The 243,793-nt window shown below is 39.9% G+C and overlaps 1 protein-coding gene and 1 long non-coding RNA gene across 7 annotated transcripts; one reads left to right on the top strand and one right to left on the bottom strand.

Moving 5' to 3' along the window:
* The first annotated feature begins 907 nt into the window (after window positions 1–907).
* Window positions 908–123,619, top strand: akap13a (A-kinase anchoring protein 13a). Of its 6 annotated transcripts, none has more exons than XM_086311527.1 (40): window positions 908–1,307; window positions 20,627–20,670; window positions 30,750–30,903; window positions 36,643–36,797; window positions 37,376–37,547; window positions 45,210–45,393; window positions 46,755–46,950; window positions 47,224–49,333; window positions 50,651–50,736; window positions 62,682–62,736; window positions 71,084–71,229; window positions 73,798–74,162; window positions 78,966–79,013; window positions 82,324–82,501; window positions 82,931–83,033; window positions 83,489–83,614; window positions 85,355–85,394; window positions 85,617–85,728; window positions 90,284–90,443; window positions 93,315–93,382; window positions 93,494–93,560; window positions 94,209–94,356; window positions 94,547–94,659; window positions 94,878–95,024; window positions 96,052–96,308; window positions 96,706–96,831; window positions 97,335–97,452; window positions 101,417–101,665; window positions 101,771–101,847; window positions 104,477–104,658; window positions 105,514–105,596; window positions 105,711–105,899; window positions 109,425–109,577; window positions 112,230–112,303; window positions 113,201–113,245; window positions 115,189–115,239; window positions 115,430–115,702; window positions 117,206–117,385; window positions 117,826–118,123; window positions 120,768–123,619. In XM_086311527.1, the coding sequence occupies exons 2-40, from the start codon at window positions 20,638–20,640 to the stop codon at window positions 120,818–120,820; spliced, it is 7,374 nt and encodes a 2,457-aa protein (XP_086167653.1). In that variant the 5' UTR covers window positions 908–1,307; window positions 20,627–20,637; the 3' UTR covers window positions 120,821–123,619. The 6 variants fall into 6 exon arrangements, with proteins under 6 accessions (XP_086167653.1, XP_086167739.1, XP_086167826.1 ...); XM_086311613.1 differs by lacking the exon at window positions 908–1,307 and adding an exon at window positions 8,700–8,831; XM_086311700.1 differs by lacking the exon at window positions 908–1,307 and adding an exon at window positions 8,700–8,835 and having other exon boundaries at window positions 115,192–115,239.
* LOC147338613 (uncharacterized) lies at window positions 104,386–105,885 on the bottom strand. The gene is made up of 3 exons (XR_015131546.1): window positions 105,667–105,885; window positions 104,965–105,102; window positions 104,386–104,882 (listed from the first exon to the last, which is right to left on the bottom strand). It is a non-coding gene; the product is annotated as an uncharacterized LOC147338613 (long non-coding RNA).
* Window positions 123,620–243,793: the final 120,174 nt, after the last annotated feature.

The raw sequence follows: 243,793 nt of genomic DNA, 5'->3' as shown, positions 1-243,793 counted from the left end.
TCTGACCCATCATAGGACCAATAAATGTTGTAGTACTCCCAACCATTCCATTAGAAAAATGCAATACAGACTATTGCATTGGGCCATACAAACAAATTTCAGTTTCTAAGTTTAAAAATTCATTCAGATACATGGCAAAGTGATGCCAAACCATTATCGTTTGTGTGTTTGTATTTAAGACGATGTCTCCCAGAGCAGGCGGTGTCAAACACACTGGAAACCACTGGATGCAGTCATCCTTCAAATCATTTGCATGCATTACTGTTACTAAACGCATTACTATTCCTGTTCTGTTACTATACAGTAATGTAAATGTCTTGATAGTTTAAAGTACTTTTTTTTTTGGATCTATCCAAATGATTAAATGATTTTTAAGCACAAGGCATTTTTCTGGGGAGCTGTGCACTAGCTGCCCCTAATTTGACTTAACACCGGTAACATTTCCTTGATTATCTTAATATTTGAGTTTTAGTCTTGTGATTTCAGCTTTAATTCTGAAAGAAAAAAAAACTACTGTTTCTTCTGGATGTAACTTTTCACATTTATTCCGAGATTTTGACTTTATTCTCAAAGCAATATTTCAGCTCCACCCATATGTTTTATTTTCATAGCTATCACAATTTCAACTTTATTCTCAAAATAAAAATGAAAAGTCCTTCTCATATATTCCTTTCTCATTTATGACACAGACTTTCACGTAGTTTTCATTTTCAAGTTTTCCGAAGTAACTTTGAATGTGTTTTCATTCAGTGATCTAGTTATTAGTTCGGTGGTATGCGGTCCATGACACCTTGGTCCTAGTAGCGTGCAGGGTTCGTGTTCCTTTATTGTGAAAAGCACAGACGGGATGTTAATCTGATCTTTCCAGCTTCCTCCGCTTTTTCATTTCGACTCTGGGGACCGACCACGATACTTTTTCACAAACCCGGACAGTGACCGTTTCACAATATTAGTTCCCTCTCGAAGTAATTTTTGGGAAATCACTAAAGTTACTCAAGCCCCCCCTCACGAGTTTACACTGACTTCCTCTTGTCTGAAAGTCTACTCCATGAAAAACAAACCACTGAGCTTTTAATAGTCCTCGTGCTGACTCCTCCCCATTGAGTTGTCCTGGGAAACACTAACAACTCTGAGAAAGTCAGTCTTGTTCCTTGAAGAGAACACTTTTGGTTTGAAAACCTGATCGCTGCGCAACTTTTCACTCCTTTTTTGAACATCCAAATACTGCGAGTTCACCAACAGGAGGATTATTATGTGTTCAGAACATTCCTTTTCATCTTCTTCACGCTGAGCTTCAAGTGCTGAAGGTAAGAGGACTCCTTTATGTAAACCCGTTATCAGCTGTACTATGAATGGAGCCCGGCGTGGCTTTGTACGTATCGGGGTTGTTTTACAGTGAAAGAAGTTGTTAAATGGCTGCTGGGTGGGTTTATTAACATGTTGCTTGGTAGCCATGACATCTTCACTTAGAGCCTGTGGGGCCAAAAGCTAGAGCTTCTCACGTTTCTGCTAGCTTTAAAACGACGAAGACCAACATAGACGTGTAAAATGATACTGTTCAAAAGAAGCTAAAGTTTAGGAGGTAAAGAAGAAATGCTTGTGACTTATGCAAGTACGCTTATATCACCACTCCGAAAGCTCTCATACTAGCATTAAATGTTGTGCTCATTAGATAATAGTATTTAGGATTGTATTATTTAAGGAGCCCTATTATTCTTTATATGTTAATTCTACTAAAGTAGCTTTGCATGATTTCAACTAACCCTTATCTTATACTAGGCCCCTCATTTCCACCACCCAGCTCGCTGACCTTCTTTTACCATGATTTCAGGCTGTTTTGTGCTTTGTGCAGTGTATAACCCCCACCAAGAGAATTTTAAACCAAATGTTCCTGGTGTTTGGGCTTGGTTAAAAAAGTCTTCAGGTGTATGTAGTTTAAATAGATCAAGTCATAAAATAGTCAAAGAGTAACTTTGCATGATTCAGAGTTCAAAGTAATCATTATTTATCTCATACTTGGCCTCAGTGTAGCTCTTTGGTTCCTGCGTTGCCAGAAAAGAAGCTGTTTTCCCTTCTTCTACAAGTTTTTTGTAGAAGAACTTGTAGAAGAAGTCTAAAAGCAAACAGAAAGTCTAAAAGCAGGTGGGCGGGTCTGCTACCTGCTTGAGTCATTTAAAAATTAAGATATATCTCTCATCTCTTGCATCTGAGATGAATATTTTAAAAAGATCCCTTCTTGTTGACATGATACAGTTTTAAGGGTAGAAAAACTGTCAGAAATCAGGCATTTAAAGCTTTTTATTGGCACATAGAGATTACTTGAATATACGTGCAATGTTTAAAATAAACATCCACCAATGTGCCGCACTAATGCCACACAGCATGGTGGTAAGCACTGTTGCCTCATAGAAGAAGGTTCTGAGTTTGTATCCACCATCTAGTGACCGTCTTCTCCTCATGGGTTCTCTTTGGGTACTCTGGCTTCTTCCGACAGTCCAAAAACCTGGTAGTGATGTTAGTTCAATTGGTGATTCTAAACTGCCAAAAGGTGTGAATGTGTGTATCTCTATTTTAGTACAGTGACATAATGGCACACTGTCCAAGGTGTACCCTGGCTCTTGCCCTTTTTGCAGCTTGGCTAAGTAGCATATCCCACTGCAACCCTGAACTGGATAAGTGCAATAAGATAGATAGATTGAAAGTAGTTATTAAATTTAAATGGTTATTTGATATGTGGCAATAAGAAAATCTATCTATCTATCTATCTATCTATCTATCTATCTATCTATCTATCTATCTATCTATCTATCTATCTATCTATCTATCTATCTATCTATGTGTGCGGGAATGATGGGAAATGATGTCATTACATAGTTTGTTTAGCATAGCATATTCTCCATTGTTTACAATAATCTCAGCACTGTCGTAAAAAAGGAAGGTGAGTGTGAGTAACCATTCTCTGGTTCAAAGTACCATAGAGGACAACAACCTGATTGCTTTGAGCTGATAGGAGGCCAGTCTTAAGCACCTGGATGAATGTGTGCCATGAAAATTAAGGTAGCTCTGGTAAGGTGTATCTATGTGCAAATGTAAAAAGAATCTGAAATGGATACATGCTCAACAGTGATGTCATAGTTGGTTCTCAAAAAAAGGCCTGGAATTTAATTTAATAATTAGCTATATTTACATATATATATGTCATTCTGAGAGAAATAAAATTGATTTGTATGATTACTTATTTTCAAATGATTGACCTTTACCACTCTTAAGGATTTAATGAGGAACACTCAGATTACCCAGTTGTTATCAGAGTTTTTTATCGGCTCAAAGTTGGTCTTTTGAAGTGATTACACCTATTTTGGCTGTTTATTAAATTAAATGATCAAAATTTATATTAAATTATGTTAATTATTAAATTAATAAAATGATCTATAACCAAAAATAAATCAACTGGTTTCATTAAAAAAAAATTGTCGGATCTTTGGCACTATTTTTCTTTTGTTTTTTGTATGAAGCCGAAACCCTGGTAACTGTCAATAATTATACTGACTCTGCCTCTAATAACCCCCCACAAGCACAAAAACAAATTAAAGTCATTGTTGGGTTGGGCAGATACTTAAAATCTTTCCGGGTTATTTTTTTCCTCATTAAGGAAGCCTACTTCCAAGAGCTGATTTTACTTCCTGGTTTGTTGGGAAGGTCTGCACACATGTAAGCAAAAGCAGTGGCCTACTAATTCACTTACACCCGCTTGACCTCACCCATTTGAACATGTTCAAAGGGCGAGGCACCAAGGCGTGGCTGCTTTCTGGGTTCCCATGTTGTAACACACCCATAGCTTCGCTCTGAAGTCACAACACAAGCCTCATCTTCTTCACTTCCTGGTTAATTTGAGTTTATCCCACTTGCCTGGGTACAAGCAGTGAAGCCGATCAGTGGCTTGTTTAAAGAGAATCTTCTTATTCTCTTAAAAAGAGTCGGGTGCTAAATGTTTTACATTTTTCCAGTGTCTTTGAGGATTATCTCTGGTCTCAACATCAACACTAATCTGACAAGTGATTCTACGCTTTCTTAATACTCACGCTATCACCCAGTCTATAATAATGTTGGATCCTTGGATTCCACACTAGTGTTTCATCTTTAAATAAGCCCTAGTAATGGCAAGAGTAAAAGTGAGAACAGGTGACACTGCTCACATTTGTTGTCACTCCCTCATGACCCTGGTAATCTGACTTGTTTACAGAGATTTCCTGCTGTCATTGTTGACTTGGTAGAACTGGCTCTGTTATCTATCAAGCAGCCCACTCATCTATTTTGTATCGCTCCATGCATGCCTTTGACTGTGCAATTGTCCTGTAAAAATGAGTCGGCGCCAATGAATGTAGGCCAAGTATCCATCATCCCCATATTATATTCTTTGACCAAGACAGAAAGAAGGAAATGGACCTGTTGCCACTTCCTTCTTGAAACCTCTTACACAGTGGGTGTGTCACATTTGCAGTAACACTTCACCTAGTTGATATGAACTTTTATGTTGCAAAAGGAAATTTCCAAGTTGATAAATATGAAGCAGATATATTGTAGAGATGTGAGATTGCAGTGCCTTAATTATTAGTACTTTGACAGCGAGTACAGAATAGCTTTATAAAGACTTCGAATCAGCCCTGCAAACTCACCTAGTTCATTAACTTAACACTTCTATACTTCAAATGTGCTTTGTACTTGTGTAATGTGTCAATGTGTTTGAATAATGTTAAACTGTTTTCTCAGTGTTTGAGCAGTTGCTTATCCTGTCAGGTGTTGGTCAAAGAAGTTTTCAGTTGCAGTAATTCAAAATCATCCAAATTTTCACGACTGTTTGTGAATTTAATGGGAACCTGTTCATTTTCATCTTCCATATTGGTCTTTTTGAGGACACTCCTAGATAAGCTTTGTATGTTTTGCCATTTAAAATAATCCTTATTTCACTAATATTGGGCCTTGGTGTGGCCTCAGTTCTTCCACTGTATGAAGTAAGCAATTGCGGCCTCTCTCCCTTTAAACTAGCTTTGAACAGCAGGTCAGTTTAGCTTTGTGCACACATCCAGAGCTTTTTGACTGAAATGACTGGTAAGGATATTTGCTCTCATACATATTTGCTGTCATACAACTTTAAGAGTGGGGAAAAAAACTATCTGAAACGTTGAGTGGAGTATGAAGCCTGAGTTTTTGGTGCAGAGATTACTTTGACAAACAGTTTCTTTATTATTTGAAACTTTGGGCATATTTTTAATGGGCATCTATAAATTTAAGAGAAAGCATAATAAGTCTCATTTAATATTTTACAAACATGTTTTTTTTTACTTTCTTTTGAAGTTTTAGATGTGAAGATCAGCGTGAAATTCAAACCACTAACTTGAGATTTGCAAACCAGAATGAAATGTTAATATCGTGATTTTGTTAGAGTGGCACTTACTGGATATGTCGTCTTTTAAAAATGGTCTCACACCATGTATTATATCCATCTTCAGATGATGGTATTAACAAACATGACAGAAAGTGAGCGCAACATTAAACCGAGCTGCAGCTGAGCTCTTTCACCAGTACACATCGTTCCACGTTTTTTTTCCATAACACACAAGCTATCAGGAGAGGACTGTGCAACTTTTCCACTAAACAAAAGCTTATTACTTTACTCTCTGCAGCTTTCCCTGCAAAATTCAGGTTTATTTCTTAGGACGTCCTAGTTAGCGATATATGTTTAGCTCCGTTATGAGAGACAAATGAAAGAGGAGTTGGCCTCCCATTTTGAGTACTGTAAATTTCCATGAGGATCCTGCTGGCTCCAAGCAGAACCCCGTCAATTTCTCATCTTTACAAACCCCCTAATTTAATGATGATGGAGGATACGCACAGTGTGGGCCTTGTAATTACACTGTATTTGCTATAGAATGGAAGCATTAGAGGAAGTCTTACAGGTACTAGTTCATCATGTAGTGCTGTCTCAGGGATAAGTTTTGGTATGCCTGGGAGGGCGACTGCTGAATTCCCCACTGATATTCACAATAAAGCCTTGACTTAGTTTTTGTTAAGGCTGGAATCGCTGGAATCCTCTCAGCACGCCAAACAGCAGCCGCACTCATTGTTCCAAAACAGCAGCTATTTCCACAGCTTGTCCAAACTTTGTGCCCTGGAGCAGAGTTTATTTTCTTCTGGAAATTATTGAGAACGCTTTGATGTTAATTGTTAATGTGCCTATGTTGATATCAAAATTTGACATCATGAAAAGTACCAGCTTTGTGACAAAACTTTGATTTCTTAATGTTTGCTTATGATGAATTATTTACAACCCACTCTCTGTTACCAACATGTGCAGCAGGATTTTATAATCCTGTAAACAAGTATAACCGTAGCAGTTTCTCCATTTGCATGCATTCTGCTAAACCCTCTGTTATTTACTTGTGTTTGATCAGATTAGCTCTTTTTAATGACACAGATGTCAGATAATTTAAATCACCTTGGGAATTGGTTAGAATAGCCTTTTATTAAAAACCTAATAATAAATATAACTCTGGGAATTTCTTTATTGAACAGAAATAAGCCTTTTTGTGCCAACACAACGGGAAGACAAACAGAACAAACAGAAGACAACATACAAAAACTGGATTGCCTAGATGGATGAGGAACAGCTTGAATATTTACTAGCGGATTTAAAGGCATCTGGAGGAGGTCTTGTGTTTACATAGTGAAATCTGATTTCAGTATGCAGGTGATGTTTGGGAGCCGTACTTGAGAAACAAAGGTGTGCAAGATAGTCAAAAGGTTATGATGATCCTCAACTTCTGCTAATTTACTTGATTTACTTAAACTAGCTAACAGATTATAAAGCCTGCCAGGATACAAACCAACTAGCATCTTCTAACCAGAAGTCATGAGATATATCTCTACAACACTTCTTTCTGAATGTTGGTCCGCTGCTTTTTTTCTACCTCACAGTTAACATGTAGAAGGATAAATTGCAGCAGTTTTCTTTATTTGTAAGGTGTTACATGTGTTTTATTCTGAAAGTTCTGTCGCTGCTAAACCAGTCCTGTGTCGTGTCTCCTTTGTGCTACTGTCGCACTGGAGAAAACGGTAGTTGAAGAATGAGGCACGACCAAAATTATTGACCGTATTCAGTAAACTTGTGATCTTGTTTCCTTTGAAGTACTTGATTCGAAAATAGGGAACAGGTCTGCGACCGCTCACGCTCAGTCGCCGTCTTCAAAGTGATTTTGGTGCATCTAGATGGAGGTAAAGTGGCAATAAGACGAAGTCTTAGTCAGCTATTGATTTGCAATTGAATGGGATCAAATTGGCAATTACATGTAATCTGTTGGTTGTAATATGGTGATAAATGATGAATATGTGAAAATTGGAAGTCTGACATGGAAATTCACATGTACTACATAGACTTACATAAGTTTTAAAACATAAATTCGCTTGGCAAATGTGCGTTTATATAGGAACGTAACCAGAATGCAGTCATTCTCGTCTCAAGCAGGTTGTCATCGTATGACTGACTAGCTAATTGGCAGATTAGCTAATTCAGTGTTGTTGCACAGTCCTGTCATCCTTCTGTAAGTGGACTTGAGTTTTAGGGCCAGTCCAATCAGAGCTGGTTCATGTGTCCTTCAAGCGGCTGAAAAATGAATGTTTTGTGAAAATTCTATTATTTTGTTCGTTTTTTAGTCAGTTAGCACTAAATTGCAGATACATTTCAATCGTACAGTTTATTGATGCAGGTTGCTAACCTAGCTCACTAGCATTAGCTAATAACTAGGAACGCCACCCTCTTGTCTAAGTTTGGTTTCTTGTAGTTTAATAACCAAATTCAGGTGCTGAGAAAAAAATAGAAGAGGTCACGGTGGCTGCCTCCAACTTTTATACAGTCCATAGTTTCTGTAGATGGATCTGGATGATACTGAGGTTTTCCACACAAAAACCTGACCAGCATACAAGGAGGGGGAAAAAGATGGAATGGTGTGGGGGTAGATGGTGTCTGTACCTAGAAAATAAAAATACCCTGTAGCTGAATTGGGCTGCAGCTAATGATTATTTTTGTTTTTGAATATGTTGTGACTTAAATAGTTATATTTTGTAAAAATGTAAAATCTGTTCAACAGTGAAAGCTCCCCCCCAAATTTTCTGTAATTTTTTTAAAACGATTGAAAAACTAAATATTCTTATATGTGAGAACCTGGGACCAATTGACTTGTTTTGAACCAAACTTAGCAGATAAATCAAGTCATAAACCATTTTTCTGATGAATGCACACTTGATTTATAAATGTGACTGCAGGACTTTTAATGTACCAAGCCACTGTTGCCATTGATTACTTCTGATTACTTTTCCACCAGATGAAATCAGTTACAGTGTGTTTACTATCTATTCTTTTTTGGTTCAATATCAGGATTTACATTAATATATAAAAATCATCACAACATTTAAGTGATCTGAATTCCCAAACATGTTGCCATAAGTAGAACCTGTGTATCTGCACATGCTCAAAACTGCAGAATTGCTAAAAAAAAAAGAGTACACTTGCAGTTATGCCACTGCAGTTGCGGCATACACCTGACCTGTAGTCTATTGGCTCCGCCTGTGCCCTGTGACATCAGGGCTTTGATCAGCGTACTGTCTGTGTTAGCACAAAGCCATATTTAGCTCAGTGTAATCAGTGTGGTGAGAGCTTGCATGCCTACTGAGAATACCTGCCTAGTATAAACACACCTGCTCTCTCTGATGGACTTAAAATTAATTTAATGATCACCTGAAGGAGTCTGCTCACAGCCGGTGTCGTCAAATAAACTGTGGGTAAGGTTTCCATTGATGCCTTCATGTGCGTCTTAGTTGGCTGAGACAAAAGCTTTGAAAGTTGATTCTCAGTGTGATGTGACAGAATTATAAGAGCAATTCAACAAGCAGCTTTTATGTTGTAGGCGGTGATGACGACTAAATAAAAGCATTGCCATGTGTGAAGCGGCACACTGAATTTGCAGGTTGTCTTTCTCGTGTTTGTTTTGATGCAATTCCCTGGGGCAAAGTCTGTGATGCACCTAGCAATGTCTGCCTCACTGATAATGTGTTCAATAACAACTAATATGACCGCTGTTAAAGTTGTAATTGGGCTCTCCTCATGGGAATTTACATATTTATCTCAACACACACGTTTCCTTGAAAGCCATTTTTAAAGCTGCAAATTAATACATTCTATAGGGCATCATTAAACTGGTAGGAATACTGTGAAAGATGTGCTTTGAGACAGAATATGGAAGCTTCACTTCTTTATTTTCCAAAATCTTCCTGTAATTGGTGAAAACAGGGTTCTGACGGCTTTCTCATTCATATTATTGTTCTAAATTTTTTACTCTTCAGTTTCTTTTTTAGTTGTCTCCTGTTTGATCACATGGCAGGCATGATCCGTTTTGGGGTGGATGTCATTTATTTCTCATAATGCAACTTAAAAGTGTCTTGTGTAGAAACTTGCATGCCCCACTGGGAATTCAGTTCCCCAAACAAACTGTAGATTCCTATTTTAAAACCATTTCTAAAGAAGTGGTGAAAAGGTTGACAGCTACTTGTTATCTGAATTGTGGAACTCACCGAAATGATCCAAGAGAGGTCAGGAGTGTAAACACACACAAACACATGCATATTTGGGAGCAATTTAGAGGGTCTGATTGACAGAACTTGCATGTCTTAACTTGACTGAGAGAGTACCAAACCTTAGGTTCAGGCCAATACTGTCTAATGCTAACACTAACCAAAAAGCTGCTGTGCTATCAAAGAATTAAGTATTTACATACATTAATTTCACATGTAACTTTGGTACTTCATGTAGCAGTTACCTAACAATGTGCATCAGTCTCGCTGTAGACGTAATATTAATCTGATCATGCCTGCTGTGAAGCTGGGGTTAGCGTTGCTCAGGATTCTCTTGGCTAAACCTCTTACCTCCCAAATGAGACTAACCAGCACTTTCCTTTTCTAAAACTTTGCTGTCTCCCCATCTTTCTGTGTGCTTTTTGCCCTCTGTTTTGTACTCCGTAGTAGTTCGTTTTGTAACTAACACTGTGGTCCCATGAAATGTCAGATGATCATTTTGAGAGATTTTGTGCAATGCTCACCCATCGCCTGCCAGTGAATGGATTGTACATTTGGAATCCTGCTGAATTTATTGCATAAAAGCTTTCTTGTTCATTTTCAACAGATTTTTTTCATGTAGTCCTGAGAGAATTTAAACTTCCTAATAAATATAAATCATCTAGGTGTCAGGGAAGAATCAAATAGACAGATTTTCCATCGTGTGGAAACAGAAGGGAAGGGATGGCTTTAAACCTAAGGAGGAGAGTTGGTGAAGGCCTGGGCCCTGATTACAGGCTGGCCCCCAGTGTGCCTCACAATAAGATAATGCTATCTGGGCTCACAGGTATTTGGTTTCAGTGGAGAGGGTAATAACTGTCACCACGCACTGAGGAGACCTTTCATACCCCGGCCTTGTGTTGTCAGCCAGCATTTGTGTGCTGTCTCTGGACAGAGGCAGCTTTTGTGAGGCAGGGTGAGGTCGCGTCACCACCGCGGTCTCATATCTGTTCATAGAGACAATAGCCCGGTTTGATTAAATCAAACAGCCGTGACTACCTAAGTGGTAGTCAACATGGTGTGTCGAAGTAACTGTGGTGGGGTTGTTGAGGAGGTGACGTTGCCCTGACTAATTTAGCAGTGCTTCAGAGGAGCAGGGCTGATAGTGAACCGTAAAAAGAACCAGACAAGGGTGCAGCGTAAAGCAGGTGCTCTCTCTCAGCAATGGTCATGTTGTAGCAGTAGGTGAGTAACTAGCGGTTAACCAGGGAGAGAGAATGTGAGAGGTTAAACAAACCTCTGGGTTAAACATCAAACCCAGCTGAGCCATACAGCGCTTTAATCCTCCTCCAGTGTGGCACAGCTCTATTCATGCAGCAAACTCTCAACGGGCCCAAATGTACCAGTGAATTCTTCATGAATTTGACTGATATCATCGTCTAGAGTTTTAGAGGCCTTGTGAGTCAGATATTGTTCATGTTTGGAATGAAACATTTATTTGGACAAACTGCTTGAACTCCTTCATCCTTAAAAGGCCTAGTATTTAAACAGCAACTTTAACATGTAAACTCTGATTCAATATTCATTCAGAGCACGTTCATTTCTAAGTCTTAACAAAGCATTTGACGTGGGGATCAAGGACATTTAATGCCTGTGTTTCGTGAGACTTTAAAACCAGCCTGAAAGCTGTCTCCCTGGCACTCTTGTATGCCATTTGGTGGAGGCTTTCTTTCAAAGCCTCTTACTGTACCTTGAGGCCTTACACTAAAGCAAGCGTGACTTGAGCTGTGAACCTGTAAACTTTCTCCTAGTGTCAGTGATCTTAGTTTGCCTCGCAAAAATCCCAAGTATCACATACCTGAACCGATGACTTGGTGGTGCTAGTTTCAGTCATTATGCAAATGTACTGTTTATAAGATTGGGGAAACCTGCATTCAGCTGAGAACGAAGAAGTCACTTGGATGAGTGACGAAACGTTTCTCCCCACTGAGAACGCTACGTCCAGATGAACAGAATGAACCTTTTGGGATCTCCTTACCCGGATGATTGAGCATGCATCGAGACAAAAATCCCAAGTAGATGCTTTTAAGGGATGGTTTCTGTGTTTTAAAACTATATATATATATATATATATATATATATATATATATATATGTATGTGTGTGTGTGTGTGTGTGTGTGTGTGTGTGTGTGTGTGTGTGTGTGTGTAAAGCAAAAAACACCAAAAGGGCAGAAAGGATAAAGTATCCAGGCCAGGTTGTCCTCATCTCCTTTGTATTATAGGTGAGGCACAAACTCATTTTTGCCCCTCCCTGAGACTTTTCTATGTTGTCATCATGGAACCTGGGTGTTGGGTGACACCTCAGGTCTATATTGGGCTTCTGTCCCTCTTTAGAGTACCTCCATGTCCTTGATGGCAGCTCCCTCTGCACAGCCATATTCAAAAAGCTGTGTGAAGAAGCAGCCGCAGGTAACTATTGCCCCTTTAACAAGGATCCTCATTGACATTCTTCAAGTTAATTAATGGCCAATGGGAGGTTTTTGGCCTAGAAAGGCTGCTGTATGAAGCTTTAAGGCTATTAAATGCTAATGCAAAGGTATACATGTCTGTCATGTCCAGTGGTCTGACCTGTTTTCTGCACCAGAGTGTGCATGTTGGTGTTTTGGGATTAGTATCCAGGAAAGGTTTGTTGTGTCTTTTGCATTTTGTAACATCACAGGTAAAGATACAGACTCAGGAAGAGGCCAATACAACCAAATTTGATCTGCTTAATGACATTTGTTAAACGAGGCAGCATTTGCTAAATATTTCGAAATAAGTGGTTTTAAGAGGCAAACCGCTTCTCTTCAAGCCTGCTGGCTTTGATGATGCTTTAAATGTTGACCATAATTCTTTAAAAGTCACTACAATTAAAAACATTAATAAAATCTCATACAAACTTTTTTCTTTTTTTGTCCAGTGAATACAGCAGCACTGTAAACATGTTCTGAACTTTATGTCTAATTCAGTTTTATGAATAAGATTATAGGTCATTAAACTGAGGTGGGATAATAACTCTATAAATGATGAGCAGTGCTTCTCTGAGAATGGGCACGTAGATCATACTTGTGGGGTGGGGCTAGGTCAACGCCTTAGGATAATCCATGAAACCATAATGTCTTTATTTCCTGAAGCGTTTTGTTTTTGAAATGCTCTGCCAGTGTTGATACAGCCTTTGGCCGATATATTCTTGTAGTCCTACAGGAATTCTCAGAGAGAGATGGAAAAGATTGTATTTATGACTGCATTTAGCTCTACTTTTGACCCGCACATTTCAGAAGGTGCAACTTTAATTTCAAAGATAAACTGTCTCTGTTTCTGGTTTTTTGCTTCACTTTCATTTCCTGTTGGCAACTAGTTGGTGAGTTTTTGTAGACAACTTAGCCTTACATGCAAACTGCAGGTAACCATAGTGATCTGCTAGTCATAAAAGTAATTGCTAAGAGATTGTTGGTGTAGCACTGTCAGTAAATCATTCAGTCAGCGAGGAATACATATTTTTGCCTAGTGGGGTCATCAACATTCCCTAGGCCTGTGTCAATGGGCTTTTACATGTTTCTGCATGTTCATCCAATCAATAGTAATCTCAGGCATTTTGAAACAACCAAAAAAAATCCTTTAAAAATCTTGAAATATAAAGATTAAAAATGTAAAGGTTGCACATACATGCATGCTTGTTTCTACTTTGATCCAGGACCAACTAAAGCACAATAAAAAGTAGCATGTTATAATTTCTTCCACATATTCTTTTCTATTCACTACCCTAGCTGACCACTGCATTATGTAGACATGTCTACAAAGCTCTGCACAGCACCTGTGGACTACCAACATAATGCCACTCCAGGTTAAAGTACAGAGTAAAACCAAGAGAAATAAAAAAGATAACAGCTTGATTATTTCACAACTTTGCACCTTGGGTTTGTGTAGTTCTACTCTTTGTTATTCCAGGTTTTTGAACATGTGTCAGAATGCATCTCAATAACTAGACACTATAACAACTTCCTTCTCTGTCGGAAGCTCTTCTGGGATACTGAGTCATGATTGTTTGAGCCAGATGTAGTTGATGTGATGATGCAGGCCGGGATGTCCAAAGATGACATTAAAATTAAACTAGTCATTTTGTGATATTTACCTTTTTTGGCTACATTTTTCCTCAGGGAGAATCACTTGTATGGCAGCCCCGTAAGAATGAGGCTCTTTAATCAGCTAATAAACAGTCATTATGTGTCTTGTGCACATGGCTATGTTAGGGAATCCTCAGCTGATTATCAGGAAGGGTGTTGGAGACGGTCCGATTAATGAGTTGGGAAGCTAATCCTGTTCATCCTCCCATTCACTCTGCAGTCACATGGCTATTATGGCTTATTTTGATAGCCATGGGATCAGCGGAAGCCATAACAGGTCCATTCAGCACCCCTGACTCGTCACATCGCTGCCTCGATAACAGCTTTCAGGGGCCTTTGTCTCTTGATTCATTGGTCCATTTGTGACGGCTGTGCATTTGAACGTGGCTCATGCCCTGCCTCTGTGCAGCCTTTCAGCTACAGAGGGAAAAAAAATCTGTTTTAGTAGCAATTCAAAGGCAGTTTCTGCTGTAAAAGAGACTCTTAAGCAGCTTGGCCAAAGGCTGGCTGCACCCAGTGCTTTAGGTGGAGTTAATGGGTTGTGTCATCTCTATAAGCAGGTGTCGGGTGGCCATAGGGCAGGCTTAGGGGATGTCATTTCTCAAGGTTCTTCTGTTACCAGAGAAAGGGTTTGCTTTATACACTATTTTTTCACAGAGTTTTCTTTCACTGAATATTTTCTTTTTCTTTTGTGGTATGATTTGGTGCAGTTTTGGGTCAACAATTTTTTCTCAATATCTGATTGCACAGGCAAAATAAAGTTTTGTTTAGGCTCATTTCTGTCTAAATGAAGCAAAGCTCTAACGTAATATTTACTCCTGCTTAGTTTCACACTTGGAAATGACACAGTTGTTCTTGTTGTTTTTTTAATCTACCGGTAATTAAAAGAACATCAAGCAGTATTTGTTTTGTCAGGTTTTAGCATTATTAAGGATGAAATCTGTATGTGCACTCTGTAACTTGACCCAGAACTCCAGGTATTATTCACAGCAGCATACTGTCTTGCTGCAGTAAATTGCCTGGAACTTGTTTACCTCTCAGCAGCCCTATGCGATGCAGAAATCAATGCATTCAGTGTGAACCTTTTTTGTAATTTCCTGCAACAGAAATGACCCACAGATGTAGCTATTTAAGAAGTCCCCTGTGTTCTCTCTCTGAATGACTGTTGCTGGCCAAGAGGAACTGTTAGACCAAATGAACTGTCACACCCACTATATTGTATGACCACGAGGTCAGCAGAAGAAAGCAGATCAATGGCAATCTGATGAACTGATACCAGACATGCATTCAGTAATATTTTTATACTTTATTACATTTAATCAAGCGACTCCCTATCCTCCCTGTGAAAGGGCTTCCTGGGGTCATAAATACATAGAGAATTGTTAGTTCATTGTTTTGGTTTGATTTACTGTTATTGTCTGAATCCCACCTCTATTAAGAACCCTGGAAAAAAAGGAGCGAGTGGACAAAGCTCAGAGAAACCTGATTGTTCCTGGACCTGCAGCACAAAATGTCAAATAAGAGCCAAAGTAAACTGGTGCTAGATAAAGGTGCAAATATTTTCTCAGGAGTTTGTCAAGATACCAAACAATTGTGATAAGGTGAATAAAGAATATTGCCTGTGCAGATGATGTAATCTGAAATTTGTATCACAGTTTTTCCTTTGCATCAATGCTGTATTCTGTTATGGTATTTAAACCTTAAATGGATACCTCACTCTGAACACATTTTAAAAATAATTTAGATCTCACTCTTTTGTGTTTTCTTTGTGAAAAGAAACTAAACCATGAGGAAAACCTACAGGTTTTCTGATGCAAACACCTGCAGTTTGCATCAGAGTAAGCAAACTGCAGGTGTCAAAATGCAATAAGGCTCCAGGTCTGTCGGTGAGGATAGTGGTCCCTGTGTTTGTGAGAGGCAGCCAATCAGGAAGAAGCTGTCTTAAGGCGAAAGGAGCTAAAACAGCTTGTTTCAGTGGATGGTCATCTGCATGTCATCTGGCATACCAGAAACACATAAGCCATACAATGGATATTAACTCTAATCTAGTATTTCTTCAATGTGGTGTTTTTACTCTACCTTAAGCAAAAACTGGGTACTTTTTGTACTTAAAGTTCTGAGTTTAGCTACGACTTTGAATATAGTAACTAACCAGTGGAGTGTAGCCTGTGTGCTAAACGCAGGTTGTTACCATCTGTGAGTTCTGTAAGCCCCTGACAGGCTGTGCTTCCATCAACCTGTTCAGAATTTGTTTAATCTTTCCTCTTGATGTTTTGTTTTGAGATATAAATACAGGCAAACTGACCCACTGTTTATAACCATTAGTTTTAAGGCCCAGCCTTCACTGTTCTTCAGGACCGATCGTGTTACCCAAAAGTCCTTAAAGGTGAACGCTTTTGTTAATAAAGGTAATCAGTGGGAGGGACAGTCATTTAACAGTTTATTTAAAACCTAAGTGTGTGTGTGCGTGCCTGAGTGTGTGTGTTTCTCAAAGTAATGACAGTATTGTAAATCTGTTATGGCAGAGTATGACATCAGCATATCTCCCACCTTAGGTCTGGTGACATGTAACTTATTTCTTGGAAATTATTTACAAACATGCTAACAGACAAGTATTGGTTAGTTGCATTAACTAGTGGGTTTGTGTTTCTGTGTGTGTGCTGCCTGTTAGTCATGAAGCTGAAGTTAGTTGCCATGACAAGATGAAAAATCACCCAAGAGGAAGTTCTGGAGGTCTGGTGTAATATTAAAGGCCCCTCCATGAACTCTAGGCAGACGGTGGAGCAATTACATCCTGAGATGATGCAGTAGATCTTTGTCAATTTCCTTTTATTTGGCGTGCACAGCTCTACATTATATCAGGAATAAAGAACTCAAAAACAGAAGTGACCAGAGTATGGAATGAGGTGGATGGCCATATCACCACCCAGCGTATAGCTTGGCTTTTTTTTCAAAAGGGAAATGGCCAAAGTGCATTTAGATAGTGTGTTTCAAGTGTGCTTAACTTTTGTACTCCGATTACTCACTTGTTTTATTTTCTCTCTTAACTAAATATTTGTAAGCTTGAACTGTTTTACTAGTTTACGGCTGCTTAATGCACTCTCACTCTAAACAGACGAACGGCCACTTATTCTGTTTGTTGTTGAGATCTGTAGATGTTAAAGATTGATTTAAAACAAAACAAGAGCCTAACAAGAGCTTTTTCTTGGAAAAGAACATTTACCATAACTGGCTGGCAAAATCAGGGTGTCACAAGGACTTTTGGCCCCCTTAATGAATTTGAAGAAGTGAGCAAAATAAGCTGCTGTGTGCAGCTGCCAGGTGTGAAGGCGTCGCAAATGTAAAGCATGGCACAGCTGATAAAGGGCACAAAAAACCTGCATTTGGATGAGTAAGTGTTATCATCTCTGTCCTCAATAGTGAAAAATGTGAATGTAGCACAGCCTCTGCTTCCAACCAGATATTGTTGTGTTGTGCACTGAGTTAAGTTAGCGGTCACTTAGATATCACATTAGCAAAATAACAAGGACCCACTGGCTGCACAAGTCAATAAAGCTGTCAGTCTGCCCTGTTGAAACGTCCTTGAGTAAAGACTCCTACCCATGTCTTGCCTGGAGTAGTTATAAAAAGAGCACTAGGAGACGACAAATGTTCCAAATATCAAAATATAAAAGAAGCAGTGGGACTGTTGAGGACATTACGTGAGAGTCTTATCAGTCAAAGTTGTGCATGTGGTGAGTGAGGAAGCTGGTCTCTGGCCCAGTGCACTTAAGGCAAGCGGATTAGGCTCCAGAGTATTATTAGAGCTACTGATTATCCCCTTACCTGATCTGCCTAATTCTAGTTCAAGGCTATTTATTTAGCAGAAAAAGTGGAAAAAAGTTTGGTTTGGGCTACAGAAAGTGAATTGGTCTCCCTGCACTTGAGCACTCTGTTGAGTCCAGCAGTTCTCTGCTGAACTCATTAGGTCTTGGCCTTTTTTGACGCTGCCTCCCCCGCTGTGAGGTTCATGTGATTAATGCACTGCTGACCACTGCAGGCCAGCAGCAAGGACTTGTTTTAGTGCCAAAGAACAGCAAACAAAAGAGAAAATTTTCTCTGCAAATAACCAAGGAGAGTGGTCTCAAAAGTGACCAGTCCCTTGACTCATTGATGAATACAAGCAGCCAAATATCTCCACAAGAAAGTTCAACACAAAGGTTTCAAATCCATTCATCCTCAAGTCTAAAGCTGTTATGCATTTGTTTGGATGTAATTACACACCCACCGCCTCTGACCTTGTGCCCAGAGAAAGGCTTTGAGGCCTGCATCCTCGAGTGGGAGTGAGGAATCAAATGTGAACATAAGCTGATAAATCCTGCTAACTGATCATACAAATCCTTGTAAAAGAACTAAAAGTCAAAATATATTGGTGGTTTACTTTTCTTGCTTTATTTTTTTTTTTAGTGAGGGACTAATCAGTGATAAGAGGAGGCAGGAACCCACGTGTGATCCAGTGTGTGTCTGTTCTGTACTCTTAATCTCCCACCGAGTATTGGGACAACTGCCAGAGCCAAGCTTAACTGCCACCTTGTCCACAGCAATGTTCTGAAGAGCTGCTGTACATGCTTCCTGTTCCAGTATCCAGACTATTTCAGTTAGCAAGCATCACTAGGATAGAGTAGTCCCAGTGGCAGTTTGCTCGCATTTTCCAAAGTACTACAAAATATGTTTAGGTTTAATGTTCTAGCTACGAGGGTCTTTTCTGCATAAAGTAATTTTTGACACCCCAAAGAGATTTTAACCAAATAAATAAATAAATAACCAGTACTGGAATTAAGTTATTTTTTAGCCTGTTTTATAAATTGGGATTTTATTTAATCAGGCATATATATTACACATGTATTCCCTGTAGCCCGTGTTCTCTATTAATAATGAATGTCTGTACTGTGCAAAAGGAGGGCCTAAGAAAGGAAAGGGTCTTACACATTAATATAATTTTTTTCTTTTTTTTTCAGATATATAATATTCTAATGTTTTGGGAAATAAAGTGTTTATTCCATATTGCATTTTGTTGGCTTTTTCAAAAGTAAGCAATGTCAATGTAACAAATTTGTCAATAATTAATTTTCAGTATGATTTTCTGGATATGTATTTGTCTGACACAGACTTAAAGGATTTTCTAAAAGGGTAATAAACAAAACCCCACTAAGCTTACATGTCGTAATCTCCATTATTTAATTATCTTCTGTCCCTTTTGAACTGTGCGGCAAGCTCTGGAGCTGTGACTGATACATTATCAATTCATTAAGTTGTTATGGCTGACATGTTAGAAAATATTTGCTTATTTATACAACCAGTGAGCATGGAGGAGTAAAGGCATTCATGTGAAGTTGAGTTTCTGGCTACCTGATGAATCATTTGTTTGGTATTTGTCAATACCCTAGGGAAATATCAGGTTTTTTAAAAGCTAAAGGCCTCGATTATATGTTTACACGAGCTCACACCTACCTTTGTCTGGGCAGGCAGCGTATAGTTCTTCCTCAGAGCAGTTTCTCATTTGGACTAAATTACTCTATAAAGTGAAAGATGTCGCTTGTACTGATGAACCCTCAGAGGATAATTACCAGCTGCAGCAAGGAGGCGTTTTCAGTGCGTGCCTATCTCATCTGCTGCTTCTGCCCTTTCTGGCTCTCCCACAGCAGCATGCTGGCTGCTGTCCTCCTCCTCATGTTAGCTATAGATATCTTTTTCTGACCCTCATTTGCTTTAGCTGCCACATCAGTGCTGGCTGAAGCATGGAAATACTGAAATAAATAATTTAAGTGGTAAGCTATCACACTGGTTGGACTTTTGGATATTCTCCTGGACACTTTATGGACTCTGTTTAGTTAAAAACTCTGGTTCAGACTATGTCTGGATCTCAGTAAGCCCTGAGCATCTGAGTTAAATAACTTTAGCAATATTTGATTGCAGGTCTAGTTATTAACAGTTAATAACAGAGTGCTAATCTCCTCAAACCATATCCGACCTGACTGCTTTGCTCCTTATTTGACACACTTGACTGTAGATTATTGAAGGTAATATGGTTATGGAAGTGAATTCTGTTTTAGTTTTTAATGCCCACCCACCCACGCACTTTCTTTCTTTCTTTCTGGGCATAAACATGTTAATAACTTATTTGAGGAGTAAGAGCATTGTCAGACTTTGATGTACCAGTTTTGAACAAACTTGTGTCTTTTATGATGATGTCACCTGTCGCTATGTGGAGAAAGACCAATAATAATCCTTCCTTCAGTGCATGGTAATACATTCAGATTGTGTGCACTACAAAGAAGGACTATTCACAGAAAGTCAATGTGTCAGTCTGTATTTGTGTATGTGTGTGAGAGCAGGTCAAGAAGAAGCTGAGCAAAATTGTTTCCTTGGATGCAGCTCAGCACTGGAATAAAACCGTACCCTTTTAAATAGTAAGGAGATCAAAAAATCAATACATGGCAGTCGAGGTTGCTGCCACAAATAATTTAGTGTATGGATAACACTGACCTGGTCGCCACATATATTTAGGCATTTGTTAATATACGTAGGCAGCCTGCACGAGTAAAAAGTGAAGCAAAACAGAGCTAAACACAAAGTCAAGACCCACCAGAGTCTAGATGTCAATATATGCTAATTTTGCTTAGTGCCTGCATCAAATGTAATACAATATAAATATCGGTTTTACAAATTGTTGATAGGATAATATTGTGTTTACAGCTTGCTGCGGTGCCCTTAACGGCCAGACAGGTTTTAGTACCGCTTTAAGACATGATTTTGTTTTATATTACAATATAGATGCCTAATTAGAGTTGTAACCCTTAATTTGTTCTTCTTTTTACAGTGTCCAGGGACATGAAACTCAATCCACAGCAAGCTCCATTGTATGTAAGTATCACATAATCACACAACACTAGCAGCAAAGCTGTTGTTCCAGTTCACATAATTATTTTTTCTTTTAACGCTTCTGCATTCACGTGCTGTGTAGGTGTGGTGGTGAAGGCGCTCGATCTGTTGAACCCGTTAGGCCGGGAAACCGTAATTCTTTATCAGTATTTGTTTACATGGTTTGATGATCTCATATAATGCCTGGAATGTCAGTTCTTGATTTCCACCTCTCCACCTGATAACAGGTCTAATTAACAGGAACAACTGAAAACAGCTGTGTGGGTGTGCAGGACCAGATAGTGGAGAGCATGCTGGACTGCATGCAAATGAACTAAATGTTTAATGTTTGCTGACTGGAAAATGGTCTATACTGTTTTTACTGTCCGCTTTTATGTCTGAGGTCATCATTTTGCATGTTGACACACTGATGATGAAAAAGAAAGAAAATAGACCCACATAACTGAGTAGGAAGTGAATGACAAGAAATATTACAAGACAGCATAAAAGTAATTTTTAATCAATTTTTTAAATAACATTTAAGCACTGTGGCTTCAGTCAGAATAAAACCTTTCACTCCTGGAAGTGTCTTCTTTGATCCATTCATTTTTGAAGAGATACACATCAGGAATACCCTAACCTAGTGTTGTGTAGCTTTGAAGTACATAGGTATCTTAACCACCTGTTATTATGTCAACGTTACAGAGATAAATAGATGAACATTCTCAAAGACAACCAGCTTTCCAAACATCCCTTTGTTCATGATAAGTTGATCATAGCCATTCATAGTCATACTGTTTTTTTATTGACGAGGAGATACGAATGCCTTTAGGGTTGCATCAGGAAGAGCATCCGGCATAAAAAATTCAGCCAAATCAAACATGCAGAGCTCCCCGCTGTGGCGAGCCCTTGTGAGCAGCCAGAAGTAGGTTTTTATATATTCATCAATTCATTCATATTTTAACCGCATTGACGAATGTTTGGGATGTCAAGGCTGCAGGTTGAGTATGTTGCCCCTGATATCCTTTGCGTAGAGACGTTTTCCATTTGTGACTACATAAAACAATAGCTAAAGGTGCTGTATGCTAATCATTACAAATTTCTGTGCAGTTGTCTGCTGGAATAAACTAGCTGGCGAAAACATGTGGCGAGACACTGTTTCTAAATGACGGACATAGCCATTGTGATGCTCAGTGTGGGCATTTTGATCATTGCTATGTTGATTTTTGGAGCACGAAGTTAGCACGTTTGGACGTATTAAAACCATATTTGGGTACAAATGAACGAGCTGGACATTGGAGTCTGTTGGGAGTGACTCTTGAAGATGGTCTCAAGCGGCCACTACACAATGGCTTAACTTTTTAACCCTGGAGCTTGCTGCTTGCTTGAGTCTCTTGTCATTCTCGGTCCTTTGTCCCGTCCTTTGGAGCGAGGCACCTGTGTGTTTTGCTTCAGCGAAGTCACGTGAGGTAGATCAAGTAGATGAGATGTAGCTTGTTGCTGAGGTCGTCTCAGATTGCCGAACTGTGTGGCATATCATGTGGGTTATGTCAGCAGTTTTCTAGCTACTTTCATTGTCGCTGCCTAAAGCTTGGCAACACAGCTGGTGTTCAACTTGTAAATGTAACGCTTTGCATTGTTGCTTATATTGCTGATCAGGCCATATGGCTTTTTCCACTCACTCCTCCTTTTAAGTTCAATCAATTTCATGATCCTTTTAGCTGCTATTGTTGTTTTGGAGATGGTGAGTTTGCATAATGGTGTAAAAACAGATAACTTGGCTTTACTTAAAAAAACTAAATAAAATAAATGAATAGCAATTCTGCAAACTTGCTTAAAAAAGAGTAGTCTTTATTTAAGGGAGGGAATTATAATCTTTATTTTGAGTGTGCATCGCTTAAGGAGGATAAGCCACATTTGCGTCATTTAGTATTTTAAAGTAAATTTAAACCCACTTTATACAACCTTGGTTTTACAGATAACTCAGTATCTGTAATTAAACTACAAAACCTAATATAGATATGGTTACATGCACCACTTCAAACTGATTGGTACATGTCAGTGATATATGCAATCCCTTAATATTAAAAATTTCCATTTATAGCTCATTTATAACTCTTAATTACTGACTTTTGAATTGCGTCCAAAATGGACTTCCAGGTAGAGTTAAAATGTCTTTGAGTTCTACCGGGGTTTCTGCACTATTTGATAAATATTTAATGAGGTTTGTGTTTTGAGGGGAGTTTCTGAGTTGATCTTAGTGGTTACACTGGTCTCCTATCACTGGCAGGTGTAGAAGGCACATAGGAAATGAGATAAGTGAGGGATGTGTGTGTTTGTGTATGTGTGCCTCTCTAAAGGCTATACTGGCTCACACATTAACCACCCAGACAACCTTATCTGTGATTTACACTCAAACTCCTCAGTGGAACCAGGCAGGCAGTCAGGCCTCATTAGACATCAGATTTTAGAAACTTATCACAGCAGTTCACAGTGAGATAGCTCATAGGGGTTAAGTAGCCAGCCTGTAATTGTATCGTTAAAAAAAGAAAAAGAAAAAAAAAGATATAGTTCATGGGCTCTACCTTCTAGATGAAATGGCAGCCCCAGTCTATAAGTGTAGAACTAAATCTAGAAGTTACATATTCTGAGAAGAACAGAGGTCAAGGCCTTGATATTCTTGCAATATTACTTTGTCCTCAGAAGGATTCTTAATGAGCATGTTATGGGTAAAGAAATTGAGTAAGGGCTGATTTTATTTTAGCGAGCGCTGGGAGAGGGTTACATGATTTGTTAGGCAGGGGATTAGTTGTGGGTGTTCTTAACAAAATGAGTTTTCTTTCCATAACAGCGAGACTCTGTTGTTCTAGCTGTGAGTAAACATGCTATTTACATTCTTGGCATTTAGCAGACAATGTTTCCAGAGCGGCTTACAATTAAATAAGCAGGTAGGGGTTCAGTGGTTAACACAGCATGCGTGACTGTGGGCATGGTACCAGTTACATGGGCTGAACCTGTGAACTGACTGCTTGGTTATTGTCTCCAGGTTAAAGCTTCTCTGGATAACTACAATTATACTATTTTTTTAATGGCATCCAGAGCCTTTAAATGAATTGCAGCCAACATTCTATAGCTGGCATATTGACATGGCATGTATCAATACAGCCAAAATGGTTACGAGACGTACACACACTGTCATGAAGTATGTCGGACTGTTTTATGTACTGGCTTTCATGTGTAGTCATGAGAAAAAGGAACGTTTTCACTCTATGAAGTAGGAATTAAGAGGGTAAGTAGTAGCCAGGTGCTGCTAATCAGCACGTGATTAACTAACCATCTGCAAGAATGACCATCTCTGTAAAAACAGACGCTTTAGCCGTTTGCCAATCTCTGAACATTCAGACATGTTTTAACACAGCGGGACAATCTTTCCAGACTGGACATCTCAGGAAATTCACCAGAAGTTGGGTCTGTGTAATGCTCAGAAAAACTGCACATAAGCCAGTTTGTGACATTGTAGTTACAAACAGAATGAGCAATTGTATGAAAGGGTTACCTGAAGAACGCCTCTTTTTTCTGAAACAAATATGGCAGCATGGCTTAGGTGTGCAAACTTGCAAGATGTTTGCCAATTTGGAGATGTTTGTCCATAATAAACAGTGCCAACCAAACCAAACACAGCATATCAGCTCTTCATACCAGTTGTTAAGTGCAGTGGTTGATGGTTGATAACTCGGGCTTTTTTGCAGTCTAAGGATCTGAGCACTTTGCAGTCATGGAGTGAGCTGTGAATTCTTCTATGTACCAAAGTATTCTAGTCAAATGTGAGGCCAGCTGTCAGACAGCTATAGCTTGGCTGAAAATGATCCCAAACACAGTAGCAAATTTACAACAGAATAGCTGAAAAAGAAAAGTGTTGCAATCGCCCAAAGTGCAGACCTCAGTCGGGCTGAAATGTTGTTGTGGGACGTTAAGGTATGCATAAAGCTAAGCTGTAAAGAAGAGTCGGTCAACATTTCCCCACAAAGATACGAGAGCCTAATAAAATGATACAGGAACTGATAACTTCAAGTTATAAAGGGAGTTCTATAAGCTGTCCTGTGAGTACTTAGTTTTCAAAGCAATAAAGAGACCGCCATAGTGATTTCTTGATTATTAGCATAATAAAGACAAAATTGACTTTGAAATGATAAAGCTGCACATGCTGGGAGATTACAGATTGATAGCTAACAGCCAGTGTTGTATTGCTCTTGGCTGCTACTGTGGGCTGTGGGTCATACATACATACATACACATTTACTTTGCACTGTTATGTGCATGCTGCTAAATTCAATACCATTTGACACAGTACACAAGTTAGTATCATGAATGACATTAACTGGTGAAGTTATCTGGTTTAGCTTTTGTGACCTATTTGTTACATTGCCTGTATCTATATCAAGCAGTAAAGCAACCTCAGGGTTGGACATTTCAGGCAAAAATACTTTCTGATTTTCACTGTTGGCAGTATAGTATTAGGATTATTGCCCAAAGATTGTCCCCCAGAGCAGACTGCTCTAAAATCAGTGTGACATGTTAGCTTCACCTGGAGTAGCCTGCGTGATATTTCACATTTTTGTTCTTATTTAAAGGCGTCCCACACAAAACAGCTTTTCTTGGTCTGACGGATGGTAAATTTGAGCAGTTTCTTTTTTTCTTCTTTTTTTTTTGTGGGCAAACAGTTTATAGGTTTATTTTTTGTTAATGTTTTAATAGCACATTAAACCAGACTACAGGAAAAATAAGGGGGGGGGGGGGGGTCTTTTAGATTAGAATTAAAATAGCTGCATAAACTATTAGATTTTTTTTGTATAAATTAATATCCCAAAAATCCCGTCCCTTGCTGCGTGAATGTGGCAATGGTTTGTTTGTAACATTTGTAATAACGTAAACAGTCAGTCAGTCACAGGACTTCCTTACGCCTTAGTCATGCTGGTATTTTGCTCCACGAATTTCTGGCTAAAAGAAGTTTTGCCCCAGTTTTACTGACATTAATATTTGGCCAGAAGGGTTTCATTTGATACAACTAGGTTTAATATACATTATCCTAGCTAACATTAGCTTACTTGCTAACTCTGATGATCTGCTAGTTACACCGTTTGTGAAGCTCTAATTTTTTAGATTATGCTGCAGTCACTTCACATATTGGCAATACAAACATTTCATTGCATGAAGAATGCTGCTTGGTGCATGTTTACCTCCTGAAGGGACAAGGGATGCTCTGTATGTCAGCAGACTTGTAAGTTGTGGGTTGATTAATTTGCTCTGCCAATGTTTCATGTTAGTGTGTAAACAGGGGCCGGTTTTGCTCCGTAAATTGGCTTTGAAATTGTATGTTGGGAACAAAAGCAGCAAGGGGTAAACCATGCAAAAGGTTGCAATATATGGCTTCCAAAAGAAGGGTCTCATGTTGAGTTGGCTTTAGTTGCTTGTAAAAATAAAAATGGCTTAATACCACGAAGGATGAATCACAATGACAAGCAATTACACCCATAAACTTTGAGGCTAACTTTTTAATGAACATCATTAAAGGATGTTTTTTTTGTTGTTGTTTTTAAAAAATGTGTTGTTATCGCAGATTTCATGTGACAGAGTGCACAAAAAGATACAAATGAAGATCTATTGGATTTAAGTAACAAGTGACAATTAGTTTGGGTGGTGAAGTGAAGGATAGAGCTGCCTGTAGTAAGAAACAAAGCCTGAGTTAAGTGAACAATCACTAAAATTTCAATATAAGTTTAAAAATAATTATCAGTGTGAAGTCGTAACAGTATATGCAAATGCTTAAAACCAAGCCTTACCTTACCTGGACAGATGAAACCAGCGCTGCAGCAGGATGTGTGGAAAAGGCTACACGTACAGTGGGGCAAAAAAGTATTTAGTCAGCCACCGATTGTGCAAGTTCCCCCACCTAAAATGATGACAGAGGTCAGTAATTTGCACCAGAGGTACACTTCAACTGTGAGAGACAGAATGTGAAAAAAAAATCCATGAATCCACATGGTAGGATTTGTAAAGAATTTATTCGTAAATTAGGGTGGAAAATAAGTATTTGGTCACCTCAAACAAGAAAAATCTCTGGCTCTCACAGACCTGTAACGTCTTCTGTAAGAAGCTTTTCTGTCCCCCACTCGTTACCTGTATGAATGGCACCTGTTTGAACTCATCATCTGTATGAAAGACACCTGTCCACAGCCTCAAACAGCCAGACTCCAAACTCCGCCATGGCCAAGACCAAAGAGCTTTCGAAGGACACCAGGAAAAGTATTGTAGACCTGCACCAGACTGGGAAGAGTGAATCTACAATAGGCAAGCAGCTTGGTGTGAAAAAATCAACTGTGGGAGCAATCATCAGAAAATGGAAGACATACAAGACCACTGATAATCTCCCTCGATCTGGGGCTCCACGCAAGATCTCATCCCGTGGGGTCAAAATGATCATGAGAACGGTGAGCAAAGATCCCAGAACCACACGGGGGGACCTGGTGAATGACCTGCAGAGAGCTGGGACCAAAGTAACAAAGGTCACCATCAGTAACACACTACAACGGCAGGGAATCAAATCCCGCAGTGCCAGACGTGTTCCGCTGCTGAAGCCAGTGCATGTCCAGGCCCGTCTGAAGTTTGCCAGAGAGCACATGGATGATACAGCAGAGGATTGGGAGAATGTCATGTGGTCAGATGAAACCAAAGTAGAACTTTTTGGTATGAACTCAACTCGTCGTGTTTGGAGGAAGAAGAATACTGAGTTGCATCCCAAGAACACCATACCTACTGTGAAGCATGGGGGTGGAAACATCATGCTATGGGGCTGTTTTTCTGCCAAGGGGACAGGACGACTGATCCGTGTTAAGGACAGAATGAATGGGGCCATGTATCGTGAGATTTTGAGCCAAAACCTCCTTCCATCAGTGAGAACTTTGAAGATGAAACGAGGCTGGGTCTTCCAACATGACAATGATCCAAAACACACCGCCCGGGCAACAAAGGAGTGGCTCCGTGAGAAGCATTTGAAAGTCCTGGAGTGGCCTAGCCAGTCTCCAGACCTCAACCCCATAGAAAATCTGTGGCGAGAGTTGAAAGTCCGTGTTGCTCGGCGACAGCCCCAAAACATCACTGCTCTCGAGAAGATCTGCATGGAGGAATGGGCCAAAATACCAGCTACTGTGTGTGCAAACCTGGTAAAGACCTATAGTAAACGTTTGACCTCTGTTATTGCCAACAAAGGTTATGTTACAAAGTATTGAGTTGTATTTTTGTTATTGACCAAATACTTATTTTCCACCCTGATTTACGAATAAATTCTTTACAAATCCTACCATGTGGATTCATGGATTTTTTTTTTTCACATTCTGTCTCTCACAGTTGAAGTGTACCTCTGGTGCAAATTACTGACCTCTGTCATCATTTTAGGTGGGGGAACTTGCACAATCGGTGGCTGACTAAATACTTTTTTGCCCCACTGTATATGCATATTTAAAAAGAGGGGGTTGGGTTCATAGTCTCCAGCTGTGCTTTTGATGCTGCTTAAAAGCTGCCTGTTCCCTATTGAAGCTCCATGATTAGGAGGTCAATACCCCAGCAGGTCACTTAGTTAAGTACTTATAACCAGCAGAGAGCACAGTCATACAGTGTGGCTGAAAGACATCCATTTGAGCACCGCTTTAAAACCACAGGTTTGTTTTTCTATATTAAGCTGGAGAGTCACTGCAATATTTCCTTTTTCCCATTTTAATTACTGTTGTTTTGAAAACTTAATGTCAGCAGGGTTAGTTTTATTGTGGGGCTTCTGTGTGCTCGTTTCCTCCCTTCTCCAGCAGATGTTTCACATCTCTGGCTTTTCACCTTCACCTTCACTCCCACCTCCTGCCGACATATTTGAAGTACTGGAACTGATCAGATCTGGTTGATCTGATCATTCAGATCTATGCTGTAATTTTCTTCTGTTTAAATAATTGAATTTCAAACACCAAGATTGAATATTCTAAGATTTGTGCTATTTATTTTGTCCCCTTTAAAGTGTTTTTCTTTGTTAGGAAATTATCAATCGCTTATAATGTTATTTACAAAGGTGGGTATTAACTTTGGTGGAATAAGGAGATTTTGGTGGGCTGCTTTAAGAAATCTGAGCACCTATTGTGTCAAAAAGCAGCAGAGTGGTATTCAGACTGAGGTAATTTCCCACTCGCCTCCAGCGATGGAGAGAAAACCATTTCTCCATTTGCTTCTCTTTTGTTCGTTGTGAAAATGTGGAACTTATTTCACACTAATACGTTTTCATTTTCACATGGAGTACAAACTCACAAATCCTCTGAGGTACCAATCCTTTCAATAGCACCAAGCCCTAATTTCCAATCTGGGCTCAGGATAAGAGATGAGTTTTTAATGGAGAAAATGTCATGCCTGCTGGCTTCCTCCCATCTACTACTCATTTACTTCAGTGACTCTGCTTTTTAAAACTGATACTGGCTGTGCATAGAAAAGCCTACACCCTTTACATTGTGCGCAGTCCTGGTTGTCTGAAGGTTACTGAAGGCTTTTTTTCTGGCTGTATGGCCTCTGGGCTATGTGGTTGTCTTTGAGCACATTTTGCCCCCTCACATTGTTAAGCATCAGTAGTGGCTTGCCAAACAGAGACCTTGCAATGTTGGGGTTGCTGGTTTGCCTCGCTGCTGTCCACCTGCTGATATCCGCCTGCGAGGAACATGGCCCGGAGGCTCCCATTTTATAAGAGAAGGAGGAGACACCTTTAACCCCGTTAAGCTCAGATCGTCACGACAGACTGCTCACGTTGGACGAGGCCAGTAAAAAGACTGCAACGGTGGCCAGATTAAGTGGGTTGAAATGTCCCATTATCCCTCCTCCATGTCAAGAAGCTGCAGTCCTACAGTGGAAAGCAGCTAATTCTGAACAATATCCCTATTTTTTGTTACTATTTCTCCTCCTCAGTGTCCTCAGATGACACATTGATGCTCTGTCACAAATCAGCCAATTGTCACTAAAACTGTACCTTTAAATGTATTAAGAAAATGTGTAGACAAATTGATGGTTTGGTTTATTTTATTTTATTTAGTTTATTGGCCAGTGGCAGTGTACAATAAATACCAGTTATAAGTTAAATTTCACCTGTAATTTCTGGTTGGAAGCATTTAATGGTGGAAAAACAAAATCCTGCGTACTAAAAGAGCCATGGCAATGCTGAACCCCAAGGCACAAACTTAGCATCTGCACCTGCTGATGATGCAGAATACATGAAAAAGGACAAACAGCATAGTTTTTACACTGACCAGGCTTTGTTTTTAGTACCATCCTGAACCTATTTAGCTGCTTAGCTTACACTGTGGTGTTTATTTCATTACGTATATTTTTATTTGTAATGTTCTAACAAAAAAGGGCTAATAGGAAATCCAGCTTACATGAGAAGACTGTTTATTCAAATTTCTTTTTTTTAAAGACTTTTGTTTTAGTTGTTGTTGTGATGATTATTATTGTATTAGATTTCTAAGCTGAATGTGCTTCTTTGTCTTGTTGTGCTGTTCTCTGATGGTGACTGTGCTCACACTGTTTTGCAGAAGTCCAGCTGCTCCTCCATGTTGTCTGCTTGTTTCTTTGTTAATGATGTGGTGTGTAACATTTCATCAGCAAACAAACATTACCATATTTAATTTGAGGCGTTAATGTAATTGCTGTAAACAACTGCGGTGCTAAGAAGATCAGGAGTCTCCGCACGCACTATTATTCACTCTTAAAATCTGGTATCCACTTGTCCAGAGTCTAGTTCACACCTGGTACTGCAGCCAATAAATGCATCTAAAGTGACAGACAGTGATTGAATTACACTGACTTGATGGTGTTAGATTGGTATCTATGGCTAAGTAGATGAACCAAGACATGTAGGCCACTGAGAAGAGGGCTGAGTTAGACTGCAGGCATCTGCAGGTGGATGATAATGTGCCCATTTCATGTTATAAACATGTCTTTTCTTTTTGTCTCTTTCTGTTTTTCCTTTTCCCTCCTAACGTTCCGTCTGCGTGCCTCTGCAGGGTCATTGTGTTATCACAGTACAGCTCAGTGATGACGAGCTGGCTGGTAGTGAGGAGGGCGTGGACTACTTCCTGCTGTTCGCTGGCAGTACACAGAGGCACCTGACCAGCACCCTGAGGAGCAGTCATGACACCTTGCAGGCTTTGTGTCCCGGTAAGCCATCGTACCCACAATGCCTTGCAGCTTACTAGCACCCAAAGGATGGCAGCTCCACCTACAGCATTTAATATTTGTTAGAGACTGTGTTTGCAGACACTTTTAAATAAGATTAGCCTGGATTATTAACAACTAAAGCTGATGCTCTATGAAAGTGCACCAGCTGTTTTATTTAGGAATGTTTTGTTAGTATCTCGTTGGGCCGCCTCATGCCTTAAGAACTGCTGACGTAAATTCATCAAGATGTTACGTCTGTGTCAGCAAATGGAGATTTTGGCTCACACTGGCATGACAGCATCACATAGTTACATCCGCGATACATTCCACCACATCCACACCACAAGTGCTCTGTTAGATTGAGATCTTGTGCCTGTGGAAACTATTTAAGTATGGTGAACTCATTGTCGTGTTCAAGGAACCAGTTGGAGCTGAGTTGATTTGAGCTTTCTGGCAGAACATCTTATCCTGCTGAAAAGAGCCTTCAGAAAAAGGTGTATGTTGTGGTCATAAAGGGATGGACAGCAACAAAACATGGGTAGGCTGTGGTGTTTGATGCTCAGCTGTTACTAAAGAGCCCTGAGTCTGCCAAGAAGAGCCCGAATCATTGATAAAAGGGAGGATGTTTGCTTTTGTTATGTTTACACCAATTCTGACCAGTTTCTTAACTGACAGGACTGGCACCCAGTTTGGCTCTCTGCTGCTATAGCCCATCTGCTTCAAGGTTTAATGCATTTCACATGCAGCGATGCTCTTTTGCCCAGAGAACTGCTGCTCGCTTTATATTTTACTTACCATTCTATATAAACCCTAGAGATGGTTTTGTGGGAAAATCCTAGTAGATCAACAGTTTCTGAAATAATCAGACCAGCCCATTTTGAACAACCATGTTCAAAATCACCTAAATCACCTTTCTGACACTCAGTTTGAACTTCAGCAGGTTGTCTTGACCATGTCTACATGCATAAATGCATTGAGTTGCATTTCCTCATGATTGACTAAGTAAATATTTGCATTAAGAAGCAACTGAACTTGTCTATCTAACAAAGTAAATGTATTTTATCCCCTTACTTGTCACTTTACTTTAGCACCTGTCCACTTTATTGTAATTCAGTACAGTATCAGCATTTACATACATGAAAGAGCACCCCCAGTAATTTAACCTCATTTCTAAACCTTTATAGCCATCATAAAAGTCGACTTTATGGCAGATCACTTGTATTGTATTTGTGTATTTGAGTCAAAACGTAGTAGCAGTGCTCCAGAAGAACTGAGGAAAAGTTTGAACATTATCTTAAAAGGTGGTTTTAAATTCTTCTGTATTCATCATGTGCTGCATCCCAAATTAATATTAAAAGAGGTGTTAAACCAGGAAGGAGAAAAAAAAGATTAATCATCTGCTACCGCTGTCCTCATTTTAAACTAATGTTTTGTTTTGGAGAAAGAGGAATCACTTCACTTTCTAGAGTCTATCCCATTTATCACTCCTCTTGGAGCTTTTCCCACTTTTTCTACTTGCAAAATGGAACATATTTGGTCTGAATTGATTTTCTGTGCTTTTTCTTGGAAAATAAACAAGAATCAACAGGAAACCTTGATAGAAAAAGTCAGAGATCTCTGCACATACAAAGTAGGTAGTCAAAACTGCAATGCAGCTGTGACCCTGTGACCAGAGTTCATGTTAATTGAATATTTTCAGTCACTGACTGATCAGAGCATAAGAGGAATCAGCTATGACATTAAGTTATTCCAGACCATCTGGGCTTTCGAAGAATAAATATTACATTATAAAAATCTCGAGCTCTTAGGGAACATCAGAGCTTACTGGAGGTCACATGTTCTGGATGTGGTAACAAGGGTTTATGCTACCAAAATGTTCATGTAATAAAATCTGGTCTTATGATATAAGAAATGTCACTGACGTCATTGCTTCCTTCAATGGTCCACGTTCCACAGAGGAAAATAAAAGTGGCAGGATTATAAACTGTGTTATCTTGGTACGAGTTCCACTAAATTAATGCTTAAAGTTGGGAGGGAGTTGGTGTCACTTTACCAGCAGATTAGCTTTGCTTCAATGCTTTCTCCATCAGGCCCTTCTGGGCTCTAAAGGGATCAACTAGGTCGCGGGATAGAGTTCCCAGGGGACCTGGGAAAATGACTGCAAACTCACTGAATCACTGCTTTGGATTAAGATATCTCTGATTCAAATAATATTTATCAAGCTGCCTAGTAGCCTTCTGACTGCGTTGGTAGCGACATACAACATTGACAAATTATAAAATATATGGATCTGTCGTTACAGAAAGTTTTCTCCCAGAACGAAGGGTATTGCAGACGTGCAAATGTGGCTGATCTTGTTGTAGAGCACACAGTGACGTGGAGTAGATTCCAGAAATTGTGTGTGAATTCATGCAATGCTTAATAACTACAAGTGGGAAATCAGTTTTGAAACTGGCTGTGTGTGTTGACATCTTGTTGGGAGTGGACAGATGGACCATGGCAGTGTTCCCTGACTTTCTCTTTGTTTTCTTCTTTTAGACAAAACTGAAAAAATGAGCAACTTTTCAATCTTATTTTGCCAAATTAACACATTTTAAAAAGCAATTGCTACAGTAACACAGAGGATGTCAAAACTGGGGTGGCACAGCAAGGTGAAAAATATAAAGTGAAATGAACTTGAATTAATATGATTGTTTTCTTGTTTTTTAGGGAAAATATGTAGGCTTTTTTTTTTCTTCAAAAAAGTATGTCTGTGCAGTTGCACTGATAACATGTACCCACATTTAGGAGAAATTAACAGTGAATCTTTTTTCATTGTAAATAACCGATGAAAAGTGAGGTGTGCGTTGTGTGTACTTTTTCCTGCTTCTGAAGTGGGCCGTGCCAAAAAAGAGCCACCGCAATAATATATCAAGTTGACCTCAACTCAAGTAACTTTGTTTTATGGCTTTCTACTCTGCTCGACTATACACTGTGGGGCAAAAGGAGGGGCTTTACACACCGTGTACACTTTACACATGGTGAAATCCAGAGCAGAGGAAGGAAGATAAAGTAGTCGGACTGTAAATGATACCAAAACGTAGTAGATTAAAAATGTTATATTTTTTAATTGATTTGACGGGCCTGTTGCTCTTCTCACCAGCTGAGGTAGGCTCCAGTTCCCTGTGACCCAGATTTGAATAAGTGGTTAAGAAAATGAACAAATGCATTAATGGATAAATTGATTTCTACTTAATATATTTCTCTATGGTTTCTTGGGGAGGAAAGTGGGTTCAGAGAGTGAGGTTGAGTTCCCATGTCGGGGGACAGGCACTGCCCCACTCCCTAAGCAATAGTTATGGAAACCACTGTGGACATTAGTGTGCTTTGTTCAGTCTTTGCGATGTGACTTGTGAGTAAATGGCTGTTAGTCAGAAGAATTTAACACATGTTCCATTAAGTGAAATAATATTGTGAATTTATTTGTATTAATTAGGATTTAAATCAGCATTGCAGCTCTGCACTCGTTTGTAGCTCATTACTGTGACAAAATTAGTTCACCATTTCATCCAAGTAGTGCTTCTAAAATGAGAAAAAATTCAATTAATGGAGTGATTAAATTGAATAAAGATACTTTTTTTAAAAGTTAAATTTAAGCTTGATTTCCTCTTATTAGAGCAGATTGAATTAAAGCAATATTTTGATTTATCTAAGAACAGTACAGGTGTTACTAATAACATTAACACCTGACTTGTTAATAATTTTTATTTAATTGTTCTGAGCCAGCATGGACTGTTGGTAATGTGAAATTGAGCTTACAGCACATATTATGTTGGGATCGCCGCATCATCACTTTCTGCGCCCGGTTTAACGCTCCATCATATTTGACCCATTTAACCATAGACTATATGTAAAAGATGAATGCTGCTAACCAGTGTCACCCGATATCCACAACATTAGTGTTTTAGATGGTGCCATCTCAAGCCTTGATTATATTTTCGGCATCCACAAACCCATTAGGGTCTGAGTGACATACAGTGGTGTGGACGTAGTTATGCTTGACTGTTTTTTCTTTTTGTGACTACGTGGACTCGTTCATAGGGTAACAAAACCCCAACAACTTTCATTCATCAAAAATTGAAATACAACCTTCTTATACCATTTTATGTTAATATTACATTGAATCAAAAATAGTGAGGTAAGGCTTACTGTTGCAAATAACTGCAGCTGCCTGTAACAGCACATCTTTAAATGAGTTTGTATTAGGGCTGTTCGATATAACCATATATATCGGATGACGATATAAAAACGTCTATCGTTTCATTTTACGATATCGTTTGTTTCGTGGTGTCGCAAAATAAACTCTTTACGGCAATATTTTTCATCGTTTTGATGGTCACTGTAGTGGCTATATTAATTTCTTAAAGTTCTCTCTTTCTCTTATATTTAATATAACCACACCACGGACGGACAAGCGCATGTTTTTATGCGTTGTCGTTAGCAACAACGACGGTAAAACCATCGCGTGTCCGCTTGTTTATGTTCCACATAAACCTTTCACAATAAAGCTCAAGATCCTGTTGAGACTTTTCAAAATAAACTGAATCACGTGAAAGGGCAGATTATTTACGGATGAGAAGTAAAAAAGAGCCGTCAGGTGCTAAAAAATAAACCTTAGACTCAAACGTTAGAACAGGCCTTTCCCCGCAGCACGCCGTGTAATAAATACTCACAAAGAAAACGGCGGCCGTTACAACTTATGTCTAAAAATGTGTCGTTTCATACATCTGTTAAAACACTCGACTCCAGCTACATGACGCGCAGCTGGAAACACTTCCCGCAAGTCGAGCTGCCCGAGATTCACAGAATTGACAAAAATGTTACATTTTTGTGATTTATATCGTTATCGGGACGATAGAATTCTTATATCGGGATATGAGATTTTGGTCATATCGCACAGCCCTAGTTTGTATACCCACTGTATAGTTGCTATGTAGTCAAAAAGTATGCATAGAGACCAAAATAGTTCTTGCCAGCCACTAGTGGCCACTCCAGAAAGTGTAGTTTTCTGGCACTACAGCGTTGACGATGTTTACTTTACTATTAGAGATACTGTCAGTGACCAATATTTCAATTGATTCAGCCTGCATAAGCTGGGTCTCACAACAAGAAAACGCTCAAAACTGAACACAATTCAGCAGATGAGTTTAAAAATTTTGCGTAGAAATATCGTTTATGCATTTTATACCTCATGCAGTGAATCTATTTTAAACCTGCGACATGAACTGTGCAAGTAGCCAATATTGCTGCGATGATTTGTGATAGTTGTGTGGGCTGCATCAACAGAAATATATATACTCTGTAACTGAAGTAACTAAAGTTAATTTCCGCAAGACTGGCATCTGAGGACATCTTAGACCCTACAGTTAGCTGGCATTGTACATCAATAAAGTATAAATAATTAGTTCAAGCAACTAGTGTTTTAGCTAGGGCAATAATTTTTTATTGTTTAGTTGAAATATTGTTGTATTGTTATTATTTAAGCTCATATGACTTGAGTTTATAGCAAGGCCAGTCATCTATAGCCGAAATGGGTTAATCCTAACAAAGAAACGTTTAATCTCATACACTGAAAATACACAATATAATCTATTTGTCGTTGTGAAAAATGCTGTACACTATGGTACTGTCCTCCACAGGTCAGTTCTCTGTAATCCCCTCTTTCTCTCTTCTCACCCTTGCTTTTTGTGTCTCTTGTAGCTCATGACTGCTGCGAAGTGGTGCTGGTCACCTTGTGCTCAGTCACCCGAGGTGTCCCCGAGGAGCCACAATCCCATCTGGTTCACGTGGCGCCATTGGCCGAGCATCAATTCAGCTTTGTTCAGGATTTGGCGTTTGACATGGCCCAGTTCCTGGTGAGCAGAAAGACGAGTCATTTCTATTCCTACTGCATGTCATCAGTTGAATAATAGAAATACAGAAGCTTGTCACAGGGCTGGAAAACAAAATTGGTTACCACTGGTTACAAGTAATACAGCTCTGTGTACAAAGTGACAGTTAAACAAAAAGATTGCCATGTTATTGTTTCTTTCCTGACAAGGCCTAATGTCTGACAGTTCTTGGCGTTCAATTAATGAATTCTTTTCAGCATAGTTTATCATCCCATAGAAATTTTATGAGTTTGCTTTTCTGAGGAGTAGGACAAGATAAAATAATTTTCTTGGGCACTCAAACTTAATGGAACATGTTCCAATTTATAAATCCGAACATGATTTTTTATTTATTTTTTGTCAAAACAGTGCATCCCCAAATCGAGCTTAGCGCTGATACACTCATGTGGATGTTTCTTCCTACATTAACATATTTCATTATTCAAAAGGCATTTGGTTAATGCTTTCATGCTGAGCGCTTTAAAATGAGTGCTCCCATTAGTCTACGGCTCACTTCAACCTCTATGAAACTCGACTCATCTCTGTAATCACCCTCCACACAGGTGAGCACTGTGGGCCGGGCTGATGGCCTCGATGGGGCGCTGTTGCTGGATGAGTGTCAGATTCCTCTGCAGGAGTGTGAGCGTCTGGATGAGAGTTTGGCACTGGCCCTACACCACCTCAAACTGCCTACAGGATGGAATTTACTGGGGAACAAACGATCCAACAGCACTGGTGAGTCTGGAGGGCAGTGGACCCTTTGAAACAGGCAGAATGTCTCTGCACTGATGCAGGAACATACTGACAAATTATGGTTGTATAACACATACTGACACACATGACCCTGCTGTTTGTGTGTTTGTTTATCTGGCTCCTTTTATGTTGTTGAGCAGATATCAGCAGACTAGGAAGACTGAGGATTATTTTTTGGCATTTTCAGAGAGACACTGTAATTACTGGTCAAAACAACAAGACTTTGTTACTGATTAGTTCAGATGAGTGCATGGATGCAACAAGCTGTTTACTGTCTCCACGTTGTGTGGGTATGTGTGTGCTTTGCAGCATGCGTTACTGAAAGTGACTTCCATTTAACTTCTATCTTTATAGACAAATCTGGTGGATGATTTATATATTGCACTCTCACTCTGGAACACCACCTCCATTACTGCAACGGCAGAGTGGAACTGAACACATTTTACATTACGACAGCGGGAGCACTGATGTTTGGGTTAATCACAGTCGGCTGTCGCCCCTTCTGACAGATGAACTTAGCCTGTGCAACTGTAGAAGTTATCCAGTCTCACAACGCTAGTCTGAAATTGGTTATGACACAGCTTTTGGGAAAGAAATAACATTAAGGTACCGCTTCTGTCTGACCTTCACAGTCTGTAAATTTAAATTGGCTACCTAAACCCAGCAGGAATCATTTCAGCTCCTAGCTTAAAATTTAAATCACTAAACTGTTCGTTCATTTTAAACACAAGAAATCCATCATTTTATAAAAATTGGAAATGTGTGACACTATGAAAGTTTAAATGTACTACTAACTTAGAGGTATCTGTGGTCGCAGCTTATCTCTGTAGAACGATCACTCCCTCTTCAGCAGTTTATGGTTAATCTTTTCTTGGCACTTTGCTTTAAATGTGACTTTGCTTGTGACATTTGCCTTCCACTGTTCTCCCAAATTTCTGTTATTATTAACTTGCTGTTGTGGAGCTTATATATGCGACCTGAGACCATATCAGACATGTTTCCGCATAAATGCAACCACAGTATTATACCAGCTGTTGTTGAATCTGGCATTCCATTTTCATCTGAACCACATAGCTGTAAAGTTTTTTGATTTGCTCTTGCTGTGCTGAAACAGTGGTATCATCTGTCCCATGACAGTTGTATAAACACCTAGAAAATTGTCCAGAACCCCCTTTGTTGTAGTTCATGCTGTATTACGTCTCTTATTTTGCCCCGAGGACACATGCATAAACACTCACAGACCCACAAAGTGAAAACAATACTGACTAATCCATCAGCTGATAACACGGCTACAACAGAATAAAAAGGGCAATTGTGGAACTCTCTGTGGGTGGAGATGAGGATGGACTTTTGGTCAGAGATGCGAAGGAGGCAGTACTGTATGTTCCAGTTATTTTTCCTGGAGTACAAAAAGAGATATTGGCTGTTTATTGTGGAAGTTTGGTTTAGATGTTTGCTAGTGCGATCTACATGGACGGTGCTCACAGATAATATCAGGGGAGGATTTGAAACAGCTGTGCGCAGAATTTGACTTGAGGCAGCAGAAAGAACCTGCTGTCGGACATGGCAGGAGGTGAGCCTGAGGTCTGGAATTGATGGACAGAGATTTCAACACCATTGCTTACTTGCCAACTAGAGGGTTGTGTATTTAAGGGTTGAAACACCCAGTGAAGATTTGGTACCACTTGACACCATCCTCTTCAGCTGCACATACTGAAGTAGTGGCATCTTGATTTTATGCAGTAAGTGATGATATCATCAGTTAAAAATCCAATGCAGAAGTGCAAATCTAGCTTTGACCAGACTTGCTGTCAAAATACACATTTTTCAGGTAGCAGAGAAATTTGATCAACAAATTGGCTAATATATGGATGTAAACCATTTTTACTCAAAAGATGAATTCCTGATAGTTTGTCTTAAATCTTCCATTGACTTGACACTGCCAGGTAGTGTCTTTAATAATGTTGTGTATTTTCTTTGTGCTAATGTCAATGTGGTCACAGCAGATGAAGTCTTATTCATCCACTGAAGAGTGTTTGAGGAGGAGCATTTCCTAGATACAAATAATGTTTTAGGTGCTTTTTGAAGAGGATTTGGGAATTAAAAATCCAAGACCTCCAAGGCATTTTAAAAAAAAAATTACTTAAAGGCACTCAAACGCCTTTATTCTCTTGACATGGTCATATTCAACCTAAAAATGATCAGGTATTGGGTAGTTAAAACCAGTTTTATTCACAAATAAAGGGTTTAATGCTGAACATTTTTTTGTAGAAATATGAGTATGCCATAAGAATAATGGCAATTTAAATTTTCTACATATTTATTGTGGTCTCTCAGTTTAAACTGTGATCTCAGGAGTATATTTCTGGCTTAACAGCAACCACATCCACCTGCTTTTCACTCTTGAGTTTGAGAGGTGCAGCCAATCAGAAGAGGGCTGGTTTAAAGAGTGCAGAGGGAGCTCAAACGTTGTGTTTTAGACTGCGGATGAAGGCCCAATATAAAAATTTATTATTTTGTTTTTTGTCACTCATGCAAAGCTACTCTGGGAGAATCCAACAGTAAAAATCCTGGAGCTGCAAATGAGAATCATAGATGTGCTAAAAAGCTTAACATGAAAGCAATAAGCAATGAATATATAAAAATTATATATTCATTATTATTTATTTATATTTGGATATTTATTTTTAAGAGCTTAATAATATACGACAGGTGCTTTCAAAGTATCCCAAAATAAACATTTGCAACATACCATTTATGGCTTGATTGATACCAGAAGCCCTCGAGTTGCTTCAGTTTGTCATCACACTCTTTCTTCGGGGTGTCAGATGCATGTGAAGTGCCATTCTGACACAATCAAAGAGCAACTTCAGGTCTCTCACAGTGAGCTTATGCAGTTGAAAGCAACAGCTGACACCGTTACATCATCGCCTATGTGTGTTCATTTTATCTATAAGAAATATTTCTGTACTTGGATTATTCACACTGGTCTACAGCCTAAATGCTTGTGAAATAAATGTAATCACACTTTAGTAATTTGGCTCACTGAAAGTGAAAGTGACACTTAAAACTGGTTGGGTTGGCTCTAGTCTTCATGATATGCCACGAGGTTATGTCTAAGACTAAAAGTTATTTGTTTGAACAAAAATGATTGAAGCACATCTTTACTGGTGAATTTTGGCAAATAATTTCAGAAGGCCACTTATTTAAGCTTCCAATTTTGATTAAGTTTCTATGACTTATAGGTGTCAGGTATGAAATGTGGCAGATTTCAAATTGTTTATTAGCTCTGTTTGACTTTTGGCCTCTGTTTTGACCTTGGATTTGACCTTCCTAGCAGCAGGACTGTAAAGTTGCATTTTTTTTTTTTTGCATCCCCTCTGTTTGTTCCCTGCATTGTAAAATAATTGAAAAAAGGTTTGTCATGGAGACATCCATAGACAGACATGTGGTGAAGATGATCAAACCAAAATGTCAACATTTTATAATATTTGGGCTAACTGATGCAAGCGACATTTCTCCATGTGACAACATCCCACCTAGGCCCAATATCTTGTCCTTGTCTTTCAAATATAATGGGTCATGTTTAGCTTTTCTCTATAGACCTTTGTTACATGATGAACAAAGGTGCTGTATTATCATATGAGGTGACCGTGTGCAAAATGTAAAGATAGTGAAAATAGTGGCTAGTCAGCTGTTTTAAATGGTCAAAATAAAGACGTAAACAGCAGGTTTGATCTCCAGAGCAGAAAACTCCAGAGTTAAAATAGAGTGCGTGTGTTCAAATACGTACATTGTATTTGAACACTGGTGTATTTACAGAACACGCCACTACACGGATTTATCTCTAACTCTGGTATTAGTATGAACAAATAGAGCTGAGTATCCCTTTGCTGAAGCCTGAGCACTTGAGGTAGTGAGAAACTGCTACATCTGTGGAAACAAACATACATTTTTATTAAAATCAAAGTGCCAATTTTCTCCAGTCATTGACTCTGACAACTTTAATCAGTTAAAGGAAGCCAAATGAGCCAATGCAGATGATAAACTCTGCGAGGTAATTGCTCTCTGTGAAACGGCATAAACAAGACTTTTGGGAGTAGTTAGAGCGCTGCCTCAGCCTCTGGCTATTTCTCAGATAATAGCTAATGGTTAAACTTGGATTTGGATATTAGACCAAACCAGAAGAGCTGGCAAGATTTTAGACAAAACTGACTGGAAAAAAGAAAAAGCTGGGAAGACTGGAGTAATGTGGAGTGGAGATCAGAAAAGCTCACACACTTCTTAAAATTTTGAGTTTGTTATTGTTCTAGGAAGAAAACTCGTCATATCAAAAATTAGCTTATCAGTATTGACCTTCATCCCGATTAGATCCGATCCACTTGTTACTGTGAAGTGTGTCAGAGCGCTTTAACGATGGACACACACGTACAGGCTCCTTTGCATTGAAGTCAGTTGTCATGTTGTTGATGTGGAAGGCGCCTTCATGCTGTGGTGAGTGATGTGTGCTCTAATAGGCTCTGCTTCACAATATGTCACAGCTTCAATACAAGACGCTCAGCGGTGCCGAGCCGCGGGGAGGGAAGAGGAGCGCGACTCGTCTCTCCATTTATCAGATCTGTCAGATGATGGATAGCATTAGACTATAGGTGGAGGTGACGGTGCTTCATCTCAGTCATCCTTCACGCTGTGGGCACGCAGCACTCGCTGCTCTAACTGTAGCCACCCATTTATTGTCGTCTGGGAACGTCACCTGGAAAAACTGCGCATATCATTAAAGATGGTTGACAGTTCCCAACTGATTCCTCGGTTTTGAACAGGTGCATTTAGTGTCAAATTATCTAAAGCCCGTGGGTTGTCAATCAGTGCCATTAAAGTAGATGACTCAATGATCTGTGGCCTTTAAATTCACTAAAGTCAACTAACAGAACTGTTGCATAATGTATTAGTTGTTTACTTCATTCATCAATAAGACAAAGAGCCTGCAGCCCTGCTAACAATTCGGTTAGGCCCACCATTCTTCCTGATGTCAAAGGTGAGATAATAACACTTACATAGGTTGTATAATAAAAATTGTATTCAGTTTAGTTTAATGTTTTTGCATGCGAACTAGGGCCTGATACAGATATCAGCTGATGCCAATTTGTTAATTTATTTTTGTTTTTCCTCCCTTTGTGCCAGTGAAGCAAGGAAATCCTCACTATAGAAAAATAACTGACCCGTTTTAACCTCTTTCACCTTTTCATCACATTTAACCGCTAGCAAAATTAAGGTTCAGTGCAGAAATTTGCTCATTACCACAAAGTCTTTCTAAGGTTAATGGGTATGTTTGTTTGTGTTTTTGTTTTGTTTTTTTACTGATGCTATTGGACAAATAAAATTCTGATCTGAAGATGGCGCTAGATGAAAATCAGGTGATAATATCCTGGCAAGTATTCTGACAGTTGTTAAATCATTTCACACGACCAAAGTCTGTATTCATTCTATGATTGTACCAGATTTTCTGCCTTGTAGTTTTTGAGAGCCACTATCAAGGCTAAAAATTGCTTTTGAATTTTGAGGATTTGCTGCTTTCCTCTGTTTTCTCTCCAAAGCTATCTACAAAAGTAAAATGTCACTTTTGGGTAAAGGATTTTTTTTTTGGCTCATTTCCCTGATGAATAACTATACCGAATAATTGGGGAATCAGCAAGAAGCCAGGATTTCTGCCAGGAAGCGGTGAAGCTGCTTTGTTGTGACCAATCATTCATTGAAGCCACATTGTGTTGGTGATTTCTGTCCCAGATCAGAAAGCTAAAATTGCATGTATATTCTAGCTGGCACTCATAATATGAAAATGACATGGCTGTTATGGCAGCCAGTTTTGAGGAACCGCAAACAAACCCAGCAGTAAAGCATTTCCTGCTGCTGTTGGCACCTCACATTCCACACCGGCCCAGCTCGGCCAAGTGGAGCATTAAATTTGACCAATTAGCTTGAGGTTGATCAGGGCAGGCTTGTTCATAAAGGCCCACAGTAAATGGACTGAAACCTCTCATCAGCAGACACAACCAGCATTGTGAATGTTGCCTAACGATTATTGTGATGCTGATAACACCAAGGAAAATGTGTTTTCTGCCCCTTTCCCTGTTCTCAAGCATTTGTTCTGCAGTTTATTTTTTCATTCTTTTCCAGCTGATCATATCTTGCTGTTAAAACCTACACTAGGCAGAGTAAAATAGTCCCAGAAGAAATCACAGAGGAGTTGGTATATAGAACATCCTGTTTGTGTCTAACCCAAAAGCCTTATATTTTATCTGTTTGTGCAAATAAATCTGATTTCCTGTACTGCGAACTGGAAGAAAATCCTCTGCTCATAGGCAGTGACAAATGAAAGCGAAAGAACAAAAACAATCTTCCTAATAAACAGTGCAGAAACACCGTCCAGAGAAATCTGGAAGCAGCAACAATACTTTTTGCTGCTATAAATAACCACAGACCAGTTGGGTGATAAACAAAAGCACTGTATATGCAGTTTACTGACTACATTAAAGACATCTGGGTACTGAAGTTGAACACCACATTTAAACTCGCAAGCTTGCAATGTTGTGTGGTGTTTTAGATTACCAGTTCTCACATATTATTACTTTTTTATTTCTCTCCAATGAGCTGCTTGTTCTGCTTTCCATTGACAATTTATCATTTATTGCACTTCAGGACTCGATTTCCCACTAACTTAAAACTAGGGCATCCTTATGTCAGCGTACCCTCTTAAATTGACAATAAATTTGCCAGTGGTTGGGCAGTAAAAGAGATTAATAATAACACAAAAGTTTGGGCAACTCCTGTAGACCCAGAAGTGTTTTCATAATCTTTTCCAATGAAGACAGAGAGAGAATTAATTACACAACTTGAAACGAGGAAATTTCTGGGATAGCCAACAGCCCTCAGCCGGCCTTTAGTACTGAAGAGAGCCTTGCTGGCAACCTGTTGCTTTAGCAGAAAGATGAAGTGTGTGTGTGTGTATGTGTGTCCATGAGTCTCTGTTAGTGTCTCTTTGAATGTGTGAAAGGGAGGATCTTGGTGTTTGATGGTGTTATTAGCAGTCTGACTGATATACTGGGCTAATAATGGACTTAAATTAAAAATGGGACTGTGGTGTGCTGGTATGTGGTTAACATCTGAAATGAAATGGTGTCTTTTGATTTATTCATAGAGCCATTACTGTTGTTGCTTTCATTTGTCCGATGATGCTTCAAAGGCTTTTCCGCATTCACTGAACATGTCAAAATCTTGATATGGTCTGTATTTTTCAGGCACACAGAAGACATGATTACAATTACACTCAGTCGGCATGCTGGGTTTGATCACAAAATGACAGTTATGTCCTGCAGATACCTGTACTGATCATCTGATGGACGTAGCAGGAAGGAGACAAGTTATGGTTTTATCAGTCTGTGAGTGTGCAAATGTCTGTTGTATGCTGGGTCATCATGGATCCTGAACTGGTTTAATTAGACTGCTCTGCAGTGTTGCCAGGCTGCCACAATTGATGGTATGTTGGCTGCTTTGCCACGATTTAGCTCCCTGGACCGCTGCGCTCTGTCACGCTCTCTCTTTTTGATTCTTTTGGTCTTTATTTGTCATCTTCTCTCTCTTCCTCAGATCTGAATCCTCAGGAGACTCTGCTGCATTTCTCAGCACGTCGAGGTCTCTTTCAGGTTACACACTTCTTGCTGCAGCAAGCTGGGGCAAGAGGAGCCCTTCGTTTGGCCAACAGGCAAGGCGACACCCCGTCCGCCGTTGCGGAATTACGAGGGCACAAATGCCTCCATGAGCTCCTCACAAAGTAAGCGCTTGTATTATTCTCAAAACATTCAGTTCAGGTTCACGTGAACGTCTCGTGTCATATGGCTATGCTTGAAAAAGATTTATTTGTCTAAACTGTCCTCACACTGTGTGACAGTGACATTAGACCTGAGGTTCAGTGAACATTGCCCTCTTCTCTGTACAAACAGTTCCATGTCAATATATCAGAGGGCAGATGGCGTGGTTCCTCCTTCTTTTATAGCAATGTTGTTTGTCTGTTGTCCTCACAGAACAATAGAAGTATTCAAAGAACATCACCACCAAGCCACGCAGCAGCCTAGCTTAGCACTTTCAGCTGCAGTCAGATAGTTGAGGGCAAATTGAAAAGTTGTGGGCTGCCAGTATTGTTCCAAGGAAATCTAAAGTGAAACTATTCTGCAACACAAAAGCCTCAGTCCTGTTTCCACTGTAGTACCTTTTCAGTCTCACTATGCGCAGCTCCACTTTAATCCAAACACACTGCAGTGCTCTCTCTGCAGTTTAATGGCATGGTGATGTATGTGTTTTGTTTAAAGTTGTCAAGTATTATCCTCTAATAATATCTTCCAGAGTCTAGTGAGGTCAAATTCTTTCATTCAAAATTAAAACTCAGAGGGGGGAAAAGGAGCGTTTGAGTGCATTGACTTAGACAGAGCTTAAAGTGGAAAGAGACTCCTTTTATGTCTTTGCAGAGGACGTTTCACTAAACTCAAAGTGAAGATGCCACACACTGAAGGAAAACTGCCACTTAGCGAGCTTCCTTGTTGCTAAGCTTGCACTGAAGCCAGTTTATGACCTCCATCTCGCTCTTTATGTGCTGGTAATTACATTTGCCTCATGAAAAGTGAAGTCACTTGTAGCCTTGGTTGGTGACCTCAGCTGCCGGGCCTCGGTGTTAAAGAAGTCCACCCAGGATTATGCAAACAGATCTGCCTTACTAGGAGGCGTCTCCCCTGTGCAGCACCAACATATGAAAAATGAAAAACTGCACGTACTTTACCGTCAACTCTTAAATTAAATGCAGCAGGGGGGAGAGATGTTTTCTCGGAAAGCTTATCAGTTAGGAGTGGCCTTTAAGTACGTGTATTTTACTACTGGAAAGAAAAGTATAACTTTTAGTGGACAGGATATGGCATCTGGAACTTTTAAAGTTTTACTAACATTTACTAACATCTAATCTCTGATTACTTGCTGACTACTGGAATAGACTTTCACAACCAGCCTTAGCCCATTTGAAGTTTAAGGATGTGAGTTACTGAAGAAAAACTGCACTCTGTGAATTGGCTGACATCACTGTTAAAACCTTTCCGTGTTAGCCAATGCAGACCCTTCCGGATGATCTAAGTGTTTATTTCACGGCAGGGCTGAGACCGATCCGGAGAAGGACGAAGAGTCTGTCGCTGTCCAGCAGGTCTCTGAAGACGTTCAGGTGTTTTGCCACCTTCCCAAACTGAACACACACACGTTGACACTGAGCATACACCCTGGGCGTGACACACCGTCCTTTCAGAAGAGTGTTGAGCAGCTGCTGCACTTGATTTGTCATCTTCATGCCAAGGTGAGTCATGCCACCTTCCTCTTTTAGCACGCTATCTGTGCTCACATTGGCTAAAACCAGGAGCTCTGCTGCTACTGAACATTGTTGGATTGTTTGTCTTTTCACTGACCTCATTTTTTAACCTTCAAACTTCATTTGTATAACCAGTGGAACACCTTATGCAATCATAGAGTCGGCGCTTGATAAGAACTGAAGAGCAGGTCTGTTGTTTCTTTTTCTTTTTTTTTTTAAAGAAGAGCTAACATTTTCTTTGTCTTGTTCCGTATTCTGCAGGGAGTTTCTTTACTGAAGCTGCAATTTGATTCTCTGCACACTGCTGCTGAATGTTCTGACGGTGTCAAAGCAGACTTAACATGTCTGGATCAACTCCAGCAGTCTGATACGGCGTCGGAGTGCCCGGATACAACAACACAAGGGAGTTGGTTAGAAAATTGCCCAGTGGAGAGCAGCAGCACTGTTGATTGTAGACACAGTGAGCCTGGAAATGCAGAGAAAGACTGTAGTTTGACTGTGAGTACTCCAACATCACAAGTACACCCCCAGGAGCATGGCCTCGTTCCCCCAGAGGACTGGGTGTGTTCAAACACGGAGAGAGATTACTCCAAAGCCGAGGAGGAGGAGGAACAGGAGCGGCCTGTTGTTTCCATGCAGGGTTTGAGTTTGTCTGACAGGACTGAAGGAGTACAGAGTGAGGCTGAAGGGAAAGGTCTCACTGTGGGAATTCTACCACAGGCAGGCTGTGGTAAACAGGCAGAGGAAACTGATAGAGGAGAGGCTGTGATCCAGGAAGGACAGGAGGCCAAGAAGGGAGAGGATAGATCTGAGCAGGAAGCAGAGGACAGCACAGCCAAGAGGAGGGAGGAGGAGATCAGCTCTGAATTAACAGATCTACTAAAGGCCAGCGGAGACACAAACGAGTCAATCATGGGCCAGTCAGCATCATCATCATATTCTGAGGTTTCAGACAATTCTGATTCTGAAGTGAAGGAGTGCTCCCAAGAAGAAGAGAATGTTGGGAAAGAAGACGCGAAACACAGCCGGGATGTTTGTAATGTACTATCTCTAGATGCAAACGAGGAAGAGAGTGAAGGGTTAACAGACACTTTATCAACCCCGATGGACCTCCCAGACCCAACGCTGATAGAGTGTGGTGATGTAATCAAGGAGCCTGAACCTGTTCCATGTCTGTTGATAGAAGGTCTCCACGAAGGGGAACCTCTACCAGACATAAACAGCCTGGAACAAAACCAGGAAACAGCTGGTAGGGATTATGCTACAGAGCAGGAGTGGGGTTTGGCATCAGAAAGTGGTTGTCATTCTGGGAGTTGTACTGACGCAGTTGGTGGAAAAGAGCTACACAGTGAAGACGTAGTAGAACCCTCTGGATACAGTATTGAAAGCAGAATTTTGCCTGCGGAAGAAGTTGACAGTTCAGCTGTCTTTTTGGCTTTCAGCGACATCGTAGTAGATACACAGACTGATAGTTTTGACTGTGAGCCGTTGCCTGACAAGATGCCGACTGAACGACAAGCTGACCATGACTCAGGTACGGCCCACGGACTCTCCAGTGATGACGATGGCAGTTTCAGATCAGCTGGAAGCTCTACAACAGAAATATTCCAGCCCGCTCATGGCAGCATCACTATGGAGGATCAGGACTTACTTCAGTCAACGATAGTACGGCAGCCCTCAGCTGGATTTGAGATTGAGGCCCCCAGTGATTTTAAACCTAAAGAAACCTGTGAACATTTCACAACTGTGGATACAGGACTCTCATCGGAGCCTGACACCCATCTTGAATCAGAACCCAAACTCTTGAGCTTGGATGATTTAAATTCTGAAGCGACTGGGAATCTAGCCCCAGATCTTTCCAAAGAGGATCTGTCCTTTGACTCAGCTGGGAGTGAGGATACTCCAGCAGCACAGGTGGAGGAAAGTGAAACTGAGGAGACCAATAGCTCTGACCTGAATGTAGGGATAGAGCTTTCAGCATCAGGATTGGGCAGCGGGGTACTTACCGAAACTGAGCCATCTGTAACAGAAGAGAGCAAAGTCACCAACATAGTTGAAGAGGATGTTCAACGGACCAGTGAGACAAGTGATATGCCTGTGGTAGTGGCAGCAGATGAGAGTGGAAATGTTCAACCTAAACAGGATAATTCTGAGATAACTGCAGAGGAAAGGCCACCTGAGAATCAGATCACTTTGTCTATCCCACAGGATGACATTGTGATTTCAAATAGTGCTGATCTAAGTTCGGAAATAATGGCACTTTCACCTAAGAGTGAAGGATCCATAGAACTTCATACTGAGAATCAGATGACTGAAAATCCCTCTGATTTTGTGGATGGATCCTTGGAGAGCTGCAGCACTAAAGCTCAAGGTGGGTAAATGCTGATTTATTTCAGTCCTTGTTCAGGTTTATTCCAGGTCCACACACTCATGCATCACACGCCAATATGTTTGTCAAAGTCTTATTCCTAAGCAAATATGCTAAATTAGATTCAGTCCTCTTCAGGTGATTAATGGCAAAAGCTCCGCAAAGTTAAATGCCACATAGCTCACCATTATTGAGCTCACAGGGGTTTTAGCTTTTTTGTGACATCCCGTTGGGATGCATTGCTGTTGTGACTATATGTTGTCCTGAGTCTTTATATTATTTTGAGAAAATTGTAATTCTAATGAAGAGTTATTAGTACATCTCAATTATCTGATTTTTAAAAAAGATGGGATTTTAAAACACTTTGATCAAAGTTTGGCATCCACAGACGCATTTTTATGCCATAGTAGCTCACAATGAGACACTTTGACATGTTATGCAATGGGAAGTAAGGAGCTGGTTTGTACCACCAGTAACTTAGGCCACGATTAGTCTGACAACAACACCCTTTATATACATATGTTCTTTGTTAGTCTCTCTTACACTCACGAAAGCACGGTCTGGCTACAGTCTAAGTCAGCATGCACAGTCACATTACAAGTGCACGTGACTCGGCCTCAGATACACAGCTACAAGTCTGGAATCTGTAAAACAAACATACACAAGCCAGCTGATGTGAGCGTGTTGCAGGAAGGGAGACTCACAGAGTGAACCTTCAGCAGTCCTCTGTTGGCAGTTTTTGCTCATCTGAAATAATTGTGCCGGAACCGAGTCCAATAAAGAGAGGTCAAGGGCAAGGTTGTGATGTGCGTCACACAGGGAGTGCGTTGTCATTATGAATTAGAGGATATATTTACAGCATGACAGTGTCACAGCATCAGGTAATATCTTGGTGAGCTTGTCAGAGACAAAATTTCTGTTGTTTCCCAGTTTGGGTATGAAGAGTGAAAATCGAATCTGCTACTAGTGAGTGCTTTTATTTATTTTTCTCTTCTGTAGAATATTTATGAGACTTTTTAAGCTTCCAATGACAGTCATCAGCTCATGTTGACTAATAATACCAAGATATAAAGCCCTCAAATTCTCTCTCACAGCTATATAGAATAAAAGAAACCAACCTTTTCAGTGAAGGATAATAGTGAATAAAACCATCCAGAAACACTTTGCTACTTTGCTATTGTACAAAGTCTGTGACTCATCAGTGTATCTGTGCTCAGGAAAGATAAGTCTCAGAACCATTCACTCTAAACACTTATTGATTCCTATATTTGGAAGATTTGCCATTGCACTGATTGCATTGTGTCGTGTGCCTTTCTCTAGAGGTGGATGTCATCAAGTCTGAAGACACTTTAAGTGATGCAAGGGAGGAACAAAATGGCCCAGCGGAGGGAGCAGACTTCTCCACGGTATGCTTGAAGTCTCTTCTGTTGTTGTCAGCTATCAAGCTCTGCTTTGCTGTTGATGTGTGTTTGATTAACAGAAGATGAGTCACTGTTTGCTGAAGCTTTGAAACAACCAAAGTAGCTTTTGGAGTAAAAATGCTCTGACCAAACAGTCAGCGACTATGCAGCTAAGGTGAGTCTTTGTTGTTTTAATGGGAAATAAGAACAATTGTGTTCTTACATGGACAGCTGGACTTTCATATGCAGTTTTTGTACAGTTTATGGAAGAGTGTTACAGATGTAGCTGCTGTTTCTTGCTAATGCAGAGTCTACTGTTTTCTGTTCTGAATTCAGTTTAGAAATTGTGTATTGTTTTAGCATGCACAGTTTGTTAAAATCTGTCTAGATTTAAAGCAAAGTTAATACTTGATTTATTTATTTTTTTGTTCTGCACAGAATCTAATGTGAGGTATGGATGAAAAGGCTTTTACTGCTAGTTTTAACCAAACTTGCTGTGTTTTGCTGAAAGTGTCCTTAAGAGTATGCACAAGTCAAATTTCAGGTAACCAAGTTTGACGTTCTTAAGATACAGCAATAGCCAGGGATTGCAAAAAAATTTCAAGTAAAGAAAAAGTACACCACAAATATTAGAGGAGAAAGAAAAGCCAGATTCTCTTACAAGCAGCTTGATGTGCCAGCTAGATATTTGGCAAGAGTTCAGGAGGAAAGCTGTCTGGAACATTGTAAGACTTGTAGCTTGGACTGGATTATTTATTTATTTATTTTGTATTTTTCAAAAGGAATATATTACTCTGTGAAGTTTCTTTATGTAACACCGATGCATTTGATTTCCTATAAACTCTCACAACTTTTCCCTGCTTCATCTCGTGGGAGACTTGCCATGCAGTTGGTTTACTATCAGCTCAGCTACTGAAGGCATGGATGCAGCTTTTGGTAGACGAGACTTTACTCTGAAATGTTGCTGACTGACAGATTCCTCTGCAGCCATAGACTGGAGTGGCTCTGCTTATTCCTGGGTTGCGGTCGAAGTCATCGGCTTGTTCTAAATGCCAGATGTTTGACTGCAGGAGGGTATACACACAGTGTGCAGGAATGTGGGGTCGCCAGCAGAGGGAGATGTAACCTCAATTGCGTCACTGGAGCTTCTTCTTCTGACCAATTTAATGACCTGTCATTTGATCCTTTTGAAATATCCCCTAATTGCTATGATGAGGAGGAAATCTGGAGTCATGCTGGTGTTGAACAAACTGCAGTAGAAGCTGAGGTGAAGAATGGCCTGAAGACAGAGCCTCAGATGTTCTTTTAATAATGCTAAGTTACAGTTTTTGAATTCAAAAGCATTTATGGCAATCGATAAGAACAATCACAATAATAAGGCACACTTATTTATTCAACTTATTCTGTAAAAGTGTAAATAATTAGAAAAAGAATTAAAAATAACTCAAGTGGGTTAAAGTGTACATGAAATATATTTTCAGTGTGTTCTAAAACTCAAGGCAGCAGGAAGCAAAAACACCTGACTGCTTAACAGAATCTAAGTGACAGCAACAACAACTAGCTGCATGAAATGAGATGCGTAAGGTTAACAAAGTAATTAAAATCAAAAAGAGTGTGACAGTGTTTTGACGAGATTCAAGCTGTTTAGACTGCAGATAATTTAGTCCTGGATGATTCAGTTTGTGTGACAGCTTTTCCGTTTCATATTTTAGACTTAGCCAATCTGCACGGCGACACTCTGACCCATAAAGTTTATGCTTTTCTCTCCTCCAAACTGCGCGTCAAAGCAGACAAAAACTGTTTTCATCAACAGCTGTGAGTCTGTTTGAAGTGTAAAGAAGTGTAAAATATTCAAGATAAGAACACGAGATAAATTTAGATTAGATTTAGGTTTTTTTTGTCTTTTTCCAGATGTGTAAGAGAGAGTGAAAGCTATAATCTCCTCTTGTTGAGGATTTTTAATCCAACAGCTTTGTTATTTAGACAAAACCCATAAGTATCATTTAATGTGACATCACAGTGAGGCTAGATCAATATGATGGACCCATTAACTTCGGCTTGTGTCCTTGCTTTCAGTGTGTGCTCTGTTTAATTCCTCCACTCATCCGATTCAAAATAGATTATAGGGAGAATATGGAGGAGTTGTTGCATAATTTTTTGTGTACTGGAAACCTTTCCTGGTAAAGTGCAGTTTCAAGGCGAAATATGTCTTTGATTAATAACTGCACATGACAAATGACCCCCTGGTGAATGAGACAGCAATGGTCTGTAGAGACATTTTCACAATGAAATAAGAGATTCTAAGGGTTTCCTGTAGTCAGTGGTTACGGTCATGTGACGGAATAGCTTTGTTCCTTTACGTTTTAAAATGCACTCTTACATGGATGTACACAGTTTTCTGTCTTTACAGTGAGGAAAAATGGTCAGCCAAGGCTGAGAAGCTGTTCAAGGAATCCCTGTGTGTTTATACACCACTCTGCATTTAATTATTATTTGTTATTAATCTCTGGCTCTATTTCCCAGGGTGTTTTTGTCCTGTCTTCATCCACTCACTCCCAACCGGTTGCGGCAGATGCCCGCCCCTCCCTGTGCTGGTTCTGCTGGAGGTTTCTTCCTGTTAAAAGGAAGTTTTTCCTTCCCACTGTTGCCAGAGTGCTTGCTCATAGCGGGTCATACGATTGTTGGGGTTTTCTGTTTTCTTTGTATTATTGTAGGGTCTTTACCTCACAATACAAAGCGCCTTGAGGCAACTGTTGTTGTAATTTGGTGCCATATACCGGTAAATTGAATTGAACTATTGGTTGCAGCAGAATAATATATGAACCCACCAAACAGAACTTCAGAATCAAACATCATGTTTTCTGTTTAAAAAAATAAAATGCCATTCAGCAGCCTCCTCGAGCTATGAGGCACCTGGTGCTCTGTGAAAGTTTCAGTTAGCGTCGAGCTTCATTTGTTTGTGGCTACTGAGATTCACGCCTTTGTGCTACTGGACAACTATAGCCAAGTAGGTCAAAGCTGGATTCTCATGTAAGCAACAACCCACAGACAGCAGGGACTTCAACACATTTGCATACCATCCAAATATCGTTCAGAGGGTTCTCAACCTCAGGCTTCCTTCCCAGCAGCATAGATTTGATTACAGAGGCAGCAGGGGATTAAACTTTGTTACTTTGATTTGTGATTTATCTGTTATGCTTAATTTAATTTTTCTTAATAGCAATTTGTGATGAAATATGCAAATACAAAAGATCAGAAGCAGGTTCAGGACAATGTTTAGATGAGTTTTTGTAAGCTTTTGTCCAGCTGCTTTTAGAATTGCAATATACAGTTTTTTCTTTTCATTTTACACTTTTTAGGTCTGTTAGGCGTGCCACATATGAAATATGCCCATGTGTACACCCATGCACACACACAAACTAGTTCAGACCTCTATGGTTACAGTTTTTTTCTATTTGCACTTTTCTATTTGGTGGTTTGGCCTTGTTCTAGGACCTCCATGTCCTCCCACGCACAGTATTATAGAACAGAGCAGGCGTCGTTGAAATCTTGACGTGACACTGAGTAAATCAGAAACAGGATGAAAGAGGAGCTGTGCCAGAGCTGGGTTACAACGCGGCTTGTGGATGCAAAGCAACTATAGGCAGTGTTCATCAGCTTTAATATCACATCCTGTCTGCAGTTTGCCAGTTGGATATTTAGAAGAATCTCAGCTGATTTTTTTTTACTGGCACTGAGATCAGCTGATCTGCCAGAATTGCTAGTGAGCTTGATTTCTTGGCATTCTAAATTATTCTTTGTGTGTACTCATTTTTGATCTTATCAAGAAACTCAAACATATTGCCTTTGAGCTCGTTTGGGGAGTTAAAAGAGAGAACAGCTTGAGCAGGAGCTTAATGTGCTGCAAGAAATAATAAATAAGGGTTTGGGCGTTTAGTGTCTTTATGTCCACAAAATGGCTTTTCTGCTCTGAGCGCTCAAAGCGTTTTATACAACTCGCCTCATTCAGCCATTCACACAAGCACTTTCTTCTATACTTTCCCAGTGTAAGTGCTTTCTATCTAACATTCACACACATTCATACTCTGGTGCAACTTGGGGTTAATATTTGACATGGAGACTGGAGCAGAACCATCAACCTTCCGATTTGTGGGTGACCTGCGTTATCTCCTGAGCTACAGCTACCCCACCATAGCCCTCCATGGTGTTCTTTTCCTATACATAGATTTTTGATTGTGATTGTGCATACACATGCCATGCTGACATCTATCATATAACATATCCATATTGGATTAATCTTGATATTTAAGAGTTTTAACATTTTACAAACTGTATGTCAGAGATGGTTTTGGCAAAAAAAAGCTTGAAAAAGGTGTAGTTACACCGAGAAGGTGCTCACCAGTAGGGGGTGTTAAAGCTCAGCAGCGTTAATTGATGTTGTTGAATAACGTTAACTGAAGGAATAATGCTCCACTGTCATCTGTCACACAGTAACAATGCAATGCTCTGGATGGCTGATTCATACAAAAAGAGAGAGGTATTCACAGCCTCACAGGGAGAGAGAGAGAGAGAGCGAGCAAAGGCATGAGTCAAACACAGTCAAGAGAGAAGTTGAGACGACAGAGGAAAAGAAAAGTATGGGAGGGAGGTGGGGAGAAGTGAAGGAGGGAGGATTAGAGCTGGAGTCTGGTGGAAAGCTGCTTCTGCGGCCAGATGTGAAAAGCTTAGCAGACTGCTTCAGTTCTCCTCAACAGTGTTTCTCTTGGATTTTTTAACCTTCTGTTCAATAAAGCAGCCCTGGATATTTAAGGGAAAATGTACGAACGACACAAGCGGAGGTATAGTCTCTGTGCCAAAGGGGAGAGAGCTGTAGACGTGGTTTTGATTAAGGTAGGCTACCTATCGGCGCTTTCAAACAAAGTCGTTTGGTGTGGTGATCCCACTACTGACACAGTATTAACGCTCATTTGAGCTGAAGCTTTGAAAGCATAGTTAAGTGCTCCAGACAGATAAAATGTAATGGCTAAAGCAATAAAAGCAAGGTAAGGCGTCTAAAGCAGAACTTAATTCATAAAAGTAAACCATAAAACAGAGGCTAAAGATAATAAATGACGTTATTACCTGAAACTAAGCCTGTGAACCGGATACTTTTGGAGTGATTTAGCAGCGTAAGTCCTCAGACAGTTTGAAGGCCTCATCAGCGTTCCCCCTTAAAGCTATTCAGAAAAGATATTTATTTTGAAAAGGTAATCATAAGCATCACAAAGTGCTTCAGCGTGTGTCGGCAAACCTGTAGTCCTCTGCCAGGGATGTTGTGATGGCTTTCGTTGTGTTGCTCCCTGGGAGATGATTGCATGGTTGTTGATAGTGGCCCTCCAGACACAGAGTGCTGATTATTTTGGGTGGAGTGTGGTTTCTGGATGTTCGCTGCATGTGTATGCTGTATGCGACACAGAGACAGATGCCTGCGCTCTATCTGTCTCTGTGGAATAAACTGTGTATGAAACTTAATGAGGCTCAGACAGTTTAAGGTCTTTCTGGGGGTTTTTTGGTCAGCTCAGTGGGTACTTGTCTGGCAAACTAAAGCAGAAGATAAAGTTGCTGAAAATGTCTCGCTATACCCTAATTTCCCTCTCGCTCAGAGGTGCCCTTACTGTGTTGTAAAGGTTCTGTGTTAAACCAAATGTAGCGGAGGTTCGATGGAATCTTTCTAAATGAGATGTTTACAGCTCCCAAAACTTGTGCTATTTAAAGCCCAAAAGGCACTTTCCCTTCTCTGCATATATAGAACCTTTTACAACATTTTTCCACTGTGGAGTTTCTCCTTGCTGCAGCTCAGAGACTTGTGCACTGTTGATCAAAGCAATAGGAACTTATGTAACTAAAATCTTAATCATGATAGATCCCTGTTTAGTAAAGACAAAGGAAAAACGTGCTCCTTCTAAGTTTTCGCTCGGACAGAGTGAGATATTACCAAAACCTCATATCCCAATATAACTTATTTTATATTGTTTCATATGTGATTATTTTTGTTTTTTTATTTTGAGCATCTGGAAAAATGTTTGATTAAGGATGTAACCATAACATTTTAATGTATAAAATATAGAACAGTTTTCAATAAGTGTTCAGTAAACGCTCTAAAAATCGTGGCGTTATCCGTAGTGACGCACATAGATGACCCTCACGCAGTCACCGCTACTCAAGAGCTTTTTCTGAGGCCTCTAGCTTCCAATTCTGCTCTATGGTTATCAGGACAATAGGCATCTATCGCAGAGTGAAGTGCTCAGATGAAGTGCACCATTAACATCATACAGGAATGAGTTGTTTGGCTCGTCCACATATCTCTTGTAACGTTGTGTGCTGCGTCTCATCCTCTACTCTGGCCCGACACTCGTAATATAAACAACGCAACTTGACTTGTGTAAAGCATTTTCTGCTGGGCATTGTGTACCTGGATTCGGGTTTTTTGACCAACAGTGTAAATTCAGATCATATCTTTAAAAGTTTCCACTGTTATCTCCTTCCATCTTTGTAAGCATTTAGCGTGCCTCACATCAAAGCTTATTTTAGCGTTTGACATTCTGGGTTATTTTGAGCACCTAACGGCTCTTTTTTTTGCTTCTTGTTTGTTAGCTCTCTCGACACTCTTTCATGTGATTGTAGGTGGCCGGGATATTTGTTGTGTTGCAGTCAGCATCCATTATATTTTGTCATATTACACAGCCCTAGATGTCATTAGTTAGCGGTCACAAGTGGAGGAAACTCCATCAAGGGACATTAAGTGACTGGTTTGATTTGTAAGCAGGGTAAGTACCAGCGATTTTTCCAGATAGAACAAAATCAGGCTTTTCCTGTCAAATCTCAAATAGTAATGAGAAAATGATGTTCACTAACTTATCGATCTAGAGATAATTTCTAGATACAGACTCGGGAAAGAATTTCACAGGCTGTAAAAACTAATCTATGCAGCTATTTAGAGTAGATGGTTAAATATGTACTCAAAAAGCATGGTAAAGTCTGTCGTTAGCTGGTTACTCAGCTGTCAAACATTGTAAAAATAAGTGAAATTATGATGTATCTGGATTTGCTGTTTCTTTCCCTTTAAACTGTAATACCCTCACTTTGTCTGGTTCTTTATTTTAAATAGGTTTCAGTTTTAGTCTTAATTATTATGTGATAAAGGCAAATACTGTAAAGTCATTTAGAGCTGTTTGTAATTGTAAAATTGAACCAAAATAGGTGTCAACAGACTGTGATGAGCCTTGTTTTATTTAAGTCGCACTTAGCCAATGACTCAGCTGGACTGTTTCCTATTGGTTGATGACTATAAACTATAATCTAAACTAATAATCAGTTACTGATGGCTGGACTATTAATTATCGTGCATAAAATAAACTAGTAACTACGCAGCAGTGGGAGTTTGATATGGGGTGTTTACTGTCACAGTGTCTGCTGGTTGTGACATCCAGACTCAGGGCAGAGTAGAGGAAAATCAGTGAAGAGACTTGCTCTGGCATATGTAACACCTCTCTTTAGTCTGTTGTCACTTTCTAAACTTGTTCCAAATGTCAGCTCCTCTTTACCCCGGAGGTATGAAATAGCAAGGGTGTGTGCAAGTGAGTTAGAGAGAGAGAGAGGGAGAGGTAGAGATATGATGGTGTGGGAAAAAGGCTGCTCTGGGCTAACGGTTTCCTCTGGCCTCAGATGGAAACAGGCATTCGGCCAAATGACTTCATTCCAACCAGTGTTTCACATCCCAGCATCTTTGCTGGCCTGGAATCACAAAACACATCATCACTCCACTTACCATCTACAGTAACTGTGAATAACCCTTTATACTAACATAGTACTACAGTAAATATACCCATCAGCCATAAACGATAAAACCACTGATGGGTAAAGTGAATCTTATTGCGATGTTCTGCTGGGAAATCTTGAGTGCTGGCCTTCAGGTGTCGGGTTATACTTCTACCTAAACATTACTGCAGAACAAGCACACCCCAGTATGGCCCCAATGTGCCATAAATATCCAGATCTTGAGCGAACATCTGCAGGACCCAAACATTCAGGCACCAGATGCCACATACTCCTAAACCATCTGGGTCCAGAGATGGGTAAGAGCTGCCTTGTGGCACAAGGGGAACCTCCGGAATAACAGGCTGGATGTATAATGTTTAATGTTTAGGCTAATAGGTGTATATTCTGTTGTACTACACTCCTGGTTTGGCAAACCCAGATATTTCTTTATTTGGGCTCTTTTAGAGCATTTGTGATGTGATTTTAAAGATACGAAAAGTAGTTGTTCTATTTGTGGCACCTTCTTGACCCTTTTTATTGCAATCTTTTTATAGCGTTAATCACAAGCTCATTCTATGAATGGAACAATTCATAAAAGTCCTTCCAAGGTGAACCACAGAGGAGATTCATCCACGGGTTTGCTGTTACCAGGCCTTGTTTGCTGAGACCATGTATACATGCTGGACTGGATACAGTCATTCATTCCACCATGGCATCCTTCAGTGCTGCAGAGCCTCACTGGCCGCCTGCCTGTTTAGAAACAAGGCAGCCGTCCAAGTCCTGCGTGCCCCGGCGTATAGACAAACCATCCCGCCTTTTTATTTTTAAACCAGATGTGTTTTTACTGGGTACAGTTTAGATTCCCCCGGCAATACAAATATGCTCTGTGTTGTTCAGAATCGAGGCTGCCAGCTTTCAGACGGGGGACCAGTTCCTGAATGGCTAGCTGTTTAGCAGACCTGCTAACTGCTGATTTGATAAATGTGTGATTTCTTCAACTGATTAAATGAGTGGCTGCTCTACTGGCTGAATCATTGTGCGTCTTGGTTTATATCGAGCATACTAACCACATCGCCTGCCACATTTATCCATGGTGCGTCTGTGAGGAAAAATAAACACATTTTTAATGTGACTTTTCCCCTCCTTTTTTATTTCTCATCATTTTTATGACCCTTAAATTGCTTCTTGGTAGTATATTGTTGCCTTTGAGTCGATGTTTTTCTCAGTGAAACAATCATAAAAATGACTTGTTCTTAAGCAAATCAATGACTTTTGTGCAAGCATTGTAGCTGCTCTGCAGTAGGCATGATGGAACTGAATTAGAACATATGAACTGAGAAGAGAAAGAAGTTGATGCTGTGACTGAAATCGAAAAGGCTTTTGTTTTGTCCAGACTGAGCTGTGTACACTCACCTTTCATACCTTAGCCTGCAACACACTGCCAAAAAGAAAGGAAATACAGCAGTAATATTTGAGTAATATTCGTGTATTAAAAGGAGGAATTTGCACACACTGTATAACTACTTCTTAGGTAAAGTATCCACTTCATACTTCATCATACTTAAGGGTTCAGTTCATTTTATAATTAGTGCCAAAACACACTGTGGAGTAGAGTATTAAAACACACAGAGCTGCTTCTCTCGCCTCGTTGAATTCTTTGTTCTGAAGTTGTCCTGCTGTTCCTGTCCTCTGCTAAGGGTCGAGTCTTGTTGTCCTTTTTTTTTTTTTTTTTTCCTTTTTCATTTTTTGCAATCTCTGGCAGTCATTTTACCTCTGACCAGAACCTTTGTATGCATTTATGTGTCCACGTTTGTCTGTGTTTGTGTGCGTGTGCTGGCGCCCTCTGTGACCAGCTAGTCTTTCCTCGTCAGCGTGTTTGTTCTCTCTCAGCGGGCTCTGTTTGATATCTGAACACAGCTGTGAGACACGAAGAAGAAGTCTGTGTGTTCTACGCATGCATCTGTGAATGTGGGGGATTTTGTTGTGTGCATGTGAGACTTGATGAGGGGTGGGGAAAGGAAGCATAAGTAAGTGTTTGTCATGTGGGTGCATGCATGCATGATGTAGGTGCCTGTACATGGGGCCAGTTGGTATGCAATTAGTTGTCAGTGTCTTTGTCGGAATGCAAATGGGAAGATCAGACGTGCCACTCCCAGGCCTGGAAAACAGAGTGCAGTGTTTCTCTGCTTCTCAGTGGGCTCCTCAATAGATAGCACAGGGTTAGTTTTATAAAAGCTGAGATCAGCTCCCTCACCCTCAAAGCATTCTGGGGGTGGGTTGACCTTGTTAGTTGGCTAGGACTCACTTATCATTCTGTGTTATATGGGTTTTTTTGTTTTTGTTTTTTGTTTCAGTCTCTCTTCTCTTTTTTTCCCCTGAGCATTATATTAAGTCTTGTTTAGCTATGACTTCTTTTCCTCTTTTTGTTTTTAATATTCTCTTTTGTTACTTTGTTGCTTATGGCTCTAACATTTGCGATGAAACGAAATGCCTGGCTTCTCCAGCACATGTTGAAGTGCCTTTGGGTAGCATACTGAACCCCAGCGTGTGTGTACTTGACAGTTATGGGACGAGGAATTGGGAGGAGGCGTGATCGAGGTGAGTGCCTGGGGCCAGGCCTTAGCACATCCTTAAGTGTCTGAAGTAACTACTTGGACCACCACGAACAAGGAGGGGCCATCAGGGTTCAGTAACACTTGGATTGGGTGGCTGTCAAGGGCTCCGGCCCTCGCAGTCTGAACCTCAGTCAAAAAATCTTCTGCTTCCTTGGATGCTGGTCTGGAAGCTCTGGGATACTGTAATGGGCGTTTTTCAGCCTCTGCTTGTAATTGCAAGCAGATACTACTTCTACTTCTTACCTTTGGGAAAAAAAGTGAGACAAGCTGTTTTAGTCTGCTGCCTTTGTCTTTATTTCATGCGAAGTTAACTAGCTGCTAGCTAAACACAGACTTGATCTTATCGAACAAAATAAAAGTAAGTTGTTCCCCTTTTTTGTTTTTTCTACTCTGATCACTGGCCTGTCCATTTGAAGGTATTCAGTTTTTGCCATTACAGAACCACTTTTACTTGTATGATAAAAACTACAGCATCCATACAGTCACAGTGAATTAAGCTTGTGGGGGACAGCTGTCTTTGATTCCAACAATTCCTTCATCAGATGAACATTTGAGGTCTTTAGACTAGCGACCTGTTTATACTGTTCCTTCAGGTTTCTTTGCATGAATCTTAAAGTTTACAGGGTCATGCTAAAGCGTGTTGATCCAAGCTTGCTGGGGCTGGGAGTTAAATGTTAAAGTGAGGAGGAAGTTAAAGAAAAGAGGAAACAAATTATTGAAGCAGGTCGTACAAGCATCTTATAGAAGATGATATGTGTAAATGACAGTAGCTCCAGTTTACTTCAGAAAGCACTTGACCCTTTAAAAAAAACTGCATTTTCAATCAGCATGAGGTTTGTAATTATCTGAAGCATGTGGGTTTGCTAATCTGGCTTTGTTAATAAATTAGTAATCAGATTTTAGTTGCCTTGTGACTTTGCATGAACCACACATTGAAAGTCAAAGTTCATCATCTTTAGCTAGATATAATTGATGGAGTTCATTAAAACACAATGAGCTTCTCTCTGACTCTTAGTTTCACATTCAGCGCTGTCAGTCAAATCTGCACAGCTTCGTCCGAACTGTCGAATCTTTTGTGTTGCCTGCAAAGATGGGAGGGAGGGAGTCTGAGGCTTTTGTAGCTAAAACCAGCTCATATACACACACACAAATGCACACACACACATATACACAGCTGTTGTAGAGACCACAGAGGAAGCGGAGCCACAGCGCTGCGTGTTCACAGCCAGCCACAGAGCTCTGACAGGCACTGCGTGTGTGTGTGAGTTGGTGTCAGTGTGACTGTGAGCGCTGAAGGCTGAAAAAGTTGGATCTTTTCAGACAGTTCCTCGGGGGGGATGGAGATAGAGCCAGAGTGTAGTCACTAAATCCTGTGAATACTCTTAAGACCGCTGTTATAAAGGGTGTCTTATCGGTGCCTCCCATCCTGTGTTCGGAGGAACACTTCCTAACAGACATGCTGGTCTGCATCATTATTTCTTTGTGGGTGATGATCACATGTTGCTGAGAGTGATTCAGTGTCTTCCTGTTTCTCTGTAGATCCACCGAGACAGAGAGACGTCGTTCCATCAGCCTTGCAATACTCAGCACTCAGGTAAGAGTTACTGGCAGCTCCTGCTGCTCTAAATTTTCATGTCAAAATTGACAGAATGGGTATTTTTAATTTCTTAATGGTTATTTCTGTTATGACTTCTTCTTTGGTTCCTTTTGCAGCAATCTGCCTGACATGGGTACTTTGCTGTTAGCAAGAAATGTTTTGCTCTTGGGTTGTGTGTGGATTAGTGTTAGTACTGATTAAGCCTGTATCCTGTTTGAAGTGATACTATGTTTCTCTTTGGCCTGGTTAAAGTAGCACTGACATCAAGTAAGATCGTTACATTGTTTGAGACTTGAGAGCAGCAGTTTGTTTGTGAACTTGTGAAAGTAGCTTTTTCTTTCTCCTAGTTTGATCTACTCAGATGACCTAAAACACCAACTTTGACAAAGATAAGATTTTGCTGCCTGATATCGGTGTTGTTAGAGCCCGATCTCGCTCTATTGTTTCTAGTCTGACATTAACAAAAAGTTTCCACTTACAAGCCAAATGGTTGAGTGGTTAACCTGTCACCCAGGACACGTGCCCAGGCTGCCTTTGCGCTCTAATATTCTTGAAACCACACTTTTAAGTGTCTAAGTCTGCTGACACTTGGAGATGTTATGAGGCTACTTTAAAAGGTTTTTAAGTAACATGCAAATGAGACTTTAAGTAGAAACATGGGCTTTTGACTTGGTGTGTTTTGCCAGCATGTGCACACACAGATGATGAAAAGTTAGATACGGAACAGATGGGGACCAATGACCCTGATTGCTGTGAAAAGGGCCAGAACATGCACACTCTAATAAGATTTCATCTCTGTATCAACAAGGGCTCATACCGATTTAGACGACTGCTGTTAGGAAAGAAACACTGAAAACCCAAATGAGAAGGAAGTGTCGTTATATAGTTCGTGTTGTCTGTGGGACTGTTGACCAATATAGGCTAGACTCACTGTGTATTATATTTGAATGTTAAATATAATTGTGCTTACAAATAAGGTGATGCTGTGCTTTATATTTCAGTAAAGTCCACAACAATATTTGGTGATATCCCAGTTGATCGTGTATGAAATTTCTGGAATTGACCCCATAAATCATTTAATGTTAGCGTAGGAACACTAGCTTTAAAGGCTTAGACAATTTCCTTCTAGAAGGAAGTTCCGCCACCAACTTGGTAACACGTCAGGGCAGTTATTTTGGCAGTTAACAGATAATGAGAGCCGAAGCTTTAATTTCAGTCGTCAACTTTATTAAGTACATTTTTACAGAATTGCTTGTATGGAGTCCCACCTCAGATATGTTAGAAATGCTTACAAAGTTTAGTTTCTCCAGAAGGTTTAACAACCTTATTGTCCCTCCGTGTTGCACTTTTATTTCAAATGTACAAAGTTATATGACCCTACAGCATCAGCAGTAAGATCATTTAGTATTTTCACTTGTGGTTAAAAATGTCTTGACATTGCATAGTTTTTAAAATTTATTTATGCCCACTTTTTATCACGTCATTTATGCCTGGACCACAGTAGCAGTTTCCTCGAGCCACTCGGGAAGTGTAGCTGGGAAAAATATCAGCTCACTTGTCAGTGCAGCAAGTGGTTGATTGTTGCCATGGGGATATAGTTCACTCAGTATGGGCAATGACTGTAGGAGAAATATTAATGTGAAACATTTTAGATGTTGACACAGATATGTCTGAGTTTGGGCAACAGCCAAAGCAAGATAAGAAAAAGGGATTCTTTGACCTTCATAAGATGAGTCTGTCTGTAGGGAGACTGGTCTCAATAAAAAAAGACCAACAGATCGATGAGCTGGATCAGGCGGAGAACAAACTGCCTTTTATCTGCACTAGAAAACAGATGAAACATCAGTGTGTGTGACAGGGGCAGAGAGGAAAAGAGGCTGAAATGGATGAGACATACTGAGGAAACAAAAAAAAGTCAAACATGGAAACAGAAGGGAGAAGAACCATGGGTGTCAAGTGGAAGTAAAAATGGAAGGGTGGGTGACGGTGGGATTTCCTCTGTTGCAGCTTGGATCAGTTGACATCACTTCCTTTTCTTCCTCATTAAGCCAGATGCTTTCTGCCCTCCCTTTCTTTCTCTCTGATAGTTATTTATTTAGTTAACTTGGCAACAGAGGGATGTAATCCATGTTTCAACCACTGCAAAAGTAGTTTGTTAAGTTGCTGCTTGAAACGATTTACTTAAATTTACTTACCAATTTCATTGAATGCTTTTGTAATATACATATAATGACCACTTTATTAATTACAGCCTACTCTCATGATGCCTGTGATATCCAGTCATAGGTAATATGTTGTTTGAATATCATTCAGGTCAACGTTGGTGTTGTAGTGGACTGTGTCAGACTGCTGTTTTTCATGAAAGGTGGTTTATATATGCAGCCCTCTGACTCAGTGCCTCATTGTCTCACTGCATTCAGTACTTTGGTTTAAACGTAGTGAAATCTTCAAAACTGGGCGATGAGTTTAGCATGGTAGCGTGCTATTCTCACATGATCATATTGGTAGGTGTAATGCATAGCACTATCATTGTGAGATGGGAGATGCTGGCATCAACACGGCCTTGTAGAGCCAACAGAACAACTCGCTGTGGATTATTATTCTTATTGTGTAGGAACATTAATGGTGACTGGATGCTCCTTTCAGATAGAGGTCAAAATCAAAGTAGCTCACAGTATTTGTTTGGCTATAGAAGAAAAGTTCTCCATGATCTTTTGGTTTTTGGTGTCAAAGGTCAATGTGATTTTACTGACTGCAAAAACCTTCCAGGTGAAAGTCGATACTCAAACCTTCTTCAAAGTCAATATGCACAGTCTTACGCAACTGGACTGCAAAAATAAGAGTCAATCCAAAGTTTGGATACACTTGTACTAGTTCATTACTTTCATTGCATTCCATATGATAAGTAATCATAGTAATAAAATAACATCATCTGACTTCTTCAGTGACCCAGCTGAGCTTTTGTTGAACCAGGAAATTTGGTACTTTGGTCCTAGCTTTTTTTTTTTTTTTTTTTTTTAAACTAAATATGCTCGACAGCTCAGTTAGAGGAAGACTAAGCTATGAATACACATTTACAATGAATTAAAATGATTAGAAGTGGCACTGTAAAATTTCTCATTTATAAATATCATATAAATCTCATTGTTGTTCTGTTGCAAATTTAATTTGTTCAGAAAATTTTTTAAGTAATTATTACCTTTATAAGGAGTTTGTTGCAAAGGCTTCATGTTCACTCTGTGCTTTTGTGCATGTTATTTTATTTATTTATTTACTTACTTACTTTTTAATGTGTCTCAGATAACGAGAAACGCCCAAGCTCTGCGGTGTGTTCCAACCTTTGACCTGTACTGTATATTTGTTTGGAAACTGAAACATTGGTTCTTAGTGAGAACCAGACCTTGTCAGATCTAATCTCTGTGTTGTCTGGAGACACCGTTGTCATCTTTACTTTTAAAGACCTGGGGAAAAAAACAAAACTAAACTTGCTAAGGAGTAATCTTGGTGCTAGACATTGTGTTTGTGTGAAGTAATGCAAATTTTCTGTTGGTTGAAAAGACCCTTGTGATACTGTTTTGCTGTGGATGATCAGGCAGCATTTAGCCATATTCTGTACATCTCTGTAGAAAAGACAGAATAAAGGACACTTAAAGGCAAACAAGCTACATAAATAGCAGTCAGTGTTCAGTGTGTGAATGGGTGGATGACTGAATGTAGTGTAAAGCGCTTTGGGGTCCTTAGGATCTAAGTAAAGCGCTATACAAATACAGGCCATTTACCATAATTTTAATAATTACACATTTATGCAAAACCTCAGTGACTGCAGACATTTCATTTGACTTGATCAGACATTAAAAGAAAAACAAAAAAGAACAGCTGAGGCTGCTTCTCGTGGCTGCAGAACATGTGCATTGTTGTGCTCTAGGGTGAATTATCCCATCATGCTTCTGGTACATGTTGTGGTGCATGTCTGCTGTGGTTTGCTAACATATGTTAAGTCATTGTTCTGCTTTAGAGCATTGTAGGTCGTGCAATACTTTTAGGTAAAGCCTTGTTCTGTTTATCGGAACTCATTTCCCATATTTACAGGAATCATGCTGGATGTTTCTGCATGTGCCGTTTGGAAGGTTTGAATTGCCGTTTTGTTTAATATACTCTGTAAACTGTGTGCAGACAGATTTTTATCTCTGTGAAAAATAGGAGGCTATGTGGTAACATCCTCTACTCAGAAGTATGAGGACTTTGTCCTTTGCCCTTGCTGAATTTAAAAAAACGCATGTTTAATTTTGTAAACGTGTTGAAATGCAGATGGTGAAGTGATACCTGATTATGAACTGAACCAGTCTACAGACAAAGGTCACTCAAAGAAAAAGAAACAGCAAGATGATGGTGTATTTCGCAGGTAGTCTGATGCACTTTGATCAACTTTTAAGAAAGGTTAACTGGAATCTTCAACACCTCCTATGTGTAATAAATCAGCCCAGTTAGACAGAGAACCTTGTACACATTTAATATGAAAAAACACAGGACAAGGAAGTATAGGTCGAAGAAAATATAAATACGATTTTATATGAAAGTTCTGATAAAATCTACACTTAGCTGAGATAAGTGTTTTTCCTAACAGGGAAAACTTGCAGAGAAGAATGTTTCTAACCCAACAGATTATTTTTTATTAATTTTTTTTGGTTACTATGCCGATTATTTCAGACTTGAAATTAGATTAGATTGTATCTACTTTTATATTTTTTTAGCTGCACGTTACACTTATTTTTAACCCTCTGAATTTCCCGGAGGAACCCACCCGAGGGATTAATAAAGTTTCATCTAATCTAATCACTTCGGGGTGTTTTTACCTGCAGTTAAACTCAAATGATTTGAATTGCAGTAATCAAAAAGTAGTATACACTGCAGTATAAAGCTGCATTTCTTTAAATGTAAGGATTGTTTCTGCAAGAAACAAGGAAAGCTAGAACAGTTTGACCGTTCTTTTCTGCGTGCAGCTATACAAAAAAATGTCGCCACCTACTGTAGACCAGTAGGTGGCAATACAGAAGAGTCCTTGACCAATCAGAAGTATTCATCGCTTCAAGCCCCATCCCCAAAGTTTCCATGCTTTGACAAAGTACTGCCTACCAAGTAGGGACTTTGGGGAAATTATTTTACCCCCCGAGTTTAATTTAGACTCAGGTGTCTGCAGTGGAAATGCAGTTGAAATTCCTTCAAGAGTTTCTACTCTCAGGGGAAAGCTCCTGTGGTTAAAAAGTGACGTGTATCTCTGCAGTCAAGGCCAAGTTTTCTGTTTGTGTCTGCTGGTTTATGAATTTAGATTCATTTTTTAAAAAGCTAATAAAATGCTGAATCTGTATCAGATGTGTTCCCTCTGTTGCTCGCTAGGCAGACTGTTTACCTTCAGGAAACAAAATCCTCCTTTACTACAAGTGGACTTTAAATAGAAACCAAAAATCTTGTCCCCTGCATTTGTATATGCAGATCAATTTATAGAGATTGCATGAAAGGTGCAAAAAAGTGGATATGATATAATATATATAAAGTATATATCTGACCTTCTTCACACTTGGCCAGCAGCCTCAACCACCCGTCGACTCATGAGCAACTTTTACACCTGTTCTCTGAGCCTTTTCTATGTGTGCTGTGGTAGTGGTGTTGGGGTCTGTTTGACACAGAGGGAGGAGGACAGCTGTCAAAACTCACAGTCCCCTGCTAGTTGTGACAGACAGCTGTGAGGGGGGTGGAGTCTGAGGAAAACTCCCTGAGTCCACTTGTGTCACCAGCACTTGCAACTCCAACATTCTCACGCACGTTCATTTTTGGATTGTCTGCTAATAGCGGAAATATGACGTAAAAAGGGGCAAAATGTTTTTGCATCGAGCCACCAATGCACTGTGGTCAAGACTAAGCTCTGTTGCAGCAGTTGAGGTCAAAGGTCAGTGTGGATTTGGTATCTTAACTGAAAAGATCTATTGATGTCATGATATGGCAGCCTTCCCCTTTAATGTTTTCTGCATGTTGTCTACATGTTGTAGTATGAGCGAGCAGGATGTGGTTTGCCCAGTTGTCATGTAGGAACACGTTGGTAATAACTAAACTTGTGACCTTGTTTCTTCTCAAAGCAGAAACCAGAAATAATCCTGCGCCTGTCATGTTGTGGTGTCTGCTGCAGGACTCATAAAGCAGTGTTGATGCAAATATGGAAACTTTAATTTCCCAAATATGATTTAAACTGCTGACTCCTTTGATTACAAAATTTCGATTGAGACTTCATGAACTCTTTCAAGTGCTCTAATGAGGAATGATTATTTTCTATAGTAGTGATACTCAAATCTGTGCTGTATTACTCAGTTGAGTTCCATCTTTAGTTCAGCCTCTCAGCGCAGGAATGTGCTAATTAGCGAAAACAACTTGTCAGTGTCTGAAAAAACATATGGACTTTTGCTGCTCAATAAGTACTTGAAGCAGCTTATTTATCTGATATTTTCATGTTTTTGGATTGTTTGTGTCAGGCTCAGACTATTTTAGATAGAAGTGACGGAACCATTGTGTAAGAATTTACAATTAAGGAAGTCTCACAATCTTTATGTCAGGATAGCACCTACCTTTGTCCATTGTGACACACTATTCAGTGGTATCACTCGACCCAAAGTGGTGATGTCCCATTGGCGTTGTAATTGGGCTGATTGAAACATTATGAAACCATAATGTTTGTCGGTGCTGTGATCTGACTACCCTCCTTTCATTAAGAGCTGACTGTGTCGACCTGCTCTCTCTGCGATGTTTGTTAAAGGCGCTCATGGTTATTCTACAGAAAAATTGTATACCCCCACTCCCTCAAGTCTAACAACACTATGATGTAAAGAGACTCCCCACCCCTGACGGGTGCTGAATTTTATAGGGTTATGTTTCTGCCAGCTTCAGGATTCCTCGAGCCATCCTTTGCTGGTGTTGGTTAATTAATCTACTTTTATTTTTAGTCTTGATTTTGGCTGTAAATAATTATGAAAAACAAGATAATCTGCTTCTGCTTTTGGGTTGTGCTGAATACAGGGCATGCTTTATTTTAAATATGCCCTTTTCTGTGGCATGTTTAGTTCAGTTTACATTTATTTATAGATTTGTATTTCTCCACTTGAATTATATCTCATGTATGAGGCATCTACTTGTACCCACTCAGCGACACAGAATCCAGGCTCTTGAAGCATGAGCACATACGTATACAAAATCTAGCTTCCTCTTGCTCACATGAGTGTAGGGGATGCAAGTCTTCCCGGGGGATTAAGAATGACTTCCGGTTTTTGAGCAGAAATAGATGTTTAAAAAAAAAAAATCATAACAACACTGAGCAAATGATCTCATGCAGTTTTTCTTGGCTGCTGGCTAAAGTCAGCCCATTGGTAGATGTCTGTGCCTGAGTACAGGCTTCCTCTTTTAGTTTGGCCTGGAATATTATCTGTGCATGTCCTTACATGTCCAAAAAGCTGTAGCCCCAGAACCTTGTTGCATAACAGTTGTTGTATTCTGTGCTGACTTTAGATTTGGCTGTTTGTAATTCAGTGAGATAGAATAGTGGGTGTAAAGTAAAAATGGCTTGTGGTGAGCTGCTACGGGTAAAGAGCACAGAGACTTACTGAGAAAAACTAACGTGGCATCAGCCGAGGCCTGAGAGTGACTACTTTAAATAGTCATTATTTAAGTAGTCAGTGTGATACACGTGATTCTGACTTATTATAGTTCATATCATTGTGGCTGATATGAACTCGAGTAACTGTCTGCTTGATGTCTGTAATTTCTATCGATCAAGCAACAGAAGTAAAAAATTACTTCTTGCTTTAAAGCTTACAATAAGGTGCAGACTTTGTAAGCATCAGTGTCCATTTGGCCTTAGGGTGACTAATGCAGCTCTTTCATGAAAGCAGTTTTGCAGTACTTCAATAACCGTTTACGTTGTCTTTCTCCGAGTCAGATTTTAACTTCAGTTCCGCCCTGGTACCTTTATGAAACCCACAAACACTGGTTGTTTGCAGTTGAGCACAGACTGCTTTGGTGAGGACAGTCAGCCATTGATCCACCAGGCTTTTCACACCTTCTCAGATTCCCACAAGTCTTTTCACTGATGTCTTACAGACCTGCTTGTGTTTTAGAACAAAGAATGAAGACTTATTGTTTTGGAAACAAGGTGTGTGTGTGTGTGTGTGGGGGGGGGTCAGTTTAACAGCCTCTGTTGAGAAACTTATCAGTGAATGTATTTTAAATCTGATTTCACAAGAATGCTTCGTTTCTCCTCTGTTTGATTTTAACCCTGCGATGTGTTAAATGTCGTGTCTTTCAGGATCCTCAGAGTCTTCAACATTTTCCAGTTTGCCCAGTAGGACCAGCAGTGCCACCAGCTGCCCCTCTTCAGCTCACAGAGACTCTGGCAGTGACATAGAGAGCTTCCTGAACACAGAACCCGGATATGACAGCATCTTCAGAAAGGTCTGACCCCCATCAACTTCAAATCAATGTTAAAGTGCTCAAAAACAATTCTTCAAAAACATTGCCACTATATATGCTGTAGAATGAACTTCTTACACATCCAAACTGCAAACACATCAATCATTAAATGTATAACTGAGGAAAAATGTAGCAGCCAATTCCCTGTTTACTAAATCCTTGGCTGGCTGTGGTCCAAACATCCGGTTCAGTTGCGCTGAACACCAAGAATATATTTTGCCTCTGCAACTATTCCTATAGGGATTATATACTATATATGAAGTATCTATTTTCTCAGTCTGTGTCTGTTTTTTTATTTATTAGTACCCTGAGGCAGAGATGCCAAACATCTACTAAGCATCTTTTTAAGCCGGCAGCTCTCCTCCGCTGCTGGGAAAGTGCAAGCTGTGGTCCCTGCTGTCACTCTGCTGCTGTTGAAAGTCTGTTTGAAGCCAGGCACCCTTTGGTTAAAGTTGAAACACTTGTATCTCTCAGTTTCTGCTGTGTTGAGCACTTGAAACATGCTCATTGTAATGTGAACCGTATGTCATGTTTGGTGCAAACAAAGCCAGAGAAGAGAATATCAGCTGCCTGGGAGTATACAGTGTGGTGCTGAGGGTTGGGACACTGTAGATAGGCCGTGATGGGCAAAATGAATCCGCACAAAGACTACAGAAGCTCAATTCTGAAAGAGAGGATTAACGTCTTTGCTGCTCTCTGAAGGGAAACGCTTCTTTTGTGAAATGTAATACTGTAAATGTAGAATAAAGAGGACATAGACGGTTTCAACAGTCGTGACTTATCTGAGTTTAACATGTATGTTGTGCCATCAGATAACATTTAAAATCCTGAAATAAAACAAAGTTTAAAACTCAGCTGGGTCCTTCTCTTATAGCGCTGAAGCTGACGTTCACATGCAATCTCTGCCCTTGATGTATGCTCATGCGTTGTCCGACTCCCAGAGGGAAGTTGTGTTTGCAGCATAAAGCAGATCTTTCATTCGCAGCTCTCCGACAGAAGCAGCTCTATGCTCGGCCCTCACACTGCAGCTGGCAGCACAATAGACCCAGTTAAAGCTCACACCTACAAATTAACTCTAAATGGACTATCCCAAACCTGTGTGTGTGTGTGTGTGTGTGTGTGTGTGTGTGTGTGTGTGGGCAGTCGTTTTTTCCCACCATTCCCAAAGAGCGGTTTTACTAAAACTATTTGTTTTTCGCGTGCTTCTTATATTATAGAGCTGTCAGGTGAAGACTTGTCAAGAAATCAGCAAACTATACACAAGCATATGGCTAATTAACTTGCAAGAATACATATTAGTTTACACATATGCGGTGTACGTACACTTTATATTTGCCAACTGCTAACTGCCAACTGTCTGTGGATTTGGATCACTAAAATGGTCCTGTGACAATGACAAATGGACTTTAAAAAGACTATATATCACTAAGAAGTGTTTTCCTGGGAAAGGTTTGTTTTAACAAGGTTGCTATCATTTATTGGTGTTTGTTATAATGCCAGTGTTGCTATAAAGTGGCGCTGGCTCATTATCCCTAAGCCATGCCATTTGGTCCTCATTATATTCCATTCCTGTGGGTTAAATGGCTCTTCAGCTTACTCTTAATTCATCTCATGCCTCAGTGAAGAAATGCTGATGGATATACAAAGTGATAGCCCGAGTAATTAACAATGATTTCAAGGACATCTGTTTTGCTGTGTTATGTTTTATTCATATTTATTATGCTGTGTTGGAGTGCCCTTTTTTTCCTGTTCTGTTACATTCTGCCCTTAAACTGCAGGTGTAATAAAATGGCAAAATCACATTATGGATCTTAAATAGTCTCCTGTTATTGGGGTTGTGTGGTCCTCCATATAGAAAACACTACGCTACTTCCAGATGAACAGAATTAACCTTTTGGGTCCTTCATATAGTCCTATTGTTCCCTTGTAGGATTGTAGGATACCGTCACCAAGGCCAGGGTTAATGTAAGGTGGTGCTATCCACTCTGTGTAATGTGTACCATGTGACCCAAGCAAAAATAGAACCAGCCAGTGAGAGGGCAGGAGAGCTTTGTTCACTTACAATAAATGATTTAGCCTTATGCACTTAGGGACCATAAATGGATAGATATCAGCTGAGCAGCTGTTGAGACATAGCGTCTGCAGGCTTTTTTGTGGGATTTTTTTTGCCGTTGATTATCACTAATTCCTCAAGTTGTCATCCACAACCTTGCCTCACAATAGCTTAGTAAGCACACACATGTTCTCACGCTCCACTTCCTGTGGTTCTCAGAGCAGAGCCAGACTCTTCACACTTTCAGTTACTGTTCACGGTTCACAAGCGCATTACTTGATTAAACCTGGAAATTAATACTTTACGTGGAAACAGTTGCATTTACATGTGTCCGCGCTCCCTAAAATAATAAATCAACATTTTATTAGTGTGGCATTGACTTCATATAGTGCTGATTTAGCATACTGGCTCATGATAAACCATAACTTTTTGATGGTACAGTAATGCTTTAAAGTAGTGTAAAGTTATACCTTTTCTCTTTTTGGGATGTCTTTCAGAATGATGAACCTGTGACTGGAGGAGACAGTGCCAGCGAGGTTTCGGTCTCCTGCTCTTCCACAGACGACACCGCCAGCGTCGGCCCGACCAGCTCCAGCCCGGAGGGCAGCCAGGGCCTGGGCTGCAGCTGGAGTCCAGAAGAGGGCATCCAGACCGTGGCACCTACCACTGAAGGACTGGACAGTGAAGGTGGAGAAGGAGGAGGGGCAGGAGAGGCTGAAGAAGAGGCCAAAGATAGAGTAACTGAGGTGCCGCGGCGTTCCTGTCTCTTTCGTAACAGCAACCGTTCCCTGTCACCTCTTCGCCGCCACAGCTGGGGTCCTGGAAAGAACAACGGAGGAGACGGAGAGATGAACCAGAGGAGGTGAGAGTGATGAATACTGGGTTCTTCAGGATGAATAATGTCTAATTGCATTGTTGATGAAGTGGATGTAGAAATAGAAATGTTTCTCCTCCGTCCTAGATACTGGCTGCTGGTGTTAATCTGGTGTTAGTCAGTAGATGTCAGCAGACTTGATGTGTGCCTCTTTCAGCATTATTAGAGCTTGTTGATGTCAGTCCTTCTGTGCCATGTTGAGTGTTTCCTCTTCATGCTGTGAGCAGCTGTGTTGCCATTTGTCTTGCGTTGGCAGGGAGCTTCCAAAATTGTACACACAGATGCTTATAAACAAATGCACAGATACGCACTTCAACATGAACACATGTTCTCACGCTTTCACATTCAGAGCCACACTGTACAGTTGTCACGAGTTGACAACAAGATTATTTCACAAACATCGGTTCAATAGAAAGGCTAACAGTGACTTTTAGAACGGGACTCTTAACGCTGTTTTGTCATCACTGCTCAAATGATTGGCTCTTAGCGATGGTCTGTAGAGGAATTTACATGCAAGTTTCTTTTTAATATCCCCTGTCTTATTAAGTTTTTCCTTTTGACAGTAGTGTATATTTCATATGTGCATCTGTGTGTTAAAGCCTGACGATACTGGAGACCATTACTCATTCACAGGGAGTCTAAAAGAAATCCATTAATCATATATTGGCCATTGTTTTTAGTATATGGCAAATGGCCAGGAACTTGTATAGCACTCTTCTACTCTGAGTACTCGAAACGTTTTTTACTACAATCCTTATTCACACAAGTACTTTTTTCTTATACCTTACGTCTTACGTTTGTGCACATGCTCACGCTCCGATGGATGCACTGGGGCAACTCCGGTTCATTATGCCCAAGGATATTTCAAGATGCCGATTAGAGTAGCTGGGGATTGAACCACCGGCCTTTCAGTTATTAAGTAACCTGTGCTGCCTCATGAGCCACAGAGCTTAGATGTATATATGCAGGCATTGTTTTACAGCAACTTTTGATATCATTATTTACTTTTTAGATAAAATTATTTATTTCAAAAGTTAGGCAGCAACTTAATGTAAAAATGCCTCTTGCCTGCATCACCATCTGCTCAACTGTGATACAACTTTGCAATGTATTGGTGGCAGTTTTCCCGCTTTAAGTGGAACTTTAGAGCATTTCTATCCCACAAACGGAGACATGTCACACATTGTGATAGGCTCTAGCTTCCAAACACTGGAGGACAGTGTTTGGAAGTCTGGCCTATACCGGATGGCCATGAAGAAAGCATGCATGGTTAATATGCTGTCTTGTTTTGCTACCCAGATTTCCTGATCATAATAAAGTCAAAAGCTAGGCTCATTTCTCCAGCTTTGCTAAGTAACTCATATCATATCATATCATATCATATCATTATAGATCAACCTAAATAAGGACCAGTCACATAGAAGCCTACTGACTCGCTAAGTAAAATCATAAAGAGGGTACTGCGACCTCCTCTAGTCAACATGTAATAGTGGATTAACAGGTGTTATTAAAGGAGGGAAACCCTCCAAAAAACGGACGGAGCAGTGGAGCAGCCAAGGGAACAGAACGATATAAAAACTGTATCACTAAAACATAAGTTTTTATACAAAAACAGTTAAAAATTTAAAAGCAATTAAAACAACCCTGGCCAGGGAGAACACACAGTAAAAATCAAAATAAAACATAAACACACTAAAAGTCCAGTGGGGTCAGCCACGGCGTTAAAATCCAGCAAAATCGGAGCGGGCAAGGAAAACCCGGCGGCGTCCCCGGCCGTCCTGTCAGTCTCTCTGATCCGGAGTGCCCGGATGGGCAGAGCTCCTAACTCTGCCCGCCGCTTTTCTGTGGCACGCCAGCACTATGGTCTCACCGTCGGAGGTAGGGCGCTGTCCCACTCCAAACTAATCCCCCACCACAGTGTCCTCTGGCGTCAAGCTATTCCAGCAGCAGCACAGCTCTCACTGCTTCTCTACGCACTGGCCGTCATATGCCCTCGCCACGTACTGCACACCAACGCCGCCCTCTGCTTGCGGCCGCCGCCGCTGCCTGCCAGCATCTACTCCGCCATCTCTGCTGCCCTGCTTCTCCTGACCGGCTAGGCCCTCTTATTGGGCCTCTGTGACCTCCCAGGTCTGCCAAGTTTGTAATCAGGGAGGGGTATAGTCTCTCCAGGACAATTCAACAATAAATAAAATAAAAGCATGCAATAAAACAAGAATAAAACACTATACAATATTAAAATATTAGCAATAATAAAACACAGCAACTCATGCGAGATAAAAATCTATTTAACTTGTCCATTTCCACCCCGTGACAAACACAAACCCAAAATGGAGAATGTTTGCCTTGAAAGTAAAAGTCGTGGCTTACCATTTCACAAGGTGCAAATTGATTCTTCTATGCAAACTACAGGAAACCGTGGCAATCTGCTAGCAAACAAAACAATTGCAAGGAGGTTTTTCTTTAGTGCAGCACCATATACGTCGTTGCAACTTGCAACAGTAACCGCTCCAGCAAACACTCGCCAGCCTGTCAGGGAATACACATTTTTCCCTATAAACAAAGGTTACCAGGGGGTTTGCCTGTGTGTGAGTGGGGTCTAGGACACATATTTTTTTAAAAAAGACAAAATAAATGTAATGAGATTTTAAATTATGAGAAAAACAAGATTTCGGAATGTCTCGTATAGTGTTTGGTGACATTTTAAAGTAACAGTCTAGCATTTGGTAATTATGCTTATTTGGTTGCCAAAGATTATTAGGAATCCACAATAAAAGGGACATGAGTGTTGCATAAGCCCTACTGAAGCATTTGATCTGTTCAGTCCACACAAACTCCATCCTCAGACAGAGATGCCAAACAGATGTCTGTCAGCACAGAGGAGCTGAAAGGAGCAGCTGGTCTAAACAGAAGTTTACTGGATAAAGGCAGCTTTCATGTGGTCGCAGCAGGAAGGAATCATCGATACTTTTAGATACAGTGTGGTATTATGGTGCGTTATGTTCGTCAAGTTCAGTAAATTTGTTTGGTTTAAACAGCTGTCTGTGGAGACATCATGCACCACAAAGTGTGCCTGAAAAAATTGACTTAAAGTGTGAAGCAAACAAACGAAAACATGGGGCACCACAGATGCATTCCTCAGAGTCTCTGCCGATGATACAGAGTCCTTCTTCTGATAGATTTGAAAGAATGAAAATCTGTCTAATTTCTGAGGTGGACAAGTAACCGACTGCAGAATACTCTTTGAAATGTGAAGTGGCCTTCAAAATAGTGTTACCATTAAAAACCGGGAGGCTGTTATCATAGTTTAGCACAGACTGGAAATAAAGCCTGGTAATAGGGTACCAGTGCGCCCACACTACTCTTAACTCCTCCGGTACCAGCAACTCTAAAGTTCACTAATTAGAGGATAGGTTATCTTGCTAAATGGTATCACAGGGGATGAATGCACAAGGATAATTCTTGTCGGAATCCAGTAACATCCTTTAAAGTTGACTTCAGAGGTTGTCCACTGACCAGCAGAGACTCTGTCCTTCATGTGGTTATGATACAAATAGGGTTTCTGCTCACAATACTCAACTGGAACTCTAACTTTGAATCCCAAACATTTTGTTTGACACATTTCTGTCTATTGAGTGTTTCAATTCATGCTGTGTTATTATCAGTTGATTAGAAGATGTACAGTTCCACGAAAAAGAACATTTTCACAGGATTATGTGCAGTCATGTGAAAAATAAAGTACACCTTTATTGCTTTCATACAAATTAAGAGGGAATGTAGCAGGTATGTGCTGATATTCCAATACACTGGCTTCACTAGTCATCGGCAAGTGTGAAAACCTCTATAAAAGCTCAAGTTTTAAGAATCTTCCGACCTTCCAGTAAATTCACACCAAAGTCAGATCCTGCAATGCCACAAACAGAAGAATGACATCAGACTCTGCAGGCCTCAGTTGGCCTTTTAAATGTTAAATTTCATGGAAGTACAGACAAAAAAAGACTTCTTTGCCAGGACAAAGCTTAAAAAGAATATGAAGCACAACTTGGCTTTGTAAAATTGCATCTGAATAAACCACAAGACGTCTGAAACATTGTCCTTTAGACAGATGAGGTCAAAGTGGAAATGTTTGATAATAATTCACAGCTCTATATTTGGGGAAAGCCAAACGCAGCATATCAGCACAAACACCTCATACCTGCTGTCAATCACTGTGGTGCAGGGGTGATGATTCAGTGCTTTCCTGTTTTTACTTTTTTTTCTTTGGGCACCTTCATTTGCAATCACTAATGTCCACAAACCTCAATGAACTGAAACAATGTTATAGAGAAAAGTTGGCCAGACTTCCTCCACTAAAAAATGTGAGAGACTGATGTGTGATGACTCATACATGAAATGATTACTTCAACTTAGAGCTGCTAAAGGTGCTTCTACAAGCTGCTGAATGATGAGATGCAAGCTTTTGCCTGTGGAAACTTTAGTTTGTACCAGCAATCTCACTGTGAGGTGGGAATACTAAACATCATTTTGAAACTATGAGCAAAGATATCACCACAATTATTTCATGCTTATCATCTTTCATCATTTACTCTGAGTACAGCAGTCTGATCACTCTTGTCTTCTCTTAGATCATTACCTATACAGTAGTAGCCATAAAAATCCAACAGTCCCATCGGCAATAAGAACAGTTCGTTGATTAATTATTTTCTTGCTGTCATGGCTTCCGTTCAAATCCCACTTCATTTCCACCTTCATCCACAACTCTGTCTCTGTCTCCGTCTCCATCACCTCCAGTTCCACTCGTAGCTCTGGTGAGAGGAAGCCGGCCTTTCACAGGAGAAGGTATTAATACATCACATTCATCAGTTCATGTTTTGTTAAGCTTGCCCTGCTTTTTAGTGGCATGCTATGGCAAATTTATGCAGTCGTGCCCTTTGTGGACCTCCCGGCTTTTAATGTATGCTTGCTGAACTGCTGTTGCATTCTCTCCGTCCCTGCAGGCAACTGCTCTGAAAAATGCTGCTCTCTTTTCACCCCTGTTGGAGTTTGTATGAAATACTGTGGCAAATGGGTGGTGGTGGCACCGCTGTTTTGTATAGCATTGGTAATAACAAGCAGCCACACAGAAAGAGAGGAGTTTAGCTCCTCTCTTTCTGGAGGCTGAACTGCATTGGCTAGAGTTTTAGAACAGACGATTGTTTTTTATTTTTTTTTATTTTGTGGGTTTAATAACTTCCTGTAGAGAATTATTCAAAACTCTAAAACATCAGAAGACAGAAGACAGTGGGCTGCAGCAGTAAAAACAGAATGCAAGTTGTTCTCACTGCAAAATAGCTTTGTTGACTGTATGAAATGTTGCTCTTTGACCCAGAAGGAGGAGGGAGGAAGCAGTGGAAAAAAAAGAGTCAGCATCTTTCACTTGATCTTGATTATATGCAGAATAGATCTATTTCAACTCTGCTGGGTGAGCCGAATGCTTACACTCCTACTCAGAAAGTCTGTTGGATATGAAAATGTTTGACAACAGTGTCTGAAAACGGTAAAAGGTTTCTTTAGTAAGACACATCTGAAGTGTGTCGTGGTTATTGTAGTTAATTAAACTGAAAACTAAGCTAGGAGTGGAAAAACTTCTTCAGTTAAATAAAATAAAAATAAAACTAGGCTGTAAATAGTAATATATATGAAGCGATATTTTGCACTAATGACTAAAGGCTAATTAGAATTAGGTATTTATATTTTAATAACTGGTGTAAACATGTCAACTCTTTCTCCTGATTATTATCCTTTTAATAAGGTCATCAAAATGAGTTAAAGTAAGACTCAAACTAAAATGTAACATTTTTAATAAAAACTTACTAAAAAAAATATCTAACTGAAAATAAGTTTGTTCAGGAATGGTGTAGAGAGCTTCTTGGTGATAAAAGACAGGTTCATGGTGTAGATTAGCGTTGTCAAACTCATTTTAGTCCATACAGTCCAATTTGATCTCAAACGGCAGGGACCGGTAAAGGCCATTTTATATTAACCTATGGAAAAATATAAACGTTTTCCTCTTTCTTTTAATATAAAGAGGTACAAACATATTCTGAAAATGTTAACAACTATTTACCAAGATGAAAGTGTCCTGTTCAAAAAGAAGGTGCAATTTGTCTGCTCTCATTAAAAACAAACACATCTGGACAGCTCCTTAGGCAAACCACCGCTTCGCTGTATTTATGAGTAACAAGGCTTTAAGACTGACAATGATTCACTCTCATTAGGTGATTCATTCTTACACTGAAAAGTACAAATATTAAGCCCTTCATCTCTGAAGTATTCACGGCTATCCAGTGGACTGGACTCTTTGTTGGGCTAGTTTGACTGAGTTTGACCGAAGTGCTCCACAAGTTAGTTAATGAACAAGAGAAAAAAACAGAAAAATAAATACAGAAAATAAAACATGAAATGAAGTTAATACAATATATTTAACATAAACAAAAACCAATATCTATACCCACCGCTAGCACTAGTGTCTTCCACACTTGTGCTAGTTTTAATTAGATGCATAATCACAGAATCACAATCACAATATATTAACGACTCCTTGGTCCACAGACTGTAGTATTTCTTACCTCCAGATTCTCATCACTTGCTGGCTGACATGTATTTTAATACAGATATATCAACGCTTACTAGCTAATAATGGCCAATAATATCACCCCTCCTCCATCTCTGTCAAGTTGTAATGAAGACAAGTCTGTTATTGTCACAGTCCACTGCTGTAACCATCTGGTCACATCTGTCACGTTCAAGAAGCCAGCGGCCACCCTAGCAGCGGCTCCAGCTGTGTTAATGGTGCCTTGGCTATTCTGCCAGTTTTTCATTTCTGGGAAACACCCTGGGTTCAACTTGATTTCCTGTCTGCTACTGATATTACAACAACGCTGCAGCAGGAAATCAGCTTTAACCCATTTGCAATGTTTATGCTTCACGATGTAAAGTACATCCACTCTGCCCAGTTATTTCAGAATAACGCCAGTGTTCTCAGATACGCCTGCAACTCTATCCTCATGTCCTCATCTGTGTGCTTCACTGCCACTCTGCCATACTCTCTTATCAATCTTCCCATCACTCTCCTAACCTCTTTCACCTCACTTTCTCTTAGTATGAGCATGTGCCCCCGCCCCCTCGCCATTGGCTACAGTGTGGAAGTTGTTTCCTCAGGTGTACTGCATTACTGTTTGATGTTTTCTTATTTGCCGAGGGCACATGTCCTTATTTGAACATGGCATATTTACATGCTGCTTGATTTGCATTAGCCGTTGTTGTGGGTGTTTTCGTGTGTATATGAATGCCCAACCCTTTCAGTCAGCAACCTTCTACACCAAGGAGAGAGAGGGAGCTGAAATAGCTGCTAGTGTTTGAGCATGGAGGGCCCTGTGGCTCTGTAGAATAGTATGTAATAATACTGCCACCAAGGAGGCCTTAGTATGACAGATATAGCCATCTACATTCACAGCCCTGAGGATAGGTGAGTGCTGCTCCACTCTGGACACTTATAATCACCAAATCATGATTCTTTTACTCTGGTTTTAGTTAGTGAAGCTTGGATGAGTTGGACTGATGATTTGCTGGATAATGGAGTAGCATACAAACCCATGGGCCGGAGATGAGAGATTTACTGCTGGAGCTTTAACTATCATAGAGTCTGTCCTGAAGCAAATAGAGCTGCAGCCTCGTGGCATAGCTCATCCTGAAATGTAGCAGTAGTTTTCCTCTCCATAATCATTGGATTGGATTTTTCAAGGCCTTTTATTTCCAGTCATAGCTCGATGTAATTGGGTTTGTAAATCACAGCTGCAGAGCTCTCCATGCTGATGCTGATGTTGGGAGTCATTTGCAGCTGCTTCAGCTGTAAATCTGCTCCAGAGGCTAGTGATAACTCAGCTGGCTAAACACAGTGTAGGACCAGCTGTGTGTGTGTGTGTGTGTGTGTGTGTGTGTGTGTGTGTGTGTGTGTGTGTGTGTGTGTGTGTGTGTGTAACAACAGGTACATCTTTGTGTGTTTGTGTTTGCTGCAGCGACAGTTGTGTACATTCAGAAAGATGTGATTATGTTGAATACAGTGTGTGTTCTTTTATTGAGGTCATCTCTGCTTTCTGTTTGTACACAGTTACAGCTTGGAGGGGCTCAGTGGAAGCCCTGAAGAGCTCAGGGGCCCCACCAGCCAGGGGCCCCGTATCCTAGAACCTATAAGGATTCCCCGGCAAGACAGCGATGACAGAGGCTCTTTGGTTTCTCTGACAGAGGAACAGGAGGACCGGGGGGAGTATAGCAGAGTGCATGACCCGGTGAGCTAATAAACACACTCACACATGAAGTTTGTTGATATGTTGCCACTTCTTTACACTGTCACACAGTCGGCCACCAAGAGATCCTGAAAAACCCACACAGCCTAATTCACGAGAGAAAAGAGTCGTTGTAAAGCTTGTACATAAACAAGACTTATAAACAGTCAAGGGAAATCTGAGCCTTGTCAGTTTGGGGATTAGTGAGAATTAATAAACATGACTTTCTTCGGGCAGATTTATACTTCTCCCATTGAATTTAAAACAAATTCCCGATTCAAAATGCCGAGTTTCCTCTTTTAGTTCATGTTCCTGTTTCCAGTTGACTGGCTGGCAATGCTTTGTTCCACATTATCGCTGCCTGGCTCACTCCATTTTTTTTTAACATTTTCATGCACTTGGTTTCATTCAGTCTCCTGTCTCTTGCTGCAGAAATCCAGACGATATCGGCCCCTGCGAAACAGCTGTCCTCCCATGAGTCTGCCCCTCACTAAGTCTGTATCTATGCTGGCCATCAGCCAGAGAGACATCGATGGTGAGTGACACGTTATGAGGCAGCTATCAAGTTCCTTCTTGTAACATTCAGCCCTTTTCTTCACCTTTTTATCCTTTGGTTTTCTTTGTTATCCTCTTTAGGCTTTAACTTACTAAATTTAAGTACAATGCCAAGTCCTCATTCTTCATTTCCTCATTTTAACATCACCAGACTCAGCAGAGGGACACAATCATTTCAGCTTGTAATTGGAAATTTAGAGTTCATTATGTTTTTCACTGTAAGCCCCATCGCAAAGAGAATAGAAAAAAAGGTCAAAAAGCTAGATAAAGAGAGAAAGTGGTAGTTTAACATGCAGATATTTAAACTGAATCGCTCTTATTACACGTTTCCCGTACATCTCCACTTCCTGCCCCCATCCTCACTATTTATTAGGTTATTATATATTTCAATAAGTGATCAGTGCCTGTTGTGGTTCTTTCCTTCCTGCTCCCCAGCGGTGGGACGCCTGAGACGTAAGAGGCGAATTTCCTTCTCTTTCAACCTTTCCCCCATCCTCACCAAATCTAAGTCTCAGTTCATTTATGGGGACTCCTCATCTAGTGATGATGAGGATGACTTCAGTAAGTACTGACATGTAAACTTAGCTGCAGTAGAAAATAGCTGTGATGTCAGAAGGAGAACAGTAGCTGCTCCGGTTAGCAACCTGGATCTGAGCTGCAAAGATGACAGCGATGCACCCAGATCAGCCAGCAGCTAGCCTGATACCCACACTGAAGTGTTTACTTGTGACTCAACATGAAGTGTGTGCGTGAAACGCTTCCTAGACTGAGTCAAACAGAAGAAGCAAAGTTGTCTGAAGGAAAATTAAAATTTTTACTCTTTAAACTTCATCAAAGATAAAGTCCAAACATTCAGCCGCAACAATCTTGTCATGAAGAAGCTTCTAATTGCTGCTGATATTAATCTACTTGCAGTGTGAGAATGCAATTAGACAACGCTTGTAGCCAGATTGCTAGTGTAGAAAATCACCTTTCGCCTAGGCAGCATTGTGTTTAAATTATAATCCATGTTGACAGCAATAAATAAGACCTTGGCTTCTCGTGTTTCCTACGCAGCACAAGAATCGGATGACCTTTACATAAACTAGCTTTACTTCAGTCTTTTTGAAAAAACTGAAACACAATTACCAGAGAAAGAGGAAAATAATCATAAACACCGCAGGTGAACTGAGGAAGCCCTTTCTTCTCTGCAGATAAATACGAGCCTGTCACCTTTAGTCAAAGACACCGAGGCATTCCTTCCTTTTTCTTATCTGTGCAATATTTCCATTAGCACTGTTCTCTGTCTCCTTGTCTCCATTGCTGGGAACACAGGCAGGCCAAGATTTTGTCCTCATTATCCTGTTTTGGGTTTGACTTTCTTCTGCAGCGCATGCGAGCAGCGCTTTGCATATTTTCGTGTGCGTCTGGATATTGGTAGAAATGATTGTTTAGAGAGAAGCAGCTCGTTGCCTAGAAAAGATGCATGCCTTATGTTTAACTCTGTGCTTAACGTTTGGCACAGAGATTAATTGAAAAACACACATGTTCTGGCTGTTACTGCAGCCAGAAAATCCAGATTTTCAACAATAGAGTCTGGGAGGAGCTACACCCAGCATAGCTTTGTTCTAATAGGATGAGCAAACCAAAAAATATGAATTTTGCCCGAGTCATCATCCATTGTCCAGCCTTCAATGCACGATAATTTAAAACTCTATAATTTTAGTCTTTGACTGTATTACAGCCCCTCATTTATCCCCCTGTCTCAAAACAGAGCAGTTTAGCTCACTTCTGTAGAGCACAGAGCTACAGCAGGTGAGGACTGGCCAACCAGGGAAAAATAATAACTACATTTGTGATTGTGCTTTTATTTTACTAAAATTATACTTCAATCATTTTTATTGTTAATTATTACTTGAAATTGGCCTCTGAAGTTGGGGATGGCAAAAAATAGCTTTTACACTTTCTGCTGATTGGCTGCCCCTTGCAGTTGTGTGGGGTTGTTGTGTTTATAGTTTCAGCTTTGTGCTTTAGTTGACCATAATGGGGGGGGATCACAATAGGTCACCTTTAAAGGACATGGTAGAAAAGGAAGTCCTCGACATAGCTGTTGGCCTCCTTTAGTCATGTCAGTGGGTTGTCAGTTGTCACACAGCTGTACAAGGGTACCTAAAGTGTTGCATATTTACCTTTAGGGAGCCAAATCTGTAGCTTACTCTCAATCATAATCAGGAAAAATAAGAAAAGTGCGGTCAGCCCCTAAAGACATATTTTTTTGTTTTTACTATCCTGCCACTCACTTCCTCTCCTTTTTTTTTCCAGGTATGAGATTTTCCAGCACCTCTGGGTCACTAGCATACAGGTCAGTCTAATCCTGCGCTTACATTTTACCAGAAAATTGTTCTTCAGGCTTTCATTGCTTGGAGGACCTTTTATAGTCCTATAAAGAGCAGTGTGGAGTAGTGGTCAAATTATTCCATAAGACCTTTATGGTGCTTCAAGGAACCATTTCACAATGTGTGAACAGGTATGCTGTGTGAATGCAGCTGCTGGAGATGAAATTAAACCTGTTTGTGTGTTCCAGTATATCAGAGGAGGAGCCTGGGCCTCTGCGGAGTGACACAGAGGGAAAGAGTGTGACAAAAGTTAGCCGGACCTTCAGCTACCTCAAGAACAAGATGTACAAAAAGACCAGGGTGAGGGAACATGGAGTTTTTCTTCTTTTGACTACACTTCACTGTAGTCTGCTTCTTACAGTTCATTCAGTAGGCAACCACCTTCAGTGTTTTCTTACAAGTGTATCCCCTTTGAGCAGTGAGCAGTTAATGCCCAACCACAGTTTTCAAGTATTCACACATATATGAATCTTAAGCTTCTTGTTCTGTTGGTCCCTGACTAGCTTCAGTCTCACAGCAGGGCTGTTATAGGCAGTTCTACACATGTTTGTCCTCTTTTTCTTTTCTTTGTTTTCACTACAACTCCCAATAGGTGCGTGGTGTATTAAGCAGGCGGCGATTAGCATAGCAACAACTAAACTACAACCACAAGAATAAGTTGGAGCATACTGTGCGTTTGAGTTTCCTGATGGCAGATGCCTTGCATTCTGATTTAAGTTAAAATAACATAACATTACGAGTGGCTAATTGTCTTTTTATGTCAGGTGTATCACAGACGAACCTCAGGCAGAGCTCCCACTGTGGCTGGTAATAGGATCCAGAATCCTTATTAAAGTCTGTTTACGTGTGGCAGCGTAAGCCAATGTTGGCATCAGAACTGAGTCATGCTTTGGTGTTTCAGATTGATGTGCACCCCTTGTTTTGGGAACCGGGTGCAGGCAGGTCGAAGGCATGAATGTAAGATCATGTTGGTCTTTACCACCATTTCAAATAAACATCAGTACAGGAGCTCAGAGATTCTCCGATACAATGTGAGATGCTGCAGGAGTTTGAAAAGATGACACTCTCCAGAGAAAACTGTGGGAAAAACCTCCAATTTCTTTGCTTCTACGCTTATAACAGTGCTCCTGAATCTCGGGTCCTTACTACTCTCTTGAATACCTATCGTTCAAATCGCGATTGTACTTTTGCAGCTTTGCAGTTGGCATGCAAAACAACCAATGAGATGACCATAAACTAGGCTTAACAAATCCTTTCCATCTACTCTACAAACAAATGCATGGCTCTTTCCAAGGATAACATGCAGTAAACCAAACCAATTAAGCTTCACTTTGATGAATGTGTCATTTAGTTTCTATTCTAGCGTCATTATTTTCTCCTTACGCTGGCTTCACTCTATGCAAAAAAGTTAGTTGAGAGGAAGTACTTTTGTTTTCCTTCAAGGAGGTGACAGGAGTTTTTATTTCCTCTGTAGCACACAGGCTTAATAACGCCTGGTCTTCCCTGCCAGCTCAACTGTTTGTGTTTCATGTTTAAGAGCTAACTGATGGTTTTGCTGTAATTTCTATGTTAAGTTTACGTGTTCTTTTTACAAATAAGACGTTCATCATGTTGCAATGCATGCTTGCATTCAGACCACACACTTATGTCAGTTAGAGCTTCCCCTTCTGCTGGAGGATCAACCTTAAAGTAGGAGGTAAAAAATGACAGACAAATGAGCTTCTGAGAACTTTGATGGTCCCTCATGCAACGCCACACAAAAGACTTCCTTTAAAAAGTTCTAAGAACTATGAATAGGCCCCTCTGGGTCAAAAGCTCCTTATATGTCCTTCCTTTGCCCAAGTCGTTGTTAGATGCAACTTCCCACTCTCAAATTTCCCAAGCGCCTCACAGCAATGTCTTCTCAGAGAGATAAGCCTCTATGTAAGATGTGGTCAAAGCAGACTTTCTTTCTCCTGCCCTTCGTACTCTGTTAGGGGATCTAGCTGCAGTGTCTCCATTCCTGTCACAGGGTGACAATAATATGCTGTTAGTTTGTTGAAATATCGATCAGTTAAAGTTACTTTATGGTAAATGGCCTGCATTTGTATAGCGCTTTTCTAGTCCCTAAGGACCCCAAAGCGCTTCACACTACATTCAGTCATTCACCCATTCACACACACATTCACACACTGGCGATGGCAAGCTACATTGTAGCCACAGCTGCCCTGGGGTGCACTGACACTTTAGTGAAACAATGGCTTCAACACTATTATGACATGGAAATTATTGTACAGTACTGCATTTAAAAATCACAATGCTCAGCACTGCTCACTTTAAATTGCAGAAGTGGCATTTACTGTATTGCAGTAGCCATTAATATGATTTAGGAATACAGTTGTCTGTATCAAGACTTTAAAACTCAACGGGGTAGCTGTGGGTGCTTAAAAGTAAAAATAATTGCATTCAATCTTCTCCCCAAAAAAGAGGCCTTGGAAGGTATTAAATAGTCTTACATTTAATTCACAGATTATAAGCAGTAATGTAATTATACAGCATTTTTATATCCAATATATCCAGTTGTGGGCTGTGTGGTAGACCTTACACAGCTATAAACTGTGTGTGATTGTTGTGACAGTATATTGAACCAAAGGACACTCACACAGCACCAGGAAGTACAAAAGGCAAATTCTGTTTTCACTAAAACCACAAATTAACATATTACCTTTTGATAGCTATTCTGATATGTAGTTTACTTCATGATCAAAATTGCTGTTAGATGCTACCTGAAAGTATTAGAAAAGAAAAACGGGCTGTAATGATAGATATCCATGTTTCTGCTGCCAGTCATAGCTGCTTTGATCACAAAGCGTGCATTTAAATTTGTACCATGTGGTGATTAAAGGGTCTGAAATGCCCTGAATTTAGCACAGAGTTTTTATTTCTGATTGGGAAGTGAAATGTCTGTTTGCTTCCTGTAAATATGCAGCCCTTGCAAAGAGACACTGAAGGGTGAACAGGAAGTAAAACAGGAAGATAGAGTTGGTGGTTTAATAATCTCCCCTCTAACCTCAGCCGTCACTTTGCTTTTAAAGCAACAGGATTCTGAAAAAGCTTCCCTCCGCCTGCAGCTCATTGCTCTCTGTCAGAGTTATTGGCCACTGTTAAAGCTTTGATGTTCAAAATGGGTTTGCCTGGTGTCTATTGGCTCTCCTTGGAGCATTGAGATTGCATCTGTAACTGTCAAATGTGTTGAAGAATTGGTAATCTCATTTCTTCCTGTCGTTAATAAACCAGAACCAGTTTTAAGGAGGATAATTTGTGTCTTCCTCTTTAGGTTAAACATTGAAAGTCTGACTGTTCTGGAAGGGGATCTAGTTTGTGCAGTTTTGTCATCATGTCTCTGTCAGACTGAAGGAAGGGTCATTGCAGAAATAGCACCTCCCGCAGCGAGCCAGTGACTTCCTCATTCACAGCCTTCCTAATGGAGACTTGCTGGTAGTAGCTTGAGCCACTGAGCCACAACCAGGGATGTTATACAGGAGTTTCCCAGGGAGCCGTGGCTTCTCACTGAGATGGAAAGGTTGGCTGGAGGTAGGCTAACACAGTGCTCTGGTTTCCCAGTTGAATTGTAGTGAAAGAGACTGTCACAATATCATGTTAAAAGGGGCTGGTGTTTTCCTCTGGGCTGATGTCTTTTTCCAGTGAAGTCATTGCCCGTTAACAGTGTGTTTTACTGGAATGTCTTTTTGTTTAAATCTCTGGTTTAGATGTCACTAGTGATTACTTATCCTGTTGTGTATGCTTGCAGCCAAAACAAAGAGTACAGAGAATCATCTTTTTCAAATGCGTTGAACTGCTGGCGTTTTCTTGTTTTTGTTTTTTTTTTGCCGGGCATCAATAGGCGTGATATCAAACAAGCATTCTTGCTGCCATGAAGAATACTTTTTCAGGCCGTTTATTGTGGTTTAGTGCTGGTTAGACAGTTGTTGCAGGAAGTGAGAATGAAAGCTGTGTGTTGTACTGGCTCTGAAACATAGCGTGGGCCAGTCAGGCTTTTGGTATCTTGAAATGGCTGAACCAAATGAGCTCTAGTATGTCAGAGCTTTGTGGTCCCTTCAAACCAAGAGGCCCAGGGCTGGTCATTAAAATGAGCTGGAAAACTGCATTTTCCCATTTCCTCTGGGTTTGGGTGGAGGCTCTGTGATGTAAATCCAAGAGAATGAGAGCTCTGTTCTTCTCTGCATCACTTTATGGGATTGTGATTCAGCTCAGTGTCCAGAGATGACCAGCTGCTGAGGACGATCTCATCCATTAATGCAGAGGCAGCAGAAAGCCCACACTGTTATGGAAAGGTCATAGAAGTGATTCCCAGACAGTGCGTCTCCGTCACCAGTCATGCATCCTGCAGAAATGCCTCATTCTTCATAAGAGATTTTGAATAGTAGTATTCGAGTGTCTTGAGAAACCAAACGAATACGTAATATGAAAATATGCTGCCCTTTTGGGATAAATGGTCATTGAAGATCTCCACCTCTGAGTCTTCTGTCTCACCTCAGAAAAAAGGATTCAAAGTGTCTGAATTTTATTTTAAAGAGTTCCTTAATGAGACAATTTGTTGTCAGGATAAATAATGCATCACTTAATATGCAAACCCTCCTGCTGCGTCCTACATCCGAGTAATAATGTTGCTCTGCAGGGTTCAGATTGGAATTTAACAGAAGCGACTGGCCCAGTGTCAGTGTCTGGTATGTTAGTGGATGCTACACGTCACCACGCTTCACTTCGAAACTTCTAATTGGATGGCAAAGTTGAAGCAATTAGCGAAGTTCAAGGTTGGGTTGTCTTCTTAACTAATTAATTTCCATTTGTGCAGGAAAAGGAGCGAGACAAACGGGAGAAGGACAAGGAGGGCAAGGAGAAGGACAAGAAGATTGTGAACGGTCATGTTTTTACACCAGTCAGCTCAAACCACACCACCCAGTGCTCCCAGTGCAATAAAGGTTTTAATGGCAAGGATGCGTTCCATTGCACATGTAAGTAACTTTGTTTTTTTTCCTTTTTGTCTTGTTGGTTTTCTGCAGAGTTGCTGTAGCTTTAAATTATATTAAATCCTAATAACCTTTAATTATTTTATTAGAAGATTTTAATTTCTTATCTGAAAGCACACTAAGCTGCAAGTCGTTTCTGAAAGACGATGCTGAACATAAGGAGAGGAAATGAAAAGATTTCACCAATAAATCCAGGAATATGCATGTTTGAATATGTTAGTTTATGTTTCTTCTCGTCTTTGTCTCTCAACAACCATTCATCCGATCCACTTCACACTTGCTATGTGTGTTACTGAGAACCTAAGTAAGAGCGGTGCTGAGTCTAAAGTTGTTTTGATTAGCAGTTCTCATTGTTTGGCTAAAAGCACAGACTGTATGTAAATGATGGACCACACGTCTATGAAATTACCCAGTAGTCTCTGGATTATGAATTTTGAGGCTTCATAGTTGGTACACACTTGTTTTAAAAAGCCTGAGGTGACCATATTAGGATTAAAAGAGTCAAGTTGTCAGCTAACGCTAGCTATCTCGGTTAGCAAGCTGCATTCCCAAACAAACAGGCACAAATGGCTGCTAAGTTGGTGCTGAGGAGCAGAATTATACAGTGTAGAATTTCTCCTGCCAAAAATGTAGCACAGACTTCTTTGACGGCTGTACCACAAAGCAGGCCGTGTTATTTGTCAGATAATTTTGTTAAGAACTGGCCTAGCAGACAGCTGCCAGCCAAAGCTGTACATGTCAGCGCACCTGTCAATTAAACCAACTTAATATATCAACTTGCCAATTTAAATTAGTTAATTTGAAAAATAAAATAAGGTGTTCACTTTGTAGCTGAAGTTGGGCATTTTAAAATGAGAGTCTGTGTGGAGTGATTCTCGTTTAGCGGTAGCATCTGGGGTTGCTGCTTGGCTAAAAGTTGTTTTGTGTTACCAGCGTTGTGCCCCCTCAGCTGAATTCTACTGATATATTTCAGCTATAAGTTACATTAATTCAAGCTATTTGGTAATAAAAAAAAGGTAAACACCTGTATCACTGCTAAGTTAATGCAATGCAAGCTCAATTTAATTATTTGGTTTACAGTAGTTTAGTGTTTTTATAGCAATCATGGTGACCGGCATGACTGAAGTTGACAGTGAGAAAATGGTTAAGAGGTTATTTGGCACCTTTTGCAGGTAGTTCTAAAGCAGGACCCTGGTTGAAATTTTTAAAACAAACATAAATGTATGGAGGATATCCTTGGTGGACTACAGCCTGCCTTATGTGTGATGGGACATGACACACATTTGTATAGCAAGAAAATAGTGTTTCTACGTCAGTTAAATGACACCTTTAGCAGTGACACAGACGCGTGTTCAGTCATTGTTTTCAGAGCAGTAAAGCTATGTTTATATCTGTTAACTTTCACAACAACTGATTTCCTGCATGTGATGCATTTAGGTAATATCTCTAAATCATAGCTCATGAACAGGAACTGCATGAGTAGCAGAGGAGTCAGACCCTACAGTAGGTCAAGTCAGTTTACTGTAAAGGCTCTGTGTTTACATTTAGGCACTAAATGAAAAGATTTAATTTAAAGAAAAAGTAAATTAGAATTTCTTTATTTGATTATAAAGGACAGTGCAAGAAAACATGAAACACCAACTGAACTTTATATTAGCAGTTAGTTGTGCAGCTGCAGCGAAACTCCCCAAAGAGCTACTTCTAATGCAACCCAGTCAGACTTTGATTACAGACAACAGAACTGGTTTTTTGCATTGTTTTTTACTGGAGCGGCAGAGGCAGCCCTAAAGAGGTTCTAGTTTTTTGCACAAGTCTTTGGCGCAAGCCCAGAAAAAGCCTAAAAAGGAGAAACAAGCTCTGCGATGGATCACAGCAGACCTCTTGGCCACAATCTGCCTCAGATGCTTCAGACTGGCAAAAACAGCCCCTGTTGTATTCAGTCAGTCTGGTTCACATTGTTAGAGCCACAGACAGTGAGGGAGGTTTGTACTCTGGCTAGTGTCCATTCAGCAGAGGAATACAGTGATCCTTTGTCTCAGATTAGCTGGTCTTATTTGAATGTCACCAAAAAGCAGTAAAAAACCTAATAAAATCCAGAGGCATGTGAAAAAAAATATCACTGCAGGAAATCAAGGTGCTTTGATAATCATGCAATCTTCTACTTGCTAATATTTTTACAGTGAGACATTTTCAGGCAATAGCTCCCTGCCCTGACAGTGTTGCTGCCTTTCTGACTCGTGCAGCGCTATTTTCTCACCCAGACTAAAAGCGGCTGTTGAAGTAATCCCAGGAACGGAAATGTTGCACTGTATGCATTCTAGCTTGGGTGACTAGGTCTGATAGTGCGTTTGTGGGTTTCACATGTGTGTTGAGTGGACTTCTGTCTCCTGGAAATATGCCCGTATGATTAAATCCTGATCAGCCACCATTTTTTTCCCTCCTTGATGTGAGCATTAAAAATAAAGAGCGAATATTAGGAAAAACTGAGAATTTGAGTTTAGTGGACAGATCAGCCTGTAGAAGAGGTCAAATGTCAGCAATCTAAAACCATGACTTTGTTCTTAAATGGTGATTCGAGAATGTTTACATGATTTAAATTTTCCCATGCAATTCGGTGGTGACGTGCGTGTGTGTCATATCTGTTTTTTTTCCCCCCATCGTCCACGAGCAGCATTACCCCTCGATTGCATCACATGCTTTGCTCCAGTCTGGCTTTCATTAGCAGGCTGGTGGAGTTTCCTGGCCGGCTATGAAAAACCAGTCAGATTTTCTAGCCCCCACTTTTCCGCACACCCTCACATGCCCCACCACCACCACCATCAGGCTAACAGTATTCACTCCTTCTTTTCTTTCCAGACTGCAATGCTTCCGTCCACAAGGGCTGCAGAGACAGCCTGGCTGTTTGTGCCAAGGTGAAGATGAAGGTACAGCTTCCTCGCAGTTACTCCTCCACCGATTCTGTAGTACTCTGCTGTCCCGAAGCCAATATCGATTTTCTTTTCATTTATGCTTTTTCTCACCGTTTCTCTGCTTAGTTGCCCAACCAGCAGTTTGCGGTACCAGATTCGAGCTTGTTTCCTACAGTAACGATGAGGAACAAACGTGAGTGTGAAACCAGCTCAAGATTGCCTACACAGTTGTCACAGCCTGTAATTATTTGCAGATTTATCGCCAAACTTCTCTGATCCCCTAATAAGAGGAGATTGAAGGGTTTTTGTGCACATTTATTTTGTTCTGATAATTACTTACACTAAAGTTGGCAAAAAGTGTAGCTTTTATCTACACACCGTGACAGAGTGCTTCTTTGGGGTTGTTCTTAGGACCAGAGCTCAAAGTGTTGCTCCTAGAATATTCAGCCACACTCACACACACACATACACATAAATATGATTTAAACAGATTTAAACTGTTAAATTAGTCAAAGGACAAAACCTTTTTTCCTTTGAATAGAGAAGCTTTGTGCTGTCCGCTTGCTCTGAAGTCTCCTAATAAATTATGTCTAAGAAGGTAGACAGTCTGTGAGGAGAGAAAAAGATGGACTGTATTTGCCAAAATACAGTCTTAAAACCATTGCTTTTACCTGTCAGTGATTTAGCTTTTTAAATTTAGCATTTGGAAGCAATGACTTGTCATGAAACCGAGGTTTCTAACTATACCAGAGGCCCCAAAAAGTCAGGATAAGTTAGGATCTCCTGCTGGTTTTGAAAAGTGTTCAGATTATTGTTGTAATCTAAGTTTGCTCTGGTCCAGCTGGTGGGACAAAGGAACGCCCCTGGTCGGCCATCTTGCCCCCTGAGGACCATTCCACCTTAATGATCCCATCACGGAGACACACCAACATCATGACTTTCACAGGAAACAACCTCTCCAAGAGTCTCTCAATAAGCAACATTGCTGGGTGAGCTGATCTGTGTGTGTGTTGGAGTGAAATGTTTCTGTACTTAATCTAATTTCATTTTTAATAGTTTAGTTTTTAATGCATTATTTGACCCCTGTACAATGTGTTTAAACAGATACACATAACTGTGTATGGCCTGTTACAAAGACAACATTAATAACGTGAATTTTATTATCGTGTCTCCATTCAGTCCGGTGTTTGACGAGATGCCCATTAAAGGTCTGCGGTATCTCTCTCAGTCCACCGACTCGCTCAACAGAACCAACCAGGTCACAGAATCCATGGAATCACTTACTGATGAAGGTTAATAAAGGCACACACACACAAATTCATTTTCCACATTTTTTAATTTAAGCTAGTTTAATGTGAAAAAAATAATTACTTTTTTAAAAATAAATAAATGATTAATGCATATACTGCACCGAACAGAAACTTAATGTGGTTTATCCAAACCTCTCACCTGTAGATTATCGTATAAATGGAAGTTAGTTTTATTAATTCAGGCTGTGTTGTTGACTCAGGAACAGAAATGATGGATGGGCAGCTGATGGGGGAGTTTGAGGCCGAGGCCAAAGAGCTGGAAGCAGACTCGTGGAGTTTAGGTGTGGATCAGCAATACCTGCAGCAGCTGGACAAAGAGCTGGTGAAGAGACAAGATGTCATCTACGGTAATCACCACATATAATACTCACTGCAGTAACTTTGATTAAACGTAATTTAATCTGAAGATGGTTACTGGCAAAGCAAGGAAAGGTAATAGTTTCTTAAATGGAGTAGCAACATTTTTAATCAAGCTCATTCTTGGCCTGGTTTCCTACATTTCTGTGTGTCAGCTAGTAAGGAAGCATCTAGTAAAAAGTGGACCAATGTTATTTAAAGCAGACAAAAACTCGAGAAAGGAGGTAACGCCTTTAAGCCCAGGATTAACAGTGTTAGATAAAATAAAAATGTCACTGCTGTTTCATCTGTGTCATTGTTATTTTCATGCCTGATGTACTTTGTTTAAGGGTGAACCTACAGTATTTTAATTGGGCCCCACTTAAGGACTTTCTCCTGAATTTTCTTCAGTTGTATCTACCAGGCTCTGTGATCTAATATGGCTTTTTTTTACCTGATTGAAATGTGCACTGAGATACTCTTAATGCGCCTGAGCTGATTTGAATCTATTTGTAGTCAAATTTTCTTCGTATTCCTTTTACGCGAGCTATGCAGTGACCCCTACCACTGTAGTTGCAGATCAGTTGCAAAGTTATGAACTCTATAAAACTCTGTGCACCTCTGATACGGGGAGGGTATAGATGTATTTGAATAGCAGGTGGTGTATGCTGGTGGCTGTCATTTCAGCTTATTGTGCACCTCCAATTTTCTTTTGGGTACCTGCTGGAGGCATGAGTCTCTGCAGGCATCTTATGATACATGAGTGCAGGGATTCCCAGATGGCACAGATTGCTGCAGCAGTTTGAAAATATGAGAAAGTCTGCAGAAAACTTTGGAAAAACCTCCATAACCACTTTGTTAGCGACTACTTCTTTTCCTGTTCCACCAGTGAAGCTGTTCTCTTTCTGAGCTGTGAAACCTGTTATTTAGGAGAATCATGCAGGGAATCACATACAAGTGGAAATGGCGATGGTGCTGATGTTATATGTCAGTGACTATAACGGAGGCTTAAGTGTCATTTCCCTTCATGTCCTGCAGAACTGATGCAGACAGAGATGCATCACGTTCGGACGCTGCGCATCATGTCAGAAGTGTACAGCAAAGGCCTGCAGAAGGAGGTTCAGCTGGAGCAGCAGATGTTGGAGAAGCTCTTCCCCGTTCTAGATGATCTACTTGAGCTCCACACACAGCACCTCCTGCGCCTCCTGGAGAGGAAAAAGGAGAGCCAGTTAGAGGGAAGAGTCTTTGAAGGAGGCTTCATCATCAGCAGGATAGGGGACATCCTGGGTAGCCAGGTGAGAGGGGGCAGGGGCTGGTTCAAAATTCATTTCTATTCTTTACAGCTGATTTAACACAAGCTGGTTTTACAGAAAACCTAAAAGGTAACATGACTGTTTATTTTACAGAAACGAGAGCTTTTTCTGAAAGGTTATCGACAGAATGCATGTGTGTTCATGGCTGTTATGAAAGGCCTAATGTTGGTTTTTTTTGTTCTCGTCTAAGCTTACACCTCCAAAGTAAATTTACACAATCTCTGAGTCAAATATTGCTCCCACAAATCCCAAACATTTGTCTCAACTCACGTTTGAAGTTCTGAAGCTTTGAAAATAATGTTAGCTTTTTAACCTTTATTTATTTCTGCTCTACCAACATTAGTTTTTGTGTGCTTACATCTGTCAACTCCTTCTCTAGTTTTCGGGATCAAATGGTGAAAGCATGAAGAGGGTTTACGGAAGATTCTGCAGTCGCCACAACGAAGCTGTTAACTTCCACAAGGATCTTCTAACCAAAGACAAACGCTTCAAAGCGTTCATCAAAGTAAGCGTCAGGCTTCTCTCGTGGATTTATCAAGTGTCTGTCACACAGCAGACGAACTTTCCGGAGAAGTCTCTTTTCATGCTTTTTGATGAAAACACATTTTTCTTCAGGATGTCTGGCTTTCCAGACACGATTGTGTTTGTTGAATAGAGTTCTGACATTGTTTTCTCTTGTATGGAAGTGCTTGAAGTAGCGTTGAACAAAGAGCTTGTTCTTATTCTGTGTTGCTTTCCTTTTAGTTGTATTATTTTGCATCTGCAGTTCATTTCAATCAGGGCATGTGCCGGAGACATTTGAATAAAAGCTGTATTACCCTCGAGGCAGATTATAGAAACGCCAGTGCTCGCCGTCATAAACAATAACAATAAACACCCTCTCAAGTACTACTGCTGTATTGTTCTACGCCAAATGAGTTTTGCAGCTTCTCGCTGGTTATGTGAGACCCTGCCACCTGTTGTGTGTGGGCATGTTTTACTAAAAGCACCTCTTGTTTATTCTTTCAGAAAAAGATGAGTAGCAGCATTGTGCGGAGGCTTGGCATCCCAGAATGCATCCTTCTTGTGACCCAGAGGATAACGAAGTACCCCGTGCTGATTCAGAGACTGCTGCAGCACACTAAAGGTTATTTTCATGTTGGCCTTTTTTCACTGTTTTTACTTTCAGAATCAGAATCAGAATCAGAAGCACGAACTTGGTTCTAATTTTTCAGATGCTGGATTACTACAGGTTGCTGCTGCAGGCTAAATATACTGAATTTCTTATTAATCGATATATTTATTACACATTTTCAATAAACTAACAAGCAAAGCAACTTCAAGAAACTAACAAAGACAAAACAACCAGAAGGTTTCCTAATCGAGTATCACTTTGTAAGTTTGTTGATAGCAAACATTCCAGGTTGCAGTTGCCCGAATAAGGCCCTAATACCACCAAAATATGCAAATTCTCATGACCATTGATCAACAACCACTGATCAAAGGAGGCCATTTTCGTGAAAAGGGAAAGACATGTCTGAATCGAGGAGGGGGCCTAAGGGTACATCTGTCACCATCTCACAATGCTGTGATTGCAGCCTTCCCCAACTCTCTGTGAATGGTACTCATGGCCATGGCCTGTTGATCAATGGTCATGAGAATTTGCATGTTAATGATCAAGGAACTGGCCTCCCAGCCCATTGTTCCTTCAGTGGGCTGGTTTCAGTCATTATGCAAATGTACTGTTCATAAGATTGGGGAATCCTGCAGTCAGGTCACTTGGATAAGTGACGAAACGTTTCTTCCACTGACGTTACGTCCAGATGAACAGAATCAACTTTTGGGGATTTACTTACCTGCATGATTGAGTATGCATCAAGGCCCTAATGTATTTACTACCCTTAAATATGTTAATGGTAGCTGCTTCAGTCGGTTGACCTGGTTATTTCCATTGTCGCTTATAAAGTCTGTGGTCTGGTCACCGCGTTCCTACAAGTTTACTTCCTATGTGGATGCTGCTTAAATCTTAATTCTAAATTTCACTAAGTTTCACTTAGTGCAGAAAAAAATGTGTGAATTTAAAGTTGGAGATTTAAGCAATATAATTAAGTCATTTTTCCCATTTCAGTTTTGGCTTTTTTAATTTTAGAACTTTTCACAAACCAAATACAATATTTTCTTTACATCATTCTCTATGATTTATATATTTATTTAGAGAGTTTATCTACAGTAATATTTATCACATCACCTTTATCCTGAGAACAGAAAATAAACTCCTGGAGTACCTCATTATTAATATTTTTCCTGACAGCATTCGGCTCCGCTCGTACACTGAAAAGCCGCCCACAGCAGTGTGCCGTTTGTTTTAGGAAACATCCTGAAAAGTACAATTTCTCGGAAACAGTTTCATATATTTTGAGAAAAATGAGACATGTGTTGGATGGATGTTTATAGGATAATAGATCAAGCACACTTTGAGGAGCTGGAATATTTCACACCATATTTATATCTGATTTAAAGCAGCTCTCATCAGCTGGCCTCCCACTGTGTGCATTCTCTCTAATCCCTCCCCAAAGCCTGTTTATAGTTCTATGTGGGATGGGGGAGCTCTGCCTTAATCCCCAAGGTGCTTTAAGAAGAGTCTCTCCTGCCAACTCTGATATGTACTGAGAGGAAATAACACAGTAGAGTCACAGTTTGAGATTATATTTTCTTGCTTTGGAGCACAGACATACAACGCAGGTGGAAAATATTCCACTTTAGGGAAGGATGTTGCATGCTGAGCCTAAAACTCAAGAGTGTTATATAGAGTACAACAAGTGTGCATTCGGGACAGTTTGACTGGGGTTTTCCTCACTTTGCAGACTTAAAGGACACTCGTGACTTTGCTGTAATCCTTAGAGTACCCCAGCGGAGACTCCATGTTTCCTGACTCATGGCAGACCCTGATATTTTACTCCTTTGTTGTTATACTTTAAAAAACAAAATCCCAGTACTTTTCTATAAATAAATGTTAAGCTTGAGTCACTTGACAGTGACTCAGCCGCTGTCAAGTTAATCAAGGCTTTTATGTGCGCACTTTATTTAGATAACCAGATGGCTTTTGCAGCTACGCTGATTAAAAATGTATTTCATTAGAAATAATTCCATCCTCGTTCTCTTTCCTGCTGAGCATAAGCTGAAACTGATATGTATTGGGTGTGTGTCCACTGCATGAGTCTATCGCCAGCAGCTAGTTAGCAGATAATGCAAAGGAAGCGGTATCAGTCTTCTTGTCCAATTTGCTGCAAAGAAAATAAGTTAAATATTTGGATTTGTAGAGTAAGGAGCATCGGAGCATTTTGTAAAAGAGAAAATGTAATATACACATACAGTGGGTGCTCTTATGGCTTGAGTCCCCTTAGAGTAGAGGGTCTAATTCAGCCCACAGGTTGGCTTTGCGAAGTCATTAATTACTACGGTTTGTGATTTGTGGTGTGCACATGAAGGCATAAGTACAGGGGAATGAAAAAGTCTAGATAGCTAAAAAGTTTTTCTAGGTCTAAACAAGTTATTCTGTCTGTCCGTCCTTCCATCCAACCATTTTCTTCCACATCAGGGGTGACGGACAACCATTCGCATTCACATTCACACCTATGGCCAATTCAGACTCACCAGTTACCGTAACTCCATGTGTTTGGACTGTGGAAGGAAGCCAAGTATGTGGAAAAACCCACATGGGGAGAACATGCAAAATCCATACAGAACGACATATTTATTTTAATCATCGAGTAAAACACTATTGTTTCTTAATCACAAATATCTGTACATTTTGTGCTTTTCAGGCACGATCTCTAAATTGTTCTGCAGCGTTCTCCAAAATTATCAAAACATCAAACGGCTTTAACATCTTAAATGATGTTAAAGCTACACTGAAGGTATTCTGGCTCCAAGTATTGCTCGAACATCTTACTAAGAAACTTAATGATCATTTTAATTTGCTATATACATACTGTAAATGAAGGTTTTTCATTAGACATGTACAAGAATTAAAAACAAACTAGAAAAATTTGCATTTCCTGGGAAAATGCTGTGTGGATGCCTTAACGCTGAAGATGTCTGCTGAAAAAAGCTGAAAAAGTTGAAAAAACGTTGCCCTGAGCAGGATTCGAACCTGGCACTTCTGGTCTCAAGGCGGCTACTCATCTCACAGAGCCAAACTCAATTTCTGCTGAAAAGAGGTAAAGAAGCAAAAAGTTTCGCTGAAAAGAGATGAATCAGCAGAATTTCTGCTCAAGAGTTTTTTCTGAAAACAGCTGAGATTTGTGCTGATAAGAGGTGAAAATTCTGCTGAAAAGAGTTCAATCAGCAGAATTTCTGCTGAAAAGAGGTTTTTGCTGAAAACAGCTGAAAAAACTGAAATTTGTGTTGAAAAGAGTTAAAAAAGTTTAACTGTTAACTGAAAGAAATGTTGCTATAAGCGGGATTTGAACCCGGGCCTCCCAGTCTGAGAACGGATGCTCATCTCACTGAGCTAAAACACAGGTCAACCCGGCAAGGAAAACCAGTGAGGCCACTGATAATATGCAGAAATGGGCAAAAAATATTGCAAAAAAAATTTCAATATCTCAAAAAGTATAGAAGTTATGAGCACCAAAAGTCAAAGCCCGCATTAGCAGAAAGAGCAGAATTTTTTAAGATTTGAACGGTGAAAATAGCACAAAAACTGTGGGAGTAGTTAAGCGACTAGAATAAAATAGTGGAATAAAGAATAAAGATGCCCTATGAGGGCATCCACACAATTATAAGATGTCTTAGATGTCTCTATAATAATATGTGTGACTCACTGTGACCAGCTAATACCATAAAAAAGCTTTCAGTACTCTCTTCCAGTGAGTGTAAATGCAGCCACGGTTAAAATACTGAAATGAGAAGTAAAATGTCACTTCATCGTCTGCCGCACTTAAACGCCACCTGTCTGAGCCGTTCAGGGTTAAGTGTGTTAGATTGGAGTCATTAAACTACCAAATGTAACGGTGCTCCATTTTTGCTTCAGCTGGTTTAAAATCACATTCCTATGGTAATCTCTTGTAGAATAAATTTTCTAAAATCTTGTCACACGTCTAACACAGAGAGCGACGAAGACTACTTTGACCTGACGGAGGCTATTCGACTCGTGAAGGAGGTGATAGCGGCGGTTGATAGCAAGGTGAACGAACATGAGAAAAGACGGCGCCTGAAGGAATTTCACGGCCGTATGGACAACAAGTCGATTATGATGATGAAGAACGGGCAAATTTTCGCCAGGGAGGATCTGCTTAGGAGGCGGCTGATCCACGATGGAGCGCTACAGCTGAAAAACACCCAGGGAAGATTAAAGGGTGAGGAGTTGGGGATGGGAAATTTGTTAGTCTTTTTAGGGTCTAACATTTCGATGTATTTAAACTAATCCAACAACAACTGATTTTCTTCTGGTCATCTTCCAGAGGTTCATGCTCTGCTCCTATCAGACGTCTTCGTCTTCCTCCAAGAGAAAGACCAGAAATATGTCTTTGCCATGCTGGTAGGTCATCTCTTTCCCTCTCCTTTGCCCTACAGTTATGAAGAACTCATGAGTGCTGCCAGAGATGATGCTGTCATATTTTCCTCTCCCACTGTTGTTGCTGTTAGCAGGAGCTGCCCTTCTTAGCTATCCCATTGTGAAATAATGCCTGCCTCTTGCTAGCACGTTAGCTGCACCTAATAAAGCTTATCTGGCCCTGGGCTCCTTAACCCAGCTGTGATAAATCATATAGGTTTGAGTTGTTTTTTCCATGTTTACAGGACTCACAGCTTCATGGCATGCCACACTCTCTCTCCCTCTCTCACACTCGCAGGAATGGAAACAGAGGCAGGCTGGTGGCTTAATAATCACATCCATCAGTAAAAAAGAAAAAAAAAGCCTGCAATGTTTGAGTTGGAGCTGTTGACATTAGAAAGGGGAATAACATGTGGTTTGAAATGGATGGCAGCCATGTGGAGAGGGTTTGTTTTTGAGAGTATAGGCATCAGTTCTGTGGATCAACAAGAGTACATGCAGCTACTGTAGCAGGTCGTAGATCATCACCACCTTTACAGGAACACAGACCTGTAGAGCTAAAAGAGAATGGATGATAGTAAATAAACAAAAAGACGAGGAGAATCTAAATGTTTTCAGCTGAAACATTTGGAGCTTTATTACCAAACCTGCATATTATAGATTTGGCTCCATATTTTTGTGTTACATATATTCAAACTGCTGTTACTTAGTAACAGTGATTAAGACAGGGGAGTATTGCCTTGCCTCTGTCAAAGGCCTGAACAACTCAAAGCTGAGAGGTTTGACAAAAGCATAAAACAAGAAGGAAAAGCAAAAGATCTTTCGTCATATTTGCTTTAACTGTACAGCACAACCTTCCGCTGTGACAATGGCTCCAAAATTTAAACCTGCTTTTACTTCATTACTCTGGGGCTGGCCTCAAAGATGCTCTCTTCTGTCCGTGGCTCCATATCTTTGCTGGAATGACGATTCAAACATCAAAATGACAGCAGAAATGATCGACTTTGAAAGCAGAAATTGTCTCTTAGGAAATTGTTACACACTCAGTAAATACACCTCAGCTTTCTATTTTGTTGCATTCAGTGCTCTTAGCTTGCTGGCGCACAGATGTGGTGGCCATGCTCTATTCTATCTAGTGTGATGTGTGCATCATCACCACAGCTTGAAGCTGGAAGCCCAAAAATAAACAAAGCTAAAGTGCTTTTTTCTCATGGGTTGATGGGAAAAAAAGTTACATAAACTGCACAGGAATGGTAGCCATTGTAGTTCAAACTCACATGTAATTGGACAAATTAGCAGCATGTTAAACACTTTCAGTCAGTGACTCCCTAAAGCTTGGAACCAATGATCATCACACAGAAAAGACTTCCTCTGAAATATTTTTCCTGGTTTCTGTCTTGTCTTCAGTTGGGTTTTTGTTTTTGTGTTTTTGGAGTCCTTCTGCTTGGTTGCTTTCCTTTGCTATGGAAAGGATCCTGTGATCATCCACTACTGCTCTCTTCTGTGGACATCAAGGCCTTTTTATGTAGCTGTGTGTTCTTTTTTTCCCATCCACACGTAACAAAGCTCTTGATCTGGTCTCTTGTAATGTTCCCCCTCTTTCTCTCTGTGATGCGTTAGTTTTGCTTTTGCAGCTTAAAGATAGTATTGCGAGCTCTTCTGGGTTGCATGTTGTGGGATTTCTGAATGCAAATGCCACATCTAAATCTCCAGACCTTTTATCGGTTTAACTGACAAAGAAGTGTCTGAGAAATAGCCCACATAAGTTCCTGCAGACTGACGGCTGTTGATAAAGGCTGCAGTTAGCAGTTATTGCAGTATTTTTGGTGAAAGTATCCAATTAAAGGTGACTATTTGCATTTATGTTTAGGTGACTGATGTAGGAATGCATAGTTCCCCCCCTCTTCATGTTGAATGTGGAGTATTTTTAGTGCAAACTCAATCTTTCTGTTCCACTTGTTGTGCTGCATCAACAACATTTTTTCCCCTCTAAAATACTCACTTGATTTGGTTTAAACTGTAGAACGTGTGCTGTGGATTTTCTTCCTATTGTTTACAATGTAGTCACACCAGGAAGACAAACACACAGGAAAAAAACTCAACCTATTCTTTAAACCTCAGACAAGTGGTTGGAGAAAAAATGTAGGGATGTGGTTACAGCTTTGGAGTTTTACTAGTTTGAAAAGAAATGATGGAGTGGTTTGTGGTGTACTAAAATGTGCTTTACAGTGTTGGCACTCTTAAGAATGCAAGGTTAGCAGAGGCTCTGTGAATCAGCCGACAGCCATGATAATCATAAAATTAGCCAGAATGTCAATTTGGCTTCTTCTTTTCTCTTTATTCCATATTTTTTCATTCTCCCCTTTGTGTCTGTGATCCCTATCCATCCCTTTGTCTTTGTTTCTCTTACGCTTTTCTCCTGTAATTATCCTTTTTCCTCCTCTGCTTTAGCCCACCCTTCTTCCTGCCTTTTCCATCCTCTTCCCTGATCCTCACCATTTGTTTTCCCTCCACCCCCTTTCCTCCCTCCTGGCCCTCCCCTTATCATCTCTCCTCTCTCTTTTTTTTCCTTCTCTTTTTTCATTCTCCTCCCATGTTGCCTCTCTCCCTGCAGGATCAGCGCTCCACCGTGATCTCCCTCCAGAAGCTGATTGTCAGGGAGGTCGCTAACGAAGAGCGCGGCCTCTTCCTCATCACGGCAGGCATAGAGAAGCCGGAGATGATGGAGGTCCTGGCCAGCTCGAAAGACGAACGCAACACCTGGATGCAGCTCATCCAGGAAGCCATGCAGTCTATGTGAGTAGAATTCATGTCAGTGTTTTTATTTTAAAACATATGAAGACTAAATATATTACTGTACTTGACACACAATTATTTTTGCATCTTGTAATCTACATGTAAGAGCAAGCTTAGACCCCGATCTTTTCTGGTTTACCATAACCTGCAACCTCTTCCGCAGAAGAAACTCCACTGTGCTTTACATTAAGGGCTCTGTCTCTCAGAGTTCATCACCCGTCCATCTGTGATGTAAACCATGAGTTAGACCAAGCCCAGTTCTGTGGACAGAGCACTGTGCTGTCAGGAGGAGTAGCACTACTCTACCTGGGGATAGGATGTACTCAGGGACAGTCTAATGCTGGTTTGGCTTCAAGGACAGCTCGCTATAAGCAGAGGATTATTTGAATGCAGCCAGTGGGAAGGAGAGAGATTAGGCACTCTGTCTCCTTCGCAGTCTGACTTCTGCCAAAACACAAATGGAGATCATGCTATTGGCAGAAATGAATTTTTTTTTTTTTTTAAAGGCTATGGCTTCTGTTTTTTTTTCTCTTGAACTAAAAACACCATGTGTTCATGTGCTTCAAACTTTTAGGACACTTGTCTGTTGTCCTGTGGGATGGAAGCTAATGGTTATTTTCATGACTTGTCTTTTTAAGACGAGAAATCTGTAAAATGTTGCAAATTAATGAAAATGTTTCGGAATACTGTTTTTAAGTTTTTAATTACCAAAACTTTAGTGAATAATTTAACTCCAGTTAATTGATTAAACACTTGTACACTGTAAGTGATGTAGATTTCTGGTTGTTTGTTGGTCTTTAATCCTGTCTAATTTATGGGATGTTGTACATCATCTTTATTTTCTTTATTGGACAGGGACAAGGATGAGGATGAAGGGATTCCCAGTGAGACAGAAGATGACAAGAGACAGCTAGAGACTAAAGCAAAGGAAATGAGAGGTGAGAGAAATCTATTAAATTTGTTTGTATGATAGCAAGCACACACACACATTTGCCTGAGATTTCTCACTGTTTGTCTTTGTGTCTTCCTGTCTGTCTGTCTCTGCTGGTCAGAACTGTTGAGGCAAAAGGATACAGAAATCATGTCTCTGCTGGAGGAGAAGGTGCGGCTTTTCAGAGGGATGTGGGAGGGCGTGAGCCCAGGCGAGGAGGCCTGTCGGCAGGTCCAACCTTTCTTCAGGTCACCCTGCAGCCTGGAGCCGCCTGGGGGGGCGTCCATCATGAAAGATGCCCTGCAGGAAGGTAAGAAAGACAGGTTTCTAAGATGTGTGCTGTGGATGCGTCATTCATTGAATATACTGAGAAATAAATTTGAATGAACGAAAAAAAACACAGTGAGAGGCTTGTATACTAACATTGTTACACATTGTTAGTATGTGGCATGTGTCATTGCTGCTTTATGAACATAAAGTACATCTTACACATGTTATCCTGTTTACGTTTTTAAATTTTATCATCTAGGCAAACTTAAAAGATTATAAGAAAGGTATGTAAAAGATTGAGTGGGTAAGTGCGATATCCTGAAGTTGTGTTTTTAAGCCTTAAACGAAGCGTTTTCGGCTCCTCAATCAGGATACCTATGGCCTAATCATGCCCAGCCCTTCATTGTCTGTTTTACTTTAAATGATACCACAAGTTAGAAAATAAACATCAGATATAAATCAGATTGCAATTACTTGCAAACCTTCAAACCTGTCACAGTGGTTGCTGTCGGTCTGAGTCAAATTGTAATTGTGTGGAGACAAGTTGCTTCCCACCAGGCAACCTGAGGGATTAATAAAGTTCTATCTTATCTTATCTTATCTTATCTTATCTTATCTTACCTGTGATCAAAACTGATCGCATGGTGACTGAGGATGTTGTACACTGCAACTACTTGCAATGAATCTCTGACAGCAAAAACATTCAATTGAATCAATGGGCAACCACTGATTTTTTTTTTCCTAGTTGGAAGGAGGGTTTCTTCCTATTTTTAACTCTGGTGTGACTGAGCTATTAGCATCCACTGTGGTGGGCGTCTGTCCTAGACATCGGGCAGACGTGCTTGTCAGATCCCCAAATCACCTCAACTGGCTCCTTTCGATGTGGAAATGTAGCAGCTTTTCTCTGAGCCCCTCGCAAATGACTGATCTCATCAACCCGTCTCTAAGGGACAAGCCACTCTGCCTTCGAAGAAAGCTCATTATCGCTGTTTGTATCCACAGACCACAGACCATGACCATAGGTGAGGATAGGGAGGCAGGCGGACCATTTTTTCCCTCTTAGTTTTTGGTCTATTCTCCTTTTAGTGAGGTTTGAGTTCTTAACACCAAAGCGGTCCTAACACTGCATTTGTAAATGACACCTTGAGAATAAAACAGGGTATTATAATATCTCATTGAAGAGAAAGCACTGACTCATTCATATGTATAGCTAATATCAATTATTAAGCAAAACTTGTGTCATGACATGAGGCATAAAGCCATCTGCTAAAAAAGCACCTTATTGTTTTTCATCGATTATTACATATGGACAGTTCTGCCCTCACTTTTCATAAAAAAGTTCTGATAAATTCTTTCCACCACACATTTTTGAGGCTGCAGGTGAAAAGGATACACTTTGGCAACCACATGGAAAAATTCACTGTAAAAAAATGTGAATTTCAGTACTTTTTGTATGTAAGGAGTTTATAAACAATTTGTATGTAAAGAAAACTTGTTTATTCATTTTAATTCTTCTGATGAGAGCCTACCGTGTTATTAATCCCTAAGGAAATGATGTAATTGAGTATGTAATGAGCTCAGTAGTTGGATCCCTTCATAGCCCGAGAGAGAGATTCAAGTGTATAGCAAACATTAAAGGAGTCGGGATGCGTTTTGAGATTTTACTCCAGCGCTTGTTGGTGCTTTGGCAGTGTTGTTCATCAAATGTGTTAGAAGAAAGCGGAGAGGTGAGCTCAGAGCAATTACTGTATCCTGTGTTAAAGGTATTGAAATATATGTATGTATAGCTTTCACTTTACTTATCATTTGCACTGCTTTATTTCAAGTGTATGGGTTTACTTTGGATTTTACATGATGCAGTCTAACAACAACATGCAGGGATTTTGCAGGTGCTGCAAACTCGTGAATTTTAAGATGATGTTTTCAAGGTTTGAAAAGTGCTTGGATTTTGGATTAAGTGCTTGAAACTGTATTTGCATTACTTTAATGGGGAATTGCCGTTTGAATATTAGACAGTTTGCTTTTTAATTTCCCCCAGGGATCAATAAAGTATTCTGATTCTGATTCTGATTTTAAATAATTGAAAAGAATAAATTGGAGAAAGTTTAATAACGTTTTTTTTCCATGTGTACCCTTTGAGAGATCAGTGGGTTGGAGTTTGTTATTCTAATAAGCATTAGCGTGAAAGCTGTAAATGCAAAAAAGATCAAGATCAGGAGAGTTTTAGCTCCTTCCTACAGTCAAAAATGGAAGCAAATGATTGCATAACCAATAATCAATCACAGTGTTTATTTAAAGAACTTTTAAATAACATTTTAGATATAATTAATGACCAAAATTCTCATGGACATATCCATCTGATGTCTGATATCTATTAGTTGAAATCAGGTAAGACCGCAACACAAATAAAATTTCTAGGATTATCCGCTTCCTATCTTTCCATTTCCGTAGACTAATGAGCGTGCTGGTTGGAAGGCCCTCTCCTTCATCATCTTCAGCATTCCTAACAGTGAACTGCAAACTCAGCAGGCTGTGGGGCCTAAATTAAGCCACCGTGGCCTTAACAGCAGTGCAACTGCATTGTCTGAACTGTAGAGAGGTTACATGAATAGTGTCATTGTGTTCTAAGAATTGGAAGCCAAAATAATTTAAGAGAGTTTGATCTGTTTTAAGGATTTTTACCAGTAAATGTGGATTTAAGACAATTTTGGACTTTTTACGGCCCATTGATGTCCTCTTGTAGCACAGTGACATCAAGCTTTGAGTAATAATGAAGTGAAACATTAATTTTGATTATGTATGCTGGGAAATCCTTACCGTTCTTAAAATGTAGTTGAATATGACTTGAATATGACAAAATGAAGAGAAAAGCTGAACCTGTTGTTGGTGTGTGTTCTTGTCTGTGAAGGAGCCAAGGAGCTTCGGTGGTCAGAGTGTGACTTGCGTAAGGAAACAGCTCCTTATTATTATTTAGTCCCGCTGCAGGCAAAGAGTGTTCCACAAAAATCTGGAGCTGGTTTTAAAGTTTACAGGTTTGGTAAGTTTGTGACAGTTCAAAGAAAAACAGGCTGCAGCTCTAATGGCGGTTGGATGAATGAAGGAAAACTCCTGTAATGATTATAACTTTTCAAACTAGCAGTAAAAGTTTACCTACTCTACAGCACAATGTCTTTTTCACCTCGTCCTTGTAAAGCCTGGAGCAGTAATTGTCCTTATTTGATATGTGAATTGGCAGCAGTAATGTGATTTCTCCTCCTCAGGTTATTGTGTTTTACTGAGAATCTGCCAGACAGGAAAGGTCACAGTGTTGCATCAGTACACTGTATGCTGATAGCAATGCACACATCTTTTCAGAGTTTCTATACATTTCAAATTGCGAAGATGTTTAAACTTTTAGTGAAGAGGCTCTGTGGCGCTAATAGGTTGTCAATAGTTGCTTAGCAACAGGAGCCGGTAGCAGCCTGCCAGGATATATGGCTGCAGAGCTGAACTGTAACACAGTTAGCTGGATAATTCACTTACTGACCTGCACGCTGATGTTTCCTTCTGTGTGTGTCCGTGACAGTGGAGACGTTACAGACACTGGTGAATGGCAGCCTGGGCGGGGCCATGGCCAGCGTCCAGGAGGGAGGAGGTGGTGGTGCGGGGCCGGTGTGTTTGCCCCGCAGGGCTGAGACCTTCGGAGGCTTCGACAGTCACCAGATGCACAGCAGTAAGAGTAAGTGTGCTGCTCTGAACATTTGTTGGTGTCTTTTTCCCTTTACGTTTTATTTTCTTCTTCTTCTTCTTTTTTTTAAACATTGTGCAATCCAGTGCAGGGAAACATGCTGAACCCCCACCTGCTTGTCAAGATAACTGCACCGACTTGGTGACTGGACTGCAAATGTGTAACAACACTGCTGAAAGCCAAAGCACAGTTTTTAAAAGTGGAATATTTCATTTTTCATCTTGAAACGGGGTTTTGGTGGTCATACCCACCTCTCCCCACAATTCCCCTGTTCAGAGCAGTTAGATAAAACATTTCAGACGGAGGCTTGGACAGCAGAGCTGGAGCTTCCTGAGGGAAAGGTGGCCTGGGGCGATATCTCTGAACTGGTGGCTTGCAAGCTGATAGTGTCGAATCCATTGAACCACAAGAGCTCTAAGAGGTCCAGATCTCTACATCGCTAGCATACCTGGAAAACTACAGCTAAACAATGATATTTTTGTCTGAGGGGGATGTCTCTTAAACACTATTGCAGCCTTGATTTATTTAAATAAGCAAACATAATGAAATATAGAGACTAATGTAAGGGAATATAACAGATAGATAAATGTGTTGACTGTTAATTATATTTTAAAGTAAATGTAGACTTTACACAAGTCTCTGTAGGTGGAGAAGGAAGAAAATGTAAATAAAAGAATACCAGTGAAACTAAAAGAATGTAAAAGAAAAAGGCAGAACATAATTCATAATAAATAATAAATCAGATGAGATGTCAGATTCAACATAAACACAACATGAATGTAGGTCAGCAGAAAATCTTTTGATTCCTTCCCGAGTTTCTGCATGTGAGAGCCACTTATTTTATTGACATAGCAAACCCGGCTGTAACCTTCACAGGAGTCACTTGTTGACAATATAAAACCTGTAATACTTTGGATTTTTTTTGGTGGTGGGGGAGGGGGGGTTTACAAAAGCTCTCCTGCAGACTGTTTGAGAGGTTGCATATCTGAATGGCCTGCTCTGCTGCACTGATCTGTCAGACTTTGCTTTTCACTGAAATGTAGTGAGAATTTCTCATTTTCCATACATCCAAAGAAATGATGGCCGCCAAGGAAGTCGACTCTGTGTCAAAAGCATGAATTATATCTACGAGTCCCCCAATTTTAAGTGTCATTTCTGTTTTTTAAAATCATAGAATTTCACTATCACACAAAATTGCACAGGATCTCTCTCTAATGGTAAACGAAGGACTTTTATTAACCTTGTCGGAAACGACAGGGTGCAGAGAAAAAGTGTTTCCTTGCAGGGCGGGGTTGATCAGCTTGAGGTCTCGGTTGATATTAATATTAATCATTACATCACCTCACATTATTTCAGTATGAACACCAAACAAATTCTTAATTTGTACACCACGTCTACCAACTCTGTTTAAGTTACAAATCTACACACGGCTTTTTTCCTTTGATAAAAGCTAAAGCTGCGGTGTTCATTTAGCTAATTTTGTTCCTCTTCTGGGGCCTGATTAGAAGCCGGAAGGAAAATTGGTCAAAATGCAGACTGCATAAGTTAATAGACTTTCAGCATCACAGCTCTGTCATTAAGATGTGGAGATTTGACTATAATTGCAGTGTATTTATTTAATGAAATCCATGTGTCATTTAGATGCCATTGTTTTTCAGCTGCAGCCCTGGTGGTGTTAAATGACAAATGTGGGAAAAACAACCCAGCAAAACTACAAAATTGGTAAAAATGGATCTGAAGAGGTTGATTTTTCCAACCTGTAGTTACTCACTAAGTCTCCATCCTGCTTCATAAAACACGAATTTTGCTTTTCAGTTACATATTTGTGCTCATATTCGCCACCAAAACTTTTCACCAAGAAGAAAGAGTTTGCATTTAATCACCCACATTCTGATAAGTAACCATAATTCAGGCTGGGCCATTGTAATCAAGAGGTTGTTATTTCCATCTGCAGTAGTTTAGATTTGGCGGTTTGGCTCTGTTCTGGGACGTTCCCGCTCTTCCGTGTGCACATATGTGGAAGGAAAGGCAACATGAGCTGCCATAACAGAACAGCCATTAATGACAGACATTGTCACCGATGAAGTTTTAGCATTAAAAGAGGATCTGGGGTGGTGGTGGGGGTTGCAAAGCAGCCTGCAGATGTGCCACAGCTGTGGAGAAGCTAAAGGTCCTGGCATGATTTGGTGCTGGTAGTCTGTAGCTGCTGTCACCAGGAGGCAATGTCAAAAATATGTGGATTACCTGGCATGCTTCATATAAATCTGTGCTCTCACTGATACTTCAAAGAACTTAAACTGTTCATTGACATGACATCTGACCACTGCAGTGTTTCGGATCTTTTTCTGTGTGTTTTCTTTCTTTGTGGTGAACTTGTGATCTGCAGTGCTTTCCTTTCCTGTTCACCCTAGCTGTTTTTGGTTTGGTTTTTCCCCCAGCATTTGACTTTGACTGAGCAGAGCAGCTTACTGTTGTTGGGTTTGTTTGGTTTTTTTTTTTTTTTTTGAGGACATAGCCTGTTGTTTTGGTTGAATTCCAGTCACATTTGTCTTTTTTCATATTCTAGCTCTTAGAGTTCTCCTTTTGTCTTGCAGCACTCTTCTTGATCACATCTTTTTTTCCTGTGGTTTCTCTTTATATCAGGTGGAGACAGAGATGAGAGTGAGGATATGGCGGGAGACCTGCGCAGGACTGAGTCCGACAGCGTTTTAAAGAAGGTCTGCATCCCAGCAGCCAGTTATTCTCCTTGACTCTGAAGCCAATGTGCCCCTACACGTCACAGAGAACCTGAGGGCATGTGTGGGGGTGCATTTGTCCTCCAACACTAACAATACCATTAAGATGAATTTAACTGCTTCTCTCCCTCCAATGAATTAGCCTCTTGACTCTTCCTCCCAGGTCCCGTTGCTAATGGCGACCATCAGTTGTGTAGGATTCAATAGATGATGGAAATGAATGGAGTGCCTTTGGGTGCTGCTATTGTAGCTCTGCACTGGATGCCAGCCTTTGTAGTCATTTATACTGCATATACCAGCAGCTGGACTGCACATTATTGTGTCTTGAATCTTTTAGCAGAGACAGGCTACAGTAAACGTAATGTGCTGTTTAATAAAGAAAAAGGAGCCAGCTATTCACCAGGCCATTCCTTGTAAATGCTGCTCTCTGAAAACAGAAGAGAAGCATTTAATTTTTCTTAACATTTCACCCCAGGCATGGTGCCAAAGTTCAAAGAGAGTTCAGCAGTAAAAGGACGGTGTTCAGAAGTCCGAGTCATCATTAAAAAATACAATGCAGAGTTAATTCCAGCCTTCCATCTTCTATTGTATTCACGTTGGTCTGTGCCGTTCTTTTGTAAACTGAAAATACCTTTTTAGAACCGTTCGTCTCGTCCCCATTTAAAATAAAGCGGCACGACACTAAATCCGTCATACATAATCATAGCCAGATACAATTAGACTTCACAGCACACCCACATGTGCAACTTTAATCACATTCGCTCCGTGATATATACAGTATACAGGCCCACAAGAGCACTGTACACAAGAGCAGATGTTTGCATGCGAGTATATTATTGTGTTTTAGCTTGCTCAGTGTGTCTTAATGTTTGTGTGCAGGGAGGAAACGCCAACCTGCTGCAGCTGCTGAAGAGGAACAGTGAGGTAACACTGACTTCCTGTGTCTAATTCAGTTCAAGTCGCTGTTTACATAGAAACTGCCAAAACCCTGTGTCAACGGCATTGTTACCGGCATTAATCAGCGTGTTGTCTCAAACAGCAGTAAAGCTCAAGTTCAGCCAGAATGCGTCGGCCCAGTTTGAAATCTGAAAGTCTTCCACAAACCTTTAACCACAGCACTGATCATGACTCAGAACTGTGATGGACTGTTTCCTCCTTTTGGTTTTGATCGACTCGTTTAATTATTATTATTCACTTGTTGAGGTTGATTTGCCGCTAACAGCTTTCCTTTTGCCACCTATCAAACACTTTTATACTCCATCAATAACAACATATAAATTTTTTTTTAGAAATTCAAATTTGAAATTGTTTTTACTTAATCTAAACGACCCTGCTGCCCACATTTAGGGATTTACTGCTGTTTCTGTAAAAAGCTCTGCTAAGTAATAAATAACAAAATAGTTCAAAGTGAAAGTGAGCATGTGCCAAGCAAAGTAAGCTGTCATTTAATAAAAGTAGGAAGAGTTTTAAGTGAAAATTGTTATTAAAATGCACAATAATCAGAAGCAGCTCATGCAGCGTAGCGCTGTAAAATAACAGGAAGAAATAAGGCTTAACTAATAAATATGATATTTTTGCAGCATCAAAGAGCAATAAGCAGTTAATACAAGACTAAAAGTCTAAAACCATGTTAGTGGGTCGGTGAAGTTGTTTGCGTTTCATGTTGCTAACGCTGCACGCGATATCAAACCATAAATGGTGCAGAGCTTAGGCTACATGACTTTTGCAGCTTTGGGAGCATTTTCAACTGTAGGAACAACAGGAAATCAGAACATTTGATCAGGAAGAGATACAGTGTCGGAAATCTGTGCAAAAATCACTGTGAATAATTTTTAAGCTGATATCCAGCCCTGAGCTGTTTTGCAAAATGGCAAAATGGGTATTTAGAACCTTTTATTTGAATAAGTCATAAACTTATTTAAGTATAATAAAACATTAACCATAAAAATATGCCCAAAGTAGTTCTAATTATTTTATTTCTTCAATTTTTCTTCCTAAAAGTATTTTATTTAAAAAGTAAAATTACTCCTTAGTCAGAATAGCCAGTCTTTAGCAAAGAAAAACAAGGGTTAGAATAAGTCCAAGGGGGAAACGAGTTAAGGAGGCTTTCCATGGCCTCCCTTTGTACATGCCTCTGTCTGCAGATATGGGTCCTATTCTGGTGTATTGATGCCTTTGGCTCCTTGTCATATTCGTTGAGCTATTCCTGAACATTTTTTTGCAGTGAAGCAGGGAACATTTTCCTGGTAGTTTGTGTGCTTTTGATAATATGTGTGTGCTTAGTCAGTCATGATGTGTAGGTCAGTGAATTAAAGTAGCATTTACAATAATGCAAGACTTAACGATTCAAAGAAGATCAACGTTTGTAACTTCATCTGTCAGTGGTTTTATTATCGTAGCTGCAAAGTGTGATTTTTAAAGCAATACTTGGTTTGTGGAGCTATAAACAACTTTAAGTTTAGTAAAAATCAGTTTTTTATTATTATATTAAAATATTCTGTGTGACACCACAACATTTCCTCCAGACGTGTCACTTTATGAAAGCTGTTTTGTTTAGTTCGCAGTAACGTGGTTTGGATCAGTTTTGAGTCCTTGTAAACACGGATGACAAATACAAGGTTACTGTGCTAATATCTGAGCACAGGAAAGGTCAGATCTCTGTAAAGTTAAATCAGCATATTGTTATAAATTGATATTGTATAAAACACCGCTACCAATAATGGTGAGTTTTAGCATGTCAAGTGGAGCAGTAAGTAAGGCAACATCAAAGAGCTTTGTCCTTGCAGCCGAAGTGGATTTTTCTCCTGGATAACAAGAACACAGCCGGAGGTTTGAGGTTATACTCACTGCTCTCTCTTTTTCAACAGCAGGTCCTCCACAGTGTCTCCAACCTGCATCTTCTGCTAAGCACTCTGCAGGTATGATGGTTTCTAAGCAGGACAATACATCCAGCGCTCCAGATCAGAACTGACATGATGCAAGTCTGTGAAGCTTTCCAATGAAAAGAACAGAAAAAAGACCTCCATCCACACAGAGCCAGTGCAGAATACCCCACAATCCACAGGATGGGTATGTCTAACCTAATCTCTGTGGCTCTGTCTAACACAGGCAGTGGTAGTCCAGCAGGACAGTTTCATAGAGGACCAGCGGCAGGCCCTGAGTGAGCGCTCGTCCTCTTGCACATCGTTATCACGACCGTCCTCCCGGCCCAGCTCGCTGATCGAACAGGAGAAGCAGCGCAGCCTGGAGAAGCAGCGGCAGGAGTTGGCATCCCTGCAGAGACAACAGGCAGCTCATGCTGAGGAGAAGAGGAGAAGAGAGAAGGAGTGGGAGCTCAGGGAAAAGCAGCTCGCTGAGAGGGAGGCACAGGTGCACGCACAGGTAACTATGCATCATCTTCCACTAGCCCTGTTTATTATTAATAGTTTCAGGGCAGCTATAATTCTGACAGTAACCCCCCAGGATGGTTTCATGCTGCAATGTTTCACCTCATAAATTACAATGCGTACTTGTGCAGGGCATTAAAGTCTTCTGTGGTGCTTTAAAGAGATGGTACACTGCCTTCAAATATAGCTTTCACTGACAAGCTTGAAACGCTGAAAGAAAAGTTGCAGGGTCAAATTTCATCTGACAAGGCTGCAAAGGCGTGGTAGTAGATTCACCTCCACGGCTGGCTGAAACGTCGCACTAACTAAAGGCTGAACAACATGTAGTAAACATTCTCTCTGTTTGTGAATTAGGGCAGCTGTGGCTCAGGAGGTAAAGTAAACCATCTAGTAGGTTGGTGGTTTGATTTCTGGCTGCTCCAGTCTGTGTGCCAAAGCATCCTTGGGCAAGGATATTTGACACGTTCATCATCTGTCTGAATGTTAACTTAAGATGTAGAAAAAAGTGGGTGAATGAGACACATGAGTGCTCAATTGTGCAATTTATTCTCATTGTTTTCCATATTAAATTACTGCCAAATGGCAGAATGATTACAAAATAGTGATCACTTAGTCATCCAGATCTGCAAAGAAACTAATGTTTAAGAGTTTGAGCATTACAACAGTACAAGAAACCCGAACTATTCGAGCAGACATGGAGATGATTAGCGTTCTTTTAAAAAGCCACAACTTCTGGATTAACCCTCGAGTTCTAACCCACCACAGGGTTACGTCTAATCGTACATTTTGAAAAAACACACCTGAATCGTGATACTTGCAATAACAATGTTAGTATTTTCTGATTGCTTTGACTTTGGAGAAATTTTATTTTGATGGGGTTAGGGATTAAAGTTCAGGGTGGTACGCTGATCATATGCTGCAGGTGTAAACAGCAACAAGAGCAGCAGTCTATGGTTTGTTTACTGGTAGTGACTGCACCTTGGATGATATGAGCAGTATATCCTTGCATCTGTCGAGTGGGTCATTGTTTGTTTAAATGAATTTCACACTCATTATCACCAGCGCGTGTGATTCCCTGCAGTGTGTCCCCAAAGTTTGAATACTTAGCCCACAATCAACTTAATGTCGTTTAAAATCAACAAGTTAAATGCAGTTGTGATCAGCTTCATAATGCACAGCAGGCAGCAGCACCTGTGGAGTTATGAAGTTGATTTAATATATGAGGAGACAATAAATTATTCAGTCAGCATTGGTAAAGTCTAGACTTCAGTTTTTTTTTTTCCAGCTTATTTTTTCCTGATGGGGAAACGTGCATTAAGGAGAGGTTGAGACACTGAATGTGATCACAATATTAAATCAGGCAGTCATTAGCTTTTATTCATTCAGGCTCAGTTATTGCAGGTTTCCACTAAAGGAAAGGAGCTGAAAACATACGATGTGACGCCTCACGTGTCTGTCAGTTCAATAAATCAATCTACACTTGTATCAACCGCTGCAGGAGGAGGAAATCCTGAAGCGGCAGAAGGACCTGGAGGAGGAGAAGCAGGAGCTGCAGAACAAGAAGGAGGAGTACCAGAAGGACCTGGAGAGACTGAGAGATGCCCAGAGGAAGCTGGAGAGGGACAGGGAGGCTATGCAGCGGCACCTCAACAAGATGGAGGACCTGCGTCTAGCTGAGGTGAGCAGGGACACTCTGAAAATCATAATAATGATAACACGATCTGCTGATCCCTGCAGGGAAACCGCCTCTTCTGTCGCCCCTCAGCTGCAGGGGAACACGGTGTGAGCCTGGAGGGATTCATTTTTTGCACTCAATGACACTCCAGCCTGGTTGATGTTTATGGATGCTTACAGCAGAGGCTTGAACTTGGGTCCTCTTAAAAGTGGATTTAAAAAAGCTCTTGGCCACATTTTAACTGGCGAGCGTCGCTGCAACGCAAACCAAACAGCACTGTTATGTTTCTCCAAAAAATCTAAATATGATCATTTTCCAAAACTGAGCTCTTCTAGAAACAGTCGTGCTCATCATTTAGCAAAAAGCCTTTCATGCATATTCACATACAGATGTAGACCGCAGCTGTTCATCTTCCTAAGCGCCTCTTGTTCCTTCCTTTCCAGAGGACTCCCTCTACAACGTCTGATGAGTTCGCTGGCAGCTCCCAGTCTCTGGAGCTGGACCCGCTGGAGTTCTCCTCCTCCTCTTCCTCCTCTCTGCCGAGGCTGCAGCCCCAGCGGTCCAAGCCCAAAGGGAAAGGCCTCAATCCCTTTACCTCATCCTCCACGAACCTCAAGGGCAGCGAAGGCAACAACCAGATCTCAAAGAGCCTCCTGCAGCTTGCCAAGAACAAGGGCAAAGATGGGAAGGAGAAGGAGAAGAAGAAGAAAAAGGCCAAAGGGGGGAGCGCACAGTCAGCAGGTATAAGATGATAAACTGGCTGGATCGAGTCGAATTGTTCAGTGTTTCACAGTGAGTCAGCAGGTTGGAGTGGAGTGCTTTTTGTCAAGGATGCACTGTGTTTAGTTATTATTGAAAAGGAGACATTATTGGTAGACATGTGGATGGATGGATAATGGAAGAAGAAGGAAGGATATGTCAGGTCTACAGCTTAGTGCAAAGTTTCAAGGTAGTTTTTTTGTTTCCTGCCACAGTGCATCATCTGTCACAACCAGCCAAAAAGGTTAGTGTTCTTTATGACTAATGTAGAAAAAATAATAATTTTTTTCTGCTAAACTGCAGCACTTCAGAGAAACCACCACGGAAATGATTGGAGACAAAATCCAAACTGTTTATTCTGTTTAAATGTATGCTCTTAAGTATCTAATCTGAAGCCAAGTCGGAGTTAGACGTATGAAAGGAGAATGTTTCAAAGTTTTACCTTTTTTTTTGGTGCAAAATTCAATCTTTGTGTTACTATCCCACCACGACAGCTCAGTTTGATGACACTGCCTCAGGAAACAGAATGAAAATGTAAACTAAAAAGAAGATATTTTAGGAGAGAGCCGCTTGAGTTGATATATGCACCTGGCTAACGTTGGAATATACATTACAAACACGAAGACTAGATTTTATCTTTTGTTTTCCCCTATTGGAAGAACATGAACAGGGAGTTTCCTGTTTTCCTACTGCCCAGTTTACATGCATGATGGTGTTTCTAGTCTATCTGCATTAGAAGTACAAACAGAATAAAAAGGCTCCATATAAATACCTCAGCCAGAAAGAAACGGGTCCAGAATTAGTTACATTTGCATTGGATTCAGAGTGGAGAAATATTCCGTTTCCTAATCCAATTAAAGAAAATTTGAGCATTTTTCCTGCACAAGTCCACAATGTTGATGTACATATGCGGTGACGTATGCTTCTGCTCTTTGTAGAAATGTCTGCTTCTGATCTGAACAGCTTCTTTCTGAATTTTTTAAAATGCAAATGCTTAATGAATAAATAACACTTAAAAAGAAAATCCACCTTTAGAGAGCTGATCAGTGATTAGAAATACATTGTGCATCCCTGCATGTAAACACTATATTGCACCATATTAAACCACTTTCTGTGTCAGCTGTTGGCCTGATATGTTCTGTCACAATGAAATTGATCAGAATGATCTGAAGCCAATCTTGTTTTAAAGCAGACTTGAAAAAACTGTGAGCTCAGTGAGAAGCAGACGTGTAATTTTGGTCACATGCTCAGATCTGCTCAGGCTGTCACGAGGTCTCACATGGAGCTTAAATTTGTTACAATATTCAATTAGTCACAAAAGTAAATTATTCAACTGTCCTACATTTTTAGGGGGATCTTGAACACTGTTAGAAGTGAGCTTATGTCTGACACAGAAGAACTACACTTGTTATAAAACACATGAACTACATGTAGATGTGAACTGATGGTTCTGAAATGAGCAGTGAGCCAGCATAAGGCCACACAGTTGGGACTCCCTGTTGGTAACAACATATCTTTAGGAGTTTATTTTGTGTTTGCATTAAAGTGCCCAAAGGGGAATGCTAATATCCTACCCAGCTGTGACTGCAGCAGTGTGTTTGCTGTGTGTTGTGGGTCTCTTAATGGCAGCAGAGTTCAAAAAGAGATACTATAGTGTTGAATTTAGACTATGCAGTTAACCCATACTGGCCAGCTTCATTATACAACTCCACCAGTAACAGTTTTCAGTACGTGTTACTAAGAGCTTAAACAGAAGCTACGGTGTCATTGATGACAACCACCACCCTTGAGTAATGAATTGTTTATGTTTAAATTAGCAGCAAATAAACATCAGTGACAAAAAGGGTGTCCACTAAACCATTTCAGATCTTCTTTGGGTGTAATTCCATTTCAGCGTCACCATTTTCTCTTGCATTTTCCCCACTATAATTTCCTGGATGGCTCAGAAAGATTAGAGGAAATGCTATAGAATTTTGAACATTTTCACTTGTGTTACTTCCATAACAGCTTAGAGGCATAAAGGCTTAATAAAGCCTGGACTTTATTCTTGGTCTTTTTCTCTGTGTTCAGTTCCAACACAAATTTGCCAGTTGCTGCTTCTGGGCTAATCACTGTAAATGTAAAGGCTGCTGGTGCTGGACAGTACTCACCCTGAGGCACACAGGCACACCCTGTGTTGCAGGAACTCTGACCTCCCGGGTTCATGCAGTGTGGACACTATTCAGACAAGTGTTCTTGCAGCAGTGATACGGGCAACTCTGAATTATTTGGAACTCATATTTCAATTTCTGTGCAAAATTTGGTGACACTATGTTACAAAAGCCTTATAACTCAGATTCTCTCGTAGACTGTGGTTTCTCTTTTGGCCTCCAGCAATGGAAAATGGAGGACAAGCCTATTGTCCTTGAAGAAAAACAAGCTGGGAGTTTCTGCAAATATGTTGCTGTTACTAAATTTCAGCCATGAGTTGCATTTTGGAAGCATTTAGTTCTCGTTTTGGCATTTAGAGAATATTTGTGGGTTGCAAAATCCTGATGTGTATAAGGTGAAACGTCACCGGCAACTGATCAGAAATCAAAATCCTGTGTTTTCGGGGTGATGCTGACTCCTGTTCTCCTCTTCACAGACTCCCAGCCCCTTCCAGAGCCGCCTCTGGATGGAGAGATTTTTTTCTGCTGAGACAAGTGGCTCTCCTCCTCCTCCTCCTCCTCCTCATCATCATTACCATGAACCCATCAAACCACTCTGACGGTGGAATGTGCTGCCAAGTAGTAACACATTCACCTGCGCACACAGGCTTTTTGAATCACCTTGAAAAGGCTTTTAGTTAATTTTCCATGTCATAACATAGAGCTGTTTAACATTACATGGAAGAAGATACATTTTAAAATCAAATACCACAGCTTTTAGTTTGTTGGGAATTAGGATATATTAGGCTCTGCTGTGGTGTGCGTTTAGGATTCAGTTCAGTAGCTAAAGTGGGAAGGATGGACTGGCTCTGCACTTTTTCGTTATTCTATGTCCAAAATTCATCTTTTCCTTTTCCAAATAAATGGTTCGAATTTCTTCATTTTGAAAAATCAGACATCTGTGACAGCTCAGTATCACACTGAAAGCGTTTCACAGCGAATTGCCTTTCAGGCTCTTCCAAGTCTGTCAGGGGCTCGTGTGTTACGGCTGCCTTTTTTCCTAGAGCCCCGCACCAGCAGGCTGTGATGTTAATTTACAGAAGCAGGGCCTTTTCCATGCGACTTTAACCACACGTTCAAAGACACAGACAAATCCAAATGCCACTGTGAATGTCAGCGAGCTCCCTGTGGCACTGGAAACTCCTCACACCTAATCATATCAATTGACAGCTAATTGATGACTGAACCCACGGGGGGGGGGAACTTACGGGTCCTAGCAACATTTCTTAATCAGAGAGAGTCCAAAGCCGTTTCAGTGCTTCAGTCGCAGTGAATCATAGCCCGGCGTTCGCGTCGAGTGTTCAAAAAGCAGATGCGATTAGATCCGCCGAGTCTGTCCCAAGTTTGCAAGCAAAAGGGAATTGGCTAACTTGTGTAATCCTTAATGATGACTTCATGCCATCAATCATGTTCCTTAATGAGGTTTTAATTTATTTGAATTATGGCTATCTCCAATTTGGAGTGAAGCTCTTCAGATGTGTATTTTCTTAGACGCTCAGTAATGAAAGGATTGAGAGTTATCTCTCTCTGTCTAATGGCTCAATTCATATCCTTTAGTGTGTTTTAGAGTCTTGGATGGATATTGGCTCGATTGTCGTTTCATCTGCCTGTCAATGGGCTTTTATGCAGCCCTCATCTTTTATCTGAACGCCGACAAGCAGGGCTTTCCTTCGTTTTTTTAATTGCATGTAACTCTTCAGGTAGCATACTAATGGTTTCTGTGTGTTAAAGAGATCAACTCTCTCTTTCGCCTCCTTTCAGTTCCCATAATAGATTCTGCAGATGCACACAGCTGCTGGTCGTAGGAACGGAGGCCGTTAATTTACGGACAAAGCAACCGCTTAGAGGGAATGAGAGTGGACATTAGCTACAAATATGTTCTGTTGTTGTTTCGTGACTAAACCGACTCAGCAGGTAGCTCGTGAGTCTCTGATCATTTCAGATTAGTCAGCACTCATCAGTGGTTTTGAGCACTTTGTCCTAAAAATGTTAACACGTTTATTTTTAATCGGTGTGAGATACGAGGAAATATGATTTCTTTTTTTTTAATCAAGGGCAAAATGATCCAAAGACGGTTAAAGTGTTTAAGTAGATTCAATAAGGGGCTGTGAGCTTTTATGGAGTTTTTCAAAGGTGACCCGTCTTAATATTTAAGACCTGCGAAGCTCACGCTGTGGGCAGGACTACCTGCGGGACAGGTAGGAAGGACAAAGAGACGTTTAAAAAGGATCCTCTTCCCATGAAAGGCAGAGCAGCATTGCCGAACTGCTTCCTTGCTGCCTCTTTTTCTCACGTTTAAGTGCTTGTTTGTTAACTCGCTGTCTTGTGTTGAGGATTTGACTTCACATCCAGGCTGGTTTATTATAGTGTGTCTTGTAAGAGGCTTATGCGGCCTGCCAATTAGTTGCTTCATGTCTTTTGTTTATGGCTTTGGTGTAATCCTGTCAAAGAAACGGAGAGGGGTAGACTTTTGGTGTTGCTTTAAGGTGTGTTTTGACCACTAGGGAGCACTGCACCTATAACTAAATAATTTCCCTCCCTCACACAACAGCAACAACCAGAAAGTATGAAACTGTTTAGTTTTTTGTTTTGTTTTTTTCCCCCTGTGACTCCTGCTGTGAGAAATTGATGTATTTTTTTCTCAGCAGGTCAGAGATAATGTGATGAGCGTGGGCTCTCACACTCTGCGACATTTTTCCCCACGGCATTTGTAATTGACTGCAGAAACAAATAAGTTGTCAGAGATTGTAATTGGTTATTCAGTGTAACCAGTCAGCAGCAGCTTTAATGTGGGGGGAATAAAAAGGTTGGAGGAAGCGACTGGGCAGAACCACAGACCTCTGTAAGGGACAATCAGCAGACACAAGTCGGGAAAATGAACTCCCTCACCAGTGATGATGATAAGCCTGTCCGAGAGACGAGTGTGTCCATTAGGTGAACCCTGCGTAGCCTTAAATCTTAATGATAAAATGCACTAGAGTAGAACCCAGCGTCTTCTCGGGAGAGAGGAGAGCTTTTATACCTCTGCTTTGAAAGGAAGGAAATGTTTGTACTATTCAACTGGTACACAGTTGTTTCGTTCTCAGCAATGTAAAAAAAAAAGAAGAAAAAAAAGGGCAAATGTGTAAATATGATTTATGTATAATACAAATTACTTGTAAAAAATAATTGACTTGTGATTTATTGAAGCATTTTGTAAGAATGTTTTATTTATGTTTTATTCTCACCAACAAGGTGATAAACAATGTAAAGGTGTATTTCTCTCATAATAAAAAAATACCACAATTGACATCCTGAGTATTTGTGGGTTCTTTTTTTTTACAGCTATTCTTTTTTTGTTCTGTCTTGGTCAAGCTTCAGTTTGTATACACTGTAACCAACATGAAAGAATTGTGACAAAATAGGATGTCTGCTAATCAACCAATAGGAATGTAATGTACAGCCAGTGTTGGGGAGTAACGGAATACATGTACCGCATTACGTATTTAAAAGACAAAATATGAGTAACTGTATTCCGTTACAGTTACTGTTTAAAAGGGTGGTATTCAGAGTACACCCTGAATAACGATTCCTTTCTCACTCTAGCGATGGACATCGTTTACAGATGATCTCATCTTTTATTCACTATGACCTGAAACTACTGATTGAGGACAAAATCATCAGAAACTTGGTTACAGAGGTCACAAGAGTGAGGAGGTCTGGTTTTCTGTTTTACTATTACAAGTGTTTTTGAAACCAGGAGACCCAGAGACTACACCCATCTTGTATACTGTTTCTCCTGGTTTCTGTACTTAAAAAATAAATAAATAAATCAAACTAGATGTAGCAAAGAAGAAAAATCTAGTTCAATTTTGGCAGCAGATACTTGCTTGTATATTTGTCCTCCAGCTGTTGTTGTGATCGAACCATGGGGAATGCAGAGAAGTAACAGTGGTGCATCTTTGCCTTCATTCTGCAGATTCTACAAGAGGCTGCAAGAAAAAGAAAACAAAAAAGTTTATGCGTGTCACATAGCGTGACTTGTAGTGAACTTACAAGACTGCTGATGTTACAGTTCGAGCCCAATGGAAACAGATGGTTTGAACAGCAGAATGGTGGGGCGTCTGAGAGGACGATATCAAGGTCCTCCCTTTTTGACTTAATACAGAACGAAGACTTGTAGTTTAAAAAAAAAAAAGTCCAACTTTCTGAAAGTTCTCATCTTTTTGTAAAAAGAAAAAGAAAAAAGACATCACTGCAGTTCTTGAGAGAACAGTATGTTTTTGTGCCTTCAGGGGGAAGATTTTCAAATTAGTTTCTGCCCCAATAACTTATTAGATTTGCTGAATTATTTGTCCTCAACATTTTTTCTAATTATTATTTTACCAACGAACGATACTCACAGAATTTAAAATGCACCACTTTCATTATTTAGCAGGATTTCCAAAAGTAAATTAATTTGATTTAACAGAACATTATATTGTTAAGTGTAATACACGCCTTCGGAGTGGGAGTCGCAAGTTCGTATCCAGTAAGGGTCCTAGGCTAGACACATGCTAACCAAGCCTACTGGAATTGGAATATGGAATGGAATTTTCGATACCCAACATTCACAAACAACAACAACAACAACTGGGATCTTGTTGTTGTTGTTGTTGATAACTGATAACTGATCTCACAGCTAGAGACTGACGACACATGCTACGGCAAGGAGCCGGACGACAGGTCAGGGGGACGATATCATCACCCCCACCTGAGTTTGGGTACCAAGTGTGATGAAGAAAGGTTTGAAAAATTAAGTTGTTTCAAAGTACAGTGCTCAGGTTTCGACTCACTGCTGTCTCAAACTCCAGTCTCTGTTGCAACACACCTGAATAAAATTAGTAAGTCATTAGCAAGACTCTGTAGAACTGAGTTGACAATTTGATTCATGTTACAGCAGCTCATAAGTGAATGAACACGATGCAATAAAAGTACTTTTAGAACAAAATTTTTCCAAACACATTTTACGTGAGTAGGGTTAGGGGTTGCCACTTCAGCAGGCAGTCAAGTTCTATACTCTTGCTACTAATTTTATGCGGGTATGTTGGCACAGGGACACATGGAAAAGTTTCAGGACACCGGCCCTCAAGTACTGGAGTTTGACACCCCTGTTCTAAATCAAACTACATTAAACGATGTTGTAAAAGCAAAAACCATCAACATTATATCAACGTAAGGGATACAGAAAATCATTTTGGGAAGCTTGCAAACGTGCATGTTTATGGTATGATAGGGTACTTATTGGTATCACAGCTTCATCTTTAAGCCACCTTCATAACACTGAAAACATGGATTCAAACCTGAGGTGACTATGCTAAGCCCCCCGTCTTGCTTCATGCTAAAGACCTCTGGCCTACCTGCACGACCGAGCACACTCACTGGATCCGCTGCCATTAGGAAGGTGGCTGTTCGCACATTTCCAACCCTCAGGCTGTGTCATCTCGTAATAAATAAGTGTGAGCGTTTCACATCTGGACACTGCCTACCAATAAGAAAGCTCTATTAGACTTTAGAACTAACACATGTACTTATACCACCATGTGTATTAACAGGGTAGTCTGCCATGTAGACCCACACTGTCAGGTTAATGAAACTATAATCCAATTGACCATCCTTGATTTTTGCCCACTTTGCCCAGTACATAATCCAGGCTGGTAATGAGTACAGTTTTTAACTGGGATTCTTTCTCTCCCCTTTATCCTGATCAGTATTCTGGTCCTGACTGCAGCAACTGTGTCTGTTTTGTTTTGGAAGCTTTATCACAATAATGAAAAAAAAAATCATTCTCATTAATCCAATTTTTGTTCCAGAGGCAATTAAATTGCTATCACTAAATTGTGCTAATGCTTTGATTTCCTGTTTCCTGTTGTCGTGCTGCAGTTTGAACACCACCAGAGGAAAATGCTGACAGAGATCTTGATGGATTGACAGCAGTGGTGGCACACGGCAGCACTCGTTTCTCCTGATAAATAAAGAGCCAGCTGCTTTAATCTCTCCATGCTCGGCGGTGTTTTGCCTCTGGAAACCTCGACTGCGGAGGCTTTTCCCCCCCTTAACTGTAGGATCTTGTATGCTATGCCCAGTTCATCACCATGGGATCTTTCTAAATATTTCCCCATTTTGCTCATTCCACATATAAGCTCCAGAGACAAAATACCAGCTGATAAGACTCAGCCGTGTTGGTAGCCTGATAAGGTGCAGTGCAAATTCTGTTTCTTGGTCCAAACCCCTGTAAAAGTTCACCTATCTCTGTTTGGAGCAGCAAACAGCAAGTCTGCCTGTGACGTGCAGTGACAGAAAACCACACAGCCTCGAGTGAAAAGTGGAAGCTGGGAGGCAGAGAGGGAAAGAGGGGAAATAAAAGCATGAATATGTAAATATTCCAAATTAAAAATTTCATCATAGCTTAGAAGAAGAGGAGAACAGCCGTGCTGCTCATGCTGATAACTCTGTGAGGCTTGAGTGACTAACGATAAACTTCATGGTACATTCTCAGATTTATTAATTATCTGCTGCTGATAAGATAAATTTGGCATTGTTGAGCTAATTACCGTCACATGATAACTGTCTAAATCTGTCTAATTGATAGTTTGAAAGCGGCTTTGAATTGAGCTGAACTAGAACGGCCAACTTTATCGAAGCATCACCACTTTCCAATAGACTGATGTGTTACAGCAAAAGGCTTCACTTTCACTGAGAAATAATCTCTCTGCAGCTCGTTCCACTCACTTGGCCTTTGGTCAGTAGAAAATAGAACTCAGAAACACTAATAAGACCATCACCAGCAGATCTTCAGGAGTGGAAGACGTACTCATATTTCCTTCATGAGTCAAAGGAGAAATACCACAATATAAAACCACAAACCTGCAGGAACCAATTTTAGCCATTCGGGGCAATAAACGTGCTGTAATCTCTGACATTTTCAAATTAACCCAATCCAGAAGCTCCAGACGTTCCTCTTAGACAGGATTAGCCGTCAGTGCTCTTCGTACTCACTTTACATGCAGTGATGTCACATGTTACCGGACTGAATTGTGGATCCACTGCAAGACTTTTTTTCTGGTTATTTGCACTAAAAAGTTACATTTCAAGCCAGCACAGGCATCGGCCAATCAAGTCACATTAAGAAAATATCCAGACGGGTTCAGCATCAAAATTTAGGAGACGCTGATCTGTGCACTGTATAATCAACCTGTGGATGTGGAAAAAAACACACAAAAAAGTCCCAAAACCTAATCACCTATCATCAAGCACTGAAAATATATTTGTGTTTGAATCCTGTTTAGATTGAATCATTACTTGTTATTAATCTCTGGCTCTTTTGTATGTCTTTTATCTAGTCTTACTCCCCTCACCCCAAATGGTCACATCAGATGGCCCCGCCCCTCTCTGAGCCTGGTTCTGCCGGAGGTTTCTTCCTGTTAAAAGGGAGTTTTTCCTTCCCACTGTCGCCAAAGTGATTGCTCATAGGGGGTCATATGATTGTTGGGTTTTTCTCTATGTATTATTGTAGGGTCTTACCTTACAATGTAAAGCGCCTTGAGGTGACTATTGTTGTGAATGCGGTATAAATAAAACTGAATGGAATTGAATTAAATTCTATTAAGGCTTCAAGTTATTCATTGCTGAGAGCACTTTCTCGGTGGCCACTTTCTAGGTGATTTAAAGGTGGATGCTGTTTAGCATTTTGTTGTGATAAAGGAACAGTTGACAGTTTTATTCCAAGGGTGAGTTAGCATCCCATTTAACAACTGCATTCATACTGTCGCCTACGTGCAATCACACAAGCCGTGTCCACAAATCAGAGGGGAAACTTTTACAGGCTACACGACAAATTCAAGAATAAAAACCTACCTTAAGCCACATCATGAGCCTGCACATATTTAGCACACTAAAATGAAAATCTCGCCACAGTTACAAATGTTAAGAAAGTGTAAAGTATAGTGTAAAAAAGCAGGAGAGACATTTTCTCCGACTGCAGAAGTAGATTAATGAACTCACCACACACTGGGACGTTTGGGTCACTGACTTTAAATTCTGAACACCCTCAGCGCATTTCCATTTGTTTAGCAATTTTGGAGTGAAATCGAGTGAGATCAGCTAGTTTTAAAACTAGCCTCACAAGCTGATGAATCACCTCCTTTTAGTTCCAAAGAGACATGAGGGGTACTTTGCAAAGTTTTACTTGCATCCCCCCATGTGCTCCAAAGTCCTGCTCGGTCATGCCACCATCTTGCTGCAGATGCAACAAGTTACATTAACCAGTAATAAACTTTGTTTGTTACTGCAAAATCTTATCAGGAATGTGGATGGTTAACCTCTCATTACCAAAAATACAACAGAGTTTTACTTACAGTTCCAAAAACACATCATTAGAATTCAGCTGATGGGGCATAGTGACCTTTAGGATGGTCCTGGGCCCCCAGAGCCCGTCCATAACATCGGCACTGTCGAGGAGGAACTTTCATGGGTTGAAATTAATAACAGGCAGTGTGTCAAAATGGCCTTATTTCCAGCTGGAAGCTTCCTGTCACATTAGTTTTACAAACATCTCTTTTGAAATGGAGATCTACGTGGATAATCCTTCTGGGGCTGCTGTGGATTTTTTTTTCTTGTTACAATAAGCAAGTAACTGCTGGGAAAACTGTGGGCGAGGCTGAGTGGCACACTGTCCCTGCTGGCGACAGCCGTGGCCAGAGGCATTAAATTTTCATGCTGTCCATCTGTGCCATTCACACGATATCTCACTTGACCTGATTGGTTTTTACTCGTCATGCTCACATTATGCTGCATGTCTTATCTGGTCTAGTAAGGATGGACTACAATAATCTGTAATCTGCTCTTTTTTTAAAAGAAAACTTTGGTGACACTTTGGTGTCTGCGGACCTCTGCATTTGTTTTCATCAAAAATACATAAAGACCCAACCACTGCTTTTATGTTCTGGGCCAATACTGCTTCCCATTTGGGACTAAACACATAAGAAAGAAGAAAAAAGGGCAACTTTGACTTTCTGTGCCACTTGACTGAACTACCTTAATGTCTTGAATTTAAAAGAAGTACCTTGAAACAAGTCCTCATTGTCTCAAAGCGTTTTTTTCTTTTTCTTTTTACCAGCAAAAGCTGTCATATGCAGACATCAGGTTTAAATGGCTTCAGCCTCTTTACGACCCTGAACAGGAGAAAGCGCGTACAGAACATGAATAATAAATTACAGCAGCTGAGTAGGCTCCTTCACCTAACGTGTCGCATCCTTCTTAGGAGTCATAGGATGAAAAGTTCAATAACAAACAGCAGAAGTTTAGGATGAGCAGCCGAGCCCCTAAACACTAAATGTGGCACAGCTGCGATGAACAGGAGTACTTTCTCCCAGCGGATATTTACAGAATGCTGAGTAGATATTATTCCAGTCTTCCTGCAGGTTGCAGGAAAATCACAGCACCACAGCGGGGTGAGTAGTTACGGCTGCAGCGGGGATACAGGGCGGGGAGAGCCTATGCCAGGTCCTCCATCTTGCTCAGAGATGTGAGGATGATTTAGGAGGCCTGTCTTTGCCAGGGTGTCCAGAGAAGGAGCGGGGCCGAGCAATCCTATTACTCCTCAATGACCCTGCACGCACACACACACACACACACACACACACACACACACACACACACACACACACACACACACACACACACACACACACACACTTTCCAATGGCTAGAAGGCTCAAACAGTGTGCAGGAAGCTGCCACCACACTTAAGGACCACACTGTAGTCAAAAACCAGCTGGCAGTGTACTTCAAGAAGCACCATCACTATAGCACAATGTAAAGCTCACAAGCTGTTCACACTAGAAAACCATTATGTTAATAACTTTATCTAATTCACTGCAATGATTTAGTAGGCGATATCCTGGCATTTTTAGCCAGTCTCACAGCAGTTCTGTGAAGAGCAGAGTTGGCCACATATATACAAATATCCTTTGTGCACAGCTGTGACCTTCCAAGTTCCCAATTACTATGTTTACATGTTTTTTGCTCTCATTCATGAGAAAACAGGACTAAGACAAAGGTTTTTACCTGGCTAATGAAAATAAACATTTAGCTATTACTGCCATTCACCATCAGTCATGCAGATGGGGTTTTGCTACAGTTCAACCCCTTTCAAGGATGGCACTGAAATATTAGCACATCCAGAAACCCCTTAGAAGGAGCAGTGTTTTTCTTTGTGCGGATGCATTTTGTTAGCTGGCTCATTTGCTGACAACCCTAGACAGTATGAAAGATGGATGGAGCCACTGTGATGTTACCTCTTGGTCAGTAAAGTCCCATTATGAAACCTAATAAGAGGGTATTTTTGCCATTACACTCGTGGTGTTTTAAAGCTGGATGCAGGGAGCAAGTGACAAAGACGTGCAACTGACTGTCATTTACTCAAGCGGAGCAGACGCTGGATAATCCTTCTTTCTGACTCTAATAATGACCGTAATTTACAAAATTAACTTCATGTTCTATTCACTTTAACATGACCTCAGCTGAGGGTTGGCTCCCAGTTTGGCCATTAAAAAGTACAAGTTTTACAGCACTTCCAATTTGCTTTGCTTTTCAGACCCAGGTGCTATATCTGTTATCTTTTTTATGTCTATCCGGTCGTTAAGTGATGACGTGACGAATCCTACTTCCGGGCCTAAAGTAGTCTGCGTTTAATATGGCTTTTGTGTTGTTAACATGTTTAATGTTTTGTATTTTCTTCTATTTAAACTCAAAAAGCTCCTAAAACAGTCAGTGATCACTGTTGACCTCCCTCGGCTTTTATTACCGCTAATCTTAATATACCGCTTATATTATGCTAACATAGCTGTGTCGCTAGCGGTCACGTAGCACATCATTATATACCAGCTAGCCAAACTTCAGTAACCCTACAAACGTCACTGCTGTTTAGTTTTCTGTCTTCATTTATGTTGGAAGTGATAACAGAGCTGTACGTTTTAATTTGTTTCCAAAACCCCGCAGTCAGGACATGCTATATTGTATTTAGATAGAAGCTAGCGAGCTAACTCCCTGCTAAATTCTAACTCCGTTAAATGTCATAAACTCCGTTTTCATGGATGCCTGGATGTTAAACTCAATTGTTACACCTGGTAGAGCAGAACGCTGATCATTTTATTAAAGATGAAAGACTTTAGACAGTTTTTCAACTCTCAGTAATGCCATAGTGATCGTTTGATATATGGACCTGCAGCGGAGTTTAGGCCCAGACACGGCTAGTGACGTCAGACTTAACGACCGGATATGTTCAACCTGCAGCATTACTCCATCTCCCCCTACGTTGAGCATTCTCTTCTGTCACGCCAGCTTCCACATGTCCTCCCTTACTACATCCATGAATCTTCTCTGTGGTCTTCCTATTTTCCTTCTGCCTGGCAGCTCCATATTTGCTCAATATAGCTACTGTCACTTCCACTGATAATCATAACATCTTCAACTCTGCCACCTCCAGCTCAACCTCCTGTCTTTTTGTCAGCGCCACCATCGCCATTCAGCAATTCTGAATATTGTGGTTCGGAAAGACGGAGCCAAAGGCTAACATGTACTGTTAAAAAAGAAGAGGACTTAAAATAGATCCTTGGGATGCCCCAGCAACCATTTCCCTTTCTGACAGAGAAGTTTCAATCACTCAAAGAAGAGGAAAATCAATTTAAAACTAGTTCTGCTACTAGCCGCCTTCACCCTGCAGACATGTCAAAAACAAGGCTGACAGTATCAAAAACAGCACTGAGATCAAGCAGGACTAAAATGGAGCAGGAACCAGCAGACTGAAATATTGCATATCATTGGACACCTTCAACAGAGCAGGGCTTCAATTATATATTTCCATATGTCGATTTGGGTACCTGCTCCATTTTAAACTTGCTTTGGTACTGTTGACCTTTTCCAAAGATGCCATCTCTGACTTTCTCTACGCTCATCCTTTTCCCTCTTCTCTTTTGAACTGGTTGTGGCAGATGGTTGCCCCTCCCTGTGCCTGGCTCTGCCAGAGATGTCTTCCTGTCTTTCTCTTATAAGAGAATTCTTCTTTCCCACTTTGCTACCACCTCGTTGAGATTTTCTCTCTTAAATTTTAGTGTATTTTTCTTGCAATATAACATGTCTTGGGGCAACTGTTGTTGAGAATTATCGCTCTATGAATCAAAATGAACTGAATTAACCGACACAACAAATGTGGTGAATATAATGGTTCAGATTTTCTATAAAACAGTGTTGTCAATGAATGGTGGCTGAGCCTCTTATAGTTTTTACTAGTCATAGTAAGCCAAACAGGACTTCAGCGTCTCTGTCAGCTCCTGTAAATCTTTTTAATGACTTTTAAGATTTCACATGGCATTCTGCTTCAGTAAATCACATGTTCACTGTTATAAACAGGCTGCCATTATCAGTAATGATCTTGGGACTATATGGACTGCAATGCAGAGCAATTTTCTCCTTTTTGTAAAATAGAAAGGACAAAACAACTACCCATGATTCTGCAGTCTGAGGTCTAAAATGGTAAAATAAAACACACACAGACACCCATACATGCACACACACAGGCACACACACACACACACCTCTAGACATTGAGCAAACACTCTTTTGCTAAACACGCGTCTCAAAGCCACACATGGACACATGAAAATGTGCCGGCATACGGACATGTGCACGTTCATATTGTCTGGGGATGCTCTGTTTGTGCATTGGTCTAGCCTGTTGCCGAGGTAACAGTTAGCCCATCTCATTTAAAGAAGCTCTTGATGACCTCGGTGCTGCTTATTGAGCTGTGATCAACATGTTTGCCTGTGTCACCTCGACTCCCCGCAGGCTGCAACAGCCAAAGAAAGTCTGGACGGAGGCAGAAAATGAACCTTTTGCTGCTGTTTTTGTTTTTACCCAGACATAAATGCATACATTATGTTCTGCTGTATGTCCTTTGTCAAGGCAGTATTGATGTACAGCAGTGGTGAAATTGTATCTGAATATTGGGTGGTGAACGTAAGGTGCAGAAATATTTTGAAACATAAATTCTGAGTGATGCACTATATCTCATCTAGGAACCTTCTACTTCATACAGGGATGCTCGTGAGATTAATCAGAATGACTAAATAAAGTATAGTCCAAAAATATAATATATAAGCTCCAGTCCCTCCACAACCCTGAACAGGATGGATGGATGGATGAGCCAATGAAGTAGGATCACCTGTTCTAAATCCTTAACAGACCAATCACCATTTACTAGCACAATAGCCTGCATGGTACAAGCATGGTTGTTGGTGCCAGACGGACACCAACAACCATGCATTGCTCTGAGAATTTCAGAAATTGCTGATCTGCTGTGATTTTTCTACACATTTCTAGAGTACACAGTGAATGATCCAAAAAATAGAAAATATCCAGTGAGCTGCAGTTCTCTGAGTGATACCTTGTTGATGTCCGACTGCTTCAAGCTGAGGTGAAGGGGAGGGGAGAGGGAGTGGAGGAGGATCTCTGAATGCACAACATACTGAACCTTAAAGCAGATGGGCTACAGCAGCAAAGACCATACCTGTTGATGCTCCTATAAGCTAAAAACAGGAAACTGAGCCTACAATTTGCACAATCTTACCAAAGTTGGACAATAGGTGATTGGACAAATGTTGTCTGGTCTGCTGAAACATTTGGATGGCAGGGTCACAGTTTGGTCTGCCAGTCCACAGGTACTGCCCCTGATCTCCACGCAACATTGCAGAGGCGTGTCAACCAGGACAGCCCTACAACGTCCAGAGCCTTCAGGAACTCGGGGCGGACCTCATCAACACCAGGGGCTCTGCCACCAAAGGAGTTGTTTAACTGCCTCAGTGACCTCGCCCCCGGAAATTGGCGGGTCATTCCCCTCATCCCCAGACTCTGCTTCCTCCTCGGAAGACGTGTCAGTGGGATTAAGGAGGTCCTCGAAGTATTCCTTTCACCGCCTGACAATTTTCTCAGTCAACGTCAGCAGCGCTCCGCCAGCACTATACACAGTGCAGGTAGAGCGCCGCTTTCCCCTCCTGAGACACCTGACGGTTTGCCAGAATCTCTTCGAGGCAGTCTGAAAGTCTTTTTCCATGGCCTCTCCGAACTCCTCCCACACCCGAGTTTTTGCTTCAGCCACTGCCCGAGCCGCATTCCGCTTGGCCTGTCGATACCTGTCGGCTGCCTTCGGAGTCCCACAGGCTAACCAAGCCCAATAGGACTCCTTCTTCAGCCTGGTGGCTCCCTTCACCTCTGGAGTCCACGATTTGGTTCGGGGATTACCACCACGGCAGGCACCAACCACCTTGCGGCCGCAGCTCAATGCAGCAGCTTCGGCAATGGAGATGCTGAACATGGTCCATTCGGACTCAATGTCCCCAGTCTCCCTCGGAATGCTGTTGAAGCTCTGCCGGAGGTGTGCGTTGAAGATCTCGCGGACTGGGGCCTCTGCTAGACGTTCCCAGCACACCCTCACTACGCGTTTAGGTAGTGAGGGTGTGCCAGCTGGAGGAAAGGAGCCAGCTGAGGTGGTTCGGGCATCTGACAAGGATGCCCCTTGGGCGCCTCCTGGGTGGGGTGTTCCAGGCATGTCCCACCGGGAGGAGGCCCCGGGGCAGACCCAGGACACGCTGGAGAGATTATATCTCTCGGCTGGGAACGCCTTGGTGTTCCCCCGGATAAGCTGGAGGAGGTGGCTGGGGAGAGGGAGGTCTGGGCCTCTTTGCTTAGGCTGCTGCCCCCGCGACCCGGTCTCGGATAAAGAGGATGAAGATGGATGGATGGATGGATGGTCACAGTTTGGAGTAACATGAAAGCAAACATCCACCCTGCTTTCTATCAATGGTGTGGGGGACATTTTCCTGGCACATTTTGGGTCCCTTAGCACTAATTGAACATCATTTAAATGTCACAGTCTACTGGAGTGTTAGTAGTGATCATCGTGTTCATCCCTTTAGGACCACAGTGTACCCATCTTCTTTTTCCAGCACGACAATACACCCGATCACAAACTTAGGTCATTTCAAACTGATTTCACGATACTCAAATAACCTCCCCAGTCACCAGATCTCAATCCAAGAGAGTCCCTTTGGGATGTGGTGGAAAAGGAGATTCACATCATGGACGTGCAGCTGACAAACGTGCAATGCAATCTGAGGTGTGATGCTAGTATGTCGATGCGGTCCAAAGTCTCAGAGGAACGTGTCTAGCAGCTTGTCGAAGCTATGCGATGTAGAAAGGAGGCAGTTCTAAAGGGGAAAGGGGGTTTGATCCGATATTAGACGGGTACACTTAATAAAGTAGCTGGTGAATGTATACGTTTGCAAAAATAAAACAGCATTTTGATAACGCTGTCTGTCTTTGCATCATCTGCTCCTACATATTTAGAATTATCTCGAGTGCCCCGCGTGTCATTAATAAAAAGTAAAATACTAAATACTAATACTACCAAAATGGAAAAAGTACTTTATTACTGTGTGTGCTGCTCTGTGTTGCAACAGATGATGCAAATATACAAACGAACGTGCTTTAAGTACAAAATGTCATGTTTTAGCATCGGCTACATTTTCATTACTTTGTCTTTGCCTGGTTAGCTTAATTAATATTAATATAGCATAATTTATTATCCTATTTATACTGTATATTAAAAATTATCAGTTGTAAAACAAGTAATAACTAATGATTAAGATAAGAGTAGTATATTTCTGTGGGCTCAGTTAAACGCCCTGTGCTATATTCATATTTTGAGTAAGTGCACCTAAAAACAAAACAACCTTTCATACACCTTACCATAGTTTCTCTTGTACTATTTACAGCAATATAATAAACAGCTCCAGCACCCCCATTAACTTCACCTTCAGGAAGTAAAGACAAACTTCCTGATCAAACTTTTTAATAAAGCTTTCTGCTAGGGGTCGCATCCTTCAAACTAAAGATGACAACGTGCAGAGGCCTCTTCCCCAGGACATTTGTGCTGATCTGATTGGCAAGGTGGAGGAAATGTCAGCCAGCCTTTCAAAGGGCAGAAGTGAGTTCTCTTCCTTAGATCTTCATTATGTTCCAAAACCCCTTCCAACTTTTTCTGCCTTTTAACTTCTGTGTAGGGTTTTGAAAACATGTCTGATACAGAAAAATATCACACAGACTCTGAAGTCTTTAGTCACGATACAGCCTTAGTTTTGTTTAAAATACAACAACCACAGATATTTCATTCTAGCAGTCTGAGATTGCAGCTGTCACCACCTCTGTTTTGTCCAGGCAGTTACTATGGTTACACTGTCCACACAGGCACACACACACGACTTTACTCTGCAGCAATACAACAGTCTGACTCTGTTCAATAAACTCGGTTAGCATTTTCAAACTGTGGCCGTCTGTGGCAGAGCTGCGTTCCCTGATCTGATCTCGTCTCCATTCGGCTTTTAGTGCTCACCTAACACGAACACATCTACGCCCTCACGTCAGTGTGGCTGGGCTCACTCACTAGTTATTTAAAATAGACTTCACTGTCTAGTTTTAGCTCAAAGGAAGAGACTAAAATTGCTGATATCACAATGATAGTTCTTCTTTTAAGGAGAACTGTTATTGCATGCTGTTACAGTGTTGGCTGCTCATGTTAAAGTGTGAAATAATGAGGTCAGTGCATGCTAATCTCTGTTAGACAAAAGCTCAGGCTTCAGAGTGATCTAAACACCCTGTTTCACACAGTTTTTCTAATCTTGAATCTGGATGATGTCAAAGAGAGTAGATGTGCTAATACGGTCATCCCAGGCATACAGCTAAAACAGCTGGTTTCAGACAGTGGCTGCACTGATAAGCTGCAACAAGGCACAGTTTAATACATAAAGATTCGTTTAAATCTGAATTAAGTGAAGCAACGCCAGTAAAGTTCAGAATGAAAAAGAATAAAAATTATGGAGCTGGAAATGAACCCTTTGACATGAGTCTAAAGCAAAATTTAGACTGTTCAACAGGTCAAGCAGCTGCTGTAAAGCCTCTAAACCAGTGTGGTTCTCATGTCAAGTCAAGTAGATGCAAACAGTTAAATTAAAAACTTTGCTTTTAAACAATTCACCTGTTAACTACTGACATAATAATCTTGTTCCTGCCATGCTTGGGACCATGTTAACATGCCGCAGTGCCTTTTCTCTTGTTCTCTGAACGGACACAGACCTTCAAAACTATTAACTTGCCATTCTGGGCCTCTCCAGCTTTTTATTAGCTCTATTCATGTGCAGCACTTCATTAGGCCACAATTTTAAAAACTCAAGGTGTCCACTAATCAAATTTTTAACACTTTAGAAAAGTGATTTTCAGGGAAAATACGGTTTTAGTATGGACAATAAGCCTTTGATCACAAGTTTAATCAACACCAAACAGCAACATATTAAGGACTAATGACATCTCAGATTTCTTCTTGGCTCATTTTTTGGTGCCTTCTTCCTGTCATATGATGCCATTCATCTCTTACCCTCATCCTACAGTTTCCTTTGCTAAAGTGTTTATATAAGCTCTGCAGCTAGCCACTATGTAACACATCACACATTGCTGGTATTAAGGTGTCCGTCTTTATTTAAAAGTTGAAGCAATGCTTTATGGGATATGGTCCAGACCCCTGCAACCCTAAAATGAACAATGTATGGATGGATGGATGGAACTGGAAAGGCAAACAAAGCTTGGGTGTTGTTTGCTGCTGGGAACTAAATGAATAGTTGAAACCTGAAATGATGAATGACATCACATCTGTCAGGTCATCCATTTATCTGTATTTAAGATCACAGTTTAGCTTTGATTCATCAATTTAAAAAGCACTTCTTTATACGTTCATGTTTTTCACTGTCACATTAGGGTTGCTGTTTTTTTCTTGGGAACAAAACTGCCCAACTTTCTGTGGCAGGAAATGCTTTCCTAGTGCTGATGAACGCAGCCTCAGCTCTGACTGTGTAATCAAGGACTTGATTACACAGGACACCCATAGCTCTATATTCACTCTCTCTTTGGCCTCTGCTTAGTTCTCTCAATGTCTCTAAACTTATGTTGGGTTAATGGTTTTAGATTTTTTTTAGTATCTGTGATTTTAGATTTTTATTAAGGCCATTTTGGAGTATAATTTGAATAAAGTAGTACTTTAATTTCTCACTGGTATCTGCAATTTAATTTTGGTTTTTAATATTCTTCAGCTTCAGCCTCTGCCCATTTGATTTATTGAATTAACTTAAATAAACTGTTAGGACTAATTTTATATCGCATCTCTGCCTCATCTGTGCACTTTTTTGTCAATTTTCAATATAATTAAAGTTTGTTAAGGTAATATTTTCTGGGTTTCAATTCCCCAGGTGGCGCTATTGGTCTTCTCACTATTTTTCTGTACTGTACCTCTCCACATTTTGGGGGAAAACCTCTGAATTTTTTTGTTTTAGAAGTAAAAAGTTTCTTCAAGAAGAATTTTAATGCTCTTAGGGATTTTGCTGCTGCCTTCAGGCCAACTCATGGATTCTCTGTCTGTTCATAAACCCTTAGACTCAAACTCAAAACAGAGGACTTAATTCTATGGCTACTACAATCTAGGGTGTAGGAATGTGGACAAGTTGGAGATATATGCACCGAAAAACACCTCATAGCAGCAAAAAAAGCTGCTCTGTCATTTTGCTCGGCTGGACAATATGAAAATGTAAAACAAGGCGAATGGCATTTGAAAAAAGTGAAAACATCATGACCATAGATTTTATGACAGATTTTGAATCTGTCTAAAAAGTGAAGCCAATGGAAATTTAAACCTGTAGTCTTCCAACAGCCATCAGGGGACAACACTTCTGGTTCATGTTAAAGGTTTGATTGTGAAGAAGTATAGCTGTCCAGAATTCTATAACAAACTGGAATATAGATTACAGTTCAGCAGTCAAGGGTCAGAGGTCATGTCATTGAGACGGTCATTGTAAAAACACAGTGTGTGTATAATGCCATAGTTATAGTGTCTATATGGAAATGTCTTTCTGTGATTGCTCTGACAAATTGGCTCCATGTGTTAACAAATGTACAAATATTTAGCCTTCCCAAACCTGTGTCCCTTCAGTAATTAGTGTGATATCTTCTTACATTCACCATCTAATACAACAGTGCAGGCAGGATTCATAGCTCCCAGTGCCAGCACAGGACTTAGAAGTTGGCTCATTTTGCCATTAAATGGAGCTAACAAGGTCCGCTGGGATCGTGCCGGCACAGCAATTCATGTCAGTTTAGAATAGTTAAAGAGCGCTGATAATGCTTGCAGGAAGGTCCCAGTGGCCCAGAGCTCCTGTTTTTTTTCCTTATTTTCCTCACACTGGAGCTGATAGGAGTGGAACTGGACTCCAAAGACTATAGAGCCTTCCTCTCAACTCTTTAAAGGAAATGGCTTTTAATGGATTGGTGTCCTAAAATCGTTACTACTTCATCTGCTAATAGAATCCCTTTGAAGCCTGTGACTTATTCTACAAGGAATCATTCCACTGGTGCAATTTATTATTTTATCACACAATCAGATGCAGAGTGTTGGAATTAACCATTTGATTTGAGAGATTAAACTGCAGTTTTAACATGAGTCATAGCAATATTTTGTAGAAAAAAAAAAGTCTGCTTCATCTAGTCTCTTTGAGCTTGTTGCGTGTCAGAAATTTGCATGCAATTATGCTTACCTCAAAGTTTTGATCTCAAAACTTTGTTCCTTGAAGCCACAATCCTCCGGGCACATGCAGGCATGAACTAGCATTTGTCAGATACATCCCTGAGCTCATTGCTAGGGAAATGGGTCAGTAGCAGAGTTTAATTGAGTTCACTGCATGGAAGGTGGTGCAGTCTTCCAGAAGTGTGGGGGCAACAGAAGAAAATACGTTTTTAAAAAGGCTTCTTGGCATCCTGTCTGCCGCAGTTAAATATTCAAGTGATCCTGGTTCTGAGTTAACACATAGTACAGAGCAATCAGGAACAGTCTTTTGTGAGCCAAAGAAGCCCCGCAGATGAAGAAATATTCAGCTGTATATTTCCACCATTTATCAGTTACATTTAGCTATTTTTACCATTTATTCAGTAGCTTTTCTCATTTTATGGAGTTTTCGCTTTTGTTGTTTTCATCACTCAGAAGTGACCAGTTTCAACAACAGGGTGGAGTGTTGGGGTTTACGCTAATGCCAGCAAGCTTGGCCAACGCCCTGCACGCGTGCAACACACAGATGCCTCCTAATCATCGTCGCGTTACAAACAAAGGAAATGCTACAATTTCAATCACCAAAATTGAAGCACTGCATCAAACTTGATTGGGCTGCACTTCACAGCAGGCCATATTATTTGCCAAGTAACTCCAATAATAAAAAAAATAAATACATAAATAAATAAAAACGCCACAAAAGGTTATGATCATTTAAGCTTGAGTAAATTGGTCATTTGAACATGTGTGTTTATGTGACTAATTGGTTTTTGGAAGCACAAGTGGATATTAGATTACCTTTAATCCAATTTTTGGTACTTGCTTTAAATTTTCAGCCATGCAGGTTCACTTTTAGTGTTTCAGCTTCACAGCTTTCTATGCATACCATTACATAACAAATGCCTGACATTTACATACCTGTTTGAATTTTGTTATCTCTTAATTTAAGCTGCTGCATTACAGTAAACCACTACTTTAGAGACTATAAATTGCAAATACATTTTAAAACATGAAATCAGTCAAATAAAAACACCTATTTTGTGTTATTCCACGAGCTGCTCTACAACATTTCCAAGTATCAGTTGGCACCTGCACCAGTTTTGCTGTTTGGGAATCACTAACCTGGAGAGAAGTGAAGCAAACGTGTTAGTGTGTAAGTGGTGTGAATCCTAGATGGTTTGGCAAAACTCTACGAGCTTGGAAAGCAAACACTTCTCCCTTCAGCAACAATCCATGCTTCTGAGGATGGAGGAGGGTGGCCTCCTGTTTGTCCAATAAGACAGCTCTGCAGCTGACAGCAGCAGCCCCTGGTTGTCTACCAGCATGAATGTGAGGAAGTGTATGAGCGTGAAGCTGGGCGATGCTGACAAACAGCGTGGAGCTCAGCTGACTCTCCCAGAATAATTACAGTACGCTCTAAAAAGTAATCTGGGAGCAAGGCTGCTGCAGAGGCCTATCTGTGTCTGTCTGTGTTGCCTCTACTCCTAAGTGCACCATCTGTTTTTGCATTGAGCCTGGCCGAACTGTGACACCAAGTCTGAATAAACTCGTGTGCTTCTGCTCTGGCTCAGCAGGTCATGCTACTACTAAACAGATGCCATTTTACAGCCTTTGATATGTTACGCTGCAGCGACTCACAGGATTTTAAATCCATACAGAGCACTATTGTCATTTTAAAACATTAATATTCATTGCTTCTTGTTATTGCCACCAAGACCCATTAAACTTGAATTACATGTCATTTGTATCCCCTGGGAGCCTGTGTGGGTGTTTTTTAACAAAATGAAATCACTTCCTATTTAGATTGCATTGAGAAAAATCTTTGTTTTTTCACCGGGTGAAGTTAATTGCTGGGTTGTAAAGGAAATGGCAAGTACTGCAGAGACCTTCTGTTCACCCTGCAGACTGCAGGGAAGTTGGATGCAGTCCACGTGAACCTGCTGACTGGAACGAACATACAGAGGAGAAGCGGCGCTCCTCTTTCAGCTGCGGAGGAGGAGGAGGTGAGGGAGAATAGGGGAGTCATCTATTAGATCCAAGTAGCTTTGTTGCTTTCAGAAGAACAAGTACTGTTACTCAGGAAACAACTACTCCAGTGAAGAGGGTCACTGTGCATTTCATTGTGCAGAAAATAAATCCCATCTGCCTTTTTCTTTGGGCCCGATTCCAGCTGGGTTGAGCACTTCATTGTTGGTAGAGGGTTAATGAAAGGATGCAGTGAGCATTTAAAATGATAACTGCTACTGATAAATACTCCAGTATAATTTGACATATTCCCTACATATTGAAAGGCTTGCTTGGCTTTTACACTAAACATCTAGAAATCCAAATTTACAAAAGAGAAATAGATACCGATTTCCTTTCTTTTAAAAATGTTTAAAAATGTATTGAAAATACTGCAGATGTTCTGTAAAAATGTTCCACTGGTCCCATTTATTCTTATTATTTTTAAGAGGAACCCCATTTTCTGTTTTTAGTCAAATTCAATTAATTCAACAAATTTAAAATATTAATATTCATTGCATCTTGTTATTGCCACCAAGACCCATTAAACTTGAATTACATGTCATCTGGGAGCCCGTGTGGGTGTTTTTTAACAAAATGAAATCAGGTCCTATTTAAAGCGCCTCAGCGTTCAATGCTTGAGCCACTGCTATTTTTCAGATTTTTCTTTAATAGCATGAAACAGCTGATTTCAATTGTTGTATGCTGATGGCATTCAGCTTTGTTTCCAGCTAAAACTGACTCCCTAACCTAGTGACTTAAAAAACAATAATAGCGATATAACATCCATAATCATATCGCACATGACCAGATGAAATCAGTTAAGACAACTGTTAAGAAAAAGCAACTGGATAAAAAAAAAAAAGCACCAGGACGAGCATGTTCATGATGCTTTTTTAATTCAGGAGATCATCAATAAATCATTTACGATGCCATAGATATTTATCGTATCATGTTCATAGCAGTGAATAGTAATATTATATGTTCAATGGCAAGTAAAAGACATGTAGATACTACACAATAGGGAACCCCAAACTCCACAGGAGTGGTTTGACACATAGACAATTAAAAAAATTCAGTCAACAGTGTTAAATGCTGAACCGAGATGAACGATAATTAAAACAGATCTGTATCAGTGCTCAGGACCAAAGATGGGTGCAAAGATTAATCTCATCAATCCAAACACTGATCAAATGTGGTTAAAAAAGAAAAAAGTATTGGCACTTAATACTACCAAAAACTGGATCATATCTATGGATGGATAGATATGAATATCTTTAGTAGCAGTGTATATGAATATTACACTACATGCAGTGTGAGCTCAGTCATTTTTTGTGTGTACTGCTCTTTATTTTTTAATGTAAATCATACCGGCAACCAGGGTGTACCGCACTGCTCAATAAAGTCATCTGAAAGAAAATGCGTGGGTGGATGCTGATACATTTTTGTCACATATTTCACTGCAGGAATATTTTATATCATAACACTTACATAACTTTTCTTCTTCTATAATTTGGGACTATAACCCATTTTCACAGCAGTATTCTGACTGCACAGGCAGAACTACTTACATTAACAATGGCTCTGATCCATTAAATATCCCAGGAGATTTCTCCAGTCAACCAATATCTACAACACTGAACCACAGACCCCTGACTCACCTAAATGGAATACAGCGTCCTTAGCGATATTAATTAAAACACAGATTTTCCTGCTTTGACACGTCAAAGTGTCTGCTGTGAAACATGGTTGATTACTGCTACACTTCCTCTGATGGCTCGTTAAGATCAGCATCCATCACAGCACATCTTTCCTATTTTTTTTTAAATTTGAGCTGTTTAAAATGTAAATGTATATTATTTGTTGCTGTGCATAGGATGTTTCCGTCAAAGCTTTTTCTTTAAGTTTATTGTCCAACTTTCAAACACAAATCCTCTTTCTAGCAAACATGCAGGTAACTTTCATCTTCTAATATATCTCCACTGAGTTTTCTAGGCTTGTAGCCATTTGCGGAGAACACATGATGATCTAAGATCATCACTTATAAGCAGATTCCACGTACCAGAATTTGCTTTTTAGCTCTGTGTTCAAAAATCTTGTAAATGTAGAAGGCAGTGCAATCTATATCCTTCAAGCCAACAGTAAAGAATATGTTTATCACCGACTAAACCCAACAGTCAAACAAGAGATGAGAACACGGATAGAGCCGATGAGCTTTATTTAACAGATTCACATTCACCACATTGATCATCAACCACCCAGCAACAACATCAACTACAATCCTTTGAGCATTTCTGTTAATAAGGTTAGAGGTACTAAACAAACTCAAACGTGGATGTTTTTGACCTCTTTTCTCATAGCACAACTGCCTCTCCAATGACTCGGCATGTGATGGATGCTCACTGAGGTGTGTCTAAGAGTGCTGTAGACAGTTGGGAGTTGAATCATCTGCAGCTTGGGTGGTGAAACTAATGGTGGACTTAAGAAGTTACAGGGCAGGTACATGAATGCAAACACCTGGAGAGGAAATAGGACCAAAAACTCTGCACTGCTCTAAATGATGGGCCGGAGTGACCTGACTCCTTCAGCTCTAGATGTCACCAGTGCAATTCTGCAGATTGTTGTCTGCTGGAGCAAAACCCTAAAGAAGGATGTCACCAAACAACTCAAACCTATTTAGGCTGCATCAGTCCTGGGGGTGAAGCTGGACAATCTAATTGCACTGGTAGAGATGAGATGATGTCAAAACTCCTCTCCACCATGGACCCCATCTCCCAGGCTACACACAGTGTTCTTGTTAGCCAGGGAACAGTCAGAGACTAAAAATGACTAAATGCCTAACTAAAAGACGAAGAGGTATTTCATTCCTGTGGCCATCTAGTTATATAAATCTTCTTTCCCCTGAACTCAATTTTCGTTATATTTTATTTAATCTTTCTCATTCTAAAATTGAGAAACTATTGCAAAACAATTTCCTTGTGGGGATTATTAAAGTTCTCCCGATTGCTGATTCCATATATCAAGATCAGAGGAGATGCTGTACAGAATTTCATTTCTCTGCAGTCATACCATTTAAATGAGTAAAACAATAGGATGGACATATAAAAAAAAAAGTATGATCTACGTTTCAATTATTTCTACTGTAAATTATTCTCACTCCAAAGGACGTTAACTGCAATGCACACTGAGCACTTGGGAGTTGTTTGAAGGAAGGAAGGAGCAGACTCTTTGCCCCGGGATGTTGGCCTGGGTCTGTCATGTTTGCAGAGATAGACTTGAGCATGAATGCTGGGGACATATGCTCTGCCCAGTTCAACCATATGCCCGTTCTGCTGCTGCTGTTTCCAAACAAACTGCATCACTTTAGCACAACAAGTCTGTGTTTGGCACGTCTGTTTCAAGTAGTATTAATGCAGACAGTTTCTGCATTAGAAACAGAGCTGGAGAAGCAGAGGTTAAAGGAGAAAATCCCCCTAAATCAGACTTAACATCCAGCTACGCTTTTAGACAGTGAAGTCATGATGCACTAAAGTAAGTCTCCAGAGCATGACATTCGTTTAACTGCTGAGCTTATGTTCTGTAATTGATGCTAAATTTCCTACCAGACTTGTTACCTCACCATTTTTTTTTTTTTTTTTTTTTGCTCGAGCTATTCAATCCGACTGAGTTTTATATCACAGTAGCTTCCAGCTGTGGATCACAAAATCTCACGATATCCCATTAAACTCTCACCACAGCTGCAAACATGCCATGCAGTGCAGTGTGCTAACAGTTGTTCCATTATTCAGCGTGTATGGATCAGCTTCAGCGTGTCTCCACATAACCTGTCTCTCTCTGCTGCTCGGCTTAAGAATACACATTTCAGTCGATTTTAGTCATTTACATCCTGTGGATTCTGTCTTTTCAATGGAATAATCTGGAACTCGTCAAGAGATGTTTGACGATTGCGGAAAGACTTGTAGAAATGCATTTAGATATGTAGATTCAGTCTTGCACACTACATTGCCTGTATCCATATCAGTGCACGAACCTCTGAACCTTTGTGGCACAGATGTGGATACACTCTGACTCTATTTCTAAACCTCCTTCTGGCAGCCTACAAATGCTTTACATGGGAGGCTGAATATTTCTATCAAATGCAACCCTGAAATCGAGTATGCATGAGCACTGCACGGACTGCCAAACACTTGGCAGAAAATCCTTTTCATATTCTGAAGGGATGCCATTCTCTGAGTGTCCCATGGCTCTGTGCACAAATGCCCTCCCCTTGGTTTTTTGCTACTGGATGAAGTGCCAAGGGTACTGCTCTCTCTCAGAATGTTGGTGCTATGTTACCCAGTAGGGGGCACTGTGACTTTGTGTCAGGGATGTGCCTGTTGATTTCCACCTGCAGTTGCTGAGAGGATAGTAGCCTCTGCCACATTATATCTGTCTTCTCTCAGGAGCTTTCGTGGCTGGGAGAAAATCACTGTGTTTGCTGATGATAATGCAATTAATTAAAGAGCCAATCATTTTAGCCTGGCACGTCTAAATTTAAATGGAACTTGTGACATATTGCTGTTCGTTGTACACTGATGCTGGGCTGCGCCTCTGCTCATCATCAACAAACTTATTTTGTTTTTGCAGTGACTGACCACAATAATGCAAGTCATGTTTTCTTATTAATTTTGATATCCAGGGAGCAGCACAACAAGGCAGGAGGAGCGAGAAACAAAAGGCACAAACAGATCAACCCGTGTTGTCTTTCTATGAGCTACTTTAAAACTGAATTCTGTCTCCCTTTTCTCTCTGAGTGCAATGGTGAGGATTAATGTATGTCTCCGTGTGTGCCATAGCGGGGTGCAGCTCTGTAGATTAGACCCTGTTCCCCAGCTAGATATAGGACTGCCATTGTTGCAGCAGAGTTAGAAGGTCGCTCACTCAAAGCACATGCTCGCTGTAAAGAGAGAGAAACGAGGAGGAGAGAGACAAATGAGGAGAAAGACACACAGGGATTCAAACCACATCAGCGACTGAGGGAACGGGTGGAAACTGTCTGGTCCCAGATCCCATGTAATATCCCCTATACTGCATCCTGCGTGCTCCGAACGAATAGGAGGAGAACGATGGGGAAGAAGCATGTGTACACATCACAGAGAGAGGATGTGCGGTTGCATGTGTGTGTATGATGGGGGCATGTCGACTTATGTGGGTACTGGCAGTCAGTGAACATTACTGGTGAAGCTACTCTGATGTCAGAGGAGGAGAGAGATAATCAGACCGCCAGAGAAAGAGTGAGAGAGTGTGAGAGAGAGAGAGGAGGGAGCGGGAGGAGCAGTAATACCGTCAGCAGGAAATGCTGCTGGGGCTTTTCTATTTTTCTTGCCTTCCAGTCAGTAGAAGAGAAAAAAAAATCATGTAAGGTAGGCCTGTTTTTGCACAGCCCATAATATGAACTTGGCATGTGCGTGATTTTTCTTTCACGCGGACCACGGGGATCTGATTTGCTCTCCACTGAAGCAAAGTGCAGGCTGTTAGTAAACAACACAAAGACCGACAGTGCCGCAGTGTAAAACTGCATAATGTATCATCTCTGATTGACTGATTATCTACGAGCTGCTGATCACTGTATTCACACTCAGAGATCATTTGCTCCGAAAAAAACAAAAACAAATCGCAATCTGAATGCTTGGGATGTGCAGCAGCTGGAAGCAGATAAGTGAAGGAGCACGGATTGTTTGTGGGTACAACAGCAGCTACTTCCTGATGTCTCAGTTGCGATTGTGGCTCATGAATCAGTGAATGTGGAGCTCCACTATCACCGCATTTGCACCGAATCTGAGAGGCGTTTCTAAGATGCTGTTCACACTGATTTAGATGTTAACATGTTGGACAACATTTAAAGACCCTGTTGCAAAATGCACAAAAATTCTGTTGTGTTAATGAACGGTTGTTCGGAAAGAATCGTTCCAAAAAACAAAATCATCTTAAGTAAAATCATTGTATTCAATTTCAGATTCGTTTTTACCGTCTTAAGATATCTATGTTATTCCTTGTGTTTAACTTCATTTGTACCTGCTCTAACAGAGGAATTAGTACGGTAAGTATGTCTTATTTTATTCATCTCCACCTTAAAAACAACTCCACCATTCTAAAACTGAGGATCAGAATCAGAGACACTTAATGACACTTAACAGAGATTAATGCCACAGGGAAATTGAGTTGTCATAGCAGCAAATATACAACAAACAAACATCAAGCACTCATATAAAATGAGAAACAGAGATATTGATAGATAAATATTAAGACAATTAGAAAATATAGAGAAACAGTTCTAAATATAAATATATAAGGACAAGTATGTGTGCAAACATATCTGGATGCAGAGAGTGCCAGAGGTATTTGAGAAGATCTTGATAAAAAATGTAAAAAAAAGTATAAATCTGAAAAAAGTTCCCTCTCAGAATCAGCTGATGTCATTGTACAATAATGGAAAAATTTATATGATATTTATATTTTTAGATTTTATAATAGATGTGGTATATTTATATTTTCACAGCTGAAAAACACAAACTCTGTTAAAAACTGCAACCATCTCACTTGAAGACACTTGAAGCTTTTACACTCACTTCAAGTGTCGAGCTTAAACCAAAACTTTGATTTTATTCAGCACATTTTTTCTAAAACCAAGTTTGAGCATCAATATTATTGGAATATGTCTTGGCCTTGATAGCAACACTATATCAATAGAACATCCTTGTTGTAGAGCAGCAGAAACAAGCACTGGTAACATAAATGTTTTATCTGTTTTCTGCTAATTTTGGATCCGCGTTGTAAACGTTCAGACCAAATGAACATGAACCAAACTACAATGTTCAATGACCAACGCTGACACCAGTATATACAGTTAGGTTCATAATTTGTTGGATAAAGGCACAATTTTATTGCACCCTTACACAACTGCAGTGGATTTTCAGTCATACAATCAATATGTGATCAATGATGAATATGTGACTTTCAGTTTTGATTCAAGGAATTAAAATGATTAACTCTTTAAGTCATTTACATTTTAATGCATAATCCCCTCAGAGATCCAAATTAAATGGCAAACTAGCATAATTTGAAATATATGGATAGTTTTTAAAGTTTCTGAGAAAATCCTTTGCAGCAGTGTCTGGTTAACATCTAGAATACTCTTGGGCTGCTTTTGCAGTATGCTTTGGGTTATTATCCATTTGCACCAAACTGCTGTCTGATCAGTTTTTCAGCATTTGACTGAATCTGAGCAAAGAGCCTAGCCCTTTACACTTCACAGTTTATCCTGCTACTTCAATCAACAGTCACATCATAAGGCCCTGCTTGGACAAATGCCCACCTACATTTGCGATCTGCTCACACGGAGAAGTACTGTTTCTTACAGCCTGCGTTCAAGCGATCTTTTATTGCTCAATGTTCCATTTGCCAGAACTGAACTGGGAAAGAGGGCTTTTACTTATGCTGCCCCTTTCACATGGAACATGATGCAAAAAGACTGGAAGATAGCAGATCTTATTTCATTAAATGCTTTTAAGTCCAGATTGAGAGAGCCAGAGAAAAATGTTTTTAAAATGTAATTGTTATTTATAATATGTATGTAACTTTGTAATTTCAACGTGTTGTCGCCTCTTGGCCAGGACTCCCTTGCAAAAGAGGTTTTTAATCTCAATGGGACTTTTCCTGGTTAAATAAAGGTTAATAAATAAATAAATCATCAATACATACTAGTGATCCAGTTCAGCAGCGGACTTGACAGTCCAGACAGTTGGCAGCCATACGTGCCCAGGATTTAACATTGTTTCCTCCATGTTTGATGTGCTTCAGATTATAAGGAGTTCCTCTCATTCTCCATACCTTCCTTTTTTTTTAAACCTAAGAAATGATTCTGCAGTGTCTTCTATGGTCTTTCAGGCCTTTTGGTGTTGCTGAGCTGGTGAATGCATTAACATTTTAAAAATGTTCCAGGTAGTTGAAGTTGGTGCTTCCTAAGCCTATTCATGGCCTCCTTTGGCTTCATAATTAAAATGAAAGTAAAATACAAAATCAATACTGTGAATCAACTTCACATATTAATTAGCCTGCTTCATTTGTCATGAAATAACAAGGAACAGGGGTCACCTGGCCATGAAACTGCTCCTCACTCAGTTCAATTAATTTTGAGCTGCTGAAAATGGATGTTCTTCCTGATCAGTTGAGCTCAAATTTTTTGTAAAACCCCTTTAATTAAATTCAAAAGTCTGCATTCAATCATGTCTTGATTGTTTGATTTCAAAATCACTAAAATCACTATGATTGAGTACAAAAGCAAAAATATAAAAAGTTTTTTGTCCAACAAATTATGCAAATAATTGTATATGTTCATTTTTTTGTTTCATTTCCTTGTTTGTGAAAGAAAAAAAGAACAAACATAATCTTTATGAAAATAGTATTTTTTTTTTGTCTTTTACTGCATCCTTCAACTGCTTGAACCTTTAGTCAATGTTAAACTGATGTTACACAGTAGACAAACATCAACATTTGAAAATGTCAACATCAAGTAGGCCAATATCAGTCAGCCAGGCAAATATTGATATTCAGACGATATATCAATGCATCCCGAGAGAAAAGTTCTAAAGTAATACTCTACAGTAATCTGACCTTTTGAATGACCTTGTATTAAAGATGATATTATTTTTATAACAGAAGAATTCTCTAAGTTTAACCAGGATTTTCTGAATAAACAAAATGCTTTATATGTGTGATGACACAGTTCCAATCCAATCCAATCCAATTTTATTTATAAAGCACTTTAAAATACCCAGCACAGGAACAAAGTGCTGTACAGAAAATAAGTTAAAACAATAGAATAACAGAAAACAGCAAAATAAATAAATAAAACACATAAAACATAAAATTAAAACAGCCCTATATTAAAACAAAAACAAGATAAAACAGCATCGAATCACCTAAAAACAACTAAAATAAAAAATAAAAAACCAACATCTCACGTGGTGTCAAAGGCCAGGGTAAAGAGGTGGGTTTTCAAGAGTGACTTAAAACCAGATAAAGAAGTGGCCTGTCTAATCTCTAAAGGAAGCTCGTTCCACAGTTTTGGAGCTGCTACAGCAAAAGCACGATCTCCTCTAAGTTTACGCCCAGTCCTGGGTATCTTCAGTAGCAGCTGATCAGCTGACCTGAGAGAGCGGGTGGGTGTATAAGGCTGTAGCAGCTCAGAGAGATAAGATGGGGCTAGGCCATGGAGAGCTTTAAAAGTAAATAAAATAATTTTAAAATGAATCCTAAAAGAAATGGGCAGCCAGTGAAGTGAAGCTAAAACAGGGGAAATGTGCTCAAACTTTCAAGTGCCAGTTAAAAGACGAGCTGCGGCATTTTGCACCCTCTGTAGATGACTAATATATAATGCGCTGACCCCAATATAAAGTGCATTACAGTAATCCAGCCGAGTGCTAACAAAGGCGTGGATCACTGTCTCAAAGTGCTGCCGTGAAAGAATTGGCTTTATTTTTGCCAGCTGCCTGAGGTGAAAGAAGCTAGATTTTACCACTGCCTTAATTTGATTATCAAACTTCAGATCACAGTCCACTTTGACCCCCAGGTTTGTGACAGTTGGCTTAACATACTGTGCCAGGGAATCTACATACACATTGGGGGTCTCAGTGGGGCTACCAAAAACCATCACCTCTGTCTTTTTATCATTGAATTTTAAAAAGTTAACAGACATCCAAGCCTTAATGTCATCGAGACACTGAAGTAATGGCTGTGTAAGGTATCTGCCTTTTTTCTTTAGAGGGACATAGATCTGACAGTCATCAGCATAAAAGTGGAAAGCAATGCCGTGCTTTCTCAGTACAGAACCAAGAGGAAGCAGATATAAAGAGAAGAGGAGGGGGCCTAGAACTGAGCCCTGTGGGACACCACACAAGAGGGGAGCGGAGGACGACACATAGTCACCAAGGCTGACACAAAAAGTTCGCCCCGTCAAGTAGGACCTGAACCACTCCAGTGCTGTGCCCCTAATGCCCACCCAGTGCTCCAAACGAGAGAATAAAATGGCATAATCCACGGTATCAAACGCAGCTGTCAAATCTAAAAGCACAAGAACAACACAGTCCCCAGCATCAGTCGCTAAAAATATGTCATTAAAAACTTTTAAAAGGGCTGATTCAGTGCTATGAAAGGGTTTAAAACCAGATTGGAAAACCTCTAAAACATTTTGCTTTTCCAGGAAGGCCATTATTTGGCTGTAAACTACCTTTTCAAGAATTTTGGAAAGAAAAGGTAGTTTGGAGATAGGCCTGTAATTTGCAAGAACCGTAGGATCAAGAGCAGGTTTTTTAATCAGGGGTTTGACTACTGCATGTTTAAAATCTTTAGGGACAACACCTGACATCAGACTATGGTTTACTAGCTCAAGAACCAAAGGACCAACTGTAGGTAACGCCTCTTTTAAAAGTCGAGGAGGGACAGCATCATTTGGAGACCCTGCAGGCTTAAGATGACCAACAGTCTCCTTTAAAAAGGACAGAGTCACAGGCTCAAACCTGTCAAAGACAGCAGAGCAGGAAACAGAGACTGATGAGGGCTCAATACAGTCAGTATATGGTGCATTAAGAACAGAGTTAATAGTTTTAAATAAAACACGCGGGTTGTGGCAGTTTGACAAAATAATGTCAGATAAGTGTTTTCTTTTGGCATCTTCTACAGTTCTTTGATATTGGCGCCTAACAGTTAAACATCTATAAAACTATTAACCCGTAACAAACCAACTGGTGGTGTTATTCACAGTCAAGTACAAGCCCATGTTCATATTGCTTAATTTTAAACTCCACTGTCCAAACAAATTACTGGTAACTCACATTCATTTCTGCCATTATTTTTTTAATGGGTTGTTTTAAGGAATTTGTTTTCAGTAAAACATAATTTCATACTTTCATGCCTAGCACACAATGCATCCACAAGTTATGCATTTTACAGCACAAATGCGGAAACACAAAAAGTAAAAGAAAAAACGGTTTCATGGGGGAACTAAGTCTTTGCTGCTTGCATTCATACTGCTTGATAGCCACCCTCAATTTCACATTCATTAACTGGAAGTGGATCCTCTCATGTTTACCAGTCTGCAAACTGTAAAATTGAATATTTGTGTTTTCTAGTGTTAGGTTTGTTCAGGCTGTGTGGATGGAGCCAGAGAGCGAGTGTTGGCAGCCCTGTCCTAAAAATGCACTTATTTGCCTCCATATATGACATAAGAATGAAGCTAAAGCATCCTCACAAAGACATGCAAAGGAAGAATCAGCACTGCTGTTATATTGCAGTAAAGTAATGGATGTAGTATTGTACATTTTATCTAGTCCAAACAATGCAGTTGGTCTGCAGGGCTAACCAAAAATACTGAGAACATAATATATTGTCTTTATCTGGTTTTCATTGGTTGCATATTTGAATTTTAATATTACAAGAGGTGGTGACATTATAGGTTTGCTAATAAAGCGAGCTACAAAGTTATTAATGATGGTAGTGTCAGTTCCACTAACACGCACACTTTACACTTTACTTACTTTTTACTTTAACACAGAAAAGCAACAGCTGCCATGTTTTTGGCACCAACGGTTTGACTCTAGTTGTAATAAAAGTTTTCTTTTCTGTCATTTTTAAAGTATAACTGATAATAATGATTAAAAGATCCTCTGTCTCATTCCCAAGATGGACTTTCACATTTGGTATGTTTTACATTGAAACACAGAAACACCTGATATACTACAAAACTTTGTGATAGCCGTTTCCAGTATATAAATATTGCTTTACATCCTTTTCTATAATGTTGCAGTCACACTAGTGAAAGTGGTGGTTTAGACAGCAGAACAACCAAAATTTCCACGAATATGTACAATGAACTAGAATCTTGTTACTAAATGGTTGCTAAAGTGGTCTGTGGCTTCTTGCTGTCAGCTTCCGTCATCACAGTGACTTTGGTACATGAACATGGCTATAAAATGACAAAAGACAGCCAGTCAGTATCGGTTTGTGATAGAATCAGATCAAGTCATATAAAATATATTGATTTACTGGATAAATAAGCAAAAGTTGCAGTTGGTTGCCACCACTTGAAATTGGCAACCGAAAGTAAAAAAAAATCTAATATAATTAATATAATCACATTATATTAGATGATTGTAATATAACATGTATCATCACATTGACTCATTTATTTTTCTTTGTCTTGAAAGCACCAAATTTTCCCGCTCACAATGAGGTTGCCATTCTGTTTTCACTTATGTGACTGAGCCATGAGGGTTGAACAATATCCATAATGTAATTAGATTAATCTTAGATAAGAATTTACAAGAAACTGGTTAGTTTCTAAAGTTTCTAGCTGTCTAACCCCGTCAAAATTAACTTTTGTTTACCATGTTTTGCCAATGCTGAGTTATATTAAGAGTGGATCAGCAGACTGTGTAATTAGTTCAGTTTACTCCTCGCTTTTTAAAAAAAATGAAAAACAATTCAAAACAGAACTGCTGTCCAAACATGTATATAAAAACTATTCTTACATGAGCATTGCAAATGTTTCCACACTCTAAAAAGTAATTCATCAGGCCTTTTACCACCACTTGATTAAATCCATAGCTGCAACATAAAAATTCTAATTTATTGATTAAGATAGGCCTTCTAAGTTGCAAACTTTATTTTTTGGGTTGTGTTGAATTAATAATGTTGGTAATTACATTAAATTAATTTTATATGTAATTTGAAATTAAATCCCAATGTTAGTGGGTTCAAAATAAAATTCAAGTTGTAATTACTTAAAGAAATTGAATAGATAACTTATTTTTTTTCTTCTGATTTCAAATTCCCTCCCCTACCGACTTAACTAGCCCGGGCAAATTCACACATGTTGGGTTGCATGGTGCAAGCTTTTGTAAAAGACATTTCAAGGTAAGTAACATTTCATTTACAAATAACAGTTCTACCAAAGCAAAGCATTTGTGCTAGTCACCTGTAGTGGATTTGTGTATGATGTGATGCTCATACAGATAAGGAAATACTTTGCACTACCACATGTAGCTAATGCTAGCCATTCTAAACTTTAGCACAGCAGAGGATAAGACTTATAAAGTTTCATTTGAGTCTTCAGCTTCAGCTAGAGAGTGCAACTGTGGCTAGGAAAAGCGTGGTTAAAGTTTTGCTACACAGTGCAATCTAATTTCGATCTTAGGCTAATTTTGTTTTTCTTTTTACCAAAATTAGAAGCCTTTAAACTGTGAATAGTTTTGTCAGAGGGATAACCTAGAGGCTTCTTTTTTCCATCTGGCTCACCTATTTTATGTCTTTATAAAACTTGCATGACCTATACATTTTTTACAAAATGGGCTGGGAGTGAACAATGTGTAAATTCGAAACCTCTGCAAAAACAGGGTTGCTAAAACATTAGAGATTACACCACGGTTATGGTGGGGAAGTCTCCCTCGTCTTCACCAAGATTGTTTTTCTTCCCTCAAAACTTGGGGTAGCCTTAGATCACTTCTATCCTCTTTAAATAATGTATTAGAGCATTCATTAATGCAGTGTAGCTAATAGTCTGCAAGGTTTAATTCTTCTGTTTGTGTGGTCTACAGATAAAGGAGGAGTTCAAGAGAATAACCACTGTAAGCCTTGAATGGCTACACTTGACAATTGCACCCCAAAACTGATGGATGTCATTTTATCAAGGGGAGGAGCTAAGGGAGTGAGAATCAGGCAGATCAAGGACATGCTTCTTGAGGTAGGACAACCTTTAGACTTTGGGTAGCTTTGAAATGCACTTTGTTGTCAGTCACCCATGTATTTTATACTCATATTTTATTTTTTCTTAAATAGCACAAGACAATTGAAACAAGCAGAGAAGTAGCCATCTGCTGCCTTATCACTTTCCTTGGAGAGAAGGACGAGGACCTTTTCATGAAGTTTGGTGTAAGTAATTCAGCATTGTGTGTGTGTGTGTGTGTGTGTGTGTGTGTGTGTGTGTGTGTGTGTGTGTGTGTGTGTGTGTTCGTTCCATTGATCATCTGAATTCATTAAGATTCTATAATTCACTAACCTATTTTTTAAAATTTGCTTTACAAGGACACCGAAGAACTTAAGGCAGGTGATGAAAACTGCCATCATCAGTGACCGGTACACCCCTGGATCTAACCATAAGACTGCAACCATTGTGGTGGAGGAAACAAAAATCATGGAGGGCCAGAATTTCCCAAGGTGCTGTGTTTTGCTCATGGGCATAATATATGCTCTCAATCTGAGCTAATGCAAGGATCTGAAATATACTTTTGAAGTTGTTCAGAAGCTGTTCCTTGACCTTGATGGAACCATCATTATGTTAAAGATGTTGACTCTGTTTCAAATTGTTAGCTGTTTTGAATCCTGTATGTGTAAAATTGATCTTAAAGGTGTTTGCTGCATTGTGTAATAGAAAGATGCAAGATCTTGTAAAGTTTGGTAGGCATTGAAAGTTAACATTTACTGAACACTTGCATGGAAGTATTACTGCAACAAAATGTTTTCTAAGTAGATTTTTTTTACCAATTGAACACATTTGTTTCTGTGGTGTTAAATACATAAAGGCATATTCTATAACTTGGCTGTGATGGTATAAATCTAAATTTCTGGTTTATTTTCACTTTTTAAATACAAAGTGTTGAAATGCCTACTGTTAAAAAATAAAAAAGTTATTTGATTAAAAAAATGTTGAATGAATTCCTTTCTTAAAAGCTATTACAATAAAAAAAGAGAAAGCTAAAATGATGATAATAATGATGAAAATCAGCAACTTAATATTTTAAGTAATGAACTTTAAAAAATTGTTTTTGTAATTGCTGTAATTGATTACATAACACTTAAAAATCATTTCAAATAATGTGGAAAAAGTAATTGGAGGAACATAATTTTTATGAGTAAACAACTTAAAAATATGTTTTTAAGCTACCAAATATTACGTAAATGGTAATTAAAATCACCTTTGATTATGGAGGATAATTTAATTCCCGTAACTCAATATAGTTTGTTGGTTCAATCTAATTTCAACATAAGTTATCATAACTCAAAAAGAGTAATGGAAACTGTTGCGTTAATTTTTTTTGTTGAGCTTAAACAATAGTTTTTAGAGTGCAGATGTTAGATAATGAATATTACAAGTACCTTATTTATAACTGTATATACTGTAAGAAAGAAGTGCTAAGAAGAGATGTGAAAAGAAGAAGTTGGGGAAATAGGAATGACATTATTCTCACAATGATACTTTGAATAATGTGCACCAGATGAACACAGATTTTGGTTCCTGGGAGTCAGCTTAATAGAAAACATTTTAATGTTGAGCTCTTTTTAAACTGGGGATACTTAATCTGTGTTTTCATTGTGCAGTTTCTTGTTGTGTAATGAAAATTAAACGATTCTTAATCTTGAATTATAAAAGCAATATTATTTTTCATTTTCAATAATGCAGTAGTTATTTAGTTTTCGAGGAAAATTAGGCAGAATTTGTTTCCTGTTTCCTCTGGTAATGCTGGTAATTTTACTCCCTGTCTCGAGGCACCGCTGCAGAATGAAAAATTGAAAGCTGATGTAAAATCTTTCGTTTTAGGGCTCATTGTGAGCGTTTCCATTTCTTGCTGTAATTACTAATGGTTATATATATAAATCGCAACAAGCGATCAATAATGTGACAAAATGAGTGGAACAATCACTCAACAATTTCCCCCAGTGAAAACATGACTGCAGTACTCATACATATGCAGTTTTCACTCAGATGTCAGAGATGTGATGTGCTACAAACAACTATAAGTTCAAAAATACTTTCAGAGCACCGGCTATTTCTGTCAGCTCACAGAACACCAAACATACCCGTACACTGTATACGTCCTATGCGTCTTCTGCTCCCCTAAAACAAAACTTCTTTATCTGTGAGCCATTTGTTTCCAGGCTAAATGTAGCTAAACAGAGAGGGAAGCTTATGTTTTTTGCACACTCCTCGGGGGAAATGTGCCGCAGCAAGCATTCTGCAAAATACTGTCAAAGCCTTGGACAATTAAATTGTGTTTTTCTCACCACTTTCCATTTCCATTCATGCCAATAGAATAATTGAATTTGAAACACAAAAAAATGCAAATGCGGGCAACCAAGATGCAGGTACACTCAAGGACGTGATTGACATTCAGGCAATTCAGAGTCCAGAGTCCTTAAAGGCTGAACAGATATTTATATTTCTGTTTTTGTATTCTGGATGGGTGGCCTTTATTTATTACTTTCCAGCTCTCCACTCTTCATGATCTTCCTGTCAAAGGCAACTGAGTAAAAAAAAAAGAAATGAGATAGTGGTCATATTGATACAAATGAGCTGGAAAGTATTAGAAAAGCAATAATCTTCTTTAGTTCACTGCTAATCGACTGAAATTAATGTACTGGCATGTCATATCAGGTTAGCATAGTTGACAAGCTAAAGGCTATTTGAGGTTTGTAATCTGACAAACCCATTCTCAATTCCAGGGCATCAAATATTTTATCAAAGTTACACACAAGGTATCCTACTTAATCACAACACCTTTAATCAGGAAGCAACAGGTTAATTCCCTTTTTTGTTATTTGCTGTTAATCTCATTCTATCTAGATTTTATTCACCAAAGACATTTAGGCCTGTGAAAAAGTCCTTTTTTGGGTTAAAATATATCTCATCACCACTTTAAAGAAGCAAATAGAATTGAAAAAAAAAAAAAAACAATTTTAAATTTCACCACTAGGGCAACGTTTAATGAGAAAGTGTTGGTGTAGCTCTCCCTGCAGTAATAAACAAAGAAATGCTGTATTTAGGATGAAATTGGGGTGGTGCAGTGGTCAGCACCGATTCCTTACAACAAAAAGTTTTTTTTGCTCAAATTTCCTGCTCATCTGGAGTCTTTCTGTTATTCCACGGTTTAAAAAGGTGGGTTTGTTACATTAACTGGCCGTAAATGTGAACATTAGAGCAACTCTTCTGTCTATGCTCCAGCCCAACATGATTAAGAAAATTGATTTATAGATTATGTGAGATCCCCCAGTAACAGTTGGATACAGTTGACCCCAGCTTAGCTTCCCCAGCTGAGCCTAAGCAACAGGGGTTCTGTATTTAACAGGCAACAGCCACAACTTTTAATAGAGCTATTGTTCAGCAAAGATACCTTATAAGCCTACTGCTACCCTCCCCTCTAAGATAAAGAAATATGAAGAAAGAATACACATAATATTAGGGAAAGCCATTTTACACAATTTGCCTATCAGTTGACTGATTAATTACAGTAGAATTAATCATCCATTTCTGTATGTAAACACAGTTAATCATAGACTCTCTGCTTTGGCTGGTAAAAACCTGTCTCCTCATGCTGGAAGTGAGGAACAAACTCCCCTCTGCTTCTCTCATTCACTCACTGTGTTTGCACAGGTGTAGAAAGCAGCTACCTACACGTGTTCATGTATTCTGTGTCACAACCACAGCTATCACCATGAGGTGGTCTTCACACACATCTTCATTTTTCCAACCTGGAAGCTGTCCGGAGTATTTTTCTCCCGTTCGGCTCAGGAAAGACACACTGACTCGCTACATGTTTTTAGTGGTAAAAACTGATATTACTCAAAACTAAATAATTTGATTTTTCTGATCTAATGTGTAAAACTAAACGGAGCTGGGCATAACAATAAAGCTGTTGTTTATTCACATTCTGTTGCCTTTTTTTAAATTTTGGAAAGCTAAGTTTAACTCATTTTTTGAGAAATGTGCAACAGGAGTGTTCTGATGAGTGGAAAACACTCAGTCTAGACACAAAGCAAAACTAATCTGAACTGATCAACTGTGTTAACACAAAAATGTAGCTAAGAAAGAAACTGTTCTGTTATTGGACTCATTGGACTGTTTTTTTGACCAGTGCTCAGCGGTGTGTACATACTTCCCTACCAGAGAGAAAATGGATGTTTACCACAGTGAAACAAAACTTTCAAGTTCCATGTTGTTGATTTATCAGACCGATTCCACAGAAACAATCATGTGCGTCAGTGGGAGCTCTCAAATCGCCACTGTAGCCAGTGAGCGCAAATATGAATCATCACATTTACTCATTTATTTTTCTTTGTCACTGAAAGAGCTCTACGGCTAGATTTTTCCTTTTTTCTTTTCTGACAGCTTACATAACATAATTTTAGAAAAAAGAAAAACATTTTAAAAATATAACAACTCCAGCAGCTCCTTTTAGAAACTTATTTTATCCTCTATCCTGAGTGTGAGCAGTGCTATGGTGAAAAAACAGCTGTGTTTGCTGAAACTTTGTCTGTACTTTAGATTTCTTGGTGTACACTGCAGATATTTGACATCAGAGCATGACTTCTATCTCAGCTGTTTAAGAGTTTAGTATGCTTGTGATGACCTCGCTCCCTGTGTGGGAAACAGCCTTGGATGGTTCCCATAAAGCTCAGAAAAGCTGCCGTGAGCGGCTCTTTCACAGACGTGGACATACTTTGTTAAAGGTAAGCATGTCCACATTGTTAAAAATATTGTATAAAACCTGTGGAATGATATGAGTATATAAAAGATAGTTAAAGCTAATTTACAGTAAGAACTGAGTTTTCTTTGGTGATTTGGAAAGGTAAATCAACATTTTTTTCAGGTGTATTAAAACCCTGCTTCCTAATAAGTTAGTGTTTTGGGTTTTTTTTTTTAAACTTGTAATCTTTTTATCATTTTTTTAAGTTCACAATGCTACCAAAGATCTGGAAAAGAAACACATTCCATAAAAGGTATAAATAGATCTGCATATCAGTGAGTGAAATAACTACAAATTGGCTGTGTGGATTACAATTTATCAATCAATCAATCAGTCATTACAGGTACTCCTGATGGCAGCTGTACAATAAGTATCTGTCCACATAATGAATTTCGTCCTTGCTTTGTGCACTAATATTCCATCAGTGTTCTGAAAAAAAAAAAAAAAAAAAAAAAAATCACACACTTTTCTAAATACTCCTGCTGAAACAACAAGAAAAAAGCTGCCAGCCCATCAGCTCGACATGCTCGAGGCATTGTTAACAGGACACAGACAGGACCGTGCCGATTTCAGGATCTGTAATCAAACACAGATAATTCTGCTTACGGAGACAATAGCCAACTGTGGCTACAAGTTGGTCACAATGCAAAGGATGGATGCAAACATGCATGAGGGAAGCTTTCTCACAGTGACCTTGACCTAGATGAATGGTGAGATTGCTTTACTTTAATATGTTTTCATTAAAGTAGCACTGGTTGCCTTGCTTGCCCAGATGGAACAGCGCTACACTAATGCACCATCCACAGAGTTAGGTGTGCTGGCTTTTAAACCGTGTGATGATAACAAGCAGGTGGTCACTAGGTGAAAGCCCATTGGATGACCATTGCATGCAAATCTGATTACATTTTGACCAATGCTGCTGAAAGAGTAGCGATCCTTTTGAAATGTGGAAGAACAAATAGCAACAGGAAGACAGTTTGCAATGGCATAAACTCATTGGCGCTTTTATGGACGAGCTAAAAATTAACACTTTGATGAGTTTTGGACCAGATAAGGTTCTTTTTTTATATGGTAAAGAGGTTTTTTCTATTTGTGGATATAACCTGTAAACTGTATTAATGATACAGTTATTAACAGTGATTTAAGCCTCAAAACTAGTCTTGTTTTGTTTTCCATATCCCAATTTTTCTTAAATGTTTTCTGAATTCAAACTAAATTTCACCAAAGAGTAGCAAAAATCGTTTGAGCAAATTGTCAGAATAAAAAGTCAAGCACGACTGACTTAGTCCTCATCTGACAAACACCGACTCAGTCTGAGTTAAATAGCAGCCCTTGGCATTGTGCATATTGCATAGAAGATGCTATAAATACAAAGGCAACACCTGAGGAGTACACTCAACAGTACATATTCTGCAAAAGGAGCAAATCCTGAAGGATAATAAAAAGCAACACTGAATGAAAACCCTAAATATAATGTAATTAAACCTTTTTTCTGCTTGCTACTTATTTACTTTCAATGTTTGTCTAAGAGGTTTACAGTCTTAATAAAACCGACAATCCTAAAGTTTTCACATATCAGGACATCATAAAAAGCATCTGATCCTAATCAGGTTCTAATATTATTTAATAAAACCTCAAATTGACAACATCATGTGATACATTACAGTGTGCCATTATTTGTTTAGCACAAACTAAGCCAAAATGCGGAAGCAATGTCTGAAGAACTACGTACATCCCATGGTTCAGTAGCTTATAGGAGCACCTTTACTAGCAATAATTTGAAAGAATCATTTCCTGTATGACTTCATTCTGTATGACCTCTTAAATCATTGTGGAGGAATTTTAACCCACTCCTCTTTACAGCCTTGCTTCAGTTAATTGTGTCTTGTTGGTATTATTCATGCACCACTCTCTTAAGGTCGCACCGCAGTACTGGACTGACTTTGATTGGATCAATATAACACCTGATATACAAGAATATCAGCAGACAGAGTGCCTTAGTAGTTGACTTTGGTTATGCTTGCATCTATTATGTAGCAGGTTTTCCTGGATTTTCCTCCTGGATTCCTGTCAGATCAGCCTTCAGTACAAAAATGAATATTTTAAAGCTTCAATGTTAGATTTGCTCTTTTTGTACTATTTTCAGTTAAATATAGGGCTTAAATGGAAATCATTTTCTTTGTTTTTTTTAATGAACTTTTATCCCCAACTTTAGTGGAAGCAGGTAAAACACGAGACCACAGATTTTGTTTTCCTTGTGACTGTGACCAAGACCTACTGAGACAAAAAGATACCCACATGTGTAGACTTGTGTGGCTGTACAGCACTGAAATCCACCTGAAAATCTTGTGAATTTACTAACTTAGTGTGAGTGCAGCTGCTATACTTTTCTACATTACAGAAATTGCTGTTGAAATACAGAGCTTGGCAGCTCCAGGTTGCAATTTTTGCCTTTGGAGAAATGGTGTGTGATTTTCCCCATGAAGACAGCCAAAGTGCCTTCAAGTCTCCGTTGGACAAAACAATTTTCTGTAATGACAAAAATTGGACAGTTCGCTAATCTAGTACCTCTCCAAAAAGATTGTGCTGTTGGGGAAGGTGTGACGCCTTGAGTAGACCCCTCCAAATGACTTAAGAAGTGGTTCTATTATAGATCTATATGTCAGTGTAACCCCATTTCAGCCTTTGACAAACACAAATTGGCAAGTCATTTGGCAGCCCCTTTTTCCCTCATTACATATGTATTTATTTCAGAAGCTTCTCTTTTCATGCTGTCTGCTCCTGTCAGAGGCTGTGCATTGGTGTGCATCAATAACAGGAACATTTCTGACTTGCTGCTGATAGCAACACAGCAAGCAGAAGGAAAATAAGAACGAGTGAGAGACAGGGATAGAGAAGAATGAACTGTCAGGCAATCTCACAATGACAGAGGGACATATGGTACATGAAGAGCACTAATAATAATCTCATCTTGTTGCAAAACTTCTTAATATCACTGCTTAGGATTTGGAGAAAAAAAAATCAAACACCTTTTGCCTGCTTAAGGAAAATCTTGGCAAGCATCAAGTATAAGCACACGACCGACTCTGCATTACTTCTCAGTATTGTCTACTGCACTGCCTGTGTGAGAAAGCAATGTTTATGAATGGATTAGCATGCTCATAACCTCCCCGCTCTGCCGCCATGCCCGTGTTCTAATCATTACTGAAAAGCCGATTTCAAGCACAGAGAGGGTTTTAGACATGATCACAGAAATGAAGTCATGCACTCAGATGTATGGTATAAATCGCAGCAAACACCCGTGGTTTTGTTTAATGTCATATCCAGATTAAAGTGCAAACAGAAACTGTAGCCCAGTCATTGTCCTGCTGCAATGTTCAAAACAGAGATTTCAAAGAAATCCTGCCTTTGCTCTCACTGGATATCTCACTGAGGAGGCATTTAGGAAGGAGATGTATGTCTGTCAGCTATCAGCCCTGTTACAAATAGCTATAATCAGGCAGACAACCTAAAGAAAGTTTGATTTATATGGAAGCAGGTTTTACCACACAGCCTAATAGAGCAGTGAGCACGTCCAGGATATTTCTTTTTTTTGACTAAATAAATAGGAAACAGCTTTAACAAGCCCATGGGCTTGTTAGAGGACACAATGATACCTTTTCAGATCCCTGAAAAATATATATCATATTATTATTACAACTTTAGTAGAAATATTTAAACGTATTTCTAACTTTGTACTTTAGTGTTGCCATGTGATATTACTGTAAACGCTGAGTCTGAAAGTATAACATTCATTAATCTTATTTATTATCATCCATTTGTTTATGCTTGGCTTTTGCGTATCTAATTAAATGCCTGCCCCATCAACCTGGGATTAGCTGTCAGATAAATACATAACATGCATGTGTAAAGTCAATCCAAAGGCCTGTTGCATTAAGTCTGCAGCTTATTTCAACATTTAATTCAGGTGGCATAATTTATAGATAGCGCTTCTCTTAAAAATAGCCTCATGTTCTATTCACACTTGTTGACAGGTTGTTCTCAGGAGTCCCAGTGATAAAGAGGAGAGGGGACAGGTATGAGAAAATATTTTTTTAAATAGAATTGAATGCCTAATTTCATTAATCAGGGGTAATAATACATTAATTTTAAAAAATAATACTTGCAATAATAATAAAATGTTTAAAAAAGCCAATATCTTCATTAATCAATCAGTGATGTTATGATCTTGTGTGTTGCAACTACTAAAACCAGTTCCCAGTTGGCAACATTAAACATGAATTTTAAAGTTAAAATACTACTTGCATATAACATGTTGCACTAAAATATACATTCATATGAAAAAGTATACTGCATGAAAATGAATGAAATAAACAAGCTGGTCACTTGTACAAATAGAAGAATCCCATACTAACCATGAGATCGGTGATGTGATGGTTTAAGGTTTCTTTGCTGCCTCAGAGACTCGCAGTCATTGATTCAACTATGAATTCTGTATCATATCAAAGAGTGCCTGAAGATAATGTGAGCCCATCTATCTGGGAGCTAAAGTTGAATTGGACCTTTTAACAGGATAATGATCCAAAGCACACCAGCAAATCCACCAAGGAATAACTCAGAAAGGGGTTTAGAATGGCATAGTCAAAGCCCAGAGCTGAATCCCATTGAAACATTGTGGGGGGTTTAAAAATGGGCAGTGCATACAGGAAAACCCTCCAAACATCTTCCAAGTTAAGGAATTTTTCATGGACGAGTGGTCAAAAAATGCTGCAAAGAAGCAATATTAGCTTCTAAGACATACTTTTTCCACAGAAAAAAATCACAATATATTTTACACACTCATTATCTATGCGTAAAACTGAATGTTTCTGCTTATCATTGTTTGCATTTTTATCTGCAAAAACTTTAGTAAAAAACAAGTTTTTCCATGGGACTTGTATTTTTACATCAATGACTGGATGTGCATCAAGCTACCTCACATGTTCTACTCACATATTTTAACAGCTTAAGTGTGAAAGCAGCTGATCTCAGTCTGTTCTCAGCATGGTTAGGCTGCTCTAATTAAGGAGTATGAGAAAGCTTACTGCCAGAGACATTATAAGGGAGTGATACACTCGAAGAATCCTGAATAGAAAGCTATAGGAGAATTTCTTAAATTAAAGATGGTAGCTGACCTGCCCCAAAGAACCACTTAACAAATGAACTGTGGAACATATTGAGCCAATCAGTGTTGCACTCACACATATAGCATACAACACAATTTAAGCACAGTAAAGATATAGGCAAGTCTACTGATGATTTCTTTTCACTGACCATATCTGTACCTTGAGTTAGTGCTCTGATGGGAAAAGCGTTGATCGTATCGGCTGTCTCTGAGCTGTAAATTTAGCTGTCATGTAGAACTAATTTAACAGAATGTAAGTCAACAATATTTTAAGCATTTGTTGTCAGATTATCAGATACATGCATTTTGTGTCCAAATGACCTTTGAAATTAAATATGTTGCTCTCTCCTGTTTTATTTAATACAGGGGCATCAAAGCTGCACCTACATGGTAAATGGCCTGTATTCGTATAGCGCTTTACTAGTCCCTAAGGACCTCAAAGCGCTATACACATCCAGTCATCCACCCATTCACACACTGGTGATGGCAAGCTACATTGTAGCCACAGCCACCCTGGGGCGCACTGACAGAGGCGGGGCTGCCGGACACTGGCGCCACCGGAACCTCTGACCACCACCAGTAGGCAAACGGGTGAAGTGTCTTGCCCAAGGACACAACGACCGAGACTGTCCAAGCCGGGGCTCGAACCGGCAACCTTCCGATTATAAGGCGAACTCCCAACTCTTGAGCCACGATCACCCATTGTTAGATGTTAAAAATATGGCTGCAGAGTGGTGAGACTTGCTTTATCAACATATCTGGTTCATCCCATCAGGACACTTGGAAAAACTGCTATGGTAATGCACATAATGAACACAGTAAGTCAAGATAAACAAGAGTACACTTATCTACATCTTTGCATTACCAGCGCTTCAGTGCAACAACATGATTGGCTCATACGTTAACTGGTTTAACTACTGATGAGCACTTTGGTCTTAGAACATCTCCCATTGATTTGAGGACCACATATCTCTCTAATGTTTCTGCTAGTAGTATCATAAGTTGCAAGAAGAAAATGCAAATATTAAATTTAATTTTGGTGCAAAGTCACGCAAGTTTTAAAACAGTTTTTATCCGATTGACTGGTTATACGACACTACTATAATAAAAGCTGAACTTCCCACCCCATTCATACAGATAAGGACTTGATTGTCCAAATAGCTGCTCAGAATTGCTAACAAAATATCTGCTGGGTATTGAGACTTTCTTCTGGATAGACTTTGCTACTTTAATCCATCTTTAGCGTGATCTTGCTGAGACATGAAATGTGATCTAACAGTGTTTATACTTCAGCTATCCCAATGGACATGATTTGTGGTTGTTCATAATTAGCCATTGTATCAGAATTTTTCTTGGCCATAAATAGGTGACCATTGTCACTACACCGATCTGGATTTGCGTATTTTTGAAGGATACCGTGCTCCTTATCTTCATTCCTGTACAGCTTCCCGGGAACTCTGTGGCTTTCAGCCACGTATCAAAGAAAAAGCTTTTCTCTAAGTAATCACTTGCAAGACAAATTGTTGGCATTGAGACATCTAATATCCCTGTCTAATTAATGGCTCCCTTTCTTCTCCCCCGTAATAATTCAGGATGAAGGACAATAAATAAAGGGTGCTGCTGTGGCACAAGTTTTTGTCTGGAGAAGAAGGAAGGATTCAATTAAAGGTAAGGCACTGAGCCCACATTCACCTAACGTTCTTGCACTTACGTCATTACATTGTTTTCTCTTAAAGTTAGCAGTGTTTGTGTTAGAAAACAAGCTCCTGCTTCACATTAACAAAGAAGGGAGATCATTGTTTACCATAGCTTAGTTTTATCAACTCCCAAATGACAAAGAAAATATAGAAAAACTTTAGAGGAAAAAAAAAACATAATAAAAATCATATAAATATAAAGTTCACCAAATCGAGATAGCAAATAAAGATAGCAAACATAAACAGGTAGAAGAAACCGAAATTATGTAACACAATAGAGAGGAGGAACACAACTACATCGAGATACAGAACAGGCAAGAGGAATTAAACAAATGAATGAAGTGCGTGTGGGTGGAGTGAATGTTCACAAGAAGAAAGGAAAGATTGAAAAGTGACAGGTACGGTTGTGTTCCCGAACTTACTGAATAAATATTTAAGCCAGAAAGTCCAAAGGAACTCAAAACACTGATACCCACTGAATATCAATAGATTTGTTTTAATGTGAAACACAATGGTACAAGCTGCTGGCTGCCATGCAGGATTTGTCACAGTCCTGAAAAGTGACTTTATATTATTATTGTGTTCCTGCAGAACATTTCCTGAAGACAGCTACCACAGAGGTACAGCAGGTAAGTGATACGGATAGATGTGCGGGAAATTTATTAACCGAAGAGTAGGAAACAGCTTGAAAACAAATTTCATTAAATGTGACCTCTCACATTCACAGCATCCTACCGTAAGCCGTCGCCTTCTATTTTCTTTCTGTTCATGTTCAAAGTGCTTTTTAAACTTCACCTTTAACCTCCTTAGAAGCATCAGCCAATTAGGACAAAATCAAGGTTAATATTTCATGTCACATTTCCTGACAGGAATCCTAACTACAACTGGATGCCTGGCATTGTGCTTCTCTTGGACTTCTTCACAGCCACGTACCACCTTTAAGAGATGACATTCACAGAGGTGATTTGGCATCAAATACTTGGGAGGTGTTTATGTGGCCTCTGAAAATCTGTTGCAAGGGCAACACACAGTGTACAGTTCCATCCAGCTGGTCAAACAATCTTTCTATGGAAAATGTGCTCAGGCGCTCTCAGACAGAACATAATACAAATTTTATGGGATGGATGTTTGCATGCAAAGTCAATGAAAAGACGCCAGTGGGCATGATTAGACTCAAATTCACTCGGAGTGTTGCAATCTGAGCAGGTGATGCATCAGGCTGAGCTGAAAATGCTTCAACTCCTGTAAAAATATTGCATTTCTCTGGGCTTTATGAATCTACTTTGAAATGAACAGCGATGTGAGGAAAAAAGCCAACTGGGGGAAAAAAGCAGGGGTTCTTGGTGAGTTCTGACATCAGTCAGAGGCAGAGCTTTCTCACAAACAGAGGAAAACAGGAAATCTTTGGTTGAAGGTTGTGTTTTTAGCTAGCTTGTAGCTAATGGACCTCAGGAACTGCAAGAATAATCTAGTTGTATAATCTGTTGTTCTTTTTATGGCTGCTCCTTTTAGGGTTTACCACAGCAGATCTTCTGCCTCCGTCCCGTCCTATGCCTGGTATCCTCTTCTGTCACACCAACCTTCACTACATCTAAGAAACGTCTGTATTGTGATCTTCCTCGTTTCCTCCTCCAATATATCAACTATCCCTTCTTTGCAAATACCTAAACCATTTCAACTTTGCACCTCTAACTTTGTCTCCAAACCAATCAACCTGTACTGTCCCTATGATGTACTCTTTGCTAATCTGGTCCATTCTACTCACTCCCAACGAAAACGTTAACATCTTTAGCTTTGCCACCTTCAGCTCCACCTACTGTCTTTGTGCCTATGCCACAGTCTCCAAACCATATTTCATTGCAGGTCTCAACAAAATCATGTAAACAGCTAAGGTTTAAATACTTAAATTTATCACCATCTCCACTCCTTACAGCTTTACTGTTACACCCGTTTCCCTCTTATTTACATACATGTATTCAGTCTTGCTTCTACTGACTTTCATTCCTCTTCTCTCCAGAGCATGCCTCCCCTTCCCCAGACTCTCTTTCACCTCCTCCTTACTCTTAGTACAAATCACAATGTCATCTGCAAACATCATAGTCCATGGGGAGTCCTGTCTCACCTCATCATCTGTCAACCTGTCCATCATAAGTAAACAGTAAACAAGAAGGTGCTCAGAAATTACACCTGGTGTAATCCCACCCCCACCTTGAATCCTTCTGTCACCCCAACTGTGTACCTCAAGCACGATCTGATATCCTCGTGTTGGTGTTGTTCCCAGATCATCATACTAAATGTTGTACCAGGATCAACATTGCAAGTGACCAATCAGAATGTTGTGACGTCATACTTTTGCGACTTCGGGAAAAACCGGCGTAAAACAAAAAACTGTACTTAAGCTGCGAGAAACCGCCTCTGTCCGCCGATCAACGGACCCTAACCCTAACCCTAACCGTAACCCTTTAATAAACAGTAAGCAGAATTGATATTGTCCTTGCAACATTGGAATTTCATAAATGCACGAATGGCTTGGCGCGCAAAAGAATAACGTCACAACAATGTGATTGGTCACTTGCAATGTTGAACCTGGAACAACATTTTCATGATGGTCTGGAAACAACACCAACACGAGGATATCAGATCATCCGTACCTCAACACTGTCTTGCTGTGGCTGTCAGCACCAGTACACTCACCAGAGTGCAGGGGAGCCATCCCCCCCTCTGTCCCCTTCTGGCTGCCTGTGCCTCAATTTTATCCCACAACTTAGACATTCACATTACTCACACTCTCATAACACATACATATAGGACCTTGGGGGTGGGCACGCTACACGGAATCCAAAAGACCATCAGGGTGTACACCACACCCCTGGCGTCGTTGCCCACCTCTCAATTTTAAATACATGTAGACATTGAGGGCTATCAGGAGGGGCTATGCGCTTACCTGCTGCTCTCTGGCAGGTAGCTCCATGTCCTCCTGGGTTTTAAATGCACCTTAGAACACATGTCTGGGAGGAGGAGTTGGCCGTCCGATTGGGGTCTGGAATATGGGGCCTCCCTGCTGCTGCCTAGTCGGGGCAGTCTGCTTCTCTCCACCCCAGGGAAAAGGGTAACACTACCTGGGTCTGGGTGCAGTTTCCCCCTCCAGGGGCAAGGGGTTTTCTCTTTTTTCTTTCTCTTTTTTCTTTCTTGGCTGCTTATTTTGTTGGTTTTTGTTGTCTGCCCTTTATCCCCGTCCGTCTTCCGCGCTGTTTTTCTTTCCCTCTTTCTTTCTCCCCTTTCTTTTCCCCAGTCAAATCTGTCCCGTATTTAGCAAGTGAAAATGAAATAAAATAAACAATAAAAAAAAAAAAGATGAATCAAATGGACCATTACGGCAAGGCTGGGATGGTCCATTTGGTAAAGTAAATCCGTTGGGCATCTTTCTTCGCCTTCAGACAATAATTCTGATGGCAAAAGAGCCAAATGGGACAGGCAAAAGAAAAGAAAAAAAGAGGACAATAAGTTCACTGTACTCAAATGACCTCCACAGTCAAAGATCTCAGTCTAACAGAGAATAGGATGTGGTATCACTGACATTAAAACCTCTGAGGAGGTTTCCAGCACCTTGTTAAAGAGTCACAGAAGTTCTGAAGGCAGGAAAAAGTTCAACCCAGTTCAGGTAAGGTGTACCTAATAAAGTTACCGTGGCTTCAAATGGCATTTGGATCATATTAAGTAGATATAAACAATATTTTTGTTTTCATAAAACTAAGAACTTTTATTCAACTTAGTGGCAGCATTACTTTTTTAAACACTTTCATGGCTGTTCCTGTGGGTTGACATTAAAGCAGCCTTATTAGTATTTAAAAACTGCCAAAGTCTGTTAGGTGCACATAAGTTTGTTTACAGTGGAGTCCCACCCACTTATAATTAGTGAAAAACATCAGAATACTGAAATGTGCAATATGAAAAAACCCTTATAAAACCCTGATCTTATATTTCAGATTTTACCATTCACGGTAAGAAGTAGAAGAAATTAATTTTGGAAGATTTAATCAAAATCTCACTGATTAAATTATTGTAAAGAAAAATATGTACAGAAAAAAACCCCACAAAAAGATTTTTGAGAAACAAAACAGCGAGGATCTAACCATTGATCTGTTTTCAACACCTATCTAGACCACCTATCATCTTCTCCCATCACATTCCATTACAGCTCCAGTAACTCCACACCAACAACCACAAGGCACGAATCGAATAGGCCATCTGTTTTCTATCATACTGTACCCTGAGGCTGATGCCGTGTCCTGTTAAAAGCCACATTCCCAAAGCAAATATTTTCATGGTAAAACACAGGGGAGTTTTTTAAGCCTGTGAAACACATCCAAAAGCACTATCCTTCTCTCCTATATTTCAGTCAGCCTGTCTGAAAGATGATATAGAGTTGGCTCAATCCATTTTGATACTTTGACACTGTCAGCAATGGACTGAAACAGAGAGCACAATACTGAGCCATGAGGCTTGTGTGGCTGCAAATAAATACACTAGTGGCAGCCACCAGCCTCCTAATAGATCCACCTATGGTATGAATGAGAAAATACTAGATGACTTCCTTCTTGAGTTATGGCATTCACAAGATTTTCAGAAAGCTTGACCTCTGACTTTGGGGCCAAGGTCGCTGAGATTGAACCTCATCCAAGAATTTTAGTAGATACATTTATGTTATCAATTTAAAAGTTCTACATTGCTTGTTCTCGAGTTGGCGCAACCCATAAAATAGACTTGTGCAAGTCATTAGAAATGATGTAGAGTAGCATTTAGACTTAAATAAACCAAAAAGTCAGTATTACGAAACACACACTGTACTTGCATTTGACTTGGAGATCTGAGTTCATGTTTGTTAAATGTTTGCTTTCTTTTTCCTTTCATGGTCCGGTTAGGTTTAGTCTTCAAAACTTCTTGACCACAGCAGGAAAAGTTCATAATTTAGGTTCTACAGCGTTAAACACGTCTTTGAAATAAAGCTCCATTCTCTGAGGCTTCTAGGGTTCCCTCCCACCTAAAGGTCATGACACAAGCCCACATTTTACATCCAATTATTCACACAACATTAGAGGTGGCTGTACTCTGCGCAAGAAATTATTGGGACCTATATTACAAACAACCTTTTTCTGGAGGTGGAGAGTGTTTATTCATATTATAATAACCAAATGGGAGATAATTTATAGATAGTTCAGGTTTATTAATGTCAGCCTCCAAGTTATCAAAAATGTAATTATCCTGTTTATTAATCTTACAGGCGTGCTAGATAAATTGACCCAAATGTACTATTTATATCTTGTTACATATCTGTAGCAGTTCATTTAGAAGTGAAGCAAAAGCTCAGTTGTAAAAACCTTTAGATGTATCTGTGAGTAATGCAGCAATCTTATACTGTAGCTGTTGTTGCCAGATTTCAGAGTATCTTCCATCTACAGCCTGTAATTACAAGTAGGAGGCTGAGCATTTATTCTTCTCTAGCTGTTTGCAATTATGCTCTGTACAGTACGAGTTGAACATGGCACTATGCATGAGCCGTGAGATTTCCAGATGTCAAAGGGCATTACGCCTAGCAGAAAGTACAGTAGTGGTACCTAATTATCGTGCATCTTCGTAGTAAAAGTATAGCATTATCTTTGAAGGAGTTGTACAGTATTCTTGAATTAATCCCTGAAAGTTTCATAAAGAGGCTGAAGGAAGCTGTACTGCAGGTGTTAGGGTGAACTAGATGTGCATTTACCAAATCAACAACTTCAAAATGTTTCATTTTGTGGAACAGAAAAAAAACAGAAGTATTTTTCAGTTTTTACAAACTACAACCTTTCGGACAGCTTGTTCTGTGTTGCCTGCAATTGCAGGATAAATACAAATCATATGTGGATATTACTACAGAGAATAGTCTACTTAGCCTGATTACTGTGCTGTAGTGTGTACAACTGTTAGCAACAAAGAGGTGAGACCTTTAGGGACTTGTGTGGTATTTCAACATGATTCCGCCTCATAGGGTATTCTGCAACATCCTTTACTGCATAAGAGCTGCGAAGTTGAGTGTAACCTTATTAGCTTGCAGTAGAAATGAATCCACTGGGCTACTTTTAATCAGTAAAATTGTGCATTCCTGCATAAATAACTATGCAAATAAGCAGTGGAATAAATGAAAAAGACATTTTTGCCATTCTTTGATTCATTGTTTTATGTTCACTTTATGCTATTTAATTTTCTCCTCACTATACATTTAACTTCTCTGCATTTCAAGATTCTGTTTTTATTGCCTGATATTATGTCTGACTCATCTCTCATACCTCAGGTTCCTCGAGGTTTATGCCGCTGTCTTTCGACTGTCTAGTCTCCTTCATCTCCATCTCTCCTTCATGACTCAAGTGGATTTAACAGGTAAATCAATCAGGGATCAGAGCTTTCACCTGGATTCACCTGAGCAGGCTGATAGATGGAGACAGTACTTGCTCCTGATATCCTCATATTTTGTCCACTCGGTAGATTTGCCCTGCTGGGGCCTTCACTGCTAGTCTCTGTGCTCAGTGTATTTGGTCTGAGGGGTGATTGATGTTAGAGACTTTTAAATGTAAGAAGAAAGGAGGCGAGAACAGGTGAGCAAGGAAAGGGTCGAAGGAGACAAGAAGCAAAAGATGTACAGAGGAGAAGCCAAACAGGAGAATGCTGAACCAGCTATCTTCACACATGTAGTAGTGTGTGTGTGTGTGTGTGTGTGTGTGTGTGTTTGTGTAATGAAACTTTGGCCGGCATCCGGATGCAGCTAGTACCTCCCCATCACCACAACCACCATCCTCCACCTCCCCCATCAGGCTGATTAATAGTGAGAAGAGCCAGCTGCATTCCTCTCCCCACAGAGAGGTCAGGCATATGGCAGAGTGGAGAGCTGAGCAGCAGAATTATCATATCAAACCTGTTTCCCTCCAATACTTGAGGGAAAGAACATTTCAGAAACTGATTCTGGTGGGGAAAAAAAACAAGCATTATGAAGATCAAGGTGCTCAAGCCATCCCTGACAACCACTGTTAGCACTGAGATTATGGACTTTTTTTCTGACTCGGGCTATGTGTGAGCTGCCAGACCTTTTCATCTTCCTGACTATATCTGTCCTCACACCAGTCCTGATTTAAATTATGCATGGAGCAGCAAGGCCAATTTCCCAAATGTTTAAGCCTGTAACCTGCGAGGCACAGTCCTGACCTCCACTCTACACAGAAACTCAGCGGTTGATGGCTTGTAGAGCTTCAGGACTGGGAGGTTTATACCAGTGTGGTTTCGTGATTAAAAAGCAGCACAGGGACTGCTGATCCTGTTAGGATCTTGTCTTAAGTAGGAGTGGAAATTAATATGATTCACCATTTAGAGTCATCACTCCTGCTAACCGATCCAGTTCTTTAATGATTTCAATTTCAGATTGCGTTCCTGATTATCTGTGTGAGAAGCAAAGCTGGCCAACATAGAGTTTAAACCATCAGGACTACTTTTTTTTTATCTGAACACAAAGAAAAATGTTTGCATATGACTCAAGCATGTAAGAGTTTCACACCACTGTTTTCTGGTGTTCAACTGTCAGAAAACATGCCAATGCTATAAGGAGCTGATAAGCCTGGAGAGATCTAAATAAGGACTGGATAATTGGTTCTTAATTCCTATCTTTAGTCTTAAGGTCTTACAAGAAAACCAAAGATTTGTTTCTAAATTTACGTGGCATGTAGAGTTTAAGAGTTTGACAGTGAAAACGGTTTTTTTAATCGGTTTTTTGGACATATCAAGTGACCTTAGCACGCCATCTCCACTAACAATATAAATTTAGAAACATCAAAGTGCATTAGCATCAGCAGTTCTCCATTTACTACTACTGGTATTACAGTCCACAGTTTGATAGCTACCTATGAATTCATCATGCAAATGCATGTTCCCAGGGTGCTTTCTAATATCCAAAGAATATGGTGCTAGAAAAAAAAGAAAGAAAAAAAAGAGCTGCAAAGTGATAAAATATTCTGCATGCAGTGCACACGGAGATGCTGAAGCTCCAAACAGCTGAAGCTGACGTTCAGTGGGTGACGTCACGATAGCTAGGTCCACATTTTTTACTGTCTATGGCTAAAAATAGGACAAATATTGTTAACTTATTGTTTCTTCTACAGCCCCCCCAGGGTGAAAACACATACAAATGTAATCAAACTTTATGGCTACAAAAAAGGACTATATTTACTTTTGGAAATCACTTGCATCTAGTCAACATTTGGAACACTACATCTTTTACAGATAGTGTTGCATTATGGGACATTTGTAGTTGGTTCGATTACAGCTGGAAACACAAATCCTCTTTCATGTTGCGTCAGGAAGGCTATTTGGTGTAAAACTTGTCCAAATCAAACATGCGGAGCTCCCCGCTGTGACAACCCCGAGTGACAAGTGAGCAGCCAAAAGTAGCTTCTTTTAACTTCAATGTTGAAATGCTAGAGACTACATTCAGCCAGTTTAGTGGAACATTAAGAGTTAGTCATAACTAACAGCGTTAGCCCAATTTAGCTAGCAGAAGTTTCTAAAGGCATCTATGACATGTTTTGATGCCACAGATGAAATAAACAACAACTCACCAGCTAACAAACTCATAGCATTTCTTGACGTCTTCACTGCAGAGATGAATCTCGAAATCAATCTGCCAAATAGCAAAGAATTACTGCTGTCACAGATGATGAGCTCACAAAGATTGTGGGAAAAATGGGAACTGTCAGGGGAACTGCTTCTGACCACTTCAAGAAGCCAAAAGGAGCCAGTGTGAGTCTGTGCCTGATAATTGAGATCCACAAATGCAGACTTAACTTACTACATTATTTCATATTTCACTTATGTGATGATGTTTTTTCTCATTAGATTAAGGGTACTGCAGAGAAACCCAACAAAACAGGTGGGAAAGTGTCTCCTTTAGCAATGCCACACACTGCAAGCCAAACTCACGTATCTGCACATATAACATTTTTAGCAGCAGGGGCATTAAACGCTACAGCTCAGAACACATCTATAGGTTCTCATGTTCACTGCAATGGGATCCTGCAAGTACAGATTTTATGACAAATGTGAGAGATGTGAGTGTGAATACTAGGAAAAGAGTCAAGGCCATGAGAGGTATTTGAAACAGGATGTCTCAGAAAGCCATTACAAGCTTACATACTGCTGCTCACGACAATATTTGAGTGATGCTCTCACTTAAGCAACCCAGCACATAATTAGTGGCTTCCGCATGCATTAAAAGAGTGACGGTAGTGCTGCGAAAGTACAGAAAAATCAACAGATTAAGTTCAGTTCCAAAGGTTATGTTTAATTTATGCATGTTAGATAACGCAGCTCATGAGTGTGCCTTGTTAGGCAAACTCATGCCTTGTTTTGCCTTGTTGCCTTCTATCTTTGAAGGTCACTGGCACTGCAGTGTCCCACCTTACTCTCATCAGTATCTCATTCAAACTGCATGCTGTCTAGAATCCCCTGTGATAAACATAGCAAAGACATTCAGCCAAGTTTTGCATAAATTCTAACAAGTAACTTTTGGACATTAATATATTCATTACAACAGCAAGTTCCTTCTTTAATATGTAAGTCTTTTTTAAAGGCAAACATTCATACATAATTAGAAAAAGGATCCTGTAATTTGTAGCAGCTAATTACACCTTTTTGCCTAAGTGGGGATGCTAGATAGCAGCACTGCTGGCTGCCTCCGTGCTCAGCAGCAGGGAGGAAAGCTACTTCCCTGTTGGTATGAGACACGGAGTGACAGCTGATTGGATAGTCTGCTGTTGTTGTCGGACCTCCGGAGCTGTGGGAACCTGCTCTGTTTGTGCCTGACAAGACAACACTGTGTTTTAAGGAGTAACAAAACAAGAAGCGGGTTACAGGGGGGACAAAAATGTACCAAAACATTTCCAGGACGAGATAAGAGAGAACCTAGCTGGAGAAGAGGTAGTCCAATCTCAGCAGCACTGTAGGGGAAATCTTTCTTGTCGCTCTGTGTTCGGAGAAACACACTTAATGTTTCGGTTTGTTTGGGCATTTTATTCCCTGGAGGTCTAATTTAGAACGAAGCGATCTGATTAGCCCAGCTCCCCCAGAGCCTCTCCCATGGGAGCCACCACCAACGGCATCACTTGAATCGCAATCAGAAGGTGCAGAAGATGAATTATATTTCTTTTTTTAAGGATGTTTTTTTAATCTTTTTCCTCCAAATTCAGATCAGTGGCGACTATCATTTCTTTAGCCCTTTGCTGTTAAAGGGGAAACACATTTTTATCAAACTTGTTAAAGCTGTTTCAGACTGCAGTGCTTCACAAAATATAATTATATTTTTACTATGCATGATTACATATCTGTACACTTGAAGATCTACCAGCATTCATGCTGCTAAACTAGATTTTTACACACAACATCATTTGCTTTAATTGCATATTATGTACTAATATTCAGTACATGTTCAAATGGCATAGATGTTTTTAATTTTAAACTCCAGCACATACAGTGATACATCTTTTTATTTTTTATTTTCTTAAGATGTGTTTAGACTGAGATTTCTCCCTTCTATTGCAGTTCTAAGGCTGCATCTTACTAGCATTTCCTTCAATAACAACCTAGAAAAGCAATTCTCTGAATTTTTAGGGTCTGGAACCCAGTACTGGGAGGAACGTTTCCACGAAATCCCTTATTTTCCTGTTTCTGGTTATGTGCATTTTTCTCATTTTCCCAAAGAGAACATACTTGGGACCAAAGGTTATGATATACTTGTTGTGTTGACGTAAATCAGTGTTGTATTTTCTTTGTGGACATAGCAGGAGGAGCAAAACATCCATGTGTGTGCATAAATTAATAAATAATACCAGAAATTGTTTCCTTCATATATACATATATATATATATATATACATATATATACATATATATATATATATATATACATATATATACATATATATATATATATATATATACATATATATATATATATATACATATATATATATATATATATATATATATATACATATATATATACATATATATACATATATATACATATATATACATATATATATATATATATATATATATATATATATACATATATATACATATATATATATATATATATATATGTATATATGAAAACAGCACACTAATTAGCAGTCTCTCTAGTGAGTCTGTGACCATGTGGACAGAATAAAACTCTTGAAAACACTACAGTAAATGGGATTCCTTGGACCAAAGAAAATCCTATGTGCTATGCGCACTTATACACGGGATACAGAAAGCTGTTCCAAAGGTTTGTTTCTTACAATTTGGGGGCGAATGTGGCTCAAGAGTTGGACGTTCGTCTTGTAATCGGAAGGTTGCCGGTTCAAGCCCCGGCTCCGACAGTCTCGGTCGTTGTGTCCTTGGGCAAGACACTTCACCTACTGGTGATGGCCAGAGGGGCCGATGTCAGTCTGCCCCAGGGTAGCTGTGGCTACAACTGTAGCTTGCCTTGACCAGTGTATGAATGTGAGAGTGAATGAATAGTGGTATTGTAAAGCGCTTTGAGGGGTCCCGAAAAGCGCCATATAAATGCAATCCATTATCATTATTATTATTAATTAATAATGGTTAGTTAGATAGGTGGGTCATTAGATGGAGGATTTTCTTTTTTGTACACAAGAGAAATAAAAATCAGAGACAAATAAATACAAATGCAATATAAAGTAAAATGCCCATGCTAACAAACTGCTAATTGAATTAAAAAAAATTAGGATGATAGAACTTTGCTAGTCTTGAGTCATCCCTTATTTCTTTACATTGTGCTAGGAGAAGGGAATTAAGCTAATTATTGAATACTGTGTAAATATACACGGATACAGTATTAAATCAAAAATAGAGTTTGGACAGTTTGTTGTTTGTACAAGTTTCTGCAATGAGTCTTTCACATCGCTATGGAGGAATTTTGGCCCACTCGATTTTTTGGCAGAAATCTTTTAATTCAGCTATATTGGAACTTTTCCCCTCATTCATTAAAGTCCCAAAGCCTTATAAATGTCTTTGTAATTCTTTTCAGACTTGAATGATTCACATGTCACTCTTAAGTGGATTAATAAAAAAAAAGTGCCAAAAAAATGTGAGGTACAAGAACTGGACTAAAAATAAGCAGTCAGTGTCCAAAGCAAAAGTTTGAAAGAACTTCAGAAAACCTGGAAAATTACTGTTTAATGTCACTTTTGAAAGAAATACAAAACTATATGACTCCTTGAACGCAAAATACAAAGAAATGTGAAATGTCTCAAGACTGTTACACAGTAATGTACAATCCTTAAGGCATCTATCATCTTGGCATTTCCATTTCCTTTAAAATCTAATCTTATGGAATGGAATTAACTGACATTTAAGTATTCTTAAAACATTCCTTCAGAATGTAACCAAATAAATGAGAAAAAGATTAAACAAATGTGTTAGCCTCACAATATGCAGGCGACATGTCCAGATCTACCCTTCCTCTCATCCTGTGACACATGGGATAGGGTCGAGCCCCCACACGTATCTGAACTGGATAAGCAGTTTAGAAAATGGATGGAAAATTGAACAGTTCCTTTTCTTACAGGATTCTCTCCATGCTCAATGCAACGGTTAGTAGATAAGAGGACCTTCCGGGTCAAAAAGGCGGTGTTATGTAAATCCTGTAAAAATTTGTGTCCACCAATTGGCAGGATGTGATGTGATGTTTGGTGATGTGATTTAATAACTCCAAAATCTTGAACTGTAGTTGATAACAGTGATCTTTGTTTTGCTCTGTAAGAGCAGACCTTTAGGGAGGTCATACTAGCTGCATGTGAATCATCTGTCTTTCAGCAGCTTCTGGTTAGCAAAGCCCTAGCTTGCACCAGATAATGGTGTTACCTGAACAGCAGGATAAGATTCAGTGATTGGGTGAGCTTTTTGGCTGGGAAACATGAAAACAGGATAGGGCAGTAGTGGTTGGTTCACAACAACTGAATTTTCCAAAAGCTAGCAAAGGGATTGTCCACTAGTAAATTAAGTCTATTTCTTGGAAACGCGTGTAAATGCTTTCCATCTGTGGATGTGCCGTTCCGGTTAAACGCTAATAGCGTTTTTCCCTCAGTACCTACTAGAGATGGCACGATACCACTTTTTTATGTCCGATACCGATACCGATATCATAAATTTGGATATCTGCCGATACCGATATGAATCCGATATAGTGTTTTTTAATCAACAAAACTGTTTTTTAAAGTTCATACTCAAGTTTAAAACAACAACTACACTAAAGCTATTCTGTTATACCTGTATGCAAAAAAAAATATTTCATAGTTCAGCAATACTGATCAATCTAATAAACTTAAACCTACACCATCCTCCCTATTCTGGTATTTTAAAGAGTACTTAGCATAAATATTAAGCAACCTAACTAATAGGGTTCCAACTCCCAGCAACAACAAAAATAAATAAATAAAAAATAGGGAACCACCCCTCACGCTCCACCTCATGATGCTTAATCAACGTAATCAACCTTAATTTGATGCAGTGTGGAAAAAAAATGCACAGAAATCAATTATTTTTCAAGAAATATTAAATAGATTCAACATCTTTCTTCAACAAAATTGCAGACTGCACAGATGGTACCTTCCCAAAGGAAAAAGTACTATAGCTTACTAGGGTATATATATATCTATATTAGACTTAATAGTTACTATATACAGTAATGGACTTCTATTCATTTAGCATCAAATTAAAACTTTGGGTGTCAGATAATTATTTATTAAAAGCTAGACATTTTAAATGAGAATAAGAAAGAAAAGTATGTCTTTGTGCCCCCTTTTCCCTGTTCATGCCCTATCGGCCCCCCTGGCTAAACTTTGCTAGATCCGCCCCTGCACAGTTACCAGCCGTCAGCTACGTAGAAAAAGATCCTCGAGTAGAAAGTAATATTAAATAAATTCTAACAACAGCTTATCAAGCTTAAACGTGCTGCTGTTGTTCAGCCGCTGGTTTCTTCTTTCTGGTGCAAAGTGGGCCAAAAGCAAACTAGAGACACGGACTGCGACAGAAAAGCCGATCAGCTGATCGTTAAGCAGTTTCATGATTGAAGTAGCAGCAGGAGAGCGAGAGGCAGTCGCTTGTTAAGCTAAACGCAGGAATGCTTTACAAACATTCAGAGATGGACTTACACACTTGCTTTACTTCTCTCGGGGATAACTTTGTCGGAGATGAAATGCCGGGTTGCTAGCGAAGCTCCACATGCTCAATGGCGTGTCCAGCGGGGTGGCCTGGGGGGGAACAGGCCACCCCCCCAACCAGACTGGCCACCCCAGGTGCCACCCCAAAGGCAAAACAATAAAATTCAATCAAATATCAAATGTCCGATTATGTTTTCACGGTGACGCTCAGATATCCGAGTGTAAGTGAATGCAGCATCGGCTTCTGCGCTATGTGCATCACGTTAGCAAAGGTAGGAGAGCCAAGCACGAAAGACGTCACTGCAGGAAACAATTTTTCGGTGAAAGAAAATGAGGACAGAATAAATGTCCCGGTAAGTAATATTAAGTTTGTTGAGTTTAGTAAACTTCGGCGAAATTAGAATACCAAGGAAAAAATAACACTTAAAGAATTATTGCAGCCGTGGAATATTTCAGACAGTATGCTACAGAGGGGAGCTAACATAAGAGTTATGAGTTATAAGATGTAATCTAAGTCGTAACATTGCTGTATGGAGCTGCAGATTTGGTTGCAGGTTAACATAGCTGGACTGGCCATCGGGCTTATTTGACTTATTTTTTATTTTTTTTGTAACGGCATGAACAATGAGAGGTGGTGGATTGGCCAGATGCAGGTCGATGTGTAGAAATAACTCCGTTGTTTGGTGGTGGCTATGGCGGGGCTTCCACAGAGGCAGCAGGTGGATGAGGGAAGGGGAGGCAGGAGGAGAGCCCCGAGGCAGCCGCCAGTCCGAGTGTCAGGTGAACTGAACTTCAGGTAAGAAGTTATGACCTGCAGTCTATCTGGGTCAGATATGAACTAAGTTTAGGTGGAGTTTATTTTCGTTGTGCTGACTTTTTACTGTCAGTTGCAATAACTCATACTGCGTTCTAGCCAGCTTGGAGTTTTTATACAGCTGTTCGGTTGCTATGATGTTACTGATAGTGAACTTTATTTTATTCATAAGGTTAGTTAGTAGAGTTGCCAACGGCTCCTTAAAAAAATGGAATGGTCCCTCAATCAGAGAAAATATTACACGTTTCGTATTGAGCTGAGAAGAGACGCAGTTTGTCCCGAACTTCAGCTAGAATGGAAAAAGACACAAAGCTGGATTTATTCTGTCTTTACGCTGCACAGCTGCCTCTTCTCTCATCCTGCCTCTCCTGTTGCTACTTCAATCATGAAACTGATCGATGATTAGCTGATCGGCTTTTCTCTCTTGTTTGTTTATCGCCCACTTTGCGCCAGAAAGACGAAACCAGCAGATGTTGCGCTAAACAACAGCAGCACGTTTAAGCTTGATCGGCTGTTGTTAGAATTTATTTAACATTAATTTCTAGTATCAGCTGATGTTTGCTGGAGCCACAGCTGTAAAGCTGCTGGTCATGATGTCGGTTTGGATATCTGGTGAGAGGGAAACGTGAAGACCACCCACCAGGATCCTTTTTTATGTAGCTGACAGCTGGTAACTGTGCAGGGGCGGGTCTAGCAAAGTTTTGCCAGGGGGCCAGGTAGGGAATTAACAGGGAGAGGGGGCACAAAGAAATACTTTTCTTTCTTATTCTCATTTAAAATATCTAATTTTTATTAAATAATTATCTAAATCTTACAACCAAAGTTTTTATCTGACGTAAAATGTATAGAAATCATACATATACCAAAAAGACTGTACATCACTGTCACAACAGGGTTTGTTTTCATTCAAAGGCTTTATGGCTTTAATACCTGGTGGGTCGGTCTGTAGTCAAAATGCCCGATTTTCTGTCCCAGTCCAGCCCTGCAGGTTATACTGGCAGTGTCACCATGCCAGCTGAATGTATTTCATCATCAGCCAGTGTTGTTCTTTATCAATATTACCAAAGTTTACCATAAGGCAGCATAGAAAGTATTTACTTGCTTTCAGGTTTTATTCAAATATTAGTCTTTTCAGTTGTTTCTCCACTTTTTTCCTGTTTCAAAATCAAACACCAGTTTGTGAGAAGATTATCTTCTTTTTTTAACAGGCAGAGAAAGTTTTACATTGGAACTGGCTAATTTGTCAATTGTTTGCTACAAATGTTCGTATTTTAATATTCAAAAATGTTTTTGCCCAAAACATATGTGCAGTATATGTCAGTAAAAATACTATGCAAATATTGCTGTCCTTGAATGCTGAGTAAACACTGACAAAGCACTGATTGTATCTCTTGTACTTTATCAACGCAGTATCTAAAAACTTTGCACCGTAGTGGTTAAAATCTCATTCTAATAAGAGTTAAAAGTGCATTTGGTTATTAGGTTTATAGGATTATTGAATTATGGTTAATGGTTGGTAGAATTTTTTTTTTAAACATTATCTGCCAATTAAATCTGCCACCCTTCTCCAAATCTGTGCCCCTACCTGGCCCCCCCAACAAAAATTTTCTAGACACGCCACTGCACATGCTATCCAGACCACCGACAGGTCCCGCATGCCACAGCCGCTCTATCACGTGATGCATACTGCTCCGACGTGCTAACGTTCTGAGGTGAGTTACGGCGTGTTGCAAGTTTTGTGAGGTGCTTTCGTGATATTTAATGGATCGGATTACATTTATTTTTCTCCGATATCCGATCCAGTAATTTAGGTCAGTATCGGACCGATACGTAATATCGGATCGGTCCATCTCTAGTACCTACACTGTGCATGAAGTTGTCATAACAACGCAGCCGAAAGTCTCGTGATGCCATTTGTAGACGACACAAATGCAACACAGTAATAGAGGACGTCAAGGTGACGGTGCACCTGCTGCTCGGTGTCTGGCTTTTTGTCAGATTCTGTAACCACAGTGTTGGTTTTTGTGCGGCCAATTCCCTCATTGCTGGCTTTCAAAAATGGTGGCTTTGATTTTCTTGAAGGAATTACTCTCATGACTCATCGACTCACACCGCTGACAAGCTATTCGGTGGCAGTCTGCTGATGTCACATTTTCAGATCGCTTGAAATCCCGGCTGAGTTGAACTAAAAAACTTACCTAGTACCAGGTACTACCACATAGTTGAGCTGAGCAAGTAGGTACTGGTGAAGAAGGACTTTATGAGTCCCTGGACTGCTTTTAAATACCAAGAAGGTAGCAACTAAAAGTAAAAAGGCGACATCTGGTTGCGCTGACCAGTTTTCAACTGCAGTTAAATACTACTTTAACACGCTGTTTTTGGTGTTCAAAATGGGAATTATTTCCTACCACTGCAGTGAAACAGTTTTAAGCCGTAGTATAAACAAGGTCATTATCTCAAACCTACACTGCACACTTCTGCCTCCCAGCAGGGCCCTAAAGCTCTGAAAGGTATTACAGCTGAGCAGTCAAGTCAATGCAAATGCGTTTCCATGTTCTGCCTCGTGGGAGTATTTGTGTGTTGTTGTCAAGTGATCTTAATGTCACCGTGCGTGGCTGAAGAGATTGTTTTCAACAGTGGTGTACACGTAGCCCACACAAGCACTGATGTCTATTTATGAGAAAAAAGCTGACAAGGACATGACTGAACACGCTGTATGTGTTGCATATCTCCAATAATGTACATAAAAGGAGCATAATGTTTTATAGAACGCCAGGATGGGTGAAGAGCAGGCTGATGCTGGATATACTGTGATGAAACATGACTACAGCTGGAGGGACTGCACACGTGTGAATACCACGCAGTTGGTGATGCATGATAGAGATGTCAACTAGCAGAGTGGCTATCAATCAATAGGCGTGATTAATATGATCATGTTATTCTTGGGAGCTAAACAGGCTGTGGGATTGCGTTAATCTACCTGTCAGCTTCTGTTGGTTTTTCCCCAGCAGACTGTCAGTTTGATATTTGTTTTGTTTTTCTGTTTATCCTGTTACTGCTGAATCATTTAACTGAGTAACAACTGTATCGCCGCCGTGAATCGCTGTTCTGGGCTCGGTGTGGTTAGTTATGCTCTCATGCATTCTCTCCTCTCAGATTCTCTCTCCTCCAGACACATACACATCGAATTTCACACTCACACCGCCGTGCACACAAGCCCTTCCACTTTTCCACCTGGTGTGGGAATATAAATGATCAATTTCCAAGCTGAAGTAGAAATGCTCATAGAGGAAAATTAAATCCCATGCCTGAGGCTGATGGGATATTTATCTCTCCTGTTTTATCTACTGCTCTCTTCCTTCAGCAGTTGGCACATTTTCCATCAGTGGCATTCTCCTTCAATCAGTTGCACTGTGTGTGCACACCAAGACACGGCACCCCCCTTGTCATAGCAAGTCAGGCTTTTTAATTTAATGGATGCACCTCAGAACTCAGTGAATTTAAAGGGAGGCACAACACTGTAATTGCACAGCCTCTCTTCCATACCAAAAATCTTAAATTTCGCAAAGAGAAGTGATCTGATTGTTTGCAGAGGGAGACAACACAGTCTTAATTAGTTGAGTTGATTTTAGGCACGTAAACAGTTGCTCATCTTGAGAGTGAGAGATGCACTCCTCTGTTGTCAGTCTGCTCACAATCAGTGAGAATCAATGGCTGATTCAATCGCCCAATCACCTGCGAGTAATTATACCCCCGGCTTAGAGCTGGGCGATATATCGAGTTTTTAAAACATATCGATATATTTTTATACGAGATATAAGATGTGACAATATCCTTTATATCGATATAGTCTATGTTACGTTATAATTATAGTTGTGGAGCCGCAAGTTTGCCTCTCTTTCGTCCACTTTTGTCTCTACGCAACGTTACTCCGCCTCGCCTTCACTGAAGACAACTCCCCCTCCTACCCCATCGCTTCACATGCAGGCAGCGACAAGACGGACACGGCAAATCTCCGTTAACGAGTTACTGCGCATCGCCCCATGCGTGGGGCTGGACGGTGTCAACGTGCTAACGAGCTAAACATGCTAACGAGCTAACAGCGCTAACCCTAAAATCCTTTCATTCTCTCAAAAGTTGATAGCGCGCCTTATGTATGAATTCTGGTTGTGCTTGATGACCGCGAACTGATTTTATGTGGTACACGGCGCTCAGCAATCTGTCAAAAATGTTTGAGTACGACTTTGGTAAGCTACGGAGCTGCACCGCTTGATAGATTGTCGGCGCATTACGGCTACCGAGGAGCTTCGCGGAGTGATACGTACTGTGCATCAACGTAATATTACCGTATTGTGTGTGGATAAGGACCATAAATGGCACCTGTAAGAGACGTGGTTATGAAGCGGATTTCAAACTCCAGGCTATCAGTCACACAGTAAAACTTGGGAACAGAGCAGCTGTGAAATCTGTCTGTCTTTGTTATTACGCTCAGCGTCTTTTAGTTTACATTTTGACTGCACAATTGTGAGCTCTTTGTTTAGCACAAAAACAACCTTGTTTTCTTTTATTTATGGAGCATTATTATTTAATGAATGCTCATAATTTAATTTTGAGTAATTTTTCATGTACATCTGTGCTGTATGTTAATAAAAGTGCCTGTGTGACATCTGGGACACAGCTTTGACTAAGAACTCTCTTTTTGTTCTTACTTTATGGCTTAAAAAAAAAATCGAGATATATATCTTATATCGCCATCCAGCTAAAAAATATCGAGATATGAATTTTGGGTCATATCGCCCAGCCCTACCCCGGCTAAAGGTAAACATGGTTGTCTGAAGTCTTCATGGGCTGGCCGTTTCCAGCGCAGCCCGCTATTATTATTTAGTACTTCTGATTTTATCTTTGAAGATGCTGACAGCTGTCAGTACCAGTGGGCAGTTCAGGTGATGAAAACCCATTCCTTTCTCCTCAGTGTCCTATCGATAGAAAGCGGTATTGACCGATGCGCTGATGTGGAGGGAATTGAACTGCGGGAGGCTGGTGGAGTCGGCGGATGTCCACGGCCCTCTGGATTCATCAGCCTGGCTGACAGTCAGAAGCCGAGTGATTCTGCTGGTAATCAATGAGCCCTTTAAGTAATGCATGGTTCCTCAGAGACGCTCGCAAGATGACATGTTTAAGGCAGGGTCACAACTGAGTTTCTAATGAGAGTTGTGGAAGGCTCCCATAGGCCTGAAAACCACTTACTGACACATGGGAAATAGAGAAAAAGGATGATGTCGCACTTAATGGAAGCATTTGTAAGACATCACATATTTCATTAGTTTCCTGCGAGCAGGAGAGAAAAATCCATCACTGCTTATGTACCACACAGCTGAAACAGATGAGTGTTGATTTAATCTTAAATCCTGAAAAATCCCCGTTATTATTACTTTAGAGTGAAATTTAAACAAAGACTACATTTACACACTAAACTGGACATTGTGTGGTGAACCTCCTCAACTTCCTGTGTTTGTGTTAAAAGCTGCTGATGTGTTCAAATTTAAATTGTGCAACATCATATGGCCGATCCTTTAATGCATGACATACTATTTGCTCAGTGTGTCTTGACATAAAGCAAATCCTTCATTATGTAATAATCTTCCCCTATAATCTGCCTGTCAATAGCCACACTCTGTTCAATGTAATTAAAAAAAACACGGTGATTAAGACATCATAATATTGTAAGATATTAGACCCCAAACTTCCAGGCAAGAGGAGAAACTCATTTACTTCGTGCTAACAGCTAATCAATTCACAAAATTCATAATTTACTGAAAATGTCCCTTTTTTTTATTATTTGGTTTAATTACTTTTCTTATGCTTTTACTATCTTGCTATATTACTCTTCTTACTATCCAACTTTCCTGATTAAATAACCATGTTGAATTCTCCATTGCCCAATTAAATTACTTTTTAAATGATCCCTTTGCACATATTTCTGCTCTCATCTCATGCTCTCTCATCAGGTAAAAATTAACATTTTTAGCTTTTCAAATTAAAAACTATAATGGGACGTGTCTTTTGACTGTGTGATGTTTTTTGCCTTTTCAATGTAAGCTGTAGCTTCCTTTTACAAAAACATCAGCATACTGTATTTTTAAGAGCAAAAATGACATCCAAATTTAGTCATTTAGTTGTGCTAATTTAAAGAAATTACATTTTGCATTCCATTAGTAGGTCAAGCATGCAGCCTGAGGGCCAAAACCAGAATGCGACAGAATCCAGAGTAACTCTCTGGATAGCTTTGCAGAATGTGCAAATTGCAGAGAAGGGCAGCATGCATTTTGGACTTTTCACTCTATTTCAACAGGAAGTGGTTGCATAGATGTTAACTTCATCTCAGCCAGACGTCTGAATCGTCTGTTTTACCAACTCCTCTCTGACAAATAAAGTCCCCATGGCATCTTATACCACCCCGAAGTAGGATAGTAAGGCCTAGAAGCCTAGATTGTAAGAGTAGTATTTGTTTTGAATTAGAGGAAACTGACTGGATTTGAATGAAATTACAGAAATGTTTATTTTGTAAATAAAATATAAACAAATGGTTAAAAGTAAATGTCTTCAGAATGTATCTGTTCTTTTTCAATTTGCAAACATATTTAAACACACGCAAAAAATAGCTTCCTTAAGAAGAATTATAATTTATTTCCCTAAATTGCATAACAAACTAAGGATAAACGCAAACTTCTGTCTTGAGTTAAGTAACTAGATATTTACTTAACTGAACTAAAGATTTCAGAACTAAAAGTTCTGAAACTAATGACAAATATATAAAAACAATCAACAGCTCACACTCTGGATCCCCAATTTTACCTTTTTAATACACAACAAAAGTGCATGCCTCTCCTATATCAGATGCCAATTCTTAAATCACTGGTGTTCTGTTGAAACATGTACAAAAACTAGAATACAAGTGTTTACCAGATGTTACAAAAAAAAGAATAAAGTAAACACTGACTGTAAATGTTTTTCATACATTCCACAACTAAAGAACTGGAGAGAAGTTTGCTTTGTGACAGATCACACATTCTTTCTGTTTTGGGTCTGAAGAAGGAAAGCTTGTGGTGAAATCTTACAGTAACTAATGGAGGAGACACATTTATGCCGTGTATTTGTCACTGTAAAAGACCTTTCAACTCCATTTCATTTATATAGCTCCGGTTCACAACAGTCTTCTCAAGGTGCTTTGTACTGTTCAGTAACGACCACACAAAATCAGAGAGAGAGAACCCCAACAATCAGATAAACCTCTATGAGAAATGATGTTGGGCGCATGGAAGAGCTGCCTCAACTAATTGTGCCAGATGGAAGCACCAACTATAAGCTTTATCAAAAAGGAACGTTTAAAGAAAGAGTGTGAAAGATGAAGAATGTGAAATTATTAGGATTTAAGCCAATGAAGAGAAGCTAATTATGGGAGAAAATAGGTACATCTACCTATAAGCCATGAAATTGATGGCTATTATTGATAATTGTGGTTAAAAGAGCTCCCCTTAAAATAAAAGTCAGACTGATCCTTTGACTGGCTGGATGCAGATATCGCCTGCATAAATGATGGAAGGCATGAACGTCTGCAGAAGATGTCTTTGTACATACGCTGACATGCCCTCAACATACTATTACTCTATACACTCAAACAAGTAAAGCTTCCCTTCAAGAACAAACTGATAGTAATTCCCAAATTCATTTATATGCAAATTCAGTTTAGTCCCTCAACCTGCTCACTGTCAGACTTGGATGAGGATATGTTTTCTGACTAAAGTGTTTTCTGGATATGACGGGCCGCAGGGATTCACCTGAAGGTGTGTGCTGGCTTTATGGTCATGATGATGGATGCCGCAGCTCACTCCTCCTCTCCTTCTGTCTATATAAGAGCTATTCTAAGATAGCAGACTCTAATATTCATTCAAGATTTGATATTGTTTCAGTATTGTTTGTCGCTGGCGATTTTAGCATACTGCTTTGCAATCCCTAAAAATATAATAACCTGCTGTAATCCTGCCTATTGAGGATTGTCTCAGTCCACAAAAAAAGGCAGCAGAGCGAGGAGCGAGGAGCAAGCCCCTTTGCACATCATTTTCCCAAAGTTGAAAATAATGATAGCTTTAGTTTTACCATTGCTTCCCTCAACCTTTGTCTCCTCACACCGGGTGAGCTTGTTCACATGGTTCTGCATCTCTCAGACTGCCACAACGTTTCCAATATCAAAGTCAGGGAGCACAAGCAAGGTGAGGAGAAAGTGGCTGCTGCAGCAAAAGCTGTTGTTGCTGGCTTCTCTGCAGTCAAGGCAGAGAGAAAAGTTCAACTTTTAAGAGCGGACAGGGTGAACTGGACTAACTGATTAAGGATAAGCAGAGTAAAAAGCAAGTGATTCAGTTCCAAAACACATGATACCCAATGCACAAGAGTGCTGATTAAATTAAATAGAGCACGAATGCCACAAAAAGAAACACTACATTTAACAATTGTTGAATGAGAGCAATTCCGCATGCCAAATTAGACTCAGAGGATTAGATATTGCAGCTGCCTAATCAAGGGAAACAATTTTTAAAATGTGGGCAGAAATAATAGCAATCTGGGAAAAAAGACAAGGTGCATATGCAAGGTAACCTGTTAAACACAATCAGAGATCAAGGTTAGAGCAAGATCCCTTAAAAACTACTCACTGGCCACTTCATCTGTTCAACTGCCCATTAACACAAATATCTCGTCAGCCAATCATGTGGCAACACCTATATTTAAGCAAACAGGCGTGGTCAAGATGACCTGCTGAACATCAGAATGGGGTGACATAAGTAACTGAACGAAGGGCTGTTTGAGTATTTCAGAAGCTGCTAATCTGCTGGAAAAGAGACCATTCCTGGGGTTTACAAGAGAATGGTCCACACTTGTCCATACTGTTACTGGTAACTCAATTGTTACAAACCAGGTAGGCAGAAGAACAAACAATGTGTTGTAAGCAGATCAGCTCCAACAGCATACCAGGTGCTTCTTCAGTCTGCTAAAAACTAAAGGCTACAGGTTGTAGAACCACCTTTAACCTCCTAGGACCTGGCATCCACATATGTGGACATCACATTTTGGGTTATTTAGACCAAAATACTCAATTTTAAAATTAAATTTTTAATTTCACTATAATCTCTGTAAATACTGCCTAGCCTGAACATCACGACTCAATGGCTGCGTGGAAAGTTTCATTAAAGAAAGAAAAAAAATCTTGATAATTTAGTTTACCTGTAACATACAGCCCTCCCTCCAGACATGAAACTGACTGAACATAAAAACAAAACCTTGGAGCTCTATCACTTTGAGACTGAGCTTGAGAAAACTTATTTTGCTGCAGATACATGCCTTTTTTTCAGTTCAGCAACTTTCTGAAGCCTGTGTTCTCCCTCTACAGCTCCAAATTTTTGCTGGTATATGGATTCAAACATCGATGTTTTTAAAAAAAAGCAAAAACAGAGGACATCTCGTGGTAAATGGGTGCATGTACCTCTCTTTGCACTCGCTTAAAGACGTAAACTACTCAGTCTCCTACCTCAGCTGAAATTGTCTGGCTTCAGCACAGACTTTCCTTTTTGCTGCATTGATTGCTACATAGAAGGCTTATTAGTTTGCAGGTACACTGTAGATTCAACTTTTGGTTTAAGTCAAGAAAAAGCCTTGATTTTGATGCGTGTTAAGCTGTCTATACATAAGATAAGCAGGGCCAGCGGGTATTATCTAACTGTGTTCTGTGTCCCCTCTACTTCATTGCTATTATTCCAATGTTCAGAATTCTTTTCTTGTAGGAATTTGACTAATTTAATAAAAGAAATTGGGAGGTTTTGAAAAACAGGTTCAAAGATTTTTCTCAGACTGAAAGCCTCAGGAAGAGACCAATTCCCAGCTGTGATGTGCTGCTGAGGTCTGTCTATCCTTCTCATTTTCTCTCTCTCATTAAAGTTTTTTTAACCCTCCTTTGCTCCGTGAGCCTCCTCGCTGCCTCTCTCTCTTACTCATTCTTTCTATCTCTTATTCATTGTATGTCACCCTGGATAATAGTTTCAGATCAGTGCTCTAACTGTGAATGCTTTTCTCTCTTCCGCTTCTATACATTCCTCCTCATAACCCCACATTAGAGTTGGCGTCGTGGACAGAGGCTGCCTCTTATTAATACATGCATACAAGAAGATCTGTGTCCAATCTCTTCCGCAATTGAATTCTATTAATATTCTTTTTGGCAGCTGTCTGTGCAGTGATATAACTGCTCATTTTTCATTGTTGGAGTGTAAGTTAAGTTTCATGAGGATTTTTGGAGGGTTGATTTGTGATGCCGCAGGGCCAACATCTCGCAGGGCTTCGACTGTTTGCATCACGCCTCCTTTCCGTGATGTCTTGTTGCCATTTTTTTCCGGTGGGTATTGTGTCACAGTTATCCACAGGCAGCATTATGACGGCGACAGAAAATAACATGCGATCCTTCCACGAGGAGGGGTGAGAGAGAGGACAGAATCCAAATCTAGCTGAGTGCATCCCACTCTCGTCGCGCACTACAAAACAACCGGGAGAGATTTTTAGTGCGAGCGGAGATGGTGACCTTGAGTTTAGCTCTGGAAGAAATGGCCGAGCTGCGCCTCCAGAGTACTGAGGAGAATATGGAGACCTGTCAACATGAGGGATGTTGTTGTGCTGTTGTCTGGTAATAAAAGCAGCCATCATTCGCCACAGAACACAGTCTGTACCTCGACAACATGAAGAAATGAACCACCCAGAGATGCATGCCTTTCACAGCTTTGATATGTTATTAGCTTTTTGACATTTATTAAACCAAAACGTAATACAGTACATCATGGGACAATAGAGCTTTTTATTATATATTTGACTATTAATGGTCAATTTGGCATTTGCTGTGGCTCTAAACTACCTCCAGGCAGTTCAGCTGTTTATTAAAGATGGTAGCTAGGAAGGAATGGAGCATATGCATTTCACGCTAGTAAAATATCATGATTTACAGTTATAGTTCCATTTCAGTTGCTTAAACGGCAGTGGTAAATCTCAGTGTTCTGAAAGCAACGGCCTGAGAACATGGTAAAAAAAAAAATCTGTGCATTTTTAAGACTGGGACAGTTTATTCTCCACAGGTGGTGACAGAAAGTAATAACAGAAATCGGAAGAATTGAAAAACCATCAGACTTCATCAGAAATTAATCGAGATAACTGCCGCGATATTCTTCAAAACAGTCTAGTGAGAGTGAGAACAGCAGGCATAAAAAAATCAATTTTCATATCACAATTTAGCTGTCGGGATTTCTTTTTTTCCAAATATAGAAGCACAGACAGGAAGCTAGAATGTCTAAACCACTACACCAACTCTGAAGACACATGTGAAGAGTTTTCGTCAGCACCTCTAAGCTGAGTGACATCCGGCAATTTATCAGGATCATAGAAGAAGAGTGGGTATCTGCAGTGGAAAGGCACAACAGGTCACACTGTTATACAATGCTACAAAGCTGAGAGGGGTTAAACAGTATTGAAATGTTTGGATCTCTTCCTTGCCGTCCAAGCTGGTGACATTGACTTATGGTGACACCCTCCAGCCTATTTTGCTTAGACAGTTAAATGACAAATGGCCTAGCCTGTCAGCCGACATCTGTTATTCATCTGCAGCCTGGACTGGCATCGCCACGCCAGCACACACGCAGAGTATTGGCCTGGCAGCCACCTTTAAAGCCAGCCTCCCACTGCTCTGCTGCACAATTACAGCCAATCAGCAACCAAACACTGTTATCTGTGAGCTCCTTCAAGCACAGCCACCCCACGCCTAAATGTCTGCGTTTCTGCAACCTGTATTCAAATAGTTATTCATAAATGATGGTTTAAGATGAATGAATTGGATTGCAAAACATATGAAGTAGACTAATCTTCCAATTATTCCCCAGGGGAAATTGTGTCAAACGAGAAAAAAAAAACTTTAGAGCACGATAAGAAATGGAAATGGAGCAGTTTGAACAGAAATACTCAAGGCTACACTCTAAATGATTTTTTATTAAACATTAAAATCATCAACCAAAATTATAAAGTAAAGCATCCAATCCTTCCATCTGGCCAATTACACTCAGAATACAAATGTATGAGAAAGAATTGCACCATTACACTACAAAGTAAAAATCTAAATTATAACACATTTAAAAACGGGAAATGAGTGCAGAATATGTACATTTGAGATTAAACTGTCTGCCTGTGCCTGTGCGTGATGCTCAGGGAAAAAAAAGACAAATTACTCATTTCAAACAAAAGAACAGATTCCTCATTGTACTTTCCTCTCCGCTGGATGACACAGCTAATATCTATCCTCTGTTGGAGAGAATTAGATGTTAAGTCAAGGTTAAATGACCAAGTGTTTGTGCTGTATTTTGTTTGGGCGCTCTGTAATGCACCGTTTCTTTGGTGATTATGGATAGCGGGAGAGCAGCAGCAGTGTTTAGGGAATGTTATCTGCAGCCTCTTTTCATTTATGATGGTTTTATAATGCTCTCTCCTTCATGGATCATACTCTCACCGGCGAAATACCGCACAATGCTGCATACTTTATTATATTCAACAACAGAGGTTAACCACACAGTGCACCCCGCTGTCCTTGAAAAGCCAAAGGAAGCAGCGGTTTACACTGCGGCTACACAGAGGAAATGGAAAACATCCAAGAATTATGTCTGTGCTGCTTGAAGCTGCTTTAGACACAATTAGGGCTAAAACAGCTGAATACTCTATGCTTCCAAAACGACAGCTTTGGCATGCTTTTGAAATATAGCCAATAATTTAAATATTACTGGCTATATTATATATTTGGCTATACATTATAAAGAATCTTATCAAGTCAGTTCCCAAACTACAATACTATCTAATCGTTTCTTGGCCTCCAGTATTACTGTGAGAAATCTTGAAGTTATTTTTAACTAGAATATATCCTTGAGCTCAAACACACAACACATCTCTGGGATTGTCTTCTTCCATCTGAGTGACAATGTTGAAAGTAAAAATATTCTTTTGCAGAATGATGCTGAAAAACGAACCCATGCATTTCTACTTTCTTATTTTCAAGTTGTCCTAAAAGCTTCTCGAAAAGCCTCCAGCTGATCAAAAACGTTGCAATGACAGGACTAGGAGGGTTCATATTATTCCCACCTAAGTTGTCTTGTCACTTAGTCTACAAAAGTCTTCAGGTGAATTTAAACCCTTGTCTTTCCAGCCCTCGACAGCAAAGCTACATCATATCTTGCAGAGGTCACGGTATTGCATTGTATCTATAGAGCACTCCACTTTCAGAATGTAGGCAGGCTTACCTGTCGTTCCTAGAGTCTACAAAAGTACAGTGGGAGGCAGAGCCTTCAGCTATCAGGCTCCTCACTTGTGGTACCAGCTCCCAGTTTGGGTTTAGGTGGGAGACATCCACTCTACTTTTAAGAACAGGGTTAAAACATTCCTTTTTAATAAAGTCTATTTTAGGGGCTTTTTATTCTACTATAGGCTCAAGCTTATGGGGGACCTCACATGACGCACTGAGCACCTCCTCTCTTCTCTTTCACCTTCAAGGGATTTATATACTGATGCTAAAGTTTTTCTCTCTCCCTTGGTATAGGTACGTTGATGTTGATCAGCAAGGATAGAAGTTTCTGGGGGGCATTTGGCTCACCTCACATTGGTGTTTCATAAAAACTATGACAGAGTTGACACTTATGTGTATAGTTGTGGCTGCACACATACACAGTGTGAATAAAAATGAGTGTTTTACACCAAGATGACCAGTTAAAAACAAGCAAACAAACAAAATGTTAAAATTGCATTTAAGACAGTGCTGCAAGTGCCAGTCACATTTAATTAATCAATCCTTTTTACAGGCTACAAAACACATCACAAATTGTAACTATATGTGCGATTATAGATCCATGTATAATTCTATCTGTTTCAATTCTAACTACATGTACATAGTCATTCAAAAAGAAATTAAGGCCTAAGGAAAATATGTAGGGTTAGGTTAACAACACTTAACTTAAATAAAGTAACATTGTGCGCAAAGTAGAGAGATTTAACTCACCACACACTGGGACCAACACTGGGTGCAGAGCCTCTTCAAGCAAAAGCTAGTACGCTACACTAAGCTAAAATTTACCAAATAATTAGCTTTGGGTTTTGGAAACACCTGAGGGAAACACTCAGGTGTTTCACTGTTTCTTTACCAAACTGTATCACATTATTTATTGATGACAGCAAAATTATCTCTGTGGAGCGGGCATAATGCAGATGTTGCTTTAGGATTGCTAAATCAGTTATATTTTACAGGAAAAAAACAAAACAAGAAATGCCTTCTAGAAATTCGTCAACTAGTCATGATTACGTCAACTATCAAAATCGTCGACGACTGATTTAATAGTCGACGTGTCGTTTGAAGCTTTGTAAGATCACAAAAGACGCAGGAATAAGTAGCAGGATTTAAGAGTGTAATAACAGACTGAAACAGAAGATGGCAGCACTGCATGTACAAGGATGCCAGCTGTCGTTAAACCCCGAAGAAGAAGAAGCTGTGTCCCAGAATTCATAGCGCAGTCCAGCTCAGTTTCCAACAATGGCGGCAGCTAGTTAGTTTTAATATTACTCTTATTATTCTTTCTGGGTCACAAAATAAACGTTTAACATATTTTCAGGCGAGAATGTAGCTGTGTAAACCTCAAATATCTGCTCAGTTTATCAAGACACCACATATTTTCAAAAGCGCTCCGACGTTTTCGGAGATGTCTGTTACCCACTAGCTCGATAGCGAGCCGGGGGCAAGGCTCACTAGAACCCGTGAGAACACCGGACTCCCGGCAAATCGTTTTCAAACCCATCGCCTTCTTTCGCTACTCAGGTTAAATATATATAAGTCACTTAGATAACTTAAAAATGTTATTGTTTGGCTTTTTTTTTAGTATTTTATTTGTTCCTGAGTAAATCGGTTTGGCTGAGATTAAAGTTATAGTTTTTACACAGCTGAATACACGTCAAGCAGACAACTGATTATCAGAAGTGTGAGATGCTCGAGAATATACTCCAGTGTCCTGTTATATTTTAGATAGCAAGGAGTTTATTAAACTTCAGCGAAACAATCTACAAATTTCATTAACATTTAATAAACTATCATCTTGTCTTTATTTTTAGTTAGCACATACCTTAAACACTTAAAGCTGTAAGCTAATGATAGTTATATAAGAGCAGATGCATGATGGTGCAATAAGCTGTACGTTTTACGTCCAATGGATGCATGATCTGATTAGTCAACTAATCGCAAAAATAATCGGTGACTAGTCGACTATCAAAATAATCGTTTGTGGCAGCCCTAGTAATTACACACTGCAATTTTTTATTTGCACATATCTAATTAGCCAGTGCATTTAGGCATGTAGTCATGTGAACTTGACTGCTGGATGTTCAAAGCAGGAATCAAAATGGGAAAGAAAGGTGATTTAAGTGACTTTGAACATAGCATGGTCGTTGGTCATTGGTGGAGTCGATTTGGTTTCACAAACAGTCGTCTAAAACAAAGACAACATATCCACTGAGTGGCGGTTCTCTTGCCAAAATGCCTTTTTGATACCAGAGTTCAGAGGAGAGCGACTACATCAAGCTTATAGGATGGCAATAGTATCTCAAATAACCATTTGTTCCAACAAAGGTATGCAGAAGAGCATCTCTCAATGCACAACTCCTTGAAGCAGATGGGTCAGCAGCCCAAGATCACACTGGCTGCCACTCCAATCAGCTAAGAGCAGAAAACTGAGGCTACGATTTGCATCCACTCACCAAAAGTGCAAAACAGAAGACTTGAAAAAGGAAGACTGGTCTGGTAAGTCTCAATTTCAACGAAAATATTCAGATGGTAGGATCAGAATTTGGCTTGACCAGCATGAAAGCATAGTTCCATCCTGCCTTGTATCAATGGTTCAGGCGGATGGTTGTGATGTAATAGTGTGGGTGGTATTTCCTTGGCACACTTTGGTCCCTTAGTACAAAATAGACATTGTTTAAACACCACATCCTACCTAAGTATTATTGTGGCCCATTCCGTTAATGTGGATTAAAATCTCATTAAAGGACCTTTTGGAATCTATGTCCCCAAGAAGGGTGCTCATATTTTTACAGATGATACATTTCTGGCTTCATTATTTTTGATAAGGAACTCTAAACTCTAATCTCAACATGTCGGCGCACAGTAGAGCAGCAGCTACTCACGCTCTTATTGTCTTATTACTTGTTTATTGTCTCATTCCTTGTCATGTTGTCTTATTACTTGTCGTGTTGTCTTATTACTTGTCGTATTGTCTATTACTTGTTTATTGTCTTATTATTTGTTTATTGTCTTATTACTTGTCATGTTGTCTTATTACTTGTCGTGTTGTCTTATTACTTGTCGTGTTGTCTTATTACTTGTCGTGTTGTCTTATTACTTGTCGTGTTGTCTTATTACTTGTCTTATTGTCTTATTACTTGTCATTTCTGTTTGTTAAAAAAAAAAAACCCAAAAAAACCCCAACTATTTATTATAACTTTAAGAAAAAATTTCTGTTTCTTCATTATTTTTGTTTCTTTTCACTCTGGACCGTGTGTACATAATTCCATTCCACCTCATGTTAACATGTGATGCGAATGACATAAAGCTCCTTGAATCCTCCTTGAATCCTTGAAACAACGCAATTACAAAGTTGTTTGCTGCACTGACTTTGGTTTAATTTTCTGGTTAGAACTAAAATTTTGACCAGGACATTATACATACAGAACAATTTTTAGTCCATAACTAGTTTTTAAAACATGCCACCTAATTTTACATTACACACAAGCAATTAATCAGAATGTCTCGTTGGGATGCTAGCTAATTTCCCAATGCGATTAGCCAATTCATCATCATCTAGTTATTATTGTGTAAGTTGAACGTGGATGGAGATTTAAATGAAGATGTTTAAAATGCAAGGGAGACAAATTCTGAACTTTTATTTTCTTAATGTGTAAAAGGGAATTTGGAACAGAACAAAGTAATCCCATAATAAGAACAACTTAAGTCTATTGACTATTTGTCCAAGTGAAACTGTGGTGTTAGGCACAGACACTAGAAGAAAATCTTCAGCAGTGCACAGACCAATTGTGACAGCAGCAAAAGGTGATAGAAAAAAAATTGAGTGAACACAAACACAACCCCTTGATGCTTACAAAGCGTTAACAAAGGTGTTCAATGGGTCACAGTAACAAAGCCTTGAAAATAGAATCCAAGGAGAAAGCCAGACCCCTATTCTAGGAGAAATAAGGGCCATGGGGAGAAAAGTAGTATATTTCTCTTACTTTTATTTTCAGCACTGGGCTGCAAGTCTCAGTCTGTCTGAGGCCAGTGCAGTTTTTCGCCTCGTTGACTCGTTAATGATGTGGTAAAGACACGTATGAAACCAGCTAGATGAACTCCGTGAGGCAGAAACGCGGCATCATCTGCAGAAAAAGGAACATTAGTATCATGTTTTGCATGATATGAAACTCGATGGGAGGCTCTCGTTAATCTTTTTTGCTGCATGACTGAAACATTAGTTTGTTGTCTGTCAAAATACAGCTGCGGCCCGTTTTCTCCTCTAGTAACATTGATAGGAGAAGACAAAGTGAACTTTAGGTTCTCTCACAATGCATGTTTTATTCATTTGTCAGACCCTTTCAATATCTTAGAAGCAACTAATGTAATTTTGAAACAACTTGTGGTATTATTGTTATTGCTTTAGTTCATCACTGCAACGACTGTTCAGATATGGTGCATAGTGTGTTTAAATGTCTTTACCTGACACAAAATGTCAGGAGTGCCATTAATCACATATTAATGAAAATTAATCAGTGCAGCTCATTGTGTTCTCCCTTTTTTGTAAATGCACTGCGTTCACCATTGAGTTTCTGTCCATTTGGCTCAATAAACGGTTCAATATGCTTCAAGCAAACCAGCTTGCTGCAGCATCCTCTGTGGACACAGTAATTGTTAATCAGTCTCCATTTTTTGTGCTTTAAAATTAATTTTGGCAGGTAGAGCCGTGCTTAGAGCCCTTGGCGACAAGTCTGTTAATGGTCTGACTAGAAGGTGGAGTGGAAAGGCTGCTGTCAGAGATGGGAACACGGCCGTAAATCATACAAATATGGATAATGGCGCATGCTTTTGGTAATTTTCCCTTTCAGATATTCATGGTATTGTGCTCAGTTGTGACCTGCTGATTGAAAAGTTGTGCAAAGAATGTGGAAAGAGAACAAGAAGCGATATAGTTTTACCTTCAGAGTGGTGTCCAGGTTGGAAAAGTACAATTATTTCCAAACCTACAATCCTGATGATGCCAATCTGAATAGGAAAGTGTGCTGGTGGTCAATGGATGCCACTTCCCCTTATCTTTTTCTTGACTGATAAAGCACCTTATTCGTACTTTTTCGTTATGCTGATTTATTCAAACTGCTTGGTTTCATTATAACTCTGTTTACTAATTAAAGGAGTAGTCAATAAGTCAATACTTTTATTGGCTTATACAACTAAAGTTAGACGAGGTTATCAATGTGGATTTAATTTCCACTTTTACATTTTGTTTTTTTTTCTGCAGATTAAACAAGCAAGATAAAACATAATTTAATGAGCTTTAGAGGTGCTGGTAAGGTGAATTTGCTCTTCTTTTAATAGATGGAAAATGTGTTATTGCTTTCTCCAACAGTACAACAGTGAAGCCAAATGACAAACAATTGCACTGCCAGTTTGTGCTGTGAATACACAAAGTGGGAGGGACATTAAAAGTCAGTTAGGGACTTCTGATAGATAAAAGATAAAAGATTAAAATGCTTTCATCCATCCCTCTTCATCCACTTTATCCGGGGCCGGGTCGCGGGGGCAGCAGCCTAAGCAGAGAAGCCCAGACCTCCCTCTCCTCCCTCCAGCTTATCCGGGGGAACACCAAGGCGTTCCAAGGCCAGCAGAGAGATATAATATCTCCAGCGTGTCTCTCCGGAACACGGCGCCCAGGAGGCATCCTTGTCAGATGCCCAAACCACCTCAGCTGGCTCCTTTCAATGTGGAGCAGCCATCCGGGAGGGGCTCTACTCTGAGCCCCTCCCGGATGGCCGAACTTCTCACCCTATCTCTAAGGTAGAGGCCAGCCACCCTTCGGAGGAAGCTCATTTCCGCCGCTTGTATCCGCAATCTCGTTCTTTCGGTCACTAACCACAGCTCATGGCCATAGGTGAGGGTAGGGACGTAGATCGACCAGTAAATCGAGAGCTTCGCTTTTATACTCAGCTCCCTCTTCACCACGACGGACCGGTGCAGTGTCCGCATCACTGCAGCCGCAGCACCAATCCGTCTGTTGATCTCCGGCTCCCTTCTCCCATCACTCACGAACAAGACCCCGATATACTTGAACTCCTCCACTTGGGGCAGGAACTCATCCCCGACCCGGAGTGGGCACTCCACCCTTTTCCGGCTGAGAACCATGGCCTCAGATTTGGAGGTGCTGATCCTCATTCCCGCTGCTTCACACTGAACTGTGAACCGTTCCAGTGCAAGCTGGAGGCCATCACCCGATGAAGCCAACAGAACCACATCATCCGCGAAAAGCAGAGATGAGATTCTGAGGCCACCGAAGTGAAAGCCCTCCGCCACTTGGCTGCGCCTAGAAATCCTGTCCATAAAAATTATGAAAAGAATCGGTGACAAAGGGCAGCCCTGGCGCAGCCCATCACCACCGGAAACGAGTCCGACTTATTGCCGGTAATGCGAACCGAGCTCTTGCAATGGTTGTATAGGGATCGAATAGCCCGTAGCAATGGGCCAGACACCCTATACTCCCATAGCACCTCCCACAGGACACCCCGAGGGACACGGTTGAATGCCTTCTCCAAGTCCACAAAACACATGTAGACTGGTTGGGCAAACTCCCATGCACCCTCAAGTATCCTCGAGAGGATAAAGAGCTGGTCCAGTGTTCCGCGACCAGGACGAAAACCGCATTGTTCCTCCTGTATCCGAGGTTCAACTAACGGACGAACTCTCCTTTCCAGAACCCTGGCATAGAAAATGCTTTCATTTGTTCTAAATTGGTTAAAGAGTAAAAGGTATTTAAGTTATATAAAACCTATTATGCCTCCTCAGTGTCCTTCCAAACACTTGCTGTATAGTTTAACATACAGTACACAGTGTTCAAACAGAACATTTCTTTCCTACTGGAATAGCAGATCAGGGTTTTACCCTCTGTATAACTTGACTGGCCCACAAAAAGACTATTTGAATTCTTTTAATTATTAGCTTAATGTGGTAAAAAAAATTTTTTTAGTGGATTCTCTAAATTATCAATCTACATTCACCAGCCACTATGTGAGGTACACCTTGCTTGTACCTGTATGGACACCCTTTTGCCTTCAGAACTGCCGTAATCTTTTGTGGCACAGATTCAACAAGGTGCTGGAAATGTTGCTTTGTGATTTTGATCTATACTGATATGACAGCATCATGCAGTTGCTTCATATTTGTTGGCTGTACATCCATGATGCAAATCTCCCGTTTTAACACATCCCAGTGGTCTTTTATTTGATTCACTCTGGTAGCCATCGTGAACTCACTGTCACATTCAGTAGTTTGAGACCAGTCTGAGACACATTGAGCATGACATGGCATGTCATAAAGGGATGGACACGGTCAGTACAAACAGTCAGGTAGGCATTTAAATGATGCTCAATTAGTATTAAGGGGCCCAAAGTGTGCCAAAAAATGCCCACGAAACTATTACACCACCATCAGCCTGAACCACTGATCCATATGTTCATGCAGTATAAGCAAAATTCTGACTCTACCATCTGAATGTCACAGATGTTACTGTTGCCCTCCTATCAGCTCCAAGCAATCAACCCATTCTAATATGATCTCTAGCATCAACAAGGTTTTTTCACCCAGAAAACTGCTGCTTGCTGGATATGTTCTCTTTCTCAGACCATTCTCTGTAAATCCTAGAATTAGTTTTATGGGAAAATTTAATAAATCATCAGTTTCTGAAATACTCAGACCAGCCTGACTGGCACCAATAATAATGCCATGTTCAAAGTTACTCACAATTCATCTATCTTCTCTTTGATACTTGAATTCCAGAAGATCGTCACTCAAGTTCACCGAGTTGCTGCCACGTAACTGGTAGATTACATATTAACATTTAAGATCAGATGTACTATTTTAGTCTGCATGCAGCATGGAATACCTGAATGCTGCAGGTACTGCTGGTAGAGAGTGTGGCAACAGTCAGCCAACAGGAGTTTACATAAATCTGACAAGTAAAGATTTATTCATTTATCTGCATACAGACAGCTTGTATCTTAGGGTGTTCTTAATTTAATTGTATTGCTGTCACTCTATAAAACAAACTGACAGTTTAGGAGAGCTATAAACATTGGTTTTCTTCACATATAAAATATCTGTTCGAAAATTAAGGAATTTTATTGGTATTTTGATGTGAAAAGTCTGAGGTCGGAGAAAAAGCTCCCTACAAGAGTCCGTATCAACCAGTTGGCTTCACAGACAGATTTGATTGGTGGAAACAGCAAATCAGTTTGCCCAACATACTTTTGAACTGGATCTGGGCAACTGGGCCAAATTTTTATGTGAAACTCTCTATATAGAAGAAATGATGTGAACAATAAAAACAAAAAAAATTGTAGTAATGAATAACATATGTAACATAAGAGAAGTAGCAGTGTGATTAACATCAACAGTTAAATAGTTTAACATTGTACCCTTCAAAATATATCAGGCTTCACATCATTGATAATGTTATGAAGCTGAATTAAATCACAGTTACCCACCATGCTACATTAGAAAAGAAATCTAATGTGACATCACATCAGCACATGATTAACAGCTACTGCACACATCCACTGTAGTCTTCAGTAAAAGACTTTCTTGTTTTTTGTTTGTTTGTTTTTATTGAGAGAGTGAACCAAACACAAATCAGGCAAAACTGGGACCAAGTCTAGCATGCATAATTTGGCACAGTATTTACCTTATTATTTTATTCAACCTCATATTTAACTCATATTGACTTTATTTAACCTTGTTTAGCAACATAATAATCCTGTTGAGATTAAAGCTCTTTTTCCAGGGAGACCTGACAGAGAAAGCAGCGTCACGACTAGCATACAGATGCAAAAAGCAAAAGGCCATTAGCAGCAGGAGGAGTGCATGTGCATGTGCATAAGAAATGCCTCCTGCACAACCACATACTTTCTTGAAGCATTGCCATCTGTAAACACACTATAGATTCATACACATGCACATTCTGATGTTTTAAAGTGCACGCAATAAAATCATCAGTTTTCTTTAAAAGCATTTCATAGGATAAAAAAGCCTTTAAAAGACCAAAATATGGGTAAGATATTGATACTGTTGCTGATACTTATCATTTCAAAGGAGACAGCTCAATGTAAACACTGTATTTTGTCTACCAGGAGTTAAAACTTTTCACACAGAGGAGCAGATTGGGGAGTTCTCAAACAGAAATCAGATGCAGATCCAAGAGAAGTCAAGACCTACAATATTAATCAGACTGTGACTCTCCTTCTCCCTAACCTCCTACAGGTATAAAAGAACTTCCTGTTTTGGTGGAAGCACGCGGAGCCATTAACAACATTTTCTATCTGAACAGGTAACAAACTGAATTATACTGGGACATACCATACATAAAATACATAAAATTCTGGACAGTCTTTAGCTCCCTCATTAAAATAATAAAACCTTTTGCCCTTGTTTGAAAGCACTACCCTTAGCTATAGCTTGCACAATTCTGTTGTAGTGGATGTTTGTGTAAAGAGCCTCAGGGATGCCAAAGTTACACCAAACCCAGGTTCAGCCTGCTATAGGTAGCTAATCCAACTTACTGACCTGTGGGGACATTTTTGTGTAATGGTCTAAACAGGTGTTTGACAACATCAGTAAAACAAAACTTCAGGAAATTCCCAAATCCCCCTAGATACAGTCTAAAAAACTCCAAGATACAAAGGTACATGAGAATTAGCAAGTTCTGAACATAAAGTTGCTGCAGTGGTTAGGAGCATGCAAAGTAAAAATCATTTCCAGTTAGAGCTGCTTGAATATGGAAAAAATAATTAACATGACTGAATACATGACTTGTAATCTTGTTTAGTTAGCCCAAAGAATGCATGTATTGAACTTGTGTGTCTTCTTTTACAGAGGTTATCCTTGAATGCTGATTAATTTCTCTGCCCATACATATATTAAGTTATTCTGATCTGGCAGAGGATTTAACTCTGAAAACTGGTGTCTTGGAGATGCTCAAACAGTGCGAAGGACTTTTTATGAAATCAACGTCTATAAACAAGAAGAAAATCACAAAAGGACACAAAAATACAAGAATAAATGTCTCCAAATACAGGGAAGAGGCGAAAAACAGGCTGGTGAAGTTTGGCAGTACATTCGGTCAGATGAAACCAAAATAGATTAGTTTGGGACAGATGGGGTCCAGCGTGTTTTGACTTGGATCTGGCCAACACTGCCACAGTGACTAGTGCTGAATGCGAAACAAAGAGGTGGGAGAATGGGGATATGGGGTTGTATAAATGCAAAATACGTCTTAAATGGGAGCTACCATTTTGCACTGGTGATGCTTCCAATCTCAATGTGTATGTACAGTAGTGACAGGGGTCTAGAGAATCAGTACCAAGGTCATGCCTCTTTCCTAGTCCTTCACACTAAGTTAAAAGGCAGTTGAAGTCTCTTATATAGCAGGTTATCCATATACAGTGGGGCAAAAAAGTATTTAGTCAGCCACCGATTGTGCAAGTTCCCCCACTTAAAATGATGACAGAGGTCAGTAATTTGCACTAGAGGTACACTTCAACTGTGAGAGACAGAATGTGAAAAAAAAATCCATGAATCCACATGGTAGGATTTGTAAAGAATTTATTCGTAAATCAGGGTGGAAAATAAGTATTTGGTCACCTCAAACAAGGAAAATCTCTGGCTCTCACAGACCTGTAACGTCTTCTGTAAGACGCTGTTCTGTCCCCCACTCGTTACCTGTATGAATGGCACCTGTTTGAACTCATCATCTGTATAAAAGACACCTGTCCACAGCCTCAAACAGTCAGACTCCAAACTCCGCCATGGCCAAGACCAAAGAGCTTTCGAAGGACACCAGGAAAAGTATTGTAGACCTGCACCAGACTGGGAAGAGTGAATCTACAATAGGCAAGCAGCTTGGTGTGAAAAAATCAACTGTGGGAGCAATCATCAGAAAATGGAAGACATACAAGACCACTGATAATCTCCCTCGATCTGGGGCTCCACGCAAGATCTCATCCCGTGGGGTCAAAATGATCATGAGAATGGTGAGCAAAGATCCCAGAACCACACGGGGGGACCTGGTGAATGACCTGCAGAGAGCTGGGACCAAAGTAACAAAGGTCACCATCAGTAACACACTACAACGGCAGGGAATCAAATCCCGCAGTGCCAGATGTGTTCCGCTGCTGAAGCCAGTGCATGTCCAGGCCCGTCTGAAGTTTGCCAGAGAGCACATGGATGATACAGCAGAGGATTGGGAGAATGTCATGTGGTCAGATGAAACCAAAGTAGAACTTTTTGGTATAAACTCAACTCGTCGTGTTTGGAGGAAGACGAATACTGAGTTGCATCCCAAGAACACCATACCTACTGTGAAGCATGGGGGTGGAAACATCATGCTATGGGGCTGTTTTTCTGCCAAGGGGACAGGACGACTGATGCATGTTAAGGACAGAATGAATGGGGCCATGTATCGTGAGATTTTGAGCCGAAACCTTCTTCCATCAGTGAGAACTTTGAAGATGAAACGAGGCTGGGTCTTCCAACATGACAATGATCCAAAACACACCGCCCGGGCAACAAAGGAGTGGCTCCGTAAGAAGCATTTGAAAGTCCTGGAGTGGCCTAGCCAGTCTCCAGACCTCAACCCCATAGAAAATCTGTGGCGGGAGTTGAAAGTCCGTGTTGCTCGGCGACAGCCCCAAAACATCACTGCTCTCGAGAAGATCTGCATGGAGGAATGGGCCAAAATACCAGCTACTGTGTGTGCAAACCTGGTAAAGACCTATAGTAAACGTTTGACCTCTGTTATTGTCAACAAAGGTTATGTTACAAAGTATTGAGTTGTATTTTTGTTATTGACCAAATACTTATTTTCCACCCTGATTTATGAATAAATTCTTTACAAATCCTACCATGTGAATTCATGGATTTTTTTTTCACATTCTGTCTCTCACAGTTGAAGTGTACCTCTGGTGCAAATTACTGACGTCTGTCATCATTTTAGGTGGGGGAACTTGCACAATCAGTGGCTGACTAAATACTTTTTTGCCCCACTGTAAGCATAAAAACGATCAATACCAGGTCAAGGATGATGCGCCATCTCAAAATGAGTGTGCGTGTGTGTATTAATGGGTTAAGAAAGGAGTGTAGAAGTCTCTCCCTTTCCCTTGATTACTCAGTCACTACTTTGCACACCGTGGCTGTAAATGATGGCAGTACCTTTTGTAGTTGATGTGCTGACACATTGTCCATCTTTGTTTATCATTTACGACCCAAATAGAAAGAGGATCTAAGGTGCACTCAAACTATGTAAAAGTTTTTTGCAGGTAAACCTGTAGAGGAATCATTAATAGCAGCCAACCACTGCTTTTACCTCTGGGGTTGGGATTGAAAATGTTTGATTTCTTTTCATAAAATAAGTGGTTATAATCATTTGCATACATTTACTGCAAACGTGCTCATAATGAGTTGGCACTCAGTCTTCTGAAGGTCATAAGCTTCGTTCGGCGTGACTGTCCGGACTAATATATTGTAGGAAATGACAAGCTGTGGCTGCTGCATTGGCTACACAAACAAAGCCTGAGTGTAAAGGCAGAAGTTCAATGAAAAACCCAGAGGCAAAGGCAGAAGTGAATGAAAGACTACAAGGAAGGCCTCACGCTGACAGTGATCTTTGTTCTGCCTGTCGAATGAGAGGACATTGAAGGAAGGAATGTCCAAACCAATATCCACAACAGATAAGTGCCCAGAGACCAACATCTGGATGACAACAATGGATTCCAGAGTATGATAATAAGAGAGCACCAGACTACCAAAAAAGGCCCCCGCTTAAAGGGAGAGGCGGTTCCCGAGATCTGGACCAAAACCCATACTGATAGGACCCTGGAATATATGTAGGTTCAATTACAACACCTATGACGGAGCCAATGGAGACCTGTACAATCGAGGATGAAAAGATGTGTTCGATGGCTGATGCTGGAGCAATAATTTCATCATTGAACATTTTAACCATTGCCAAGAGACATTCTACAGCTGAACTGACTTGGACTCAGAAAGGAGAAGTGGCGTTTTTGAGAACAAACAGGCACTGGCACAAGGAGTGGCCTTTACAAAATAGATTTTCGTGGGAGTTTCTGAAAAAGACGGAATTGTAAATGCCGTACTTTTTGCCGTACTTTCCCTCCGTAAAGGAGGGAGAAAGAAGAAGATTGGAACAACATGGACAATGGACAAGAAAAATCAGCGGAAAATCAAAAGAGCTCAAAATGCATCCACTTTGACACTAGCAACAAAGATAAAGATTTATAGAAGTTTTGAGGACATGGAAATATGGAGGAAGATGTGTACAGCCCGTTTGAGGGGCATCCTTTTTGTGAAACATGCTGTTGGTTCACATAGAGGTCCGCAGCGCTGTGTAAACTTGTAATTTCAACTGCCAAAAGCAAAGTAAATCCTTTTTTAAAAGACAAATCTTTCTCCTGAGATTTCTTCCAAAAACTTCCTTCCAAAAATTCTGAACACAACACTGGGTTCTGCGACTTGCTTTCAGCTTTCCATGTTCCAAGTGTTGGCTGGCTGTCAGCTCTCCATTGCTCTCGCTGTGATTACCATCCACTCCCATGTGGGCCTCTTCACCCAGGCAGCCCACTTGGAGGATTTGGGACTGGTGGCTGCGCGACTGGTGGTTGTCCACACTTCATGTCGACATAGCCTGCAGTAACTGCGACTGACCTGTAAAGCACCATTATTTCCTTTTATGCATCTTTAGCTACTTCTTGTGTCACATAATTTTACAAACTGATTAGAAGAGAATGGATCAACTTATGTCAACCCAAAGACAGAAACCGCATCGTGAAAATCCAGAGAAATGAAGCCGCGAGATGTACAGGTATAAATGCTGCCAAGTCAGCCTCTTGTATAGGCTGGCTCTACATACGCGTTAACCAAAAGTACAAATTAAGTTTAACTTGCTACATGTCCCCACTACCATAGTACCATTCGATACATTTGTTTAGGTATTTTTCATTGAACTTACGTTCATGGGAATCCCATGTAACGCAAATGTTTTTTAGGTTCAACAAATGCACAATGGTTGTTAAGTTCCTGATTAATTATGTTAAATAGCACAGATTTCAATTCATAATTGAGCAGTCCTGCACCCAGTGTCAAAAAGGATATGATATTACAACATGACGCTGACTCCCCAAGGTTTGAAAGGAGGCAAAAGTGCAAGTTCTTTCTATCTCTCTATCTTGATTTTAAACGAATTGAACACCAGCAGCAAAGAGCAGCTGAAAAGAATAATCTGTGAAGAATTGCAGGACATTTCTCCATGAATCTGATGTCTGGGGCTATTATCATCCAATTTGTTCTCAAGTGTTTTAATCCTATTGTTGTAAATTGCACAGCATTTGTGGATATTTCCATAGTCCAAGTAACTCAGTTGGCCAAATTTACTTTAAAAAACAGAACTTGAAGGACACAGAAAACTCATCTGTAGAAAACCTTGTGTGTCTGGGAAAATATGTCTTTCTCACATAATAGTGTATTACAGCTCTTCATATCTTTGTCTTTAGCTTGGTCAGAGAGCATAGAAGCTACAGGCCCACGGCACATTGGGCTCATGATATATAGACCAATTTAAAGATCATTTTGTGAGACTGTGATCCCAGCTCTGTGGTGATCATTTGTGATCATCATCTGTGTGAGAAGTACAATATATATATGAGAAAGAATATCAACATAACTAGAAAGTTTCTACTATTACTTGGTAACACAGAGAAATAACCTTTTTTTTTGAAAGTTCCTAACACTAAAAACATTTACTTTTTTCCAATTAAGATGCACCCAGTGTTGTGGCATGCAGTTCTGGGAAATAAACAGATAAGGTTGGAAGTTTTGAGTAGGAGGTATAGCAGACGTATGAGTAATCAGCACAGCAGAGGTAAAGCGTTGTAAGTAATGCAGCACAAGAGGAGCTTTTCCTACCTACTAACTATCGGATCACGACAAGGACCCTTGACCGACTTGAACACCCCTTTGTCAAAATTTTTGCCCTCATTTAATGTGTTGCTAATGCCAGAAGATGGTGATAATGTATCGAGAAGTGGTCTGCTGATGACCATTAAACAGAATTAGAAGAACAGAAATAAGACCAATAAAATGTGTGAGACGCGGGATTAGACGGTACTAGAACAAAACAAAATAAAATTCAAGTCCAGTGCAAATTGTGGCAAATAAAGTTATCACTTCACAAATCTGCCACAACTAAGTGCAGCCAGGTCTCACTGTTGTTGCCCACATTAGGATAGGATGAGGAGTTCGACCATCCGGGAGAGGCTCAGAGTAGAGCCACTTACACCTGCACATCGAAAGGAGCCAGTTAAGGTTGTTTGGGCACCTGAGAAGAATGCCTCCTGGATGCCTCCTGGGTGAGGTGTTCTGGGCATGTCCCACCAGGAAGAGGCTGGATGGTTGGATGGATGGATGGACTAAGTGCAGCATTTGAGACCAGTTTTGGGGAACTCCTCGATAAACAAAGGAATAGTTCCCATTGAAAATCAAATAGCATTTATTTCTTGAAATGCACATCCTCAGTTTCAATCTAAAGTATGTGTGTGACTTATATAAGTGTGTGTTTCAGGACTTTGCTCTGTTCAGCAGCTGCCAATCTAGTGAAAAAGCTTGATCAGAATGGCCTGCGAAGGTGTTGAGCATGACACACATTCTTTTTCCCCCCACAGGATGATCCCTTGTGTTTTGCTGAAGCCTTGTCTGCTTGAATCCAAGCCTGCCACCCCTTCTGACAAAAATTATTTAACAGTCCTTCACTTTCAGTGCCTTGGGCTTTCTGTCTCAGCTCCTCTTGTTAAGCAAAGCCTGAGTGTCAAGGGAGTTAGACTGAAATTCACTTTATAGAGGAAGATAAACCCATCTAAACTCAGTTTACTCACCTTTTGATTTGCAAAATAGGGCTTTCCCGTTTCTCTTAGTCTAACATAAGTCTTTATACTGAGCACTCATAGTATCAGAGCAATAAAAGTATTTATTTTAATCCGGACTTAAGCAGAGAGTTGAATGAGTTCCACATATAAGTACAACCACAGACTTCCCTCACTGGGCCAATAGCAGCTGGTAGGACATTCAGGGGGTAAATATTTCACTTTAGAGGAGGATGGCAGAAGGATGTAAAGCTAATGTGGATAACATAAAATTTTTCAAAAAAGGATTAAAACCTTTAAAGGCTTATGGCTATATGGCTTATGGCGTCCAGCCTATGGCTAAGCACTCTTACAGTATTGTGCAAAGGAGAGCATCTCAATCCTGTATACCTGTAAAAAGTTGAATAAAAATGCTTTAAAAAATTGGTTTCAACGTCTGTAAGAAGTTATGGTAATATCGAGTATTAAGCTAGGTTTACTAAGAAAGTTAAGTAGTTTTCCTTGCGAACATCAGCCCCAGTGACCTTTCTGCAAAACAATGACCAACAATATTCATGGGAAATGCATTTCTCACAATTGCTACAACACCAAATTAAAATAAATAGTTCAAGTGACGCACTATGAAGAAACATACTACATGAACAAATGCAAACAAAACAATAAAATAACAAAGCAATTTCCTCCTTTAGTCAGTTCTCACAATTAGACTTTCTACAGAAATGACCTGTTGCACTAGTCTTTATAATAGCAATCACAGTTTACTAACTTAAACCTTAGAAATATGAAAATGAATGTTAAAGAAGAAACTGTTAACTTGTTGAAAGCACCCGCACATTTATATAAAAAATAAGCTAAGATAAGTGAGGTTATTATAAAATTGTCTCAGGAGGTTTACATTTTATATTGTTAATATACAAGCACACTAAAGAAGCTTACATCGCATGCTTATATGTCCTGTTTTAGGCTGTGTACTGCCTATTATACTCTGACTTGGTTTGTAGAAGGACACACATCTGACGTCAGCCTGTTCAGTTGGGCTGGCCTTCTGCTTTCTATCAAAAATGGAAATAAAAATCCTAATGAATAGAAATTAATGAAAAGATTAAATCCATTGACGCTTTGTATATCATTAGCATACTGCTGTCATATTTTCATTATGCTCTGGTGGCATTACGCATCTGTCCTCACACATCTTCTCTCATCCCCTGTAAATAATAACTTGACACTTAATATTATTAATAATAATAATAGTAGGAGATACTTTTCTGATCTTAATATTTATATTTTTTATTTAATACTTAAATGCATTTTCCTGGTTAGCTTACCCACCAGATATTGTAAATCAGCTGTGCTTAAAGAGAGAACGTTACAAGGTACAAATAATTGCCAAACATAAATGCAGACAGCATTATGCGAGAAGGGATAAAAGACAAGCTTACAGTTAAGTTTCCACACAGGAAGTGATTCACTGTGATGTGGCGAGCAAAGACCATAGAAAGTCAGCGGCATTTGGCAACTTCAAGTGATTACGAATGGGGGAACAAAATTTAGAAAAAAAGAGAAAAAAAAACTCTGATCGGAAGTGGTTGGGTCCTGAAATAAACTTTTCTCAAATTTTAAGGCCAGGGACTGCAGCAAGTACTCGTGGGAGCGCAGGGTATCACTGATTGACATATGACCTAGTAAAGATATGAGAGTGTTACCTAGGCAACCAGAGCCTGGACTATCCATGAGCTTTTAAGTGATGTTCAATGAGCATCTCTCCCTGTGTGGATGTAGCTTTACAATTTTACCACAGGTGATTCTGTACTGGCTTCAGGTGTGGGAGTGTCTCCTTTTCAGTCTCTCTGTTAGCCTGTACTTTTGCCTCACAGATTTTCTGATTTATTTAGGATTTTTTTCTACTGACACAGTCTTGTTTTTCCTGACACAGTGCAGCTAAGTAGAACAGATTAAATCTGGTCTATTTGACCTGCCAGGTGTCCTTTAGGACAGCATCTCATTTTTAGCTATACAACATCTTGAGTATGAGCCTGGCTGTTTATTAGGTCGGCAGCAACAGACTTTCATGCTGTGTCATTTAAAGATCTGAAGGCAGCGCTTTGAGGGCTGTGGAAAGAGAAATAAATGAAATCCTGATTATCTTTTTAACAAAACACAACCAGAGCTAGAAAACTGATGCCGTATTCTTCTACCATCTGTTTTTGCATACATATGAACCTGCGCGTGTTTACCTAATAGTAACAATAATGAATGAGTAACAAAATTATTAATAGAAAGCCAGCAAGACGGGAATTGCTTCATTTCAATTTTTCATTTTACCCCTCTACTCAAGATAGTAAATGACTCTGCCCCCTCTTGCAGGTAATTTTGATCCCTAATACGGAGCAGTCCTTATTTTTTAACATGAACCAGTGGCAGGAAACCCATTAAAATGCCACTTAACATTGCTGGAGTGTGGCGCTGTGACACCAGGTACGACCTAAAAAAAGTAGACTGCATAATTAGACACGGCAGATTCAGGTCGGAGAGGGCATCAGTCTCCATTTCACTCTCCTCTAAATTAGTGACAGAGCGGATGTATTCAAATAATGAATCCTTTCTCCCTGACAAAGTTAAAAGGAATGGACTGAAGAAGACCAGAGAAGGAAGGCGAGCAAATCAGAGTGTTACAAAGAGCCTGGAAATCAGAAGTTGTACGCTGACAGAGTAACATGGCTGATTTTTGAATATCAAGTGAAGGCTTTCTTCCTCTGATGAATGATGTATCCCTCCTCTCTTGACTGCAATGAAGATGCCCAGTGAATGCGAAAGAGAAGCAGATGGTAGCCCACACACAGACAGGCCACTACTGTCGTTATTGCATATGATCGAGTGGGAGAAGGTAGGTAATCTAAATAATCCTTCTTTTTTTAGCCACATATCTCCAATGACATTTTATGGTTACAAATTTTCACATCGTCTCAAAAAGTATCAAAGCCTTAAAAAGTTAGTTTTTTACTGTGATCAATTATGTTACATGATCATCATTCTACCTCATTTTGAACATTTTGTTTGTAAAGTGTGGCGCTCAGGTGAAAAATGTGACAATGCTGCATGCGTGAAGCAATGCAAATTCAATCATGTTAGACTTAATACATAGTTGTGGGCAGTTTTGTCAATTTACAGTAGGATTTTTTATCAAGCTGTGATGTCACTTATATGTAATTTAATTTGAGAGACACGTTCAAGTCACTGGCGTAAAATACGCCTACTTTTCTGACTTGGCTGTGACTGGCATGCTATTTACCGTTGTTGCAGAAAATTCAGTGGTATGCTAGCAGAGTGTCTGTAACAGGAACAGCACTGAACAGTCATTTTGTGTTCAGGAGCTGTATTACAGTTTGTGTGCTTTAAAGGTTCTGAAAAGATGTACTGTTTGGAAAAGCTTAGCCTATCTGAAGCTGACAAAACTGCCAACTGTGCGAGTTAACAGACTTACCAGCATCACAGCTCCAACATTAAAACATGGAGGAATCGTTCACAACTCCTTCTCCATTAAAATTAAATTGAATTAATATTAAAATCTGTGTGAGAATGATTTTGTTTTTATTCTTTTAGCTGTAGTCTCATCAGTGTTTAACAGTAAAAAATAACTATAAAAACAGAATTATACCAGAGGTTTAATCTATGTGCAAATTTGATACAATAGTGGTCAAAAGTTCACATACAATTATCACGGGGATGAATATCACAGTTGGTTTGGGTTTTTAATGATTTCTTTGAACTATTTTTTTTCCAGGGTGGAAAGATGAACAGCATACATCTTTAACGACTTAAAAAATAAGAAATTCGGTACACGAGTTCAAAATTATTTTAGATTCTATTTAATCCATCACTAAGATGTTCCTTAGGAAGTTGCACCTTGACCAGATACCTTTGATGCCCATCAAGCTGTTCCAGGGAACACTGTTGGAACACTTTATTTTATTTATTTTTTGTCTATCCTGTTACCTATTTAATATTACCTTATTGTTAGGGCTGTTTTTGTTGTGCATCTGCACTTTATTGTTGTCAATGTCTACGCATGGGACGTAATTTCAATTCCTTTGTATGGCAAGTACATTTGAAGAAATTGACAAATAAAGTTTTCTATTCTATTCTATTCTATTCTATTCTATAAGCTTCTGGCATAAATCTGGCTGAATATTTGATTACTCTTCTTGGCAGCATTAGTAGACTGCTTTCAAATTAGTTAGTTTGTTGGTACAAAGCTTGCTTTTAGTCAATAAATTCTGATTTTTTTTATAGGGAATGCATTCCAGAAGATTAGCTGGCCATTTCTAAACAACTGCATATTACAGCATCATCAGTTCAAACAATTGTATGTACTAAGTGCAAGTTCTTCCAACATGTCATCGGTTAGGATGTTCAAGAACAACCCCAAAAGCTCAAACCTGTCATGACCTGAAAACTAGTGAAACACCAGGGTTTACTGTCCACACTGAATCGAGTTTTACATCACTATGAACAGAGGGGGTTCTGACCAAGAAAGAAGCCTCTGCTCCAAAATCAACACCCTGCAGTTCATCTGAAATTTGAAGCCAAATGCTTTCTGGAGAAACGTTTTATGGTCAGATCAGACAAAGTCTGAATTATTTGGCCACAATATTTTCTTGAGTCTCAGCTTAAAGTAAAACATTTTTTAGCTCAAATATTTGAATTGGAACCACATTCCGACTTTGCAGATTATTTATTTATTCAAATTTTGGGGGTATCACCTTATCTACTACTTTATATTTGAACTAAAGTTCAAAGTCTGAGGTAACTCCCTGCTGTCAGTGTGTATTATTACCAAATGCTCCCACCTGCATCGTCATGTGAGTCATGGTTAGTCATTCTTCCCTGTATCTGTTTAGACCTGGTTTAGGCTGACCCATGTAAGGACTCCTTTTGAATGTTGTGGCTCAGATCTAAGCCCCGTCCAGATACAGAGATGCAGTGTTGGTGAGCTTCGTTCCAGTCCACTGGTAAGGAGATTGGAGGGGCCTTCCTGTATCACTTCACACACATCGGTGAATGCATTGAGATCTGCCTGAAAGACCAGTGGAGTATGTCAGAAGGATAGACTGTGCCTCTAGCCCTGTAAGATGTAAAATTCAAGAGATGCAGGCAGTTTGGTGGCTTAACCCAGTTTAATCTTTCTGCTCAGTGCCCCTTGTTGAGTCGTGCATTTTTATTAAGTCCCAATGACAAGGAGTGGAGAACCACAGCATGCATATTCACAGCCAGAGACGCCTCTCGCTGTCTTCCACCGCAACTAATTGTTACTGTGCCCATCCAACCGCTACTGGCCTAATTCCCTGTGCATTCACAGAGCTTTACAGCAAATCCAGCCTGCTGACAGGCCAAACTCTGCTACTTAGAAAACGCCTGTGCCCAGGTATGACTGTGTCGCCTCCAAGTTGAGGTGAACAGTGTCAGGGAAAGTGTAGATAAACAGCAGGGCTGGAGAGGGCATAGAGCACAAAGAGTGCATGTGTGTGTGTGTGTGCACAGGGCAGCTGATTGGGAGGATGCGAGGGAGCAGATGCTGTTTCTAAGGGACACTGAAGAGCATACAAAACACCTGGCTGCTTTGACAGATCACCTGTAATCCTGTAGCGATACAGCAGCGGTTCAGACCCACTTTGAGATGTCACAGAAGGTGGCTATGGCTGACTTTTTCACTGATAGATTTTTTCTTTTTTTTACAAAGAGATGATAGATTGAGCATGGCCTGCAGCTTAGAATAGCCTTGTGATGGCATCTGAAGCTTTAAGATGAATAGACGACACTGTGACAAAAAAAAAACCATACCAGTTCTTGATGTAAACAGAGGCTTAGGTTCAGTGCTATGTTCTGTTTATTTAAACAGGTATTAGTTGTTTGCTGTGGGGTTATATACAAACAATTTACAATGATAGTACTTTTTTGAAGCAATGGCCTTTTCACTTCAGGTAAAAATATAAAAAAAACAAAAACAAAACAAGCTTTGTATTCTCACTTTTCTAGCTTTATAATTAGTCTGAAACACAAGGGTGTGTTTGCAACAGGAGAGGAAGATGTTAATATTTTGCCTCTGATATGTATATCTGGAATAATATGTATGAGACTGGCCACAATTTTAAAACAGTTAATGCTCTTGACTTAAAGCCGTGTACTTCAATCACAGCTCAAGTTGTCAGATTTAAACTTTATTCTTGTGGTGTACAAAGGCAAAACTACAAAAACTGTATCTTTGCCCAACTACCTCAACTAAAACTAAAAAGTTTCATAGAACAAACATTAAACTGAGCTAACTCACTCTGGGAAATTAACTGAAACTAAATTGGATTCAAGATTCATGCCGCTTGAACTGAGAATGTGTAATCCAAATTTGTTTTTTGTTGTTTTGTAAAGTCTATATTTTACCGCCACAGCATGCACTGTGTTGGTGGTTATGGCAACTTAACTTATTACTATGAGACCAGGCTGCTGCAAAGCTGTCCACTCTCACTTTCTTGAAGGTTATCCACCAAGAAAAGTGTCACACTCAATCCGAAAAACACTATGCTCCCAGGAGAGGTGACAGATCATTACAGTGCTGTACAATAGCACCTCACATTCCTTATGCATGCTAGTTAATCAGTTCAAAACAAATTATGCATCAATAGCTGTTCACTGAGAAAAACACACAGCATTGTGCCTTTGCTTTTTCCTTTTCCCCTTGTCTTGTCTCCTTTCATCTATTGTCCCTGCTTCTCTTTGTTTCTGCTTAGCATGTCTGAGTTTGTTAGGCACAAAACAAAAACAGGAGCTGCTGCAATGTGTGAAAGATAGCTTGACACGTTGAGCTTATACACACGCAGAGCATACTGTCTTTGCATGTGAACTAAGCGAGCAATGCTGCAGGGATCTTTGCCCATTTTGGCATAGCAGTTGCCATAGTTTGTTTTGTTTTTTTGCCACATCCTTTTCCACCTAATCCTAGAGGACATCAGTTGGGTTTTAATGTGATAAGTGAAGCTGCATCTTCTCACTCTTCAAAAACATCTTTATCCTACAGAAAATCTCCATCTGTAAGAATAAACTGTGGAAGTGAAGGTGAACAGAAGTGTTTGGGCTTTAAGACTCAGCTGTGTTGTTATCGATATCACATTATGATCACATTGTGACAAGTAGAGATGGACCGATCCGATATCACGTATCGGTCTGATACTGACGTAAATTACTGGATCGGATATCGGAGAGAAATAAAAAATGTAATCCGATCCATTAAATATCAAAAAAGCACCTCACAAAACTTGCGACACGGCGTAACTCTGCTCATAACTGTAGCACGTCGGAGCAGTGTGCTCACGTGATAGAGCGGCTGTGTGTATTTGGAGCCTCGCTACCAAACCGGCATTTTATCTCCGAGGAAGTGATCCCAGAGAGAAGTAAAGCAAGTGTGTAAGTTTATCTCTGAATGTTTGTAAAGCATTCCCACGTTAAGCTTAACAACCAATATATGGAGCGACTGCCTCTTCTTGCTGCTACTTCAATCGTGAAACTGATTAATGATCAGCTGATCGGCTTTTCTGTCGTGAGTCTGTCTCTCTTGTTTGTTTTTGGCCCACTTTGCGCCAGAAAGAGGAAACCAGCGGCTGAACAACAGCAGCACGTTTAACCTTGATTAGAATTTATTTAATATTACTTTCTACACCAGGATCCTTTTCTACGCAGCTGACGGCTGGTAACTGTGCATGGGCGGATCTAGCAAAGTTTAGCCAGGGGGGCCGATAGGGCATGAACAGGGAGAAGGGGGCACAAAGACGTACTTTTCTTTCTTATTCTCATTTAAAATGTCGAGCTTTTAATAAATAATTATCTGAATCTTACACCCAAAGTTTTAATCTGATGTAAAATATATAGAAGTCCATTACTGTATATAGTAACTGTTAAGTCTAATATACCCTAGTAAGGCAACCGTGGCTCAGGGGGTTGGGAAGCGTATCTGTAACCGGAAGGTCGCCGCTTCGATCACCGGGCTCTCTGTCCTGGTCGTTGTGTTCTTGGGCAAGACACTTTACCCTACCGCCTACTGGTGTTGGCCAGAGGGGCCGAGGCTGCCATATCGCGGCATCGCTTCTGTCAGTCTGCCCCAGGGCAGCTGTGGCTACAACCGTAGCTTGCCTCCACCAGTGTGTGAATGTGAGAGTGAATGAATAGTGGCATTGTAAAGCGCTTTGGATGCCTTGAAAAGCGCTATATAAATCCAATCCATTATTATTAAGCTATAGTACTTTTTCCTTTGGGAAGATACCATCTGTGCAGTCTGCAATTCTGTTGAAGAAAGATGTTGAATCTATTTAATTATTCTTGAAAAATAATTTAATTCTGTGCATTTCCCCCCCCCTACATCAAATTAAAGTTGATTACGTTGATTAAGCATCATGAGGTGGAGCGTGGGGGTGGTTCCCTATTTTTTTTTTTTTTTGCTGGGAGTTTGCAACCCTATTAGTTAGGTTGCTTAATATTTCTGCTAAGTACTCTTTGAAATACCAGAATAGGGAGGATGGAGTAGGTTTAAGTTTATTAGATTGATCAGTATTGCTGAACTTTGAAATATTTTGGGTGCAGTGTATTTTTTACATACAGGTATAACAGAATAGCTTTAGTGTTGGCGTGTATTTAAACTTGAGTATGAACTTATACAAAATGCAGCAATATATAAAAAAAAAAACTGTTTTATTGATTAAAAAACACTATATCGGATTCATATCAGTATCGGCAGATATCCAAATTTATGATATCGGTATCGGACATAAAAAAGTGGTATCGTGCCATCTCTAGTGACAAGCCCGCTCTTTGTGTGAACTGGGAGCTGTGACTTTTAAAATAGGTTATCACTGTCTATACAGACACAGAACAGACAGACACGGGTTGCTGTAGGATAAATCAACAGCTGTGAAGCTCATTGAATTGAAAAGTAACAAGTGTACATCCCCTAAGGGTGATCAGGCCATTCACAATGTTGATTACCATTTCCTACCTCCCCCTCTTCTCCAAATCTCTCTAAAACAGATTGCTAACAATCAAGATTTATCACATGTTATCCAATAATATTATCTCCACAAAGACGCTATAAGAAGTCTTGCTCTGCGGATTAGCCAAGGTTGAGTTCATAAGAACCTGCACTCAAGTGGTGAAAATGAGTGCAGCTGACAATTTTAACAGCACGGAGAGAGAAGCACGTGGTCTGGGTGAAGCCAGCTCCTCAACTGCATAACATCCCAGAATAGAGACACTTTGAGGGTGCACCACATACAATTTATGACTCCAACCATTTATTTAGTCCAGGTACTCAGCAGGATGACGTGGATGGGATGAGAGGGAGAAAGGCACAAAAAAGGGTTGAGAGTGGTCTTGCTTGTGATATCTACAGACTGAGCCACCCAGCTGTTCAGATAAGCATCTCAATTGCCAGTTTCATTATGGTAAGAAGCTACTAGGAGAGCAACTGCACAGCATGTAGTGAACAGAGCTGTGCTCCACGTCTCTCCATCTAAATTTACCAAGATTGTGTTTCCATAGTAAGTGATGGCCATTTTCGCTGCCCACAAGGGCACCAGAGCTTTCTTGAGCTCGACAGCTTGTGGTGAAGTTGTACAAAGATGGCACAGGGCCTGATTAGGCTGTAGTTTGGACAACTGCCCCGACAGACGCTCTGCATCTCAGGTTTCAAACAGGAAGTGGGCCAAGCACAGCACAAGCGGCCCTATAGGCCAGTCTGACAAATTCTATGCATATGGAGGTCTGTTCTCATATTTAGCATCTTTTATTGTTTACTCTGTGGCTCCAGAGCCTCAGACTGCGCTGTTTAACTAGTGAAATGTTTTTGAATTACGCTCAAAATAGAATGCTTGATTTGATTTTTCAAAGTATTATTGGATAATCCATTGCCATCAGTCTTAGAATTATAATCAACACTGATTAAGAGCATGGCCCTCTATGTTATCCCCTACCTCCCCAATTATTATATCCTTACTAATGGTGGCACATTACCAAGAGCTATCATTTGTTCCTCCAGACATTCCAAACATATCTCATACATCCTTTTGAAAGGTAATCATGCACTGAGGTTTGATTTAGATCTACAGGGGCAATCACCTTGGTCACATTCTGCTATCAAGGTTCTGTCATTTTTCTGCTTTGAAGGAAAGTGAAGGATGCAGTGTGAAGTCAGTGGAGCCTGCAGCGTTTCTGCCCCACATCAGAGCAGCTGATATTAACAGGCTGCTGGTCCCAATAACCCCGAGTATGAACAGTCAGTGACACGTTAAAAAGAGCAAATGAGCCAGCAATCAGAGTCACCTGAGGCCGTTGTGTCAACATAAAAAGTTGCAGGCCAAACACCTGACTAGCACCTCAGATGTGCCACCGGTTATGTCTCCACTTTTCAATCGACGCATCGCAGTGAGGTGCAATGACATTTTTAAAGCGTGTTCTTAAAAAAATGCTTACTGAGCAAGGTAGCAGCCAAAAAGCAGGATTCTGCCAGGTGAGATCAATCAAAGATCTGAGGCGCTGCCAGATGTTCTCAGAGAACATTAAAGAGTCGATCGGATTAGTGAAAGAAGCAGCTGGTCACCCAGATGTTTCAGGCGCGTGTGTTAAGGTGGGGCCATAAGCCTCAGTGTCTTTGATTAAAAAGTCAGTAGTTATTTACTCAAAACTCTTCAGATAGCTGGCAGTGCCGCAGACCATCAGACTGTGAAAGGGAAAAATTAAGTCCAGATACATTTATTTATAAAGTGCCTTTAGCAGGAAGGACAGTGTGTTTTCAAAGGAGCCAAACTGATAAAAAGATTGATAAAACACATTATACAGCAAAATCACTAATGGAGACAGAGTCAAAGACTTGATGTGTATGTGCATGCATCTTTTAGCCTGGTTTCTCCTGGTTTGTTATTTTAATCCAAAGACAGCCATTACACTGTGATATCTGACACGGACAGATTAACCTTTATCACAGCTATGCAGCTGAATGGACCAACGCAGACAGCTCACCAATACAGAACAAGGAGAAAGGGCATTTAAACTGCCGCTTCAAATACCACCATCCTGGTGATTAAGCCCTCGCCTGTTGAGCCTCATGGCTAGCCTTTTCAAATCAATGCGACGGTAGTTAAATATTTTGCAGTCCTTTTCTCTTTTTTTACATCTGTTAGTCTAAGTGCCTTCGTAAGCTCACAGGACTTGACAATACTTCAAAGGCAGTAGCAAAGCAGCTGTGAAGGTCAGTCTCTTTGCGAGCAGGTTCTTTTTCATACAATATTCATCAAAGCCTAATTTCATATGAAAGAGACATGACATGTAGGGCTTAAAATAGGGAATGTCAAACGTAAGAGGATGAACAAAGACTGCTTGGATGGTGGAGAACTAGTGATTCATATATTGTCTCACTATTCAAAGCTCTGTAAAAACTCCTATTTTAAGTGGGATTCATACATGGTAAGAAATCTGGTTGGACTCAAATCAAAGCAATGTTTTTCCTTCTGTGACAAAGAAGTTGTTCTCATGCTTTTCCTTTGATTATATTTCATGTTTCTAAAAAGAGCTATAAACTCCTTCCTGTTGGCACCCTCTTGGTGATAGGAGAACTCAGGCTTATTTTACTGCACGCTTGCTGCAAGTCTCCCTGATAAGAACGTCTGCTAAATGCATATTTGAACTGGATTACCTACACCTGCATTTGTAGTCCCACATGGATTCAGCAAGCCAGTAATTTTTACAGTCACGCCAGGAAAAACTCAGTCCTCTTTTCAACCTTCTCTTAAATACTCAGTAAAAAATAAGCTCACATGTAACTAGACCTGTGCAAAATGATGTCTATGAGGATGTTGGCAAGCCTCCCTCCAACAGCATATGGTGGAGAGCCATCTGCCTAAACTATACCTAAAAGCACAGAAACACTCAGTTCACTCCAAACTGAGATCAGACTCAGACGCTGTGCTTTAGTTCACTTTCTCTTTTTCCTCCACAGCTGTGCTGGTTCGTTATTGTTCAAGCAGCTCAGGATCAAACTGTGAAAAATGTTGCATGGTTTATTTAAGCATTATCACTGTAACAACCGATGTACAGGATGTCAAGCACAAATACATCTTTTTGCAAAGTTGCAGAACTGTGTCATCTTATGGGTGTGATCATTCTTTATACTGACAGTTAATTTACAGTATGTTAAAGACATTTCTTTTTATTTTCTGTACAGTTGTTTTGCACTACCACTTATCCTCCCAGTGCATTTATTTAAGTAGAAAATTATAAACCTATGACCCTGAGAACTCAGCACAAAACTTCAGCACCACAAATTACAGAAACAAGTGGTGAATGCAGACATGACCTTCTAATAGTACATACTATAACAGAAATGTCTCCAGGAGCACACTGCAAAGTAACAGTGAATCCATCCATTAAAGTCTTAACTGCTTATCCAATTCAAGGTTCCAGGGGACCTATCCCAGCTGATTTCTGGCAAGAGGCAGTACACTCATAGGGTAACACAGAGAGACAGTCATCCATGCTCATATTGAGACCCACCACTTAAACCTAGCATGCATGTCTTGAACTGTGGTAAGAAGCCAGAGCTTCCCAAGAGAATCCACTGCAAACACACTGAAAGAGATATAAACTCCACCAAGAATGACTCCAGCCAGGCAGCAGGTTTGGAACCAGAACGTCATTGATCTGAGGCGATGGTTCTAACCACTGCACCACTGTCTCACTGCTGCTGATGTGATGGTGTTTTTAAAAGAATTTCCAGACCTCATTTTAAAACGTGCAATTTACTATGCATAGGAAGAATCAAGATGAGATCACCAGCTGGTGGTGCTAAATCTCCCACCAGCTACAGCAACAAGACGGCACAAATAAAAGACAAACCTTAATTAAATAAAATGTGTGAAACAGGATAGAAGACACTTCTGTGGCTACTTATAGAGGACTAATTATTCTGATTTACAACTTCACATTTTTATTCTTGAATTTAATTTCAGCAGTTCTGCATTTACAGTTCAAAATAGTCCTCATTTGTCTCATACTGGGCCTTGGTGCAGCCCCTCTTTTGTTCTTTTGGCTTCACACTCAGGGCTGTCTGCCTGAAATGGCCATATTAAGACTACCTTTTCTTACTGAAAACATACAGAGCCATGGGTAAAAAAACAATAACCCTGGAATTAAGTCTTTAGAGCAGCCTGAAGCCTGAGCTTTTCTCTCAAATGGATAAATTGAGATTTGGATTTGTACATGTCCTGTGTAATAAACAAAAAAAACACACGAGACTCACGTAAAAACAAAAAGTAAAATAAAAAAACATAAATAAAAGTCAAAATTTTGCTCTGACTAGTTTGTAAAAGAAAATTTTAAAATATACTTTTATATATAACTCATATATAACTCACCTTGTCATATCATTACTGTTCTGTTTAGAGTTTGTCTTCAAGTGTACATACGTACATAGACATGTTTACATCTCTTATACCAATCACCCTAATCCCATCTGAATAGAGCTTAAGATCAGAGTGCTTATTGATCCAAACACAGTCATGTCAAAGGCTCCATTTGGCAGTTATCTCTTAACATTCTTGAGCTGAAACTTAACAGATATGCTGTTGATGTAGACACTCATCAAAGTAGCCATTACTGACAAGTGAAAATAGCTCTGCCTTATGTCCACACATATTGAATACAGGCACTTTGCTGCAGGCTGAACTGACACCTCTGGTGCATTTAAAGATGGCTCGCTTTATGACATCAAGGTCAGCAAGTTTCATTCAAATAGGATCCACAGCATCAGTTCAAAGACAAATGGTTTGTTTCTGAGATTATGACTGAAACTTGGAGTCACTAAGAGGTGACTCCAAGCTGGCAAAGTCTGCAGCAGGACTTTGCCAGCCAGGTTAGTGCAGTGCATATTCCACTTGGGATCTTTATGTTTTGCATAAGGTGTTGCTTTGTGTTGATTTTCTTTTCACGTTTTACTATAGTTGTATATAGTCGCATATATTTGGTTTAGGCATCAAATTTCTATGACTAGCCTACGAGTATTAGGGACACATTAAGAAAAAAAAAATTGATTGAACATTTAGAGAATACAGACAAAATTTTGAAATTAAAGTAGAAAAATCTTGGAAAATAAAGTTGAAATTAAATTTTCAGAAAAAAGTCATAATGTGGAGATTACGATTGATTCATGGCAATCTGCCATGGCTGCTACACCTCCTACACCTCCTTTTGTAGATGACTTAGTGAGACTTAGTGAGAGATATTGAGATATTGAGGGTATAGCAAGGTATATAAGTTTGTCTTGAACCATTTACTTTTATCTTGAAACAACAGCGTCTCTTCTTTCTGAGGAGACTGAGAAAGGCCCGGCTTCCACCACCGATCCTGACCACCTTCTATAGAGGAACTATCGAGAGCATCCTGAGCGGCTGCATCACTGTCTGGTTTGGGAACTGTGCCATATCGGACCGCAAGACCCTACAGCGGATAGTGGGAACAGCAGAGAAGATCATCGGGGTCTCTCTCCCCTCTAATGAGGACATCTACACCACACGATGCATTCGCAAAGCCACCAGCATTGTGGCTGATCGGACACACCCCTCTCACACACTCTTCACACTCCTGCCATCTGGAAAAAGGTACCGAAGCATTCGGGCACACACATCCAGACTGCGCAACAGCTTTTTTCCACAAGCCACCCGTCTCCTCAGCAAAAAGGGACTGGACTGATAAACGCGCACGCACGCACGCACGCACACACACACACACACACACACACACACTATCACTCAGGTTAACTCAACTACCTCAAAACATTGAGACTGGACTGACTAATCAACACAAGCGCAAACACACTGACCTACACCACCAAACCATCGTACACACCAACCTGTAAATGCTCTTTTGCACAATATTATTACTGGACTTTTTGCACTAACTTCTGTACTTCCTAATTTTTGCTGCTACACTAAGGAATGTTTACTGTCCCTCCACTACCTCAACTCATCATCACAAAACCTTATTATTATGTTACGTTGTGTTTTTCTATCATTCTGTCACTTTGCTGCTCTTGTTTGCACATTTGCACGTGCACTTTGTTGTCTGCTGTCTGATAACAAAAAGAAAAAAAAAGTCTTCCTTAGATAGTTAGATAGTTAGGGTTTTTTTTGTTAATTTATGTTGTAATTTATGTTAGGTCAGTCTGTCTTGTCTCTGCTAGCCAGCTAACTAGGCCTCTTAGTTAGCTAGTTTAGTGTTTTCTGTTAATTTATGTTGTAAATTTATGTTACATGTAGCACCTTGGTTCCTGGAGGAACGTTGTTTCGCCTCACTGTGTACTGTTAAACTGTATATGTTTGAAGTGACAATAAAGCCAACTTGACTTGACTTGAAACAGTAATTTGACCTTTTTTCCCTCAAAATACAATTATGACTTAATGACTTAACTTAAATCTCAAAAATTCAACTTTATTCTCAAAATAATCAAATATTTTTTTCTTAATGCAGCTCTAATATCCCTTCATACAAATCTACTTTGTTGTATTTAGAAGACCCTTATTTGGATCCCAATAGTCCCTTTCACAATATTAACGCTGCTAATGTTAAATGTGACATCATGGGCCCACTACAAGTGTCCATAGGACAGATCTGTCTCACTATTACCATCTGTGAGATGCCAGCAGCTTTGACAAAACAGCAGCACCCTGACAGTGTTAAGAGGGCTGTGTAGAAGTCTGTAATAAAAATAAGCATACTAATAATGTGATGCAACTATTACATAACAAGTTTGAATCATAATATCCCGGGAAAGGCCATTGTTGTACAAAGTGTTTAATGATTCAGCCCAACACATTAAAGACTTGTAGCAAGCTGCAGAACAATGAACAATGCTTCATTTGGTAACTTAATCATCAGTAATGTTCCACCACCATGTCTGACCCACATCATAATCATCTGAACCAGCTCAGCTGGAGAATGCTTTTAATTTGCATATGGATTTTGGTCATAAAAATGCAGAGCTGTGACAATGGCAGCAGAGGCTTTACTAGTTCAGTAGGATACATGTAACAGAGAGGGGATGCACTTTATATTTCCTGCTCCATGATGCAAACCTAAACTTTCTATTTCCTTCGCAAAAGCAAACAATAACAGAATAAAGACCACCTTCATTATAGTAACATTACATTCTTTAAGGAATCTGTTTTTAATAGTGCACAGCATGGTAAAACAGTGTTTAGTCCCATCACCTCACACAAGAAGATTCCTGGTTCTAACCAGCTGGTCAGCTGGATTGTTTCTGTGTGGAGTTTGCATGCTCTCTCTGTGCCTGCATAGGTTCTCTCCAGGTACTCCAGCTTCCTCTCACAGTACAAAGACATGCCGTTTCCCTTAATTGGGTACTATAAATTGCCCATAGGGGTGAATGTGGGAAAAAAAAAAAAAAAAGGTTTTCTATCTCTTTGTGTTTTGTGAACAGGAATTATGGCAGCCCTCTGATGGACTGGTGGCCTGTCCAGGATGTACCCTGCTCATTGCTCTTTGCTGGAACAGCCTTCAGGCCTGTGGTTATTGTATACTGGAAAAAAGGTTAAGAAAATAGATGCACGGGTGTTTCAAATTGCCATGTAAGCAATTCTAGCACCAAAAACCCCAGTCAACTGAGCAGAGGTAGTCTGACTATGGCAAAAATAAATAAATATTGATCAATACTGTAATTTCCAACTTTTAAAAAGACTATTCATTTACTTAATGAACATCATGCACTTACTAAAACTAAAACCTTGTCTTTTTTTTTAACTAAGGATTTTGTTTATGTGCTTTGAAAATAAAACGAAAGGGAAAGATATGAAAATATTACAGAAATAGGTGATGAATAGGTTTTTGCCACACAGTCACCTAGTAGGGTATCCTGATGAGGTGATCTTGACTCTAAAGCTTGTGTTGCAAAGGGTACCACTGTTCTCTGGCCACCTGCTTCCACTGCGTGATGTCTATGTATGCAGATGGGAGCCTTGAGAGCTTCAATCAAGTAGTAAGTGAAGTAAAGAGGCCTTAAGAAAGCCATGTGATTTGCAGAGAGCTGAAGCCAACAGCAAACTGTGTTGTCTGCCAAAAAAAGATGAAGACCCTGAGATGTTGAGACAAAAGCTAAGCTCCGTTAATATCCTTCCAGTGGTTGATCATTGGAAACATTGTGAGTTTTAATTCTTTTAGAAAGAAACGGATGCCCTCCTTTCGTCACCTTGGCTGGAGATGAACAGTGAGTGAGTTTGAAGGTTATGGGGTGGGTGAAAATGCACTGGTGCACAGAATAAAAATCTGTGAAAAGGATTCGGCTGATCATAATTATTTCTTTTTGATAATCGTTGGAAGCCAAAATCAGAACTGAAATTAAAATTCAACTTGTCCAGCTGTACTTCTTGATATTCATGGACATGCAAAGCCAGATAACTGTTAGGCTTAAGATGTACATGCAACAGAAAGCAACACACTCTGTCTGACAGGAAGCTGTAAACAAGCAGGGTGATGAAAAAATTAAATCCCAGTAAAATCACCCTGATTCTTTAGCATTGTGATGAACAAACTGAACCGTTATATTGGCTGTGGGAGAATAAAGTGGCATATTACCACACGTGTAACACATTCTGAATGTGTTTTTCGATGCTAACGAGCAAGTAAAGAAAGCTGCCGGTGTAACCAGTGCTTACATTAGCCACACTCAGTAAACTAGTCAATATTAGGCAAAACATCAAGTGTATGTACAATGCTATTTTTATTTTAGAAGGATGTTAATAACAGTGCCATATACCTCATAAACACATATGGAGTAGTTGCATGGACTTGTATGTCTAATCCCATTAGCTAAAATTGGCTACATTTGGACTATGTTCTGAATGTTTTCTTACTTTTAGACTAGTTGCTTAGTTGCTTTTTTCCTACTCTTTAATCAACTAGGAAATCAGTTGCCAGTAATATCCATAATTTTTATAATTGAGGCTTGGTTGATTCAGCCCAGAGGCTGTGTAGTGTTGGTTCACATTGCTGGGCTTGAGCCAAGCAGGGCAAAAGAAAGGAGAGGCTGAGTTAATGTTCTTCCCTCTCTATGTGGAGCATCACTCATTGATAAACATGATCTGCAGCCACTGCTTTAGAAAATGTCAAAAATTGACCAGAGAGCTGACTCAGGAGGCACAGCTACACAAAAACGCATGTGGTGAATGGACACATAATCCATTTTAACAGGTGGGATTCAGAAGTTGTGCATTTGGAACACAGAGAACTGCAGCTTCTTTGGTTCACATTTCATTTCCCATTACATTTCATTACATCTCTCAGGTTGCTGATTCAAGAGTTCACATTGAGCAATGCTTAGTGGGGAGAATAAAGAAAAGGATAAAAGAGCAAGGGTCGATTTTTTTTTTGTAAGTTACAGTTTTAGCACAGTTTTAATTTTTAAAACTTTTGTGCGACTCCCAGGCCTGTGGAACATAATTCAACTGCAAAAAACAGTTGTTAATACCAAAAAAGTTTTAAGCATGTAACAGAATGACCTTAAACCTGTTTACTCCAACAACACATTGTAGTGTTTGTGAGAAGATGTTCTGGAGATGTTATTTACTTGTTGGAGGGTGAAACTTGCTGTTTTGAGGAATGCCAAACTGCAGTGTTTACCCAGGATTCGCAGTCAAAAGCGCCCCTGCTTGTTTGCTCTGGCAGTGCTGCACAACATTAGCTCCCTGGTTATCACAGCGAGTCTGCAGAGTTCATTAATTGTTCCACACCAGAGGCCTTTGAATCACGTTGTCATTTTCTAATTTGGTTCAGGCTGTGTCACTGCTTTTAGCCATACTTTCCTACTTTGTTTTCTAAATCTAATTAGAGATGGCGAAATGAGCAAAAGTAACAAATGACTCATTCATATACATAATGAAACAGGCGACAAAAAATGGATGTTCCTTTCCTGGCACATTCAGCTGCACACTCTGACCAAGTTACGACTTTTAGCTAGGATCTGTAAACACACTAATCAGAGCCTCCATATAGCAACACAAGAACACAAAACTGTAAGTGCAGTTGTCTCTAAAAGCAATGACGAGCAGATAATTGACCCGCACTTGATATTTAAGTTAAGTAACAGCATTGAGAGTCCTGCATTTTTGCAAATATGTTAATCTGATTACATTTGATTTGTACCTAAACAAATTATACTTAATAAAGCATAACAAGAAAGTGAAATTTTATTTTTAAGACTTGCTGGGTTGGCACTAAACTCAGCCACACAATCATTTAATAAATGGGGTATAATCAAATAATACTAGAGCAACTCAAATAAGACTAAGACTGTAGGTTGCTGGTTTGAGTTCCACTGCACAAACTTTTTTTTAACATCTCTGCAAAAACAGTAGAATTGCTCATTATGCATGGAGCTTGTTTTCACGGTGTTTGGGTCCCAATGCCCTGCAGCCAGTTGGAAAAAATGCAAAGGACAGGAAAGAGAGATTTACGATAAATAACTTTTTTCTCCAACCACAATGACCAAAAACACAGCACGGAAACAGTGTCTGAGAATGTAGATTTTTTAAACCACATGTTTTAAACCAATATGTAAAGGGAAAACTGCATTTATAATAGCTAAAACAAGTAAACAAAAGTACCTTGATATAATCTGGAATGTTGTCATTCCTCTTTTTGAAATAATGGTGCTAGCATGTCACCTACAATTTAAGTCACAGTGCTTTGCTTTGCACAAAACAGTGCTTAATTTCACTCTGTCATCCCCTTATGCGAGAGTCACACTAAGGAAAACAGTTGTTGGAGACTTTGCCTACCAGAATTATTACGACTGTGTTCAATGAACTTGTAGCTGCACTGCTACTGAAATGCCTGCTTCAAAGACAGAAGGCAGGTCTGGGAACACTCACAGCTGCTTTCTTCAAACCAATGTTGGCACATCACAACAGAGATAAAATTGCAATAAGAGTCAGTTTGCTATCAGTCAGTCCATGTTTTCCTATTTCTCATTCCGGGTAGCAGGGACAAACCAATCAGGCTATGATCTGACAAGTCAATTGTCAGAATCTTGCAGTCCTTCATTTTAAATCTGTCTGCAGTAAATATAAAACATAATCAATTATGGAGTAAACTTAATGTGGGATGGAGTAGTGTATGTAGCCTCTACTCTTTGGGTGAAGATCTCTCGAAACATCTACTATGTCCATCTCTTCCATTAACGTTTTCACTTGTTTAGGAAGGGGTTTGTTCTGAGGTGATGATCACAATGAGTCTAGTATAGGGTTTAACTTGAAATTGAAGTCCGAAAAGTTCAACTTTTCTCTGTAAGTTGAGGCTTTCTTGATTGCTGTTCATGGAGGCTTCACCATCTGAATCCTTAGCAGTCTCGTATATCTTTGTCTCGTCTTCGTAAAGAATGCTGAGATGAGCAGGGTAGAGGTTTTTATCCTTCAGACCATTCCTTACTTCCATGCAATCACGTCTTCTGGCAAGGATTCTCAGAGCGTAGTCGTGGTCGATGCTGATCTTACAGTTGTCCCGTGTGTAGCCTTTCTTTTGCCAGGCCTGCCTCACCACTTCCTCCTTCATTCTGTAATTCAGGAACTTCATGAGGATGGATCGGGGCTGTGCTCCCGGTGGGGGCTTTGGAATCAACGCTCTGTGAGCTCTCTCAATCACCATGTTTTTCTCATTGTCAGTGTCCAAATTTTCTCTCGGTAATTTCTCTACGAACTGAATCATCGCTTTTGGCTCACCCTCAGCTCCCTCCAGGAAACCATATATTCTCACATTTTCTCTTCTTAAGCATCGCTCTTGGTTGGTTAGTCTCAGCTGGGTCTGCTTGTACATATTTAGCAGCTTAGATATAGCCTCCTCCGTTTTCTGCAGTCTCTCCTCGTTTTCCAGGATTCTAGCTCCCACCTCATCCAGTCTTGTGTCGGTTTTCGATATTTCTCCTTTAGTATCTTCGAGCTGTTCTTTGACATCTTGTCTGAAGTTGCATATTTCTCTAAGAATCATGGTTAAATTCATCAGATGTTCCCCTTCACTGGGATCATCTGAAGCCAGGTTAGCTGTGTGACATCTAGCATCGGTTTCTTCACGTGATTTTGTTTCGTTGATTTTATCGATGAGTAGAGCAGGTTTCAACCCTTTCTCACAATTGGAGGAACAATGATTTTTACCTGTGTTTATATTGTCTTCAGGATAGCTTATGTCGGTTTTTTTGGGAGGCTGTTTACTATCCTACCATCCATCAAAAACTGGAAAGTCCTAGAAGAGATTTCTGAGTTTGTGGATAAGGATCAGCTTACATTAAAGGAAAAGAAAGACAATTCTGGAAATTCAATACATTGCAAACAAAAGCGTATAATTCCAAATCAATCCCTAGACCATACAGACAAGACAAGCGTGTTTGGAGTGTGTAGTTAATGTGTTGTCTTTTGTAGTTAGTGTGTAGTGTTGTGGATAGTTCTGTGTAGTGTGTCAGAACAATGGGGCGACTGCTGTCTCCAGGTAGAAAAAGGAGCGATACACCTGCTGCTGTCAGACCTGCAGGTATCAGGCTGTGACGTTCTCCTTTATAGTGGACAGAAAGTATTTTTTGGAGTGGCACAAATAATTTGTGTAGCATCTTATTGAATGCAGAACAGCTGATTGTTCTGTAAATAGTTTGAAATGGTTATTTAAAAAATCAAGGTAAAATGTAAATGGATGCAAATAACTTTGTTGTTTGCAAAACTTGTGCATAGGATTTTAAAACTGACAATTTATATTTGCATTTGAAAGTTATGAAATATGATTCATTAAACATGTTTGTGGTTTTACAGTAAAAAATATAACTTTCTACTCTGATTTTATGTTTTTTGTCTGATTTTAGATGAATTCTGTTAATACAGTATGTCAAAATGAAAACACAACTGTAAATTCAGACACGTGAGGTTGTGCTGAAAAGGATGATACCAAATAAGGCAAAGTAAATCGTTTTTAAAGGGAAAATCTGGAGGGAAAATCAAAAGTAGTTAAAAATGGCCAATTATACCCTGGACCCCAGAGGGTTAAACGTGTTTTTTTTAAAGTAACGCAATAGTTACTTTTCAAGTAATTAATTACTTTTAGAATATTGTAACTCAGTTACTAACTCAGTTACTTTTTTGAAGAAGTAACTAGTAACTATAATTAATTACTTTTACAAAGTAACTTGCCCAACAGTGGTGAAGAGCTTATCAGACAGGAACCTCACTGAACCTGAAAAGAAGGTGTTAGCCAAAGGTCTCATTTCTGCCATTTCTCCACAACAGCAACTCATCACAACCACAGAAACAGTGATAAGGATTAATAAATTAACACAACCTGAAGCAGAGCAAATCACGCTAAAGGTTTCAGATACATTTTCCTGAGCAAAAATTACTCTGTTTAACTTAACAATACAAGAAAAGAAGACTATCACTTCCTATTATCACCATATTACCAACTGCCTTTTGTTCTAAACTCAACTGATTATTACACAAAAATTACTGCACTCCTCAGTGACAAAGATACCTATGAAGCCTTAAGACGAGACCAGAAAAGCAACTACAAAGGAAAATCATCAGTTGGCTACAACAACTTGAAAGGATAAAGCCATTGACCGTCCTACATACCACTGCCTGTACCCAGGGAATGTTATACCCTGTATTCATGGACTTCCAAAGATCCACAAAGAAGGAGTCCCTCTCAGACCCATTGTTAGCAGTATAAACTCAGCCACCTACAACATTTTCAACCACCTTGACACCATCCTGATTCCCCTTGTGGGGAATACACCCCATCACATCAAAAACCCCATTGACTTCACCAACAAGGTCCAGAAACGTACATAGATGAAACCATAGTGTCCTTTGATGTGGTCTCACTCTTCACCTGTATACCTATAACTGAGGCTGTGGAGTCAGAAAACGACTACAGCAAGACAGCTCCTTAAAAAAACAGAATCAGATTTACCCTTGATCAGATATGCAGACTGTTAGACCTCTGCCACCACATATTTTAAATACAACAAGGGTTTCTACAGACAAAAACATGGATGTGCAATGGGCACCCCAGTCCCACCTATTGTAACCAACCTTTACTGTCCAAATCAACTCAGTGAAAAGAAATATTTAATTAGGGAAGATACAAAGGATAATAGTTTGCCATTTGTGGACCGTGCTGTGTACACTGAGGAGAATGGAAACCTCAACACCGAAGAAGCCCACACACACAGGCCAGTACCTGCTCTTTGACTCCCACCACCCTCTGGAACACAGACTTGGAGTAATCAGGACCCTGCAACAGAAAACAATCCATCTAAAAAAGAAGACCAAAAGAGAAGGAGCACACACATGTAAAGAAACCTCTTAAAACAAGTTGTTATCCCAGTTGGGTTTTGATCAAATCAACAAAGATGCACAATTTAGAAGGTCAGACAACAACAAACAGAAACAACGTTGTCATCCTGTATGTAGCAGGTTTATCAGAGAAACTCAGGATAATCTTCTCCACTCATGACATCCCAGTGCACTTCAAACCTAGCCACACACTCAGACAAAAAACTGGTTCATCCCAAGTACAAAACTCCCAGAGACAAACCAAACAACTTAGTGTGTGCAGCGAGGAATGCTCAGACCTCTACATTAGAGAAACCAAACAGCCACTCCATAAACGTATTGAAAGAGGAGTGAAGAAGCCATCTGTGAACGACCATCCTTGAACAGACGGTCGGCTTATCACGCCCACTGTCTGCCACCTACAATCCAGTTTTGAGATCTTCTCCCCAGCACTTTAACGCCCACTCACATCTGGCGTCAGCTGATCTCAATAGGTCACATGATAGGGTGAGTAAAGGTTTCACCTGAAACCACTGCTGATACTAACCCACACCCTTTTTCACACCTTGGCTCATGTGATGAGGCACCTGATCGATAGTGGGTCAACGACCCTCTTAAGGGACAACTCCCACTAGGGCTTAAATAGCTGGGACTTTCCACCATTTGTTCTTTGTCCCTAAGAAGCTTCTCAAATGAGAGATGAAGAAGTCCAGTCACTTTTTCTTTTCAAGCTCCTTAATTTGTCTGAAGCTGTTGCCTACCACTAGGCCACCTATGCAATTGCCCTGTGAAAAATGTAAGATCAGCTGGTCCTTAGAGCCTTTGACACTTTATTTCAATTCATTACTTTTTTGTGCATTTGCAATAATATTAATGTTTGATTTGACACAAAATCCCAGGGCACACTTGGGTTTACCTCAAGGCACAGCAGTATGTTACCACTATCCATTAACACATGTGCTTGGATTGTGAAACAATACTGGCTAAAAATATATCCTTATATCCTTGAGTTGCTATTTTTGTCTTTGTGTTTGAGTAGATCTACAGAGGTTTAGGGGAGTGAGAATAAAATGCAGCATTATAACATTTGGGGCTTTTAGGCAAGATGACTTATACAGTACAGAGTCATGCATCCATTTTTGGCCTAGCTGTGTAAAGTGCCTGGCTCTGCAGGGCTGCTGTGATTTAACACACTGCCTCCTTTCAGTGAATCTGGATATGAGGAGGGAGCAGGTTATTATTTATAGTCTAAATTCCTTTTTTTTTTTTTTAAATGAGGAGCTAGAGCATTTTGGGGTTAGGTGTCTGGCTTAAGACTCTTGCTCAAGAGCACTTTTTAGAAGAGTGCTCAACTCACCCGTTTCCTTCACCCAGATTTTTCCCATTTAACATTCCCCATTCAAGCCTTTGACCCTTCAATCATAAGCCTGCCTCTCTAACCTATACCACACAGCTGCCCCAATTTAGAAAAAAACATTATGTCCAAAATTGTCCCCTGTTGGGAGATAATGTGAAGTAAACTACCATTATCATCTCTTATCAGTCTTAATGCGGTTCCAGCCAAACTACCAAGTGATATTATAGCTGTTGTTAAATGTTACAGTCATTAACGGCACGCCATAACTCTCATTGTGCTGTTTTAGAACCGCACAAATCGACGCAGATCATTTGTTATGCTGATCGTGTCGGCAATCACTCTCTTCGTAAAGCTGCACAGCATTAGTTTAAGCTCCCTCCGCTTCAGAGTAGCCACTATAACACAAGACGAGGATCGACTGACTGATTTATCTTTGATAAGTAACCATCTGAGAGAACTTCTGACTAGAAAGCTGGTGGACTGAGTTATTTATTTATTTGTTGGATAAGTTTGTGTTACTCAAAGACTATCTGCTCACTAACAGATACAGCTGCCCTACTAGCTGACTTACTTAACTGTTGAGAAACTAATTGAGTGAGTGAGAGATTGGTTTACCGTGTGACTGGCTGAGTTGACTGACTCGCTTGATACCGAGCAAATCAATTTCAAGGCGAGCGGTGGTTGCAACGGTAGAGAACTGAGCCCAATTGGCAGAAGGAACACTAATCACCACCAGGAGCCACGGATACATGTTTTGGTTGGATGTCTCGATTCCTCGTCTTCCTCTGAATGCTGATTATATTCCGCTGTGGGAGTCGACCTTCTCGACGGCCTACAGATGAGACTAAAGCCTGCTCTGTTTTGTTCCAACATCGCAATCCTCAGAGAGAGCAGAGATGAAAGATAGATAGCAAGGGAAGTAATGGAGCTGTTGACTTTGTTGTAATTAAAGAAGACAATGACTGAAGTTGTTAATCAGGCTGATGAATGTCTCCCGCTCTTTCCTTTGTGTATGGATAGCAATGCTGTACGCGCTAAGCTGATGAGAGAATTACAGTTCTCTCACTGTATTAAATAGGATCACGAACGTGCACGTTTTATCCTCCTCTTTGAAAAAAAGATCAATACTACTTCTTTAGTCATATGACGGTTTCTAAAGCAAGAAAGATTTTTTTAGTGTCATAGTGATATCTTGAAAATAATACTCAGTATGCATATCAAAGCCTCTCCATATAATCTGAAAAGTAAGCATATGCAGTTTGCTCATTTGACATTTTTCTTTGGTCTGTGATCGATGTGGGAGAATGTAGTGATTAACTGTCAGGAGTTTGCTTGGTGTCCTTTCAGTCTATCCCTTCATAAAGAGCAGGGCCTGCAGCCTTGTTAACAGGAGATGGCTTAATTAGTGAAGGAGCAAGAAGGGAGTGGAATGATGATGCATTTTGCCTCTTTTTACCGAGGTCTGCACTTAGGATTACCTGCCCCCCATCTGTAATTGATGCTTCTGCCCTTTCCAAAGAATCAGAATCAGAATCAGAAAGGGTTTTATTGCCAAATGTTGAGCAGGTTTACAACATTAGGAAATTGCTGCGGTGCTTCAGTGCAAACATACTGTCATAAATTGCGCTTAAATAGACATGAAAAAATAAAAGTAAGAAGAAGAATTAAAAGTGCTACGTAGAAAGATATATGCATGAGATATACATGAGATATATACATGAGAATAAGAATTAAAAGTGCTACGTAGAAAGATATATACATGAGTGCAGGTGGTGATCAGTGCCAAACATGGAATGATGCAGTGAACACAGCGTAGGGTCATGTGTTAGTGGTGGGAACAGGGGTGGGAAAGACTGCTAAGATGAGCATTATGAAACACACAGTAGTTGTAGTATTTCATTGCCTTCTGCTACTTTTAAGGATTATGATGCGCAACAATTAATCTGTTGTATTAACGAGCATAGTCTAAGTAACAAAAGCCAGATATTATGGAGCCTGACATGAGAATCACTTGAATCCAATATACAAGCTCAGTCAAGTTAAAGGTTGTATACCTTCTATTAATTTTCACAAATACTGTCTCATCCTCTCAGTTCTTATGGCACTTATATTCATTCAAGAGTTTGCTTTAATTAGTTATTTAATCCAAAAAAAAAGGTGAATTTTATAACCGATGCATGTGACTAACAGCCGCTCTGAATTAAGCAGTCACAGAGAGATTTCTGTTTGGGAGTTGTATTTAAAAAGTTAGAGGACTATATCTTTCCTTATATGTTTCATGACAGCAGCCACTAGTTTGTGAAGTCCTGTTTTGAAGCCTTGAGCATTTTGGTAACAAGCGAGCGGTGGATCAGACTTGCATGACTGGTACACAGTGCATGATTCAAAATCTTTTGAAATGTAGAAGAGGAAGAAAAGAGAGCAGAGAGGGACTAAAATAAAACGTGTTACTCATGGCTAAGAGGTATTTTTTAAGTGGAGACAGGTTTATTTATGCCACAAAATTTAGAAGAATAAATCAAACTAGAGTTTGTGTCAAAGCTGTAATGTTACCGCTAACGAGTAAATCAAATCTTTTATTCTTCATGCAATCTCTCTCTACAAATCAACACAGTTGTCTAGCAGAGAATGTTCTTTTCTACTATTTTTAAATCATGTTGTGCTTCATTGATTTTGAAATATTTCACTTATTAATATTGATGGTATTATTATACGAACCTCTCTCACAAAACGCTTACAAAAATCTGAGATAAATAAATAATTTCTTTTGTTATTCTTACTCATATGTTGTTAAAAAAACTGGAAAAGAATTTATTGCTAACAGAGCCACATAACTTTTAATGTAAAGCTTTATGAAGCCCTTCTTATGGAGGATTAGAAATGCTATTACTGCTACTACTAATAATAATGATGATCATCACATAATGCTGTGACAATATTATTTTGGTCATCCCACCCAGCATTAATGCCCCATACACCTGTTCCAAACTCACTGTACTAATAATACCTAAAACTCAAAGGAGGAAGCAAAACACAAGAGAATAAAATTTATTATGAACTGGCCAGTAATCTAGAAAACTGCATTACATTTAGTTTTTTTTAGTATGAAGATTCACATTTTGATAACATTAATCTTTTCTATTTCTATATGTACTTTTCAGATAGAATGTCTGCAGAAAAAAGATCAAGAAATGGCAATGCTTTGGTAATGGCTATTTAATAGCTACTTGCCCTCATACAAAGGGACAGATGGCAGACATGACTTTTATAGAGGTCATGCTGGACAGACAGTTTAGTGACAATAAGATTTTGAAATGACAGTGAAACATTTGTAAGACATCTTTGTAAGATAAGGCGATGACATTCGGTCTTAGATATTTTTATATCACTACTTTATCATTTGTCAATTTCACTTTTTTGAAAATGTCACAATTCCTATCAATTCCTGAGTAATATTTGATTAAGATATGTGGATATTGTGAATCTTAAGAAAAGAGACAAAAAGGGAGCAACAAAGACAGTGGGAAAGGAAAAATATAGAGCTGAGATATATAGCACAATGAGAAGGGAAAAAAAACCCGGCAGGGAATGAGTGGATAGGGGGAGGTGGAAAGGAGGGAGAAGGCTGGAGAGAGATGGAAATTGAAGAGATGTAGTGAATCAATGTGCTTGTCACATCTCCATCCCTTGGGATCCATGTTTTTTAATCTAATTAGCTAGCCCGGTCTTTGTGTTGCTGTCTATCAGTGGTAGCGTCTCAAGGTCAGATCTTCCTTCAGAGGTCTGAGCAGAAACACCAGTCCTGTTGGTATTCAATTGCAGCTTAGCCTCACTCTAAACCTCCACATCAGACCTCTCTGCTCAGCAAAGTGGAAACACTCGGAGTGTGTTCATATGCATTTCAGCTCCAAAACATACACACACTCCGCTGATACTCTGATTACGCTAATGCACACTCATTACGGTTCACAGGAATATCTCAGCGCTGCGTAGAGCTCTGCATGTAAATTTCACTGTCGGAGTCAGTCAATTAGTTAAAGTCATTAATAAATGTACAGACGAGTGACAAATTAAAGGAAAACCCTGGATAAAAAAAACGGAGAAATACTAATGCACTGCATGGTACACCTGAGCTATTATAAGGTGTGTATAAAAATGCTAAATAGGCCTAGATAATAATAATTTTGCATCAGTATGCCTAGATGAAAGATTGTTTTGACTTTGTTTCCTGACAATGAACTCAAAGTCAGATGGGAGGAGCTTCAGTCACAAAGACTGTTTAAGAACAGATATCTGCATTCAGATCATAGACGGTATGAAAGATGAACTTAACTAAAGTGGCAACATCCATTGGTCTTAAGATTCATATTTCAAAGCTTCAACATAAATTTTTTGCCCATCAGCATGTTGTTTTCTTGAGGGTGAAGCGCTAGGTTAGCAGCTAACAAGAGCAAGTTTACTTAGCAGCTGCATACCTAAATTGTACAGGTGCAATGCAAAGATCCAGATACCTGCTTTTTAGGTACAAACCAAATACTAAAAGTTCAGTCACCAAAATTTAGGCATGAACTTCGTGGACGGTCTCTGCCAAAGCAAGCCAGAAAATCATTTAAAATTTTCCAAATGTCACACACATAGTATTGAGGTCCAATTTAATGACCAAAGTAGCAGAAATGATGCTTGCAGACACCCATCAGCCCCAGCTGCCTTTTCTAGGACACCTGTCAATCAAATCAGCCACACCCCTAATTTAATTATCCAGGTGAATGAGTCATGGAAAAAAAAGAAAAAAGAAGAATTGCCCTACTCAGAGTTGTTATGAAGGAGAAATTATCCATAGAGGCCAAAACTGTAGCGTGTACCTGGCTGTAGAATACTTTTTAACATGGGAGTCTGTGGGGATTGACTGTCTTCTGAACCAGCCTCATCTAGAGCAGGGGTGCCCAATCCCGGTCCTCGAGAGCTACCGTCCTGCAGCTTTTAGATGCATCCCTACTCCAACACAGCTGAATCAAATGAATGGCTTGTTATCAGGCCTTTGCCAAACACGATGGCATGCTGAAGAGGTAATCAAACCATTTGATTCAGCTGTGTTGGAGTAGGGATGCATCTAAAAGCTGCAGGATGGTAGCTCTCGAGGACCGGGATTGGGCAGCCCTGATCTAGAGGAACTGCAGTTTTTGACACTCATTTTTCAGCCTTGGAGGATTCTTTTTAATACAGCTCTATGGGGAAAACAGCAACATAAACTGCTATTTGCAGCTGAAAGAGGGATACCAGTGTAAGGTTGCAGTAAATAAATCGCTGATTACAAAGAAAGTATGAAAAAAACATTAGGGCCATTTTAAGAACAAGAAGCTATAGAGTAAGTGGAAGAGGTTATTACTACGAGAGAAAAAAATGATGCTTTTACTTGTATTACTGTATGACTGCAAATCGTAATACAGAAAAACTTGTAATATAACTTTAACTTGTAATATACTGTTTAAATTGTTTCCTGGTGCCATTTGTGTTATGATGACATTGATCTGAACTTGCAAAAGCAAAAGGATGTGATCCTTAGACAAAATATAAAATAAGACAAAATAGTTTTTCTTGCAAATTTATGACGTTATTTCTCTAAATATACAACATCTCTTTTTTAACCAACATCTGCTTTATTATCTATGAAAGAAGGGGTAAAAATGAAAGTAATTGCAATTACGTTTCATCGCAATTTCATAAAGACAACAGCACAAGTTTGAAAGGTTTTACTGTTGTGAAAGCATAGGTAATCTTTGAAATTTTGCACTTTTCTAGAAATGACAATGCAAATTAAACATTTTTACTGACCTCTAAATCATAGTATGTCATAGTAGTATGGAAAACATTAGCATGGTGTTGTTACTACATACTAAAGTCATGGCACTATTTTAAAAAATAAATAAATCATGATTCTGAGGGTGTGGAAAGGTGTGCTGATGGAATGGACCCCTTTATCCTATGATGAAACATGTCTATCCTGATGGGAGTGGTCTTTGCAAACACGCCCCATCCATTAAATGTCAACATACCATTCACATGAACAGCATGAACCATGTTTTCCATTGCATTGTAATGAGATGATCAATCACTTTACCCGTTGATAATTTTAATGTTGTGGCTGAATGCTATATATCTACATAAATCTGCTGGTATAGTTGTATGTCAGTGAATGCATTAATAAACACATTAACAATCGATCATCTCAAAAACACAATAATCAATCACAGTGTTGATGGCTGAGGTCATGATGGCATTTGCTTTATTTCCTTTAGTCCTTTGCCTTTGATCATCAGATAAAAAATGGAAAAACCAGGGAGCAAATGCAGGTTTGCCAAAACTACTATAAATACATTGAATTTTGGAAAGCAAAGTCAATATGACCCATAGAGCCAGAACAGCCACACAAATAGTCCACACGTGACATGTAGTAAACGTGTGACTGTGTAAGGCATATAAGATGAAGTCAAGCATTGCTAAATAAAAGATCTCCTGCTGTATTGATCTCACAGGGCCAAGGAGATCAGCCAAACATCAGCTCTGGCTCCAGTCTGGCCCAGGACATCGATTTTGCAAGTACCTAATACAACGTCCCCCCCGATCGCTGCCAAGCTTGAAATGCATCATAAAGCAGTTGCATTGTGGAAGCATTTTCTGCCTCATAAAACAGCCAAACACACAGAAGCTGTGCTAAGCCAGACGGCTGCCACTGCTGGAGATGTGATGCTGGTTGCTAAAAAATGCCAGCGCCCTCCATGCTGACTAGGTCAGCAAAGACCTGGAGAGCAATGGATCAAACCTACTAAAAAGCTTAAAATACAATGAAAGAGAGCTTAGTGGATCAGCTTGGAGCCCCTTACTCATGAGATTAGATGAAACAATAATCCCTATACTAGGAGACTGCTTTGATATAAATTTAGCCTGAAATAACACATATAGCTGGTGGCAATCCACCAATGACAATCTCAAATTTAAGATTAAACTATGGGAATTTCCAGATATTTGAGCAAAAATACTGAGCCTGATCAATCAAATTCAAACCTGTAGTTCAAATTGTAACATTTCTCTCTGTTAATACAAATGCAGTCCAGTGGTTCAACATAGAAGCACGTATCTGTGCTATGCTCCCAACTAAAATTTCTTCAATTTAATTT

This window comes from Aulonocara sp. 'chitande type north' Nkhata Bay, linkage group LG1, assembly GCF_057382095.1.
Source record: "Aulonocara sp. 'chitande type north' Nkhata Bay isolate Kocher_YH1m ecotype deep benthic linkage group LG1, A_spYH_male_GT1.1, whole genome shotgun sequence".
Classification (NCBI taxonomy): Eukaryota; Metazoa; Chordata; class Actinopteri; order Cichliformes; family Cichlidae; genus Aulonocara; species Aulonocara sp. 'chitande type north' Nkhata Bay.
Note: the sequence above shows the minus strand (reverse complement) of the source record. Positions and strands in the feature narration are given on the sequence as shown.

Coding starts and splice junctions, on each gene's coding strand:
- akap13a (XM_086311527.1), top strand. CDS start 20,638: ATGAAACTCAATCCACAGCAAGCTCCATTGTAT. Junction 83,615..85,354: donor TGATGATGAGGATGACTTCA/GTAAGTACTGAC, acceptor TTTTTTTTCCAG/GTATGAGATTTTCCAGCACC. Junction 118,124..120,767: donor GGGGAGCGCACAGTCAGCAG/GTATAAGATGAT, acceptor TCCTCTTCACAG/ACTCCCAGCCCCTTCCAGAG.